This window comes from Podarcis erhardii (assembly GCF_964252035.2).
Source record: "Podarcis erhardii genome assembly, chromosome: 5".
Lineage (NCBI taxonomy): Eukaryota > Metazoa > Chordata > Lepidosauria > Squamata > Lacertidae > Podarcis > Podarcis erhardii.
Window position 1 is genome coordinate 37,898,752 of NC_138509.1, and position 232,657 is coordinate 38,131,408.

General features: G+C 41.2%; 4 protein-coding genes and 3 long non-coding RNA genes across 22 annotated transcripts; 2 read left to right on the top strand and 5 right to left on the bottom strand.

Annotated features, from left to right (window-relative positions):
* Positions 1-11,469: 11,469 nt before the first annotated feature.
* KIF11 (kinesin family member 11) lies at positions 11,470-33,591 on the bottom strand. 3 transcript variants are annotated; one of them, XM_081863166.1, is made up of 22 exons: positions 33,455-33,591; positions 30,387-30,519; positions 28,717-28,814; positions 28,558-28,636; positions 27,676-27,861; positions 27,456-27,580; positions 25,890-25,980; positions 24,785-25,027; positions 23,775-23,870; positions 23,520-23,608; positions 22,388-22,475; positions 21,648-21,836; positions 20,431-20,638; positions 20,098-20,270; positions 19,315-19,437; positions 18,876-19,034; positions 17,785-17,912; positions 16,102-16,381; positions 14,429-14,651; positions 14,180-14,310; positions 13,703-13,819; positions 11,470-11,791 (listed from the first exon to the last, which is right to left on the bottom strand). In XM_081863166.1, the coding sequence occupies exons 2-22, from the start codon at positions 30,423-30,425 to the stop codon at positions 11,666-11,668; spliced, it is 2,991 nt and encodes a 996-aa protein (XP_081719292.1). In that variant the 5' UTR covers positions 30,426-30,519; positions 33,455-33,591; the 3' UTR covers positions 11,470-11,665. The 3 variants fall into 3 exon arrangements, with proteins under 3 accessions (XP_081719292.1, XP_081719291.1, XP_081719290.1); XM_081863165.1 differs by lacking the exon at positions 33,455-33,591 and adding an exon at positions 32,979-33,335 and having other exon boundaries at positions 13,703-13,798; positions 14,168-14,310; XM_081863164.1 differs by lacking the exon at positions 33,455-33,591 and adding an exon at positions 32,979-33,333.
* Positions 33,592-44,222: 10,631 nt separating this feature from the next.
* IDE (insulin degrading enzyme) lies at positions 44,223-94,873 on the top strand. 5 transcript variants are annotated; one of them, XM_081863171.1, is made up of 25 exons: positions 44,223-44,338; positions 57,321-57,505; positions 58,847-59,054; positions 60,226-60,395; positions 64,315-64,437; positions 65,174-65,286; positions 65,658-65,820; positions 66,732-66,824; positions 68,226-68,317; positions 68,896-68,976; positions 70,009-70,112; positions 72,333-72,435; positions 73,548-73,670; positions 74,359-74,441; positions 77,833-77,977; positions 80,543-80,653; positions 81,394-81,514; positions 84,472-84,563; positions 86,929-87,040; positions 87,778-87,945; positions 88,411-88,683; positions 89,319-89,380; positions 92,947-93,019; positions 93,329-93,396; positions 93,993-94,873. In XM_081863171.1, the coding sequence occupies exons 2-25, from the start codon at positions 57,346-57,348 to the stop codon at positions 94,086-94,088; spliced, it is 2,937 nt and encodes a 978-aa protein (XP_081719297.1). In that variant the 5' UTR covers positions 44,223-44,338; positions 57,321-57,345; the 3' UTR covers positions 94,089-94,873. The 5 variants fall into 5 exon arrangements, with proteins under 5 accessions (XP_081719297.1, XP_081719294.1, XP_081719293.1 ...); XM_081863168.1 differs by lacking the exons at positions 44,223-44,338; positions 77,833-77,977 and adding exons at positions 44,345-44,516; positions 78,463-78,607; XM_081863167.1 differs by lacking the exon at positions 44,223-44,338 and adding an exon at positions 44,346-44,516.
* Positions 94,874-95,621: 748 nt separating this feature from the next.
* LOC309342627 lies at positions 95,622-106,523 on the bottom strand. The gene is made up of 2 exons (XR_014156931.1): positions 103,726-106,523; positions 95,622-98,771 (listed from the first exon to the last, which is right to left on the bottom strand). It is a non-coding gene; the product is annotated as an uncharacterized lncRNA (long non-coding RNA).
* A 523-nt stretch (positions 106,524-107,046) lies between these two features.
* Positions 107,047-114,218, bottom strand: LOC309342621. Its single transcript, XR_014156920.1, has 3 exons — positions 113,763-114,218; positions 111,566-111,834; positions 107,047-110,206 (listed from the first exon to the last, which is right to left on the bottom strand). It is a non-coding gene; the product is annotated as an uncharacterized lncRNA (long non-coding RNA).
* Positions 114,219-114,787: 569 nt separating this feature from the next.
* MARCHF5 (membrane associated ring-CH-type finger 5) lies at positions 114,788-136,612 on the bottom strand. Of its 3 annotated transcripts, none has more exons than XM_081863328.1 (6): positions 136,478-136,612; positions 121,123-121,325; positions 120,300-120,430; positions 118,371-118,554; positions 117,776-117,912; positions 114,788-116,975 (listed from the first exon to the last, which is right to left on the bottom strand). In XM_081863328.1, the coding sequence occupies exons 1-6, from the start codon at positions 136,558-136,560 to the stop codon at positions 116,859-116,861; spliced, it is 855 nt and encodes a 284-aa protein (XP_081719454.1). In that variant the 5' UTR covers positions 136,561-136,612; the 3' UTR covers positions 114,788-116,858. The 3 variants fall into 3 exon arrangements, with proteins under 3 accessions (XP_081719454.1, XP_081719453.1, XP_081719455.1); XM_081863327.1 differs by having other exon boundaries at positions 117,776-117,942; XM_081863329.1 differs by lacking the exon at positions 136,478-136,612 and adding an exon at positions 136,156-136,452 and having other exon boundaries at positions 117,776-117,942.
* Positions 136,613-136,674: 62 nt separating this feature from the next.
* Positions 136,675-222,519, top strand: CPEB3 (cytoplasmic polyadenylation element binding protein 3). Of its 8 annotated transcripts, none has more exons than XM_081863240.1 (11): positions 136,675-136,822; positions 144,602-145,497; positions 171,793-171,952; positions 182,398-182,454; positions 195,258-195,281; positions 201,232-201,399; positions 201,504-201,593; positions 211,822-211,940; positions 216,750-216,864; positions 217,538-217,719; positions 219,819-222,519. In XM_081863240.1, exons 2-11 carry the CDS (start codon positions 144,613-144,615, stop codon positions 220,044-220,046), a joined length of 2,028 nt encoding a protein of 675 aa, XP_081719366.1. In that variant the 5' UTR covers positions 136,675-136,822; positions 144,602-144,612; the 3' UTR covers positions 220,047-222,519. The 8 variants fall into 8 exon arrangements, with proteins under 8 accessions (XP_081719366.1, XP_081719367.1, XP_081719362.1 ...); XM_081863241.1 differs by lacking the exon at positions 136,675-136,822 and adding an exon at positions 142,376-142,489; XM_081863236.1 differs by lacking the exon at positions 136,675-136,822 and adding an exon at positions 144,233-144,368.
* Positions 138,901-146,854, bottom strand: LOC309342636. The gene is made up of 3 exons (XR_014156942.1): positions 146,779-146,854; positions 140,216-140,321; positions 138,901-139,921 (listed from the first exon to the last, which is right to left on the bottom strand). It is a non-coding gene; the product is annotated as an uncharacterized lncRNA (long non-coding RNA).
* Positions 222,520-232,657: the final 10,138 nt, after the last annotated feature.

The following is a 232,657-nucleotide window of genomic DNA, read 5'->3' on the forward strand; positions in this document are numbered from 1 at the left end:
ACAAAATTCCAGTTGGATTTTGCCAGCACGGTTTGGGAACCAAACCTTCCCGGGGGAGGGTTCCCTTATTTTGCACCTCTTCTGTAACAACCTCGAGGGGGGAGGGGAAATATGTGTCCGAGACATATTTTCTTGCCTTGGGAGCCGCTTCATCCTCCAAAGCAGTTTACTCCGATTACCGCAGCAACGCGGGAAAGGCGCTCTGCAGTCGCGCAGGTGAACGCTTACCTTCCCGCTCTTTTCACAGCTCATTCCAAATATTGCAGAACAGGTTCCGGGACTGAGCCCAGGTTGGGCGAATAATAGACTCCGTTCTCCAACAGGCCCTTGTTCCTTCTCTCTTTCTTGCAGATGATTTTGCAGATGATTTTCCTACTCTCCCACTAAACAGCGTTTGAGTTGTTGGCTGCTTATGGGGTTTTTCCATCCCATATTTTCTCCGAGGAGTTCAAGGTGGTCTCCTCCCTCCCGAATCTTATCCCCACAAACACGCACCCAGTGAGGTAGATCAAGCCTATAGGTGGTGACCGGAAGACACTTCATGAGTGTGTGAGGATTTGAATTCAGGGCTCCACACTTCATAGGCTAACACACTGACCTTCGTGCAATATGGAGGAACAATTCAGAATCATAGAACGGCCGAGCTGCAATGCAAGAATCTCAGCTAGATCATCCATGACAGGTGTGGCCAGCCGACATCTGCTTAAAAACCTCCAAGGAAGGAGAATCCGCCACGTCTAGTGGGAGTCTGTTCCACTGTCGAACAGCTCTCGCTGTCTCCCTGATCGTTTCCTCTCTCGCTCTCCTGCAACTTCTTCTCTGCCCATTAATTCTTCCGTTCGCTCGTCTGCCTTTAATCCGACAGATCATTGTTTGAAACTGCCGGCTCCTCCTTCCAATTTGGGAAGAAGCTGCGGATGTCTTGAGGCTAAGCTAGGCTCGTTCCTCCCCACTTATCTCCTGGCTGGGTGCTAACTGAGCCGCGAGGACCTTTCACCTCCTGCTCCTCCTTGCACCCGGGCCTTCCGGGGCTGGCAGGGGCGTCAGACACGGATCCATACACCTGGGATCTCCGCTATGCCAAGCGCAGACGTCACCATCAGATCCACGCGGGGGTGTATTGAGTAGCAGCAGGATAGGACCAGGCGCGAGACAAGTTGGATCAAACGCAGTTACCTTCCTCCCTTTGCTCCCCAGGTGTTCGTTCTAAGTTTATTTTTTATTTTAACCCGCGGAATATTCTCCAGGTCCTCCGTCCTCCCTCCTGCATTAAAAAAAAGCCACTATCCCAAACAGATGTTACAGATGTCTGGGGCGTCAACTGCCCGATCACACGCAGGCTTCTTCTGGAGTTAAAAATCCCTTTGTTAGGGGGGACCTCGCTTTCAAGTGAAATAGCCCTGAAATAGCCAAATGTCCTGACTGCGAAAGGATTCTTTCTTTCTCAAGTCCATTCTGGCTTGCTTTTGGTCAGTTGCAGGCAGACGAAACCTCGGCCAGTGAAGTCGCCTGGTTCGTTTCCAGTTTGCGCATCTCGTCGAGGGCGGGGGGTAAGGAAATGCAAAGAAACGTCGCCTTTCAGGCTGGGCCAACTTCATTTAGAGAAAGGAAGGCTCCTTCTCCTGTTCCCCACCCTCTCCAACACGCCACGGTTTTGCTGGTTTGTAAACCAATTTCCTCCTCCAGCCGAGAAGGAAAACACGCCCTTTTCGTTGACTCAGAAGGCTTTTCCCGCCGCTGATCTTTGGGAAACTGACTTTTCTCGGCTATGAACATTGAGGGCTGGATGTGGGGCGAAATGAATCCTGCTTTATTCCCGTTGCAATCAATGGGACTCGCTGGGCCCGTAGATTTCGATGGAGTGTGCTTAACTCGCGAGCCCAACCAGGGCTATTCAGAAGCAAGTCCCGCTGATTTCAATGGGGCTTAAGCCATAGCTGTCAACTTTTCCCTTTTATTGCGAGGAGTCCTATTGGAATAAGGGAATTTCCCTTATAAAAAGGGAAACGTTAACAACTAAGGCTCCTAGGAAAGTGGGGCTAGTATTGCAGCCTCCAAACCCATAGTTTCTCTTCCTGCCCACACCCCCATTCTGCCAAGACTTGGCTAACATGAAGTATCATGGGGGGGGGAGAATTTCCTTCCCTTGGCTTCATTCATGAATATGTGAACATCTTTATTTATTTATTTGTCTGTCTGTCTGTCTGTCTGTCTGTCTGTCTGTCTGTCTGTGTCTCAGTAAGTCCTCATCAGAAGACAAGCAAGGGCAGCTGCTCCGTTTGCAGTTCTTCCGCGTGGCTCCTATCTTAAATCCACGAGGCTCATCACAATAGAGCAAGCGAGGAGCCCCCAAACCGAGATGCAGAATGATCAGAAATCGTTGCGTTTACAGAAGTCCCTTTGAGTTGTATGGAGCCACCGAGGCTTCATCACGCGCGAGAGCCTCCCCCCACTGCGTTTGCCAGGGTCTTATAAAAATCTGGTATAGGTAACCGAATCCCTTTCTTTGATGACTTTTTTTCTGCCTACTTTAGCGCGCACTCAAGGTCTTGCCTTGTTGCCCACCCCAAGCGAACAGGCTAATATTTTCACCTGGAAGCTTTGGATTTGCAAGTTTAGTTTCCTTAAGACGCGCGCCGTAAAAGAAAAAGGAAAAAATAGCACCCAGCCACCCACCCCCAACCTCGCTGCCCTTTGAGGATAAATAAACAAACGACGGGTATGATCGGAACTCATCCAGCCTCAGCCCTCCCTCGATATTTTTACAAGCCACCCAGTTTTTTATTTTAAAAGGCGAGAGACCTCAAGATTGAAAGAGATTCAAGCTCAGGTTTGTTGTACTCCTAGTGGTGGGAAGCAAATAAAGAGGGAAGTGCGGGGGGGGGGGAGATTATTCTTTGCTGACTTTTATACAGGCAATAGGCCTTGTTAAAAGGAAGTTTCAATAGCCGAGTTATTGCATTCCTGGGCTGCTGCATAAGCTCTAGCAAGAGAAGTAGGAGTTTTTTGGGGGGGAATCGGCACTTAATTTTTAGTGCCCCCCCCCAAATAAACCCCCACCACCATCTCCGTTCGCGATCCCAGCGCCCTTTTTCTAGAGGCTGAAAGCGATTAAGCCCAACTCTCCACAAAACGCCGCATTTATGGAGCTACATAATTTTTAATATCACCCTCGCAGGTTTTTATAGTCGATTGTATTATGTTTTTACGGCCATTCGGGGCTCCAAAAACCCTGCTCTCCCCACCCGGCTCCCTTCCTCCCTCTAAAACTGTCCCCGTCCGTTCTTTTCACACACTCAGAACTCATAAAATGGAACAGTTGTGACTTTTTAATGCAAGAGGGCTTGAAGTTTCAATATTTCCACTCTGCTGGATACTCGAAGCAATAAAAAATACAGGAGATTTTAATTATTTTCTGGATAAAATAAAACTTCCTCCCTCCCTCTCTTCCCCTCTCCTTTAAACAAAAAAAAAGAAAAGAATGGGGAAACATATGTTTGGTTCTGTCGTGGTTGGGATGGAAATTTGCAACGCCTCCTCAGGCGGCCGCCGAGCGGTGCAGGAATAGAGGCTGCAGCCCAGCGCGCAGAGCGAACGTCGTGCGAGGCGGGTCTCTAACCCCTGGGAGGTTAAACCCAAGTGAAAGCGCAACACAGACGCTCCCCCGCGTGGTAGCCAACCAGTGCAGAGTCTCCCGGTCCCCTCGTTATCGACATCCATCGCCTCAGTCTGCAATCAGAAGCAATAGCCACTGATTACCTAAAAATTTGGCTCCCGGGCCCCGAGAAGGCTGGCTCTCTTTGAGGAGAAGGGGACTGGACTCCTCAGAGTAAAACTCAATGCTTCAGGATGGGTAGATGAAAAGGACCCTTGGGGAAACAGGAATGTTCGAAACACCGTGGATTTTTCCAGGCATCGTGCTTGGGATGGGGTAGGGCATGGGCGTGGCCAGGATTTTTTTGCGGGGAGGGCAGACATGGGTGGGCATAACCTCAGATTTGTATTGATTTAGGGGCCAGCTGCCCCCCTGCCTAGCCCATGGGATGGGGTGGGGGTGTTATTTTGTTTTTCAAGCAGACCACAACACAATCTGCACAGGAATTTCACACTCTTCTCCACCTCTTCCTTTTAGAATAAAATAGGTTTCAGGTTTCCCCCTTCCCCTTGCTGGTCTGAGCTTGTAGCCATTATACAGACGTCGGGATCTGTAAAATTAGTGGGAGGTGGGCAGGAGAGCAGAGTGAGCCTGTACTGTTGTTGTTAAATTTGTATGCCAATAATACAGATAATAATAATAGATATGGGAAAGACAGATGATGATGATAGATACTGATAATAATAGATATGGGAAAGACTAGTCCAGAATGCAGTAGCAAATAATAAAATTATGTATTATTATTAGTTATTAAGGAGGAGGAGGAGGAGGAGGGAATGGGAAATACCTGCTTCCAGTCAAGTAGGCAGCTAGTGAGCTAGCTGGACTAATGGTGTGATCCAAGTGCTTAAGGCAGCTTCTGATGATGAAACCATCCCTCCTAGCAGCCCTCTCTTCCCCACCATTGCCCCACCTCTTTTCTTCTCCTTTGTTCATCACTTAAGTCCCAAAGGAGAGTATTGGATAAACCAGGGCTGGGAAACGTAAAGATCTGGCACTCCAACCCGTGACACACCTTGGCCACATATAGGGTGGCTTTGGGAGATGAAGATGCCCAGTGGTTCGGTCTCTCCAGCAGGTGGCCTTGCAGTGCCCCCAGCTGTCCTACATGCAAAGTTTTGCAAAGCAGAGGCGGGACCAATGGGGCCTGTTACAAAAGGCCCATCGCTCAGTGCCCCAGGCCCACTCCCTAACAATACCCCCACAATAAACCCATGTCCTGTACCCTGCGACTCAATGGCAAAGGTTTTGCATGCTGCTTGGGTTTTTGATTTACCGGTAAATGTACAGCATCTTGCAAAGTTATCTATTTAAAAATAAGTAAAAGGTAACTACAAATAGAAGAGGCGAGATAAGGTTGCAGCCTGCCCATTTAATAAAACAATAGGCTATAAATCTAAAAGCATTTTAAAAAATTGATTTTTGAATTTATATGCCCCAAGGGACCAGAACGGCATGTCAGTAGAGGGGCAAATGGTCCTCTATGAACTTTTGGAAAGAAGGTGGACTAAATGAAAATCAAATCAATTAGCAATTGTTGAAAGCTGGTGTATTTCCACAGGTTTATTGAGCGGAATGTCCATTTATCTTCTCAGATCATTTTAGCTGCAGCAGGGGCTGTAGTCAAAAGGGAAACCTCTTATCTCCGCTGTTTGGGGCCTGTCTTGTCCAGAGAGACTGTCTCCCCTCCTCTCCAGTGCAAACAGTTCACCTGCCTGGGTGGTGCCATCTCACCTTGTTGACTTTCTCCTGTAATTGCCAGTTTATCAGCTTTGCCCCTTAAGCACCCAATCTGCCTGGAATTAAAAGCAACAAATAAACTAAGGCACAAGTGTGCATGCCAAGATAATAGAAGGTTGACATTGGCCATCTTTTGTTGGAATAAGCAGGTCATTCTTTCAGCAGGGGATTTTTTTTGAAGGTATCACCCAATGGAACAGGTCCCAGGTTCCATTTTCCTTCTGCCATCTTTGTAATCCTGCACACTCCCAAGTTTCTAAAGGAATTTTCTTTGTGTTCCCAGTTGCTTTCTATTCCAAATAACAGGAACTAGAGTTGCTTTCTATTCCAAATAACAGGAACTAGAGTTTGTTCTTCAGCTTCTGCATATTAGTATCAAGCATGCCCTTATCCCATGTGTATTTGTGAAATGTGTTCAGAGGGGAAACATTAGCAACTGTAGGACAGTCTTTCCCAACCTGGTGCCCTCCATATGTTTTGGAGTACAGTTGACAGCTGACTGGGGGCTGATGGGTAGAGCTATGCATAGATACCCAGCCAGATGGGCGGGGTATGTATAAACAATTATTATTATTATTATTATTATTATTATTATTATTCCCCTACATCCACCCTGTGCCCTCCCAAATCAAGTTGATTCACCCTATGCCAACCCCAGAGGGCATCCACCCTATACTGAATGCATCCCTGAAGCAATTCAGGAAGCTGGACTAAAGGTTTTTTTAACCCTATTTTACCATCAAGTTAAAATATGGTCTCAAAAAAATCAGGGGTTGCACCGAGCAATAGATCTAGAACAAGCAGAAACCTATGAAACCTCAGAGGACAGAGGTTGCCCATGATTGTGGTAATGTCAATTGCCCCTTGGCCAGAAGAAAGTTACTTTCACTTTGCAGAGGCTCCCTTATAAAGCTTTGCCTTTGCCTCCCGGGGACGATTGGGTGACCTCTTGTGGTGGGTTGAATTATCACGCCAAAGCCAAGAAGCATTAAATGGGGATAGGGCCCAAACATAGACAGAGCTACAGGCATACATGCATCATTCCGTTTATCATCTGGTGTCCTGGAAACAACTAGAAATAATCTGGGTTTTGTCCGCCTTGAGTGCCATTTTTAGCAAATATCAGGCAATGCCAGGGCACTTTATATTCAGAATAATACCGCAATGGGAGATCAGTTTCATAATCGATTACTCCTTGTGTATTTGGTAGATTCGTTTGAATCTCTTTACTTAAGCAATCCAATCTGGCTTTGTCCAGATTGAGTTATTCCTGTTAATTTCCCCCTTTATCCCTCTTAAAAAGAATAAAGACACAACAGTCTTCTATAAGAGTAATAAGAAGTTTACTCACATTCAGTTCACAGTTGGTTCACTGAAGGCAGGCTTAAGCTTGTAGCTACAGAACAGAGTTTGAGTTCATCCCATATGGGAATGAGCCCATGTGCTGCTGGCTGAAAGCTAGCAGACAGCAAAATACGTCCGTTTCAGCATCAAAAGAAGAAGAAGAAGAAGGGAAGATGGCTGCATGACCGGCCTTTTGATGGGGTCTCTCAGGGTCATGCCCTTCGACCTGGTCACATGCAGGGGGAGGAAGCTCCAGACTAGAAGTCCTCCTGGCTGGAGTAACACCCTCCCTGCATGTCCACTCTGGGCAAAGAGGAAGTGTTGTACTTGACTGCTTATGTTACATCCGACAAATTCCACCAAAGGCACACCTACCATTGTAAGCAAGGGCATTCACCATTCTGGAATAGCAACATTGGTCATTAAATTTATATCCTGCCCTTTATCCGAGAAGCTCATGGTTCGTCCACCTTTTTTTTCCTTCTCACAACAAACTTGTGTGGTAGGCCATGGACGTCCAACTCCCAATAGACTGCAATCTACTCACAGTATTATGGCAGTGATCTACCCATTGTTGTTGGATGAACCAAAGTTGTTGAGCTTTTTTTAGGAAGCCACAGTTGTTGTCCCCCCCCCTTTTTTGGGGGGGGGAAGAGATTACTGAGGTGCCAAAGATCTACCAGGATCTACCAGGAATACCCCACGATCTACCTGTTGGACATGCCTGTGGTAGGCTAGTGACTGGCCAAAGGTCACTCACCAAGCTTTATGGTCAAATGGGCACTTGAAACTAGGACTCCCAGTCCTGGGATAGACAACTTTGCTGTGTATATGATATTTGTCCTTCCCACTAATGGTGAACCTGGAGGCCTTTAAAAACAAACCCTTAAGTTATATCTACAGCTAGCACACACTGGGCTTTGCAATATATATATATATATATATTCCACGCAGGTGTTATTTCACTACATCACATGTATAAGAATATGCCCTAGAACAGCATCAACTTTTTCCTAGGTGACAGAGGTTAAAGAGCCTGAACTAAACTCTGGGCAAGATAATGAGAGAATAACATAGACAATCAGTAGATCATTCAAATTAATTGATTTGGTTTTGTCTGGCGTCTTTTTCTCTGGCTAAAAGCAGCGTTGAAATCTGTAGGAGGGGCTGTTATCTGTCTGTCTCTTCCTGTTATCTGGACCCTGCAACATAAGAGAAGCAGAGGGAGGAGGCAGGGGAACAAGATCCTGGCTGTTCACTTGAAGAGAGTACAAAATGGCATCTGAGCAATTAGAGACCATTACAAGGACAATCCAGTTATGGGGCAGGTTAACCTGGGAGTACAAGGCAGTTAAAAAAAAATACTAGGGCGCAAACAAATTCTGCTTGCAAGTCAGATGTGCATGAATGAGTGGTACATATTCTCTCCATAGCTACATTCTTGCAATATTACAGACTTTCTACCAAACCATTTGTATCCTTGCAGTACATCTTTTTTATGTAGCCTTACCATCTTCATACTTAGGAGAGAGACATATTGCGGTATAGCAGCCACCTACAATATCATTATATATAACCTTCTGATGCCAATCCTTTTGGTGAGCAAAACATGTGTGCTGTACTAAATTTGAGACTACAAAATCCATGATACAGAGAGATTGCAAGCGAAATACATGCTCAAATATTTGATTTCTCCTTAAAATGATATGTAGCTAATAGTGAAATCACTGATGTGCAAGCAGAACTTGGTGTCATTTAAACAGCAGCCTGATTTCCCCTGATAATTATCTGTTCAACTTTACACCTATCCCAAAATATACTGCCTATGTCTCCCATACTTCAATTTACTTCCTATCAGCTTGCTGTTCCTCTTACCAAACAACCTTTCCTTTACAAGCAGCAGAAAAACAATAATCTCTACTGCTGCTTAGTGGACTGCTGAGAAGATTTGCTAGCTCAACAATTCTGGACTGTGCTCCACAACTCTGACTTTTGAAAATGAGCAGTGCTGTCCCCAGTGCCCATCCCAGCTAAACAATGCTTCCTGCCACCCTGGTTCCATCTTCCTTTACCTCACAGCATTCTTCAGGCTTCCTACATTTCAATCTTTTGCCCAGCCTACGAACAGGTGTGTCCTTCAAGTCAGAGGTGGGGAACCTGCTAACTATAACATTCATCATGCCTGACTACTGGTCATGCTGGCTGAGGCTGAGGCTGATGGGAGTTGGAGTTGAATGACTAATGGAGGGCTACAGGTTCCCTGCTTGGCTCAAAGGTTTCCATTATAGGCCCCCATTATATATTGCCACTGTCCAACATTGTGGTCCATCTATCCGGGTCCTGATGCAAATGCACCCTGTCTGCCCTCAAGTAGTTATGCTGTAACACAGCCAAAGGAAGGTCAGCGTTAGAAGCCTTTAAGTTCCAGCTCATCAGCTGTTAAAATCAGCCAGTGTGGTTTTTTTTTAACTTGGTAAAGTTTCCAGAAAAAAGAACCGTTTGCAATCTTTTCTGCTCTGTACAAAATGATCCATAAGAGCAATTTCATGATCTGCAAGTACAATCTGTGTTTAACAAGCAAGGAGATGGAAAGTTGAGCCAATGACATCTTGGAAGAGTTCACCAGCCCAGTAAACCAAGCCTGAACAGTTTTATTAGAGCCACTAGTAGTCCGAAGTGTATACTTAGATCCTACAAAAATATATTGGGTAGAAAAACTAGCCAGAAAGCAACACACATCACTCCAACCTGGACAGCTGAATCGTTTCTTTCCTTTGTACAATTTTGCAGTGGTGTAAAATGGCAAGACTCATTTAAAGAACAATGACAGTCCCTGAAGAAGAACAAGAGGGACAACCATGTCTCAAAAACAAGTTTTAATAGGCACTGTAATAACCTGTGAAATCAGAGTCAGGGCAGAAAAGCTCAGAGGCCATTAAATGTAATGAAAGCAGCTTTCACTTTCCACATTTCCACTCTTACAGCAGTTTTACACGAGCATTTCGCAGGCATAACATTTACAATAGCAACTCTATATAAAGCCAATTTAATTATCTTTATCAAATGGCAGATAATAAATTTCGCTGTTCAACAATGAAAATCAATTGTCAACATAAGCTATGGATAACAGCTAATAAAATGATCTTCTGTAAACCTGGGATGAACAAGACTGGCTTCCGCGTTAACAGATGTAATAAAATTTCCTTGCCTGCTTTCAGGCCACCTATTCAGGTGCTACCTTGCTGGATTGAGTTACATTATAGATAGAACCTAATATAAACGAATATCTGAGCAAATGCTGAATATTTGTTGTTACAGATTACTGAATCAGTGCTACGTTTGGAAACTATTGGTGACCCTGGACCCGAGAAAGAAATAATGAACTGAAAGGGCACATGTAGCACCCTCCAACGCACGGTCAGTGCATAGTTGCAGAAAGATCGGTTGAAACACCAATGAGATTTGATTGTGTGGGATGTGATACATAAGTAGCAGTCAAGTACAACGTTCCTTGTTTTCCTAGTGGACATGCAGGGGAATGTTTGGTCCAGCCAGTCAAAAACTTCCTGTTTCCTTCTGGCTGGGACATACTTCCTTTGCATGTGACTAGAGGTGGGTGTGACCTTACCTGTCCAGGTAACAAAAGGACAAGGAACGCAGCACTCTCTTTTTGACTTCCTCCCTTGTTAGAGCAGTTTTTAGCTAGAGATGCTCTGTCGGCTTCCAGCCAACAGAGGACACTGGAATTCTCCCCATATGGGATAGCTCCACTTGTATATACTTTGTAACTAAGTCTGCCTTCAGGGATCCAACTGTGAACTGAATGTAAGTAAACTACTTTTATATACTTTACACAATATTGTGGTGTGTTTACTCTTTTAAGAGGGATATAAGGGAACTTACCAGGAACCTAATAGTTAGAGGCTTACAGAAGCCTGCAACCAGTTATCCGCTGTGCGTTTAAAAGTGGAATGTGAAACTCTGCTAAGTAAAGGAACTTGCTAGCGCAAGTTAGGAGGAATATTAATAAACAATATATCCTCTCCTGCCTCCCTGAACATTCCAAAAGATTAAATATGGGTGATGAGAGTGAATTTAAAAGTGATCGGAGCTTGATACTAAAGACAGGCAGCATACATACTTTTAGATTTTTTAATTGTTCTTAAATGTTCTAAATAGGTTAATACCATTGGAGAGTGTTTGCCTGACAGCAGGAGCATAGGAACAACTCGGTAAGATCCACACGCGTGCTCTGCTGTAGGAGGCAAATGTCCTGGCTTAGCTTCAGGTCTCAGTTGTGGAGAAGACTTGCCTTCTTGTGCTATGCAGAGTAAGCCTCAGGAGACAGAGCTCCAGGGTTTGATGACTCTATACACTGCTGCCAAGGAATCTAGGATCCTTAAGATACAATAGGGCTAGTCGAACATCTTCTTGGGCTTTCTTCTGAGATGGAGGATCTGTTGAGTTCATCCCCATATATCTTCACTTAACGAGTTAATGCGTTATGTGTATGAGGATTGTATCCCTGAGACTGAGAAAGCCCATCAGAGCAGAGGCCAATCTGGGGAGGAAGGCTTGATACTAAAAGTGCTTTTGGTCATTTGTTAGAGAAACCCAGGTTAATTCAATTTACAAATAAGGCACACATGTTTGATATGTTCAAAAGGCCTGTTTCCCACCCAGCAATGTGTGTTGATTCCTCTTGCAGAAAAATAAGCTTAACGATGCTGGACATTTTATGTATTTATTAGAAAATAAGGTGTTAAAAAAATTCAAAAATAGTGAGTTAAAGCATTTATTAAGAGACTGGTATTTTCAAACTCTCTTCACAGCTAATTTGGGACACCAACATTATAGTACTACATACAGAACTCAAACTAATAAGCCGTGAAACATTGAAGAAACAAAGACAAATGCTGTACATCCTTAGTTCTGTACTCTAAATGGATATCTTGACTTTGAAAAAGTTGGGTCTCCTTTATCTTCCTCCCTGGTCTTTTCCAGGATCAATGCAGATCTGTTCTCTTTATCCTTTTTGATACTCCTTTTATGCTGTAGGGTTAAAGAGCTCAGCTGATCATTTATTCCACTTTATGTTTTAAAATTTACGGTACGCACTACGGTACACAGTTCACTGACTGGCAAAACCACACAGAAGATGACACTGGAAATTTGGCTCTTTTGAAAGGTAGACTTATCATAATTTTAGACTGGCCTAGCAACTTAGTGATGATTTAAAGCTGGGTCAACAAATGCAAAATGAAGTGATAGAAGAGATTGTCCTACAGGTGGACAATACCACTTAAAGGGGGGGGGGAATTCCAGTGGACAAAAAAATAGCACAATGTAAAAATGTTCAAGTCCAGGTCTGGGCCTGTCACGCTGATTTTTTACCAGCAAGGAGCTTTGAAATATAGGGGAACATTTTTTAAAAATAGCATTCCTCATCTGGAGTCTACCTTACCATCTCTTTCGGCTTGTTGGGCAAACCATGCCTTAATATATGGAAAACAGGGTTCCACTAACCATTTTTTTCTAATGCGTTCTGCAAAATTTAATTTTCCATCTGTATGAGAACACTGGAAAAGCCAGATACCTCTACTATAAGCTGCAGTCAAGGTGGAATACTGAATTTAGTTTCTCATCCTTACAGAGAGTCATCTGCATTCTGAGACAACTGTAAAAGGTAAAGGGTAAAGGGACCCCTGACCATTAGGTCCAGTTGTGACCGACTGGGGTTGCAGCGCTTATCTCGCTTTATTGGCCGAGGGAGCCGGCGTACAGCTTCCGGGTCATGTGGCCAGCATGACTAAGCTGCTTCTGGCGAACCAGAGCAGTGCACGGAAATGCTGTTTACTTTCCCGCTGGAGCGGTACCTATTTATCTACTTGCACTTTGACGTGGTTTCGAACTGCTAGGTGGGCAGGAGCAGGGACCGAGCAACGGGAGCTCACCCCGTTGCGGGGATTCGAACTGCCAACCTTCTGATTGGCAAGTCCTAAGCTCTGTGGTTTAACCCACAGCGCCACCCGCGCCCCATTGAGACAACTGTAGGTGCCAGCAATACCAGCAAAAAAGTTCTGTTCTGTGGCATAGCCATTTAAGGTGGATTATCAAGTCTTAGCAGTGATCTATGAGAGAACCACACCAACAACACCCAGAAAAATAAACTCGTAATTATATTCTTTACCAGACAGTAGATTAAAAGCTGTTTGCATTTGAAGTTACAAAAACAAATAGATAGATATTAGAAAAGCTTTAAATTAGTAGCCAAGGACACACCAATGGTTTTTTGTTTCAAGACAACTGTATTTATCGGGTTGGTCACCTAACATACAGCTGGATGTAACCTGCTCCAAATTCATCCAAGACCTGTAAGTTTTGCAACATTACCTGTATTTATTCTCCATCTGCTAGTCATGGGGCGGGACAAGGAGATACACAGCACTGAAGCCCCACTGCCTGATTTTAGCAGCTATCCAAGTTTTATTTGCAGCCAATAAGGGTAAGATTCTTGTTTTTAAAAATGAAAGCTACTTTTCAAGATTAACTCTCTTCCCAGTACCAAATTCCATACTTCATTCAATTCTATCTAAAATCTTCTACAAGCTTATGCCACCTAAGGATTTTTGCTAGAAATTCTGCAGAGATTCTTGCTTTGGTTTGAAAGTGTGATGCTTCAAAGGTACAAGGGTTTCACCACTTTCGTTTTGGACAACTGCAAGTACACATTCCAGTTCACTTTACCTCTTCGTGAGAAGCCAGACTTTCTGCAGCACAGCCCTAGGCTTGTCTACTCAGAAGTCAGTTCCAGTGAGTTCAAGGACTACATCCCTAATCTACATTTCCAGTGTGCCTGTTATACTGAACTATGCCTATCTCCTAGCTCTGATTAGTCCCGACAGTCTTGTAGATTGTTACAACCTTGTAATTTTCTTGTTCTACAGAAAATACAACAGTTACCTGGAAGAAAGGAACTCCTCCACTGATACACACACTTGTCTCCAAGAAGGATTTTTCACTTAGCGGGCTCCCGTTGGTCTCTATTATATCCTCCTCCTCCTCCTCCTCCAAATCATCCTGGGAACACAACAGTAAGCCTGCTATATCAGTGAATACAGATAGAAGCCCCGTCATAAAGTTAAATGCACAGCCGGCAGGAGGTGCTTGTGTAACAGGCTAGTTTCATGAGTACACGACAAATGAAAACCTTTCATTCCTTGCTGTGTGCACTTTTGCCTCCAGCCCTGCCCACCACTGGTTTGCCTCCTTGCTCTACAGCTACTTACCAACCCTAGACCTGCAGGTATAGGGCGGTATGATAGATTAGATAGAGAGATAGATATCTCACTTCTATTTATGTACTTCTGTGTCCCTGCCATTAAGAATTACACATTTGAAGAAGCATCTTTCCTCCCCCCTTCTAACTTCCGCAAATACCTTTTCAGGAGCTTTGGGCGTAGCTGTGACTTCTGTTTGCTTTTGCCTTAATCTTTCCAGCAGGACATCGCGAGGTTCTGTTTTCACAACTGTCACTGGGTACTGGTATCCTCTCCTTTTTGGGGTGGCTCCTTCAGGAGAAAAGTAAGTTTAAGTGACACCTAAAACCGCCATCTTTTGGCACAGAGAAGCTGCTAAATTCCACACACTTTTGGATTTCTCCATGACTCATCGTTTCCCTCCAAATACCTGTCGGGACATCCACTTTAAGTTCCTCCTTCAGGAAGCCATTAATGCGAGTTGACCCATCCTCGGTTTCTTCAAGGAGTATCTCTTTCTGCTTCAGGAGCACATTCTTATCATTCCTCATCCTGTCAAGGAGCCTCTTCAGGGCTTCTGCTTCAGTATCTTTTTGTCCTGTAATATGGTCTGTGACCTTAGCAACTGATGAGCTGCAATTCTCATCTAAATCCTGAAAGCAAAATGCAAGTCTTAAAACACTCCAGAGTTGTGGCAACTGGTAAACATTTTCATTTTTTATCATATGGTTCCTACTAACCACTGTAAGAAATCTAAACACCACGCATACAGAGCTATTTTTTCCCTAATTAATTCACGAAAACTCCTAGATGAGCTTAATACTAGGAACTTTCTTTACAAAATGTGGAATTAATAAATATAATGCTGGACAAAAAGGGCTTAAGCTTGGTTTTATACATACAAAGGTCCATGTTCTCAGAAAACCAAGTCAGCTTCCAGGTAGCAAAAATATTTAAGCTTTCTTCTTTGCCAGTTCTCCTCTACAAAGGCTTCTAAAACTCTGGAAAACCACTAGTAGGACTGCCCAGACGTCTCCTGACTTCTTTGTCAAATTATAAGCAGCAGCAGGTGTGGGGAAGGAATGAAGCACTCCAATTTCAGCAATGTGCCCCAGCATGCTGCATGCTCATCCTGAACCACCTAGTTTGCTTTAACTATGCTTTAATGTATCATGTGAACCAGGTCCTGTTGCTTCGGCAGGAAGGTTGACTAGAAAAAGTTGGTCCAGAATCAGGCCAGAGGGCGAACATTTTCTAAAAGCGCTATATTGCGCTTGAAAGCACATCACACTGCACACAGAAATGATTGTACATCCTGGCACAACTGGAGCTTCACCAATATCAGGTGGCCAAATCTGATAGCGCTGCCACTTGTGATCAAACTCTCAGAAGGCCTCATCTGCGCTATACAGTTAAAGCAGCATTATACCACTTTAACAGCCATGGTTTTCCCCAAAGACTGTAGTTTGCTAAGGGTGCTGAGAGTTGTTAGGAGACCTCTATTTTTCCCACAGAGCTACAATTCCCAGAGAAGAGGGATTAACTGTTAAACCACTCTGAGAATTATAGCTCTGTGAGTGGAGTACAGGGTCCAGTACCCTTAACTAGCTAACATTTCCCAGATTCATTGGGAGAAGGCATGGCTGTTTAAAGTGGTAGGGTGCTGCTTTAAATGTATAGTGCAGAGGGGGCCAAAATGTGTTTGAATTCTTCCAGGTAAAGATGGGCAACTCTCCCCAACCTTGGCCAAATACTGGATGTTGAATAGGTCCAGCCTTTCCAACTGTTCTCGACTGAGAATCAAGTAATTTTCACACCCAAATTTTATCCAATCCAAGATGTTTTATATATGCTAGCCACAGACTGGTCTTGTCTATCTAAAGCAAGAGTGGGCAACCTACAGTATTTGGCCTATTTTGTGGGTGGCAAGGGGTGGAGAAACAGGAAGGTAAACAACAACAACAAGAAGAAAAAACAGGAGGCCCAGCGCACCACTGCCCCTGACCACCCAACACATTACCCCCAAGAGATTCTCCACCCATGGCCTAAAGTGGTACAGTACTTTTAGGAAGTCTGTTATTAGGCTGTAAGATGCTAAGTAACCTTGTATATTCTTTGTAGGTGTTCCTTTCTGGTGCTGAGGAAGGCTGCCTGTTGATCAACAATGCAGTCCATCTTTGTAGCCGCAATTTCACTCCACTTATTTGTTTCCAGGCACATGTCTTTCAGGAGCCTGTCCAGGTCCCTGCAGTGGCTGGCTGATTCCAGCAATATCTGAACATTTTCTTCGTTGGATTGCCTGATCTCTTGTGAAAAATCATTCAGAGGCAGCGTTAATCTGCTGTGCTGCGAAGTTGTAGAGTTGACAAGGCCAGTAGTCTGCCTGTATTAACAGATTTAGTAATAGATTATTAAAACTTTTGATCCAAGTACAGTCGTACATTGGCTTTCAAACAGCTTAGTTCTCAAACGTTTTGGCTCCCAAACACCGCACACCCCTAAGTGAATGTTCTGGATTTCAAACGTTCTTTGGGAAGCCAAACGTCCAACAGGGCTTCTGCAGCTCCTCCTGCAGCCAATCAGAAGTCATGCTTCGATTTTTGAACGTACTTCCGGAACGGATTTGGTTTGACTTCTAAGGTATGACTGTACTTGCTTTTAATGGCACACAGCAGGCATATTGCGTTGGCTATCACTTCCTATGTGTTGAACAGGTCACATTATTACTGTGGATACTTTCCTGCATTTATATAGTGTATGCGTGCTCAACGCGGGTGGTGCTGTGGGTAAAACCTCAGCTCCTAGGGCTTGCCGATCGCATGGTCGGCGGTTTGAATCCCCGCGGCGGGGTGAGCTCCTGTCTTTCGGTCCCAGCTCCTGCCCACCTAGCAGTTCGAAAGCACCCCTAAGTACAAGTAGATAAATAGGTACCGCTTTATAGCGGGAAGGTAAACGGCGTTTCCGTGTGCTGCGCTGGTGCTGGCTCGCCAGAGCAGCTTTGTCACGCTGGCCACGTGACTTGGAAGTGTCTCCGGACAGCGCTGGCCCCCGGCCTCTTAAGTGCCTCTAGGCGCACAACCCTAGAGTCGAACACGACTGGCCCGTACGGGCAAGGGTACCTTTACCTTTATGCGTGCTCAAAAGCACTGAGCTGCAGTCCTTTCTTGATACAGTAACTAGTAATTTTGGGGGACCTCTGTAGGAGAAAGCCTAATCATAAATACAGTGTTTCATTGTGAGAGCATCAATGAGTATCCTTAAGGGTAGGCTGAAGAATGTAGCAAAAGAAACAACCTTCGGCAACTCTGTTACACGAAGTTTTATTTCATTCATCCAGCAGGCACACCACAGCTTACAACTACCAACAGCTCTCTGATTTTATGTTTTATTAAATATATAACCTTTGGACAACCACAAAAATAGGTCAGAAACCCACATTGTTCAGAAACTAATTTAGACCATTTGATAATAGTTTGGAAGCAGTCCTAAACTTAAGTTTTATTCATTCAACTCCCACAATTACTCATTACTAAGTTCATAGCAGTCACAACTAATTAATGCAAGTCCCAAAAAATGTACAATAAGTCAGTCAGTTATTACTAGGTGCTGCATTCAAGCATGCTTAGATTTTGAGATTTTTATAATCAGACTTCTACATTTAGAAGGCTCACACATCTGAACTCTTACATAGCCTCCCTGCAAAATTATTGCAGGGTAAGCCTAAGGAACATGTGCGTAACCTTTAAAAGACATTTAAGCGATAAGCAAGTTGAAGAGCTTCCTTACAAGGTTATGCTTTCTTGGGCAGCACCAATACTCTTCTTCACCATTTCACCTTTCTCCAGCACTTCACTTAGATTCTGCTGGGTTTCTTGCTCTAGCAGGCCCAGAGAAGTAAGAAGCTGGGAAGAGGCCTAGAACAAATGCAGAGAATTAAAACACAATTCTACTGTTTTTTAGAGCCACAGCATAAAAAGAAAGCCAGTGTACTTTTTGATGAACATGGGGAAACATTTAAAATATTCTGCTGCATGGAACTTCAGGCCCTCGACAGGAGCTCGTGAATTAGGAATGGGGACAGTTACCTGCTGCACCACACAAGTTGTACATTAGGCCGACAAGCATATTCAAAAATAACATCTGTTCCTACAGATACTGGAACCTATATTTAACTACAATGTTCTCCAGCACTATTTGCTCTTATGCACACTAACACCTCATTGTCTCAGATGTCTCAGATGCACATTCAGGAGCGCAACACTCAACTCCTTCATCTACCTAAATAGGGTGCAGCCAGCTAGCTCTCACATGGTTTCACTGCACACTGCTGTGCAGGAAGGTATCAATGGCAGCATGTTGAATTCATGACACAGCAGCAGCTAGGCCATATTGCACAACACACTAACCCTGTTACAAATTGGGGGGAGGGGGGCAGGGCAGTGGTGCCGAGCGAACACAGCACACGAAAGTGAAGTGCACAGAAACACACACACCCCAGCTTCAGGGTGCACAAATGAGTGTTTATTTCTTCAATGAACCCTATGAAATAACAGATAAACTTCCAGTTCCCATACAAAAAGATGTGGCTTGTATGGATTGCTCAACACAAAAAAGGGCCAAATGCCCTTCTCCTGCATATTGCGGCATTTAAATGGAACCTGAAGTTGAGAGCTGCAACTTGACTTTCCCCACCTCTACAGGATGGCAAATGTACAACTTGAAACATAAGGTGAAGGGCACCAGAACCAACAACCCTCACCAGTCCAGTTTGCCTATCAACCATGGTCACAGTTCTGCCTGCCTCTGTCTGATTCCATTGAGGACCTGCAGAGACTAACTTGGCCTATTCCTTATTGTGCCGCAAAAAGCAGAGATACCTTTTTAAGGGCCACCTTAGACAACACCACCTCTTCCTGTAAGCTCTCACAATCATGTTGAAGTTGAGCCAACTTCTGGGAAATGTCCTCCTGTAGTTTACTCAAAGCAAGAGAATGGTCTTGGAAGAATATAGTCATTTCTTCTCTATAACCTGTCATCTATAAACAAGAAAATGATAGATCAAGGTTCAGAAATACACCAATGTTAGGACTTGTAGTAGGGTTTTTAAAAATTACTCCAGCCACACAATCTCTGTACACATCCACACAATGCACCATCAATTCACAACACCAAAGCATGGGACGTTTCGCTACCTTGCTTAGATACTTTCTTAAAATATTATTGATGTTGCTGTTATATATATTTTATATCAAAGAAACTTTCGCGCACTCTTGAGTACAATAGTTCAGGATATGGCAGAAGCTGTTCAAAAATTACCTTTTCAGCCAGGGATGAATATTTATGCAAATTATCATGAACTTGAGAGTTCAGATTCAGAACAAATTTCAACACAGGTGACAGACTCCTCAAGGCTTGGTCCAATCCTGATGTGTGCTCTTCCTAGAACCGAAAGTAGATTGTGGGGTATAAGACAGTTCTTCTACTTTAAATCATTTTGAGTTCAGTAAGAAAACTGATTGTTGTGGAAAGTGGAAAAGGAAATGTTACAGCTCAAAACCACCTATGGCTTCTTGTTCAAAAGCCATGTTGGCTCAAAAATTAAGGCGAGGGCAGCTGTAACCTGGCTCCAGAAAATGGCTACTATAACTATACCACAGTCTGGTAGAATGGTCAAGGACGTACAGAAGGGTGGCAGCTGACTGAGCAAGACTTTGCTTGAGAGCTAAGGCAACTCCCAAGATGCCCAATGACCAAGTACCTCACCTATCACAATGAGGTAGATAGGTCATTTGCAGCAGATCAGCTGCTGGATGACTATATTATTTGTTTTCTGTTGTAACTCAGAAGCTTCTTCCCTACAGCAACAGGGAATGGCTGGGGAGACTGTTAATGAGGCTGAACAAGAACCATTCAAAACACCAGTAAGTGGCTTCTACACATCATTTCTTTTGCTGACTGCAGAGCTTCTCCTTCCCTGGTTTAGAGAGCCATTATCAGTTACATTTCCACACAGCTGTCCATTTCAGGCAATCAGGATATTTTACAGAAACAATTCAATAATTATTTAGAAGTGTTACTGCCCACGGCACTTATACTTACTAAGAGTTTCCGGAGATCATTTTTATTTTGAGATGTCAGAGACTCCTGATTCAGTATCTTTTCAGAAGCTAGAGAAACTTCAGTGGAAACCATCTCCTGCAGAGAGCCGAACGCTGAAATTATAGCTGATGCAGTAACTCCAAAAGCTGAAGAATTGGCAGACAGAAGATCACCTACCGAGAGAGAGATGGGCGCCACAGTTTAAGTGAGTCACTTCTCAACAGGACAGTCTTCCCCATGATTTCAGGAACAAGTCTGACTCCAAATTCAGTTTCAGGGGAAGGGAGGTCTTCTGAATGACTACTGCACAGAAAGATGAATTGAGGCACTTACCAACCGAAGAAGTGTAAGAGTCCAGCATTTGTTGGTGTTTCCAACAGTTCTCATTGATGGAGTTCTTCATATCGCAGAAGAAGGCATTCATGTGTTCTGCAAATGTCTTTTGGACTTCCTCATTATGCTGTTCGACTGCTTTTTTACGATCCAATTTTGCATGCAGACCCGAAACATCTGTGGTTGTTTCTTTAACAGCACTAAGCAGCTAAGGCAGAAAGGTTTTGACAGTTTTCAGTTCGCATCACACTGATTACAAAATCAGTACAGATTAGGTGATGTTAAAAAGGTAAAGGTAAAGGACCCCTGACAGTTAAGTCCAGTCGCAAACGTTAAGCCACCTTCAAATCAAACAAGCAATTATTCCATATTGTAGACAATAGTATCTAGTGTGAGCACCCAAAGGAAAACCTGTGTATGGACAGTTGCTCACAAATGGCTTCCATGCAGTCAGGACTCTCGCACAATTGTGTTCTCAGTCATATTAAACCCCTACGTTTAAGCAGTTTAGTGTTTGGGTATCAGGGGCAGACTCTGCAGTGCAGTCCAACACTCAATTTTTAAGCAAGTGCCAACATGCAACACATGAAAAAGCTAGTGCTGTAACTAGAGGTGGCCCAAACTGCATGGAATTGCTGGGGTCCAGAAGTGAAAGTTGAAAAGAGCTATTGAGTTCAGATAGCCTGCTGGGGAACACACTATTTCCTAGCAACTTCAAAGCTTCATTCCAAGGCAACCCTGTGCCTTTTGCTGCAGGGCATGGTGCTAAAACACACTTGGTGCATAAACAGCAGCCAACAAAAAATACCTTCCAAATAAAAGAAGAGATGGAAGGGGTGGGGTGTTGAAGCTTCAGTCACTATGTCTATGACTAGTTTCTATGCCCAAGGTTCAAGCTACTTCAGTGAGGAAAAGGCAAAGCCGAGAGGGTAACTCTTAAGCGGCTAAAAGGCTCTACAAGCCCTGCCTGAACACATGAACAGTGCATGCCACTGCCCCTCTGGATTCCCTTCATGAGAGAAGTAGACCATTCTCTTCCATTTTTATCCCAAATCATTAACAGATCATTCTTATGGTCTGGGAGGCACTTCAAGATTTTGAAAGCAGCCTGAAAACCTATGCAGCGCCGACAGCGTAAGTTATAATCATGACGTTATAAGCGTATTGCCCATTCAAGTGCTAGTGGGGAGGAAACTGGGAGAGTGAATTTTGTTAACCTTAATTGCAGTGCCATGAAGTTTTTCTTCTGTGTTCTCCAAAGCTGATGCTATATACACTTCTTCCTCAAGAAGAACCTTGGTTGTTTCCAAGTGCTTCTGTGTGTCTTCCAGCTCTTTTTCCCTAACCTGCAGGTTTGTCTTGCACTTCTCCATTTCATTTTTATGAACTGTGAATAACTCAGTGACCTGAAATTGAAAGTAATCCAAAACAGTTAAAAAACACTTGAAAGAAATACTATGAGCTGTTAGAGCAGGGATGGGGAACATCTTTGGCCCAACTCTTTATTTCTCTCCCCCTCGGGTGAACTTTGTCAGGTGGGGGGGACCACCTGAAGGAAGGGACACAGGGAAGGAAAAGCTTGCTGCTAATGATTATCAGAACAGCAAGCCATGGTTTGTTGTTGCATCTGAATGGAGATATTGTCAGACTGCTTCGTTACACTAGCTTCAACAAATTTAATTTGCATCTCACAGAAAAGCTTTCACGTGAACAAAAGTTGACAATGCTTTAAATATATTGAATCAAGTGAGTAAAGTACATTATTGTCTCCTTTTTCTTACCAACATTGTTCATTCCTGGACATGCTGAACACTGTTGGTTAGATGGGAACATGTCAATGTGAAGATGCTTTATTTGCATCTAGCTATTCTAAAGCTTTTTCAGAATGTAAACATATTACCCCTCCTTGCTCCTCCCAAAAGGAGCCACGTAGACTAATAACAGTCTACCAACTTACTCTTTTCAATTCTTCCTCCATTGCACCAATTTTATCAATATATTCTGCAATTTGTTCCTCTTGAACTGTCAACTTCCCATTAAGAGCACTAAAATTAAAAAAAAAAAATTACGTATGGTGAACACTGAACAAGTTGACTCTGCCTGCGCAAGACAATTAAATATTTGTAAGAGCAAGGAAAAAGACATATCTGGAAATTCCCTGTTTAAACGCTATTATGATTTTAAATTTCTTCTATCACTAATTATTGATACAGATTTCTTAAGATATAGGAACAGCTCATTTACAATGAAGTCTCTGAGATTAAACAAGTGCAAGTGGCCTGTAACTTATACTGTACTTTAGGCATCCTAATATATAGATAGGAGTGTAGTACTTAAAACAAAATAATTATGTACAGGAATGTTGCCTAGGCAGCATATTAGACAAGCAGAACCTGCAACAAAACGTTGTAAGTGTATCACCTTCACGCTCCTTCAAGATGGTACAAAGTGCAAAGGGGTTCACAGTGGTCGATTCATACTCTCCCCCCCCCCCACCTTTCCCTTTCCAACTGACACTCAGCAATCTGTGGCTGTCAAAGGCCACGGAACATGTTTGGTCATCATTGTGTTACTGTCATTTTGGGGAATTTTTAAAGAAGCGTTTTACTCTTCTGCATACCTTGGGTTTCACCAGAGCGTGCGGATGCCTCAATGGCACTGTTGCAGCTCCAACCCTCTTGGCACTCAATAACCTGAGTTCATTATTAGAGGATATAAGCAAGACCCGAAACAAAACATCTCAGTGTACATTCACCTTAGTGCTCCTTATTCACGGTTCTAGTTAGCTGTGCCCTCCTCAATAATATTCCATTTCATTCCTTCCCACGTGTTCCTATTTCTTCTTTTCTAACCATCCATTAGCTACTGAGCATGGCCTGTTCTCACTGGGCTATTGGGGGGGGGGTACTCTTAATTTTTTTAAAAAAATAGATTGGATTAGTATAAAATCCTCTCATGTTGAAGCCTCCCTCTTGGCTTTTGGCACCAATCCTATTATCACTAACCGCCTGAGTTCATGATTAGAGGAAGAAACGAAGATACCATGCTGACCCACAGCGGCCAAGCTTTGCTGTTTTCAAAGTACTCACTCATAGTTTTCCACAGAAATGTAGACACCGTTTTTCTCTCGTGCAGAAGTAAGATCTCGTTTCAAACGTTCAATCTCTTCTGTATATTCCTGTTGAAACATCAGTACAGTGTTGTTACATATCCTCCAAGCTGACTGGCCTTTGCAAACCCCAATCTCAACAGATCTCGCATTGCAACTAATTGAACTAGATCTGCCCTGCAATGCAGTAGGTAAGATCTGAAGAGAACTTATAAATAATGAAATTATACTGAACCTTAATGAGTGCCCGTTTCGTGAGTTTCTGGTTCACTTCAGGCTTATTCATGATATTTTTAGCCCTGTGGGCATATTCAAGAGTACTCAGAGTTTCCTGTTGTACAAAAGATATAAAAGTGACAGATAAGTGTTTTCTGTTTCAGCAAGAGTCTTCCTATAAACATATAATCAATCTCCACTAGTCAATCCCAATGGGGAAAGTTGAATTTCTGTATATAGAAATGGCTTCTCACTCTGATCTGCTGTGCATCCTACCAACTTTAATCAGCCCTGCCTACATCAGGCTCTAGGGCTGTAACTCCATTTAAACTAAATCATGGTTGACTAATCATTTGAGTTTTCAAGTTGACAAAATCTGCACATTTGTGTATGTCTAAATAACATGCATTTTAAAGAAAATTGGTATACAGATGATACACATGTCACAGCAACCACCAACTGCGAAGAAAAAGGAGAGTTGTGGCACCATTAAAAAAATTACAAATTTTATTATGAAATTTGTTAGCCTTTATGGTGCCATGTGACTCTGTTGTTTTTGCTTTAATAGGCTAACTTTCTCGAAATCCTCCTGGAGGAGGCATTCCTGCTTGTGTCAGAGAGAAGGTGGTAGAAATCATTATCATCATTTTCTAATAGTGATACAATTCTGTGATAGTTAATGTTTTTTGTATTAATTTTTTAAAGCCTCCTGCTCAATAGAGATGGAACCTTACTTAATTGAGAACTTTCAAGTTAATGTAGCTCCTTAATCAACCAAATACTGTAGCTTTACCAGCATCCTATCTCCTATCATCCACAGCAATCTATACGTTCTGAGCCAGTTTTACAATGTTGTAGGAAGGCTTAGATTAGCATGCCCTAACCCGTACCCTGCAGCATACACAGAGTCTCCCTAGAATAGGTTAGGAGTCCAGTGATGAAGTATTGGAAGGCCACCCAATCACTCAAGTTATCTTTGAAACAAGGTACTTTTCAGCCACTAACAGAGTTTGAAGGCAAGAACCTTACCTCCAGATTGCTCGATGCTGGAGAAACGGTAGCAATTATGGAAGTTTTTGTGCGCCCTCCAAGGGAGTCCTGCAGGATTCTAGTGAGCTTGGATTCTCTGTATGGAACGTGAGGGGTTCTTTCAACAAGTGCGGTAATGACTCTTCCCAGAGTCAATAGGGACTGGTTGATAGTTCCGGCTTCACGAGCTCTTTTGTCAACTGCTCCAGAACGACCAATATTCTCACTTCCTGCCAAATCAACCTGGAAGCAATACCATGGCTAGGTTAATAAGCTGTGACAGTCATAGGTGAGACCTTACTTTCAAATTGTCTAATAAGCCAACACAAGTAGGTAAAGTGTGACCTACTTTTTGCAATGAGCCAAACTCTCCTGTGCTACATGCCTATCTGCTAGGAGTGTATGCAGATCCCTGATCTGCCTTCTGTTGCCCTGGGGGTCACCCACCCTGGATCTGCCCCCAAAACAATTCCAGGGGCAGGACTAATGGTTTTAAGACACAATTTTAACACAAATTTAAAATAGGTTTCAAACTAGAGCCAGGGGATGCAATGGCAACACACAAGAGAACACCTTCTGCTTACTAGCTGGCCCATCCAATTCTGTGTGGCATCCACATGCCACAAGACTGATGCTGCTGCTCAACAGCTGTGTGGCATGGATCCTGAGGGGTGTCAGGCAGCATTCAGTCTACCTTCTCCCATGAAGATGCAGCCACTGACCAGAGAAGTCTTGGCTCTTTCCCAATGGTTTTTCCACCTTGCTTGCCTCTCCTCTCTGCCTGATGTCCTGCCCATTCCTTGACACCCACAGATCATTCGGGGCCCATCCAACCAAACTCGCAGCCACCAGTGGTTTTTGTGCCCAACGTATCGGAGGCCCTCTTAATATGCTCCATTTGGCTCTGGATCCAGGCCTTGGGCAGGTCTGGTGTATTGCCCTAGCACCTATGGTCTCTTAAGACATTTATTTTAAGCAGATCAATTTGTTAAAACATTCAGTAAGAGTTTTCAGTTTTCAAAGCAGCACTCTTTCCCCACCCCTCATTTTTTGTTGCTCCTATATATAATCTATTCTTGGGTTAATCCCAAGGATGGGCACCTACCAAGTTTAGCTTCCCAATTTTAACAAGCTCTTCACCATCTGTTGTCGTTTCTTTCATGTGTAGCGTGACAGAGAACACCGAATGGGAGCGACTGCAAATGGAGTGAAGCATTTCAGATAAATATTCCAGTGGACATTTAAAACACACACACACACACACACACACACACAGGCCCAGCATTCACTTACATCAAGTCAACTCAAAGTAGAAGCTAAATTGGCTCATTTTACAGATTTTCTTCAATTTAGAATTTGTGCTGCCACAAACAGCAGGACAGAACTGTTCTACCACTGCATTTTCCAAGCTCTGCAAATCTCCCAGCTACAGTACAGCACCTTCTCTTTCACAAAGCTTCATTAATAAAGCCTTTTGTTTCTTATTGCAAGTAGGAATGCAGGAAGTATTCTGTCTTTGGTGACTCTGGCGCCACCTGCTGGCTTCCTGCCTCCAATGCATTCTTCCATATAAGTGGGCAGAAAGTTCAAGGCCTGATTCAAACTGTTATATGGGACCCTTCCGGGGGCATAGAACCTGGAAAGGGAGAAGGCTTATGGGTCATGGGAAAAACTGCATCGAAAGGCAGCTTGAGCCTTCTTTCCCCACTAGCCAAAACCTGGGTGGCTAGTAGCTGACTCCCACTGATCCACACTGGATTTGTGAGGGTGACATGAGCTTGTGTTGTGGCCTCATTCAAATGCAATTTTCAAAAAAGAGAGTTCAGAAAGCGTTCTTATGCTTCCTTATGAGAAAACACAAAGAAACAGGACAAGCAAACTGCCATGAAAATGAAGGACTGTAAGCTGAATAGTACAGTACATTCTTAATGCAAACGCTCCCAGGTTCAATCCTCGGTACAGCCTATCTAAAAACCCCACAGAACTGCTTCCTTGCACTGAGCTAGATGGACCAGTGGTCTGATTCCACATAACGCAACTTCTTATAATATTTTCTACAAAAACTCAACCAAATAAGACAGATGTAACACTAGGTAGTGGAGTACTTGATTGTTCTGCCTGCTGTAGCAACTGCAATGCACTGTGCTAAATGCCCTATGATTTTTAACTGTATTTTTACTGCTTCTTTTATTTCTTATGTGGAATTTTATTGTGTTATAATTTGCATTCCACAGAATTCAAAATCAAATATCTTTTCCTTGGATGGCAAGGGAGTACATAAACTTACGGGGGGGGGGGAGGAATAAAATAAACAATTGTATGTTATATTGTTGTAACCTGCCCTGGGTGCTTATGGTAAACCTTATAGTCTAATGAAGCCTGCAGCAGACAAAGACCTCATAATCCAAAACATCGGGGGGGGGGGGAGGGCTTGCCTCAGGGAACTATTCTTACATATTAGAATCATAGAATTGTAGAGTTGGAAGGGAGCTGAGGATCACCTAGTCCTGCAATGCAGGAATATGCAGCTGTCCCATTACAAGATCAAACCTGGCATTATCAGAACCATGCTCTAACCAACTGAGCTAGCTAGGTGTTTTTCTTCTTTTCTTTACCAATACCACGAACGAATAAGATGCTTCTCATGGAGAGAGAAAGACATGTTTCTTACCTGGAATACTGATTCATTAAAGTAGCTGCAGTGGTTCTTTTTGCTGCTCCCCTTTCTAAAATCTGATAAACTTCATCCTTGTTATGTACCGTTATCTCTTCCAAGCCCTTGATTATGACACCTCTCTGTCACAACAAAACGCTAGGTTAGCAAGTAATTTAAAATCCCACAGCCTTCAGGAGAAGCCAAACCAGGGTTGTTGGTTTTTTTGTTTTTTTACCTTGTTACGTGGGTCATCAAACATTTGCAGCTTTTCCCCAACATCTGGAGAGGGATTCAATAGATCAAAGAGCTCCTCGTTGTAGATTTCCAACAGAGATACTTTCACAGAAAATTCTGTGCCACTTTCAGCAAGCTTTTCAAATATTTGATGCAGTGTACGGGGAATAATACCAGCTAATGGATCCTATAATTAAAAGTAAGGAAACATAGCATACTAACATTAACCGGCTTTCTTTTTGGAGTTTAGGAATCTAACACAAGAATGCTAGCATGAGCATACACCTTTAAAATGCAAGTGTGTCCAATACAATCCATTATATATGGTTGTATGCTGGAGATAGTGCAAATAATGTTATGAGTTTGAGGTGGTTAGGCTATATTCCTGAGCCCCACATCCAATTCCCGGATCCATTACAATTTAATTGCTGGAATAGCCCGGCCAGCCTGGTAATGGCCTGCTAAGTATGAGCTGTTAAGGGAACAATGGGAGTGGCTGTGTCAGAGGGCAAATGTGTGTGCCTCCTTCCCTGGTTAATCAGAAAGACAAAAGGCCTGAGTTTAGAGGTGAATTGCAGTGATATGACCTAGACCTAAAGCAAGAGAGTCAGAGCAATGTTTGATTTTTGTTAGAATCCAAAACTGTGGCTATGAGAGAAGCAAGACTTTATTTGAGTGGTAATGCTAGGAACCCCCTCAGGTTCCTGTATGTGTAAATAAACCATATATCACCAGTCTCCACCATGCCTCATTCCAAAAGAAAACATAAATGCCTAGAATCTTGCACCACTCGGACAGGGGTATGTGCGTATTTTCCAGGAAGACTTCCTTCCAAATAAACATGCATAGGATTCTGCTGTTTTGTTCATTCCTCATATTTTACCTCTTCCCATGTGTATTCTTCATTAGGTGATCTCTCCCCTTCCATAGTGAAGGTCTTTCCTGTTCCTGTTTGACCATAGCTGTACAAAGGAATTTGGAATGTTAACTTCAGGAACATAGATATAGATGGAGTTAGAAGAAAAATAAATATGATACTCACGCAAACACTGTACAGTTGTAACCCAAAAGAACTTCATTCAAAATCGGGCACACAACACTCCGGTACACATCAATTTGTTTAGCCTGAGCTCCAAAAACCTGCAGAGTTCATACAAGGCATCATTGCTACATGTTTTTCAGTTATGAAACAGGAACTCTCCAACTTGCAACATAATTTCACCAGCGTCAGAATTATATTCTGATTTAGCTACAGATTCTCATCTCCCAGCCTGTCATCTCATGCCATTTGCACCTGCTTCCCCCCAGAGAGAGTAGTATGAGTTCCCATTGTTTTCCAGTCAAGGGAATTTTTTGTGGTGTAGCACAGTCAGTGTGGTGGTGTAGTAGTTAATGTTGAACTAGCACCTGGGAGACCAGGATTAAAATCCCCTCAGCCATAAAACCCACTGGGTGACATTGGGCCAGTCACAACCTTGAGTTACCTGAAGGAAAGATGTGAAAGAAAAGTAATAAAAGGAACTTAATAAAGCTGAGATTCTGTATTTAACCTTTAATTTGTAGGCACTGTCTACCAGTAATTCCATGCAGACATGTGAGCAAGATGGTGAAGGGGGAACAGATCACTCATCTTTCCTCTTGCTTTCTATGGTAGACATGGGGGAAGGGAGTGGGAGGAAATACTTTTGTTCAATAAGCATGCTGGTAGAGGGGAGATAGAGTGAGTCATCCTTCTTCCTGCAGTCCAGGTAGGCTAAGCACTTTTTGGGCTTGCTTACAAGGTTGTGCTAGGAAGCCATCCTCTCCCCCATGTATCTGAAATAAATACCCATTTTCTATGGACATTTCATGTTCCACAGGCAACTTAAATAAGGCTGATCAGGTTGGTTACCTGTTACATGACAAGAGACTTGCCACTCCCACCTACCTCTTAATTCTTCCCAGCGTAAAAGACTTTTTAAAAAAACAAACCACTTCCTATCCATATAGTATTTGCAAATAATTTGTAAAGCTAGTTCAATTTATATTATTCCACAATAGAAAGTGCTGCATACTAGCTCAAGAAGTATGCTCATTCAGATGTGACGCTCACTTAGGGCTCAGTGTTCTGTGAATGAGCATCAGCCTCATATGCTTCTCACATTTTCTTCCTCTGGTGCAACTGTGCTTGAAACTGTTGCCTCCATTTTTCACTAAGTGTGGTTTATGATCATGTCTGAACCCAAATAAGTCATGAGTCTTAACTATAGTTTAGAGAAAGTAGCCAACTTCAAACCATAAAGTTTATGGTTATGGGTTGGTTCCCTATACCACCATCAAGACTAACTTCAGTTTCATAGTTTAAAAATGGAACAAAAGCTTCTGATCTCCTTTTCACAGCCGTACTAGTAGAGTAGAACAGATGGGAGACACACAAGGGCCAAGGTAGGCAACACTAAATCAAATTGTTACATTATGTTCAAATCAGATATGTCCATCTGGTCCTAGTATTATCTTGTCTAGTATCTATTCAGATTGGAAATGAATCCTTAGGTTCTTAAGGCAAAGGACTGTCTAACCAGTTGTACCTTATCCCAATGTCAGGGATCAAACCTGGACTCTTCTGCATACCAAGAATATGCTCTGTTCTGAGCTATGATTCCTGCCCCAAATTCTCAAAACTGATAAGATAGCTAAGACATGCTAGGAAGCCAACCAAATAGTGATACTTACCATATCAAATGTGTACGTTTTCTTTGTTGTTTTATCCATCACCCCTCCAGTGCGAACTGAAATTTCTTTCCTTCCATTTTCACACTCCACCACAGAATAGGAGTTAGATTTGCGCTCAGCTGCATTGAAGGGCCTTTAAAAATGGTAAAAGAGTTGATCTCAAATTGCATATGCACTAGACTAGCTCCAAGCAAACACAAGGCTGACAAGATTGTAAACAGTGGATATGCTACTTTCAGATGTCTTCTAAAAGTTGTGTTGTTCTTTATCTCCTCGATATCTGATGGGAGGGCATCCCACAGGGTGGGTGCCACTACTGAGAAGGCCCTCTGGAGACAGACCTCAGTATCCGGGCTGAATGGGGTTGGAGATGATCCTTCTGGTATACTGGGCAGAGGCCGTTTAGGGCTTTAAAGGTCAGCACCAACACTCTGAATTGTGCTCAGAAATGTACTGGGAGCCAATGTAGGTCTTTCAGGACCAGTGTTATGTAACCCTGACCCTCCCCGCTTAAGAACAGAATACAAACTATATAAAATAGAAACTAATTTAAAAAACAAAACAAAAAAACAATTCAGTTATACTAAAAATTAAACTAATTCCCAGGCCCAGCAAAACATTAATCCTACCCCCAACAGAGCAAAAAGTAGACCATAAAACCAAAATTTTAAACAAGATAAATTAAAAAACTATTTAAAACATTTGAAAGCATTTTTGACATTTGCCCCAACCCCAGAGTTTGTTCCAGTGAGCCTGGGCTCTTCAGCATTTACAACAGGGCAGTGACCCTCCAGTCTCCCAGGAGTCCCTGAAATAGGGCAAGGTGAGCTGGGGCCCTTTCCACCTAGGACAGATAGAAAGGGCCTAGTAGGGAGCAGCCTTCAGCATTAACACTTTGAATACTGAATTATGAATGCAATATATACAGGTTTTATGCTGAAATTTGGTTTTGCTGAACTAGCTTTGACAAGTTTAAGAAATGTCAATTGTACACAATAAAAATGGGAAAATGTTGGACTTAATCACCTACAGTGATGTGGGATTCTTGGAAAATCTGGAATTGTGGAAAGTTTTCCAATGCCCTAAATCCATTGAGATTCAATACAGCATGTTTGCTAGGGTTATTTAGAGAGGATAACTAAAAAGTATGCTATGCATTTAGGTGATGAATCAGTATCTCATCCTGCCCCCCAACAGAAGTATTATGACTGAAATAAATGACTAAGAAAATATCAAGGATACAATTTGATTTAAATGTTATAGGTAAGCATATTTACACTATACTTGAAACTAAACTGTCTCAAGCAATCATAGTGGAAACTGAATTGCTGAAGATTGTCTCCACCTTAAGAAAAGAATCTTATTTTCTATGCCAAGCTAGAAAAAAATGACTCATCTCATCTCTTTCACTTTGTTCTTAATGAACTGATAGCTTTTCTATTGACATGCACTACTTAAACCTCTTGGGAAGAGGAAAGAGGGAATAAAAGATGGCATAACAAAAGAGGCACAATGCTTTTTTTTCTTTTTTAAGCAGATAATGCAAGATAGTCATCACCTCTGTCTACAGCAGGCTGTTTAATTTCAGCTCCCATTATTCTTGTCCACTGACCCTGCTAGCTGGCAGTGGTGCCAACTTTAATAAAATATTGGGGGAGGGAACAGGTAAGCTGCACCCAGCATAAGCAATCACATGTCGCGGTGCATACAGCATTTGAATGGCAATGTCTTGGGGGACGGGGGGGGGGGCTGGCCTATCAAATATTTTATTGGGGGGCTGAAGACCCCTTGGCTGCTATGCTAGCTGGGTCTGATAGGAGCTGGAATCTAATAACATCCGGAGGAGCATGTGTTGGCCACACATCAGCCATCCCTAGGTGTGACATATTAAATTTACAAAGCAAAAAGAGCTGGGGACTTATTCCAACATTATGATTAATATGCATCAAGGAAGAAACAAACAGGATCTACAAATCCCAACGCAACTTAATGCATAAAAACTGTAAATGTGTAGGTTCTGTCTGCAAGATCAAGGATCTTGCTTTCTCCCCACAAAGTATCCAGTAATTTCTAAAGTATAACTGATCCTGAATATACAGATATGTAAGTAAGCCGACTGCTGCATCAGACCGAGGCTGAACATTCTCCGCAAAAATGCCAGCAATCAACAGGAGATGGACCTGGACCAACCACGGGAAAGATGACCAGCTACCAGCCCGAGGACCACCACCAACCTTCTGCCCAAACCTACAAGACACGGGGGGGGGGAGGTTTCTTCGAAAACAGCAGAACCCTGTATGCATATTCAGATGTCCCACTGCGCTGCCAAGCCAGTAAGCCCAGGACAGCAGCCTTTAGCACCCAACCTCTTTGAATTTCACCATCGCCGACAACGCCTAGAAAAAGGATCTCTTCGGTACCCGAAGCATCCACAACAACACCATCGCGGGGGGGGGGGGATCAAGCCTAGTGAGAAGTTAGCGAGGCTTACATGCACAAGATCGAGAAGGGCAGCTAATTTGGCTTCCGCAGCAAATCCCCCATATTTATTTCCGTTTTTATTTTGCAGGACCCTCCGCCCCCCGCGCTCACCTGCATCTGACCACCACTTGGATGTTTTTGCCCTTCTCGTCCTTCTTGCCCCCACCACCCGCTGAACTCATGTTCAGGCCGCCGCAGGCAAGACTCCGACACGGGCGGAGCGGAGGAAGGGAAGGGAAGGGAGGCGGCCGCTCGAGTCCCGTTTCGTCTTTAACGGCTGCGGGAGGGGGGTCCCCGCACTTGCGAGCTCCACCGGCTGGCCGAAACGCCCGCGAGAGACGGAGAGGAGAAAAAGAGCCGCCGGCTCCCGGAGGAAAAAGAAGCGCTTCGGACCGGCGAATGTCAAGAAGAACCGCCTGAAACGGGACGCGCGCCCAAAGCGCCTCCGCCTCCACACTCGCCTACTTTGAACGAGTCGCTTCTTCGCGCCTCGGCCAATCAGCGCGAAGGGAGGAGGCGCGCAGGGCAACACGGGACTTTTTTTGCCCCCCTTTCGTTTATTATTTCCTCCCAGGAAGCGGACTTACGTTTTTGACTGCGTGATCCGGCGACGCAAGGATCAAAATGAAACATAGACCACTAATGTAAGAGCAGTCCGTTCCCGTTTTGTAGAAAGGACTTCTGGGCTACTTCTGACGCAATCCTCATTAGTGTAATACAGATATCTCGTCCTCCCACGCCCGGCAAAAGTCTGTGGGAAGATTTAAAACAAAATAAAATGTCAGGCTGAGATTTGGTGGCAAAGTGTTTAGAGCAAAGGCAGGAGTTTCTGCACAGGTCTTTACACTGAATGAAAACAAAAAAGGAATGTATGTATGTATGGGAAACGCATTCCAGCCTCTGAAACTGAGCCGCGGTAAGAAGACCATTTCTCACATTTCAGAGGAAAAAAGAATCGGGAGACGCATCTCTGCTAGAAATATTCGTGTATGACACCAGGACTAGCACGTGTGGACACTTGATCCCAAGCAAACGCTCGGTTATTCGGTGGTCCTGTGCGGAAGCTGCGCAGCATTACTTCTGCAGACAGACACTCTTCTGTTTCAGCCATCTCGCGGAGTAAAATAGAAATTCCCAAATAGGGAAACTACTGGCTGTTGCTCTAATCGTTTATCTCTATGCTTAGGGATTTGTAAAAGCACCGTCAGTTTAATGACAACAGGGCATGCTGGGAGTTGTAGTTTCCACTGCCCTTTTCGGCTTGCCTATCACATAGCTCTGAAGCGGTGCAACCTGAGCCCAGTGTTACACGGTTGCTATGCAATATTCCTTATGGTGGAAAGTAGAGAGAGAAAGGGAGAGAGGGCGTAGTTATTTACATATGACGTGTCCAGTCAGTCACCTGAACTGTTCCCATTCCCTGCCTCCTTGCTATGAGCAAAGGAAAACTGCAGAGGGAGGAGACTCACCTAGGGCGATTCATTTGCTGGAAGCAACCATTTGTCCTCTGTGGTGTGAAAGGACCACCTTTGGGGCCCATAAAAAGGCATTTCTTAAGTATCCTTGGGAGTGACACAAAGAATTTTTAACAACCTAATGACAGTGAACTAGGACCAATCAAAGCATAACAAAATTATGAGCCAAGTTAGGCAATAGTAGGCAATAATATAATTACTAGGCAAGCACCATAATTATATTGTTTTCCATGCCTGCTGTAAGCTTTTCTGTTTATGAAAGACTACACAGACATGTAATTTTATCATGCATATTTGTTTTTTAAAACTTGTTTTTATTTAAATTTTGAAAATTGTATTATGAAATTTTAAAGGCTGTTTTGTCACTATTTTAACTAATATTTTGTACTATTTTACCTAAACCACCTAGTTGTTCTTAGTGCTATCTAAACCTTACTAAACAAAATTTTAAAAGGCTTTTAGAGTTCAACAGAAATTTGTGATTTAGTCTCAGTTTACACTCCGTGACTGTGCTGTGAAACCGATGGATCCAGAACTTTGCAGCACCACTGTGGATTTATGTGGCATGGATGTGGCCTGTTATTGTACGGTGGAACTGTGATACCTGCATGTAAAATCATGAGGGCTTGTTCCTTGCATCTTATACTTTTTTGTTGTTCCAGAGCAGATGGTGTTAACAGTGGCGTAGCGTGGGGGGTGCAGGGGGGGCCGGCCGCACCGGGCGCAACATCTGGGTGGGGGGCGCGCTCGCACTCGCAGCTCTCTGCCCCCTGCTAAAATCCACGGGTTAGGGGGCGCAAATTACTTGCCTTGCCCCGGGTGCTGACAACCCACGCTACGCCACTGGGTGTTAAAACCATGATTTTACCATGCTGTCTGTGGGCATGAAGAGAAGCCAAGATTGGGGGGGGGTGTCAAGAAGTAAAAGAAGTACCGTATTTTTCGCCCTATAGGACGCACCGTCCCATAAGGCGCACCTAGTTTTTTGGGGGGGAAATAAAGGGAAAAAATTATTTCCCCCCCAGGCGCGGGGCTGGGGCGGGGGAGGCCCGAGCTTCCCCAGTCCCCAAACAGGCAGCTCTCTGCAAGCCGTGGGAGCCCAGGGCTGGCTCCCGCTGCTTGCGGAGAGGTCCGCGAAGCCTGGACGCGCTGATCTCAGCGGGCTCAGGCTTCGGCATGCAGGCAACTCTCCGCAAGCGGCGGGAGCGCTCCCGCCGCTTGCGGAGAGGTCCGTGAAGCCTGGACGCGCTGATCTCAGGGGTCTGTGCGCACCGACACCTCTCGCTCTCCATGCTTCAGCGAAAGCCTGCATTCGCCCCATAGGACGCACACACATTTCCCCTTCATTTTTTGAGGGGAAAAAGTGCGTCCTATAGGGCGAAAAATATGGTAGCTACACCCTGTATGGGAAATGCACCAGAAGATATATTGTACATCGAGGTGGTGTAGTGGCCTGTCACAATTGCTCCTTCATGCCAGTGACCTTCACTCTCCTAGGCGAAAATGTGTTACTTGTCTGCTTCCCAGCTTAAACATTTAGAAGAGATAGCATACAGCCATACCATCTGAGGAGGATCACAGCTTAAATACCTGTAAGAGAACAGCTGTGATTGGGGGAGGATCCCTTGAAGCAGCATTAGGCTTATTTTTGGAAGCTGCAGTGCCAATCATGCAGCCCAATTTAGGAAGGCCCCTGTGATTCAGACACAGGGAGAGCGTCAGTGCAGACCTGCCGTGCTGTGTCATTTGGCGACTACCTGTGGGGTCCTCTCCGTTGCTGTCCCTGTGGAACTCCCAGCAGCTGAACGGAGGTGTTGCTTACTTGGTGTAGTATACTCTTATGTATAATCTGTCTGCTTTTTAATAAATCTTAAGTCTTTCTTCTCCAACTGTGCCTTGTCTTGCTTCTGAATCCCAGAGAAAGAGCCCCCTTGCTTTTGGCAAGGCACCCTCCCTCCCAAGAATCTGAAACAAAAATATTATTTCAGCTGTGAATGGAGCTGCATCACTGTCTTGTGTATACTCATCAGAACTTATTTGGCCTCTTATGTTCCTGCTTGAACATCTTCTGCAAGATGCAGAGCACAGAAGACAGGGCATTCCAAGACTTTATGGCGGGGTCAAATTTAAATTAGCTGTTGCCTGGCTTCTGAATATATTTAACAGCCAGTTAATGCAGATTCATTGTTCTACAGACGTGGGGATACAGGGCATAGCCAGTAACTGGCTGTGTTCTTTTATCTCTGGTCGGGGACAGAGGTTGGCATTAGGGAGGGAAATGTCGTCGTGCCACTCCTTGGTGTGTGGAGCGCCGCAGGGCGCAATCCTCTCCCTGATGCTTTTTAACATCTTTATGTGCCCCCTTGCCCAGATTATCCGGAGCTTTGGGCTGGGCTGTCACCAATATGCTGATGGCACTCAGCTCTATCTGCTGATGGATGGCCACACCGACTCGGCCCTGAACACACTGACCAGATGCTTGGAAGCTGTGGCTGGATGGTTTCGTGGGAGCCGATTGAAACTAAATTCTTCGAAGGCAGAGGTCCTATGGCTGGGTCGGGATGGCATAGGATGAGGGACCAACTCCCTTCTCTTGCGGGGGCCCAATTAGTGCCATTGCCTTCCGTTAAGAGTTTGGGTGTAATCCTTGACGCCTCCCTCTCCATGGAGGCGCAGGTTACAGCAATAGCCAAGGCAACATTTTTCCACCTTCGCCGCATCAAGCAGTTGGTCCCTTACCTTTCCCACCCCGACCTGGCCACAGTGATCCATGTGACGGTCACCTCCAGGCTTGACTACTATAATTCGCTCTACGCGGGGCTGCCCTTGAAGCTGTCCCAGAAACTCCAGCGGGTGCAGAATGCTGCAGCGAGGCTCCTCACGGGGTCTCTGCCATGGGAGCATATTCACCCAGTGCTTTTCAAGCTGCACTGGCTCCCGGTGGAGTACAGGGTCAGATTTAAGGTGCTGCTTTTGACCTTTAAAGCCCTTCACGGCCTAGGACCCTCGTACCTACGGGACCGCCTCTCCTGTTATGCCCCACGAAGAGCCTCAAGGTCCATAAATAGCAACACCCTAGTGGTCCCGGGCCCTAAGGAAGTTAGATTGGCTTCAACCAGAGCTAGGGCCTTTTCAACTCTGGCTCCGGCCTGGTGGAACGCTCTGCCTCATGAGACCAGGGCCCTGCAGGATCTGATTTCTTTCCGCAGGGCCTGTAAGACAGAGTTGTTCCGCCTGGCCTTTGGCTTGGAGCCAATTTGATTTCCTCCCTCTTTCTTTTTTATTTTACTTCTCCTCCTGCGATGAGGCTACATTTTAATATTTTAATGTTGTGTTTTAATTTTGTTTTTAAGTTGTAATCATTCAACTTGTTTTTATTATTGCTTGTAAGCCACCCTGAGCCCGGCCTTGGCTCGGGAGGGCGGGGTATAAATAAAAATTATTATTAGTAGTAGTAGTTGTAGTATTATTACTTTGGTTTGCTGGGTTTATGCAAACACCTCAGATTTGTTTGGACATGGGTGGACGACCAACAGCAGCAGGCAGTAATAACCAGTGAACAAAGATATTGCAGCAAGGATCTGCCAGGTCACAGACAGTTCCACCTACTTGAACTACAACTGGAGACAGGTAAGATAGTGTGGTTTCAAATTATTGCCTATCTCTGCACAGGTGACTTCACTGCGTTTTAGTGAGGCTTTCTCTCAAACGAGTGGGTAGAGGGTTATTAACTATGAAACCCCAAATTTGGGATCCCTTCCAAACCTCTGGCAAGGTTCGCAATCATTTATTTTTGTAGCATACTTAAATCCAGGCCTCTTGGTGCCTTACAATAATTTAAAAGCAGACACAGGGAGTCTTGGGTATTTAGTGAGTGAGCTCCCCAAAATGCTACAGGCTCTCACTCAGAGGGTCTGTATTACTGCTGGCCTTTCAGGATTGGTATTTGATTTTCTACCAGGGTGTGTTTGAGTTGCCAATGTGGTGTAGTGGTTAGCGTGTCAGGCTAGGACCTGGAGCCAGGGTTCCGTTCCCCACTCGGCCATGAAACTCACTGGGTGACCTTGGGCCAATCACTGCCTCTCACCCTAGCCTACCTCACAGGGTTGTTGAGGGTATTAAATGAGAAAGGGGGAGAATCATGTACACCACCATGAGCTCCTCAAAGAAAAGGGTGGGATATGAATTAAATTAATAAGTAGCACTTCAGTTTAAGAGGAATTCATCCATTGGTCAAAGAACAGCATACAGCACAAGAAGCTTGTGCGCCGTGCTGTAATTGACATGATTGCAATTAGGCATTTCCTCATATATGTCATTACGTATAAGGCTTAATGAAAGGAGGGTGTGTATATAATTGGCATGACATAATCACATTCTTACTAATTACTTTTCACCTTGACTATATCTCACAGGGAACTGAGTATATCTAAAAAGATCTGAAAAACAAAAGGCAAAAATATGTGCACTACATGTTTTGAGCACACTTCCAGGATACTTGTACTTTAAAATGGGGGAAGTATGAAGCCTTTTTTCAACTAGGGGTTGAGGCCAAGGCATTCAACCAGGAGCTTAAAGTGAGCTCCTATAGCAGAGCCATAGCTATGGGGAGGGAGTGCCTAGTCAGGTTTTTTGCCCCAGGTGAAGCTTCTAGAGTATTACCATTGGGACTGCCAACCTGTGTGTGTGTACACAAATGTGCATGGGGGGTGTCTCTGACCCAGATTAAATAAAGCCTAGTTTCTCCCCTGCCTACAGCTGATGAGTGGTGGGAACTTACCCTGGTCTTGGAGGGTCAACAAGTGGGGCTTCAAAACACCATATCACCTCACATCAGTGACATCAGGTGACTGACAGGAGGACAGTCCCACCCACCTGTCAAACTTGGTTCAGCAGAGGTGGAAAGATAAGAATCTGGATCACTAGCCAGGAAAGGTTCCCCCACCCCTTCGGCTGAAGGACTAGGGAGGTCAAGGAAAGAGGGAAATGTTTACAGATTCTAAACAAGCAAAGCAGGAACTAGCCTCGGATGAGGATGTTTACAAAAGTTGTATTCTTTCGGGGTGTCCCAGTCCTGTAATATGTTGCGAAACTTGTTGGAATCACTGAGCAGGTCTGGTACAACAACAGGGAACACATTGAACATTAGGCTGTTGGTGTAGAACAGGTATTGGCAGCCTGCAGGCTCGCAAGATCTATTTCATGGGTAGGCAAACTAAGGCCCGGGAGCCGGATCCAGCCCAATCATCTTCTAAATGGAATCCGTGTGTTTTTACATGAGAAGAATGTGTCCTTTTATTTAAAATGCATCTCTGGGTTATTTGTGGGGCATAGGAATTCGTTCATTCCGCCCCCCTTCAAAATATAGTCCATCCGTCCCCCAAGGTCTGAGGGACAGTGAACCAGCCCCCTGCTGAAAAAGTTTGTTTTCATTACAACCTCAAGATAGACTCAGGTGGAGTTATGTGCAAAAGAGGCACATTTAGAATAAAAGAATTTGGAGCCCAGTAATTCATTTTGAATACCATAACTTAAATGAGCTGACTCAAAAAGCTACTTCTGGTTACACTCCCGATCTCTCAACTTCATTTCAGTAGCATGTGATGGGGTGAGTCTTTTTATTGCTGCTAAAACAACTGAGTGCTCCTTGTCAAACTTCTTCAGTTTCCTCAGAGGTTTACCACCAGAACCTACTCCACCTTCTGCCACTCCTGTTAAAAGAAGGAAGAAAGAGATTGAGAGAGAACACATCTGTGTACTGAAGTTCTAAGATTTGTATTCCATAGATTGTTGCTCTTTCTGTGACAAGCCCCAGAGTTCCCTTGTTCCTACTGGCAAGTGGATGTCAAAAGAACAAGCAAGCACCCCAACCTCAAAACCAGCAGGACTTTGCAAGAATGTTGGTTTTTCAGCAACTGGTGGAGGATATTATTGAAAGGGCAGAACATAAGTACTTCCATTAACATACGAAACAGTTTTCGTGCAACTGTCCTCAGTTATGAGGTTCAGCTGTTGTGACGGCACAACGGCACTTTCCCCCCTGGCGCCGTTGGGCCCGCCCTCACTTAAATATATATGTGCACCCACCTCACAGAACACCAAGCACCTTCACTCTTTCTTTAAATGTGAGGTTTCATCTTCTCTCAAAAATCACAAAATTAATATTTCACTCAAAATTCCACATATCTGTGGGCATAAGTACAGCATCCAGTTTTCCTCAGTAATATTTAAATCTTTACAGGTCCGTTCAAAACTAAACAGGAATGCCTGTACATCATCACCTTTGACATACTTTGGAAATCTATATTAGTTGAGGTAAAATCTTCACCCCGCAACAATGGTTGTGGCAGTTCTGCTCTCAGCTTAATTTCCTCCATTTTTAAAAGAAACATGTCTTTTTCATGGACCATCTTAGCCTCCCTTTCTCTGTATTCTTGAGCTAATCTGGCATCTCTTTCTTTCTCTCTTTTCCTCGTGAGCTAATCTGCTCTCTCTGCCAGCTCTCTCTCAGCCTGTATCTGTGCTAACTGAATGTCAGCTGCGATTCTGGCCTTTTCTCTTTCTGCTTCAACTTTGTTTTTCTTTCTCTGCTTCAACTTTAGCCAGTTCTAATCTTAGCCTCATCATTTCTATCTAATTCAGTATTAGGATTCTCCTCAAATGCAGCAGCTCCCTGCACTGGGTCATCCCGAGTTAATTTTGCTTGGCGCTTGCTGGTCATTTTCTGACCGAAAATTTTTCTTCTTTTAATAAAATATCCTCGGTACTTTATTAAACTGGTTGTTCTGTATCTCTGGGTACATTTCTGTGTGGGTTTTAACTTTGTATCACGGCGCTGCCACCAATTACCGGTAATATGCGATGGCGTGATGGCCCTTTTCCCCCTGGCGCCATTGGGCCTGCCCTCACTTAAATATAGTGCACCCACTCACAGAACACCAGTTCCACGAATTCCCACAAACTACCCCAGATTATCTTGTGGGGGACTTGTGTGAGGGAAAACTTAATAATTTGGAGTCTCAGGCAGGATTTGATCAAATAAAGATTTTATTTAAAAAAGGAAGTTTATGACACAAGTGGGTAAAACATAGTATACTTCAGATTGTAATATTTCACTTCAGTGCTCTCTGTTGTTGCGCAGCTGTTGCCGCTAAATATCTTGGTTCTTAAAACAAGGTGGCACTTCCTGTCAGTTACACACCACTTAGACAACCCTACTCCTGAGGTACTCCAAGTAACAGACTCAAGGGATCTCCATACCCCTCTTAACTGGTTTGGGAGTCTTCTCTTTTCGTAGAAGAATCTCTCCCCTCCTGACTGGAATGAGACCTAAGCAGACTGTAGTCTCACAGCTTCTACTTCTCCTGACTCAGCCTCCCAGTTAATTCCTGGCCTAATTACTCTTACAGGACACTACACACTGTCCTTCACAATAAGCTCAGAGACTCCTTTCTCTAGCTTGTGATATATTCCTTAGAGTGGGTGTTTCTACCCAGAACAAACTCTCTTCTCTCACTCCCTGTCTCCCTAGCTATTATCCCAACCTACTCTATCTCAAACTAAAAACTGTCTCTCTAAATCCTCTCCTTTTCATCTCCCCCTCCTGGAACCCCCAGTCAATAATAAGCTGCCGTTCACTAACCATTTGCTGGCAGGGAAAAAGAAAAAGAAATCACTTGTTGACCCAACCTGCCAAGCAAAACAAACTTTTCCATCACACAGCTGTTGCTTCAGGAGGCCCGACTGGCCTAGTTGCCCATCATTAAAAACCCACTGGGAGCCATTATTGTTTATAGGGTTAATAAGACCCAGAATGCATGTCAGGCAATGAGCTGCTTCCCTGTGGTGGCGGAAGGCCTTATCAGGCTTAACTGTGGTGGCAGCAGACCTCCCTGGGCCTTGCGGCCTCCTCCTGATATGTGTGATATCATACATATGTCAAACATGTGACATCATGCGCACACAACAAGCCCCCCCCCTCCATGTCACACAGACCTTGGCACCAATGCTCTGTCCAGTTCTGGGTGCCACAATTTGAGGATATTGGCAAACTGGAATGTGTGCAGAGGTGGAATGTGTGCAGACTCCCTCAGGCAGTTGTGGACTCTCCTTCCTTGGAGGTTTTTAAGCAGAGGCTGGATGGCCATCTGTCATGAATGCTTTAGTTGAGATTCTTGAATTTCAGGGGGTTGGATTAGATGACCCTCGGGATCCTTCCTTATACAATTCTCTGATTCCACATGTGTTTAATATTCCTGGAAGTCTGAATTATGTTACTCTAATTAAAATATGTCAAATGTCGTCTGTACAACAACTTTGGAAGAAGAAAGTAACAGTCTTTTTTAAAATTATACATCATCAGCCAAACAGAACAAACTTGAAAGCAGCAATTAAAGTTAATGGGAACTTTTGTACTGATTTTATAGGCCTGTGTAATTCTTCCAAAGATTCCTGCCTTGCAGAAATACCCTGAGATCTTCACAATCTACCCCCATTATACTTCAGGATGATGGACTAGGAAAGGGGTATTGGCCTGATCCAGCAGGCTCGTCTTATGAAGTTTGCCTAAATACCAGCCTGCATATAATTTGTGCTTTAAAAGGGAAAAACAACAACAACCCACTAACACCAGAATTTTACACCAAGATCAATAAAATTATGTGAAAAAAGGATGAATTTTATGACCAGGTGCTGGAGACAAAGAACAGGAAGAGGCTGTTGTCTTCATGGTACGCTTTTAAGTTTTCAACAAGTAGCTTGCTAGTCATAGCTGGAAATGTAACACTAGACTCCTAGATGGACATTTGGTCTCATCCACACAAAACTAGTTATATGAATATGTAAATTCAAAACAAGGTATTTGTACTTATTTGCATAATTTGTTTTGCTTTTAATCTCAGGGAGAGGCAAACATGAATGTAGGAAGGAACCTATATTTCAGACTAGAGGGCTAGAACTTTCCTTTAATAATAAACAGAAATTCTTAGGATGCTGAAGTTTGTGCCCAAGGCTAGTTTTTGCCTCTGTGCCAAATACAGGTGCGCCTTGATCATTTAGCTTGATTTTACCGTTGCCATTTCACAGATTACCGGGATTTCTGAAGCCCTTTTTGTCCTTACACCGATTCTACGCAGCTTAGCGCATAGCCCATCGAAATCAAAAGGCATAGGCGCGCCTAGCTGCATCGGATCTGGCTGTTTAAAAAAGGATCCCACACAGGAGACAGGTGATGCTGCCTTCCAACTGCTTCATTACTGGGGCAGCCGATTTCGCATACGTACAACCGTCTAGTAGGCTGTTGTCTGCCGACGCTCGTGCCGAGCAAGCCATCCGCCGGCAACAGCCCCTGCCGCATATCGCGTTGTTCTTCCGGAATCGGAAGGATGCCGGGCTCGAGCGATGATGTCTCCTAACCCATTTTAATCGGAAGCAAAATCCAGTGGATGGTGGCAAGACTCGCTCCCCCCCCCCCTAGGTAAGTGTATATAGTTAGGAGGGTCTCCCGGAGAAGCAGAATGAGAGCGCGCGCGCTGGGGCGTTCCACCCATGTGCTAGTTCCTTTCGCACGTGCATGCTTTTAACTCGGAAGTTAAAACGGGGTCGACTATCGAAGCAAAGCGTGCAAAGGGCGAGTGTCTTAGAAACCAGGCTGTCATCATTCTCCATAACGGGAATCCCTCCACCCTGCGATCGAGGAGAGCAGCAGACAGCTCGGCGGCCTTTTGCTCCTTTTATACCGCAGCAGCAGCAACAGGCGCTTTCCCGCCGCGTCGCTTCTGCAACCGCCGTCGCCGCCCTCGGTCTCTCTCTTAGCGGTCCCTCCTCGGCCCCAGGTAGGAGCAGCAGAAGTGCTTCCAGGCCTCGGCGCGGGGCTTGAAGGGAGGAGGAGGTGGGCGAGGGCAGCAGCAGCGACACTCCGCCGGGTAAACGAGGGCAGAGAAAATGGCGCCTCCGCCGGCCAGAAGCGGCTTCAGCTGAGGGAGGAGCGGCGGAGAGGTAGGCCGGGCTTGAGCACCGGCGACATCAGGCAGGGCCGGGATATAATGCGGCAGTGGTTTCCCCGGCTTATTCCTCTCCTCAGCAGGACTGTGCTGCTCTCCTGGGGCTGCTGCTTCGCCCGGCCTCTCGCTCCGCCTCGCCTGCTTTCGCTGCGCCAGCGGCTCTTCGTCTCCGGGTATCGTGTCTCCTTCCCCACCTCCTCCGCCACGCGGCGCGCCGTTGCCCCAAAATGGGGGTGTTGTGTGCCAGTGTAGTAGTAGTAGTAGTAGTAGCAGTAGTAGTATTAACGGGGGGGGGGGAGAGGGGTGTGGGTGTGTGTGTGTGTGTGTGTGTGTGCGCGCGCGCGCCCCCCAGCTCCCTCTTTCCGTTGTGTAAGCCGTTGAGGAGGCGCGAGGAGGAGGGTGGGGTGGGATGTGTCTCTCCACCCCCCCCCCACCTGGGTTTCTGCCCTGGTTGTATAACAGGCGGTTAAATGTGTGTGATTTTTTGGGAGGGGGACCTCTACCTGGGAGCGGGTGAATCAGCGCTAATGCGAGGCCGTGGGGGAAGGGAAGGTGGACTCTGGCACTGAGCTGTTTAAGGAGGGAGGCTTGGCTTTGAGGGGAAGGGGCGGTGTAGCGGCCTCTTTCTCCGACTCTGCGAAGTGACTCTGGTAGGCAAGAAAGGGGGTCGTATGCGGCTGCGAAATAGCCCCCAAGCGATTGAGTCGGGTGTAGTGGTGCAAGTACGAGTAAGCAAGTCGTAAACAGCTGGCGCAAATAACACACAGTGGTTGTTTTCTTTTCCCTACCCCTCCGCCCACCCCTTGTATTTTTTGCTGGGAGTCATGTTTTTAATGGGAGGAATTCAACGTCACATTGGTCGTAACCGGTTTACTAAGGGGAGAACTTAGCAAGCGGCGAACGATCGCTGAAATTCGAGCGAAAGAATGTTTTTTTTTCGCAGAAAAAAATCTGGGAAATCGAGTTTTTTTCTTCGCAAACTGCGATCGTCTTTAAATACTGTGTCGCCGTCGGTACACGAATGCTTTTCTCTTAGTGTGTGTGGATGTCAGAAACGAGAGCACAAAATACATGCATGCAGGCGAGGGTTTTGCAATATCGTGTTGCTGTTCTTTAAGTGCGACTGTTTTGCATGAGTTGGCAATATTAGTTGTTTACCTACAGGGCTGATGGAAAGTACTTCCCTTCAAGTGTGTACGTAACAGGTTTATCAGATCTCCGTTGCCTTTGAAGAGGATTAGCTTTTAATGCTTGCATGGCTTTCATGTGGACTTAAAAACACAGTGCAGACAACTTTGTTTAGAGCAAGAATCGGGAACCATGTTAGCCCAACATTATGTAAGTTAGGAATGCATTAGACACCTTTATAAGTTGTTCCGCAGAAAGGAAGCTTCTCTCCCCACCCATTCAAAACTGTGGTTTTGACACTGTTTAACAACTGTTTTACTTTATAGAACACATGCAGCAATGCTAAACACACTTACTTGGGAGTAAGCCCCCACTGAACTGAATAAGACTTCTTAGTACACAGCTGTACAAGTGCACCATAAATCATTTTGAATTCAAAAGGTATGCCATAATTGAACAGAGTAGGATTTGGCTTGTACTCAGAAAACATACTTAAATACAAATGAGGCAACAGTTAGTTTAAATACAGTAGTTTAAGTACAATATACAGCAGGTATATAGGGCATCTGTTTTCTGACAGATTGGTCTGTATGAGGAAGAACAACCACAGCGCTGAACTAAAGCATGCAAAGCTTTGAAAATGTGTAGGCTTAGGTTATTGTAGTCAAATGGTACGATGAGGTGCAACAAAGTGCTCTTGGAATTAAGCGCCATTGAACTTGGTGGGAGTTGCCTACCACTAAACATACATAAATAAGATCAGGTTGTACAGGTTTCCAGTGAATGTGTCATGTAGTAGCAAGATTTTTGAACTTAAGAACTATTATAAAAAATTATTTGATCTATTTAATATAAATCTGTTGCTAACATATTGTTAAGAAAGGATGACTGAGAAGCTTTCACCAAAGGTAACTTAATACTCTGATGTATGTTGGAAATAAATGCACCCCTTGATTCTGTTGGAATTAGGCCCACATAACTGCATCAGTAACCTTTTTAAAGAAGTAGAACAAAGGTTTCAACAACACAAACCATAAAATGAGCTGGCAATACCGCAGATTATTTCATGCTTTAATTATTATTTCCTGCCTCTGTGTGCACCACATGCATGTACTGTACACAACATCAGAAGTAGGGCTATCTCCCATTTAAAGAAATCTTAATTTTTAGTTAATCTGCATACATTTGCACATTAAAAGTTCTTCAGATGATTTGATATCTCAGCCCTCCTTCTGTGTCTTCCTGGAGGAAATGGTACTTCTAAAATGTTCTTTGAACTTTTTAATACATTATCAATACTGATTTTTTAAAAGGTAAATTGAGGATACCTTTCCAGTTGGGCACAATGTTTAATTCATTGATCAAATAGTAGTTGCTGAATCCCACAACAGAAGATAGCTTCGTTTTACTGGAGCAATAGACAGTAGTTGGATTTTCTATTCACCCTATGAATGTTTGGACATTGCCAATGCTAATACAATGAGATCATCCATCCAGGCTCCCATCCTACACTGTTATGCCTTTTGTTCACTTTGTTTGTTATTTTTTCTTCTTAACAAGAAATTCTGTCATCTCCAGAAAAAGGTTTTTTTAACTCCCCCACCCCATTTTGGGGGGGGGGCTGTGGTTCCTGTTTGCTGACAGCGTATCTCCATTTCAATGTCAGAGTATGAAATTATGCTCTTTTACTTTCTCTTGATCCCATTAGATTTATAGTACCAGTGTATCATTGAATCTGAAATGTGTGTCACAGTTGTGGGCTACATTGATGTCAAGAACTTCTACCTCAAATCCCTGGGCACAGTTCTTGATGTTTCAGATCTTGTCTACTGAGCAGGGTATAAAACCAACCCTGCAATGTAGTATACTACCACTGCTCCTTAAGTCCAACCAGCCTGGGTTGACCCTTACTGGATGCTTCTAGGATATCAGAGAAGGAGAAGTTAAAAGCAGGGCACTTAGGAACTGGATTCAGTACCAAAGCTTTATCCCAAAAGGCAGACACCCATCTTAAATGAGATAGTTATTCAAAAGAAAAGGGGAAAGCATGTGAAATTCCCATAAAAAGTGCAGATCTTAAATACAATTGACAATTATGAATGGAATCATGAAACTAACTTTTTTAAAACAGTGACCCAAAAGCTTCCCTAGCACAGAAAATAGGATCTTACAGGCGCAGGGGCGCCAACTTATAAAAAATATTGGGGGGGCCCAAGACCTCCAAACCGCTGCTGCTGGGGGAACGAAAGTGGCTCGCCCCGGGCTGCCCCGACCTTAAGTGAACCTGTGAGGGCCCGCCCTTTGCGGCAGCCGATTGGCTGCCGCCGTGGGCGGTGAATATTAATGAGCTAGGGGGAATCCCCGCTTCTCGCGGGGCTGACGCCAGCCCCGCGAGATTGTTGATGGGTCGAGATCGGGAGTGGCTTTGTTTTAACTCATTACTGAATGTATTTTAAAAGGTAACTATCGTCAAACAAGGAAAATAAAAAATACCAACATAATTTTGTGATTTTACAAAGCATAATATAACTAATAATTTTCTTAAATTATTGGGGCTGAGCCCCCCCAAACGAATTTTTGAGGGGGCTCGGGCCCCCTCAGGCCCCATGGAGTCGGCGCCTATGTACAGGCGTTACAAAGAAACAGGTACAAGCAACAGGAAAGAAGAGACAAAGGGGTGAAGGCAATGGCTAACTTTATAGTAAAAATGTATAGCAACTGGGGTGAGTCCCCTGAGCCAATCAAAACGCTTAGAAGCTTCCTGAACTTGGGCATATGTGCATTCTCACAGCTAAAGCCAATTCTCAATTAGCAGGCCCAGTCACTGACCTTGAAACACAGGAGGGTGAGATAACGCAGGTGCTTCAAACTGATGAACTCATCCCAATTACTGATATATAACTGTTTCTCACAGAGGCTTAAAGCAAGAGAGCCATTTTTCTTGACAGATCAGGCCCTAGGTTGCTGATTTCATAAAAGGTTAGTATCTTGATAGAAAATTTGTGTAGTATGTTAATTGAGTCTTCTCTCTGTAAGGCAGGGTAGCTTTCTTTGACTTGGGGGATTCACTTAGGGGCCCCATTCCCGTAGTAGGTGTGGCTGCCACACACTCATTAATGTACTTGCATGTTGCATGTCTGCAGAAACTCTTACATAAAATATCCACAGGCAGACAGCCTCCCCACTCCAGCTGATCCACTCTGAGGGTGATTATCATTCCCTCTCTGCTCAGATGATCAATCTCATGACACTGGAGAGTGATTTGAATTCCCTTTGGGGAACTGGGCTCTTCCCACTCCAGCACTGTGTCTGTTTCATTTTCTTTTTTGCTGCTGCAGCAAAAATCAGAGTTCTGGGAGGGCCAGAAAAATTTGCTTAAGGGGTCAGATCAGACCTGAACTGAGGTTAGCCATCCCTGTTACAAGGTAATCATACAGCAGCAAATAACAAAGAGAGGGTATAGGTTGGCTTTCTTTTATATTTCTAAGGTACCTTCTAGATAAGAATTGATTACAGGAAACAACAAAAGTGGTTAGGAAAAAATTGTGTTACTTTTTTTGGTTAAAGCAGCTGGCGAGAGTGCAGTCCAGTTTTTTAACTAGTTTTTTGTAGTATACAGGGTGGCTTAATATTTAAAATATTGGTTGACATATTTCCCAGATATAAATAGGAACCATGTGACAAACTGGTATCTGTTTCTAAGTACCCTATGAAGTAAGTGAGTAGAACCCTCCCAGCAACCAGCTCATCACACACTTAAACTACCATTGGGATCAATTCTAAGTAGGGTTCCCATGATTAGTAGTCTGTCTCCATCCTTTGTCACTGAAACATTAGATTGTGTGGGCCCTTGTGAAAATGGAAGGACAGTGGGAAACAAGCCAATTAGAGAGGAATACTGTTGGAAGGCCAAAAGAAATGTGATCTTAAACTACAAGAGAAATGAAGGAAAAGGGGAAGCTAGTTTCATTATTTTCCTAAGGTGGGGGGATAATCATAATAAAATGAGTAAATAAGTTCTGCAAAGACTAAAAAGAAGAGATAATTATGCAGACCAGAGCAAGGGCAGGGAGTCTTATCTGGTTTTCTGGGATAAAAATTATACTTCAGGTATATCAAAGGTTGAAGGCATTGACAAATAATCAGTAAGATCAGGGGCTCTTGACCCTTTATTTTGTGAGGAAAGAGAGGTATCAGGTGAATATATCTGGTTATTATATATGCTGGATGGAGTTTACAATTCTGTAGAGAAACAGTGACCTTTGAGTGATGCAAGATAGTCAGCTAGGGATGTAGCTGAATCATTTTGGGCTTCCTACTTGTTTTGATATGAGATAGCAATCTTTCTCTTCATTGTGCGAATAAAGTCCTACGTGCTGCAGTAAATTAACCTTTCAGTTCAGCTCTTGCAGACACCTGTGCACCTCATTGATATTTTCCCATTAAGTTATTGCCAGAGAACTTCAGGCTTTGTGAGCATCTGCTTCTGTGTTGCTGCACTGTGCATGGTATGAAAAAACATTTTTTCGAAATGAACTGTTGTGTATTTTTTCCTCTATCTTATTCTCACTTCAGTGAAACTTATCTGTTTCCTCTTCTAAGCATGTTAATGCCTGTTATTGCCACCAAATAGTTTTGTATATGATGATTGAATGGGGGGGGGGGCTTGTAAGCCATTAAGCCCAACCCCTTGCTCAATACATGAATAACAGCATTTATCCTTCCTGTTATTCCATTTGAGTCACTTCCTGTGTGGCTACCCTTTAATGACAGCACCTGAAATGCCAGAACTTTGTACACCACTTGTGAGGGTTCTTCTTTCAATTAATGTCATTATGTTCATAATTTAATTTTAGTTTATTGTGTTGTATAACACTATGGGTCCTCTTTATTTCTAGAAATTATAAACATAGTTTATCATTACTGAAAATAAATGCTTATGACAGAAGCATTCCTCTAAATCATTCTAAAAGCCTTTATAAACAGCTTGGGAGTCGTATGTGTTTTTGTGTGTATCCTTTCTGTAACTCCTTCCCACGCAATTGTTTAGATCTCAGTTGCAAGCCACTTTCATCATAAAAATGTTCTGTTGAAAGCAACTCAAACTTTGCATCCGTGATGTGTGCTGTCGTACAACATTTCCTCTTTAATAGTACAGTATTAACTATTTCAGAACTGGTTATTATTGAGAATCCCCAGGAAGTATAAAGATACGCTTTATATATCTAGATATATAATGCAAAAAGATATACAAGTGGTGAATTGGGGGGGGTGTTCATATTCTTGTTTAGAAGAATGCTTATTGTTAATGAGCTCTGGTTTGCCTTGCACAAGCTTAGGAACTAATTTGATGAAACCCATTTCCCTGTTGAGGTTGTGAAAAGTGTCACTAATATATGGCATGTAAGTAATGCGTTTCTCTATAAAAATATCTAGGAGGCAGAGAGAGAGGGAAGAATAAGCCACTATACATCCAAACTGTATCTCCATAGGAAAAGTCCTGTTTTTAATTGAACTGGAAATTAATTGATCTCATTATCTGGGTTATTCCAGGTCCGTGTTTAAGCTGCTATAAATATAGATTACTCAGACTGTCACATGCTAGTTCAATACTTGTTCCCAGAAGTATTATTAGGTACCACCTTAGCAAGTGCATTTAGCTTCTGTTGAAAGTATATTCATAATTATGATGAGTTTTTTGTGCCTCTAACAGCTGCATAACAGGTAGAATTTCAACAGATGTAGCTTTCTGAAGACTATGTACCATTGCTTGGCAAATTTGTTACATGTTTTATTTGTCTGTCAGAGGCCTAATAAAGACACAGAGCCCTTGCCAGGACAAAAAAAAGTAGGAACTGTGAAAGCCAAGGTGTGTGTTAAATTAGATGCATAGGAAGCGCAAGTAGGGATGAGTCATGCTTTTGCTGTAACATGCAGAAGGAAACAGATTCTTACCTACAGTGAGATCTATCAACTCTAGGATTCATTTTCTTTTCTGCTTCTATGTAGCATTTGAACAAGAACTAAACTCGGGATTCTAAAATAAAGCAGACAGTTATCAATTTAAAAACGTCATGACAAAAGCGGGATTCAGGGAGATGCCATTTATACATTTCTGGAGGTACTTTTGACTTAGATTTATGAATTAGGTAGAGTAGAGATATTTGTAGCTGAGTTTGTCAACACTTCGTATGTAAAAGACTTTAAAACATCATAATTCTTAAAGTGTTTAATCCTGGAAAAAAGTGACAAGTCTGGCCTGTTGTTTAACGTCTGTTTAATGACTTCGATGAAGGAATTGAGGGGATGCTCATCAAATTTGCAGATGACACCTAACTGGGAGGGGTAGGTGATGCTGCAGAAGACAGAATTGGGATTCAAGATGACTTCAGCAGATTGGAGAAATGGGCCAAACTAACAAAATGAATTTCAATAGGGACAAATCTAAGGTTCTGCACATAGGCAGCAATAACCAGCTGCACAATTATAAGATGGGGGACACTTGGCTTGCCAGTAGTACATGTGAAAAGGCTTTAGGGGTCTTAGTAGACCACAAACTTAACATGAGTCGCTAGTGATTTCTGCATAGCAGGGGAGTTGGACTAGATGATCCTTGAGTTCCCTTACAAGCTTACAATTCTATGATCTATCTCACTTCCTTGATTACTAGATATAGCCAGTGACTTCTAAACAGTGAACTTAGTAGTTACAGAGATTTTTAAATTACTTGGGGTAAGTAGCAGGTGGTGTAGTGTCACCACTTACCGGTACCTGCCCTCATGCTGCTGCTGCTTAGCTGGAGGACTCTTGGGAGGGGAAAGGCAATAGCAAGGGCAGCATGGTACAAACACACCAGTAAGAGCACTGTACCAACATGGCTTCACCTCCTGGTTAGAGCAACAACTGACCAGAGGTCAGGTGAGTGATGGTACTTCACCACACCACTTGCTTGGGACATGAGTGATGATGCAGATGTGGTTGAAGTCTGACTCTGGAGATATGGGGGTGACACTGCTAGATCTTTTTTGTGTTGTATCACATTGAACAATATAAAAGTGTGACTTAAAACTACTGAACTGTAATGTATTTAAATAGATCTGTACATTGATAAAAATGCCTCTTTTTCATTACTGAGAGTAATATGTAAAAAAAAAAAAAGCTTGTTATTGGCTGATGTGCCTTTAAATGTCACTATTACTTTAGGAAATATGTCACAATATCAGCCCCCTCATCTTCACTCCCTGTCTTTAAGAGTTTTTTTAAGGTCAACAAGGAATGTGTATAAGGAGGACTAGGCTAAAAACTATGTTAGGGAATGGACTTGGTTATTTTTTATTTGTATATGATAGTAGTGAGTTTTAATGAATTCCTCCAAAGCTCTGAATGCTGTCTTCGTTATAGAAGAGGTGAGAAGTTACATTAACCTGATTGCCATTTGGCAGGAATTGTGCAGCTGGTGAATTTTATTTAATGGAAACATTGGCTTCTGTGGGTGTCATACCTGAATTTGTCAGTTGTGGGAATTTCTGACATTGTAGCCATTTGAATCCTTCTGCTCTACCTTGTGCTATATTTTGCAACATACTGTTCATTACAGGCTTTATTACTCTAATTTAGGACTCATCCTTAACTGTGGATCAAAAGATAAATGTTGTTAACTGTTCCATAATGTCAGCATTCAGAGGCCAATCAGCCAAAGCAGTACTTTATATACAGCTTCTTAGCTCGAGTATAAATTGGGAAAGGCCCACAGCTTAAATGCAAAATGCACTCTTCTGGTTGCTATCTGAGTGAAAAACTTGACTTGGACGCATTCTGTGGACCCTTTCCTCTTACTTCCAGTCCAGTGTCTGTGCCTCAAAACATTTGTATGCTACTTTTACCAAGCTCAGTGCACTTTGCATTAAAATGAAAAGCAGTACTTAAAATCTGATAGAACATAAAAGCACAAAAAACCACAACCTAATAATAAAAGTCATACCACTCCAAAGCATCCTATTTATCTTCTGTCTACTTCATGTAAAATAGTTTGCAAATCTCTCCAGAATGCCATCAAGACAGACTTTTTTTATTTAAAAAAATCCATTTAGGAAGTTATTCCAGAATCTCGGAGTGATAACAAATGAAAGGCTGGCTTTTAGCTGCTCATTTCACTTCCTGAGGAAATACAGAGCAGGACTTGATCTTTTATCGTTACACCATAATACAGAGAGAGGTGGTCCCTATTGATGAATGCTGGGTCCAGGCTGTGCATGATTTAAAGCAGGGATAGGGAGCTTGTGGCTTTCCAGATGATCCCATCTCCCCCTAGTCAACATGACCCATAGTCGGGGATGATGTAAATTGTAGTCCAGAAACAACTATAGGGTCACAGGTTAGCTTTCTCTGGTTTAAAGGTAAGTACCATGATAGTGAATTAGGCTCAGAAGTTCTCAGGAAACTAGTACAGCTCCTGCAAAATTGATTATATGTTAATCACCTCCCCATGTTCATCAGGAAGTAAGCAGTGATATTCTGTACTAGCTGTAGCTCATGAGTCATTTATGAGGGCAGCTGAACGTAGTACACATTGCATTACTTGATTTTCAAGGTGATAAAAACATGGGTCAGTGGGGTGAGATCTCATTGATTTAAATAGTTGCAGATTCTGTCCAAGACTATGCCTAGGCTCCAAACAACATTAGATGATTATGTGCATAACCTCCCTCCAATGCTTTAGGGTTATTTACTCACATCTCTTCTGACTTGTCTGGATACAATTAGTTTGGCTGACCACATCCACACCTTCTATGTCACAGAGCAAGCCAGTCAGCAAATCACACAGCTGAAGTTGACTCTTGGTTAGAGAATCAGTCTTCACAGATTTAGCTGAGTACTCCTTGTCTTAAGTCTCCTCCTCTCCAGGGCTTCTTGCAAGCAATTGGAGACTTTGCCTGTGTGCAGTCTGTCTGCTTTGCCCATTTTATCCCTCTCTTGGTTCTGTGAGTTGGGAGGGGGAACTTGTTAAAGCAGGAGAAGGAGACACCCATGACTCTTCACCAGCCTGACTCATCTCTGCCTTTTGACCTCCCTTCTTCTACTCTCCAGCTTCAGCCTCTGATTCTTGACTTCTTTCTGCCACACTCTCCCAACTCACTGAGCCCTGTTATCCCTTCAGCTTCCAACATCTCAACTTCCCAGTCTTCTCCCTCTGACTACTCATCGTTGTCCCACTACCATTCTTCGGGCTCTGAGCCTTCTTCCCTTGGTGGCTCCTCAATTGGTTCCTCCCAATACTTGGCTGTGACATTCTAGTCACTGGTTCAGAACTAAGCAATCCCTGGACTGGGTGGTATCAATATATGAATGATGTCTCACCTCAAAGTCCTGGATGGTATCTACCAACGGTTTCATATAGACGTTAAACAGCATTAGTGGCAGAGTGAGGCTTGTGGAACACAAGTCAGTTCCTTTTATGCTCCACTGGTCACTCCAATACTAGGTGTCAGCTCATGTCCACAATCTAAGCTAGGAAATCAGCTGGGCAGCTGGTGCACTGTTGAACTCCCAACTTGAACCTGAATCCCAACATAAGCTCCATAGAGTCCGACTTCTGTCTGAACTGAATACCTGTTCAACTCTCAAATATGACATCCATGTATCATATTGGCTCTATTTCCTTCTGTTCTTTAAAACCCCACTAAACCCCTACTTTTTAACTATTATTTCTTATTAATTTATCCTACTCCTCTGTTACTGGAGCAGTTGTTGCTATTACAGGCTTTCACTTCTACAGCTGCCTGACCCCTCAGTTTGATTCTTAATTGTGCCTGTCTGCAACCTCTGCTCTTTGGCATGGTATCTTTTGACTATTTTTTCTTTTGCTTGTCTTGTTGACATCTGCTGTTTCATAGGTTAGCAGAGTTCTCAATGAGGGATGAGGAAGTCTATACAGAGCAAGATGAACACCTTGATTTTAGAAATGCAGTGTGCTGTAGCTGAGATCAAACTGGTTTGCATAAAACATCAATGTAAAATGTTTAGTATATAAGTGAGGGCTATGGACTTTGATAGTGTCAGTAGACAGTGGGATTTTACTATGTGGTTTAACCCATGGTCAGTATGAGATTGATTGGAGAACATAAAAATATTTATGCAAGTAAGTTTATTTTTATTTATGTTTCTCTATTAAAATGTTTAAAAATATCCACTATTCCATATGGATGGATGTCCTCTGCACAGTTGCATGAGAATTGACTGTGTGGAACCCAAAATGCTTTTTGTAGACCTTGCTAACTATTTGGGGTGCGCGATTGTGATGGCTGAACGTAGTCTTTAAATATGTGGTCTGATTTTGGCCTAAATATGTAATATTCCTTAAACACACTATTCGCCTTCCTCTAAGCCTTAATTTTTCACATTCTTCTGTTACCTTTTTTTAAAAAAAGTAAATAGCACTGTTCCCAAAATTCTATGCTGTTATTTTTCCTTTTGAAGTTTCTTTACTTTTGTGGCAGTAACAGTAATGATGGAATAGCTTTGTAGTTTTATCAAATGAATTATTTAGAACAATCGTAATGTGATGCTGTTCTGCTCCAAATAGCTAATACACTTTGTATTTGTCTTCAGTGTTTCAGCCTGGTGGTGTAATTGCCAGGAGACACTGGGAACAAATCATTCAGCACTTTAGTTTGCAGAGTACAAGATACTTGGGTGAAAGAGGCGAGAATGATCTAGGAACTGAAAAGGGACCTTGTTAACAGGCTGATCTTGTGTCTTTCTACTCAGAAATAAGTCTCATAGTTTTCAGTTTGGCTTGCTCTTGGGTAAGTGTGGATAGAATTGCAGCACAAATGCATTTTTATTTGGCAGGTTGCAGAAGGCATGCTGTTCCTTTTAGGCATATATTTTAAATATATATTTATATGCTTTACATGAAAGCCAAGAAACAGGAGACTGTATGCAAAGGCATGACAGAACAAGAAGCTCTTGCAATGATGCCTGGTACCTGGAATATGTGCAGGGATGGTTTTCTTATTTTTCTATGCTTCTTCTTTTCTTTTGTTCCTATCTTCTAGCTAGATCAATGACAGGTCAGGAATAGGGTGTATGTAGCATGAACAAATACAGGAAATGCAATTATATTTATTCAGTTCCGAATAAGGGTGTAGTCAGGTAAATAGCCCAGCATGAATGACTACACCTTTCATGTGGGCTTGAATTAATTCACAGAATCACAGACATTGAAGTAAACTGTTTTTGGCTTGTCGTTGGGAGTATGGTTGTGACATTTTGAACCTGCTTGGTCAGTTCATTTTGGCTCTCTAGCATTCTATATTCATTGTAAAGCAATTCATCATGGATTTAAAGAGCTACTCATTAAATCTACTCTTGGCAGATGAAAATGATGTTATAAACTAGGCTTTACTGCATCATAACTGAAAGAATGCTTTTATTTAGACAAGCATATGTTGATTTTACATTGCACTTTTTTTCAATATATAGCCAATATTATCAGTTAGTGAAGGCTCACAGCAACTATATTGTTACAGATAAAAAGGAAATAAAGTACAGGCTTTGAAATATTATAAAATAGATATTAATAAACTGGATTCACTGTGACCATTATTAGGCCAACTTGTTATTGAAAGCACTCAGAGCTGTTCTACATTTGAAGGAAGTAATATAGCTTTAGTCTATTGATTTCAGTGAACTTAAGTACGCCTTACAGTGTTGGACTGTGGACAATAAGTTTTTGATCTGGACCTTCTAGAGTTGAGTGTTCTTGAGTTGCAGATGCGTCTCCCCCTTTTCTTTCTTAGGCTATTTGAACTGAGATATCGCTTTAACTTCTACTGCTTTTTTTTTAGGCTTCAGCAAGCAACACACAACAAAATGAGTCATCTTGCTATTAAAAGAATAGCAAATGATATTATCAAATCACCTGAAGATAAACGAGAGTATCGTGGGCTAGAACTGGCAAATGGCATCAAGGCAATGCTTATCAGTGACCCTACTACAGACAAGTCTTCAGCTGCACTTGATGTACACATAGGTATATGATCATCTATAATATATTGTAACTTGGTTTTGCACTGTAATCTAATTCAAATGCGATAACTTTAAAAAGAATGGTTTACAACCTTCTACATTCTACACTGAGGCTCCAATCCTAGTTTTGCTTACTTGGAAGTTGACATTATTTGGAAGTGCACAAAACTTCATTGAACTCCCAGGAAGATGTGTATAGGTTAGCAGTCTTACAGTGCTGGCTATCCATTTCTATTCAGAAGTAAGTCCTGTTGAATTCTGTGCAGCTTTCTCCCAGGTAAATGGAAGTAGGATTGTAGTCTTAGCCAGATTAGCCTCAGAAGTTAGGTTTGTCATAAAACTGGCTGTATAAATTACTTGTTCTAAAGCAGGTTTAAGTTTTTCAAGGATGAATGATGGAAGAACTCAATTTATATGCTCCATATCCTTCTGCGCTTAAGCTCCCAGTGTGTCTGCCGGGGAATTAAAATAGTTTAATTTCCTGGTATAAATTAATAGCAGGCTGACAGCAACAGCATGTCATATGAAAATTACTCCTTGTGTAATATGTTTGAGAAGTCAGATAGTAGGCCTAAAAATGATGTACAGTGGTGCCCCGCAAGACGAATGCCTCGCAAGACGGAAAACCCGCTAGACGAAAGGGTTTTCCGTTTTGGAGGTGCTCCGCAAAACGAATTTCCGATGGGCTTGCTTCGCAAGATGAAAATGTCTTGCGAGTTCCTGCGGGATTTTTTCCCTCCCCCCCCCCTTTTCTAAGCCGCTAAGCCGCTTATCTGCTTATCCGATAAGCCGCTAAAAGCCGCTAATAGCGCTGCTAAGCCGTCAATGGGTTTGCTTCTCAAGACGAAAAAACCGCTAGACGAAGAGACTCGCGGAATGGATTAATTTCGTCTTGCGAGGCACCACTGTATTTGCATGTTAAGCAAACATGAAATTAGAACATGGTTGTTACTAGATGTTCTGATTAAAAACCAAAAACCAAAATGGTTACATATGTATGTCCTGCTTTATCAAATATCTTTTCTTTGTAGTTTGAAGTGCTTGGGGTGCTCACATAAACCACTTGCCTCTGATTTCCAGCTAACACCTTTCCTATAGCTTCTCTAAATTTAGTATGAAGCAGCTGTATACTAGCAGATGCATTCCAGCCTAGCTTTTCTGCAAAGGGAAATGGAGCTATATAATTTCCTAAATATTTGCAATCATAATCAGTAAGATGATTTCTCTGACCCAGAGAAAAGTGTTAAAATGTTGATTGTTCTGGATGATTTGATTGCTTTATACTGAATTTGTGTATCAGCTTTTAAAGTAAGACTCTATTTCTGCCCATTTCTCCTATTCATAGGGTCATTATCTGATCCCCCTAACATTGCTGGGTTAAGCCATTTTTGTGAACATATGCTTTTTTTGGGAACTGAGAAATACCCAAAAGAAAATGAGTACAGCCAATTTCTCAGTGAACACGCAGGAAGTTCAAATGCTTTTACCAGTGGAGAACACACCAACTTTTATTTTGATGTATCACATGAACACTTGGAAGGTGCCCTGGACAGGTGAGCATATCTATTAATGATTAAATATATTGGTTTGGTTTTGTCTTTCCAGCAAGCACAATTAACATGGGAGTCCTACCAGATGATAACATTATTTAGTGTATTTATTACTTCTGCTTTTTCATAATAATGACTTTAATACAATTGTAAAGACTAAATTACTGAAATACTTTAAACATCTTGGGAATAACAGCAATAAAAGAAAACATATGGAATGAGCCCTTACGGTAGTATATCAAAATAGGTTTTTAGTGAGGAGAGACTCATCAACAGTATGGCGAGTGTCTTAAAAACTTCATATGGTTTAGCATTTTGCTGTTACTTTACATAGCCATGAAAGTGTTGCATAGGAACCTCACATATGTTTGTTCTATAAATATATTCTGCTTACACTCTCAGCATATGTTGCATATTTATCAGCTGACTCTCAAAGGCTTCTCTCTGTGGAATTTTATATTTGGTGAAAATAGGGATATTCAAGCTACTGCTGCACACTGTATATTTGATTTTACTTCAGAGTTAGCAAAACAACAGTGCAATCTCTGGTATGTCTACTCAGAAGTACGTTGAATTTGGTGGGGCTTACTCCCAGGTAATTTAGCATGATTTTTTTCCCCCAAAGACAAAGTAATTAACAGGTTGCACAGCCCTCACTCATGTCATGGTCTGTGTCCTTTTACTTTTTTTTTTAAAAAAAAGTTATTTGGTTCATGTTGAGGGCCAAGGAGAGGCATAGTAACGTTCGCTTTGGTGATTTTGGAAGGGTCCTCAGTACATCTGCGTAGAGCAGGTCCCAAAGCTCTATTTTCATAGACACACAGCAGGCCTCTGCTAAGGAAACTTTCAGTGGCTAGTTCATAAGACAACAGCAAGAAGAAGCAGATCTGAGGTAGCAAAAAGGCAGCTGATGGTATCTTGCTCATAGATTGTGTCCTGTCTGCTAAAAAGGTCATTATAGTAAATTGCACTAGATTAGAACATCCACTTGGTGATGAGACTACTTAGCAACAGAGTGGCTCCAGGTGAACAAAAGTTTTAATTAAATTGAACTATCCTGAACTGATAATAAATTGTGTGCTTCTCCACACTGAACATGAATTTCATATGTTAAACTATCAACAATGTAATTGTCGAAACATTGATTTGGGAAATCTGACTTTTTTTCTTGCAGGTTTGCTCAGTTTTTCTTGTGCCCTCTGTTTGATGAAAGCTGCAAAGACAGAGAAGTGAATGCTGTTGATTCTGAGCATGAGAAGAATTTAATGAATGATGCTTGGAGACTATTTCAGCTGGAAAAGGCTACTGGAAATCCCAATCACCCCTTCAGTAAATTTGGAACAGGTATTTAATCTTCCATGATCTGCTTTTGATTGGGGAGTCCCTTTAAACTGTGCTGTGCTGTGAGGCTCCAAGGCATTATTTTATATTGGAAAATATATATTATGAAGCAGAATGCCTTGTATGGCTGGAAGAATGGATCACTTTGGAAAAAGCAGATTTATTAGACCTGGAGGGCTTTAACAACAGGTATGGATAGCATTCCTACCTTGCATATGAGAAGATTAAAGTCAGAGCTGCACCCTAATTAAGTACTTCTGGGGAGAAATACATGAGGAGTTGAAAAAAATGCTTAAAATCCCACTAATGAATCCCACTAATGAAAAAACCAGAGGCTTACCTACTGGGCCTATTAGGGAAAGAAATACTGAAATCGAAAAAAAGAATTTTCTTATATGCAACCACCACAGCTAGAATAGTAATAGCACCTAAATGGAAAGCTAAAGAATTACCTACCAAGGAGGAATGGATTCTCAAATTAAATAAATATTTAAAATTGGCTAAACTAACAGCATCCATACAACAGCAGTCAAATCAAAAACTGAAAAATGAATGGCAATGCTTTGATGACTATATGGGAAAATACTGCTCCAAAAAAGACATGCTAATATACTTAGACTAAGAATGTAAATGCATCAAAACAATAAATTATCAGTGACATATGTATGTATATAGAGAAAATAAAAACAACCAGAATGCAATGATAAGGGTAAAATGGATTCTAGAGAAGACGAGTAGTGGTGGAGGGAAGTTAAACAGGGTGGTGGGTTCTTTTTATTTTGTTTATGTTCTTTTTCTTCTTTTTTTTGGATATTGTATAATGATTTAATGTATAATGATTTAATGTTTCTTTTCTGTTATGTATTTTTTTCTCTTTTTCTCTTAAATTGTATGATGGAAAATCTATTTTTTTTTTAAAGAATGTGTTAAAATAAAAACATGTTGTATGGAAATTATTTGATGATGTAGCCTTTACACATGGTGGTTTACAGCATTTGATTCACCTTTAAAAGCAACTGAGAATGTGTCACATTTATTTAACAGAATTTATATACCAGTTGATAATTACAAAGCCTATAAGTGGTTTACAAGAAGTATTAAAATTACCAATAAAAAGCAGTTTAAAAATAAATACTGCAATTTAAAACATTTACAAGATAATTAAAATTAACAGTAGACTGAAGAGAGATTAAAGCATGTCAACATCTACATGGATGGGTTTGCGTAAACAAAAATGTTTTAAGCAGATCATAAAAGAGTACTTAGGTAGAGAGTTTCAAAGTGTGAGCGCTGCCACACTAGAAGAAATAATTCTTTATAAGTGTGGAAAAAGTATTATATAGCTGTACTGGTGGAAGAAACCTCTCTCAGCACTGCTTCTTAAACCAGAAAACAAAGCAATTCCTGAGAAATTTTCCAGAAAGATATTGTGGTTGATGCCACAGTAAAGTTCAGATGAATCAGTGTGTTTCACTTCCCTTGTCTCTTTTTCAGCATAGATCACCCACCCTTCTGATTGAAATGTGCTTTGAATCTGTGATAGCAGAGGGTTTAAGTCTGGCTAAGTGAGAGCAGCATGCAAGCTCTCCTAAGGTTTTATTCCGTCCGTTTATTACAGCGGTATTACCTTTGGTGAACATATTAGGTTTAAAATGGTGGTAGCAAGATCCCTTTCTGATAATGGTCACTTTTTGTCTTAAACATGATTTCAAAAACTCTTATTTTCAAATGTAGTTGCAGTCTTTAAAATAAAAAAAAGAAAACAGAAGCTTAAAGAGGTATAGCAGCACCAGATACTCTGCCATGTGAAGTGCAGATGTTGAGTCAGATTCCACTAACCTAGTGTGCTAGCGGAAGCCAGTGCAAGGACTCCAATTAGTACAACAGGGCTTTCCTCCCCCTCCACAACCCCCAAATCTGCTCTGGAGGGTCAGGATAACAGGGCATGGGGAGGGGAAGAAAGGGGGGATCATTCTGTCTGGCAAGCAATCAGGAAAGTGCAATGTTGAATTATTCTGTAAGGGTGGCAATTCGCAATGAAAGTGTACGGAGACCTGAACTACTGTGCATTCATCATAAATTGAATAAGACAATTTGTTTATGTATCTTGAATGGTTTTTCTTATTCGTGCTTGTCTATATTCATTACTACTATTTGTGAATTGAGCTGATCATTCTTTAAATCCCTGTTCTCATTATTTTTAGAACATTATCTTCACCTCACTTATTTTATGATTTCTTGCATTAAGCTTGTTTTCATAACTACATTTCATCAACCCAGAATGCTGTGTTTTAGCTTTATTTTGCATAGCAGCAATGTTAGAGTCAGCTTACTGGAAATTAGAAACTCTAGTCTTGATTTTCCTTTTTCACTGCCAGAAAAAGTGAAGTAATTTAGAAAATTATTATTGATTAATAAGAACTGGGAGATAGACACTGGCAGGCAGCCCATTTGAAGTTGCCACATGATGTCAAGTGAGTGACATCCACCCTGACTTAAACCACAGTTTCCTAAGTCAGGTATCGTGAGGAAACTATTTTAATTATCCCGAAAGTCTTATCTAAGGCCAAGGGTGGGAGGAGGAAGCGCTTGAGCTAACTGCTCATTTCTACTCCAACAAACCATGCTTTGTTGACTCAATAACACTATATCTGACGCTGGCCTGAACATGTCCATGAACTATGAGGATATACACTGCATTTGTTGTTAGGCACAACACTAATTGTATGATTAACATACCTGTATTTCTGCTGTACACAACCTTTATATTATGAATATCAGAATAGGATTTGCCTGTTATCTTATTAAGCAAAACCCAGGAAATTAGTGAAAATGTATAAAAAAGGGTCTAATTTATTCTGGAGGTGCCACGAGATGGAGGGAACCCTGATCCATATGTGGTGGTCATGTAAATATGCTGGAGAGTATTGGGAAATGATCCACACAGAATTAAATAAGATTCTAAAACTCACGTTTCTCAAAAGGCCAGGGGCCTTTCTATTAGGGATAATAGGTGATGATATTCCAATTCCAAAAAAGGCACTCAGTATTTTTCTGTACACGACCGTTGCAGCTAGAACAGTATATGCGAAAAAACGGAAAGAAGAGGAGATACCCACAATGGAAATTTGGCAAAACAGATTGATAGAATACATAGCATTAGTAACCATGACTGTGAAACTAAGGAATAAGGATGAGATAAAGATAAGAGTGGAGGTGTTTTGGAGATTATTTTAGAGGGTAAAATATACAATTTAATCTACAAGTAGGAGTTGACATATGAGCAGCAGATAACATCAAAACAGGAAGACTTGAAATGATAATGGTGAAATATCAGGATATGCAGTAGATCAAGATTTCCCTACAATGTCACAGAGAGATGGATTGGGAAGTCTTAGGAAAAGAGATAAGTGATGGATACTGTACGATGTGTGTATAAAAGCTGTTAAAATTGCGTAAATAAAAGTTTAGAAAAAGGATTTGTAGAAGCAATCCCTTGAGAACACAATTCCAGATTTCAATTCTCCTAACTCCAAGCTATTCAAGCTGAGCCACAAATGGTCTTGCTGAAATCATGAAAGCAGGAAATCTGATAAACATCTTGCACTCGATAGAAGTACCATCATGTGATAGAAATATAAATAGGATCTGCATGCACAATGCCCATCATTTGTTGTTATGAGAATAAAGTGAGGGGGTGCGGAGAACCATGTACTGTATGCCACCTGAGCTCATTGGAGGAAATGAAGAGTATAAATGTAGTAGTAATATAAAACAATCCAGATGCTGTAATCTGTTTGAGGGATATGTGCAGTATCACCTCTTGTGATTGCAGGGATTAACAGTTTTTACAGAACTGAGCACATTTACCCAGTCATGGCTCTTATTGTAACACATCCTTCTTTTTATTTATGTACTGTAGGAAGCAAATTCACTTTGGAAACTAGACCAAACCAAGAAGGAATAGATGTAAGACAAGAGTTATTGAAGTTTCACTCCACTTATTATTCATCAAATTTAATGGCTGTTTGTGTTCTAGGACGAGGTAAGAATGCCAAACTTTTTGGGAGCTACTTTTAATATATAATCAATTTACAATGGATTAGTACTGGAACTTAACTCGGTGTGGGTGTGGGTGTGTAAAGAATGCAACCACTCTCCAAATCCTAAACCACAGGTCTACCTTAAATCTGTAGCATTTCTAATATCTACACTTATTAATTTGTAGGATGACTTAAAAAAAAATTATAGGAAGGGATGTATGTACTCTGCAGATTTGTAGTAGAAGAAAAAGATTGTGTGTCTGCTGCAGAATTTATCATTCTGAAAATGTCTGTTTTTATATAATGTATATGTTTCTAGCCCTAGTTTTTTTCTTATAGATGAATCTTAAAATATAAACATGCAGTGATGTTCCAGAACTCAGAACATGGAGGGCAGGCTTCAGTGACATGCATTTCCTAGCATGCTCCAATCTCCGTATCTTTCTTAGTCTCACTGCTTTCTGCCTCCCAGTCTAGACTCCATAGTTTTAATTCCTTAGGAAGATACTTACTGTACACAGAATACATTGTGCTGCATCAACAGTACATAGACAGGTTTTATTCTGGGCACAGAATTTTTATATTGAAGAATGTGTAAAATGCATTCAGATTTTAGATACTGACTTTTCTTAAGACTGCGCTTATCAAGGCTTTCTCTAAAAGGAGCAATCAAGGATAACATCTGTGAAACTTTTGACCATGTGTAACTTTCTTTTCCTCCCAAATATATGCATACAGAATCTTTAGATGAGCTAACAAGTTTGGTAGTGAAGCTATTCTCTGAAGTAGAGAACAAAAACGTTCCATTACCAGAATTCCCTGAACATCCTTTCCAGGAAGAACATCTCAGGGTGGGTTTATTGCATTGTGACTTCTTTTAAAATAAGTTTTATGTTGTGTTTTTAAGCAAGACCAGAAAACTACTGTGATAAGTTGAGTAGCGTCATAGCACATCAGAATTACTTGTACAGCAAGACAAATGTATGTTGGCTGGAAAAGGTGTGGGTGTAGGTGTAATCGGTCCCTTCCTGAAACTTCACTAATTGTTCTGCTAGAAAATGCAGTTGAGCAATATTAATTTTATGTTATGGCCTAAGCATGAAATGGGCATATGTGTAATGAACTGTGGGTGGTGGATTTGAGAAGAAAAGTAGCCTTGTAAAGGCAAAATACTGGGTTCAGTTTAAATCTGATTTATTTTGCTTTTTTGTTTGTTTCACAGCAACTTTACCAAGTGGTACCTATCAAAGACATTAGAAATCTTTACGTCACGTTTCCAATACCAGATCTTCAGAAGTACTATAAATCAAACCCTGGCCATTATCTTGGCCATCTTATTGGTCATGAAGGTCCAGGAAGTCTTCTATCAGAACTCAAAGCTAAAGGTAAGGTGTGCAGTGAGTTGACATTGAAACCTTGGGGCAGTTGCTTCCCTACAGCTCAGCCCCTGAAAAGTAGGAGTGAAGTAAACAAAATCCAAGTTGCAGTTTTAATATTTCAAACAATCCCGCATTATATTACTGACGCTCTTTTTGGTTTTTCCTATCAATGGCTCAGTACTTCTTATATGAAAGATTATAAGGGATCTCATTTGTATGCAGTATATCCCCTCTCGCCAGTATTCCATCAACAGGATGACTGTTTGTGATGCTCAGGACATGTTTACCAATGTGTAGCATATGTCCCCCTTGCTCTCAAAATGCCCCATTTGGGGGCCTGCACCAGCTTCAACTCCAGCTCCACCAGGAGTGGCAAGGGGGCACAGGCATATTGCCAACTGAGCTGGGGATGGGGACTTGGACTGACATAGCCTAGCTGCATTGGGAATCTACTGAATTCTAAACTGCTCATTGCAGAAGATCTTTACAAAGGATTGCCCCCAATGCACTTAGATTTTGTCTGCATGCAATGTCTTTCTGTCATTTGGTTCTTTCATAGTATTTATTTAATTTCATAGATGTTAACCAAAGACATATACAGTGGTACCTCGGGTTACATATGCTTCAGGTTACAGACTCCGCTAACCCAGAAATAGTACCTTAGGTTAAGAACTTTGCTTCAGGATGTGAACAGAAATCGCACGGTGGCAGCGCGACGGCAGCGGGAGGTCCCATTAGCTAAAGGTTCTTAACCTTAGGTTAAGAATGATTTCAGGTTAAGAACGGACCTCCGAAACGAGTTAAGTTCTTAACCCGAGGTACCACTGTACCTTCTAATTTTGTTTGTGTACATGAACAACATAACTAAGAAAAAATAAACTATTGTGTGTGAGTTTTAAATATATTCTATTTCACAGGCTGGGTAAATACCCTGGTTGGAGGACAAAAAGAAGGTGCTAGAGGTTTCATGTTTTTCATCATAAATGTTGACCTCACAGAAGAAGGACTTTGTAAGTGGATCCCTTCTTTTATTCTGTGGAGTTTGGATTTGGAGCACATTGATCTAAGTGGGCTACTCTAAGTAGACTTTTTTTACATCTCCCAGAGTGAGAAATAATCTGATGGAAATCCATACTATAATAGCTAGGTCAGGGACAAATGAATTGGCTTCAAACTAACTTCCCCATCACATGCAAAAATGTAGAGATAAGAACAACCTCACTGCCAAACATTTGTAATTTTAAGATTGTAGGTGGTTTTTTTTAGAGGGCTGAACAAATGATCTATGTGCTCATTCTTAATTCTACAGATTTGAAAATTGTTTTCCTGCATCTGAATACTGCTAGTGTTCGCCCAAATATGAGGAAAGTTCTTAGCCCATCTAATTCTGTTGAAATTATCAGGAAGCTAGTTGGAGGATTCCTAATTGTATATAAAACTAAGCCAAATTATGGCTTGCCACAAGGAAGCAAATGTGGGTTCTCAGAGATAAGATAGTGGCTGTTTTATTTTCCTCTAGTGCTACTCCTACTACATGGTTTGCCTTAGCATTACATCTGATCCTGGGCTTATGCTTTATTTTGCTCAAAACAAGCCATGAGCTTGGGGGCAAGGTTTGTTCTATGGTTTTGCCACTCGTAGTTTGTGCAGGGAAAATAAAACATGAACCTGGATTCAGACATAAAGCTCAGCCGTTATGTTTGGACATAATGCTAAGGTCACAGCAGCATAGCAGCAGCAGGATCAGAGGAGGAGCAAAGTGGCCACAATCTTCTATCTTTGGTTGCTCACAATGAGCCATGGTTTGGTTTTGTGTTACGTGCAAATTGGGCCTCTGTTAAGATCATAACTGATCAGCAAGTTTATCTCTCTGGAAATTATTTGTATATCTAAAGGTATCATGTGCATGTTGTTTGCTTGATACTCTATATACTTTTACATTAGTCAAATAGATGTGTGAATACTGCATACATTCGGTTTGTACAACTTTGTATTAGTTTAGCCTCTGTCAGACTGAGCTGCTAGTTTTAAGTATAAGGGCTGAACTTGAAGATTGACGGTCGGCAATGCAGTCCCAACCATATCTGCTCAGCAGTAAGTCCTGCTGAATTCAATGGGGCTTACTCTCAGTTAAGTGGGGATAGAATAGCAGCCCTAAATGGCTCACCCACTGGAGCAAATAGATCGGGGAAGGGCATCGGAGAAAAGGGTTTCAAATATCCCCGTCTTCAAAGTGAATGCATGGGGCTGCTGATTCGTTTTTTAAAAGCCTTGTACATGCACACAGGAGATTCTAATTGCAGATCTCTTGTGTCATGTCTAGTCTTGGCCCTAAGAAAACGAAAAATGTTCACTTTGTGTTTCCCTGAGAAATTGCTTATGCATGCAATATTTTATCTTTTTCTTGAAAGTACACGTGGAGGATATTATCTTGCACATGTTTCAGTATATACAAAAACTACGTACAGAAGGACCTCAAGAGTGGGTTTTCCAAGAATGTAAGGTATGATAATTGCAACATATTTGAGGTTTTCTTTCAAGTAGTTTTAGAGATTCACACCAGATCTTCTCTTATTTTAGATACCTTAATTAGAAATAGATTGCATCTGTTAAATTTTCTTGTTTTTAAAATTAATTTATGAACTTATGAACAAACACATGACCTACCTAAAATGATGCTATATTTAATAATCCATAACTTTATAAACATAAATTCATCTTATAGAAGATTAAAATTATTATAACTTCCATTTTCTTTAAATCTGCTTAGTTAAGTTCCTAATGTTCTTGAATGCAAACAATTAGTTTCTAATGCTTTTGAATGCAGTTTATTACATACATTGTTTACTTTGCCCTAAATGCTTTGTAATAACTTAAAGTGGTTTTTACTTATTCCCTTATGTTTGCCTGCATTCATTAAACCACAGTGCATTTATTCAATTGATTGCTAACTTCAAAAAACAAATAAAATTAATGTCCAAGCTTCATTTCCCATTATCGTTTAAAAATACCATTCTTACCCATCGTTTACAATATGAAGAGTGGCATTGCAGAATAACTTAATTTTATTTCTTGTTTTAGGATTTAAATGCTGTAGCCTTCAGGTTTAAAGATAAGGAAAGACCCCGGGGTTATACATCAAAAGTTGCAGGGATTCTTCACGTAAGTTACGAAATTGGACTGAATTTAATGCTGAAATATTTCTCAACATTTCTGAAATGTGTCAAAAGTTGGGCATCAATGTCATTAGGTTGGGGTAAAGCACAAAAAAATTATGCATGTATAGTGATAAATTACTTTGTCCAAGATGAGTATTGCAGGCCAAAAGATGTTGATATGGCACACAATTACACTATAAAGTGGTAGTGACAGCTAATTGTCTCCTCACTTAATAACTCCATGGAAAGACTAGTTACCAAGTGTGGACTGGGACCCTGACTGGTGCTGGATATAGCTGAATAATTTGCACTGTTTCCTTCCAAGCATAACTGAACTGATTATCTGTATATTGATTAATCAGTATGACTTTTACAATGCACAAGCATGCTTACTGGTTAAATGATCTTTCCTGTACCAGGCGTTCTTAGGGCCTGGTCCTAAACATATGGTATTGTCTTATTTATCTGTAGACCTGTTAGGTTTTAGTGTCTTCACATCTAAAGAGCCTTTGGTGACTTAGATCGAAGGCAGACTCACCAAAGATTCCAGTTTGCAAAACAACCTTGGAGACATATTTGCTTCTACACTCTTTTTTATTTCCAGAATGAATTCATAAGTACTGAATTCTTTGCTTTTTGCTGGGGGGCGGGGGGAGAAGATAGCTTTCTGTTAGAATTTCTGAAAGTAGGGGTTTTTTTAGATACTGCTACATGAACATGTTTATGTTGCTTCCATTCACTTTGAAAACATCCTCCAGGGGTCAGCATTTGCTTCTTTTTATCCCTTATAATATCAACAATTTAGTACATGTAGCTTTTTTTTATTAGCTGTGTACCTAAATGACAGTGATTCTTTCTGTACTATGGGTGACATCTAACATTAGTCATAACTCTGAGAAGATCTATTGATTTCAGTGAGTCTACTCCAAGTGTTACTTAGAGTGATAGCCAACTATCTTAGTAACTATATTTTATCACTTTAGTATTATGCATAATGTCTTCGGTTTAAACTAAAAATATCACATTTTTATTGTAGTACTATCCTATAGAAGAAGTTCTTGCTGCAGAATATTTACTTGAAGAATTTAGGCCTGATTTAATAGAAATGGTATTGGATAAATTAAGACCTGAAAATGTCCGGTAAGCTATATTGACACATCCAATATTTTGTACAGATTGAGATGGAAATATTTTGCAGGTTAAAACTGCTAATGGATTATAGATTGTACTTTTAAATACAAAAGAACTTTACACATGCAAAACTCCTTGAATGAAATATTTAAGTTTTCCTAATCTATACAAAGAAAAATATTTAGCATAGCATGGAAGGAGGGAAGAACACTGCATAATAATTTTAAGAACTGATAGAACCCTTTGTCATATTTACGTAACTAATGTGTAGTTCTTTTGAATTATCATACGATGTTGATAGACTTCATTGAAACTTCACACCCATGTCACTGACTCTTCTGGGTGCTTTCACACTAGGGCTCAGTTGAAACAATCCTCCAACCCATAGGTGAAGAAACGAAAGGAACAGCAGGCATGCTCTTCCCCTCTAGCGTGATGCTTTTCTTTCTGTTTTCTATTTATTGTAACTATAGTTTGCCACATTGGCAAACTGGTCAGTGCTTGCCCTTGAAATCAGAATCTGAGAATGAGATTTGAATTAGGTATCTGATTCTAGTTGTGGCAGGTTGAGGGGCATAGATGACACAAATTGATTATTTGGGGAAATGTAAAGATGATAGTTGCTGCAGAATAGGGACTGAGAGGGAACTTGTGCTTGTAGGATTAACTGGACTGAGCCCAATGCTTCTACTTAAGGAAAACACACTCTTCTTCGTGCAGCTCTTCTTGAGAATCACAGTGGTTCATCATGGTTTTTACCTGTGATTGTATGCTCACCCCAAGTTTGCACTTGGCCAACATACAGGGTCCATGTCAGCAGACACCCCTGACTGCTGCTTAATTCATAGTAATGTATTGACTTGCTCTGTATTTGTCATATGATTTGTAAAACAAGATTGTTGCAGCGGAGTGGAAACACAGTTGTCCACTGGCAACAGAGAGGTTTTTATTAGTGGCAGGTAACCTCTTCCTGCTATTTTCAATACAATAGACTTTCATACTTGGTGTACATAATTGACTTTTATTTTTTTGCTGAAGCCATGGTTCTCTGCCAGTGTATGCTAGAAACACTGAGATAAGCAGTGTTCTCTCATTGCCAGTGACAGAATTGTTACCATAGTAACTAATTTCAAAGGGAAATAAAGCTTCCCTCATACTATTGTATTGTGCCTTGTAGTCATACATAGCGTGAAAGAAGGCTGAGTGGGGTGCTTCATTTACAGCACAGAATCTTCCACCTTGAGATATTATTTGGCAGCCAAGGACAAGGTTAAAATGAAAAATTGCTAGTTATTTCTGTCTCTGATTCAGCCCTATCCTTTGTTTTTAAGGTTATGTTTGTACTAAATGTTCAGACTGATTAAGTGTTCCATATATCCAACTGTCCTATAGTCTTCTAATTAACTACGAGTTGGCTCTGAGGTGCTAGAACAGGATTGATGGTAAATGTTTTCTCTCGCATATAATTGGCCAGAGAGATGATAATTACTCTTGCTATTATGCATTATTTCTCCTTAGTTACCCCGCCCCCCAAAGCATTTCTTTAAAATTCTAGACCATTTGAAGCCTGGAAAACTGTTAAAACTAATTGGAAACAGTTGCTAAATGTTGCAGAGCATGATCACAAAAGTATGTTGTAGTTTTACCCATGGATGACATTTGCATGGTCTTTTCCTTTGCTTCAAATTTCTGTTTAGAAATGGTAGAAAATGAATTTAGGAGCACCTTGGGTGTGTTATATAGGCTCTTAATTGCTGGGATTTTTTTCAAATATTCTGTTAACGTCTTTTTTAAAATACTTGTCATGAGAGCTAGAAATGTTTTATTTTAGTGATTTTTTTAGTGAAATTTTGCATAGCTGCATAAAGCAAACTGAGCTTAATATAGTAAATCCTATAAAATACATCCTCTTATACGCAAGTTCAGTGTATAATATTTCTCTCTCTCTCTCTCTCTCTGTGTGTGTGTGTGTGTGTGTGTGTGTATATATATAATATCTTTTATGACAAGGGGTCATTTAATATAGCCATTTTGATATGGATAAATGTTGCTTTTTGTTTTACTGACAGGAGGATTACATGGAAAAATAGAATAGGACATATAGAATTTACAGTATTAATAACAGAATCTTTGAACTTAGTGACCAAGCAGAATTATTTGAATAGTATTTTGGGGGGCGGGGGAGGTAATATGCTTGCTTGCTTACTATGTTTTGGTTTTATTTTTTAGGGTTGCAATAGTTTCTAAGTCTTTTGAAGGAAAAACTGATAGAACAGAAAAATGGTATGGAACCCAGTACAAGCAAGAGGCTATTTCTGATGAAGTCATTAAGGTGTGGTGAGAAAGTTGGTGGTAAACTGAATATGTAACCAGTATTTTCACACTTCTTACAATCAGGGCAGAGGAAGGGGGGCGGTGGGGGCGGTCCACCCCGGGTGTCGCCATTGAAGGGGGTGACAAAATGCTGGGCGGCACTCACCCAAGGCAGGCGTCTCTCCTGGGAGTGATGCGGTGGCTTGAGTGCCCGCAGGCTCCGCACTGCCCCAAATGGTCCACCTGCCACCTTCCCCTCAGCTGTAGGGTGGCTGAGTGGGAGAAGGCAGGCAGACTCCTCGGAGGCCCCGCGGAGCGTCCTGCCCTGGGTCGCCCCACCCCTGTAGGTGGCTGGCCCGCCCCCACGGGCGGCTGGCCTCGCCCCTGGGCACAGGGCATGTGTGCTGCCCCAGGCGCCCGATCGGCTTGCTCCGCCACTGCTTACAATAAAGTTTATTTTGTGTTGTTTACAAAAGCAACTAATACTGTTGCTTGTATAAGTGTGTCACATTGGTGTCAGTTAATTTCAACTGGTGTTATGGGGGGGAAATAGATTTCACTTCAAAATTTGAACCAAATCCTTGAACATCTCTTTGTGGTGCAGCCAATACTATACATGTTGGACCCTTAAAACACCTTCCCCCCCCCCAAAAAAATCCTGATTAATAAGCTTTAGCGAGAGAGAAACTATGTGCAGAGCACCTATCTGAACATACAGCTATGATCACACACGCAGCTGTGTTTGGAGGATTTGTGTAATATTTTCACATATTTCTAAGAGTGAAAACCAGCTGCTCACATGGTGATACATATTGCAGAAAGCATTTCTTAGTAGTTCTACACAGTGGTTAGAGCATGCACTCTAGCCCTCAGTCAGCGCTATGTTCTAAGTGTTTATGGAACATAGTTAAAAGCAAACATAAATGGTATTATGTGAACTGCAAGGAATCATACAGATTAAATAATTTGAAACATTAGTAATAATTAATAATTTTGTCATGAATTTTGAAGAAGCATGATTCATCAAAGGTCGATAATCCTTCATAGAGCAGCACAATTGCAGCACAATTTTTTTTAACCCACCCACTGGATAATAACAAAACTGTCCTCTTGTTTGCACATTGAATGTAGAAATGGCAAAATGCTGACCTCAATGGGAAATTCAAGCTGCCAATGAAGAATGAATTTATCCCTACTAACTTTGAAATTGTACCTTTAGAGAAGGATGCACCACAGTACCCTACTCTTATCAAGGTAAGCATATGTATTTAATAGTTGTGGGTGGAATTTCGGGAATATGTACCATTCTTTCCTGAATTGCTTTTGAAAGATTAAGGTCATTGAGTAGGCTGCTTAAAATATGAACAGTATTGTAAGAATAGATTGTAAAAATGAATGAAAATTGGATCTTTATTTTAAGAGGTGACTGGCTCCTATCCAGTTGGCTTTTTGCCCCATATTCAAAGTATATAAACCTTCACATAGTGGTGGAAGTGAGTTCAAATTGTGGAGTTAGGAGATGAACTCCTAATGGGTCATCCCAATATCAGGTAAGCCCAGACCCTGCCATAGCTGTCTCTTCTTTCCAGACTTACCTGGCAGTGGTGCAATCAAACGGCGTATGGATTTAGTGTTCATACCGGCAAAAGTCCCACAGGGCTTAGAGGTCCTCCTTCCATCTCAGAAATGTTAGCATATAAGCATGTGTTTAGACAGCACAAGGGAACATCGTAGGGAATAGGTCTGCATCACTGTGTGCTTAATTGGGGTGGGGTTGAGAAATTTGGGCTCTGTTAAACCCTGTGGGACTGCACCCAAACTCAGATGGCATGGCTCTGTATGTTTAAAGAATATAAACAGATTAAAATGATAAAAATACAGTTTGTAATTTAATAATAATAATAATAATAATAATAGAAAATGTATGTTTTCTTAAACTCAGGACACTGCTATGTGCAAGCTATGGTTCAAGCAAGATGACAAATTTTTCCTACCCAAAGCTTGTCTCAACTTTGAATTTTTCAGGTATGCACGCATTCTTGTCTTTAAAATTTATCATTCTAAGCAGAGTCATTCAAGAAAACATTTTATCATTCTAGACATGCTTGGGGCTGCTACAGTGGAATAACTGAGATTGTCGGTTCCCACTTATTACTGCAATCCAGCATTATGGATGTGCAACAGTGTGCACAGGTTTTGTGCTGGCTGAAAAGTATTGTCCACGTTCCAGAGGAGCAACCATGTTAATCTGTTGCAGCACAAGCAACAAAGTCTTTTAGCATCTTAATTTGTTACTGTTAAAGTGCCACAAGAGTGTTTTAAACATAATCCAAGAGCTGTTAATTACTCTCCTCCTTCACCACACTCCTACACCAAACATACCTCTGGTGATAGAGCTTCACAGCACAGAGAATATATGCACAGAAACATGCTTCCACACATGTATGGCTATAGCCAAGCCATGGGTGTGTGTGTGTTTGTTTGATTAATTCATTCCTCAAAGGAAAGTAGCTTTCAGTCTATTCAGTGGAGCAGTCCCTCAGCTTTATGATCCCGATGAGTGCCTTGTTTGACCTGGACAAGTCCACTTTTATACAACTTTGGTACCATTCTACTATCCTTATTTAACCCCTAAAGTTATTTTTGTGTGTGCTAGGAGCATCTGATTTTGGAGGAAGGTTTTTTTAAAAGTAAGATTTGTCCAAGAAGTAGAATGTAGGACTGTTGTATTTGTCAGAAACTGGTATGATAGCAGGAATTAGTATTGTAGAGCCATAATTCCCTTACTGTACACATGCATTTTGTGTCCTACCATACTCTGTGGAAGAATCACTTCTTGAGCCTTTGCAGCACTTCAAGCTGCATCCTAAAAAAGCAAAAGTGGAAATTGTAGTCCCAAAACAGCTGGAGACCCAAGTTTGGGAAACCCTGCTCTAGCCTCCCATCATTGTTTTATCCCCTGCTGTCTCCGCGTGTTGGGGAATATCAATGAGGCCAGTGGATCCAGCTCCATGTACAGTCATATGGAGGGAAATAAATGAACAGGGCTTCATTCTCCTCTCCCTTCAAATGTCCAGAACAATTTTAGAACTGCACTTTAATGCTTTTGATTTTAAAAACATTCTTTAGCACACAAAATAATTCATCTTTGTTTTGGTCTGTCTCAGCTTGGGAACTTTGAGAACAGTTAATATGCAACAAGTAATAAAATAAATATATTTAGCATTCCTGTGAACCCATAATCACCATTGCGGTTCAGGTCTTGCCTCCTTCCCACCAGACCTCTGGGCCAGATAATACTGTTGCATCTCTGCACTGGCTGTGCTTGAATCATTAAATCATTTCCAGTGCAGTACAACTGATCACCCGCAGAGGTCTCCCTTTGTATCTAGTGATGATGAATTACTCAATTTGAAATTGGGATTTGCTAATATTGCTGATAATATTCCCCCCCATCAGATAATAGCTCTCACATACCCCAATTTGGAAACTCTGTTGCACTCTTGATTCAGTGTCACTGGGATCTCAAGAGGGCCCAAGCACACCTTTCTAATCTGTGAGCCTCAACTCACCATCCCTATAGTATAAACTTACTTGTAATGTTAGCAACAACCAGGGTGCCTTTCTACAAAACCTCCGTTTTCTATCATGTCTGGAATGTGGTGTGTAGTTTTCCCAAAGCAGCTGAACGTTCAAACAGAAAATATATGTTCCAGAGCTTCTTATGAGCTAAATATGCTCATAAGCCTGATAATTTCTCAGTGTAATGCTGCTCAATTCATAAGGAAGGCTGAGCATTATGAGCTGGGGATATTTGTATAGACCACTTAAAAACTTACTTTGGTGAAATTGCTTGGTTCTGAAGTCAAATTTCCTGTTAAAGTTGAAGCATACTTAACATTTTACAGCACTGAAAATGAAATTTAAGATAAAACCAAGTAAGTTAGGTTTTTACACTTAATATAATTGCTAGCTAATTTCATGGTCCCATTTTGATTTTTGAGGAAGCATGTGAACTGCAGTACTGCTTAGTTTTGTAAGAGAGTTTATAGACTGAAACTTGGGTGGTTATGTATCTTGAAATGATAATTCCTATATTAAGTAAAATGCAGTCATCCCCCCCAAACTTCTTTATCTTCTGATGAGTTTTGTATTGAAAAGGTTTTAAAAATGACGTCTCAGCCTTTTCTGATTATGTTGTTTCTGCTTGTGATGGGTCTCTACAATAATAGCCTTGAGATAAGATGTATATGAAAATTCAACATTGTCCAGTGAGTTTTAACATATATTGAGGCCGCATACATTTCTGGGAGCAAGTCTGATTGAGCCCAGTGAAACTTAACTTCTGAATAAATAGTGTTGGTTTGCATGTCAGAAATCATCGTGCAAAGGGTCACTTGTTTCACATTATTAAAAGAACATTCTGATTTGTCTTCAAAAAGAGATGCATGGTTTTAATTAAATGTTTTGTTCTTTGAATCATTATTCTGCCCCATAATTATTATTTTGCTTTAACATGCTGAATATTGTTGTACTTTTTATTTTACTTATGATAGAATTCTTCAGTAAGAAATGTTGCTTTGTGAACAATTTATTTGGGCGATGTTGATGATTTCATATTTTTAACTGCTATATGTATATATCCATAATAGATATTAGACCATACTGTACACAAATTACTTCTGCTCTTAATCTGGTTTGTCACTCTTAATATGTTGGTACGAAGCAGTATTGTTGAAACATGACTTGAGTCTTTGAGTTGTCTTTACCTTTGGAAGTCTGTGCAGCGTACTCTTCCTCCTTGGGATATTGCAAAAATATATCAGGGTAGTGTTATGTGCTATAGCTAAATACAAAACTTTGATATTTTTGTGCCTAATATAGAAAATGCCAGTGGTTTGGTAGCAAACCTATAACTGCGCTATTTCCTGATTTTGTGAAACCAGCAGCTATGTTCAGTGAGGTTTAATCCTGATGACAAGCAAGTTAAGTGTGAGACTGTCCTACATGGCAAGCTTTTAGATTTATCCACTGTGGCAATTTTTAACTCATTGTATATTTTAAGTGTTTTACATATGTTTTGTACTTGTTTGTAAGCATTTGTCTTTGTAGCAAATTCAGAATAATGTGAGCTAAAAACGGTTTTGTGTAGTCTTACGCAGTAGATTTAACATAGATGTAATACGTGTGTGTGTGTGTGTGTGTGTGTGTGTGTGTGTGTCTGTCTCAGTATGGAATTGTTTAATCAATCTTTCCCCCTTTAGCTGTGTGTTTGTGTTAACATACTGTCTTAATATTCTCATAACAGGAAGCAGGATTTTCTTTTTTTACTGTGTCCTTGAGATCCAGTATGAAGGATCTAGCAGAACTGGGAAGTAATTGCAGCAGATATTTTACTTTCAACATTTTCTTCCAGCCCATTTGCTTACGTGGATCCCTTGCATTGTAACATGGCCTATTTGTACCTTGAGCTACTCAAAGACTCCCTCAACGAGTATGCATATGCAGCAGAGCTAGCTGGCTTGAACTATGATCTCCAAAATACCATCTATGGGATGTATGTAAGTACCAAATCAAGGAGAATCTTAAAAGCCTTAAATTTACTTCCACTAATCAGAAGGAAAAAAAATTGATTTGCTGGAAGCAATTTTTCAATGGCTTTTCCAATTGAGAACCTGTTTTTTTCAGTTTCTTTTTCAACCTTGATTTCTAGCTATACTTTCTCATAATTTGAAATTTCTGGAGTCTTCAACATTTCCATTCGCATTCAGCAATTTTTGCACTTCATTTTACGTCATTCACCAGAATATTTGCAAGATTATTTTTTTTAACTTAAAACTCAAATTTACAGTCCGAATTGGAGTTGAGATACTGCTCCATTCCAATAGAGTTCCGAATGAGAAATCAAATTCCCAGTGTTTCATTCCCGAGAATATTAGTTATGAGGCTGCATATACATACTCTTCAGTCATGTTTCTTCATCCATTACCGTGTCGCTCCTTGAAGTATCAAAGCATCCTTTTGTTTTGTTTTTCTTTTTTGTTAGTCGCTACCTTTATGCTGATCCTCTCCATTGCAACATGACATACCTGTTAATCAGGTTATTGAAGGATGATTTAAAAGAGTATACATATGCAGCACGCCTCTCAGGTTTGGTCTATGCCATTGCATCAGGAATGAATGCAATACTTGTAAGTAAGATGGGGGGGGGGGGTGAACAAGCAAAAATTAGATGGCGTGAGAGTTGAGTGCTGCTTGAAAAAATGGCTACTGGTTTTGTCCTCCTTTGCATCCCTATCATAAGGGTTAGGGTTAGGGTGAGACTTGTGCAGTTTTATAACCATTTATTGAATGGTTTGGCCATGATTGGGATGGTTTTTTTATGACTGAGAAGTGTGCTGATGCATTATTGATCTGCATTTCTTACTCATTTGTATAGTCTAGTAACCTTGAAAGAGTTGCTATGTTTTTAGTTAAACATGGAGTTCTGCTGGCTTTCAGTCATTTAGATCCTAACATATACCTAAAAAAATAAAAAAAACCAGCCACCACCAAAGTACTGCAGGGCATCTTGAAGACTAATACATTTATTGCAGCATGAGCTTTTGTGTGCCAGAACCACCTTCATCAGACATGCAATTTACTAAATATTACTAACTGCATTATTGGTATGAGAAGACTGCATTTCAGGATGAAGATGACTTGTGAAACAGGGTCCTTATATAACAAACGAGTACATTAAAAAGTTATCTCTAGTACATGACTATTCCTTCCCTAAACTTTCCCAAAACATTGCACTTACTTTTAAGACTCCAGTAATCTCTGTGTAGGTCATATATTTTCTTTATCTGATGAAACATGGGGCTGCTAAAAAGCATGCTTTTTAATGTACTGGTTTCAGTGCTAAAATTGGCTGGGGGAAAACAGCACAGTTTTATAGTATTTTTGCTTATTTACATTTGTAGCTTGCCATGTTTTGCATCATGGAACTCGGTGTGGTTTACAAAGTGTTGTTCAGCAGTCTCTCATCTGATCAGACCTATTTAGCATCAGCAAGGTTGCCAAGGTGTTATGTTTTCAGACTGCAACCAGGGATCTAGTCAATATGAGTCAAATCCATTCTAATTTCTTTCATCATGTAGCACAGGGGTTGGGGAGCCCTTTTGACTTCATAGGCCAGATCCTTATTAGGATCTGCCTCAATGGCTTAGTTTGCAAGGTTGGCAGAGCCTCCCACATACCAGTCACCAGACATCACAAATGACAGGTGAGTAGGTGCATCTTGCAGGCAGCAAGGTGTTGCTAAAACAAAGGTTTTATCCTTTATATGCGCAAGGAGCTTTGCAGATGCTGCTAGTCATCAGTACCTGCAAATCATCTTCTCCTGTCCCTCTAGCTCCCTATACACCTTCAGAGTAAGCTCCAGAAGCGTGGAGAAGCCTGTGCAGCATGTTTGGGGGGAGGGCAGGAAAGGGAGAGGAAACTGAAGTCACATTGCACAAGCAGCACCCAGTTGGCACTGGGTTCGATACAGCCTTGTGGGTATGGTGGTCAACCGAGTTATGCAATGATTTTATGAACCTGTCATCTTGATGTCTTAAACATTTGTAAGTCCCTACTTCTTAAAAATCAGTATATAATGGACTCTTCTGCTTTATTAACTGTGGAACAGAAGTTTTTCTTTCCTATATTCTTTTCTAGATTTGGGTTCCTAGGATACTTTTATTCTTCATTTGGAAGAAGAATGATAAACTACTCTTTTCATTCCAATTAGCATATTGCTTTTCTGATTTTAATCCTGGGAAAGAGCAACAACATTTCATTCCATTTTCTATTACCTGACGTTTGACGCATTGCTTTGCAGCATGGAACAATATTTGTTTTCCACTATAATCTTGCTTTGTAATTGTAATAGAAGATGTTAAGCCCTGGGAAAAAGTAAAGCAGTAATAACATCACACATAGACTTCCATGTAGTAAAGGGCAAACCTTAGTATTTCCGGTAAAATAAGGGAGAATGCTTCCCAGTGTTAAGAAGTTGCTGTTGCTGCTTTGATGGACAATCTAGAATTCTAGAAAACAGAATATTTCAAACACATAACAGCTTATATATCCTTTTCCTATAGCTTTCCGTAAAAGGTTACAATGACAAGCAGCATATCCTGCTCAAGAAGATTGTTGAGAAAATGGCTACCTTTGAGATTGATGAAAAAAGATTTGAAATTATCAAGGAGGCGGTAAGCCATCTTGAACTTAACTTTGATCCTTATAAATCAGAATATCAAGCAGCCCATGCTATCAACCCCATACATGCAATATTTCATTCCTTGAAGGCAGGAGGGGGTGTACAGGAGCCTAAAAGTTCAAACAAGTTATGAACAATGTGTAGGGAATGTACATATGCCTGCAGAAAGGTATAAGACTGCTTGGGGCAATGATTGGACACACTTGGACTGTCGTCATTTGCACACTTGCCTGAGAGTAAGCTCCATTTGAAAATAATGTGGCTTCAGAGTAGTCATCCATAAGATTTAAGTCAATTAAATTTAGTGAGGGCTTTTTCAGCTATGACTCTGTCTTTCTGTAGTTCTCTTCCTCTAGCCAGCACATATATACTATTTCCCATCCCTTTGTGCTGGTTCAGAGATTAGTAACAGACCACAGGATCCCATGCTTCTTCTCTTCCACCTGCCAGCTGCTCATCAATTACAGGCAAATTCCTGATGTGTTTTATTGGCCCCAGTATTGGTTGACGAATGCTACTCAGGGTAACCTTTTAATCATGGATGAATAATGATTTGCCATCCAGCTTCAAACTATGATATGAGATCTCAGTTAAGAGGGAGCCCTGCCCATCTTGAAGGGCATTTATTTCTTTTATCTGACCATATAATTTGAATATAGAACATCAAAAAATCATGCAATGTTCATCGCAAAACTTCATTTCTTAACCATTATTTTATTTTAACCTTGTTAGTACATGCGATCACTTAATAACTTCCGAGCTGAACAACCACACCAGCATGCCATGTATTACCTCCGACTACTGATGACAGAAGTTGCCTGGACCAAAGATGAATTAAAAGAAGCTTTAGACGGTGAGCTGCTGCCAGTTTATATATTTTGCCCATTTTAATTACATCTTTTTTATCCAATGTGTACTTGTTTTGATTTTATAATTGTTTATTAGTCAAGCATTTTTTTATCTCAACTGAACTTTGAGCAAAGTATTTTAATTTCATCCCAGTCTTAAATAGCATATGCATTCATACAACTGTTCTATGGAGGGTATGGAGATTTTTAGTAATTTAGATTGACTTAGTGGTGGTGAGAAAACCTTTTAAAACCTTATTGTCATGTTCTAGGTTTTTAAGATCTAAATTTAGAATTTAAATAATCCTTAATGATAACCAAAACCACATTTGTTATAGAGGGAATATTAAAATAACAAAGCTTTAAGCATTTAAAATAAGTCCATTGTGAAGAAGCTTAGCATAATCATCAAAATATCTCTCTCTAAAATATATCTAGTTTAAAATTATCCACCAGCAATAACTAGTCAATCCAAGAAGATCGTAAGCTTCCAAAAGTATGCTCAGATGTGAAGTTTGAAGTCCCTCACAGAAAAGTCCCACAGTTTTGGTGCAGACAGATTTCAAGAGCTTAATCCCCCTAACCGGGGCTTCATTTAGTTCCAACAATCTGCCCTTAAAGGGTGCCATTTAAATTCTGGGATCTGGACAGCATAAAAACACTTTAAGAAATTAATTCCATATTCCTGTGGAAGAAGTGGTTATGCAGTATGACCCATGGATATATAATTTGCCTCTTATTTTTTACAGTTGCAGTTGTGCAGTTCTAAAATTCTGTTTGATAGTCCTAGGAGAGGGGTTGCCAATATTGTGCGCCCCCCCCCCCCCATGTTTGACTCTTAACTCCCATTAGCCCCAGCCAATATAGTCAGTGTTCAGGAATGATGAGAATTGTAGTGCAAAACACCTAGAGGTCAGTATATTGAATATTCCTGTTTTCAGATGAGATTTCCAAATACTTTTCAGAACCCCAGCATGCTGAATGCCATTCCTTTCTTCCACTCTCAAGTCCTGTTTCCCTGTTACCTTTTAAAAGTCCAGAGATGCAGCTGTTCTAGCTCATCAATTTTCTTTGAGTCTAGGAAAAATCAGAACATTGGAGAAAGGTACAGGCACTGCCACTCAACTGCTCACCAAGCATAGTTGGTGCTTTTCCAGGTTGGCAAGCTGAACCTCCGTCATATTAAGTCTGTGAACTCTGTAAACACTCAGTCCCTTTCAAGACAAAGGCAAGCACAGTAATATTTGTTTTATACTCTCAGCCAGACTTGTACAATTTGCTCCACTTTGTTCAGGAACATTGCATGGGGCAGGGCAGGATATAGGTCTCAGGAAGAAAGCAGCAGATATTTAATTCACTCACTCCAGTTTGCAGCCACATAGCTCACTCAGGGCTCACGCTGCTCCACTTAGAAGCCCATGTCTGTTATCAGACAAAAGAACTGGGCCAACACAAACTCATGAGTGATTCTAATGACAGCAACAGAGAATGAAGCAAAGGGGAAATCACTATCCAATCCAACCTAGTCCCCATACCCATCTTCAGGGCCAGATGTAGACTAAATGGTCTTATGGATGAAATCAAACATCCTTCTAGTTTAGCGTTCTGTTTGCAGCAGTGGCCGTCTAAATGCCATTGGAGATGTTCACAAGCAGGACATGAAGACAAGAGCCCTCCTCTGCTGTCCCCCTTTGTTGTCCTTGCAGCAATGGGACAACTTCTTTAAGCGACACTGAAACATCAGCACCGTCTAGTCAATATAATCTCTGTTGAGAGGGGGTTCCATAAGTGGAAGTCCATCACTGAGAAGGCCCTGCTCCACTTCACCACCCATGGGCCTCGCCCTCCAGCAGCACCCAAGCAGGACTTCCTCCACAGGTCTTGGAGCATAGACTGGGCTGGGAGTTATCAGGGGAGGCGCTCCTTTAAATACTTGGATCCCAGGTTGAAGAGGTTTTGTACACCAGTACTAACACCTTGAACTGGGCTAGGCAGATAACCACCAGTCAGTGCAGAATTTGTTGCAGTATGATCGCTTCTTACCTCCCTGTGTAACAGCCAGCATAATCATTCTGCGGTAGCTGCAGCCTCAAGAACAACCCCAAATACAGCATTCCTATGTTCTCTACCTTACCATCAGTGATATCAGAGATCTTATTTACACAGCATCTATTTACTAGTGATCCATATGCCTGGCTGTAGACAGGCAGGAGGAAGAAATTTCTTTCCAACATTCTCTCCTCACCCCCTGACCCCTATGTAAGTTTCCCATCTTTCCCTTTGTACACTTCTACAAGGGAGTGGAGGTGTGAAATCTAGGTTATGCTGATTGTTTAGTTTCTAAGGTTGATTGCCACAATCCACTCTGGTGGCACTTAAACTTGTATTCACCATTTACATTCATCTACACTCACATGTGTTTCAGTGGGTGTTTGGATGTGCCTGTAGCTAAAGGCATTAATCCTACCATACATATCTATGAAAAGTTTAATTAATTTCAAAATAACCACCAATCTCTGAAACTGCCATTCAGAAATAATTGCTGTCAAGATTATGGGGAATGATAAACTACATGTTCTTTTATGTAGTTAACAGCTTAAGCTTTATCTTCAGCCACCACCTGAATGACTGTTACTATTTTTGAGGCTGGATGTCTGTTTAGCTTAACTGCAGTGCAGCATAGTCTGTCTGTCTGCCTTTCTCTTTTCTTTTCTGTGTTGGAATCTGGGTCAAATAACATGTGAATTCTAAGCAAGGCAAACTATGCAGTGAGCACTGCAATTTTGTCCTGGAAACTTTCCCAAACCTGAATATTTGTGAAGAAAACTCCCACTGACTTTTGTTGATTATTATAATTTTCTTTGCATCTTCTAAGACATGTATTGCATTTTAGGATGATATAGGCCTTGTTTTTTGAAATGGAAAATGTGATTGATTTTAAACGTCTAAATATCTATTGTAGATGTCACCCTTCCCCGTCTCAAGGCCTTTATTTCTCAGCTGTTGTCACGGTTACACATTGAAGCACTTCTCCATGGCAATATAACAAAACAGGTTGGTTTGATACATTTTTCACCAGAAGCAGATTTATACTGATAATTGTACGTAAAATCAAGGGCTTAGTTAAGTTTCTCTATCTTTTGATCCATGCTTGCTTTTTAAATCTTCATAAGCTTTTCTGTCAGTGAGTCTCTCTTACAGGTTTGCTTGTCCAATATTGTTCTGTGGGTGTCTTTAACTAGAGAAAAGAGTATAAAATAACACAGAAAGGCTATTACATCTATTTGAAATGAAATCTGCACAATGCTGTATCCCAGACTTAGGTTTCTGTTTCTTGTTGCATATTTTGGGGACAGTACAGGTGAACAATCATATCTGTGATGTCTCTTTAAGCTTACTTTTCACATTGAAGATTGAACTGTCTGGCTGTGTGATGCTTCCTTTTTGTCCCAGATAAGTAACTGACCCTGTTAAGTGATTTCTTAAAATCAAGCAAAACTACTTGAATGTTCAAGGGACTTTCATTCCAACATGTATTGGAATGAGCTTTCAGGCAGTTTATACTTCATGGTATCTGTGCAGTCTGCTTCAGTGATGAAATAAGGCTGTAAAATTGAATGCTAGATCCACACACTTAAGTTCTCAAACAGGCATATAATTTCAACCAAGAGCATGTATTTAAAATAGCTGAGAATGAAGTCAGTGGCTAATGTTAAATGGCAGTCTGTGAGCTGGAAATAATAGACATTGTGACTTTAATGTTATAGAATAAGATTGCCTGGTACAGCTTTGTGAGATGTTTGAATATTATCTTAGCAAAGGAATTTAATGCAGCGATGTTAATGGTACTTTTGATGAAATTATAGAGCTAGTTTGCTTCCATACCCACCTGTAAAATGAGACTAGGGTCTTACATATTTGCGCTAAGTATGACAGGTCTGTATTGCGTATGTTGGTTGGATAAAATAAGTAAGAGGAAGGTACCAACAGCCATGTTTGTAGAAAAAACTTTAAGGTACTGTATCTGTAGAAACTGTGTATATTTTATGTTAAGAGGCAACAGTGAATGAACATGTCCAGCTCACTTATTTCTGAGCATCTTAAAATAACCCTTAATGCCATAGTAATGGTAAAATAATTTGACTTAAGGCAAACCAAAAGGGCAAGGTTTCAAAGTCCTCCCGCATGACCCATTAAGGACTAGTAAAAACTATTTGAGTCTCCCCAGATAGTGAACTGCACAGTGAACAATGACATCTACGATACCTGGATATTTGGTTTCATGGAAGAGGAAGTGACTTTCCTTGACATTATTTGTTTAATCAAACCACACCCTGGTTTAGCATTTTTAAATGTTGTCTTTTCTATGCAAGGTTACTTTCTGTGATGTTAGAATCCAAAAGGTTTTGGCTTACTGAATTTGAATTTTAAAGCACATTTTAAATGAGATTTTATTGAGTTCAGATCAGTTGACCCAGCCTTGTAGTTTTCATTTTGAAGTTGCATATCTGAATATGACTGTAGCTTTCAAAAAGGCTTTGGAGTTTTGCATCTCTATAAGCACAGTTGGGTTGGCTTTTAACAGCCTTTATTATTTTGGATTTAATTTCAATGCATCTTGATGAGTTTGTTTCCCTAGAGTGACTTCAGGCTTTTTTGTAGATTTGTTACTCATTATCATAAGGTTTTCTTTGGTACTTTAATGCATAGTGATTTTGATATCGACTCCAGAAAGTAAGACTCCTCTCTGCAGATGGTCAAAGGGTTTTATAACATTGGCTTGTCAAAGGCATTTTTGCTGTTTGTGCAGCTGTATTGTTTTAGCCCCACGATGCAGACACGTCTCTCGTAGTTACAGGCTTAAGAGGACCATGGACTTGGACCTTAATCAATGCATAAAGTAGGAAATGAAGGGGGAACTAAGGAATTGTGTGGTTTCACTAAACTTTCAGAAACCAAATGCAGAAGAGTAGGAGACAAGAGTAATATGGGGCCCTTTGACCCATGATATAGCAGATACTGGCTGTCGACATCAAAGTAGCAATGAGTTGACATATTTTCTGTAAATGAAGAGGGGTGGCAGGGAGAAAAAAACAATTCAGTCTTGTGAGCTAAGATGTAGGGCACAGGCATTGCATATAAAATGTGTATTTTTTAAAAAAGTTGGTCTTGTTTTCTAAAAGTATTTAAAACATAATGTAGAAACAGAGATTCAGCCTTTCAGTTTTGTGTGCTTCATAGCTGTCACACGTACTAACTCAGCTTTGCATTCCTAATGCTTGCATCTGCTGCAATTAGTCATCTCCTTTTCCTTTCTAATTTCGCCATTTTCCGTAATACCTGTTATCCTTCTGTGTGCTACCACATGGACAATTGCCAGGAGATGAATAAAATCTCTGATGAATTTCTTCTCTTCCAGGCTGCATTAGGAATTATGCAAATGATTGAAGACACTCTCATTGAGCATGCTCATACAAAACCTCTGCTTCCGAGCCAGCTTGTAAGGTATAGAGAAGTACAGCTGCCTGACAGTAAGTTGTCCATTTGGACATAAGCTATAAAACATATAAAGATGAGGTTCATGGCGCTTACATTTGCAATAAGTCAGAATGAAATACCTTGATTTGTTTTTAGAAAGTGACTTGCTTTCAGTACTGCATGGCAAATATTTCAGAATCAATGCCAAAATGATATATATATTTTTGGCAACAATAATCTAGGTCTGTGTTGTGAATCTCTGTGTTAGTTTTGGAGGAAAAGGTCTTCCTCACTGAATAGAGTGCAGAATTACTATACAAATGAAATCACTCGAGTCTCAGTATTTGACTTTCAAATATATTTCCTGAATTTATTCACAGCATGCAAAGAGTTAAGCACTGCAGAGTAGGAAAATGGATAGCAATGTGTAGAGGTGCATCATGGGCAGATCATGCACCATTTGGGGGCTAGTTGCTAATGTGGAAACGGGAACTACTGTTTACCAAACCACTCACTGGCATTGTTTGGGGTAATTATGCATCTGATTATAATATAAGCTGAAGTTCTTTGCTCATGGAACAAAGAAACCATGACTAGAAAAAGTAATTCGTTTCAGTCCTAGGGCTCCAAATTACATTTATATAGAGTACTTATATTTTCTTCTCTAAACTAGTGTACACCACATAGAGAGTATATTTCCCCTTCCATTCAAATTCTGTTGACGATAGATGGTTCGCTGCTTGACCATCTTTCAAAATGACCCTTTGCATCATTTTCATGTTTTTTTTAGGAGGTTGGTTCGTCTATCAACAGAGGAACGAGGTTCATAACAATTGTGGCATTGAAATATATTATCAAACAGATATGCAAAGCACCTCAGAGAATATGTTTTTGGAGCTCTTCTGTCAAATCATCTCAGAGCCTTGCTTCAATACTCTGCGCACTAAAGAACAGTTAGGTAAATAATAGATTGCTTCTCTCCATAGATCACCTAAATATTGTTATAGTGAGCAGAAATTGGATTGTATACTTCAGCCACTATAGTTCAATGTAATGTGCTGTCCATGTGATGGCTGTGGAATCTTACTGCTGGTTTGGGGCCCTTCATGCTCAGTGACAAATCAATGAAATCACTGCTTCAAAGAGATACAGGGGAATCATGAAAGTGATTTATACAATTTTAGTATATATGCTGTTTTCTTCATGGTCAAAATGCATAATGTGAGATCCCTCCATTAGCTTGCACGAAAGCTAAAACCTGAGATTAGTTACGATAGTTATATCATCTATTCACTTGATGTAAGGCCATTTAAGGCACTAATGGTCATGTTAGAATTTGGCCAGAATTCAAGGGCAGAAATTCTGTCTTTTTTAATTATTTATTTAGTGAGTCTAATAGAATGAATTATTTGGTTTTTTCAAGGTTACATTGTGTTCAGTGGTCCACGGCGGGCAAATGGTATCCAAGGACTACGATTTATCATCCAGTCAGAAAAACCTCCACACTACTTGGAGAGCAGGGTTGAAGCTTTTTTAAAAACCATGGAGAAGAGTATAGAGGACATGTCTGATGAAGCCTTCCAGAAGCACATCCAGGCTTTAGCAATTCGTCGCCTTGACAAACCAAAGAAACTGTCTGCTGAGTGTGCAAAATACTGGGGCGAAATTATTTCCCAGCAATATAACTTTGACAGAGGTAAGAAGCACTCCCAAGTTGGAAATGTAATTTTTTTGGATGAAAGCTTAACAAAAGTAACAATTCAGACCATCTAAAGTGTACCCACCATGCATGATAAAATAATAATATTTAGTTCTGGAATACACTTAGAAGATTAATTAGTGTCAAAGTCACAATGCTGGGATGCTGCACCCGGTCAGATGGGTGGGGTGCAAATAATTTAAAAATTAAATTATTATTAGCTATTTCTGTGGTATTACCTATTTCTTTGCCCCATCTAGACCACATTCCATTTTTGAAACCTGCCTGGCATGTATTCTTATAACCGATTATGTGATGAGGGATTTGAATTCTAGAAATTCCAGTGCTGCCTTATCCCTTCCTTTGCATCAGTCTAAGAACATATGATGCTTGATGCAGATACTCCTGATCCATTAATCATATTTAAGGACATGGAATGTCACATATGCACAGGCTTCAGAAAATGTCCTGATCCTTCAGGATAGCAATATTTTCAGTGACAGGAATATCCCAGGTATAGGGCGGTATATAAATTCAATAAATAATAATTATAATTACAATATGCTGAGGTGTTGTGATTTGAAGGAAGTGTATATTTCATAATTGTATTAATTATAATCTTTGTCGTCCAGATAACATTGAAGTGGCATATCTCAAAACTCTTACTAAGGATGATATTATGCACTTTTATAAGGTAAGCTGATCATAATATTTCTGATTAGTTTAGCTTCTGATTGTAAAATTGTGTAAAATTTAAGGGAATATATTAATAACAGTTTGAGAACTTGATAAGCATCACAACTTTTATCTAAATGGAGTCTACATATACCAGATGTTAAAATGTTGCTGTGTGCTATGAACATGACAATAGAGCCTGTGAGTACATTCTTCTGTTTTTTATTTTATTCCAGATTCTTTTTACCAAGGTAAAAATGTTGCTCCCCAATTATTCCCTAGTCACTCATCAGAATGCTTGCTAACTTAATTCTGTGCATACTGTCAGCATAATTCAGACATGTATATGATAGGTTTTTTTCTCTCTTTTGCCTGGACAAGCCAAAGCTCTTTACAGGAACAATTATATATATCTGGTGTGGGTTAAAATTGTGACACTATATTCTAAAAGCTTTTTAAAGTAGAGGGGGGTGGGGAAGAACAACTATTTTTGTTGTTGTTCTTTAGCCAGATTCTACAAAGCACACGTTGTCCTTGGGGACATCTCTGCAGCTACTATTGTCATTGTTACGTATAGCACCTGAACTGTTTGTATGCTGTATTTAAGGAAGTTATAGGGTTGTTTGAACCTTGCAATCAGCTCTGTATGTATAACAGTAATTGGTGATTTTGCAAAATGGATAATATTGCCTTATTGAGCAGCTGCTTATTGCAATACAAGTACGTAGTAGAGGAGTCCTATAGTCCAACTCGATGGTTTTCAACCAGTGGGCCGTGGCACCCTGGGATGGCTTGAATGATGGTCACAGGTGCCATGGACAACACTGGCCTCTGTCTCTCCTTCTTTCCTTCCCTCCCTCCTCCGATACCCTCTTGCATCTCTGCCTCCCAAAGGCTTGCACAACTGTTTGTTGCAGCAGCCCTGGCTACAAGCTCCCCAAGCGAATGGTGTCTCTGGGGCTGGCCAGGGGATGCTTCCCAGGCCCCTGTGGGGCAGTGGGAGGAGGCACCTCTCTTGGGGGGGCAGCTCAGAGACCAGGGGCGGCAGACCAGAGGATTCCCAAGGAGAGGGGAGAAGAGAGGAGGCTGAGGGAACACTCCACAAGGGAGGGTGTTTGAAAAGGGCTGAGGGGCTGCTAGCTCTGCAGGCAGGGGGTGACATAGCTGGGCTCCAGAGGCCCACGGGGTGCCACAGAAAAAAATATTGTTGGTCAAGAGAGCCATGGACCCAAAAAGGTTGAAAACCTCTGGTCTAACTCAAGCCCAGCTTGGAAGAGACGAGGAGAAAAACAGCAACAGGAACAATACAAAAGATAATAGTGTTATTGTTTTCCTGTCCTCCTTGTGGGCTTCCCTTATCCATTGGCTTGGCCATTGTGAGAGCAGAATGCTGCACAAGCTAAGCCTTTGGTCTGATCCAATAGGGCCGCTCTTACGATATTAACAGCAGTCATGCTTCCAATGTCCCTGGAATAACCTCCCCAAATCAGGGGCAAGACTGCAACAACACTCACATGCCACATGGACACAGAGAGAGGCAATCTGTGCATGCTAAGAGAGATGTGCAAGCATCTGGTCACAATGCCCACAACTTGCAAGAAACACAGAAAGCTAAACAATGCCAAAAGGCACAGCGCTGTCTGCTAAAGCAGTAGCGCACACGCAAAACATTTTGCTTATCCCCTCCAAACTGCCAGTGGAAGAAAGCAATACGGCCAGGTGGCAGTAACAAGCAAGGGTGCAATGTGTGCAGCTTGCAAGGCAGGTAAAAATGAATACATTAAACATATTCCAGGGCTGTTGGTTCAATTTCAGATGAACTAATTTCCCCCCTTTAATAGCTGATGGTTATTAAAAAGGTTGTGGTCATTACAGTTTTGAAGTGACTCAGACAAATTCATGCATGCTTTTTGGATCTTTGGTTTGAATATCCTAAGCAGAATACATGTTACATATATGCCAGTATTGGTTTTGGGAGTAGTACAACAGAACAAGGTGGAGGTGGACAAGGAAGCACATGACTCTTCAGCAGTAGAAGCCCACTAGTGAACCCTCCTCCCCACACCAGGCTAGAAACCATACAAAAGGGTATTTCCTTCCATGCCCCAATGGTTGCAGAGCATGAAGCACCGGGAGAAGCCAAATGCACACGCAGCTGAAAGAGGCAGCATATAAGGGCAGTGCACATCCCTTTGGGTCCCTGTTTTCAAACAGCAGAGTGTATTAGGAAAGAGCTCTGAATCCCTGTCCTGCATGCCTTGTCTGTCAAACACAACTGCTTGGTGTGCAGTTAAAATGCATGGTTGCAGACTATGTAATCAAGAGGTAGAAGATGTGCTTTCAGTGTCTCCACACCAGGAGCAGTCATGAGGATATCCAAGATGATAGCCATGCTCCTTCTATCAACCCACCCCTTATGCACACACACCCACACCATATTCCTCCATCCACACCCCCAGTCCATTCATTCCCCCATCACTGCATCTGTCCAGCTTTTGCATGAGTACACACACACACTGCAAGAAGGGATGCAAGAAAGGGAATGAAACACTGTGCAGCATTTCTGGTGAACAGATTATAAGGCAGCTTCTTTGAAGTGAGGCAAACTTCTTTCTGCCATCTAAAAAGCAAATTAAAAAATATTTTGGAATTGAAGCCTCTCTTAAAAAAATATTTGTGTGAGGAGCTTGCCATTAACTGTCCCTCCCCTCCCTCCCCCCCCCCCGACTTTGGAATGGAGATGCTTTTTTGAGAACCACTTTAGTTACTTTTAATTATGAATGCTCATTGTGTTCAAGTCAATGCTAATAGAACTTGACTGTGCATTGCATCATGGTTTTCAGTAGACTTGTCATTACGGCCGATTAAGAAAATGTTAATTATTGATATAAGTGCATTGTAGTTAAATTATTTGATTACACTTGTGGAAGGCAATTGATTTACTCCCCAGCTAACTCTGTTAATGAAGCTTTTAAAAGATTTGAGCAACTGACAGCTAGATCGACTTTGAATTGCTTACTCTTGCCATACATTTTAATATTGCTCTTAAGCATTGCTGGTGTTTCTAGATTATTCAAAAATGGCTCTCATCTCTAGAAAGTGCACCTATTTCATCATTAATTTTATTTACCTCCCACAGTATGTGGAAGAGATTTTGGCAGAATTTGAGGTTTCCTTGGGCAGGCCACAAGCACTATGTAACAGCCAGGGTGAGTTAATGGGGTGGACTCACTGGCATAACTGAAATATTGATAAGCCAGCCCTGCTCAGGATCAGGGAGGGGCCCAGTAGGTCAGTTTTGTTTAACACCGAACAGGTGTTTTCATGTTTGCAAAAGAGTGACTTGAGATTGTATATGACAGCATAAGAAGCAGCAGTTGGCTGCATATCACAGTGTGCATAGGCTACATATTTCTCTTCCTTTTTGGACATTCCACTCTACTTGGATAAAGTGTCCTGCTTGGGTCAGGCACGTCTGCTCCGGGCTGGCAGACATTCTTGCACACTTTGGTCTGCAGTGCAGATGTTCCTGTGCTTTTGTTGGAATAACCGATTGTCATCTCTCTTTCTTCTGTCTTTCTGTAGGAGATGTTGTCAGTTGATGCTCAAAGAAGGCACAAAGTATCCGTGCATGTACTAGCACGGGAAATGGATTCCTGTAAGTACTGAGTGCCTTTCTTTGTTTCCAAATAATCTTCGCTCAAGTTTGCACAGAAAAACACTTGGTAGAACAAACAGAATCTTTTGCAAAGGATGGTTATGACCTCTAGTGGATTGGTGGGAGTATATTCACTCTTAGGAGTCCTGGAGAATAACAAATGTGAGAAAAGTTTGCAAGTGTGCAGATTTTCAAGCAGTACGAAAAGCAGTACAACCCTTTGCTTTTAATGGTCTGCTTAATATCTGTCTATAAAAGTAGGTGTTTTCCTAGAGGTTTATGAACTGTTGTTGTTGTTGCTTTAAACAGGCCCTGTTGTGGGAGAATTTCCATCTCAAAATGATGTAAACCTGGCACCAGCTCCACCACTGCCACAGGTAAGATGTTTTTTAATCATTTATGAAAAAATGAGAGTTCCCAATATACGCTCCAACACTGTTATTACTCGCTCAGCCTTATCATATTTAGAAGTAACCACCACCAGGAAATGCATTACTCATGGAACCTATCTGGCTGCTATGCTTGGGACAGCTTAACCACTGTGTGAACAAGCCTTTAGAAAAATTGTGAGTGTCGTGAATAGTATAGATTTGGGGTGTGGCACTTCTGGTACATGGAGCTAATTAGGCCCAATTAGGCTTCTGTATTTGGCCATTTGAAGCAAACCACACCTACCTGTCAAGCACAAAGAGATGTTCCTGTCTTAAGATTGTCATCATAACATATTGGATATATAGTTTTGTAAGAATCCACTTTTTAGGCAATCTTATCTTGTAAATTTTGCGTCTGAAGGAAGTTCTTATGTAAACAAGGTTTGGATCTTAGTTATATTTTTTTTGCTATTGGCTTTTTAACAGAGACTTAAGGACTTGGTCACCCTTTGGCTGATGATTTAAAAAATGAATTTTGCTTTGCACATATAGGCTATGTGCTTGATTCTCAAAGTTTCTTTTTCTAAAATGTTTCTTTGCAGCCAGACGTGATTCAGAATATGACAGAGTTCAAACGCAGCCTGCCACTCTTTCCTCTGGTGAAGCCACATATCAATTTCATGGCTGCAAAACTGTGAAGAACCTTTGTTGGGTGAAGAACTGGAAGTGGAAGAGTCTTGTATGACTTCAGTGGATTTTCATAATGAACCAACATCTTAAGCTGTTGTTAGGACAAACAATCCTGTCCATTATGAGGGTTCCTGATTCCTTCTAGGTTCGTTCGGCATTTCTGGTGTGATAGGGTTACAGCAAATTAGGCAAATAGGCTGTAGTCATGCGTCATGTTTATTGTAGAGCCACTCTTGGAAACCAAAATCAAGTGGTATATTCAAAGGTCTGTGTAGGTAATGGTATATTTTACAATAGTGAGGCCCTTTTAAAGGTTTTGTTTGCATAATGGAATATGAAGAAGCTTACTGAACAAACTGGTGTTATTTTAAAGGCCCTTCCTTTTCTTATTAAAAGTCATTAAGATTAAGCAATTTATTGGATGTGGAGGAACGAAACATTATTAAAATGCACATACTAATATTTTTAAAGAAAAGACTATGGAATTACACCTTAAGCATATTGATCCTCAGAGCAGCCAACCATTTAGGTACTATATAAATCAGTGGAAATGAGGGGAAAACGTCAACAGATATATTTCGGATGAGTTACCAGGCATATTGACATAGTTTTAATCTTTATACACATTTGAAGACATTTTTTTAATATTCAGACTAGTAAAATGCTGGAAACACCTGGGTAGCCACCCTTTTCTTGCCCAGAGTGTTACCTTCTGCTTGTAACCCTTGTGTTTTCTCAGGGTTACTTGGAAAATGTTTCATTTGCATAAATAAAATTGTTTTGGCGCTTTTTCTTCCAGTTGTTCATGTATTGTTTTTAGATATCTCATCAAACTTGCCCTCTCTTGTTGGGTATGTGACTTGTCGAAAAGGCTATCAGTGACCCTTAATAGGTGTTTAAGCTGTGGACATGGGGCAGACTTCTGTGAAAAGGCATAGAATGGAAATCTTAGTCTTTGTCACAAAGACACAGCACAGCGTGTGCCTGATTCCACAAATTCACCATTTGAATGTCCGGAACAGGGTGGCCCTTCAAGGCACGTGATACAACAATACCTTAATCTGACCTACCACTGTTTTTGCAGCTCTTGGTGCAGGCTTTATCAGGCTTAGATATTTTAAAGTGACAGGGAAGAAGAAATCCCAGAACAAATGAAAGGTTAGCATTTGCTTAGGCATGCCAGCAATTAAACGTCAGCTCAATAGGGCAACATCACATTGAGCCTGACCAAGGCAAACTTCCCTGTGCTTAAAAGCTTGCAGCCAGTATTTTAAACACAGTTTAAATGCTTATCCTGGATCATTTTTATTTGACACTTCAGGCATCTTCAATGCAATAATAGCACAATTTAATAATCAGGATACAGGGAGTTGGTGACAACTGCTTTCTAGGAAAACAGCACAAAGCAGAGATTTGTATGCAAAATAAATAGGAATGATAAAATAGAATAATTTTTTCATCTCTAGCCTATTGGTTTTAGTGGAGGTTGTGCTACTAAAAGCTCATAGGAAGCCAGGGAAGCCAGGTGCTGAGGTTTTCTCTAATCTGATTTTTGGAGAGAAAAGGCATACATTTACCAAAGTAATATATCTTTTAAATGCTGGCTTTTTTTCCAAGTTTGTTATACGGATTCTAAGTCTGAAGTATTTCAATGATCCCAAAGGATTTCTAGTCTCAGCTTGCTTTTCTAAGAGAAAATGTGCCTCCTACTTCAGAAATCTGACCTGCATAGCACTAATCGTATAAGAGCACTGGTTACATGCTTTGCAGTTTGAGGCTGGAATCTGAATGTCTTGGCTACCCCGTCCACTGTTTTGTTTTATTAGTTCCAATGTTGATTGCCTTGTGAATTGTCAGAATAAAATGGTATGTTGCATCTTCCTGGAGATACAATATATAACATCCGAGTAGGAAATAAACAGCTAACCTTGGGACATAGAATAAACCTGCCTGTATCTTTAAAGGGTGCAATGTTTTATCATTGCTGTATTTTACCTTGTTAAGGTTAAAGGCCCCTCCTGCATCTTACAGCAGTGCAGTGAGTTAAAAGAAATAGGACATAATCTCTCAGGGAGTGTTAATGCTATTGAACATTAACCCTTCACGTCCAACAAGTTCATTACTCATTATGGCTGGCATCATGGTAAAGAGGTCATTCGATTGTTTTGTTACACAGAAAGCTGTAGCTTTTTATGTGATACAGATGATAGGTTTTTCACTCCCTTCCTAACCTGCTCAAAAACCGAAAACATGACAAGGAATCAGATGAACTCTTCATGTGATAAGTGGCATTAGACATGACACACACGCCATGGATATTGTCATATCAGTATACCTTGATACTTAATTATACAGCAAACTTTGTTTACAGGATGCAAGCTATGACAGAGGCATCATTGGAGTTTAATTATGCTAGTATTGTTGCATATGCATGCAATCTGTTCAGGGATTTCCTCATCCAATCCAAGCAAGGTTGCACAGGAACAAGACATACAGAATTTTATCCAGGAAGCTTTTAATTCGTTATCTAGGGGGAAAGACCCTGTTTGTGGCAAATAGTGTGTGTGAAAAAGAACCATCAAATAATTTCTGTCCTTGGGGAAACACTGGCTAAGAGATGCACAGGATTTCAGTAGTGGTTTAACGCACCCAAAACGTTGGCATACCCATGGTGATTCCCATTTTGTGTTAAACGTCTGTGCTGGTAACTTTATCTCAGCAAGAACACACTTTGGGAATTGTATGCTTAGTTCCCTGTAATAGAACATTGGGCATGAGTAAATGTTTGGTCAGTCCCAAGAATGACTTCAGAATGCTGCAGTGGTCTTAATCTCATTTCTCCCACTCTTCCCACAGTAGTAAAAAAACATTTTGCTGGAAATCTTGGAGGAGTGGAGTAAACATGTTGGAAAATGTGCCATTTTACTGTTGTGTTGCCAGCTGTGAACAAAAAAATGCTACTTTTTTTTCATTCGTGCATACCATATTTCTCTCCACTGTGCTTTTCAAAAATATTTAAAAGGTTTTAGATTTTTCCTCACAAATACCTCATTTTTATAAGTTTAGCTTTCCCCCCTTTTTCATTAAAATCATTTGCACAACTATTTTAAAGAGATTGGAACGCACACTGCAAAAATTATATATTTTGAGACTTGTTAAAACATGCACAACTCTCAAGAAGAACCCAATGACTTTGTGTAGAAAATCAGTTCATGAAATAGATAATTCCTAATGCAATATTTTAGAATTTATATGACAACTTAGACATTGATGGAAATTGCTCCCCTTATTTTTGTAGAGCAAGCATGAAACCACTTTCCAGGGAACTGGTTGAATACAAGTCTGTTCATTGCACACTCCAAAGTGATTTCATGATTGCCAAACTGAATGTTTTTTTTAAAAAAAATGCTGGGGTTACAACATAAGCAGAACATTCTTTTTTGTGGCGTGATACTGGTCCAGTTTGCACATAGCACCACTAAACCATGGGCAAGACTCAGTGAGCGCCCATGCCCCCCCCTTCGCTCCTCCACAGCCAAGAGGAGGACTTCTGCCGAGTTTGGTTTCACTTCTAAAACATATTGTCTTAGTCTTACCTACCAACCAGGATTGCTGGTTTAAAACATTGTGTCTAATTTAATTAGCCAACTGCATAACTCATAGTTTGAAGTTGGCTTGTTATGAAACTGACTACAGTTTCATGAGTGCATGCAGTTCACCATTTGTGGCCCCTCAGCATCCCGAACTATATTTATTTATTCACTACTTATAGGAATGGCCAAGGCGGCTAGCAAAATATATCAACAGTATCGTAAAAATAAATAAAAATCCATTGTACAATGAACCTTTATTCTGAAATATCATGAAGTCAGTGTGTCCACATGCTGTGAATGCCAATGTGTCCAGTAGAGAGACTAAATTTATTTTTAAGTGTTCTCCAGCATTTTATGATTTCCAAGTTTGGTAGAACAAAATGCAGTTTGATAACTCAGGCATATCAGTGGATTCTCTCTAGTAGATCCAAAGCTGCAGTGTCAACAAGCAATAACAAACTACCTAGACTACACTGTAATTCAGTTTTAGTGCTTGTTAACAAAATTTATGTAACAAATCATAAATTATGACTAGACTACTGTAATTTTTGCAAGTGCTATTTTGAGCAGTTAATGTGGAATTGGGTGCATGTTGAACACAATATGACAGAGTGCTTGTCATACTCTTGACAATAAACAATCTGAATATAACCTCGAGTCCTGAAATGGTTTTATTTTTAACTTGTCACATTCTGGTAGCAATGCATTTGTCAGCAGCTGACTTGCTGGGCACAAGACGTTGTTTTAGAAATCTAGATTACATCTTTCAGCGAAGTCTCCTAACGCATTTCACTTTTACCTTTTAGGGTCTGCCCTGCTTTTTTAAAACACCCAGAGTATGGCAGAAACATTAGGAATGAGTTAACAGCTGCACTAATCAATTTTGTTTTAAGCCTTCCAAAGTATTTGTCTCCGAAACGTGGTTTGAAGTACAGTGCTTTTGCTTTACTAGAAAGGGATTTGCTGCTCCAGTCTTAATTTGCACCAAGGAGATTTCTGTTTCCTTTAATTCCAGCCTACTTTCTCTAAATCCCAGAGCCTCTGTCTATAATCTTGGAGATTTCTTGGAGAACAGGCAAGGTCCCTGCAGACTTGGAGCTAGGGGAAAAAAAGGAAGACTCAGGTAACTAGTGACTGGCGAACTTGATACTGATACCAGAAATGGTCATAGAACAGATAACACTGGTCAACAACAAATTTGTTGACTGCGTTTTTTCAGTTGATTTAGGACGAAGTATTCAGTATTCAGGTCTGATAGCTCTGGGTGATTATGTTGAAAAGGGATCAGTTTGAAGTCATAAAACCTCAAAATCTTCCATAAATTGGTGTGGTAAAGCATAAAGTTGGGGGATCAAAACTAAGTTAATGGGGCAGCTGCCCCAAGAAGTGTATAGGAAACTCCACCTGCGTATGTGCCAACTTATGACTTATGACTTATGGGTGGACCAATGGCAAGAGGAGTCTGAACTTTGGAATTCCCATGGTTTGGAGGGAGCCGACAAACCATGTCACTGACTGCTACTTCTGCGCTGTTGATGTGACTGGGATCAACAGAAAGAACCGGAGCAGCCCCAAGTATCCTGATCTTTAATCAGCACGCTGTCCTGTAGCTCATTGTGATGAAATTCCAGTGCCTATCTTCGGAGAACTTCCTGACATTAGTGACGAAGATGCCTCCAGTGTTGAAGGACATGAAGAAGTGGTTCTTGAAGATGATGCTCCACATCCATTTTCCCAAAAGGAGTTGAATGATCTAGTTCACAACCTCAGCTTGTCAAAGGACTCTGCCGAACTGCTGGCATCCAGATTGAAGGAAAAAACCCTCCTCTCTGACAGTGCTCGCATCAGCTTCTTCCGCAACAGGCATCAAGAGTACCTCCTTTTTTTCTCGGAAGAGAAGGACTTGGTGTACTGTGCAGATATTGCGCAGCTTCTGCTCAAGCTTGGAGTGCCACAGTACGAATCCAAAGATTGGAGACTGTTCATTGACAGCAGCAAGCGATCACTGAAATGTGTTCTGCTACACAACGGCAACCAGTTTGCCTCGATACCCCTGGCTCACTCGAGTACACTGAAGGAGAACTATGAAGCGGTGAAGTATGTGCTGGAGAAAATTGGTTATGATCAGCATAAGTGGTTTATTTGTGTTGACATGAAGATGGTAAACTTTTTGTTGGGACAACAGTCTGGCTTCACCAAGTACCCATGTTTTCTGTTCATGTGGGATAGTAGGGACTCTGCTCAGCATTACACAAAGAAGGACTGGCCTGTGCGGGAGGAATTGGTGCCTTGCAAAGAAAGGAACATCATCAACGACCCTCTGGTGGACAGAGACAGAATACTGTTCCCACCGCTGCACATCAAGCTCGGCTTAATCAAGCAGTTCACCAAGGCTCTGGACAAGGATGGTGACTGCTTCACTTACTTGTGCCAGGCTTTTCCAGGATTGACCATGGAGAAGTTGAAAGTTGGCATCTTTGACGGTCCTCAGATCCGTCAGCTCATCAGAGATCCAGAGTTTGGAAACTCAATGAACGAAGTGGAACTGGAAGTGTGGAAGGCATTTGTTCTGGTAGTGAAGAACTTTCTTGGCAACAATAAGGCCAGAAACTAAGCAGAACTTGTCAACAACATGCTGACTGCTTTCAGAAACCTGGGCTGCAACATGAGCGTCAAGATGCACTACCTATTTTCACATATGGACCGGTTTCCTGAGAACCTGGGTTCAATGAGTGATGAGCAGGGGGAGATATTCCATCAGGACATGAAAGAGATGGAGACCAGGTATCAGGGTCGCTGGGACGCAGTCATGATGGCTAACTACTGTTGGACTCTGAAGAGAGACCTCCCTGCCACTGAGCATTCCAGGAGTTCCAAGAAACGGAAGTTCAAGCCCTGAAGTTTGAAAAATGGTGAAGGAACATTCAATTTACGTGTACTTACCTTTATCAATGCCTACCATTCAGTTTACAGTAATCGATGTTTCTATCAGGTAATCAATATATGTTGTTGGAAAAACATTTTTTTCTCTTAAAAACATTTTTAGGATGATATATGTGTTGACAAAAATCAGCTGATAATGCGACAAAAATGTAATCAATTTTGTCACAAGATCTGATTTTTTTCGAATCAACATAGCACAAAAACCTGACCTGATGGAGAGAAACAGATGCCATTTCCTGATTCAGCAGTGCAAAAATACCCTAAACCAATTGTAGAAATCTAGACAACATTCAAAAAGTAAAAAATTGTTGCCCAGTGTAATTAAACAGCCAGTCTGTGAGCATTGAGAAAAGGATGCTATAATTACTAAAACCCAGTATGGCTTTATCAAAAACAAGTCATGCCAGATGAATCTCATTTCCTTTCCTTTTTTTTCTTTTTTCTATCCCCACAGGGGAACGCTGTGGGCATAGTTTACAAACCGTTTATAAGCCCCATATATTTCAGTGCAACTTATTTCTAGGCAGGTATATTCTGTATGGATTGCATCTGGGCACTATAACACTCAGAAGTCCTGTTCTGAGCCAAACCTGATCAATCGACACAAAACTGCAAGTTAAAGAAGCAAAAGTAGACTGAAATCAACAGACTTTTCTTTCCTGGTAAGTACACTGAAGATTAACAGCCTTGCTTGGGAACAAGTGCCCCCTGAGATCAATGAAGCCTTATTCTCATTCAAGTATGGCTCAATCTCAAATATGCTGAAATAGTGTTGAATACTGAGGGATTGGACTACAGTCCTAACCATACCTCCTTAGAAATATATTCCTCTGAAATCAGAACTTCAGATTGTGTGGTACATAGTTGTTTCTAATCAAAGGTGGACCATTCCCAAACCTGGAGAATGTTTAGAAATGGAAAATGCTTGCTGCACATGTAAGGATAAAGCTCTGCTTTTATTTACACAGATTCTAGCAAATCGCCCTTTCAAGGCTGTAACAAGAGAGGCACTTAAGCAAGAAACAATTGCCCTGGAGTTCCAGGCCGTGCTGTTTGTTCTCTAGCCGAGTGGGTTGTCAAGATAACCCTTCACAATTAACCCCTGGTCGCCAAAGGAAAGATTACAAGTGCAACGCAACTAGAATTTTCTCAGTTCTCCTTTGCTGAAAGAGAATTGCGCCAGAAAATAATCCTGCTGGGATACGCCCTGAAATGTTAACCTAACTTTTCCCAGGACTTTGTTCTGGGTCAGTATTTCAAAATTCAAGTTACGACTAGTCTTGAGGAGGGCTTGTATTCAGATGTACTTAGCAGAGAGAAAAAGTGCAGGTCATGATGCAGTTAATTTTAGACATTGTACATGCCATAGGTCTGAAGCACCTGATTCCCTCCAACTAACACTTGAAATTTTGATGTATTTTTAAATACTTTGTTGGAACCCGCCCAGAGTGGCTGGGGAAACCCAGCCAGTTGGGTGGGGTATAATAATAATAATAATAATAATAATAATAATAATAATAATAATAATTATAATTATAATTATTATTATTATTATTATTTATTGAAACTAGTTTGAAGATGCTGAGAATTGTCGCTCTGTGAGGGGTGAGCTACAGTTCCCAGGGCAAAGACTATCAGTCATAGAATTGTAGAGTTGGAAAGGGACCCCAAGGGTCATCTAGTCAAACCCAACAGACCTAACTGACCTGACCTGACAGATCTGTGATTGGATTCCTCAGTGTTTTACCTTTCCCTTTTATATCCGGGGTAAGTTTTGACTTTTCTTGGAGAGGTGGTGAAGGAGGTTCTCCAACCCCAAACCCCCATATTTCTATTTTGTTTGTATCTAGAAACTATGAACAGTATACAGTGGTACCTCGGGTTACATACGCTTCAGGTTACAGACTCCACTAACCCAGAAATAGTACCTTGGGTTAAGAACTTTGCTTCAGGATGAGAACAGAAATCGTGCGGGGACAGCAGGAGGCTCTATTAGCTAAATTAGTACCTCAGGTTAAGAACAGTTTCAAGTTAAGAACGGGCCTCCAGAACGAATTAAGTTCTTAACCCAAGGTACCACTGTACAGTGGAGCAGTTCAGCTAAGGCAATGAGCTTTGGCTGTACTACTGAACTCCCCCCCCCCTCACCAATCCCTGCTCACTCCATAAATCTGAACAGATTTGGGGAGATTTCTGGGACAGAGGGCAAGGGAAGTTCTGCTGCACTAACAGAACTACTGTTTTGGACTTTACCCTGTGTTTGCATTGAATGAGGAATACAAAAATCAAAATAATAAAGTGTTGCTAGCATGGCAGCCTATTTTGTATTACAGTGATACCTCGGGTTAAGTACTTAATTTGTTCCGGAGGTCTGTTCTTAACCTGAAACCATTCTTAACCTGAAGCACCACTTTAGCTAATGGGGCCTTCTGCTGCTGTGCCGCCAGAGCACAATTTCTGTTCTCATCCTGAAGCAAAGTTCTTAACCTGAGGTACTATTTCTGGGTTAGCGGAGTCTGTAGCCTGAAGCGTATGTAACCTGAAGCGCATGTAACCTGAGGTACCACTGTACTGCTTATGCTGCGTTACTGAACAATTTCTAGGAGCATTAAGTAGCAACCCCCTCTTTTTCTTTTAAAGCTTTCTGTTGTCTTTTAAAGCAAAAAGGTTGAAGAATGACGTGACACACTCGTTTGTCATGTGCGCTGCCAACGCTAAAAATAATGTTGACATTTATAGAAGATGCACATTTGAGCCAAGTTTTCCCCACACATGACTCTTCTTAAGCTCAAAGAGGCTCTGCGTGTGTCAGGATAGGCCTTTGAAACACCTTCTCTTCTCCGCCACCACCCTGTCAATTTTTTGGTATCCCATCCCCGCATTTTGTGTCTCTTACGGCTGCTGCAGAGCAGTGAGAATTACTAGTCACCCAGAAGAGGGTTGGCATGTTGTGTACTGCCCTGGAGGGAGAGGCTGTCAGCAATACATTATGTACATAAAAGGCACTTTGGAGGATCAGGGACAAGCTACGTGGCATGAGCTCAAGCCAAGCTGGAGAGTTTGTTTTGTAAAATTATTGTCAGTTGTCGATTTGCCACCCTGCACTCACCTGGAAGCAGATGTTCTCTACTTGGCTGCCTTCCAACAGTCTTGCTTAGGGCTAATTCTGTTCTCGTGGTGCTTGAGCAATGGTTTGTTTATTAATTACCTGCCCTTCACCCTAAGTTCCAGGGCAGGTTACAGCATTAAAATACAATATTAAAAGTCATTTTAAACAACTTAACAGCCCTAAAGATAAGCTGGGTCCTAAAAACATACTCCTTACATATCAGAAGCCGCTTTAGCACTAGCTGCATAAGGAAGGTGCCAGATATGTGGGAAGGGAATTCCACAACCTAGGGGGCCACCACAATAAAGCCCTCTCTCAGACTGCCCTTGTCCCGAACCTTTGGGGACAGAGGAACTACCAAGAGAGGCCCCTCTTCCAATCTCAACACCCAAGAGGGTCTGTAGGGAAGGAGGCAGTCTTTCAAAAATTTGGGGTCTGGGTCATTTAGGGCTTTAAATACCAACATTAGTGCCTTGAATTGGGCCTGGAAACAAGCTGATAACCAGTGCAGCTGTTTTAAAACAGGGTGGCGCTGTGGTCTAAACCACTGAGCCTCTTGGGCTTGCCGATTGGAAGGTCGGTGGTTCAAATCCTCACGATGAAGTGAGCTCCCGTTTCTCTGTCCCAGCTCCTGCCAACCTAGCAGTTTGAAAGCACACCAGTGCAAGTAGATAAATAGGTACCACTGCAGCAGGAAGGTAAACAGTGTTTCCGTGCATTCTGGTTTCTGTCACGGTGTTCCATTGCGCCAGAAACAGTTTATTCACGCTGGCCACATGACCAGGAAAGCTGTCTGTGGACAAACACCGGCTCCCTCGGCCTGAAAGCGAAATGAGTGCTGCAACCTTTGACTGGACTCAACCATCCAGGGGTCCTTTTACATTTTATATATATATGATGCCATACAAGCTGTCTTACTCTCCCATGATTCCTATGTGATCTAAATAAACAAACCTGATAATGCACAGGTCCACCATGACTCTGACCTATGGTGTCATCTCAAATGAATTGAAATGAATTTGAAAAGAGTGTCAAGCTTTGTCCAAATTCCAGGAAAGAGGTCGCCAGCAAGATGCTACTTTGATATGGAAAGTGATTGAGCTCCATGGTGTATGTGTGTAGATGCTTAAGAGACAAAAATAAATGAATACATTTAACATGCTTGTTACAATCGCAATACATTTTACAGGATTGTGATATTTCATTGTGATTTGACTACTGAATTTCTAGTTCAGTCAATCCTTGTTGTTATTTCCCCCCAAAATGTCCTGAAACACCCTAAAATGGATTGTTTTGGCCCGGCCACACAGTGATGGTAGATTTCGCAAATGCTGCCCATTTGATAGTGCGGACCTCTCACCCACATGAATAATCACATCTCATCTGCTGAGTAAGTGTTATGAGGATGTGCCTTAAATAATTTTCCAAGAATCTAAGATGATACAAGAATGGAAAGAGAACTGATTGTAGAAAATCAAAACCCTGACTGTTGCAGATTTCACATCCTAAAAAGGCATAGGAACACTACAGATTCTGAGACAATGCAGAAGGCACATAAATTTTAAAGCTCCATAACAGATTACATACCCAGTAATTGTAGATACTTATTTTCCACGTGTTTTCATACAGCTATGTCAGCAAAGAAATTGGTCTATAAGGATGAATATGAAATATTTTAGCAGCTTCCCTCGCACTTCTGGTCACCAAAATGTAAGAAATTAAAATCACTGATGTTTTGCCAGCTTTTATGTCACCCATATATATGCTGCCTGTGATGGTCACACTTCACTCTGCCCCATGGTAGGATTGATCCTGCAGTGCAGTCAGCATGACTGACTAACAGTTTCTTCCACAGGGGTTCCTTGATAGCAAAATCATTTTATTGCGAATTGTGACAGCTGACAGCACTTTCAAAATTCAGTGTGCCCACTATTCTAAAATAGTTGGCAACCACTATCATAGGTAATGAGTGCTTTTATACTAAAGTGCAAACTAATATGTGATGTCGGTTCTATAACCTGTGATCCTGTGTATTTTGTCATTGGATTTTACCTCTCAAATTGTAGATCAGTCACTAACACCAGATCCAGTCTTGGCCTTGCTTTTGATAGAAAGCAATACAAATCCCAGATTGGGAATATGGTGGCAAGAATGTCAATAGCTAATCACTGGAAATCTCGCTCACCTTCCTCAGCTGATTACTGGGTTGGTAGAGCCTGGGATATAGGTATCTCTGAGCATCTCACATATCAAAGAAAACTAACTACAGAAGAATCTAAATCGCATCACTTTTATGCTACTTGGTCTAAATTTTTGATTTATGTCAATACAACAGACAGAACATGGTCCAATTAAGTTTGTGGAGAGGATATGTTTCAGAACATTAGGATATAAAGTGATCTATCAGTGTCTTGGATTGTGATGATAAAATATGCACCACATAATTTAATGTGCTTTCCCTTTTCTTCCCCTCCTTCTTATCCATTCTAATTTTCCTCCCCACCTTTTTTATCAGTATGTTTGATGTTGTTTGTATATTGTCTTTATTTTAATATTTTTATTTTTTATTTTAAAGCAAAGGTATATGTTTGTGTCTCTCTGTAGATTCAAACTGGAGCCACAGGGCTGAGGAAGAGCTATTTGACAGTGAAATGGGCTCCCTTGCAAGGCGGACTGTCCTTCATTGGAGATTTTTAAACAGAGGTGGGGCTGGCCATCTTTCAGGGATTATTTAGCTGTGATTTTTGCATTGCAGTGGGTTGGACTAGATGACCCTTGGGAATCCTATGATATTATATATATATATATATATATATATATATATATATATATATAAGCCCGCCTCAACACCATTTTTATTATTCACATGGCTCCTGTTTGTTCTGCATGTGGGAGGAAAGAGAGAGAGATTCTTGCAAATACTGGTAGAAAAGCAGCCTTGCTTTGCACAACGTTTCCTCTGCTCTTTTCTTTTACTTTTCTCGTTTGCATTTGTTCCCAGCTTTGATCCCTCCCCTCTTTTCCCTGCTACAGCTTAAGCCGATCCATGCAGAAATCCAGATATGCTTACAAGGCAAAATGTGTGTGCAGAAACTGTGAGGCACACAGATCAAAGGGTAGGAGAGGCGGTGTCTTTTCCACCCCCTTTTTCTGCTGTGTATGCCAGGTATGCTGTACATTTTCTTTCTCTGCTTAGCTCAATGAAAACATTGGGGATATATTACATTGCTCCGAGCCCTCCAGGGCAGTGTGGCCTGTTTCTCTTATTTAGATAGATACAGATATCTGAGAGGTCATTGTTTTGCATGTATACTAAATATATATACAGTGGTACCTTGGGTTACATACGCTTCAGGTTACATACGCTTCAGGTTACAGACTCTGCTAACCCAGAAATAGTAGCTCGGGTTAAGAACTTTGCTTCAGGATGAGAACAGAAATCGTGCGGCCGCAGCAGGAGGCCCCATTAACTAAAGTGGTGCTTCAGGTTAAGAACAGTTTCAGGTTAAGAACAGACCTCCGGAACGAATTAAGTACTTAACCCGAGGTACCACTGTATATATATTATCCTTACATTGCGAGAACAGAGGCCTGAGTTGTGCCTGCTTTGGTTTGCGAAAGGGCAAGTCCATGTATAAGTCGTCAAGAATAGATTACTGTGATGCGCTCTCACAGTCCAAATACAAACCACAGAAAGAGAAAGTTTATTTCACTGATTTTATTTCTTCCTTTCCAAGGTCTTGTCATAAAGTGGGACGCCAGCTTCCTTTAAAAAAGGTATAAAAAGGTGGTACCACTAACCAGAACCTTCCTAAGTGCTTCGCAGCTGTTCCCTTGTATGTATTATGTATTTCATTTACATCCCACCTTTCCTTGGAGGAGCGCAAGTGATGCCTGAAAGAGAAAAACAGGCACTTTTTGTTGGGGGGTGGGTGGGGATGGTGCATTTCCACCTGCATCATCCAGCCCGGACATTGAAGTCCAGCGCAGAGGGCCTTCTGGCAGTTCCCTCCCTGCAAGAAGTGAGGTTACAGGGAACCAGGCAGAGGGCCTTCTTGGTAGTGGCGCCCGGCCTGTGGAACGGCCTCCCATCAGATGTCAAGGAAATAAACAACTACCTGACTTTTAGAAGACATCTGAAGGCAGCCCTGTTTTTAGTGTTTGACCTTTTATTATGTTTTTATGTGTGCTGGAAGCTGCCCAGATTGTCTGGGGAAACCTAGTCAGATGGACGGGATATAAATAACAACTTTATTCCTATTCTTTATTTTCATGCCAGGGAAAGGTCCATTATGGTTGTAGTGAGAAATCAGTGGGCCCATCAGGAGTTTCGGTTTCCTTCAAAAGCAGCTCTCCGTATTTTGTGCGCAAGGGAGCTAGAGCTGTAGCCTCGGCGTTGCTTTTTCTGCAGCTTAGCTGGCCAAATAGCTGGCATTAAATTATGAGCTCGTAGGGAAAGGTTTTGACAGGTGCTGCAGGGCTTGTTTGGCTAGCTAGAGCATTTTGAATCAACATCTGACTTCTGAACTTTGGGGGCTGATTTTTTCCACCCTGCGACTTTGTGCCACTTAGCACAACCTCAGCAGAAATGGTTCCCTGCTGCCTGTGGCCATGTGCATCTTAGGCATGGGTAGGCAGACGAAGGCCCGGGGGCCGGATCTGACTCAATCGCCTTCTCAATCTGGCTCGCAGACGGTCCAGGAATCAGCGTGTTTTTACATGAGTAGAATGTGTGCTTTTATTTAAAATGCATCTCTGGGTAATTTGTGGGGCATAGGAATTCGTTCATTTTTGTCTTTCAAAATATAGTCCAGCCCCCCACAAGGTCTGAGGGACAGTGGACCAGCTTCCTGCTGAAAAAGTTTGCTGACCCCTGGTCTTAGGAGTGTGTGTCACAAGCAGGGGCCACAAGGTGGGTTTGGGGATGTGGATTAAGTGGGAGGCACTGGAGCGATGGGGTGGGTGTTGTTTATGGGTGCTTGTGAGCTGTGAGAGTAGAATGGGATGTGTAGTGGGTGCTGTATTATTTGTGTAGAGATATTTGGGTATACTGTGTCTATGGTACTGGGGTGACTGTTGTATACTGGGAGTCAGGATGTGCTTCGGCAAAAGTATTGCATTGTATAGTTTATTACATATGTTATTTCTGTAAACTGCTCAGAGACATTAAGTGATACTAAGTGACATATAAATATATGAAATTCTAGAGGCTGCCCCCCCCCCCGCTCGCTCCACTCACCAACCCCAACTACTTGCCAACCCCCTTCCTCCATAACTGTTCCTTCTCTCTTTATACCTCAGTGAGTGTTTATCATGCTTTTAAGCATTTTATTGGTTGGTATTGATTTTATAGAAGTCACTTTGGGAGCCCTGTTAGCTGAAGACCAGGATACAAATGTCCAAAATAAAAAGAAGAGGATCTGTGTGTTATTTTTAAAACTGCAAATGACATACAAATCATAAAAGTAGAGTGACAAAATAACAGGACAACAGTGTGCACAGCAATGCGCTCATGCCGTTTTCACTAATATTCATTTTTACAGACATTTCCCCCAAATATATGCATTTGTACATATTTTCTGGTTGGAGAAATGCATTGCAAAATCAGGAGAAGGGTGAATTTTGGAAACTAGGTAGGTTTGCATCAAAAGGCGAACTGAACCAAATTTCTTCGCGTTGCTGGAACAGGCCACATGATTTCTGTGTTCTGTACGGTAATAAACGCAATATCACAATATCAATACTGGATTCAGGAACTTATTTCTGAACTGCAATATTTCATCAGACATCCCTTTATGGAGGCCCTTGAATCTAAACTATTGATTGTGCAATTAAAGCTCCAAATCCTCACCTTTGTGCTTCTGCTGCAGGGGTATCACGTTTCCTAAGTGCTCAGAGTGCAATGTTTATGCCTGATAAAACATAATACCTCCTCTCTTAAGGACTCAATAGCATCAAGCGATTGTTAGACCGGAATGTGGCTGGACAGGAGAAATGAGTACATCAGCTTTTTGCTTTTTTTTTGGTGGGCAACAGAATTCATGTTCCCAGACCTAAACATTCTGTGAATGTCTCCTGTTTTCCCCATGTCAGTTCATTTGGTGCAGTGCACAGCTGGAGTGTTAAGAGGCAGCTCTGAACATTACAATTACTTGGTGCGTTTAACACCAGTATTTTCCCCACAGAAAATAAAAATACTTAACCTAAGACATTCACCTTGAAATCCATCTTAACCCAGCAAAAAAGATGTGGTGTAGGTTTTGTTTTTTTAAGTTGCTCTAGGTTTTTAAGCTAACGTGGATGGCCACCAGTCATGTATGGTTTAGTTGAGGTTCCTTCACAGCAGTGGGTTGGCCTCGATCACCCTTGGGATCCCTCCCAACTCTACATATTTATGATTCTATGACTAGGGGTTAGTCTGGTTGTGCTCTTAGGATTCCCCTCCATTCCTGTGATCTTGTAGTTGCTGCAAGAGTGGATTCTGCAGAAAAAGAGACCGTGGAAAGTGGTCGAACCAGTCTGTCTGTGACGTTAATGGCTATAGCCAAGTCTGTGAAGTATCAGATGTTGTTATGTTATGCTTGGGCTAAACTGTTCCACAGAAAATAGCTGAAAATCTTTCCAGGAGGTGAGCTTAGGCAGGAAGGTATTCTTCCCTCTCTCACCTGGCTGGAGGTGATGCCATCAAGGTGTGGGACTGAGTGCGCAGAAGAACAAAAGAACCAGTCAGGCTAGTAACTGGGAGTTGGAAAGACAGAGACACCTGATTTCTCTCTCTGTGAGAATCTAGTACTAAGAGTCTGTGAAAGCTCCCCTAGAAACCTAATGGGAGAATAGTAAGATCTGTTGGCTGTGTTATTGTTGAGAGCCCTTCTATATTATGCTCAGTCTACGGTGTGTGTGTGTGTGTGTGTGAGAGAGAGAGTGAGTGTGCACGCTAAACAAAACCATATCACAGAAACACTACAATCACTACCAACCTTCATACTATAGAAACTAAACCTAAGGCACTTGCAAGCTCCCATGAAAAAATTCACTGCTCAGAGACTGGAGGTGTGCTTGAAAATGTATTGACTCTGTTTAAAATTGATCAGAAATGTAACACCAATTGGCATCTGCTAGAAGATAGATATTTTTAATTGGCTGGATATGTAATTTTTCCTAAATATGAATTTAATTATTATAGGTGTGTTTCTCTCTCTGCTGTTTTAAGCTGCTTTCAACAGATGTTGGGAAGACAGCATTTAATTTTTGTTTAAAAAATGTAAATAAGTCAACTGAAGTAAAAGTATACTATGTGAGGGTACAAATATATAGGCTCAGCTCCATAAAGGATTTCACAGCCCAATGGCTTCTGCAAATGACTGGGAGATGTCTGGTTTTCCATCGGGTTGCAGCCCTTGAGGTTTATGGCAAGCCATGCTGCGGAGAGATCCCTCCTGCAACCTTAGTAGTGTGAATGACCACCACATAGCTGGCCAGAAGTCACACCTCAGTGCAATCTAAATTAATGACTGGAGCAAACAGAGATGCCTTAAGTCTGGTGCCTGCAAGCTGATGATAGTGATTAACATTCATACACTGCCTGTCATGACTCCGAAGATCACAGGGCGGTTTTCAGCATTAAAATACAAAATGGAAAAACACAAAATGCGTATCATAATAAGAACAGCCCCCAAAAAACCTCCTCCCACAAACACATTTAAAAGGCCATAGATTATTTAACAGCCAAGGGTCTGGTTATAGAATAATGATGGCATCACACATGCTTCCCAGGGGGAGAGCATTCCACAAATGGGGAGCCATTCCTGAAAGAGCAGGTTCTCAGGTTGCCACTCACCTCACTTCCCTCGCAGGAGGCTCACGGAGAAGAGACTCTGATGATGGTCATGTGGGGACAGGCAATCCTTGAGGTACTGGGGTCCTGAGGTGCAGAAGGCTTTAAAGCTCAAAAACAGTACTTTGACATGAGTTTGGAAATGGAGTGCCAATGCAGTCAAGCCAATGCAGACATAGCACAATGGACTCTGGAAATCCCCTTGAGATTCAGCTGGTCATCCATTATTGGGGTTTGGGCTCATGGTACTCGTGCTTTGATCCTTTGGGATACTGGCAAACCAGTAAATAAAGGTAAAACAGCCGGTTAGCAGTTTAATCTTGGTAATAGAGACAGAAGATCATACAAAGCTCTTAACAACTTGGGTCCAGGATGCTGTAAGGACCACTTTAGCCCTTATGTCCTGGCTTGACCACTGAGTCATGTTATAGAGGCCTGGCTGGCCTCCATTGAGAGTTGCACGTTTTGTGTCAGAAGCACCGAGCTCTTCCAGCAAAGATTCAGTATGTTAAATTTCAGCCATCTCCTTAGACCTTTTTATGTAGACAGGCCTATGCAACCTTTTTGATCAGTCATTTTAATCATTTTATGTTTTTATGATGGTTTTACACCACCATGTTCTATTGTCTAAATTGGCAATATATACTCTATAAATAAAAATTCAAAGTGTTTATTGAATAGGAGCGAGGACAACACATGAAATCTATTTAGGAACCACTACCCTCCAGTAAGCCTTTAATTGAATTGCTGTTGGTCTAACTGCATTCAGTTCAGGTTTCGATGCAGCAGGGAGGAGACTACTCATAAAATTCTGTTTTTTAACTACTGGCTTCCATGCTGTTTTGCTGTCTAAATGATTATTGCTTTGCAATAAAGCTGCCTCCACAGTCTGCAGGCAGTATTTTCATAATATAGCCAGGATAAATGCTCATAACCACGCTCAATTATTTACAGAAGAGCTTAATTAAAACAAGTGTAGATTTAAATAAAGCAGCAAGCAAAGTTCAATTATGTGTAAGAGAGATGTTGCAGTGTTAATGTAAATGTAAATTGGTTGTCCGGGTGTAATGTAAATTGGTTGTCCGGGTGTAATGTGAACAAGATGCCCTGGTCATTCCAGACACAGAACTTGAATTTAACCCATAAGGTCTCACTCCCAATGTCTATTTTATACAACCCACTTTTAAAGCTGGTCTGTCCGCTTAACCCTCTTACATCATTTGTTTTGACATCAATCTGCCTTAAAATTGGAGTTAAATTGGAGCACCTTTTTAACTCCCAGATAGCAATAAAGATACAATTTATTTCAGTGTGACTCTGTGTTTAACATAATAAATTTATTGGAAATCACAGTCGAAAAACACTGCTAAACACACGTTACTAGGGTACACTGGCCTCCACAGTGTTGTTGACATGATTATTTTTTAACAAAACTGCTACTGAGATTCATTAGAGCAGTTTTGTGTTGAGCAACTGTGAGTCTCAAGCACTTTAGGGTTGAGTATTTATTTATTTAGAGACAAACCAACCAGCTGGGAAAAGATACAACCTTCCAATGAGGCATCCTTCATTAGAAATCTCTGGAGGAGAAAACCAAAGAGAAAACCAAAAATGCCTAGGTAAAATATGGAAGGTGTTTAATAAACCCCAGTGGATTAATAATAAGAAACAATACAAATAAAACATGAGTGCTAACAAGTTTGATCTTTGAGAGTACTAACTCCTATGTCAAGATAAAGACAACTTGGAGAAGAATGAGCCTCCTAAGGTTAAGCTTAGCCTGCGATCCAATGGATGCCTGCAATGTTTTATAATGTTGGGGTTTTTTTCATTAAAGAAATGAAATACAGTTCTTTACAAAAAGAACCCAATTTTGATCAGTTGCTGGAGATAGGTAGTGCCTTTCCTATTCAATTTTAATAGGGGTACATAGGATCCTTTCTTTTTGCAAGTTAAACAGAAACTTTTCTTTTTTTTTAAGGGTGGGGATATGAAACACCACAGTGCAACTGGCCTCAATTGTTGAGGATTTCATGGCGCATGAAATGGTTCAGGGTTTTTTGTTTTTAAATTGAAAACAGTGACTTAAAAAGCCACCCCAACTTGGGCAGATAAATCAGTCATGTTTCTGTTATTTGCCACTTTTTTTTAATGTGTATGTGGGGGGGGGGGAGGGAGAGATCACATGAGCCATCCTTACTATATAAACAAGGGTTGCTTGAATACTGAACAAACTCCTAGAACCCCATGGATTTTACACATCTTTTGACGAGACACCTAATGCATCTGCTGGAATTTGTAAAGCTTGGGTATGAGCACTCTTAATGGTGATCTAAATGGAAGAAGACCGGGATTAGCAAAGGCTCTGCAATTGTAATATAGAAGTTGGCACAACACAGCAATTCCTTGTGGACAAAGAGATTTTGCTGTGTACACAGAGCTGCCTTGCACGCAATAGTTTCCTGGTTTACTGCACAAATGGGCACAAGGCCAGTGCACTGGTGGATCTTCTGTCTGTGCATGGGAACTTGTGCTTCTTCCTTGTGAAATCTAAGCTCCCCCTTCCCACTGCAACCCCTGAAAAGCCACTCCAGAAACTGGAGAAACCCTCTAGAATAGCCACCAACCCAATTTTGAAGCTGCTGTAGGTATAAGACATCAGTGCTTCCCTATATCATGGGGCTCTTTGAATCCTTGATTCTACTTTCCAGTGCCTAACAAATTCAAACCCCTCTTTCCAACACCAATGTCTCAGCCACACATTGAGGCTTTCAATCTCCTACACAGCAATAGAAATATCACTTCCAGAACCACACAACTTGCATTTCCCAATGATCATTTAGCATAAAGCAATAGGTTAACTAATTTGGGGTTGGAGAAGGTGGGCTCAGACATTTTATGAAATTAAGCAAAACAAATGGCGGCATGGTCCAAGGATCTGCAGTGGAAAAGAGAAAGGAATTATAGATAGTACAACATAATCCTGCATAACTAAATCTGGGCAGAGTGAAGATGCTCTCGTAGAACTGGGATAATGAACAGCAAGCTCCTTTATGGGAGCTGAAATTTGATGTCACTACTTGATGTATGCTAGTAGAAATAATCAAACTAATATATTGGTTGTTAAATTAAGCAATGGATATAGTTCAGTGTTTAATAGTTTATTCCCCCAAACATTTAAAGGAATTAAAGCAATCTATGTTACTATATTTGACACCATACACCTAAAGAATATAAAAAAACTTTATTCAATCTAATCCAGTATGTGATCGTAAATTGCACTACTAAAAACATGTCAAAAGCACAGTAACCAAGGAAATGCTTTTTGCTACTGAATTTAAAATATAATCCCACATTCTTCACAGTACATTTGTAGTGATAAAACAATAATTTCAGCAATTTTACCATAGAACAAAATTTTAGACCAACCAATCTGTACTTTTAGGTTTTGTAAGAGATAGTTTAAAAACCAGCAGGTATCAAAGAGCTGGTGTATATAAAGTAAAGATCACCTAGAAGGCTTCTTACAACAGGAATTTCTGCAAGAAATGTTTTATAGTGCTGAAAACTCATAGAAAGCCAACATTCTGCAGGATACTGCTGAATATATATATATATAGATATCAAAAGTCAAATTGACTTACAGTGGGGGTTTTTAGTATTTACAACAAGAAACTAAAGTATTCTGTTATGCTTTAGGCTTTTCCACATATACCAATGCTGGAATACTAGCTGGTCATTATTACCTTTTAAAATATTAAATTTTTATATTTAAAGTAAAGCTTGCTATGGAAATAATAATATTTCTTTAGCATACGTTATTACAATCAAACAAAGACTTTTTTCCCATTTGCATCACTTCTGGTCAACAACTATTTACCAGTACTTTAAAAAGATGTGTTTATTACCTTTTCCATGCATTAGATATTTGAATTGGAACATAATTTGAGAATTTAAGAGACACTCAATGGTTCTTTAATCCTGCCAAAGCAAATACCACTTGTAAACCCAGAATGACTGTCATTTGTTACTTCGCGATGATGTGACTTGTACAGAACCCAATATTTAAACACTGATACACTAATTTCTACTGTTAAGAAAAAGTGCATTTTAAATATCTCCCTTATCAACCTCAATCCTGCCATGTACTAGGAAATCCATCTCATTGACTGGAATGGGACTTGTGCACACATGTCTAGATTGGAACCTATGCTCCAATCCAAAGAATTTACTTATAGGTGCCACCAAAATCAAGGACACTTTGAAAATAGATTTCAAAAGAGATGCAGTTAAGGTGAGTGCCAGATAAGTCTTAAAAAAATAAAAATAGAAAATAGAAAACTGACTTCAGTAAAGCAGGATTGACTTGTGTAAGCAATAGTCTTTTAACATTCACAACTGAACATTTATACTTCCTTCTAAACACAGCTATGTGTTACCAGTGCTTATTTTTGAACCCTTGCTTCTTGATAATGACTCCACAATTTGGTTGTGCTTCCACAGCATACTGGCACTAAGCAACAGTCTAATATTGAAACTAGTCACATATAGATTGTAATTCAGTTTTTCAGTTTTACTGGTGGCAGACAGGAGCTACTTGCATTACAATGAAAGAGCCAAAAGACAGCGATCTGTTGAATTTTTTTAAAAAATAAAAAAGCAATTTGCTGGTGTTCCAAGTTATCAGACCCAGACAGGTTTTTCTATATTTAATGAAACTTCTAACAATCTGGGCTGTTATGATGGACTATGTGAACTAGCAAGAAAATGTGTTGAGTTCTGCTATCACTAATTTGAGGCTTATTCTTTAGCTTCCTCTATGAATACGGGAACCCTTATTAACTGACATTCCAGAGTTCCACTTGGCAATAATAAACTATGCATATTTTTAGAAGTTTCTTATATTGGCCCATTTAGCAAAGTAATGTGCATTTACTGCAATAAGCATACAAAATATAATTCAATACAGTCTGCACATAATTTATTAACTTCACAACTGTTTGGCTTCTGTTTTGAAAGAAGGCAACATTTGCCCATAGGAAAATGATTCAGATGTCTTCCGCCACAAAGTAAACACATCCGTGAAAACAAATCACATTCTTAGGATCAACAACTAAGGAGGATTTGCCCTGCCATAATAAGGTTTTTTTTATTCTAGGGGGGTGGGGTGGGGTGGGGACCACAAAAATCAGCAACATATCCTCCAATTTCAGCTCCTTTAGCCAAATAATAGGTATTGGTACATTGCTGCTGAATATAGCAGATGAGATTGTAAAAGTCTGACATCCACAGTCATTTATGCACCTTCTTGCTCAGGATAGTTTAAAATTTTCCGATGAGCTTGTCGCAAATATTGCTGCTGTTTGAAATAGACCTTGAAAGCTCCTTTTATAGCAACAAAAGCAATTCCGCCCTAAAATAAAAGGGAACAATTATTCAAAACTGACAGAACACGTTTAACACCTAATATATATTTTTTAATGGTTACATACACACACAGGATTGTCAAGCCCCGTTTCCTTTGAAGTTCGGCTAATTAGAGCAATTCTGTACTAAAACCCGAAGCATACATTTCCCTGTCACAATGGGGGTAATGTAATGTTTCTATGCTGAGTTTGCACATTCTTTTGAAAGTTTTCATTCACTTAAATGGGGAGGGGAGGGTTATGGTTTGTTCTGGGGCTGAATCTCAACCTTCTCACACACACCCCGGGGCCATTTTGACAGGTGGGTGGGGCCACTGACACAAAAGAGAAGAAGAGGTCATTTAATCCTTCACAGCTCATGCCCAGTCCTCCAGTCCATGGTTCACAGGATTGTGTGGATGCAATCCTAGAGCAAGGGGGGGGCACCTCCAGCATGTCCCAATCTGGCTCCCAAGGCTGTTTCCTAAAAAAAACAACCCACCCACCTGCTCCATCTGTATGTGACATCATGTGCAGTTAAGGATGCCTTCCAAAGGAACAACCAGAAAGTATCCTTGGACCCCCAGCACCACCACTAACCCCCAGACCCTATGCAATAGGACCTACTGAAACTCCAAAGTGCCATATAAATGCTATCTGAATATTTTAACTGAATGTAAATGTAACAAAACACACCAAGCGTGTTACTTGACAGAAGTACGACAAAGGTGAAAATATGCAGAGAGAAGCCAAATCTCCTACACGTCTGCCAATCTAGTTCTATAAAGGAAACTTTACACAGTCTTACCAAAATTGTTCGCTGAAGATTAGAGTTAACACTGCTGAACATCAACTTGCCAACTATCGTAGCAATAGTGGGAAAGACAAGAGCTCCACAGAGAATACGAGTAGCAGAGACGTGATCTGCCAGAGGGTTGGCCTCAGCTGGAATACGAGGAACAGGACATCCAATCCCTAAAGAAAAATGCCATTGCTAACCAAGAATTAGAGTGCACTAAACCAGATTTGTATTACAAATTTAACCTCTCCATTCCAATTAGCTCTTCGATTTAATGGTTTTGAGTACTCCTAGCCAGAAAACTTATGTACTGCAACACATTCTAATAAAATTATTTATGGAATTTACTTCTAGTTTCACAGATTAGAAAGTGGTGCTCACAATTACACTCTTTTTAGTCTTTATACTGCAATACCTTCTTGCAAGCTGCATTTGGGAGATGGAACTCATCTAACCAAATATTGTGCTGGACAATGTCTTTTTACTTAGCACCAAGGAGAGAAAAAGAGAAGTGCTATATTTTGGATACTAAAATCTATCTTACCACCCCTCCTCACAGAAACAGCCAAGCCTAGATATTCTACTCAAATTTTGGTAGCATTACCTGGAAATATGCTGTTCAGAATCTGTAGTTTGTTAGAATATTTTCGCCACAATCTAAGCACATAGTCTTCCCAGCGAATCATCTTTCCCAGTATAAGCATAACTGGGATGGTGGGAAGTCCAATTAAAAGGAATAAAGGATCAGCTCTTTCCATAACATCGAGGCCTTCTTTATGACCCACAACCTGATGAATAAAAAAACACATTATTACATTAAGCACAGCACCATTCTAAATAGAGGTAATGTGGCTACTTTACAATGGCTTGACTTCAGGAGCTACAACTAAAGAACAACCTAATTTGAACCACCATCCAGAGAACCTACATGCCACTGCCCTGTACACTTATAGTAGTGCTATTAGCTTCTCTTGCACACTGAGATCAGAGTGCCAGACCTTCTGGGCTGGTGAGCAACTCATACGATTAGGCAACTGTTTGTCTCTCTTAGGCTAGATATCCATTTAGAACCCACTGCACCATCAAGTCAAATAATCCTGTTTCTGAGTATACGTAATTATTGCATATGAGTTTGGCAGAACAGGAAACAATCTTGTGACTGAAACATGACAAACCATTTTAAAAAGATATAGATACATATCTGAAATGGACTAGATCTGAAACAAGGAAGTATTTTTAAGCAGCTGTTTTTGGTATTAATTCCGCTATATATGTCCAAAAGCATCTTGATATGAGTCATGAGGAGTGTTGCAGTCAAGAAAGAGCGCTACTCCACAAAAACTTCAAAATAAATGTTTGATATATATATGCTACTCAAAAATGATGTTCCTAGAACTATGTATCAAGAACAGAACCCATGAGTAAAGCTAACTTTTTAAAATGTCCGATATTTTTCAATCCACAGTTGTGCTGATAAATAACCACAATCTATAAATAATTGAAAACTTATGACAGCAGTAGTACATTGAGCACATCTGTGCAGTTGTCAAAAGCCTGCTTCAAGTACTATATATAAAGTGAACAGATGCATGGTGAAGGTACTGCAAGTGACTCCATATCTATACTCAAAGGCAGGAGCGCATCAAAAATGAGTCCTGGCTTGTGTCTTTCCTCCAACTATTCCTCTAGACAGAAAAGATGAAAAATTGGGAAGAGGCTGAGAACAAACTTGTTCACTGAAACTATATAGGAAGTCTATATCCAGGCTGAGGGCTTGTTCTGAGCATTCTCCCTTTGCTCTCAACTAGGTATTTATTTCATTTGTTTCCCAGATTTCCTCGAAGAACAGAATACAGAAGCATTTTATCATCACAACAGGGGGAAGGCTAGCCCAAGCAAGAATAACTGGCCCAAGGTCACCCAATAAGCTTTATTGTGAAACAGTGACTGCTTCCTTCCCCTGACCCCCCCCCCCCATGGGAAAGGTGAGCAGTAAGCAGTGAGAGAATCATGGTGAGCATGAGAAAAGCAAGAGAAAAATCTCAGATCGTAGGTAGAAGCAACAGCAATTATCAAGGAATCTGTTTCTCATCCAGATGGCCGCAGTGACTCCCATATAGTTTAGCAGAGCTTGTTAATGAATAGAAAAGCACGAATACATGTGGGCATATGCAGAGAAATACAGACACAGGCAGAAATGGACAGATGTGAGGCTTTGCAGGATATTTATGATGGAATATATTCAAACAAATGCTTGTGTGTGTAGAGGGAGGAGCTGAATACAGCTGTGCCTGTTAGATGGGATTTGTCAATCTGTAAGCACAGAGTTACATGAAATAGGAAGGTGGGTAAGGAAAAACCACCACATGGGTAAGGAAAGAAGAATATGGAGTCACGCTCTTATAAACTGCGTTTTCCAATCCTCTCACGGAATTTTCTTCCTTACAAAAAAACCAAACAAACTTCTTCAGCAACTGTCTAGAAGTTTGCAGCTTGATTAAGATAATGTAACATTTAGAAAGTGCATCTGAACCTGCATCACTGTTACTGCTCCGTAAGTGACAGCTGTCCAGTAGATAGAGCCCACCATTATTCCAGCTGCAGCAAATGGACAGGCTTTTGAGATAAGGCGATCTGCCAGGTCCAAGACATAAACAACTGGACCTATAACATAAAGGAGAAATAAAGTTTTGTAGCAGAGATGATGAATCAAAAGAGTATATAGCATGGCACTACCTCTATTAACTCTATCACTGTCTTTTATGATTGGATGCTATGAGCTGCTCTGAGAATCTCAGTGCAGGATAATAATAGAACAAAATTCAACCCTGAATGTTACACTGTCCCTTGCATCACTGTACATCACCTTGAGACAATTGTGCATAAGGCAAATGATGATATCTTCCTTATTACATAAGAATGTAATGTCACCACCCTCTACAGTTTGCGTTGCTTATAGGCAAATGGGAGTTCGCACCCAGCCCCGCACATCTCCTTCAAGCCCCCACTGAGGCTTGAAAGGCCTCATGAGGATGTTTACAAAGTGTGGTTTTAAATCCCTGTGGTCCACTTTTAAATCCCGACAATTGGGGTTTCAAAGTGAAGCACCCCTTGACAGCAATATGGCATACGGTGACTGACAGGTGGGCAGCATGTGGGTGGAAGGAGCTGTGAGGGTTAGGGGTGAGGTGTGAAAGATGCAGAGTTGCCAAGGGAGGGTGAGGGGGTTGGCAAGCTGAGCAAGCAGGGATGGAGCCCCTGGTTAATATTAGTAATAATGATGGTAATATAATAATATTCCAGTTGTGTGCTCCTCGCAACCCACTCTTCATGGAAGTTTCACATGCGCATCTTACCTAGTTTTGGAAATACTATTAAGTATTCTGCATTGCACTGAGGACAGGCAACACGAGCTGTACTGTTCCCTCTCTGTTTTTCATCCACCCAGCGCTGTAGACAAGTTTGGTGAACCCATTTCGTAGAGCCTCTACACCTGCATGGTCTCACCCACTCTGCTGTTCTGTCATCCTCATCAGTTGCAAAACACACCCAACAACTCCTGAAAGTTAAGCACAAGTGACACATCAGAAAGCTTTAGCTGTCAAGATCGTAAGAATAAAATCTCCCCAACCATTTTATTGCTAACTTGTTTACCTAGAAAGGGCATTTCCTAAATGCAGTGCTACTAACTCAAATTCATCAATACCATATTCTAATAGCTAGATTTTAAAAAAATAAACGTGTGTGCTTAATCCTAATGCCATTTCTTAAAATCATATTTTGCATCATTCGTGTCTGAAGTAATTGAGGTCCATTTGCAGTTTTCTGATTTATTCATAATGTATTCCAACAAATGAACAAATTATTCTACATATAATATTGATATTTTGGTCTTTCCTGAATAGGGAATGTTTACATCCTGGCAACATGTACAAATAAAGAAAAATGTGATTGTAAAATTAAGGAAGGAAATACACTTAATTCTCTTGTAGATTGATTATTTTATTTTTAGTTATAAATGTGTTTGACAGTAATCTAGCGAAGGGAAAATTGCCCTCTTGCAATTGATCTTTCCCCTCCTGTTCAGATAACGGAGTGATTGCATTATAAATATATCTAAGTCTGTAGAGCCCTTTGCTTTCCACAATCAATCGTAATCACAGCACTATACAGAAAATGCACAGCAAAAGAGACATACATTTCCTTTTCCAATATGGAGAGAGAAAAAAATCCATTATTCTTATCATGTCAAATCTACATAACCATGGCACTGCAACTAAGCAGAATTCTACCTTCATTCACTTCATTTCTTTCTTACTTCCGTCAAGAATATTGTTACTGGGCAGTATATAATATACTGGGCAGTATATAATAATAAATACAGCAAATAAATAAATACAAAAATTTCTAAGAACTACAACTTTTAAATGTTATTCGGGAAGAGTAGAATGATCTTGCAAGAGTAGAATGAGCTTGCAGGGCAGCAGCTGAAGAAGGAGCAAAAAGGGTTTCCTCCTGTGTGTGTTTCTTTGTGGCTGATCCATCTTTTAGATTTAGGGGAGCTAGTCTCAAAAGTTTGTCGGGGGAGACCTAGGGCTTTTTTTTGGGGGGGGGAGTTATTTGCCCTGTCTGCATGCTTCTTATGATGGAGGACCGCTGTAGCCACCCCCAACGACACATTCTCAAGATGGAGAGTGAGGGAACAGCTGCAGTCGCCTGCGGTTCCTGCACAATGTTTGCCATCTTGCCAAAGGTTGCAGGCAGCTTTACCTGCAGCAATTGCATGTTGATTGCCCTCTTAAAAGACAAAGTCCAGCAACTGGAGGAACGTGTAGCTACCCTCCAAAGAATTAGAGAGCTGGAGCTCTTCTTGGAAGCAACAGAGCACACCATCTCCACCAAGGAGGAGACAGGGGACTCCCCTGAGAAGGAGGCTAGTTCACCAACACAGGAGCCAGATATATGGAGAAACGTGACTCAAAGAAGTAGGAAGCCCAGGGTTCGCTCTGATTGTTTAGAAATACACAATCGCTTTGAGGTCCTCTCCCCTAGCATGGAAGACGAAGAGCAGACTCCGTTTGAGGATCTCTCCCTCATTACAGTCGATCAGGTATATGAAGACGAGAAGCAAAGTCAGTCCTCAGGGAACGTGCAGGCGACCTTGGAACGGACAGCTCACGGAAGAACCCCGACCAAACCTAAGAGGAGGCGTGTAGTGGTGATAGGGGATTCCCTACTGAGGGGAACAGAAGCAGTGATCTGTGGGCCTGACAAGATGTCTCGGGAAGTGTGCTGTCTTCCCGGGGCTAAGATTCAAGATGTAACTGAACGACTGCAAGGAATCATAAAACCCACTGACAAATACCCCTTCCTCTTGGTTCATGTGGGAACCAATGACACTGCAAGCAATAGCCTCCAGAAGATCAAAAGAGACTATGAGGCTCTGGGCAGGAAATTGAAGCAATTAAATGCACAAATTGTCATCTCATCTGTCCTCCCAGTTGAACAACGTGGCCCAGGGAGAGAGAGAAAAATAGTGGAAGTGAACAGCTGGCTTCGCAAATGGTGTAAACAGGAACGGTTTGGATTCTTAGATCACGGACAGCAGTTTCTTGAAGATGGACTTCTGGCAAGCGATGGGCTGCACCTCACAACGGTTGGGCGGAATGTTTTTGCCAAAAATCTCAGAAACCTCATCAGGAGGGCTTTAAACTGACTAATGTGGGGGAGGGAGACAGTGCTCCTGAAGGTAGGAGTCCAAATGTCATAGACCGAATGGAGCAAACAGCACGCAGACCTAGTGATGGGAGGAAAAAATCCTTAAATAAGAGACACGGGGGAATGATTAATGGACTTCAATGTCTGTACACTAATGCGCAAAGCATGGGTAATAAACAAGATGAGCTTGAGCTCTTGGTACAGCAAACTAAATATGACATAATAGGCATCACTGAAACCTGGTGGGATAAGTCCCACGACTGGAATGTAATAATGGAGGGATACAATCTATTTCAGAGAAACAGACCAGACAAGAAAGGAGGAGGAGTGGCGTTATATGTCAGGGATGTGTATACCTGTGAAGAGATCCAAGATTTAGAACCTCAAAGCCAAAGTGAGAGCATTTGGGCCAAAATTAAGGGAGAGAAGAATAACAGGGACCTCATTGTGGGAGTTTACTATAGATCCCCAAGCCAAACGGAGGACATAGATGATGCCTTCCTGGAACAGATGGCCAAGCATGCAAAAGGAAGGGAGATAGTAGTAATGGGGGACTTCAATTACCCGGATATTTGCTGGATGTCAAACTCAGCCAAGAGCATAAGGTCAAACAGATTCCTCACTGGCCTTGCAGACAACTTCATTGTCCAGAAAGTGGGAGAAGCAACAAGAGGAACAGCCATTTTAGATCTGGTCCTAACCAATGTTGATGACCTGGTTAGTGGGGTAGAAGTGGAAGGATCATTAGGCGCGAGTGATCATGCTCTTCTGAAGTTTACTATACAGCGGAAAGGAGCAGCCAAGCATACTAGGACTCAATTTCTTGACTTTAAGAAAGCCGACTTCATAAAACTTAGGGAAGTGCTGGGTGAGATCCCATGGACAGTAATACTAAAAGGAAAGGGAGTTCATGATGGCTGGGAGTTTGTTAAGAGGGAGATAGTAAAAGCACAACTTCAGGCAATACCAATGAGACGGAAACATGGAAGGTGCCTAAAGAAGCCAGGGTGGCTATCTAAAGAACTTTTAACTGAGTTAAGATTAAAAAAGGATGTGTACAAAAAATGGAAAAGGGGGGAAACCACCAAAGAGGAATTCAAACAAATAGCCAGCACGTGTAGACACAAAGTCAGAAAAGCTAAAGCACAGAATGAACTCAGGCTTGCTAGAGAGGTTAAAAGCAACAAAAAAGGCTTTTATGGGTATTGTGATGGGATAATGAGCTGCTTGTGCATAAAAGCTTGATCCCTCTGGGGTTTGGCTGGTCAACCAAACCGAGTCACTAACGGAGCCCCCAAAGCATGACTCCGTCAGTCGCTGGTAGAATCTGACAGTGGGCGTCTACGGAACTTACTCCAGCATAAAAGCTGTTTGACGGACATGCGCCTCCTGGACTCTCTGCGTGACAGTTTCCGGCGAAGGGTGGGAGTTCCTAAGGGGGGTCTTGTTACCTCTTCACTATTCTCACTGGAAGTATCCCAGAGCCTCCCCTCCGACTCCCCTTCCGCCGGAGCTCCTGCTCTCCCCCTACTGGTTCCTTCTTCTGCTGCAGAATCTCTCCTATTCTCCTGGAGCCTTTCCACCACCTGTTCCTCTGATGGCAGTTCCCTGACAGGTATGTTCGTAGCAAAAGGAAGAACAAAGAAACAGTGGGGTCGCTCAGAGGAGAAGATGGTGAAATGCAAACAGGGGATACAGAAAGGGCTGAACTCCTCAATGCCTTCTTTGCCTCTGTCTTCTCCGATAAAGAAAACAATGCCCGACCTGAAGAATTTGGAGCAAATGATTCAGCAGAGGAAACACAGCCCAGAATAACTAAGGAGATAGTACAAGAATACTTGGCTAGTTTAGATGTATTCAAGTCTCCAGGGCCAGATGAACTGCATCCAAGAGTATTAAAAGAACTGGCAGATGTGATCTCAGAACCACTGGCACTCATCTTTGAGAATTCCTGGAGAACAGGCGAAGTCCTGGCAGACTGGAGGAGGGCAAATGTTGTCCCTATTTTCAAAAAGGGGAAAAGAGAGGACCCAAATAATTACCGCCCAGTCAGTCTGACATCAATACCAGGGAAGATTCTGGAGCAGATCATTAAGCAAACAGTCTGTGAGCACCTAGAAAGGAATGCTGTGATCACCAATAGTCAGCATGGATTTCTGAAAAATAAGTCATGTCAGACTAACCTGATCTCGTTTTTTGACAGAATTACAAGCCTGGTAGATGAAGGGAACGCAGTGGATGTAGTCTACCTTGATTTCAGCAAGGCATTTGACAAGGTGCCCCATGATATTCTTGTAAAGAAGCTTGTAAAATGCGGACTTGACTATGCTATCACTCAGTGGATTTGTAACTGGCTGACTGACCGAACCCAAAGGGTGCTCATCAATGGTTCCTCTTCATCTTGGAGAAGAGTGACTAGTGGGGTGCCACAGGGTTCTGTCTTGGGCCCGGTCTTATTCAACATCTTTATCAACGACTTGGATGATGGACTCAAGGGCATCCTGATCAAATTTGCAGATGACACCAAACTGGGAGGGGTGGCTAACACCCCAGAGGACAGGATCACACTTCAAAACGACCTTGACAGATTAGAGAACTGGGCCAAAACAAACAAGATGAATTTTAACAGGGAGAAATGTAAAGTATTGCACTTGGGCAAAAAAAATGAGAGGCACAAATACAAGATGGGTGACACCTGGCTTGAGAGCAGTACATGTGAAAAGGATCTAGGAGTCTTGGTTGACCACAAACTTGACATGAGCCAACAGTGTGACGCGGCAGCTAAAAAAGCCAATGCAATTCTGGGCTGCATCAATAGGAGTATAGCATCTAGATCAAGGGAAGTAATAGTGCCACTGTATTCTGCTCTGGTCAGACCTCACCTGGAGTACTGTGTCCAGTTCTGGGCACCACAGTTCAAGAAGGACACTGACAAACTGGAACGTGTCCAGAGGAGGGCAACCAAAATGGTCAAAGGCCTGGAAACGATGCCTTATGAGGAACGGCTAAAGGAGCTGGGCATGTTTAGCCTGGAGAAGAGGAGGTTAAGGGGTGATATGATAGCCATGTTCAAATATATAAAAGGATGTCACATAGAGGGAGAAAGGTTGTTTTCTGCTGCTCCAGAGAAGCGGACACGGAGCAATGGTTCCAAACTACAAGAAAAAAGATTCCACCTAAACATTAGGAGGAACTTCCTGACAGTGAGAGCTGTTCGACAGTGGAATTTGCTGCCAAGGAGTGTGGTGGAGTCTCCTTCTTTGGAGGTCTTTAAGCAGAGGCTTGACGACCATATGTCAGGAGTACTCTGATGGCGTTTCCTGCTTGGCAGGGGGTTGGACTCGATGGCCCTTGTGGTCTCTTCCAACTCTATGATTCTATGATTCTATGATTCTATCTAGAGTTCAGAATAGGGCAGTAAGTAAATTCACAAAGAAACTGTACAGTTAATTACAACTTTCCCACATTTGCACAGGAAACATTTCTGGCTGATTGTGTTCAAAAAATCCTGCACAGAAATGAATAAATGCTTATTTATGTAAACTATTTTAATCCATTCCATATTTATATTCACATGATAGGACAGAAAATAATCGTATTTCTTATTTCCAAAATGCTTATCCTGCCTTTCAATGGCTAATTTGCATTCTCAGGGCATCTGAGAAACGCAAACACAAAAAACCCATCCTCATCCAGGAAAGATACACAAATAGTTGTATCAGGAGCAAAAACAACAGTAGACAATTTACTGGGAAGATAATCAAAATTAAATCTTAAATTGAAGGCAGGGTGGACTGATCAAATCTTTCATCTTGAAATTCATCTATTTTCTGAAGCAGCATGCATACCAGTTGGGTGCTATAACAATTAAACACATTTTTCTGCAAACAAATACATTTCCAATGAACTTCAGACTTCTGCTTGTGGTATAAGGCCTTTACTTCTTCAGCTCAAACTACACCATAGAAAATAGGTCTGTATTCCTACTTACTGTTCTAAACCACTTTGGTGCCTGCCACCAGGCTCAGAATAATGGAGGCAAACCAACAAGATCTGATGGGGCACCCCTGCACAAGCATTATTTACCATTGTTATAAACCGTTTGGCACAGGATTTCCAGAGTTTATTCAAATAAAGATTTAAATATTTTAAAGTAAGCAGCAGCAGCTGATGCGGCTTTTAGGAATTTTATAAATTCATGAATAAGGACACAAGGAACTTAATTACTACCACCCTGCCCTCAATAGCATGGGCCAGCAGACTTTTTCAGCCGTGGGCCAGTCCACCGTCCCTCAGACCATGTGGTGGACCGGACTATATTTTGAAAAAAAATAATGAATGAATTCCTATGCCCCACAAATAACCCAGAGATGCATTTTAAATAAAAGGACACATTCTACTCATGTAAAAACACGATGATTCCTGGACCGTCTGCGGGCCTGATTTAGAAGGCGATTGGGCTGGATCCAGCCCCCGGGGCCTTAGTTTGCCTATCCATGCTCAATAGCTTCAGACTTGGCAATCAACAAATTATCTTGGGAAAGTCACCTAACAAAAATTAGAATACACCATAGAAAGAGTATATGTTATCTTATACACCCAATCTTAGCTATATCATTACTACCTTTATTTCACTACAGCTCTGTCCACTATTTTGTGTGTGTGTGTGTCTTTTGTATTCACGTCTAACAAACGGTATTCCCTGTTTACTTTCAACTTTCCATCATTTAAGCAACACTCTCCCCCCAAAAAGAAATGATGAGACAGTGCTAAGATGTTGGAACTACACGGCAATAGAAAAGCATTTATCCAAGCTTTAAAAAAAATGCATACAGGAAATAAATTGAACAATTCAATCTTTCTTTTCACTATTACAGAAGAAGTGGAATTTCTACACATAGACACACACACACACATCAAAAAGCAAAACAGAAATAAAGTCGCAAATGCTGAAACTACTAAACATCCTCACTGAAATTTGAGGAGTCTTTCGAACCAAAAATAATATCAGACTGGTATATTAACTGGTATATTAACCTAGAAGACACATACACGGCATATTTCATAGCTTGCTCAAGTTACAATGTATGATGGCTACCTCTGAACTGTTAATGAGTGCAAACTGGGCCACACAGATAAAGTTGTGACATGCCTTGGGGCAACCTGACACCCCAAGAGGTCTAAAGTTCATTTGGATGACAGGAAAAAATGACTTTACAATCTTGCAAAATAACACCCTTGAATTAGTTATTAAAGGCTATACTTTGAAGTATTAAAACATGTTTAATACTAGGTTATATGCTTGAAATATATATCATTAAGACTATCAAACTCATTTTGATACAGCAATGGATCAATGTCACATACATTTTTTAAACAAGAAGTTTCATCCAATTTATTGCTCAACAGCTATATTTTAAACAATGGATGGCCTACAAAAAGAATCACATGATATCCTTTATATTCTTAAGCCTTTAGCAAGTTATGAATAATGAATAGTAAATCCCTTGTTTTCTGTCATCAGCTTTATCTTGCTATTGACAGTAGCTACAGCAGAAAGAGCTAAATAAAACCATTGACACAAGGATCTCAGTTCTTGCCAGATTTTCCATTTTCTTGTATTGAATAAAACATTACCCTGGTCTTAGTACAGAATCAGGTCGCTACTCAGACTGCAACCTAAAATAGAAACAGCTAGCTAGGTCAAACAAAACATAGTTTCTGAAAACTCAACATTACTATATAAAACCAAATGAATTAGCAATAGTATACTTTCCCCAACTCTTTTCTACTTTAAGCATTTCAGAACAGACTTATTATTTCAGTCTTGAAAATAAATATCTCTTTATTCTAGCTACTATTAGCATTCAGCTTCACTGGAGATCCACAAGTTCTAACATCATGAAAGAGGATCTTTGCATCCTGGATTTCAAGTTTCCCAAAAATGACACTGCTGTTAATTTTGAGCAGCACGTCTAGCTTAGCATCCTATTCTCACAGTGGCCATCCTGCTGGCTACAGGATGTCCCCTCTTTTAAAGTCAAATGTGATCGTGTTGGACTTCCTTGGCAATTGTCCACTTACGGTACATATATGTCAAAGTTACTCATTATTACAGCACTTTCTTCTTTTGGATGCTTCCTTGATTTCATTCTCCATCTCACTATCATCTTCACATTTTGATCAGTGGCAAGATAGTAAGCCCACTTTTGGGGCCAAGTATAATCAACCACAGCAGCTGCCTGGAGGATTCTGCCCCTTTGGGAATTTCTAGCTTGGGGACTCTATGCCCAGTGTACAGTGATGCCACCTCCATGATGTCCTTCCTGTAGAGTTTATATCCAGAAATAACCATGTCCCACTGGTTTCTCTCCGTTCCACCAGGTTTCCATAATGCCCACTATATCAATACTGTCCTCTAAGACCAAACACTCCAGTTTGCCCATCTTGGCTCAGAGGTGTCTAGTAGCACTAGCACATAAACACACAAATATAGCCGCTCTCTCTCCAAGTATCTTTTGGCATGTGTGTTTTATGCTACAACATTTAGTAAGTCAGAAATGTCAGCCATGTGCCCCCTGCCCTCTTAATGCTTAGTTCTACACCTCCCCTATTTAAATCAATTTTCTTTCTTCATCTGGTGGGGAAGGGAACACTTCTTCTGAACCAGACCCTGTTTTGTTCCTGTCAGCTTTCCCCCCACAATCAGTTTAAAAGCCGCTCTGCCACCTTTTGATTTTAAATGCCAACCGTCAGGTTCCGTGCCAATTCAAGTAGAATGTATTCAAGTATGTGAGGGAAGAGCCTGTTTTTCAATATAGGTGTGTCTCCATTTGCTCTGTGCCAGACAGCTGGCTATTACTTTGTGTCTTAAGTTCAATTGATAGGGATTTTGAAAAGTAAAATTTCAAGCACCCCTAGATTACACCACTTTCCAGCTGTTGTGCACATAACAACTAATTTCAATATTTATGACCCTGTAAGTGAGGCTCTGTGGACAAAACATCAAGAAGATAGATACTCATACCTCCCTTTTCTTAATTTCTGTATTAATCTACTGCAAAGTTTATCTTAAAAGCAATCTGGGGATTTAAAGCAGTGTGAGCAACTAAATTTTACATGGATGGTGCAGGAAGAAGAGATTCATTTAACTAGTCCTGCCAGGGGAAGCCCACACAAGGACATCTGCTAGCACAATACGGCTTCCCCCCATCTCCTCCCCCTGGTATGGAGGAACTCCTGGAACAGCACATTAGGCGGGAAGGAAAGGGCAAATTATACCATCAAGCAAACAGAATTGCTTGCTCTGATGGAGTGTTCTGCTTAGCACAACGTTGAATTCTTCCCTGAGCCTTTTCAGAAGACACATAACCATAATTGTACAATATTAACCATTCTGTTGCACACAGAATGTACAGCAAAAGAATGCTCAATCTTTTTTATACAGAATGAGTGGCATCCTACATTTCTTCTAGCATAAGGAATTTTAGCTGAGCAGTGGAACTTTCCTGCCCTCGTCTCTGCCCCATGGACCCCAGAAATGTGCTCCAAATGGTTGAGGAAATCTCCAGAACAGATTTAGAGGGTGCACAGGGAAAGAGGGGAGAAGTTCTGTTGTATAGTTAAAAGCCCTTCTACTAGAAGAACTATTTTGCTGGATACATCATTTGCTTTTGAAAATTAATGTTCTAAACTCTCAATGTTTTCTATTTTCTGTGAGATTACAGTACTGACCTATTTGCCTGACTTCTGCAGTTTTACACACCAAACGTCGTTTTAATTAGATACAGAACTGGTCAGTAAAGGGGAAGAACTAGAAGCATCTTAGGAAACCAAGGTAGGGTTATTACTGGACAAATTTCACAAGATCTGTATGAAGATATTCTTGATTAGATTGAACTATAGTAATGAATGTTTGCCTTTAGTGGAATTACAAAAGGTCTTACGTAAACAAAAGGTAGGTGTGTATAGGATTGCACTGTTAAGTACTTAATCTTGACACTATTTAAAGACTCTACAATGTTTCCTTATCATATTGCACCACTAGACTAGAATTTTATGCCTTGTCACTGCTACTTACACAACTTCACTAATCAGCCACTCTTCATCTGTGTGCACCAACCATCATGTTCACTCATCTTGTGAGTGGAAAGAGGAAGTAGAAAGTGCCTTTTTTGCTCTTAAATAATTCTGCCACTGGGAAGCAGACCTTCCTCTTTGTGAACGTGTAGACAAATAATTCAAATACTACTGGTTGAAATACCTTATTTGTTTTGCTGATTGTGTAAATGGCTTAGGGCATTTGTTTTCTCCTTTCGTGGGTGGCAATTAATTCTAGCAACTGCAGAACTGCTACTCCCAATAATTAAATTTTATGTTTCCACATATAGAAACTACTTCTAGTAACTGCAGTTGTGCCTAAAACTCCCTTTCTTTATTGAGCACACAGATTGTTGTTTAAATTAGCATACAGAGAACAAAAAAAGCCTCCAAATTAATTTTTAAAACGAGAACTACTTTTTCTGGAAAAAGAACATTAAAATCAACATAAGAGCATATAAGATAAAGTTAAAGTATTTATGCCTTGTACTTTAAAATATTTATTAAGATATATATTTATAACAAAAAACATTTATCTCCAATTTCATTTACTATCCTACAATAATATGAGAAGAATTAACATGTCCTTATGACATCAATTGCCCCTGCAGCAAATAGCACACCACCACTGAATTTTAATGTGAGTGATCATTGCCCCCTTTTCCCCCACTGTATAATAATTTTCAAATATACAACTTCTGCCAACACTTACAGATGAATGTCTATTTAGAAGCAATTCTCCTAAAAGTCCACCAAGCTTACTCTCAGGGAAGTGCTTTAAAATTTAAGCTAATCAATACTTATTCTCTATTGAATGGCAAATCTTGTTTTCTTTTAATGAAAAAACACTGTCACTCCCATTTTGGAGAGAAAAATGCTATTGTGCCTCTATACGTGCAGGTATCCATGGTACATTACAAACATGATGGAAGGGCTGCTGACCTAAGGCAGGTTTCCCCAAGCTGGTGTCCTCCAGAGGTTTAGAGGTCTACAATTTGAGCATGGCCAACAGTGAGGAGTGATACGGGTTGCAGTATAACACTTTGTATGGGGCAGGGGGAAGAACCAGCCTTGGGATGTCCTCCTCAGTTTTTCTCTATGTCACAGGAGACTATTTTCACATTAGAGAAGTCAATAAAAGATGAAGAAGGGCTGCAGAAGAGACAGATGTTAGAATTTTCTGGCAAAGCATAACTCCTGAACTTTGGTTCAGTCATCATCCACTGCATTCAATGGGGCATTCTACATCTGTGTATAGAACTGTGACCTAAGTAGCCTTGGACAAGCCACTCTCTCTCAGCAGCAGTGATCCATCTGAACTATGGAGATACAACTTTTGTCCACAGGCAGCTTTCCAGGTCATGTGGCCAGCATGATTAAACCGCTGCTGGTGCACAGAGAAACATGACGAATGCCAGAGCGCATGGAAACGCCTTTTACCTTCCCGCCACAGCAGTATCTATTTATCTACTTGCATTGGTATGCTTTCGAACTGCTAGGTTGGCAGAAGCTGACCCAGAACAATGGGAGCTAACCCCATTGCAGATTCAAATCGCTGACCTTCTGATCGGCAAGCCCAAGCGGCTCAAAGGTTTAGACCACAGTGCCACCCACATCCCTTATCAGGTTACATATATCAGGTAAATTAAGGTAGTTTGCTGCATGTAATGTAAGTTGCCTTACTAACTCCCAACATTCATTTAAAAAAGGCATTCCTACCACAAAGATAGGCAAGGCAACAACTTTCCAAAAGAGAGTGATTCCCCTGTATTCACTAAGAAAGACTCATTTCTAAATATGATAAATGAAGATCAACTACATTGCAGTGCTTTTCCCCCCAGGGGGTTCTCAAGGGTACACAGTACCAGCACCTCTTTTGTTGTTGTTAAGAAGTGTGGCACTTACTGTAACAACTTCATGGTGAGTACCAGCACCTATTTTTCTAGAAAAAAGCACTGGTACATTGGCATTTGCCTCTCCAAAATTTCATTTAGTATTCTCTTTGTTTAGTTAAGTCAATGCTAATTAAAACTTCAGGAGTTTTGCACGATGGCTAACATGAACTAAAAGCAAGCAAATTCTATTTTGCTATACTATATACTATTTAGCCTAAATAGTATGAACTTAAAAGTCTTCTTTAAAAACCAGTGAAACCATTTCCATCAAGGTGATACAATAAAGAATTATCCTTATCATTATCTCTCATTTTGTGGATACAAACCAACAGCAATATCCCAAGCAACTAGTATTGTACACTATACAACTTCTGCCAATAGCTCATGACAGTGTTTCCTCTTGATTTGTTAATACACTTCAAACAATGTGACCAAAAAATCCACTTATCTATTAAGTTGGCATCTGTCTTGTCTCCAGAGCCAATAGAATGTGTATCCAGGGGTGCAGTCAAACCACTGGAGAATCACAGTGCCTGTTATGGCTGCAGAAACCAGTAACTCATAACTGCCGACTTCTGCACTGCTTTTGCTGTGTTAGCAGCACCTAAGTGACCTCTCTGGGGCGAAAGCCTGGGCAGTGTGTATGGAGGTCCTGGGCTGCCCAGATAATAAGACCCCCCTCTTGGCCTCATTGATGTGGTCCAAAGGAAAACAGAGCAATACATTTGGCATCAGCTTGGATGCAGGAGTTGCTGGAAGGATGCATACAAGACGCCATCTAACTGTCTTAGGGACTCCACTCTGGATTTGTGTAGGGTTGGCTCCTTGGCCTTTTCATCTTTCAAAGACGTCCCACAAGGCAGTGGGTACAGATTTTTCCTCAGGGTTTACTCCCAAAGCCTTTCTTATGGATGAGTATAGCTGCAAGGCAATGGAGGTTTTGATCAGGTTTTCCTTTTCCTTAATGGCCTACCTTACCAGGTTGATGAGCCATCTGCCCCTCACCTCCCACTACAGCATGTGCAGAAACCACCTTCTTGACTGTTGGATCCACTATTTGTCTTATCCACTCAAACCACTAACACCTGTCTTGACGTGCAGGGGAAGTCCTTAACACACTGAGGGTTTGAGACCCATTGGCTACCCTCAGCTGTTTTAGCCAGCCAGCTGAAGCCATTTCCTGAGGTGTGGCCACTGCTGCATGCTGACAGCTTCTAAGAGCCACAGGTGAGAGCTGACTGAGTGCAGGATGGGAACCAAAGGTGGACAAACCACCCCAGACAGCATGTGTCCCCCACCAGAGGTACTACCCCTCCTCCAACAGCCCATATCAACACCCAGTATCAATCCCTTATATCCAGTAACTACAATACAGGCAACACATGATTTGTATGGGAGTTGCATTCTGGGTCATGCGACGGCAGAGCATGCATATGGCTGCTTCGCTCCTGTCCTCTTTCCAGCCACTTCCAGGTTGCTGCAATGCCCTATCATGGTTGTGCATCAGTTGGACACACATAAATTCATTGTTGCCTATATTATTGGAATGCAATTAAATGAGACTGTGGTTCCTCAATTGACTAATGTAACCATTTTGCCTTACTCAAGTCAATAGGGCTGTTCTCAAAGATATGGGAATTTACCTTCTGTTACTAAGTGAAAAAAAACACAAGCTAAGTCTGGGTTATTTCCATTATCATGCCACCTACCACAACAGAAAAGCAATATACTTTATATAGAATTACTAACAGGACCCGTCTCTTACATGTTATTACTGTAGATAAAAGGTAAGCCAACAAAAACTGTGGAACTACAGTGATCACTGTAGCAGTACACAATATGGAATGAAAAGATAGTACAGCAACCCATAGTCATATAGCTGGATCTCAACTCTACAAGAATCCTTTGAAAAGTTGTCCCAACCCTCCACATACTAGGTTTCTAACTTAATCTTTATTCTCTGCTTCTCCCCTGCAACCACGAAGCCAGAACAGTAGCACTCCTGTCCTTCTGGGCCACAGAATTCAAACTCTTTTGGAATGAAGGCCTGGGGACTCTGAAGTAGTCAGTGCTGAAGGATAGTGACAGAGACATAGAAAAGGTTATTCGGACATGCAGTGGTAGTATGAGCACAAGGTTGCTCCATGTGGTGGAAACATCCATGATCACAACTCATTGTTTTATATGCAAGATCTGTAAGCTACTAAAATAGGGGTTGTGGGTGTTGACATAGATGTTTTTAACAGCACTGTAGGGGCTACTAATTTTACGATTACTGCAAGGTGAACTTAGCGACAGTTTGTACTGGAAGACATTTGACAGCAAACGGTGCGTGTGTGTGTTATGTGGGCCCAAGGCCTCATGAACCCTCAGAATGCTCATGGTGGGGGCAAAGCAGCAACTCTCCAATCCCCCCCCCCCACAAAAAAGACACAAACAGCCCTGCGTTTCTTTTTGAGCCCTCGTTGCCACATCCGCTCAGGCCTTGGGCAAGCAGCTCCCCTCAAATTCCCCCCGTGACTTTCTGCACGCATATAGGCCGTGGCGGCGCAGGATGGTGCGGTGCCTCCCCGCGTGCTTTCCCTTCGACCCGGTTCCTGCTCCAAAATCACCCCCTCAAGGCGCACCTGGAAACGGGCCCGCCTGACCTCCCGCAGCTCCGCTTCTTTCCCGTACCTGTCCATGGTCTGCGGTATCAGCAAGCCCGTCTGCTCCGACATCCTCTCCGGGTGCGGGGAGCCCGGGGGCTCGGCTACGACAGGCGCCAGGAGCCGGTCGGGGGAAGCAAGGCCCAGAGCCTGCCGCCAAGGAGGAGGAGCAGGAAGCGGCAGGAGGCTCACCTTCCGAGCGGCGACAGGCCCCTTTGACTAGACGGCGACCTAGGCCGGTAAAGGGGGGGGGGGCAAGGAGAGCGAGAGGCACAACAGATCCGCAGCCTCGGAGCGGGCGAGGGGCGGGGAGGAGCGAGGGCAACTGCGCACGCGCGGGGCCCTCTTACCTCACAGAGGAACCGCCGCGGCGCCTGGTTCCCTTCTCGCCCACTCCGAGCTGAGATACCGCAGAGCGCGCCCAAGGCACCATGGGAGATGTAGTTCCCGCTCTTCGCCGGCCCTGAGGGGGGGATTTAAATTCCCCTTTCCCTCCCCCTCCCAACCCCCTCGCCCCTGCCGCCTTCTTCTCCTTCTTCTAACGGCGCGCTCGCTCGCGACAGTTGCTCGTTGCCCTGCTCCTCCTCGCCCGCCGCCGCCGCCGCCGCCGCTGCGTGAGAGCGCGGGCCGGCCGGGGTTGGGGTTTTGCCTTCGGCTGGGGGAGCGGCGAGATGGCTACGCTCGCTGAGGGAAAGGTCAGCACACACCTCGACGCTGTCAATTCTTGCTCCTTGCTCCCCACCCTCCCTTCCTTCCTTGGGGAGGAGGAAACAGAGAGAGATGGGCGAGTGTTTCCGCAACTCTCATTTCCCCCGCTCCCTGTGGGGAGACGGTCGTGGGGTGAGGTGGGGTGGGGAGAGGTATTTTTCGGTTACATCATCACATTGAAGCTCCTTCGGCCCCCTTTGCCTTGCCTTCCCCACTGGTACAGGTGCGCCTCCTTTGTCCCAGGGCATTCAGCGGGGGGGGGCAACTCTCTCCCATCCCCCCCCCCCTCGTCACAGACGTCCTTTTGGGGCAAAGGGGTGGCTGGGCTGTAACTCCTTGACTGACGGTGCTCGCTTAAAGAACTTCATGTACAGTATACTTGTTTGTTACCTTGATCTAAGCCTTTCCTCCAGGAGGCTTTTCCTTCCTGCTCCCTGCCCCACACTTTTATTCTCCCAACTCCCCTATGAGGTAGGTTAGGCTGAGAGGGGGGTGACTGACCCATGGTCACCAAGTGAGTTTCCCAGCTGAGGGGTTTCAGCCCAACTCCTCACTGTACTAGCCAGAACCACTATAGAGAATGGCTACTTTTCTTGCCAAAAGATGACACAATTGCCGCCGCCACCACCCTGCCACAAAAAAGGTCACCTGCCTCAACAAAAGGAAATATGCAAATACACTTTGATTATGTGTTGCGAGTTGGTGAATAATATGCTTTCCATGAGTTTTGTGGCTTCTCCCAATCTTTTTTTATTGGGGAGGCTGTGACTGTAATGGAAACCAACATTTTATTATGGCTGTGTTGCTCAACCTCAATTTCTGAGTCAACAGAAAGTCAGGAGACTTTTCTCCTGGGAAGAGGGTGCTGGAGCTTGGAGGCATTTTTGTAAAAGATGATTGTTTGTGTACCAGTATTCATGTTGAGTAAAGGGGACAAACACCCAGGCTGTAAATTTATGTGAAAATGTTACAAATTTGAAGTACTGTACGGTGTAACTAAGTAACCTAACCAATGGGGGCCTACTTTCTATAATGTTCTGTAAAGTAGCCAAAGGAATGCTACCACTTTTTGACCTATTATCTTTTTCAATATTTTGATTAAATGTGCAGACTAGCATATAGACAGTGATAACCAGGTACATAGATATGATATAGAAATAAGTAGCAACATGCTTCTCTTAGGGGGATTTAGTGAAAAGGGAGTACATGCATCACTGTGGCCAGTCAGGTTAGTTAAGGCTGCAACCGCTGAACCAGCTGAAGCTGGTGAAAACATTCCTGGCACCTAATGTCACTTGGAGACTTTGTAACTAGCTCTTCAAGAAGAGTGTGACCCCATCCAGATTAAAATCTAAACATTCTAATTACTAGATTTTCCAAATCATGATATTTAAGAAAAACCTGGATTATTTTTTTACTTTGTTAGCCCTCATCCATTCCAGTCCTGTAATCAGACTGGAACCTGCTGAGGTGTTTCCACACTGGAATCAGAAGGTGAAAAAGTGGTAGAGCTATCCACATATTGATAACATTGCTGCTCACACAACTGGATCACAACACCATGATTTCAGACTCAGCAAAACACTTCTGTGCAAAAATTGTCTTTTTGCTTCAAAATTGGTGCACTCTACAAATGTGAAAACTTAAAATTAGTCAGTTCCTAATAGCTCCTGTTGCTTGGTCCCTGCTCCTGCCACCCTAGCAGTTCAAAAGCACGTAAAAGTGCAAGTAGATAAATAGGTACCGCTCCGGCGGGAAGGTAAACGGCATTTCCATGCGCTGCTCTGGTTCGCCAGAAGCGGCTTAGTCATGCTGGCCACATGACCCGGAAGCTGTATGCCGGCTCCCTCAGCCAATAAAGCAAGATGAGCGCCGCAACCCCAGAGTCGTCCGTGACTGGACCTAACGGTTAGGGGTCCCTTTACCTTTAATGTTTCTGTTTGGTTAATTTTATGAAATAATTAAACTCCCTTACTTCTCCCTGAAAATTTATCTCCTATCAATTTTAATTTGTATATAGTAATTGATACTGGTTTTGCAATTGTTAAACATGGCAGAACTACAAAGTGGGATGCAATAATTTGTATAACAATTTAGCTATTGGGGTTTGTAACAATTCTTAGTTATTTCTGTCTGTGGATTGGAGTTGCTTTGGGACTCATGCTAGTGGTATAGTACTACAGAATGCTAGAAGTATAACCTTCTGATACATTGTTTTGCTCCATTTAAAGCTGCTTGTTAGTGTTCATTTGTTTTCCTATTAACTGATAGTTTTGTATACTTTGAATATTAGCATTTAGCTTGCAGCATTGAGAATGAGTTGGTGGTGGTGGCGGCGGCGGCACCTGTCTGTCTTGAGAGACAATAAAGTGTGCTTCACGGGGTGAAATCAAACTGCTGCATAAGCAGCACCAAAGTGACCTCCTCGTGGCACAAGCCTGGGCTGCTGAGATGACAAGACCCCTCTCTCAGCCTTGTTGATGTGGTCCAAAGGAAAGTAGAGTAATACATTTGGCACAAGCTTAGCTGCAGGAGTTGTTGTAAGGAGGCGTAGAAAGCACCATCTAACCATCTTAGGGACTGCACTCCAGGTTTGTGTAGGGTTAACTCCTTGGCTTTTTCATCTTCCAAAGATGTCCCACAAGGCAGTGGGTACAGATTTTTCCTCAGAGTTTACTCCCAAACTACCCCCAACGGAGCATGATGTGTCCCCCAGTAGAGGTACCACCCCTCCCCTAATCCCCTCAAACCCCAGAAGTTGTCCTCTTATACCAGGTTCAGACCATTTATATTTTCCCTTCCCCATCCTTTTTTATGCAGCTACCAGGGATTGATCCTGGAACCTTCTGAATACAGATTCAATCCCAGTGGTATCTCCAGAGAGTGCTGGGTATGTTCTGAGCCTGGAACCCTGGACAGCTGCTGCCAGTCAGTGTTGAAAATAAATGGTATACCTTTTGCCATAGTGATCAAGCAACAAAAAAGTTAGCCAGGGCGGATCCTGTCTGTTATTCCCTTGTCCTTTTTGTCCACTGTTCCAGGACTTGGAAGATAATTATGAAAAGACATAGTGGACCTCCTTTAATCTGAAAAATAGAAGGCATGCAAACAAGAGTTATTTCATTGCTGCTGACTTTCTTGGGTGTTCTGTTCAGTGCAAAAATGGTGCTGTGGTTGGGGCAATTAATGCTTTCTTGTCTTAGGGTCTTGGCTTAAGCTTGCCTTAGAGACAACCCCATCTTGGGGCGGGGATGGAGACAAAGGCTGATTTCTGTTCACTTCTGCATAGTGGAGGCTGACCCACTGGGGCAATTGGGGCACTACCCTACCAACCCAAGTCTGCCCTTACTCAACCCCTATATAGCCATCTTCTTACTTACAACCAGTCAAGGGTGGCTCAGTCTGCCATTCACTTTGGTTCCTCCTACTGTTGGTCTTCTTGCATTCCACCCTACCAGTCACGTTGGGCACCAGCCACCACTGCTCCTGCAGGCAGGGGAGAGGGGTGGATTAAAGGACCTAGGGGAGGAGTGGGCAGAAGCAGCTGCTACTATGTCTCTTGTTTGATCCCTACACATAAAAATAAACACCTGTTTTTCAGGTTACAGTCTGGCTCCCTATTATTATTTTAGTTCCAAAATAATATAATACAGAATGGTTTACAAATGAAGCAAGACTGGCATGGTTAGGCATGCCCTCTCCAGGAAAGGGGACATGTGGTATAGTAACCAAACTTGGTAAAAGGCATTTCTAGTCAACTGGCATGATCTGATAATTCAGAAGCAGCATGAAGGAATACCCTCTCGCTGTGATTCTGAATTTTCTGAAAGAGTGCAGCTGCATCCATGACAGGTTGTATTTGTAATCCTAGATCCTACAAACAGTTATTTCATCTTATCTGAATTAAGTTTGTTCATTGGCATCCAGCTTCTCACAGTTTCCAGGCACTAATTCAGGCTTTCCACTGCCTTCCTCAGATCAGAGGCAGATGGAAGATGATAGTTTGTATGGGAGAAAGGCCCGATTGTACTTTCTGGAATTGACATCTGAATAAACAATTGGTGGCTGAAATCTAACATAGCCAAATCCAAACTTGTTTAAAAGCCCTGTATCTTATTAACAGTACAATATACATAATGCTACTTAAGCATAGTAATCTTTGGTATATGTCTTTCCAAGGTACTACTGTGAAGTAAAATGCTCATTGGTTGGTAATTGGGAAAACATGCAATTCTGTACATTTAACTTGGCTTATTAAAGTCACGCCATTCTATTATTATTCATAACACAGGAAGAGAGATAATTAAAGTGATTTATGATGATGCTGTACTTTGGTTAGTCAGACTAATCTGACAACCTTTGGGACTGTGGGGTTGGGAAGTAGGTATCTAAAGCACAGTAAAGGAATTCTGATACATGTGATGTGTTGAAAAACAAGGATTTCCATTTCTGCCACTTTTGTTGCAGGAATATATGTTACCCAAATTTATCCCTGCCCAAAAGCTATATGTGAATCCAAGGTATTTGACTAGGATATTCTTTAAGAATGAAGGGCATTATAATAACTTAAACAGCAAGAATATTTTGAAGAAACCGATATGAAACCTGCTTCCCATTAATAAGATGAAAATAAAACTTTGTGTCAATTACCTTCCCCTTTTCAGCAGTGCAGTATACAGTGGTCCCTCAGGTTAAGTACTTAATTCGTTCCGGAGGTCCGTTCTTAACTTGAAACTGTTCTTAACCTGAAGCACCACTTTAGCTAATGGGGCCTCCTGCTGCTGCCGCGCCGCCGGAGCACGATTTCTGTTCTCATCCTGAAGCAAAGTTCTTAACCCAAGGTACTATTTCTGGGTTAGTGGAGTCTGTAACCTGAAGCGTATGTAACCCGAGGTACCACTGTACACACCTGAAGATGCTTAGGTGGGAGATGAGCATAACAGTTGTTTGCTGTGATTGTGTGTATGTATGTACATAATACACACACACACACACACACACACAAACAAACAAACAAACAAACACACACCCCTGAACATGGGGGGTTTGTCTTTGCTTGTAATCTTCTTAGTGTTGTATGATGTGCACTGTTGGAGAAAGAACAGGATAGATTTTTTATTTGATCTATTATGGCAACCAGGTGTTTTTGTGTTGTACCTTTTAAAATTGAAAAAGACCCAATAATTAGCTAGTATTACAGTTGCTTACTTTGGATCACTATTACTCTGTTGGATCTTAATTTAGATGCGGCTCAAATCTCTCTCTAAAAAAATTATAAATAACATCTTGACCCATATCTAAATTAAGATCAGAGTGACCCGTGCCTAATAAAATGCTTGGCTCCAAAGGTACCTGTTAAACCAGTTTTGCCTCCTGAAGAGTGATCGAGAGGCTTTCAGCCATGAGAGAGCTGCAAGCTCTTTCAGTTTTACGAACGTGCCTCGGTGCTTTGAGCACTCTTCTCCCAGCTTGCCTCTGTTCAAGGAAAGACTTCAATCCCCACAATTCCGCGGTTGCACATGCGTCTTCTGCTTACAGTTGTCAAAGTGCTCTTGCCAGAGCAATTTCTATTTGTCATATACCAAACCCGAAAGAAGGAAATAGACACACTGTCCCTTCCTTTTATTGATCTTTAAATACAGAATACTCAAAAGGTAACTGTTATCGGCGGCTAAGCGGGTTACTGCATGCAAACGAAGTATTATGGGAGTATTTGATTTTCATGTACAGTAGTTTAGACGGGCACAAATACACGGGGGGAAAGGGGGTGGAGGAAACAGGAGGCGCCGCATACCAGCCCAATGCTAGGTATTTAGCTGCCGATTTTTTCCGAGTAATACCCAATTTGCCTCTCTTCAGTTTGCCTGCGTTCACGTAATGGTTAAGGTATTGACCTTGACAGAGGGGTAGATCTGTAGTGAAAGCTTACGTATAAGAAGCGATGGGGGAAATAATGCTAGCTAGTGTCTCAATATGAAGTTGATAAAAAATACCTTAAAATTGTTGTAGCACAGCTTATCTGCTATATTGGAAGCAATAGTTTTACTGTTACTATTGGCTATTGTTTAAATGATTTCCTAAACTGGCCGTTAAAACACAGGAGGAGAGCAATATATCTGATTGTCCCTCTTTGTATGAAATGTATTGTATTATTTTTTCTTCCTTTACTGTTGTGGTGACTTTGATCGGAGCGCAGCTAATGGAAAACTACTCAAAGCCTTTTATATTATGGCTTGCTGCAGTGCTGCTTTAAAGGTTTCCCTGCACCCCCTACAGCAGCAGCAAAGCTGCGTGCTACAGATGCGCTCCTTTTTGCTCCTTTTCGGATTAGGAATTTAGCTTAATACTCTCTTTATGCACTCCCTGCAAGGCATTATTTTTAGATTGTGTGCACAGATCAGCAATAAAATAAAATAAAAAAATACTGCTTGAATATATTTCTTCTATGCCCATTAAAAATGTTGCTGTTTTCACTTGATTACCTGTTATGAAGAGGGATTTCAAATTCAGGAATGTTTTGAATTTAGTGGTTATGAGAGAGGAAGTTACTACCTTCATATTTCTTCACACCCTTCTCAAAGCAACCCTTATTTAAGTATTGGTTATTTTGCTGATGCAGTTAAATAGCGTGGAGAGATACATTCGATTTTGAAGGTTGCAACATTATTTGAGAAAAGTATATTGTTAAAACAAGCCTGTTTAATTTTTGAATTTGTTCAGCGTCTTTTCCAGACGGCCGTCTTTTGTTTGGCCTATTTAACTATTTGCTGTTCCTCTGATAGCGTTCTCATAGGTGCAGAGGTAGGGAATGCTCTTTAGTAACAATAGATAGAAGACAAAATGGTCATTATTACTATCTGGTGATTTATATTGGCAATATGAATTAATTAGTGTTTTATGCCTGTGCGTGGAAAAATCTGCAGCAGCAGGATGCCTACAAGGAAGTGTTAACGCGTCTGAATACTTTCCCCAGTTTATGCGGGATTGAAGGCTTCAGTATTTTTTGCTCAAAGCAATTTAGTTATTGGATTATTAAATGCCATATTTAACATGGGAGACAAAAGGACTATTAAAACAGACAAAACTGTATCCCCTAGTTACGTGTAAGATGCCTCCCACCCCTTCAGTAGCTTAAAAAAAAAATACCGTTTGGCTTAGTTCTTGTTTATTCAGGGCTTTAAAATCGTGGATCCTGAACTGTTTTTAATTATTTGGTTGAACCAGTTTGTTGATTAAGCGAAATGGGTATGCGGCTCCTTTAAAAAGTCTATTCATAGGAAAGGGGGTGGGGGAGAGTAAAGGCTGCTGTCTTTTTAACCTTGCTGAAGGACGCAGCAGTATTTATTGACGTATGCAAATAACAAGGAAGGAGGAGGGTGCATGGAAAAACAGGAACCAGAATCAGTTTCTCATTGCAGGGCGAGAGCTCTGAGTTCCGGTGTATGAGAAAGAGACGTGGCGAAATTGCTGTATATCTCTGCCCTATAAGCATACCTTTCCTTTACACTGAAGGGAACCAAGACATCAAAAAGGGTGAAACATCTTCAAATGTATTTTTAGAAGCGACGTGGAGCGATTACACTGATTCAAACTGTTACTCCTAAAGGGGTGGGGGTAGGGATTACGTATTAGTCGTGCCTTGCAACTTGCGGCAGCGTTACGCTCGCAGTGGCATTCTTGCAAGCAGCAGAGGCGAAGGCTAAAGCAGCCATATGAATGTTAACAGTCTGTCTTCTGGATTTTTTTCCTCCTTCCTCTCGTTTCAGCTGCGCAAACCATGCAGGATGATTTACTGATGGACAAAAGCAAAGCCCAGCCCCAGCAGCAGCGGCAGCAGCAGCAGCAAGATCCAAACGCAGCAGAAGCCCCTTCTACGCCCATCACGTCAGAGACACCCAAACAGGAGGACAGCAGCCCAGTGACTAGCATCGGCTCAGCAGCTCCTGCCCAAAATAGCAAGGAAAAGATGCAGATGGAGTCCCCCATCTTGCCAGGCTTAAGTTTCCACCAGCCTCAGCAGGAACCTACAGCCGGCACCTCCTTGTCTCCCTCCTTCGGAAGCACCTGGTCTACTGGGACCACAAATGCAGTGGATGATAGCTTTTTCCAAGGGATTACCCCTGTCAATGGGACAATGCTTTTCCAGAATTTCCCTCACCATGTAAATCCAGTTTTTGGTGGCACTTTCTCCCCCCAGATTGGCCTAGCTCAGACTCAGCACCACCAACAGCAGCAGCAGCAAGCCCAGCAGCAGCAAAGGAGATCGCCAGTCAGCCCTAATCAGGCATCTTTTGCCCAGAGAAATGCTGCTTATAGCCATCAGCCCATCATGACCAGCAAACCTTCCTCCTCCTCAGCTTCCACCTCTTCTCCTTCCAGCTGGAATAACCACCAAAATGCTGCCTGGAGTACACCTTCCAATCCTTGGGGCGGGCTGCAAGCTGGCAGGGACCCTCGAAGGGCAGTAGGTGTGGGTGTTGGTGTAGGAGTGGGAGTTGGAGTGCCATCCCCACTTAATCCCATTTCACCTCTTAAGAAGCCCTTCTCTAGCAATGTCATTGCCCCACCAAAGTTTCCACGGGCTGCTCCCCTAACCCCAAAATCCTGGATGGAAGACAACGCCTTCAGGACTGACAATGGTAACAATCTGTTGCCTTTTCAGGTAATGTCTTTTATTTGAGTAAAGAAGGGGAAGTGATATTTCAGTATTTGTCTCATAATATAATTCTATGTTACATCAAACACCGCTTTTGTCATTCTAGCACATGCCTGACTTCATTAGCTATTTTCACTGAAATAATTCAAGCTATATAGTAGCTGAGGGCACTCACATATGTTAAAAATCTCAAGTGAAAATTATAGTCAGGTTGTGATTCAATATTCTTTGTTTCCCTTTAATTTTGACTTTAAGGATCAGAAATATTTGCTTCTTGGTGCTCCTTTTCTTCCCACCCTTCTTCCTAGGATGTATCATGTTCCAGTATTTTAATTGGTACAGTATTATTTATTTTTTTAAAATCTGAAATATAGGAACATTAATGGATCCATTAATGTAGTTGGCTTCAAATTTGAAATTAAATGGCTGACTAAAACCGAGAACAGTTTAGGAATCTTGTTAATTACCTTCTGCATATTAAAGGGCCAAACCCTTTCTGCTTTAAAGGGCTTTACTTTATTAGTCCTGAGAAATGAGGTTCAGCAGGATTGGGTTTGCAAAATCAGGCAGATGAATGCAAATAAAATGCTGAAATTGCTGAAGTGTAATCATGATAATGTGTTTAGGGTGTGGGTTTGAAGGAGTTTTGGATGTGTGTTGACTTGAGTATCATTTGCTTTCAATAAGGAAATTTCTAATGGCAACATGCAAGATTAAGAAATACAGGGAACGTATTCGTGTGAATGAATTTCTTAAACTTCAGTTTTATGCCTTATCAGAGTAAAGATACAATAGGACATGACCTTCACAACCATATTGCAATGGAGCCTATTTACTAGCTACATAAGCCCTGAAATATTTAAAGCAGCAGTGTCCTTCATTGGTTTTGTTATCTAAGATGTCAGGGCGGATCAATTGCAACAACTGAAACTGGGGAAAATAGAAGCTCTGAAATTTTAATGTAGAATGGAACTTGTCTTGGTGTTAAATGCCGCCTCAACTGAATAATTGGCACATGCACTTTACCTTGTATCCTGTATCAGATTATGAAGATAGAAGCTTTTTGTTTTATGTTGGTTGCCCCAAGTTGTTGCCTCTAAATGCATAAATTGGACTCTTAAAGGGCAGTGAAATCACTTTGTTTTCTGGTTTCAAAGGAACACTCTTTTAAAGTTACATTCTCCAATTCAGGCAATAAATTACAATAAACAGTTACTGTTGGGATTGATTTTAAAATCCAGTATATTCAGTAGTGCAGAATAAAATCTTTTAAGAATACCTGCTTACCTAGAGCTTTGAGGAAGCAGTGCTTTGCTGCATGGCAGTGGCAAGGTTCTGGGCCATCTTTCCTGCATGGCCATTGGGGGATGCCAGAGCCTCCGTTTCTTGCTGCATGGTTTGGCATGAAGAGTCCTTTCCAATGGGCCAGTCAGAGAGTGCTAGGTTGTGTCAGCAGCCTATCTTTAACCTGCTGATATCCTATAAATTGTGGCTGTTCCCACCTTCTCACCCTGTGTATGTGTGGACATGCTCAAATGTGATCAGGCAAGCCAGTGTGAAGACCTTGCTATGGAACACTTAGTTACTGTTCTCAGAGCCATGAATTAATTTTTCTTGTAGACAAATTGGCCGGTCCACCTCATAGCAAGTGTCACAACTTTTTGCAGATGGCACTGGGTTGAATCTTTAGCCTATTGCGTACCCCCTAAAAGGGTATGGGATGGGGTGTTTCTTCCCAGGAGCCTACACGCGGGGCCAATAGGCCATAGCACCTTTCTGAGTGGTGGCCCTGGTGGGTCGTCCAACTTGATATATGTCAAGGGGTGACTCTCATCCCAGGGATGACCCATCCCATTGATCAACCAGTAGGCAGGTTGATTAATTCTGGATTCATACCCAGTGCCTTTGCCTATGTCTATTTACATCTGTAATCAATAAAAAGTTGGGGTCTATTTCAACCCAATACCATCCTGTATATTTTTTTTACCGTTTGTTTGGCCCCATACCGTGCTGCACACCTGCTCTTGAGCATGTAATGCTGCTTGCCTCCTTCCATTCAAATAAGAGGACTGGTTTCAGATTTCATTGTGTGGCTTAATTCTGTTAAAGGGAGAGTTGCTTAGTTCCTACTGGTTCTTCTGTGTGAAAGGAGCTGCAGGCTTCTTGCCAGTTGATATCTTAAAAGTCAAAGAGGTGGACAGACAGACTTCTCTTGAGACATTTATGTCTGCTAATTGTAGTCTATTATTGCATTCCATGAAGTAAGTGTAAAGTATAATTAGATGCTTCTGTGGTGCCTAATGACAAATATGGTAACCTATATATTGCTATATAGGTTACTACATTGACTTTCTGAAATATAGGTGTTAGACTGACATGCATGACAAGTCACTTTTCCATTAAAACAATGAAGACAAGCTAACATACTGTATAGCATTTTCCTTCTAAATAATGAGTGACATCCAGTTGTGGCTGCCATGGAATGGACTTCCACTGGTGCAACAGTATTTCCCCTTCCTTTCTTCTTACTTGTTACTCCCCCCGCCCCCCATTCTCCAGGAGTCCTCCAGAGAAGATTTGGGGAGAAAGTAAATAAGAAGGAAGTTCATTCATTAGATGTTGCCCAATGTTTGCAGTACTCACATTCTAAACATTGACATATCTTGTGTTTATGTCAAGAGTAAAAGAAAATAAAAGTAATTTATAAAGCACATTTGATTTTGACTCAAAATAGATACATTGTACAGGCAATATTAATTTAACGTATTGGTTCTAAAATATGATCAAAACCTTCCTTTTCTTTAAATATCCTATTAAAGTAAAAGCCAACATAAGAATTTATTATTTTTTTTGTAAAAAGAAATGTGATTTTTCAACCAAGAAATGGCTTACGTTGATGAGGGATGGATTTATGACATGAGAATATTCTCTGAGGGGGGAGCCTAGTACTCATTCCATGGTTCATTTAGTAGGTATGTTAATAGTACAGACTTAACTTGTTTCATAGTTTGTGCTTCTGGAAGTTGGAGGTGGTGTGGCTTAATTTCCAACAGAATTCTTAGCATTGTCATCAAATGACAGTTCCAGATTTATTGGGGAGTATGCATTGATAGTTCCACTGCGTTCAGACTGGGCTATTATAAGTCAGACTTGTTCGGGGTTGCTTTTGAAAATGGTTCAGAAATTTCAACTTTACGAAACACAGCTGCCCAGTTGCTTGACAGGATCAGGCATTTGGAACACATAACACCTGTACTGTACTATATAATACTGCCTGCCAATTCATTTCAAGGCCTGTGCTGGGTTTTATTTTGAAATACTGCTGCTTTGTTTTTGCAATTCTAATTAAATAGCTTTCATCATTATGGTTGTTTTGAGCCATATTTGTATTGTTATTGTAAGCCATGTTGTGAAGGCTTTTTTTAAAGAGCAGCATATAAACTAACTCAGAATAAAGCTAATTTAAGTTTATAGTATGACTATGCCATCCATACACCTGGGAGCTTTACTAAATACTAAGAACACCAAATGGCACGATTATTATTTTAAACATATGTTGCCAAGTATTTTCCCATAAAAAACAATTGGGCAAATTTGTCACACCTTTTGCTATTTGGTGTTGTTTGAAATGTTTTCATTTTGTAGCTTTAACTTGGCATGTTTACTTTAAATGATGTTGCAACTAGATAAGGTGGCAGTTCTAAAATTGCATATACATTGCAAAAACTCTTTAGCTGCCTAAATTTAAATATTACATTTAACTTACCCTGTATGAACTATGAAAACATAAAGATGCTTGTTAATACCTAGGTGAGGGTGATGATCTTAAAGGAAGACTTTGTTTTTCATCACCATCAATACATGCTTTGCAAATGGTCTCAAGAAGAATTTAAAGAATGTGGGGTGACGTACTGAAAAATTGTGGTTATTCAGTCATATTCAGAATTTGTTATCTTTTTATGAGAATCCCACAATCTGCATGTGGCAGATTTCAGTCTTCAAGGCACACAGATGAAAGGCAAATAAGGGGTCCTTGCTGGAAAAAGGTTTTGAATCTTGCCTTTTTTGTATGATGTCCTATTTAGAATTGGTGCTTCAGAATATACAAAATATTATTTGATAGTGTCAGCTGCAAGCACTGAGAAGGAACCTCATGTTTGTAGTAGCTGACTGCTTCCCTAAATGAAAGTCAAGCTGCTGCTCCCAATTATTACCTTATTTAGATGTTGCAGTATTGACATAATTAAGTATCCCATTTGGCTCAAATATTATGTATTAGAGGGCAACATTTCTTGTAATGCTTCTGCTCTTGAGTTATTGCCAGGATATCCAGAGCCTTAGATTTTTTAGATTAATCTTATAGTTGGAGATCATTTAAAATATGTGTGGCTACTTTAGTGTCATTTTCATTACTTCTGCATATATCTTTGAAAAATATGCAGTAAGTTTCTAAACTTTTGAATGCCCATCATGCCTCTTGGATTAGGTCCATAGGGGAATAGTTCTGAAATCCTGAGTATACACAACAGAGTATGGCACAACAGATGTGAGCTGGAACTAAATTTCAGTAATGTTGACTACAGACTCTTAATACTAAGAGTGTATATTAAGAATTTAAAAATATTTTGTATTATGATTTATGTACTTTGAGGAATTAATGCTGTGCAGCTCTATCCTAGACGATGTTAGTATTATGCCATATGTTGCTCTAAAAATACCTTGCTTATCAAACAAAAAAGAGAGCAAGCAAACACAATATCTTGGCTACCATTTGCTACTGAGCAGCTTGGTTCAGCAGGAACTCTACACATGTCCTGGCACTAAAACTATTTTGCTTTCACACTGTGCGTGTAATATATTCTAACCTTTTTTTAAAAAACCTGGCTAGTGTTTGAAAGTAATAAGAGAGCTATCAGTTGTTTTAAGGTGAATAAATTCAGTATAGTGTGGAACAGTGGACTTAGATCCAGATTCAAATTGCTGCGCAGCTGCTCAGCTTACTAGCTGAGCTTGGGCAGTCATTGTCTCTTAACCTAACCTACCCCACAGGTAATAAAGTGAGAACATCACGTGTGTTGCCCTGAGCTCCTAGATGAGAGGAATCAAAATGTACAGCCAGGTCTATCATTTTGGCTTTAAAACAGTCCTTGAAAACCTATTTATCCAAATTTGCTTTTATTTTGGGGAAAAACAATCTGAGATCTTGGGCTGCTTTTCTGATTTATTGCTGTTGGTTTAAAATTCTGTTTTTACTAATGGTTTAATTAGTTGTATCAGCTATAGGGCTGGACTCTGAGTTGGTTTTAACTGCTGAAATCATTGTATTTTATGAGAGCTGTATATTTTAATGTAAACTGCCTTGGGGGGCTTTTTTCCTGAAAGGTGACCTAGGAATAGTTAACAAAAATATTAATAAAAATAAATGTGATAATTATATTATTGTTACTTGTTACAGATACAAAGCAATATTCTGGGTTCCTTCAAGCTACAGTTGATTATTACTTATTAGGAAAAGGTAGTTAAATGTTTAGGATGATGGCTTTAACACTCCTTATACAATAGTTTTGTTGCTTCTTGATAATATAGTAGCAGATGCTGTTGAAGTAGTCATCGTATGGAAAAATGATGGATGGGTGGGTTAGAGTGCTGGTTGAATAATTTTTCATGTTGCTTAAACTCAAACATAAAATTAATTCCATGCTAATTTCCACAGTTCATTTGTTGTTGAGACTAGAATATTAATTGATGCAGCAGCTTTTAAAATGACTAAAACTGATGATTTAATAAGTACATTTAAATATAAAAATAAAGAATTGGATGCATCTTTTAGAGAACACTACTTGTTTTGAGAGAGGTTTTAAATACAGGCAGTGACCATTTTGCACGTGTTTTATTGGCACACAACCTCTGATGCACACCCTGTTTTTGACCCTAGAACAGGGCGGGCTTATTTGCACTCCGCCAATTCATGTGATAACCCAGCATGCAATCCCTGCACAAATGAGGAGTTGCCTGTAATATTAATATGACCCTTGGTACAGATGTGTATCTTAAAATGCTATGTCATAATAATAAGCCCTGTTCTAATGTCAAAGGCTAGTAATGTGGCTTGTGCATTAGTTCTAAAGCCAGAAATAAATTGGTTATCATACGATACAATACTGTATTGTATCCAATCCCAGTTTGAACAATATGTGCCAGCTGACTTCCAGTTAAGATGGTGATCTGAGGAGCAGTGATTCCACAAACTCCAGACCTAATTTTTGCCAAAGATATCCTGCAGTGGAATTGTTTTTTCTCTTTTCCCGTAGCTTATAATTTTTATTTTGTCCTTTTGCTGTACATAATCAACTTCAATTGGAGTAATTTATTGTACATGGGGTTGTTTCCTTTGTGCTTGTGGCTATGCTGTGAAAGGAGCCTAAGAAACTGGTGGACTCACAGCACATGCTGAGGAACACACCTGAAGTTGAGCCTTTAGTTGCTTCAAGTTCCACTGAAGAGATTATGGATCTTTAAAAAATTATCTGAATGAATGTGACATCTATCAAATCTTCAATTCTGATGCTGCACACTTCAGCACATCAGATTCAATAACATATGGTCACCACTGGGTATTGCCTTTCAGATGTGCAAGGCCGGGAAGATGAGACTGTATTCCCCCTTTATATCCTTAGAGTGGATAATTTAGCTTTACATGCTAAATAGTTGGTCTTGGTGGGTAGGTCTCATAGTAACAGATTAAGAATTATGGGGGTGAGGGAGAGATCGGTACAGGGGAACCCTATGTTTTTGTGGCAACCCTGCTAACAGTTACTGGATTTCTTGAATGGTTCTATCTTACGGTAGATAGAATGTGCAAAGCACATCCCAGCCCCCCCCCCCGGAAGAGAATATGTCAATATTTTAAGATATCTAATCAAATAGGATTTGTTGTGGAGTGCATGTGAGAAGTGGGTGATGAAGTGGGGGCCAAATGTGGATGAGATAGTTTGTTTCTGGATTATGTGAAGGAGGTTTTTGAGGCCTGGCAGACTTTTTCCAGTGTGAAGTACATGGCCCAGGAGTGTGGCATTACCTTTATTATATTTCCTGCTATTTTCTGTATGTGCGTCAATGGGCAACTCAAAATTTCTATGAACCAGCAGTGCTGAAGGACTTTCTGCTTACGCTTGATATTCCACTGGAAAATCCTGTACTGTACAGGAATAAGTTTCTGTGCAGGCCTGGCCTTTAGTTGCTGTCCAGCTGCCTTATTCTACCCAGGTTGATTACATCAGCTGTCTTCTGCTGAGAAACACTGTAGACCTGGTTCCTGCAAACTTAACTATAGCCTAGGTTTAAACAGTTCCTGAAGTTGTCTGTGACTATGGACTTCCTCATTTTGAACACAGGCATTGCATGGACGATAGTTCTGTTTGTTAGATTTAGGTTTGTTTTGGATCACCATGTTGTCTCCCTCTTTTTCTTTAGTGTGAAATAACACATTCTGGTAATCCCCATTGATCTTCTGGTTTCCCCTTCCTTCTCCTTCATATACACAGCAACACGTTTGCTTTATTTTAGTTATACTGTTTTGTTTTACCCTGTGTTACTTTATAACATAGGAGAGAGGATTTGTTGGGCTTTTACTTAGCACACCGTGTAGCTCTTTGACAATCCTGCTATCCTGTTAATAAACAGGCTCTTGGAAAAGAATCATTTATTGGTTGTGAAGGGCCATACCTCAATGGTATAGCATTTGCCTTGCATGTGGAAGGTCCCAAGTTTAGTCTCCATCATTAAGGAGGTCTGCTATGCATGATGCTAGAATTGGTTCTTTAGCATTGCAGCACCTACCTTTTGGAACTCCCTCCTATTATATATCAGACGAGTGCATTGTCCAGTGTCCTTCTAAGCCTTTGTGTGGTGAGTAGAGCCAGTGTGGTGTAATGGTTAAAAGCAGTAGACTCGTAATCTGGTGAACCGGGTTCGCTTCCCCACTCCTCCACATGCAGCTGCTGGGTGACCTTGGGCTAGTCACACTTCTTTGAAGTCTCTCAGCCTCACTCACCTCACAGAGTGTTTGTTGTGGGGGAGGAAAGGAAAGGAGAATGTTAGCCGCTTTGAGACTCCTTCGGGTAGTGATAAAGCGGGATATCAAATCCAAACTCCTTTTAAGTGGACACTTGTATTCCTGTTAGTATCTGTTGGATTTGAACTGATTTGGATATGTGTTGTAGCTTTACATTGCTTTTATATTTATATAATTATTCCAAAGTTGTTTTATACTGGTGCTCAGCAGTGACTTGTGAGGATGTCACATGCCCTCCCTTTTTTGTTTCTTTTCATGGGAAACTGTACTTATGTTACTTAGGTTCTTCCATGAGAAGCATGCTCTTGGGTATGTTTGCATAAAAATTGGGGACAGAATGGTTCTTTGGAAAAAAATGGGCTGAAGAGGGACTGTCTAGCTTAGACTGGCTGGTGAGCCAAGATCACAAATCCCCGGGCATGATTGCCCCAGTGTAACACTCAAGACCTACAACTTATTCCTTCAGGGCATTGCTAGGCAAAACCAAATTAGATGCAACTGAGCTGAGGGGACAGAGGGACAGAGACCTGGAATATCCTATGCTTGAAAGGAAATGGAAAGTTGTATAAGGTTGTGCTCCATGGGCCAACCAAAACTTGTTTTATAGGCATGTTGGATTTACCACTGCCTTTTCCATAAGCATATACGTCACCTGTAAATGTGTGTTGGCACTGTGGAATATAATAGGCAACACTGAAAAACTCAGTCTGGTCCTGTCCTGTGATGGTGCTATTTTGGTCACAGGTTATCATTCTTTTTAATCTGCTCTTGGGAAAACCTCTAAAATTTTCAGGTGCTGGTCTCATACTCAATTATATCTCAGCACTGTAGAATCTGACCAGGGGCAATGAAATTAGGTTCTATGTCCCCTTTTGGTGGCCAAAAGTATTCTAAGGAATTCACCATAGCCACAATCATTCAGTGATCACAAGACTTGTCAACTCTTGCCTAGCTTGAAAAAGTGACCTTTGGCAGTAGTAACAGATACACAAGCATACATACATTTGGTCTTCATATATAGTACTATTTGAATCAGGTAGGTTCATCAGTCTTTCTGGACCAGTGGACACATTTTTAATTTTGAGAGGGTGCTGTGGATGCCAGTCACAAAATAGCTGCCATGGAAGTGTAGCATAACAATAAATTAGACAGCACAGTCCTGGCAAAGCTTTTCCCATAACTATATTCCATACTCAAGCCATGACTGTACTGTCTAATTCATATATGAAGACCAAATGTCTGAGTGCCTGTGCACCTGCTCCTACCTGCCCAAGGCCACTTTGGTTAAAGAAGAAGAAGAAGAAGAAGAAGAAGAAGAAGAAGAAGAAGAAGAGGAGTTTGGATTTGATATCCCCCCTTTCACTCCCTTTAAGGAGTCTCAAAGCAGCTAACATTCTCCTTTCCCTTCCTCCCCCACAACAGACACTCTGTGAGGTGAGTGGGGCTGAGAGACTTCAAAGAAGTGTGACTGGCCCAAGGTCACCCAGCAGCTGCATGTGGAGGAGCGGAGATGCGAACCTGGTTCCCCAGATTAGGAGTCTACCGCTCTTAACCACTACACCACACTGGCTCTCTAGAACCAAAGGCACTAGAACTTGTTTTTCTCCAATACCAACCCCTAAACCAAAGCCTAGACTGCCCCATTAATCACGGAGACGTACTTCTGTGTAGACAGTTCACTGCACACTGAATTGTTACTAAGTGCCTGGTCTTTAGCTCCTGTGCAGCATGAGACATCCTAATATTCTTTGCAAAGTTTTCATATTTGCCTTGGGGGGGGGGAGTTATTTAACATCCATCTACACTTAATTGTGTAGTATTATTTGCAGAAAATAACTTCTAGGGACCTCCTGATCTGAAATGCATCAACGGCAGGAAAGTTTCATCCTGGTTGCTAGTGAAAAAGGAAGGAGGGCAAGCTACAGAGATTCCAAGGAATAGAAAGTAAGATAGAAGCAGGAAAAATGCACTAAAGAGGAGGATAAAACAGCAGCTCTTCAGGACCCCGGGGATTCCTGTTGCCTGATGTCCAAACAATTATCAATCCCAGCTGTGACTTATTTGATTGGCAAAAACAATGACAGATGGGAGCAGGCAGCCTGGGTCATTTCACAGAAGTCACTTAGAAAGGTAGTTGCATATTTTTCTTCATAACTTCCTTTCTAGGAGGGCTAGATATTTACTTCTCTTTAAAAAAAGAAAGAAAAGGGGGGGGGAGTAAAACTCCGCTGTGCCCTCCACTGGGGCACTAATGATGGCCTTCACAAATAAGAGTGTAACCCTATGACATGGAGGGTATAAGTAGCATTTCAGCTGGAGACCATTCTGCACCCCTTGCCTCTTTTCTCCCCCGTTTTATAATTGTATGACAGTATATTTATGATTTTGCTTGGTTTGATTGTTGCTACTGTTTCATCTTGTGTTCATTTGTATTTTTACAAAATGAATGCTAAAAAAAAACTATGCATTTAAAGGAGTGTGCAAGCTGTCATTGCTGGGAGAACAGCAGCAGAAATACTGAAGGGTGCTATTATAAGTTTGGTTTGTGATCCTCTGTTCTGTTTGGACAGAATTTCTGAAGTATATTTGGTGGGTAAAAAGTGCTTTACACTTCTCATCTTCTATTAGCTGATGAGATAGGTCAAGCTTCAGAAATGGTGACATGCCCAAGGCAACTGAGATTTGCAGTTGAGCGAAGACTTGAGCATGGGTCCTCCATAGTCACTTGGCACTTGTCCACTTCACTGCAGGGTTAATTAAACTGGAAAATGAGTTTTTATATTGTTTGTGCCATTTGTGCCTATTGCACCAAAATTCAGTGTCACATTCTAGTGTGGGTAGGCCAGGGTTCTCTTATAATTTTGTTACAATAAAATATTTATTGTTCACATTTTCCTTTGCTCAAAGATTGTAGGTTGCTGTGTAATTCATTTACTTCTATTTAGCTGAAAATTGTCATAAAATTAAAAATATTATATACAGTTTTATAGTTCAGGTGATTTTAAATTGCTCCTTTGCAAACTCTTTTTTTCTGGTTCCATGTTAAAATAAGGAATATCTGAAGCAGCTTTCAAATGTTTTTCAGAAGCCAAAATGCATTTTAAAATTATATTGTGATGTGTGGAATTTCATCTAGACTCTTGCAAGTGCAAAAACAGCCAAAGGTAATATCTGAATACCAAAATCTGCATTGGATCTCTTCCATGCCCAGAGGAACAGTCACCTTCTTCTGTTTACCACTGAAATAAAATAAAGATCTATTGCAGCACAAAAGCTTCAGAAGCCATGCAGAAGATGAGCAACTGCTTATTCCTGGATCTATTGATCAAAAACCTCATCTTTATGAAAGGCATGTGTGATAAGGAAATATATATATATAGAGAGAGAGAGAGAGTGAGTGAGTTTTTCTCTTGTCACCTAAAAGTGTTTCAGTCACTGATTGGTTACTGACTTACAAGTAACAGAATGCAGTAGAAGCTAGTTTGAGACCCTTCCTTTAAACACACTTCCTCATATTCCTAGAGGTGCATACCTTTCCTATAGGAGTCTCTAACTTGATCAAGTAGGATAAGCTACATCTGGGCATGTTGTTGACTTAAATGGGGAAATGGACATTGAAGATGAGGTTAAATCCATGTTTATGGAGCATAGTGTTCCTTTATGTACTGCATCCTCCAGATAGTGCAAAGTAGATGGACTAGGTCACATTACTTTGTAAAGAGTAGTTTGTATCATAAATGAAAACATTATAGGTTGGGGTAACCAATGCAGTGTCCTCCAAATGTTGGTTGTTTACAGTTCCAATCATCCTTGATCATTGACCATGCTGGCTGGTGCTGATGGAAGAGGGGAATCCAACAACATCTAGAAGGCACCATGTTGACTGTACCTAGGCTAGTTATTTAAACTGATCATACAGTGATAAAACTGAAGCTTTCAAAATGTGCTCTTTGATCCTAGTGCAATTTCTTGGGTGTGTGTGGGAAAGCATCATGGTTAACTGACATTGCAGATGTTCTGGTTGTACTTATTTAAACGCTTAAATCATACTGTTTCAGGATACAGACTTGTGTGTACTTGTAAAACGTTAGCAGATATACTGAGAGTAGATATATGTTTGAATTCAACACTTTTTAAAATTGTAGGTTATAACAATAATAGGAATAACCAGAAAAATATGTATTATTTTTCACTGCTTATGTTGATAAACTCTTATGTCCCTGTAGCTTTTGGGATTTATCTTCTGGAATATTTCCTGTAGTTTATTGGCTTGTAGGAGTTTTGGATGTTGCTACTAAAATAAGAATAGAATAAATTAACATTATGTTGAATCAGAAGGGCTAGAGGTCTTAAGATGTTCTGCTGCTTTGCCATCATAATAAAATATAAGTAAAATGTACAGCAAAGGTTTGCCCTGGTGTATGCTTTTGAATGGGGAAACTTCTCATAAGTAAAAACTTCTGATTACTTCAGGATGATCCAAAATTTACTTCACTGGGACTGCATTTGAAGACTGATTCACCTGAATAAAACTTCAAATTCTTAACCCTGTTAGTTTTAGGACTATAATATCCTCATTATATTGTTGGTTGTCTGTGGCATTGGAGGTGATTTCAGCTATGTTCTACATCTAGTTGTCACGAAAGACCTCATGCAACTGAGCTGCTGCAGAAGAAAGTGGCTTCTTTGCTCACAACTTCATCATTACATGATGACACTTCCTTTTGTAGCTCTGGCTTGAACTGTGATTTTTCTTTAAATTGCTTAAACACAATGAGAAGATGGATGCTCACATAATGAGTATTTTCCCACCATGAAAGAAACGAAAAGCAGGCACAAAGCCCTAAATTTTCCAGGAGTTCTTACCTCCTCAGGCTATCCTTAGAGCTCTTCACCTGCTACAATATGGGATGATATTGGAATACTAAGTGGGTGGGCTTCAAAGAGGTTCCTGAGTGTGCATGAAATAACAATAATGTTCACATTATTAGGCCCCAGGTCAAAGTTATTAAGATGTGATGGGAGCAGATCCATAACTGTATAGGGAAAGGTTAGTGTGTTTGATTGTAAGAGCAAAATGGGCGTGTGAATGTTAAATAGAACACCCCATATTCCACCCCGCCCATGCGTAACTTTTCTGTTGGCTGTACTCTGAAACCAAAAGTGAGACCAGCTGAGAGAAAGAGCTTGGGGAGGACAACAGAGAGTTCAATGGCTGGCAGTGGTAGGTATTTGCAGTTTTCACCTGTATGCCACCTTTGCTCTTTAAATTGCTCCCAACTCCTGCTTTCTACATATATTGTTAAAACTTTGCCCATGAAGCCTACTTAACATTGAGTCTTCTGAGAATTGAGAATCAACAGAACAATTATGAATGAGTTGGAAAATAAATGTTTGTTGGGAGACAGCCATGAATATTCATAATTTGAGGACAACATATTGTTGAGCTTGCATAATTAAAGTCTGTAAAATATCGATATGAGGTCACCCAGACAGGCTGTCAATGATTACTTGAAGCCTCATCAGGGTCAGTCTACAATATTTTAAGCTCATACCAGTGGCTTTGTGGTGGCCAAAACCTATTTGGCTTGTAATTCATGTTCTTGTTAATCACCACCACCACCACCCTGCTTATTTTTATTCATTTTAAGACATTGTGGCATCATATTTTGGCAAAGGGCCACTCACGTGACTCATGTGCTGCTGCATCCCAGAAACTTGCTACATTGGCTTGGATTGTGACCTAGTTGTATGATTTGTGACGTGTGCCTAAACTGTTGTAGTAGCATTTCTTTGCTAACAGAATGGGTCACAGCTTTGCCAGCATTAAAGATCCGTTATTTTTAAGCCAAGCTATTTTATAGTCCAGGAATCTACAGATTCAAATAACATTTCTCCTTCCTTGTCTTTTGAGCTTTTTAAACTGATGGTCAACTTTGCTATGACTTGTTCTTAAAGTTTTGAATATAGATGTAAATTTTACCAGTTTTAGTCAATAGAAGTAGTCATTGGCTTTTAAAAATAGATTCATAAAGCAGAATGTGTGAGCAGATTTTTATCTGAAGCTTGGTGCTAAACAAAATTTAACTGTAACCTAAATGCCACAAGTTCTCAGTCGATCATAAAAATGTCTGCAGATAATTTGCTGGAGTGCAGTCATAAAAGTAAGAATAATGACTTCCACTTTCTCCTTTGACAAAAAAAGGAAAGTACTCTGTAATATCTTTTTAATCTCCTGCAGAAATAAGTGGTGTTCATTTTTGAACTGCTGGGTTAGGTGAGCTAGGTTAACTGTAGGTTTCTGTGTGGTGGTATACCTCTTAATCATGGAATGGAAAAGCATAGGTTTTTCAAAATTGTTCAGCAAGCATATTATGAAACTGTATTTGAAATATTGTAAACATTAAGTAGAATGAAGTGCTTGAAAGATCAGTTACAAAAACCTGCAAGCCACGGCTCCTACAGAAAGTAAGAGGACCAAGGAATGTGTGTATAATCAAAGTCACTTTGCTCCTAGGCTCTAACCAGTCCTCCTGATTCCTAGGGCTCTGACAACACTGTCCTCTTCCTGTTTCTGAGCTCTGTGGAAGGGGAAGCCCACTGTTGAGATAAGCATTATTAAAGGTTGCTAATGGTGGAAATTTCACCACCTCTCTTCTTTCTAAGTTGCCAGGTGAATTAAACATTGAAATTGACTGCTAGGCTAGGTCATACACAGCACAGATACACTAATAGAGCTTGAAGAATAAATGGCTTGGGGATCAAAGAAACAGACTGACAAAAGAAAACATTTATTTACAATGTATAACTTACTTCCCCAAATTGGGTTATACTGAGCTGTACAGATTGAAATATCAAGTTGCTAGATCATGATGAGGATTTATCTTTTACTTCCAGTCCCTTAAAATATCACTGTCACCAACAGGAGGTTGGAGAAATAGTCAAATGTTCCTGTGCATTCTCATATGAATGTGTGAAGTCTTCCTTGCCCTTGGGTTGCTGCTGAGAGCTAATTTTTCTCATTTGATTATGGGGCAAAAGTTTCCAATTCCTGGAAACTTCCTCTGGGCTAAAACAATTATAACACAGAAGGGTTTTTGTTGCTCTTTTTCTTACTGTGTACAGCAACATAATAATGAAGTGTAGTCACATAGCAGAAAATCCTCCTGCATTTGCTGGATTACTTTTTAAAAGCAATTTAAAAAAATGATTCTACTGAAAATTACAAATAATCAAGTAAAATTCTGTATTTCACTCACTCATCGGTGAAGAAAGAAAGAGAAGGTATAAATGTTAATTTTCTCCTTATCTGACTCCAAGATTTTATAAAGGGTAGGCTAATATACAATGGCTATACTGAAGACATTATTCTTTTAGACCTTGTTGAAGAAACTTTGGGGCTTGTGTGTCCTTCGTCCATGGGTGGACAGAAAGTAGATCAGATGTAGTAGTAGGTATCTAGGCCATTTCCAATACATCTCCAAGTGTTTCAGAGCCCAAGTGTAGCAGCAACAAAATAACCTTTTGTTAAAATAACATTTAACACCTAACTTAGGCTTCTGAAATGAATATATCTTGGGGTAGCCAAGAGTGAACTTTTGTGTTGGAGGAGTGTGTGCTCAGTTCACTTCTGCTACTGGTAGATCTTGGGTTATAGCAAAAGACAAAGTAAGTCTGACAAGCCTGAAATCTGCTCACCCCTGCCCTAGTCACCTTAGCATCATGGGCTTTTTGTGGCTCAGTGTAGATGCATTTTCTCTTTTTTTTAGTACACTGCATTTTCAGGAGTTTCAGGAATATATGTGACCTCAGGAAGCACATCCTGGTGTGTGTGTGTGTGTGTGTGTGTGTGTGTGAGCAAAGGATCTATCCCTACTGTCTTGCTTCCACCTACTTATGTTTCTAATAATGTCTCCAGTCAAGTAGTCATTGGAATGCTAGTAGCATAGGTAGTTAGAAATTGGGAATCTTCCCATTGCTATCCTAAGTGAGGTCTCTTTTTTGTATATAATTTTTATTAATTTTCCAATAAAAACAAATTTATAACACAATTAAACATTAGGAATTCATCACATGTCTTTTTTCTTTTAGACTTCCATCAGCATGTCTGATAATTTTCCGTAATTACAGTATTACATATCTTCACATTTCTTCATTTATATTGGACTATGTATATCTTATCTTACCATGTTATTTAAACAATATTTCTACCAAACCTTCTTGCAGAGCTTCTTGGAAACTTACAAACGTTATATCATTATCACAAATCCTAAGTGAGGTCTCTTGAAACTAACTTGCCATTCAGTTGCGTTAAACTAACTCCAGAGCATAGACAATACAAACCACAAATTAGTTAAAATAACAGTAAGAATGTTTCCTCAGATACCTTCAGGGTGAATTTTATTTTATTACAAAGCAATTAGGCAAATTCATGGAGGACACTGTTAACCACAATACTGTAGTTCAGTGCAGATGCACTATGCCTCAAAGTACTGGATGCTGATGGAAACAGAGGAGGAACATAACTTTCTTGCCTTGTTTCCAAGTACCTAGACATCTGGTAGACTATATACAGAATATTAGATTTAGATTACTGTACTTTAGTCTGATTGTGCAAGACAATTTGTACATTCTTAGAATGATGTTTGATTGTTGAATATACTATTCCCTCCCCCCGCTACTTAATCTTCAAAAAGCCCTTAATTGCTTACTGGTTGAGCAGTGTTGCTTGGGCCCCATAGAACATTTGTATTTAAGTGGCAGATAAAATGGCTCAGATTCGGGAAGAAGTAGACTCCACCGTGGGAGCAGGGCCGGGGTGGGAGAGTGCTAGAGACCTGTCTAGTTAAGTTGCGTGGGATCAATTCCAATCTGTTACCTCCAAGGATGTGGACAGGCTGCTTGGACGAGTGAAGCCAACCACCTGTCTCCTGGATCCTTGCCCATCCTGGCTTATAAAAGCTAGCCGGGAAGGACTGGGCGATGGGCTTCGTGGGGTGGTGAATGCTTCCCTCCGTGAGGGAGCCTTCCCAGACCCGCTGAAAGAGGCGGTTATTAAACCGCTTCTTAAAAAACCATCTTTAGATGCGGCCACGATGGCCAATTATCGCCCAGTCTCAAATCTTCCATTCTTGGGCAAGGTGATTGAGCGAGTGGTTGCTGAACAACTCCAGGCACACCTGGAAGAAGCGGACCATTTGGATCCCTTCCAATCGGGATTCAGGCCTCATCATGGGACTGAAACTGCCTTGGTCGCACTGGTTGATGATCTCCGGCGGGCTAGGGACAAAGGTGAGAGCTGTTTCCTAGTTCTGCTGGATCTCTCAGCGGCGTTTGATACCATCGACCATAACATCCTTCTGGACCGTCTTGAGGGGCTGGGAGCTGGGGGCACTGTCATACAGTGGTTCTGCTCCTTCCTCCTGGGCCGTGTTCAGAAAGTGGTGGTGGGGGATGAGTGTTCAGACCCCTGGGCTCTCACTTGTGGGGTGCTTCAGGGTTCTGTCCTCTCTCCCATGCTTTTCAACATTTACATGCAGCCGCTGGGAGAGATTATCAGGAGGTTTGGGCTGGGTGTTCATCAGTATGCAGATGATACCCAGCTCTACCTCTATTTTAAATCAGAACCAGTGAAGGCGGTGAAGGTCCTGTGTGAGTGTCTGGAGGCGGTTGGATGATGGATGGCGGCTAACAGATTGAGGTTGAATCCTGACAAGACAGAAGTACTGTTTTGGGGGGACAGGAGGCGGGCAGGTGTGGAGGATTCCCTGGTCCTGAATGGGGTAACTGTGCCTCTGAAGGACTAGGTGCGCAGCCTGGGAGTCATTTTGGACTCACAGCTGTCCATGGAGGCACAGGTCAAATCTGTGTCCAGGGCAGCTGTTTACCAGCTCCATCTGGTACGTAGTCTGAGACCCTATCTGCCTGCGGACTGTCTCGCCAGAGTGGTGCATGCTCTGGTTATCTCCCGCTTGGACTACTGCAATGCGCTCTACGTGGGGCTACCTTTGAAGGTGACTCGGAAACTACAACTAATCCAGAATGCGGCAGCTAGACTGGTGACTGGGAGCGGCCGCCGAGACCATATAACACCGGTCTTGAAAGACCTACATTGGCTCCCAGTATGTTTTCGAGCACAATTCAAAGTGTTGGTGCTGACCTTTAAAGCCCTAAACGGCCTCGGTCCAGTATACCTGAAGGACCGTCTCCACCCCCATCGTTCTGTCCGGATGCTGAGGTCCAGCGCCGAGGGCCTTCTGGCGGTCCCCTCATTGCGAGAAGCAAAGCTACAGAGAACCAGGCAGAGGGCCTTCTCGGTAGTGGCGCCCACCCTGTGGAACGCCCTCCCACGAGATGTCAAAGCGATAAACAACTACCTGACATTCAGAAGATATCTTAAGGCAGCCCTGTTCAGGGAAGTTTTTAACGTGTGATATTTTAGTGTATTTTTGGTTTCTATGGAAGCCGCCCAGAGTGGCTGGGGAGGCCCAGCCAGATGGACGGGGTATAAATATTAAATTATTATTATTATTATTGTTGTTGTTGTTGTTGTTGTTGTTATTATAATAAGTCAGGTTGACAGGAGGTTTTCTGCGCATTTGACTTAATGCATGAAGTTGCATCAGCTCCTATACCACCCTACTCCATTTTATATATATATATATATATAAATAATATGACTAGGGGATGATCAGAAGGAACAGAGTAGCTGTTGGCAGATGGCTCCAACACAGAGTTGACAGTTCCAGTGGGCTGCCCATCTGGCAGCAAGTGACACATAGAGTACTTCTCCTGCCAGGAAATCATGGGAAATCATGCCTCTCCATTTTGTGCCAGATAATGACTTTCTGAGCATACTTTCTTGCATGAGGAAACGCCCACCAAAACCTTCCAGTCTTCATTGGAGCCCTCTGCCCGTTGCCACATCTTCTCCCTTCCCCCAAGTGAATGTTTTGTTCTGGGGGTGTGTGTAGTGGAGATAATCGCTGATGGTGTGTTGATGTGGAAGCATAATAGAGACAGGAATCTGTTTGAAATGAGCTATGCCTGCCTTTTATCTGCTTGTAACAGGCCAAACATGGGTGTTAGTAAAGTTGAGCACTCTGGCACTGCATGTTTGTCCTGTTCTGGTGTTTATTATTATCCAGGGGTTTAAGGAAATCAAGATGGTTGGGTCACTTATCTTCCATTTTTAAAGAGACTCCTGATGATTAATGTTATTATGGGATGTTATTAATGTTATTAATGTTATTATGGCTGCTGCTGCATCGTGAGTGCTTGGAGGGTAAGGCCTCTCCCTCTCCCTCCTTAGGCTAACTCCATCTGGCCTAGGGGGCGGGGCCCAGGCTCACCTTCGCCACGGCTTTAAGAGGCCTCACTGAGGCCAGGGACATTGCTGCTGCTGCATCGTGAGTGCTTGGAGTGTAAGGCCTCTCCCTCTCCCTCCTTAGGCTAACTCCATCTGGCCTAGGGGGCGGGGCCCAGGCTCACCTTCGCCACGGCTTTAAGAGGCCTCACTGAGGCCAGGGACATTGCTGCTGCTGCATCGTGAGTGCTTGGAGTGTAAGGCCTCTCCCTCTCCCTCCTTAGGCTAACTCCATCTGGCCTAGGGGGCGGGGCCCAGGCTCACCTTCGCCACGGCTTTAAGAGGCCTCATTGAGGCCAGGGACATTGCTGCTGCTGCATCGTGAGTGCTTGGAGTGTAAGGCCTCTCCCTCTCCCTCCTTAGGCTAACTCCACCTGGCCTAGGGGGTGGGGCCCAGGCTCACCTTCGCCACGGCTTTAAGAGGCCTCACTGAGGCCAGGGACATTGCTGCTGCTGCATCGTGAGTGCTTGGAGGGTAAGGCCTCTCCCTCTCCCTCCTTAGGCTAACTCCATCTGGCCTAGGGGGCGGGGCCCAGGCTCACCTTCGCCACGGCTTTAAGAGGCCTCACTGAGGCCAGGGACATTGCTGCTGCTGCATCGTGAGTGCTTGGAGGGTAAGGCCTCTCCCTCCTCAGGCTAACTCCACCTGGCCTAGGGGGCGGGGCCCAGGCTCACCTTCGCCACGGCTTTAAGAGGCCTCATTGAGGCCAGGGACATTGCTGCTGCTGCATCGTGAGTGCTTGGAGTGTAAGGCCTCTCCCTCTCCCTCCTTAGGCTAACTCCATCTGGCCTAGGGGGTGGGGCCCAGGCTCACCTCCCTGATAAGGACGGTGCTGCTGCAGCAAATGCTAAAGATGTTTTATATATTTTAATGTGTTTTAAACGTGTTTTTATTGCTTATTTTGTTGTACCACCATGAATGGTGGGTTTTATCTATGTATTCTTGTTTCGTTCTATCTTGTTCTGTTTTGGGGTGGGATATTGAGTGGGGTGGGGATCGGTTTTTGTTTGGGCACAATTGTTTTTTGGTTGTTTTGTTTTTCTATTTTGTAAATGGAGGTTACTATGAGGCTTGGGATTGCTACCGTGGAGGGGCGAGGGAGGTATGGCGGTGGGGGCAGATGTTATAAGCGAAGGGGATCGAGATACAGATATGCTCGTACCCCTTCCAATCTGCGCCCCATCCCAAGAGACGAGGGTAGGGTGAGCAAGGATTACTCACCTCCTTCACTGGTGTTGTGCAATGCCAGGTCTATAGGCAACAAAACCGCCACCCTGCGAGATTTCTTTACCTCGCAGGGGGTCGACCTGGCTTGTGTGACGGAGACCTGGGTGCGCGAAGGGGTAACAGTTACCTTACGAGAGATGGCGCCCCCGGGTTTCTCTGTCCTCCACCAGTCACGGACTGTGGGCCGGGGGGGAGGGGTGGCATTATTAATCCGGGAAGATTGTTCTTTCAGGGCTCTACCATCGCCATCGATCCCCGGCATTGAATGTGTTGGCCTAGTGTGGGGCTCCGAGGAGAGCTTGGCTGTCTGGCTGGTGTACCGGCCACCTAGCGCACCAGCAGCCACCCTGTCAGGCCTGCTGGAGGCGGTGGCCGGCTGGGCCTTGGAGTTCCCTAACCTATTGGTATTGGGAGACTTCAACTTCCATGCTGATGCCGCTCCCTCCTCACAGGCTCTGGACCTGGTGTCTTCCATGGCGACACTAGGGCTCTCCCAGTTTGTTTCGGGCCCCACACATCAAGCAGGCCACACGCTGGATTTGATCTTTGGTGCCGGTATAGATGTGATCATGTCTCCTTCGATGAAGGTGCCATGGTCTGATCACTATGCTCTGAAAGCCAGGATTGACTTTCCACCCCCACCCTGCTTAGGTGGCGAGCCGATTTGGGCTCGCCCGCAGAGGCTGATGGACCCTGATAGATTCCGTCAAGCCTTGCGGGACCTTGCTCTCCCTGGCGACTCATTGACTGAGCTTGTTGAGGGCTGGAATACCCAGCTCCTGGCAGCCATCGATGAGATCGCACCTAAGCGCCCTCTGCGACCCCGCAGAAACCGGGCTCCCTGGTTTACCGAGGAGCTTCGGAAAATGAAGCGGGACCTCAGACGGCTAGAGCGAGTATGGCGGGGTGCCCGTGACGGAGCCTCAAGAACATCTTATAGGGTTTTTATGAAAACCTATGAGATGGCTGTGAAGGCCGCTAAGAAGTCTTACTTCTCGGCCTCCATTGCATCCGCTAGCTCTCGCCCGGCGCAATTATTTAGTATAATTCGGTCTTTAACGTCCCTTGAAGGACAGCCAAATTTAAATAACAATCTGACACACAGCTGTGAGGCATTTGCGAGCTTTTTTGCGGAGAAGGTCCTGTTGCTCCGCCATGACCTCCCTGCCAATTTGGATACAATAAAGGAACTGGAGGCCCCTCGACTGTCCTCGGGTTCAGTATTGGACCATTTTGACCGGATATCTCCAGCCGATGTGGACAGACTCCTCCAAGCTGGAAAGCCCACCACCTGTCCTCTTGACCCGTGCCCGTCATGGCTGATTAGAGCGTGTCCAGACGAGGTGCGGGCCCCCCTGGGGGATATCATCAATTTGTCCCTTGGCACCGGGATATTCCCAGGGGAACTGAAGGAGGCAGTGGTGCGTCCGCTCTTAAAGAAAACATCATTAGATCCCTTAGATCTATCCAATTACCGCCCGGTTTCGAATCTTCCATTCCTGGGTAAGGTGATTGAGAGAGCGGTTGCTGAACAGCTTGGTAGGTTTCTGGATGAAACATCTGCTCTGGATCCATTCCAGTCCGGCTTCCGTGCTGGCCATGGGACCGAGACGGCTCTGGTCGCCCTAACAGATGATCTCCGTAGGCAGCTGGATCGAGGCGGGTCGGGGCTGCTGATTCTTCTAGATCTGTCAGCAGCCTTCGACATGGTCGATCATGAACTCCTGGACCACCGCCTTGCCGACGTGGGGATCCAGGGCACAGTCCTTCAATGGCTGCGCTCGTTTCTCTCTGGTCGGGGACAGAGGGTGGCGCTCGGGGGGGAATTGTCATCGCGCCACTCCTTGGTGTGTGGAGTGCCTCAGGGTGCGATTCTCTCCCCGATGCTTTTTAACATCTTTATGCGCCCCCTCGCCCAGCTTGTCCGGAGTTTTGGGCTGGGTTGCCATCAGTATGCCGATGACACCCAACTCTATCTGTTGATGGATGGCCATCCTGACTCGGCCCCCGATACACTGGCGAGATGTCTGGAAGCTGTGGCTGGATGGTTACGTGGGAGCCGGTTGAAGTTAAATCCTTCGAAGACAGAGGTCCTCTGGCTGGGGCGGGATGATATGGGATTGAGGGGGCAACTCCCATCTCTTGCGGGGGTGCAACTAGTGCCAGCACCGTCCGTTAAGAGTTTGGGTGTAATCTTCGATACCTCCCTCTCTATGGAGGCGCAGATTACAGCTATAACAAAGGCGGCATTTTTTCATCTCCGCCAAGCTAAGCACTTGGCCCCTTATCTCTCTCGCCCTGACCTAGCCACTGTGATCCATGCGACGGTCACCTCCAGACTGGATTATTGTAACTCGCTCTACGTGGGGCTGCCCTTAAGACTGACCCAGAAACTCCAGCGGGTGCAGAATGCCGCGGCGAGACTCCTTATGGGGTCTTCGCTGCGAGATCACATTCAACCGGTACTATACCAGCTGCACTGGCTCCCGGTGGAGTACAGGATCAGGTTTAAGGTGCTGGTTTTAACCTTTAAAGCCCTATACGGCCTAGGACCCTCGTACCTACGGGACCGCCTCTCCTGGTATGCCCCACAGAGAAACCTACGGTCTGCAAATAATAACATCCTCAAGGTCCCAGGCCTCAGAGAGGTTAGGCTGGCCTCAACTAGAGCCAGGGCCTTCTCGGCTGCGGCTCCAATCTGGTGGAACGCTCTGTCACAAGAGACTAGGGCCCTGCGGGACCTGACATCCTTCCGCAGGGCCTGCAAGACAGAGTTGTTCCACCAGGCCTTTGGTCAGGGCGCAGCCTGACTCCCTCCTCTGGCAACCTGCTTAGAATCTTGCTTAATTAGTTGCCATTAATTTGATTTTAATTGATTTTTATAATGTAATATTTTTAGAATGTATGAATATTTGATTGTTTGATTGTTGATTGTTGTTAGCCGCCCTGAGCCCGGCTTCGGCTGGGGAGGGCGGGATATAAATAAAATTTATTATTATTATTATTATTCTTTGTGAAGTTCCGGAAGTGTTAGTAGGCAGGAAAGCAGTACAATATGAATAAAGCCATTACCTTGAATGAGAAATTTCTGAAGATATAAGTATTGTTTAAAATTATTTAAACTTTATCCCTTGTATATTCATGTATTTTATCCCTTGAAAAGCAACTAAAAGGATAATATCCTTGAGGAAAGGTATTGTATGACTCTGAAATAGTGTCCATTCCTCTGCCTACCCTTCAATTGCTCTATCCAACATCCCATTCTGGGATAATAATGAACTTGGGTGGTGAGTACTGAAAGAAATTGAGCAAGAATGGGGCTTTCAGAAACAAGGGGAACATATCAGCAAGTTCAGGGAAATCTCAAAGCCCAGTAAAATGGGAGGAATAAATCTGAAACAACCTGGATTGAGCCTGTACAGTAGCTAAACAATGAGAAGGAAAAGAATGGAATGGTCTGTTGGAGGCAGGTATGGCTAGCTGATGGAACTCTGAACTGGAGCACTCCAGTTAGAAGGTAAAGATACAGCGCAACTTATAGTTGAAGGTCCTACTTGTAGGGTCCTACTTGTGGACATAAAAGTGACCTACTTCATAGGTGTCAGCAAATCGCTGAGAATTTATGTAAAGCAGTTTGAGTACAATGGTTAATATTGTTCTTCAGTGAGAAGATTGTGTACAAATTCCCATTAAACTGTGAATCTTTTTTAGTGATACTGGAACAGACACACATAATAAGCTTATCTTACTTGAATGTTAGGAAGTAATGGAATCACCCCACATTACCCTTCTGATCATTATGATAACTGTTAATTAATGCACTTGCAGAAGAGAGAAAACGTGCCATATTCTTACTGAAAAAACTTAGAATATTTTGCAAGCAAATTTTCTGAGGCACTGAAATTACTGGACCTTCCTCTCCCTCTGCGTAAAGTCCTTGTGTGCACAGGTGTACTGTCTCTGGATCATGCATGTGAACAAGGCCCGCTTTTAGTTCTGCTGCCCACTCATGGGTTTTCTCTCTCCAGACTTGTAATGCAATCAATTGTCACATTTTGGCTGTGCCAGGGACACTTTATCTGAGACTACATATTTTGCTGCTCCACTCAGTCAAGAGAGCTAGGTTACTACCAGCTTGAACACACTTGGAAGTCAATAAAAGTAGCTCTGTGTTCAGGGTTATTGTGAGAATTAGGTTGTCATCTAATATTTTTTTTCTTACAGGTTGGTCTGGGTATATATGGGCTACACCTCCCAAATTTCTTTCTGGTAAAAACAAAATTTAAAATATCAGTATAGAAGCTTCCATAGGAAAGAGACAGTATTTGTTGTCATCAGCTTAATTTTAAACGGTCTTCAAAAAAAGAGTATGAAAAGGCTCTTGGATATGGATTAATAATTGATTCTTTGTGCAATGCTTCCTAACACTAAAATAAAAAATAAAAAATCAGCTGAAGCTGGCAAGGATTTTAGAGAGGCCACTGTGTGCTGCTTAGTCTTCTGCTGTGCTTCACTGCTTTTATCTGTTCTCAAGTTGTTTGCACAATCTTGCTGTGCCCAAGGGTTTTGTGTCAGAATAATTGCCTTATTTTTGCAAGCAGGCAATGCGAAGCTTCTTATTGGGTGCAAATGGTAAAATTTTCAGGGAACACTTTTTCTGAGTGAGGCTGATTTCCTCCTCACCCTGGCTACCCTATCTCTTAGTTTTGCATATTAAGATACCAGGAAATGTAAAAATCCACCTTGTACTGATACATTATTTACCTTCTAGCAAGCTTAATGTGAACAGCAATGGGATTAAAACAAAATTAAGGGAATTTTAGCTTTGAATCTCAAGAACTACAATGTTCCGGTCACAGAACAGACCCTTTCTATCTACTCCTGCCTTCTGCAGCCTACTTTGCCCCACCCCCAAGCTGTGCTTGAGTGTCAGAGAGGCATCTGGAATAGGATTTTTATTTATTTGCACATTTGATGAGGCTTGGGGGGAGGAACAACAGGCAAGGCACGTCAGCAGAAATCCAAGAGCTTGCATAAACTCATATGATAATAGAATATGCTTTATTCTAGATCTAGGGTGTATAAAATAGATGTATTTATTTATTTAGTGCAAATTATGCTTCACATAATTTGGATGCCAATTTCTTAATCTCTCTAAATAAACTGAAATAATTACAGTACATCTTGTTAGTTCTTGGTCTTTGTGGCTTAATGTCTTTATTTCTCAATCTGTGGGGGAAATGGAAGGGATATGTGGAAATCATTGTCTTAGATGTGGATTTGGTTCCTTCCAGATAATGTTGCAATAGAAGAGGAACATTCATTATAGTTTTATTCCAGCATTGATTCTGACATTCTGAGACCTTTCTGGTTACTCACTTCAATAAGCTGTCAAGTTAAAACTGTCCTTTTTTGCAACATTCACACTTGCCATGATCAGTTGCATTTATATAAAAGAGGATCTTTCTCTTTACATGTTATGCACTCAAAATGTTCTGAAGGGCTTACCATATTGAGCTTTGCATATTTTGCTAATTTTACAATAAATTTGTGGTGAGTGGGGAAAGTGTTAAGTGTTTGCATTATTTAGTGATGACATTGTAACGGTCCTCTTATTTTTTGTTTTTTTCCTAGGACCGGAATCGGCCCTATGATACTTTTAACTTGCACTCTTTGGAAAATTCATTAATGGATATGATAAGGACTGATCATGAGCCTCTTAAAGGTAAACACTACCCTCCCAGTGGCCCACCAATGAGTTTCGCTGATATAATGTGGAGGAATCATTTTACAGGTTAGGAATATTCATATGTTCATACTCACTTTAAAAGAAAACAGCTTTTTTGCTGCAATAACATTTATGTTATACTTTTTGCTAGTAACAAATTGTTAATATGTTTTATGCTACTCTTTGGCTTAAAAATCTCAGTTAGCTAATTAAGCATATAGTGTGGTTAATGATGCAACTGGATGCTAAATAATCATGATTTCTTTAGAGGACTTTTTTTCTTTTACAAAAAGATCTTAGGCTTTCAACTTCTAATTTTTAAATCAATGAAACCTACAAAATTGATAATCCAGTTATTCTGTTATGAAATGGGTTGCTAATATTTTCAAGTGGTTGTTTAAATATCTACCCATAATTATCATGTTTCCAATGTGGATACAAATCTCAAATGGTTTGGAATTAGGGGAAAGAACGATTACATTTTCAAAAAATCACTTCTTTGGTTGAGATAATGAAATATTGATATCTCTTCAGCTGAGAAGACCAGGCTGTTCTTTCAGCTCCAGTGATAAAGATTAAACTACTCCTAGCACTCATCATAAACTATGTGAGTGAGTGGTTTGGGCAGCTTTTAGTTTAATAATTCATACTAATGTCTACTTCAACATCAGTCTCGCCAGTGTTCAGCTAAATGTGCCATATAGCTTTTAGGAATTACTTAACAGGGAGAAATGGATTTTGTTGAAAAAAATATTTTCACAGATATTTAGTGCACAAATTTTGAGCAATATCTAATTGCTTATCAAACTTTGGAGATCAAGCAGTTAGTCTTGAGCATGGGACAGGATGTCTGGGATCTAGACTGATCTTGTATTCAACTATCCAGATGGAGCAGAAAATGAATTTGCATTCATTCCAAGCTCCATGGGACACCTAGGATATATTGGAGGTCAAAATCATCAATTTAGGTTGGTTGTAGGAAGGCTGAAGACTGGGCAAGTGAATATGAGAACTGGTACTCAGAACAGTGAAGCGTTTTCATCTTTCAGCCTTTTAATTCCAGTGAAGTTCAGAATGCAAGCCTCAAGTAAAGATCCTGTTAAAAGGATTCACTGCTTTGGAATTACTTGTTCAGCTGAAGTGAACTATTCCTGCAATGCCATTTTGACCAAATGTTTTATTTACACTTGTTTCCCACAATATTTGCTGTTTCACTTCACAATGATATGCCATGAATTTCTCCCTAAACCTAGTAATTTTACTTGCAAAATATCATAGAACTGAATTAATAGAATTGAATGCATAAACTTGTTTGAAAACATTTACTGTATTTCTGTGATTTCACATAACTCAAGTATAGTTTTAGGACATGCCAACATAATAGCATTAAACAATATTGTGCCAATGCAGTGTGTATCTATGGCTAGGATGTGGTGGTATTTGCTAATCAGTGGGCTCTAAAGTCACAAGGAGCACACTCTATGTTATTTGTTGAGCTACAATGTGGTAGCTCAACTACCTGCTTTTTCAGGTGGTATATAATACCATCCAAAGAAGGCAACTGACCAATTATCTGGCCTCAGGAAGTGCTCATCTACAGTGCCTTCACCTTGCCAGGATTCAGACTGGTTCTTTTTCTTCCTCCAGCCCACCACTGAGTCCAGGCTTGTATGTCCTTTTCTGATTCAGATAGCTTTAGTGCCCCTTGATATTTACTAACTAACCTAATTAAAAACATGGCTGTGGGGAAATGGCAGCCTGAGTCAGCAGACTAGTTAGACTGTGTGCAAGCTTCCATGACATTATTTGGGAATCCAAGTGTAAGTTCTTGTGTTTGAATACCACCCCCCCCATCTTTGACTGATAGGTTTGGAAGGCCAAGTTTGAGGAACTTTCAGCTGCATTTGTTGGCCTCAGATTGGATAATTATGATGCTGGAAAGATGTAGCTTTAACCTTCTCTTTGTTTTCTTACAAACCAGCCACCCAAATGGCACCACATGGGCCTATTTTCTTTCTATTCAACATTATGTGCTTTCTGTATGTTTCTAAAAACAATTGGCTAGCTTTCTTCTTTTTTTGAGGGAATAACTGGGGGGTGGGGGTGGTTTCTTACAGAAGAAAACTACATATACCTGAGCTTAATGGGAACTTAGACCTTTACAGCACACCTGTGCCTCTGAAATGCTCCCCCACAAAAAAAAATTCCTGCACATAGACAGCAAGTGTGCCAAGAAAAAGACCCCTGGAAATGGTTTCCCGTGGACACAGACATACATATGAAAGATTTGAGTATTGTACTCAACCTCCTATCAGCCCCAACCAGCATGACCAGTGATGATGGGTGTTGCAGTCCAGCAACATATAGAAGACCACAGGTTTCCCATTCCTGCTTTTGTCTCTGGTGCAGTATGGCCTAGGTGCTGCTGTGTTATAACAAACTTCATAACAAACAGCTCTCCTACGTATCTTGTAAAGGCAGTACTAGAAAAAGTAACATCAGAATTAACCTAAATACTCAGTCTGAAGTTGCAGTACACTTATTTGTCCTTGAATAAAACCATGTGACATGTCTCTGCAGGGGTAACATGAGATGTATTCTATGTCTCAAGGACTGATTTACTTCGCATATATGTGTGCCAGATGCTTGAGGCAGCTTTTAATGGGCTGTTATGATGTCAAACTCAGTAGATATTTGTACATACAGTGTTCCAGTACTCCCTATTTGGCATAAAAATGCAAATGCTTTTGAAGAAACATGGAAAGTTGATAAAAACCTGTGCATATACATTCTAGTCTCCATCCTTTTCTAAAGGGGTGTCTTTTAGCTTGGGAGTCTTTCACAGAAAGGCAAGAAAAAGTGCAGTGTAGGCTTGTGAATTGGAGGACTAGTTTTGGTAGAAAGGTGGGATAAATATAATTTGAATAATAAAGCTGGCTTTAGTATTGGCCTACCAACTGGACCTTAAACAAGTATCTGAGGTGTTTTGGAATTTTCGTAGCAAATGTATCAAACTATGATGAAATAAGAGGCATTTGGGGAAAGTCTGTAGCAGTCCGTGCAGTAAAAATATGCTGGTCTCTTTCTGCTAAAATAAACTATTGTGTTTGAAAATAGACGATATGAATGTGTGCTAGCCAGTTCAGTTGTCCTTCTGCCAGATAAATGAATCTTGGAAGGTCTGCTTCATAGCCATTAAGTCTTTTCAGATAAAATGTCAGCTTGCCACTGGGCACTGTGAAAAGCTCTCAACACCTATTCTTTTATGAAGTGTCCTCCTGACTTGACTTCTGGTTCTATTCTTTATACAATTGTGCCTGAGTATAGCACTGATCTTGCTGAGCCTGTTGCCTTCTCTGGAACACAATTCCCACTAGTCAAGTTTACATACTGAGACAGAATCTTTGCTGCAACTTATGTTAAATGAATTGCCCATGTCTCTTAACTGTTGTGTTAAAGACCTAGAAGTCATAAGAAGCAGCTTTGTATGATAACATATATCACCATATAGAAGCTTTTATTCTTCTTGAACTAAAGGTCTTCTCCAGCTGCTTGGCAAACCTAATTCAAGCACCATATGTGTCTTAATAATCCCAAAGGCCAGAGAAGAGCAATTAAGGTCTTATCATAAGCTGACCAGTTATGACATAGGTAGTTTAGACAGTAACAATTCAGTATTTACTATTGTTTTTAACATAATAATTATAATTATTTATTAGAAAAGACTTGATCATTATCGTTGGCTACCTGCTGATGGAAGCATGTGGACCACTGGTTCCATATCTGAATCTGCACTTGTGAAGTGGGGTGGGGGAACTGAGTATCATGTCCTTGATGTGTATGCTTTGTTACTTAGTCCAGTGGGCACATTATAAATTGCCCTTCGCTCTGAACAGATGCAAATGTCTACCAGCCATCACTATTGTTAAACTGTAGCAGATAGGTTTTCTAATGAACTATAGAGTCGTAAAATGTATGTTTTTTAAAAAGTCTGGTGATGTTTATTTTCATTTTCGCTGAGTCATGTACTGTATTTTTCGCTCCATAAGGCGCACCCCCCCCCAAAAAAGTAAGGGGAAATGTGTGTGTGTCTTATGGAGCGAATGCAGGTGGGAGGCTCTTGCTGGAGCCGTGCGCTCTTTAAAGAGCTGCGCCTAGCATGTGTGCGGATCTTGTGGGCTTGCTCTGCTGGCTTCTCAGCGAAGCGGGAGGAGGGACGGAAGGGGCTCCATGTAAGGGCTCCTTTTCATCCCTCATCCCGCTTTACTGGGAAGCCAGCAGAAGAAGAGGCACTGCGCAGCTATCACTCTTGCTCTGCTGGCTTCAGCGAGAGCTGCGCAGCAGGAGAAGGGACAGAAGGGTTTAAAGCTTGAAAAGCAAGAGCTGCTTACATGCTCTGCGCAGAATATATTTTTTCTTGCTTCTCCCCTCTAAAAACTAGGTGCATCTTATAGTCAGGTGCATCTTATGGAGCGAAAAATACGGTAGTTGTTTTGCTCAGCAATATTGACACTGCTGGTGATTTGTGTTTATTGTAGTTCTCTGCATTATTGAGAACCAGGCAGCTGAAGGGCATCGTGATAAAGATAATGTTAAGGGAATGAAATTCAGTATTCCTGTAGGAATGCACGAGTTCTCTAACCCAAATCCAGTCAGCTGAGGTCACGTGGCTGGAATTACACAGTTGGCTGCTAACTCTTTTTGGCTCAGTACCGCTGGGACTGCCTGCTAAAAAGCAAAAACTAAAGAGGGCATTGTGTGCTGCAACATAATGTTTACATAAAGTGTGTTTGAAGTCTCTCTCTTTAGAATATTTCATTTATGAAGAAGAATGACCTCTTAGAACTTTAAAATACTTTGGTTTTTTTTTCAGGTACTGTGAGCCAAATACAAGTTCTGAGGCAGTCAAAGTTGTTTTACCTTCCCTATCTATGGGGAATCTGAAGTCCAATATAATATTGTACACCTTTTAAAACCAGTTTGCATACCTTATTTAAGCCATTAAAAAGTTTTCTATTTAAATATACTGTAAATATACTTAAATTCCACATAGATTCCTTTAAAATATAAGTAGTAATATTTAAATTATAATATATATAGAAATATTACTGGTCAACATAGCAATTTATTTTCCAAAATCTTGAGTTTTTCAAGGCTGCACCCTTCATGCTGACGGCAGAAGTTTAGAACTATCTTGTTGATAAAATTTCAGATGCAGTACTTCTGCCATAGATTTAATCAGAATATATATTTTTAATCTGGTAGGCAATGTATGTGTAACTCATTCGTGCTAATATCTAAACAACATTTTTTAGGAGTAGGTGGACGGATAGATGTTGTTATTTTCTTTTATTTTTGAAGAATTTGCAGTCTTTCAATCTGCTTTCTCTCATGTTGTTAAGCACAACAGCTATTTTCCTACCATTGTACACCGGCATGAATTATTTCTTCCTCCTGTGCTTTGAGCTGCTTGAAGCCTTCAAGTAAAGTAGAAGTGGGATTTGACCCATCTTACCATTATTGCTTATGGTCTCTTAAAGTTAAACATAATGAGAAACTTGATGCACATGAAATTGTTCACTCTTACCTTAGTGCCTCTGGAGTGGAGATCTATGGTCCGACTTACAGTGCTAATACTGCAGTTTCTCTTGAGCCATGCTTATACTGAATCATAGTTTTCGCCATAGGAAGTTTTGCTATCTGAACAACACCTTTGTCAAAGAAAAAATAGAATATGTGCTCTATAGTAGAGGACATCAGCTAATACAGATACTATAATCATTTTCAAAAATCCAATTTTGTTCCCTAGTAGTTCTTGAAATAAACCTAATGATTTAAGTAGGGCTACTGAGAATAATAAAATGTTCAAATCTTAAACTGGCAAAAAAAAGTTCTGGTCTCTACTGAATACAAATGGCTGCTTATAACTCGGCACTTCGTTTTGGCATTTTCTAATGGATCTTCCTCCTCTACCTTTTCTCATCACTTCCCTTTTTTTATCTTTTTTAAGCTTGTAAGCATGACGGCAGGGCTTGTGTCTCATTTTGCCAACAGATGTGAGCCTCTTTGGCAGACCTTTGTCCGAAATGTGGGAAATAAATGATTCAGACTTGTTGCAATTGAGCACGTGCCTTTTGGTGAATTAAAGTTGCCCCAAGTAACTGCATGCAGGCCCACCACTGAGGGAGAATACAGGTGCTGTTGGCACAGCTCTCTGCTCTGCTTTCTTGGTCAGGAAAATCCTGTCCCCACACCTCCTCCCAGTGGTGAAGCTGCATGCTCCAGCACTGGGGGCGGAAAGCAGGCAGGGGTGCATGTCCTGGGGGCGTAGCATGCCACCCATGGGGGTGTGGTGCGTGTCCTGGGGCGTGGTGTGCGTCCCGGGGGCACGCTGTGCGTGCCTGCGGGGGGGATGCCGCCTGGCACGGTAGGGGTGTGTGCAGCGGGTGTCCGGGGCACAGCCACGATGGTACCCCCTCCTTGATGATGTCAGGGGCAGTGCGCTCCCCCCTTTCCTCCACCAGTGCCGCCTCCCTGGCTGGAAAAATAGGGAGACCAAAGCCAGAGAAGTTGAATGAGGGGAAGAGTAAGTGTTATGCACCCAGTCAGGGTTGGCAATAACTGCCCTGTCATGATTTGCAAGCTGAATACCATACATGATGCAAACATTTCAACTGGTATATTTAAAGTTACTTTGTCCTTAACCACTTTGAACTTGAAACTGAAAATATCAACCAAAAAACACAGCTGTATTTGTATTAGTTTCAGTCAGACGTTATTACTACTGTAGTCTTCTCCCTAAAAGCTGAGATTCTTGGGTACAGCTAAACTAAAACACAGAATGCTGTCTAATATTATTGAGATATTTTTGAAACAGCAGTAATTACTAATTCTATTGCTGATCAACTTCTCAAACAAAAATTAATGCCAAGTATTTCAGTTTTAAGTTATTCACTCAAGGAGCTTCTGAAGACTGAAACTATCATGTGTACTTTCCTATTTAGAGCTCTTAGTATTGTAAGAACAAGTATGCGTGACTACTCATACAATTTGACATTTTTGCTTTTCTGGGAAGGTAGTTGTCAAGAGAAACTTAAAAATAGAAGGCAAAGGGCAGGTGACAAAATGTCACACAGGCAGCACCTGGCAGAGTGACTGAATGAACACATACACACACCCCAGATGTCACACTCTTGATTCTATTTTTATATCTGGTTGAATAGCACAATTCCAGCCTCAGCAAAGGAAAGGAGGAGAGAGATTAAATATGCATTGAGAACCATAATTCATAGCATGCTCATTTATTCACTCATATCTAACCATAAAACAATTTAAATGGTTGGGTAACCTTTTATTGCAGTCATTATGCTGATAACTATTTTGGCAGACATTTGTGTGCCATATGGGATTCTTCTGCAGACATAGCTAGAGATTAGATTGGATTCACATGCTGTTACTTGCTTGGGTAGTGTGCACGCCTCCCTTCGGGGAATGGGTGATTGCATATTGGGTATAGGGCTACCCTACTATACCACAGTGAGAAGTCAGTATATAACTTGCTTGTTATTCTTGGAAATGGATATCCCATGAATGAATATGAAACAATGTGGGTAGCAAATTCCAGTGAAGGTGCCTTTTTTCTCCTTCCAGTGTCAAGTGAGGCTTTTATTAAGATTTTTTAAACTGCAGCAGCAATAACAGGCCCATCTGCTTCATCCAACCAAGTCTCTGTTACACATGTGAGGTCAAGTCCTTTGATGGATGGCAGTGGTCTTATGAATCATTGACCTTGCATTGCACAGCAGCACCTTCAGGTCATGTGGGTATCCCTTGCTGATTCAAGTATCCGTCTGGACAAGACCAGACATGGAGGCAGGGATAGTCCTCAAATAACGACTAAACCTGCCTCCTCGGTAATGACATGGTCTGGCCTTAGTGTAACTCCTCCTCCTACCCATGATCACTGAGATCGGTTGTCCCAGTGCACCCCCCCCCCATGGAACCTGCCCTAGACATTTTGTTGGCTGGGACCCACTCCCAGGCAGCCCTGACCCCTCCCCTTAAAACAAAATAAAACCTATATAAAAACAAAACAACACAATAAAACAATAAAAACCAAAAACAGTAAAAATTACAAACATACCAAAATTAAACACCAGCTGAGTTCATAGTAGGCAAGATTCAAACTAGAAAATTTCTGGTTTAACTGTCTCTTAATTTGCAAAAATACAGCATACTGCTATTGCAGTCTTCTTTCAATCACTACACAAGTTTTAGTGAATCAAAGAGGGTCACAAAAGTTGCCAGAAGCAAGGCAGAGAGAGGATTCTTTATATTAACATCTTGATGGTCTCCTAGCATTTTCTGCATTGCAGCGGGTTGGACTAAATGACTCTTGGGGTCTCTTCCAACTCTACAATTCTGTGATTCTAAGCTATGTGCCTTAAGGATGCTTCTGCTTCTTTTCAGAAAAATGGAAGAAGGGATTTATTTCTGTCTTAACTATCAGCATCCCATTAAGCAGGCACTGAACATCTGTGGGTTGTCTTCTTCTTTCCAGTGATTTAGTAGAGTTGGTGTTGACAGCAATAAGCAACAATCCAATAGGCTGAAATCATGAGAATTCTTCAGGTGTTCCTTTCTCCACACAATTAGCATTGCATTGAGGAGGAAATGGGGGCCAGCCATACTTCTCCTTTCCCTTCAGTCACCTCCCTTCATGACTGTTTACAGCAGGGATCCTATACAAGTAGAGTAGGCTTCCTTGCAGAATTTAGAACTAATGGGAAGTCCACGTGAATGAGTGCTGCAGACAGTTGCCCTCCAACTCACGGAGGGGGATGGTGATGGAGGAGACTGCTTTTCCCCACTTCCTCCTGAGTGCAATGTAATTGTGTCAAGAAAGGAACACTTGAAGAGGGCTTTTGTGAGAGTTTTCATCAGCAGTTTTTCTTGATGAGCTAGTGAAGAGGGACAAATACTTTCATTTCTAGGGTTCAAGATTTTGCTTAAGGTGTTAGTTACTTGCTATAACTAAATACAGTGGTACCTCGGGTTACATATGCTTCAGGTTACAGACCCCGCTAACCCAGAAATCTTGCTTCAGGTTAAGAACTTTGCTTCAGGATGAGAACAGAAATTGTGCTCCGGTGGCGCGGCAGCTGCAGGAGGCCCCATTAGCTAAAGTGGTGCTTCAGGTTATGAACAGTTTCAGCTTAAGTACGTACCTCCGGAACAAATTAAGTACTAAACCCGAGGTACCACTGTAATTTAAATTATTGAATTGAATAGTTGAAGAATAACAACAATATAATAATTAATATTATAGTATTACGTAAATATTTTAGCAGCGGAACAGCCCTGGTTGGTTTGATGGCTGTCACCTTTATCAGGAGAGAGATGGCAACAATGCAACCATGCTGGCACTCCCTGATGTGTTAGCAAGCTTGACACTGCTGACCATGGTGTCCTTCTGCAACAACTCAGGAGTTGGGAGACACTCTGTTAAAGAGGTTCTGCTCCTGTCTGTGGGGTCACTATCAGAAAGTAGCATCAAGGGTCTGTTGCCCTGCCCCATAGTTTTGGGGCTATTTAGCTATGCTGATATTTATGAAATGATTGGGGGTTGTCATCTGGGTATTTGGATCATGGTGTTATTGGTACGCTGATGACCCACAGCTCCCTTCCCATTCCATCTGAATCTGGAGAGGCTGTGAAGGTGTTGGAGTAGTGCCTGGAAGCATGATGCACTGGATGGAGGCCAATAAACCAAAGCTCAGTTTTAGTAAGGCAGATGAGCTGTGGGTGGCTGGTTCCTATGTCTTGTAATTAAGTGAATGACCTGCTTTGGGAGGGGTTGCACTTCCTCTGCAGGCACAGGTTCATAGTTTGGGAGTACTCATGGATTCCAATCTATCACTGAAGTCTCAAATACATTCGGTGACTTGGAATGCTTATGCCCAGCTAAAGCTACTTTGTCAGCTGTTGCCATTCCTAAATGGTGATAGCTTGGTCTCAGTACTTCATGCTGTAGTTAACTCCAGTCTGGACTACTGCAGTGCACTCTACATGTAACTGCCCTTAAAGATAGTCCAAAAGTGGCATGTGCTACAATAAGAACCCCCCCATATATGCTTTATATTGTTTTTATAATTATTTATTGTTTTGTTTGCTGCTCTGGACTTCTTTGGGGTTGGTTGGGATAAAATAATACTAAATGATTAACATAGGTCTGTCATGTTAATAATTTAAAAAGTGTAAGTCTGAACTGAAATATTACATTTAATTAAGTGAAATTGGCAGTGTTTAAAGTTCCTCTGATCTTCCCCTTCCATTTTTTTGTTTTTTAGCAAATAGAATGCATAATTACTATTAAACATTCTTATAGAGAAGTATATAAAAAGCAAATCTTTTCTAGTTTCATTACCATTTTTTATGTATTTGTGAAATCTAGCATTGAAAAGTAGCCTATTGAACATAAAATATGATGCCAAAATGTTCTATTTTTTTAGGTCGTATGGGTATAAATTTTCATCATCCAGGAACAGATAACATTATGGCTCTCAATAGTAAGTCTGCATTTATCTTCTTATAATGCATTTTATATAATTTGGCTATACGCAATATGCTTTTAAATATTTGTCTTTTGGATACAGTGAAGAGAAAGGAAAAATAGATGAAAAGTCTATGTACATTTAATCAGTCTCTACTGCTACTATAATGTGAAACAAATAACAGAACACATCTATGGACACAGAGGTAATATTTGATCAGATGCTGATTTTGTGGAGATCCCTTATAAAATCATGAGGATCCATAATAATCTGTGCCTTATATACATGTTCCCATGGCAGTGCTGGAAATAACAGATCTGTGATTTTTGACAATGCAATCAGTGGAGATGGATGAGATTTGATGGTAATTATTGGTGGTGTGTAAAATAAAAATGCAGCTTTGAGAGGATGCTTTGCTGAATCTCTTATGCATGTCTCACCTCTCTTTCTCTGACTCCTGCGGAGCACCATTTTCCTGCTCCCAGTTTTCCAGATTGTCCCCCTTTATACTTTATCCTTTCTCAGTCATTCCACTTTCTATTCTGTTGCTCATCTGATTCTTGAAAAGCAAATAGAGCTAACAGACGAAGTAGAAGTGCCCATTGTTCTGGCATCATCATCACTTTGAGCATAACTTGCTGAAAGGCTGCATGCAAAACATTATAATTAAGAACAATGCTCCTTCATTGTCTTGTACTTTTCAAACATGGGGAGGGGGATAGTCACCTTTGCCATCTCTTGACAAATGGGGCTCTGAGTGGGAGAGGGCTCAGAGGCTTTGCAGGTGCCAGAGGAAGTCCTCATGGGTGTTGTTGTGCCCATGGACGCCATGCTGGTAAACGCAACTTAAAAACCTCTCCCAAAACTAGTAGTACGGGACTGTGGAATGAACTCCCTGTCATAGCTGTCAACTTTTCTTGCGAGGAATCCTATTCATAATAAGGGAATTTCCCTTTTAAAAAAGGGAAACATTGACAGCTATGCTCCCTGTCCTTCCCTGGAGGTTTTTAAGCAGAAGTTAGATGACTGTTTGTCATGGATGCTTTAGTTGAGATTTCTGCTTTGTAGGGGAGGATGACTGGATAACCCTCAGGGTCCCTTCCAACTCTACAGTTTTATGATTCTATGTGAGGCATAGGAGTGTCTTTCTACTATGTCACCTCATTCACTTAGTCCAGTATATGCAGGTCCCACTATCTGCACGCTTGCTATCTGAAAGATCAGTTATCCACACTTAAAGGATTATGCCCAAATCTCACTCAGCAGGTTCACTTATCCGAACAGCTGAATTCCTTCCTTCCTTGTTTGTTTGTTCATGCTTTGTTGGTTGGCAGCAGCCACTTTCCAGAAGAAACCATGGAGAGAGGAAGAGGGGAGCGAGATCAGACAAATCAGAGAGCAGGAGAGATTGGACAAATCAGGTTTTTTTATATACTGTATATAAAAAACTTTATCTCTCTTTTGCTGATTGGCTGCAGCCATTTCAGGAACAAACCCCTGGGGGTGGGGGGACAAGAGCGGACAAATCCCGCTTTAGAAATATTTCCATAGGAAATAATAGAAATTGTGGATATGTTATGTGAAGGCTTGCCGAATGAAAAATTTCCAGGTAATGCATTGTGTTCAGTAAGCAGGACTCTAACACCATATGCTGGGAAGTCAAGAACAGTAGCTTTACAATACTTGTTTATTGGTTAGTGAAGTTATTGTGAAGTAAATAGTGAAGTAATTGGTTAGTAAGTAATTTCGTTGTCCCCGAGAGGGGGCAATGACAATAAAGACATTATTATTATTATTATTATTATTATTATTATTAGTGAAGGGCATTCTGCATATGCTCTAAGGTACACATTTATTCACACCAGAATATTGCAGCATGATGGTTTTCAGTGACTAAAGGAAAAACATGGCTGATGATTAAATTCCTTCTGGCCTTCCTCTTCCCTTGGTTAGCGAGTAGCTTTTGTGGTATAGCTTTTGTGGTATGTCTAGATGTTGTGGCACTACCATAGCCAGAATGCCAAGTTGTCAGGGTTGCTGGGAGCTGTAGTTCAACATCACATTGACTATCTCTGTCTTAACATAAAAAGGCAAAGGGACGCGGTGTACAGCTTCTGGGTCATGTGGCCAGCATGACTAAGCCACTTCTGGCGAACCAGAGCAGTGCACGGAAATGCCATTTACCTTCCCGCCGGAGCGGTACCTATTTATCTACTTGCACTTGGACGTGCTTTCAAACTACTAGGTTGGCAGGAGCAAGGACTCCATCGCGGGGATTCGAACTGCTGATCTTCTGATCGGCAAGCCCTAGGCTCTCTGGTTTAACCCACAGCGCCACCTGTGTCTTAACATAGTTCTGAGGTAATTCCCCACTGTAAACAGGGACAGTAGCAAAATAGTATCCAAGAGATGTCTCTCTAATGTTCTGCCTAAATGTTACCTAATAGAACCAGTATCACCCTGTTGTAGTCACAGGCCACATATTAAATGTTCTATCATTTTAACTAAGTTCCATTGTGAGAGTAAATATTAGGTTTTCAAAAGGAACTGATCCGTTTGTGCTTAAACCTACTTCAGAATCCAATGCTAGACATGTTTCAGGGAATGAGGCCCTTGGAGGCTGACCTCATCATTTGAGAACAGAGTCACACTAATATACAAAATCTCTATTGCAGGATATATTTTAGTAACATGAATGTGTTCTGTAACTACACACAAATCTGGTTAACATGTATTGCTAAGCCAAACCAAGGCTTAGCACAAATGAGCAAACATGCTGGATCTCAGAGAGATTGCAGCTGCTTTGCTCCTCTGGTCCTGCTGCTGCCCTGCTGTGAGTTAATGCATGGTTTGGCTTAGCATTATGTCTGAATCCAGGCTTGTGGTTTATCTCCCCTAGACAAACCACAAGTGGTAACCCATAGAACAAACCTTGGCTACTGTTTGGGCTTCATTAGGAGCAAGATAAATGTTGAAAAAGTTGGCTTTTAGTGTAGTTGACTTTTCCAGTATAACTGGAAGTTAGACTCTGGAAAAATCAGCTATTAACAAACGTAAGACATGTTATCCACAGCAGTCAGTTGATTTTTTCATAGGAAGTTACTTCAAACTAAAGTATTAGATTTAGCTGTGGTTTGTGCACTTTTGCCATGCAGTGACTTGCCAACTTGCTTCTTGCTTCTATTCTGCTCCTATTCTAGTAGACAAAAGGAGGAATGGGTTGAAATATATTTTTGATTGATAGTATTTAGTTGACTGAGATTAATTAGCATTTTCATTATCCAAGCATTTTGGCCTTCCTTCCTTAGTTCCATGGAAACGTTTTACTAACATATCATATTATTTTCTTTATGTTTAGTCATTGGTATCATTTAAATTTTTTTGAGTGGGGGGGGGGAGTTATGGTTGTAAGTTGTTTTTAATTGTTTTTAATCTTGTGTTTTAATGTTGTGACCCACCCTCGGACCTTAGATTAAAGACTGGGTAGTTAATAAATAATTATTCATCATTATCATCATTATTCATTTCATTTCTATACTGCTTTATATTGTTAAGAAAAAAAATCTGTAGTTTACAACCTACATTTAAACACCAAACAAAGCAATCCAGAATAAAACATTATTGAAGAAAGTCAAAATATAAAGTATACATTCAAAGCAACATAATTACCAGGAAACTAAAATATTATCTTAAAGATTTAAAACATTACAGAGGAGAGCAACTGCGGAATGTACATTTGACACAGCAGAGTTAACAAAAAGAACCCTTAAACATTACAAAAGAAAACTTTACTAGAAGGCAAATAAAAATGCACTCTTAAAACAGCATAATTAGCAAGAGAATAAAATATTATCATAAGCATAGAACATACTTGCCTCTTGTCAGGGAACTGCCATCGGAGAGACAGGTGGTGGACAGGCTACAGGAGAATAGGAGAGAATCTGCAGTAGAAGAGGGAACCAGCAGGGGGAGTGCAGGAGTCACAGCGGAGGGGAGGCTCTGGGATGCTTCCAGTGAGAGTAGTGGAGAGGTAACGGGACCCCCGTTGGGAACGCCCACCCTTCGCCGGAAACTGTCACGCAGAGAGTCTCGAAAGCGCATGTCTGTCAAAGAGCTTTTATGTTGGCGTAAATTCCGTAGACGCCCACTGTCAGATTCTTCCAGCGACTGACGGAGTCATGCTTTGGGGGCTCCGTTAGTGCATCGGTTTGGATGACCAGCCAAACCCCAGAGGGATCAAGCTTTTACGCACAAGCAGCTCACTATCCCCTCACAGCAATCTGACAGTCTTTGAAAGCAGCTTGTGCAAGCAGAAGGCATCATGAGCGAACCATCCGGAACCGGAGGAGCAGGAGCGGGAGCTGGCGCAGATCCAAGCCTGGAACAAAGGTACAGGGCGTTGGAGGTCCAGCTGGCACTGCAAACGGCGAGGCTCGAGGAGAGGAGGGCTCAAGATGCAGATAAGGGGAAGACCACCCCACTTGCCAGACGGGTGCCTGGACTGGTGCAGAAATTTGGGGGGGATCCCCGGAACTATCAAGCCTTTAGGACAGAGATGCAATATGCTCTCAATCTACTGTTTGATGACTTCCCCGACGAGAACTCTAGAGTGGCGTACGTGATTGGCCATCTAGAGGGAGGGGCGAGGGACTGGGTTCGGCCCCTGATGGCAGCCAATAATGAAATCTTAAAGGACACAATGAAGTTTTTCCGCGCCATGGACTTGATGTTTTCCAGCGAGATCGAGCAGGGAGTGGTGCGCAGGCAGTTAATGGCGTGTAAACAGGGGAGCCGATCTGTACGTGAGTACTGGACTGAGTTCACCATGCTGATTCATAGACTTGGGTGGGACCTTGCTAGTGAACCTATTCAAATGCTGTTTGAAGAAGGTCTCTCTCCGGCAGTGAAAGATGAACTTTCCCGGGCGCCTAGGGCGGAGTCTATGGATCAGCTGACTAAATCAGCGCTGTCCATTGGGGCACGCCAGGAAGCTAGAGCTATGGAAAAGCGGGAAGGAAAGGGGGAACGTTGGAAGGACTTCCGCATTCCAGAGATTCCGGAGCAGCCTTTCCCGCCAGCAGAGCCGATGGAACTTGGAACAGCGCGCGCGCGCGCAGTTTCAAACACCAGTGAAGGGCGGAAGAAGGAGGGAAAGAGCGGCAAGAGATGCTATCTCTGCCAACAGCCAGGTCACTTTGCCAGAGTCTGTCCGCAAAGGAAGGAATGGCAAGGGATGGCGGGAACTGTTGGGGGGAAGGAGGAAGAAGAAATCACGGAGCCAGTAAAAGCCAACGCCTGGTTGCCAACATCAGGGCACAGCAGCCAGGCCAGGGAGTAATGAATGTGCCCACGCCGGAACCTCCAAGACCAGCGCTTGTGATAGAGGTGTTGCTGGAACTGGCAAACGGACACCCACTGAAGATAAAGGCGCTATTGGATTCAGGTAGCTCATGTAATTTCATGAGCAAAGAGTTTGCAGCTGCACACCAAATACAGACTATCCCATTGAGTAAGCCTTTGCAGGTTACCACGATTGATGGGAGGGAGCTGTTGGGAGGAGAAGTGAGCCAACAGACTGTACCAATGATAATGAGGGTGGCACGACACACCGAACTGATAGCGTTTAACGTAGCCACCTTGGGAGGAGCTCCTATTATCTTGGGTATGAGCTGGCTGGCGCTACACGATCCGCTAGTAGGCTGGCATCAGAGAGTGGTTTCCTTTGGATCAGCACATTGCCTAGAACACTGCAAGGAGGGAGAGGCTCAGGCAGGCGCCAGGGGCACTCTAGCAGTGATGGAAGTGATGGACAAAGGGAGGGTGCCACCACAATACGCTGACTTGCTTGACGTATTCAGCGAAAAAGAAGCAGATAAACTGCCCCCGCACAGACCCTTTGATTGTCAAATTACCTTACTCCCAGGAGCACAATTGCCAGTGGGCAAGCTGTATGCAATGTCAGACAGTGAGATGCAGGAGTTAAGGGAGTTCATTGACAAGAATCTCAAGCGAGGTTTCATCAGAGAGTCACGAGCGGTGGGGGGCAGCCCAGTGTTCTTTGTGGACAAAAAAAACACAGGCAAGCCCAGGCTTGTATGTGATTTCAGGGCCCTAAATGCAGTGTCAGAACCAGTGACTTTCCCTATGCCCAGAATTGATGACATTCTAACACGGGTGAGAAAAGGGAAAATTTTTACCAAGCTGGACCTTAGGGGGGCATATAACTTGATACGTGTGAGAAAGGGGGATGAGTGGAAGACCACTATGTTCACCCCCTTGGGGGCCTTTGAGTACACCGTTATGCCTTTCGGATTACAAGGGGGCTCCGCCTGTTTTCAATCATTCATGAATCACGTCCTGGGGCCACTGCTCTACAAGAACTGCGTAGCGTTCTTAGATGACGTTCTGGTGTACTCAGACAATGAGGAGCAGCATGTGCGAGATGTAAGAGAGGTACTGAGCAAGCTGCGAGAAAACCGGCTGTGGGTGAAACTGGAGAAGTGTCAGTTTCATACCAAGGAGGTGGAATTCCTGGGGTACCGGTTGTCTGACAAGGGATTGGCCATGGATCCCAGCAAGGTTCAAGCGGTACTGGAATGGAAAACACCAAAGACCAAGAAGGACGTGCAAAGGTTCCTGGGCTTCGGAAACTTCTATAGGAAGTTCATCAAAAACTTTGCCCATTTAACAGCGCCCATCACGGATTGTCTTAGTAGCAAAAAGAAATTTGTTTGGACGGGAGAAGCGCAACAAGCGTTCGAACGCTTAAAGCAGGCGTTTGCGTCGGAAGAGCAACTCTTGCACGTGGATCTACAACAACCAATGAGAGTGGAGACTGACGCGTCAGACCGAGCGGTGGGGGCCGTTCTTCTCCAGCCGGGAAAAGATACGTCTGAATGGAGACCGTGTGCATTCTTCTCGCGGAAGTTGAACAAATCAGAGAGGAACTACACAGTGTACGACCGAGAACTGCTCGCCATTCATGAAGCATTCCGGAAATGGCGGCACTTGCTGATTGGGGCGCAGCACAAGGTTCAAGTCCGAACTGACCACAAAAATCTGGAATACTGGAGAACAGCCCGAGTGCTGAACCAGAGACAAGTGAGATGGGCCCAGGAGTTCTCCAAATTCCACTTTGAGATTCGTTACGTGCCCGGCTCCGAGAACGTGAGGGCGGACGCTCTTTCCAGGAAACCTGAGTACTTAGAGGGGAAGGGAGCGCCTGAGGCAAGGCATGTAATCTCTGAAGACCGCTGGGTGTGTGGGGCGGCATTGGTGGGGCAGAGGGAACTGATAGAGGGTACGGAGAAAGATGAATACGCCCAAGAGAAACTCAGAGAGCTCCGGAGGACAGAGGAGAACACAGGGGGGTTCGAAGAAAAGAACGGGGCGTTGTATTACAAAGGGGCACTGTACATACCCGACGGGGAACTGAGGGGCAGAGTACTCAAGCAGTTGCATGACAGCCCCACAGCGGGACATTTTGGACAGCACAAAACCATGTGGTTGGTTACCAGGGAGTTTTGGTGGCCCAAGGTGAGGGAGGACGTACGGGAATATGTCAGGGGTTGCGACAGGTGCCAGCGAGCGAAAGGAGAGAGGGTGGCGCCAGCGGGGCTATTACAACCCTTACCCACGCCCGAAAGGCCATGGGAGGCAGTATCCATAGATTTTATGACGGACCTGCCAAAATCCAAAGGCAAAACAGCTGTCATGGTGGTGGTAGATCAATTAACCAAGATGTGTCATTTTATAGCTTGTTCACATGCAGTCACAGCGGAGGAAACCGCCAAGTTGTTTGTAGAACATATTTTCAAGTTGCATGGCGCCCCCTTGAGGGTGGTCAGCGACAGAGGGAAACAATTTACTTCCAGGTTCTGGAGGAAACTTATGAGCTTACTGCACGTAGAACTCAATTTCTCAACTGCCCGGCACCCAGAAACCAATGGGCAAGCGGAAAGGGCAAATGGGGTTTTACAACAATACCTGAGGTGTTATGTAAAAGACAGAGAAAATGATTGGGTGGATAAGTTACCTCTAGCAGAATTTGCCTACAACAACGCGGAGAACGTGTCCACAGGGATGAGTCCCTTCCTGGCAAATTATGGGTGTCACCCCCGGGCATTCCCAGGAGAGGGAGGGGAGAGGTGGAGCGTGCCGGCGGCGGAATATTTTTTTGAAGAGATGGAGGCGATCCACCGTCAGCTTCAACTTAACTTAGAGAAAGCCAAGGAAGAATATAAGAAGCAAGCAGACAGAAATAGGAGGGAAGGTGAAACTATAAGGGTGGGGGACCGGGTGTGGTTGTCCACCCAAGGGCTACCGTTCAAGGGCGGGAGTAAGAAATTGAGGCCCAAAAGATTGGGACCCTTTGAGGTCATACAGCAGGTCAACCCAGTGGCATTCAAACTCAGGCTGCCCAGTCACATGAAATTACACCCAGTATTTCACAGGTCATTACTGTCGCCGTACCGAGAGGGACGCGAGTGGGGGGAGCGTGAGAGAGAGGCCACCCAAACGCCCGTGATAGAAGAGAGAGAGCGCGACATGAACGTGGCAGGAATCATTGATTCCAGGTGGAAGGGGAATCAGGTGGAATATCTGGTAGAATGGGAGGGGGAAGCAGAGTCGGAAAACACTTGGGTACCAGCAGAGGTAGTCAATGACGAGGTTTTAATAGAAACATTTCATCAGCGTTTCCCAAGAAAACCGCAACCCGTGGCTCGATTTAGAAGGGAACACTTTGGGACCACCGATGAGGAAGGAGAGTTTGAAGGGTTCCCAGAGTCAGGGGTGGGTGAAGAAGCCGACTCCGACGAAGAAGAGGAAGACGGGGAGAGAGACGGTACGCCGTGGCTGGAAGTGTTAGAATCCTCGGACGACGAGGAGAGTTCCTTCAGGGGCTTTCCGCCCTCACCGCCAGTGGGAGAGGAGGCGGGAGGGGGTGAAGGGGGCCCTGGGGGGGAGGTGGATGTCAGGGAACTGCCATCGGAGAGACAGGTGGTGGACAGGCTACAGGAGAATAGGAGAGAATCTGCAGTAGAAGAGGGAACCAGCAGGGGGAGTGCAGGAGTCACAGCGGAGGGGAGGCTCTGGGATGCTTCCAGTGAGAGTAGTGGAGAGGTAACGGGACCCCCGTTGGGAACGCCCACCCTTCGCCGGAAACTGTCACGCAGAGAGTCTCGAAAGCGCATGTCTGTCAAAGAGCTTTTATGTTGGCGTAAATTCCGTAGACGCCCACTGTCAGATTCTTCCAGCGACTGACGGAGTCATGCTTTGGGGGCTCCGTTAGTGCATCGGTTTGGATGACCAGCCAAACCCCAGAGGGATCAAGCTTTTACGCACAAGCAGCTCACTATCCCATCACACCTCTGTTGCTACCAACCACTGTTCATGGCAAGTGGCAGCTGTGGAAGTTCAGGTTTGATGACCTGGGTTTGCCCTAAGAGGCAGCCAAAACCATCTCTCATCTCTTCAGCAGTCTCAACTTTTGTAGCTAGAGTAAATCAGGCCCCAGTCTCCCAGGCCAGGTGGAAAAAGTGGAGGAAAGGAATTATGAGCTCTGGAGGTGGAACAGTATTCAGGGTCTCAAATATTGGCTGTTGAAGGGTAAACAGGATTTTGTGGTGAATGGTTGGTGGATAGGAAGCAGAAGCCGTAGAGGAAACATTTGTTTAAAGGATGAGATCCAAGATGTACACAATGGAAGAGGGAATAGAGATATGGTGCCATTCGGTGTTCGATTTAAGACCCATGTGACGCTCATCTTGCAGGACCCAGTAGGCATGGGGAATCTTAGCTTTGGAAAGGCGAAGGCACTTGTGCAAAAACCAACTGGTGGAGCTCTTCAACTTAACATGAAAGAGGTGGAACATAGATGGTCTGTGTGCCACTAAGGTGATATAAATCACCTCCCTTGACAAACAAGATTTTTATTTTTTTGATTAAATGGTTTATAAAATTTCTTAAATATTATTGTGGCTTTCGTGGGGTTTTTAAAATTGCATTTAATTTTTAAAAGCTGGTGTTTCTGAATGATGACTGATAATGTAGCATTAGGTTGGTTCTGGAGGCAAGTGCCAGAAGGTTATGGTGGGAATCTGTTGCTCTGCCTCTTGGCCCTTTCATTAATAGGATGCCACAGGATTCCAACTTCTTTCAGTCCTTTTTTTTTTTAAGTTGGCACCTAAAGCACAAAGAAATGTGATAAATAAAAGCATTTCAAAACTAGCTATAATTTCCTCCCTCCCTCATCCCATCCTTTGCCAAGGGGAACAATGATCAGTGAAACAAAAGAAATAACACATTAAAAGAAAAGTTACATAACCTGCCCCACCCCATATTTATGCAAACATTAAATCGCATGAAGTTTTCTTAAGAAATCTAAGACTCTGGAAAAACTCAAGGAATCTTTGCCAAATACTTTGAAATTTTTCCAGGCAATTACACTTAAGATAAATAATTTTCTCTTTCACATCCATGTTGGTAAAATCTTGTGTCCAGATTTCTGGATCTGAACTAGCTTAGCACAGCAGGACCAATTGTTTAGCTTCAGTTTCTGCACATTGAATCTAAGCTTTCAGATGTTTGTTTGGCCCTGATAGATGCGTTTAAGTATCCTAAAATTTCATATATAGAACATAGATTAAATGGCATATTTAAGACATGTGAATGAATGCCAGTTCTGCATTCCAAAAGTTGAGGCTGTGAAGTATGTCCGTCCCTCCCAAACTGCAACCCTGCCCTGTTTCTCAATAGCTACATGAAATCTCTGAGTGAAGTCATGTGGCGTTCCAGGCTGAAATATTATCAGAGCTGAGTATCCTCAGCATACTATCTCATTAGTTTCTAGGAAGACTGTGGGCTTATGAGACCAGAGTATAATACTCCAATCTTGTGCTGTCTTTGGGCGCAACTCTGCGGGCTTTTCTTTTAAACCCCTGCTCAGAACTGGAGTACCTTAAGGACCCCTCTCTTTTTATATGTTCCCTTCCATGCACTCCAGTCACCCCACTGAAAGTGATCACTGACCTGATTAATGTTCGTAATCACTGCCTGATTATTAATGTTCATTTACTGCTGCTATGTTTTGTTGCTATTGCTTTTTTATTGCTGTTTCCAAAATATTTATTATATTTAAATTGCATTATCTCTATTTTGTTTGCTGTAAGCTTCTTGACCTTATTAAAGGACAAGAGGGATAAAATTTTCTTGCCAGTTTAGTTCTTACACAGCCCACTGCCTACACACCCTTTCCACCAAGGGTTATGCAGTCCATAGCTGAAACAGCAGAACATACCTATTTTAAAAATAAACAGAGTAAGTCATACTCCAAGAAATCTTATTGCCATGATTAAATTAAGCCATTTGATTCATTTGGCCTCCTCTCTGAATGTGGGTCACTTGGCTTACAACAATTTGAATTCTGTTAAGTTTGTGTTGTGTGAATGTGAAAATGAGCTACATATTGGCTAGAAGAGTCAAATCTTCTTCACCTACAATGCCAAAAATCCAGTTACAGATAGGTAGCCGTGTTGGTCTGCCATAGTCAAAACAAAACGAAATTCCTTCCAGTAGCACCTTAAAGACCAACTAAATCAGTTCTTGGTATGAGCTTTCGTGTGCATGCACACTTCTTCAGATACCAAAAATGCCAAAAATGTTCGTCTTGCAGTCATGAGCTATTCACTATTTTTATTTGGGAAGTGCTTTCTGGTTGCCACATAGATTGGGATGTCCATTAAGCTAGCTTCATAGAAAGGACTGTCTGGCTGAATTCCATAAAGTTCTGTGTTTAAATCATGCCCCCCTCCGTAAATATAAAAACACCTTTGGACAGTATCCCCCCACCTACCCAGCCTGCCTGCATTTTTCTCTGTGATAGAAGAGAAATACAAGGAGAATATAAAATTCAGAGATTGCTGCAGCAGGGAGGCAGCAATCAGAAAATGAAAACCATATCCATTTGCTGTTCTCAGTGTGATAATAGACCCTGCATTTCTAGGAATAGCATGTGTGACTAAAATGCAGAGATGCTATGTCAGGTAGTATTGTGGGAGCTTCATAAAGATTCAGCTGCATAAAGCAATGTATAGAAATTCACACTAACCCATTTAATTAACTCAGAGCTTCATTTACCAAATGGCTTGTTTCAGTTGTCTGCCTCAATCAGATAAGCACCCTTCTGCTGTTTCTTCTACTACATTTAGTAACCCATGTACTATTATTATGGCTCAGTTTTGTCAAGGTTTGTAAAAAACAATCAAACCCCACTTTGGGGGCTGTAATTTAAAAAATAAAATAAAAAATACGTTGAACATTTTTGTAAGAATTAGAGTTTTCTAGTGAGCTTCTTCACTGACATTATTTCGCCAAGATCTGAGATGAATACTGAAGATTAGTGTTGCTGGGAAATACAAATAAGCGCGCGCACACAACTTTTCGTTCTGTGTCTAACCATTTAAACAGATACTGATGGGTGGTTATGTTTTGACAATGCACATTGCTGAGTTTTCAGTGCTGTATATATTTATTTCTACTGAGTTCTGTGAGGAACTCTTTTAAAAATGCTTTCTACATAAAAATCATTCAAGATAGGCATCTGGATAAATGTCTACATCCTCTAGACACCTACTACAGATTATTTGCCATTGGGGAAACGTGTTGCCCAGACAGTGCTTCTCTCAGTCACTAACCCTAGGACTGTTTGAATTACTTAAACTACTTTCTACTTCAGAAGCCGAATTTTGCAGAAAACAATATATATAGTAATTACTGTTATGCCAATACCCACTATATTTTTCTGTATTTACATGCAGCCAGGAGCTATGGGCGGAGACGAGGTAAAAAAAATATATTTTAAATTTTGCTGAATATGGTGATGGGAACAGCAAATTGAGGCTATGTACAGCTGGTTATTTCTGTGGGGCAACAGGAGTGTCAAGGAGTTTCTCCTTGCTGCCATAGTGGCACTAGTCCCAGTACTGGATATATAGCTTTATAGTTATATGAACATAGTGGAGAAGTGTTTTTGAAAGGAGAGAGATTTTGTTTGTTTCTCTTAAAAAACACAGTGCTGTAGTGGTAGACAGTAGCTGCCGAACTGTCCAAAGTAAAATATTCATGAAATGTTGATATATTACTAATGGCAAAAAAAGTTTAACTATTTTCAAAGATCTATGTGAACAGGTGTGGATCAACATCTATGATCTCACATGCTTTAACAAAAAAATGGAAAATTGAAGTGTTCAATTTTCTATTTTTTTTTTAATGTTGCTTTTAAGCATGTAAGATTATAGATGCTGATAAAAAATATCAAACATTTGCCTAGAAGAGGCACACCAGAGTATACATGTATTGAACCGCTGTTTCTGTGCCTTTGGGGACTTCTGGAGGTTTTTACTTTTCCCCAGGCACAGCTCTTAAAGCTATGACCCATTTCAATTTTCATCAGAGACTATGATAGACCATAATAATATGTGTATATACTGTGGATAATTATTATTTTATCATGCCACCCCCAAGTCTGTAATGCTCTGTACAGCTTTCCTGTATCAGATTCTGTTTCTGCAATCACTCAATACAGATTTCTAATTGCTTGTGGTTAATTTATCACAAATCATTGTTTTGCTGCCAATTTTTAAAGTTATTATTTAATACTTGAAACTGAACTTGAGTAATTTAACACATGCACATATTCTGCCTTGATGGTTTTTCAGTGATGCTGTATGTTTTATTACATTGTTGAAGGAGCAACTTCAGTTTAAGTTATGCTGAGTTTTTCTTTTAAAGACCAGGCTTCTCGTTTTAAAATTGAGAGAAAGGTTTCTGCTGAAATTAGCATGTTAGTCTTGAAGTTTCCTAGGAGAGAGAGAGAGATGGGGGGAGGGCGGGCTACTGTGGCCCTTTAAAGGAAAACCTTATTCTTACTGGTTTCTGTGCAATCCTACATACGGCTTCTGTGTTTGCATACAGCAAACTTCAGCACCTAGAGCAGGGGTCAGCAAACTTTTTCAGCAGTCCACTGTCCCTCAGACCTTGTGGGGGGCCGGACTATATTTTTTTTGGGGGGGGGAAATGAATGAATTCCTATGCCCCACAAATAACCCAGAGATGCATTTTAAATAAAAGCACACATTCTACTTGTGTAAAAACACTCTGATTCCCAGACCATCCGCGGGCCGGATTTAGAAGGCGATTGGGCCGGATCTGGCCCCCGGGCCTTAGTTTGCCTACCCATGACCCAGAGCATAGATAACAAACTTTGTGACCCTCCAGATGTTGTTGGAGTCCAACTCCCACCATCCCCAGCCAGCATGACCAATGCTCCCCAAAACTGCTCTAGAGCCAAGGGCCGTCCTTGGGATACATGCTTAAGGGGACCATAGGCTGTACTTTTGTGCTTGGATACTTCATGATGAAAAGAAAGTCACAAATGTTGATTTGCATAGGCCCTGTTTGACAGCACAGATGACCATTTCAAGAAATGATGTTACAGGTATCAACCTCCCCGCTCCTTCCCAAAATATTGCCATGCTCTCTGTCTCTAACCAGTCTACTCAGTCACCATTTCCAGACTTGAATAATATGGCCAAACGCTATATCTGCCAATCATTCCAACGATGTGCCAGTGGCTGGCTGACCAGTGAGGGCCTACAGGATTTCATGCTTCTCAAATTTCCATATCAGCCATGACATGGCTGCAATCCTAAACACTTAGTTGTAAGTACTGTATTTTAGTCCCTATAGGATGCACTTTTCCCCCTCCAAAAATGAAGGGGAAATGACTGGCCACCACTAAGTTAGATTTGAAATTTGATGATAAGTGAGACTAAAGAAAATATAAAATTTTTTGGAAGAAGTGCTAGATTATATTTGAATGAGTGGACATGAGATTGTAAACAAGTTGATAATTTGTTTGGAAAAAACTTTTAACGATGTAAATGGGAGCGGGAGACGTGAGGGAGCCCAAAGAAGTGATGAAATTATGTCTGTGATAGAAGTAAGACTGTTTATTATTTGTGCATTTATATTTAAAAACTTTAATAAATATTTATAAAAAAAAAAAAAACAAAAATGAAGGGGAAATGTGTGTGCATAGTATGGGGTGAATGCAGGCTTCAGGAAGCTATCCGCAAGCCTGGTGGGAGGTCCCGCGTGCTCGCAAGGCCTGCAGCCCACAAGCTCAGGGGACAGCGGGGAGGCGCAGCGCCGCCACCCCGCTATTCCGACTGGTCTGGAGGCTAGGGGGGGGGGAGCAAGCTTGCTTCTCTCCCCGCCAGCCCCACAAGCTCGGGGGATATTCCCGGACCTGATCTGGAGGCTGGCGGGGGGGAGAAGCAAGCTTGCTTCTCCCCATCGCCAGCCCCACAAGCTCGGGGGATAGCGGGGCAAGCTGCTGCCCCACGGAGGCTGTCCCTGAAGGCAGAAGAGGGAGACGGAGCACTCCGTCTCCCTCTTCTAGCTTGGGGATGGCTGCGCAAACCTGAGGGGGGGGGGAATAATTCCCCCCCCTTGATTTCCCCCCCAAAAAACTAGGTGTGTCCTATGGGCGAAAAATACGGTAGGTTCCATTAAAATCATAAGTAAGTCCCGTTAAAATATTTCTTAGTAGACATGTATAGCAATGCACTGTTAATATACTAAGGGCTAGAGTAAAAATATCTTAGTCTTGGTTGCAACCTATTTTAAAATACTATCTGTCTTTGAAATATAAGCACTGAAGAAAACTATGTGGAGCAGGAAACACATTAGCAACTGCATCCCCCGCCCCCGCCCCCAGCTAAGCAGAGTTTGTTAGTTAATCAAAACTACTAGAAGAAATATTCTCATAGTTCATATTCTAACTTGAATAGGGAAGTTTTCTTATTTTTCTATCTGCCTCCTTTTTTTGACTCTTACGTCAGTGGATACCTGGCTTTTTCCATCATTTCTAGGCAGGGTTACATCATGGTGCTTGAGGCTAGAGGGGAATATTAGATCTGAGAGACCTCCCCTTTTCTACTTACATTTCGTTACTGTTGTTCTGCATGCATGTTACACTTTTCTGTCCTTTTCATTTCTGTCCTTAACTAAATATTGAATTGTTTCACTTTTAAAATTAGAGTTGTGAATGCAGGATAACTGTTCCCAACACCATTATCTAATTAAGAGGGAATGCAAAAACACACGCATTTCAGTTCACCAAATGAGAAAGCAAAACAATCAACGCATTATAGAGTCATTATCCTATTCTCTATTTTCTTTTACTGAATTTTAGAGAAAATAATAGAGAAATTTTGAGTCATCTTGCACGTCAAACTTCTGTTGTTGTTTTACTCACATGTAAAATTCCATTTTGAAAAACTGTTTCCAGATAATGAAACTTTGGAAAATTATATTTAAAATGATAATAAAGCAGGCTTATTAAGAATGAAAAAAGATTGTAGGTTGACATTTTCATGGAACAGATATAGCAGTTGCCTTGCTTTGGGGACTGCTGATGCATCAGTGCCATGGATGCTTATTGGATAACAATGGACACGCATGAAGGAAGATGCTTTCTATTTTGGCACCAAGTCTATGGAATAGCAAAATGTATTTAGAGTGTTTTTGGGTGCTGCTGCTTAGTATTGTGCTAGAAACACTTACAACTTTTGACCTACTGGATTTTAAAGCAACTTAAATGATTTTTGTTGCTTATAAAATTGTTTAGCTGGTATTTATTATTTTAACTGTCTTGATTAATTTTTGTTAGAAATGGATACAAATACCTTAAATAAACAAAAATCTAGAAAGACCCACAGGGTTAAGACTATCTCTACAATTCTGAACTAGCGTAACATTTTAAAGTGAAAGCTGAGATGACCAGCATTCTTTCTAACAAGCTTCCTTGTCAAGATAAAATTTCACTGAGCAGCACTGACACATGAACAGGGATAGACTGAAGAAACTAATTATTGATGAAAATGTTTTCCAACATGGACTTGGATCCAAAGATAAGTTAATTTAACCTAAGGAAGTTTCCAGAAGGAAAATTTTATGTTCCTTACAGCCACCTGAACCTCCCAAAAATCTTTTTCAGAGGTTTTGGCATATGGCATTGGGGGCACTGCAGGAGGTGAGGAATTGAATAGACCTCTGCCTGATCTGGGGCAGTCCTCTACTCCCTTAGCACACCCCATCCACACCCCTTCCTAAATTGTTTAGGAAGGCCCTCTGATCCTCTGCAGTGAGGCACAGGTGGGTATTTGAGGAGAGGAGTGCGGGCATGCAAAACTTTCCTTCCACGCACTTGTTTTTATCTTGCGATCCAACCCATAGTTTTTGAGTGTATCCAAAATAGGAATTACAGTATGATTGGATCTTGCAGGGGTGTTATGTTCTGCAGTGGTGTGTATACACAAAAACATGTATACCTGAACTGCTCCCACGTGACCATCCTTACCTTCCAAGCAAGGCAGAGAGCATCCCAGAGCCCAATAAGCAAGTCTGAAAACCAAGTTACAAAATGACCTTTTAAGCTCTCCACCTTGCATGCAATTAATTTGTGGGCTTTCAAACAGACGGCTTTCAACTGTGCAAAGTAAAAATCATGCAAGTTAATTGTGCGTAAGATGCGATCGTACTATATTGGCTACTTACATTAATTAGGACTTGCTTGTGCTTCCACTTTAGTCTTTACATTTTAAGATGAAATTTTCTTATGCATCCAGCAATTTCTTCAAAGCAAGCACCTTAGCACAGAGTTTTCCCCATGTGTTTAAAATTGTTCAGGTGTTTAATACAACTGGCCCTTTCAAAACTTTTTAGTTTCCTAAATTTAGAATATATTGCCCATTATAATTATTATGAACATTCCAGGTGACAGAATAAGAGATTAATCTTCTGTGTTTGATTTTTATTACAATAATAAAAATAATTTCCTAGGCAACTAAAACATAGATGCTGGACAAAATACATTAAGCTTTACAAAATCCTACCTGCAGACCTACATTCTAATCAATGCTATAAAACATGAAAATAGCTACAGATAAATTTTGTGATCTACAAACAGAATGGGCTACTTTATCATCTTTTATCTCCTCTTTCCAAGCTATCCAAAATTAATTTCTGAACTCACTTGACCACTGTGTGTATTGTGTGCATCTGGATGAATGAGTAAGGGGATCCCAACATTACCCTCGTCATCTGCACATGTTCAAACCGGTCATTGCTGGTAACATGCTTGACATGTATTGATATCAGAAATGACACTTATTCACATGTATGGTTGGAGGATCAAGTACATATTTAAAAAATTGTGTGGTGGTTGGTTGGCATTTGTCTATGCCATCAACTCCAAGGCATGTGGTAAAGCCCCAGGAAAGGACAGAATCCCAACAGAAGTGCTGAAAGCAAACCTCAACTCGTCCCTCATGATGCATGGTGATCATATAATTATTATTCACAGCATCTGAACCCACCTATATTTGACACAGGTGTCTTACACCATCAATTTGACACTTGTAGATGCTCATCTAGAGTAACAGTGTATTATTGGTTAGTGATCTGAGTACCACTGTTCAAGTCATGCTGTAATATGTGGTAGAGGTAGGCAAGAGAAAATATTTGTACTCATCTGCAATATAGAATTCACTTACCTCTGGCTACAACAGTGATAGCATAGCATGATAGAAGGGATTTAAAAACCCATTGGGGGGGGGGAAAGCATGAACTGCAACATTTTAAAACACTCTTAGTTTGTTCATTGAATATGTCTTTCCAAAAAAGTGTAATGTTCTGACTTCTAATACACTACAGCATTTTTTGCAGGTCGTTCTTCACTCTTTCCTTTCGAAGATGGCTTCTTAGATGACAGTCACGGTGACCAGTCTTTATCATCAGGTCTTAGCTCTCCAACCCGCTGTCAAAATGGTGAAAGAGTGGAACGTTATTCTAGGAAGGTGTTTGTTGGAGGACTGCCTCCTGACATTGATGAAGGTACTATGAAATAGTAATGTTCAGTGTGGGGAGAGGAAGGGAATTATTGTCATTTTCCTTGAAGTTCCCTTTCTAAATGTCTTTACAACTTTTTTTTTATATAGATGAAATCACTGCCAGCTTTCGTAGGTTTGGACCTCTTGTAGTAGACTGGCCTCATAAAGCTGAAAGCAAGTCATATTTTCCACCTAAAGGTAATCGGGTTAATATAAGCCTTCTGGTGCATGTAAATGTTCCTTCTGTGTGTGAATGTTATTTTTAAGTATACGTTTTTAAGTGCTTGAAGTATTTTTAAATTAAGCTGCTTCTGATGGTAGAATATGGAATAAAAACAAAAAGGATGTCCTTTTAACAGTATATTTTTAGAAATGAATTTAGAATCTCAGCACATGAGGCTTTGTATGTGAATAGTTTCTTTCTTCTCTTTCTCTAAAGACATATGTGGTTCTTGGCTTTTCCTTTTGGCTTTTCAAAGTTCTTTAATCTCTCTCTTGAGCATGTGCACAGGGTCATTCTAACAATATGCTAGATGCAATATCATTGTCTTTGCTAGTATTTTAGGACATAAATTCATAACCATTTGCATGAGTGTCCAGCATCTGGATTGTTTAGAAGAGCTTAAAGTTGTTGCAAAGCTAGTCCATACAATACTTCATAGTCACAGGCATACTGTATAGGACAGGAGTAGCCACTGTGGTGCCTTCCAGATGTTGCTGGACTACATTTTCCATCACCCCTGATGATTAGCCTAGAAAAATGTATGCCACTTCAATAGGCCGTATTTTGGGCTGTGGACGTACATTTCCTCTTCTCTAGCTGGGTTGAGCTGAGTTGATTAATAGTAAGTGAAGCATCTCTAGCAGTAATATTTTTGAGAGCATGCTGACTAATAAGATTCATGATTCCTATTCAAACTATTGGGCAGATCACTGAAGGATCATCCATTTGATAATTGTTTATGTTAAAAACAACTGTATTTTTCCAAAATGATTTTTAACTATAGCAAAAAATGACGCAGTGAATATACAATATAAACATGTTGATGAGAAAACCAAAATGAATCAGTTAACCTGCCAGTTTGATTGCAAAGTTTAAAGATGCCTTTTCTCCAAAGAGCATCTGCAGAAGGATATGATTTTATTTTTATTTTATCATACATGCCTAGGGTAAAACCAGTTTCTGCTTGACCAGGTGATTCCTAATAGTGTGTGGGTTTCAGAGTTGCCTTTGAGCTCACATAAAGAATTGCAGTCCAGGAGAAACTCCTCCCTGGGGGAACGGTGGGGTTTATTATTGCCTGTTTCCTTCCCTCTGTGGCATCTCTTTCACTATTCCACAGATTTCTGCATCCCTATAGAGAAGATTTTCAGAAGAGATGGGGGTCTGAAGGAGCAGGGGGAGGAGGAATTGGCAAAAATCACTTCCCTTGTTCCTCCAGCAGAAGCATCCCATGAGTACATGGGAACTATGGAGCCAAGCCAGCATGTTTCCCCTTGCTTTAGTTTTAGAAAATACCTATTGCTGAACTGCAAAAGGCCTTAATTGTTACTGTTGGAAACAGTTTAAACTACCTTTGAGGAAGCTAAATCAGTGCTCTGTCATGCTTGTAAAAATCTTGTTGAGTAAGATCTATTTTAGCAGAAGACAAGGAAACAGTCTTTTCCTATTTTTATCATGGTTCTAATGTGGGAAACAGCTTTCAAAGCCCTTGCCAGTTGCCCTGAATGTCTGTCTGAAAGTGCTAAAGAACACTCGGTCACAACTGTTCCAGATTATTTATAACTGACTTCTGAGCTGTCAAAGCTTTCAGCACAAACCCTGTAGCACGAATATATTAAACTCTGTTGGTCAGGTAAACTTGGGAACAGATACTTTAATTGACAACTGCAGTACCATTCCTTCTGTGTTCAAAAGGCTGGTGCCTTTGCAGGTATGTTCACATTCTTATGTCAACAGTCTTTGTTATCATGTTTCTAGCTCCTCCTGAGCATTCTTCTCACCCGTCACTGGTTGTCAGGATGCTTAAAAAATAACCTTGCCATTGTTTACTGAGATCAACATCTATGCCAGCTAGCTAAGAGTACTTTTTACTGTATCCTTTGCAGCATTTTGTTTTCTTGTGACTTGTAAATATTTTAAAAGTTTATCTCAGGCTTATAACTGTAGTTGTGCTACACCATGGGTGTCACACCCCTTTTCTATAAATGTGTTTTGAATCTTCTAGGTAACCCACCAAATCTTTGACCATCCAACCAGCATTGTCACATTCCAACTCCCTTAAGTGAAGGGGAGCTTTTGTGTTTTGATGGCACAGAGACACTTGGCAAGTACTGCTCCTTTTATTGGCTGTAGTGCCATAGTGTGGAAAGCTTCTTCATGTCACCCAGCAGCTTTTTGGGTTAAAGACTTGGAATCCTACTGAAGGTCTGCTTGCCATCTAAAGTTGTATGTTCCCATTTCTGTCTTAGTTTTGCAGTGGTCAACATTAGGGAAGTCTTTGGTTGTATTTCTGGAATTTCCACCCACAAAACCTATTATTCCCATTGCTTTGTCAGCCCCACACTTTTTATGTGATGAGTATGTACATCTTCAGTCAATTATGTCCCTGTAATTGTTGGGAAACTCCTCCGTCACTTCTTGGTAATGATGGTTCCAAGGTAGTTGTTGACAGAAGCCCTCCTGGCAGCCCCACTGGGGCAAGTCAGAATGGAATAGTTGACGTAGTGGCAAGGAATACCTGAGCTGCACTGGGAAGAGGATGTTTGTTGCTCCCAGGACAGCAACATTTCAACAGCAGACATGTGATAAACTTAGCCAGGAAGTCTGCTGTGTACATCAGCAGAATCACCACTCCTCTTGGTTCTAAGTACCCAGCCAGATGGGCGGAGTATAAATAATAAATTATTATTAAATTATTATTATTATAGGAATTCACATCCAAGGTTGTTGAAGCTTTGCATGAGATGTCAGGTAAAGGAGAGAGAATCTATACAAAAGATTTGACAACTTTTCCCTTGGGTTAGTGGTCCTGTACTGAAAAGCACAACTCTACTCCTTTGGTGTCTTCAGATTTAGGTAATGCATTTTGAATCAGCTGCTTTCTCTACTACCAAGTTGTGAAAAACTGCCAACAAGGCATTCAACAGCTACAAACAGCTCAAAGATTTCACTAAAAGAAATATCATCTTGGCTAGTGTTAAAGAGGCACAGGGATTGAAAGGTGCCAAAGCTAAGGAGCCCCTTCCCCCATTCTTTGTCTTTTCTCCACCCTACTTTTTGACTAAGTTAATTTAAGTCACATTCCTGAATAAATACTGGCCAGCTCTCCCTGTGACAGTGTTAGTCAAGAATCCCGCTTCACTTTGTTTGTTTTGAATACCTTGCCTTCCTCTCACTGAAGTAGCATGATGATGATCCACCCTGCTTCCAAGTTGAATTTATTTTACCAGAGTTTTGTGTGTCGTATGAGTTCTGCTTTTCTTTTCCACATAACATCTGACCCAGCTAGAAAATCAAAACCCCCAGATCATCCCCCAATGCTCTCCTGTCATTCAAATTCTAAGCCTTACTTACCAGTCAAGTCGCATGCTGCCGAAATACAAAGTTTATTGATACTTCTCACAACCCCGTTCTTCTTTGTGATCTTTCAGGTACATTATTATTATTCTACACAAACACTCAGAAAAATCATCAGGCACTACTACCTACAGATTGCCTTCTTTTTTACTCTATACAATGCTTAGGAAGCAGTTGCATAGATGCTATATCTTCCTATTCTACTAATTTAACCAAAAGACCTCTAACTTGTTGTTGAGCACTGTTACTCTGAGATGTTTTACTCCTGAGCCAATTATGGTACTAGGAAATGATACCTTAAAGTCATCACTCAAATGTATATGTAATTACTGTTATTTAAACAATCACCACAAATCATTTAAGTATTCTTATGGTTTGTATCCTAAGCTAAGTGTGCTGCTTATTAAACAGTAATGCTGTGGATTAAATATTAAATCTAAAAGCTGTAATTGCAAAGGCCAACCATCTTCATACTATGTTAATAAATAGAGTCTTAGAGTGCTAAGAACATAAGTGTTTTCACATAGCTGACTTCTCGGAATTAAAGCTGAGTCCCTATATTTGAACAAGAGATTGCTATTTCTGGTCTCTGAGACATTCAAAAAATGGCTTTCACATAGCATTTTACATTCTCCATATTCTGAGGCACTGCACCGTGTGATGTGGGTGTTAGTTCCATCCATGATTTTGCTTCTATGAGAAACTTAAGTAGCATTTGTTGTTTTGAAGATTCTTGGAGCATATTGTATATTGCTAAGGATTACAGTACAGTATGTCCAGGGCAAATGGCAAAGTACCGTATTTTTCTGTGTATAAGGCGCCCCCATATATAAGATGACCCCCTTTTTTTTAATCCCAAAATTAAGAAATTGGGCCAGAGACCAAACTCAAACTTGGGCCGCCCACACCAAAACTCAAACTCGAACCCCTGTGCATTCACCACCCATGTATAAGACACACACCCCCCCAATTCTTGACTATTTTTAAAGCAAAAAAACATCATCATACACAGAAAAATGTGGTTATAGAGTTAATAAAAGGTATAACTTAGTTGATGCAATTGTTCAAATTAAAGTATTTAGTTGCAAACAATTGAGTAAAGTGAATTTTGTGGTTATGGAGATAATTCTGAATATTTTGTGCATAAGCTTCCTATTAAGTTATGAAATGCCTGTTCTATTACTTAAAATTTGTTTCTCACAATTATTCCTAGAAGAGACTCTATAGAAGATACTGTAAAAATCCTAATAGTATTATTTAACATCTTATAGTGTGTTCAAAATGCTTTATATGCATTATTCTGTTGTAATCGTATATACAACAGTTATATAAGGTAAATCAGTGTCCTTATCCCCCATATTGCAGATGGGGAGAAGTTTGATGAGAGAGGGTTGCTTACCTCAGGCCAGTTAGGAAGTTTACAGCAGAAGCAAGATTTGAAGCAGGGGTGCCCTGATACAGAATTCAATCTCTTAGCCACTATGCTTCACCACATAAAAATACATTTGAAAATATAATTGAGTACATTAAATAGCAAGCACAGAAAACATCAAAAATGGTACCAGCCAATAAAAGTAACTTGCATAAGTGCATGATAAAATAAGAGCTTGGTCAGGTATGTTTTAGTAAAGATTTGGATTGATCAGTTAGAAGAAAGCAGAGTCATGGAATAGGATAACCAAAGCTCTTTCCTAATGTTATCTTAAGAGGCATGGGCACAATAAATGTGATTGCTGCAGGGTTTCCCCACTGGCTAACCTGCAGCTGAACCCTTCAAATGCACATGCTGTGAAACATAATCCTCTTTACTGCTGTCGCCTTTCTCCCTGCTTCATGTGCCAGGTATGCAAGTGGCACTGTCTAAATAAAAATCATAAATAGATTGGATGACAAAAAGCTTCACAGTTTTAATTTTTTGTTTAAAAAAATGCAGAATTGGTAAAATGAGTTTTGAAGAAGCCTGTATCCTTCAATTTGCATATTATATGATCTTTAAAACCACACAACTCAACTTCAGTTACGTATGAAGTAGATGATTGTATTTGTCCCCTCAGCTTCATCCTGAATGTTCATGTATATCAATGTGTGTGTATGTGTGCATGCATAATATATAGGATGATAGCTCTATCTGTCATCTCTTTACACTTTTAGAATACAAAACTAAAACTTCATTTTACTATGTTAATGCTAAACTGGTTTCTGAAGTGGTTGTTTGTATTTCATTCACAGAAATAGAAATGTAATTTTCTTACCTGGAAGTTATTCCACCTATTGCTACCAAGTGCCAAATCTAAATCGTACTTTAGGTTTGTTTCTTGTCTTGTCTATGAAAGACTACATACTATCTTAAATGTAACGCAGTTCATCCTTGCCTCATTGAAATCTTTCTTGTTGTTTGCTCATTCATTTGACTTTGACAAATACCATTTTAAAATTGAATATAGCACCTGAACTTTTTAGTATGTCCCTAGTCTACATTTTGTTGCAAATTGTTATGGACTGTACTAGCAGTTTAGTCTGATGCTTTAAAGTTGATGTGATTTTTTGAAAGAAGAGCTGCCTTATAAAGCTAAGGAGAAAAATGTAATCAAAACAGTAATATGAATATGTGTGCATTGATATTTCTATGTAAAAAGATGTAGTGGCCTGCCAAGAATAACCAAACCATAACAGTTGTTTGTAATGCTGGGTGCACTGATTTAAGCAGGTTTTTTTCCCTTAAAAAATGTTTAGGGGTACTCTCATTTTCCTACTCATATTGAAATACTGCCCCTCAATGAGGCTGAACTTAGATTCACAAAATGTTTAGGGGTATACGTACCCCTGCATCCCCCCAGAAAAAGCACTGGATTTAAATCAAGGCAACTCAAATTAATGATTTAAATCAACAAGAAAAATGGCTAAGTTAAAGCACTGACTTAAAATAAGTTTTCTATTGAAATGTCATATTTTTTCCCAAATAATGATGCTAACCATGACCACTAAACAATTAATTTAGAGTTGCAAAACTTTACTATAAATTGTGTCCTCCCTAAAAGAGTGCACATGTTGCGGTGAGACCGGGAGACTGACCACCTGTGTTGTGGGTGGGTAAGATTGGTCAGCCACAACACCCGATTGGTAGGTCCCTCAATGTTGGGTTCAATCTGGCCAATGAGGCGCAGTCTAAATGGATCAAGGGACCATATATACCCATGTACGTGACCCAGAGCTTCCTCTTTCGGCTCGTGCATTCGGAACACCCGCCCATCTCTCCCTACTTTTAGGGCATTTTGTGATTGACCTTGCTATGCCATCGTGTGTCATGTGTTGTTGGGACAGGGGCATGGCAGGAATTTCCCTGATTGGCTGTTGCCATTTGGGTTTCGCCTGCTGTGTAGCAAATCGTCACAACTTGTAAGGTTGTGGATAGGCACTGGTTCAGGTGATAGGGATGCGAGAACGGTCTCGCCATCCCTATGTGAAGGGTATTCTAGATAGAAAATCCCTCTCAGTGATAAATTATAACTGTCTCAGAGATAATTAGAGAAAGGAAGGCTTTTGCAGACCATACGCCCATTAGGGCTCTTATTTGGGTTTTGGGCACTTAAATCACTGACTCCCATCCGAGTTCCCAGGAGCTGACAACTTCTCAGTCTCCTGGTGTAGTAAATGGCTTTTTCTGAGCATCAGAGGTTAATCCCCTGTTCTACAGCTTCTACAGCTCTGGATACCTACACACTCTATGGAGCAGCTGTCAAAACAGCAGACCACTCCCTCTCTACCAGTTTATCTACCTTCCCTGATGGGCTGCATGACAGAGGCTACAGCTGCGTGGAAGCTTCCTCTCCTAATCCCTTTTCAATCCCCTCCTGAGAGATAGTGGTGCAGGAGAGGGTGGGGAAGCACCTAGTCCGTCACTTATCTGACCTGCCTTTTCCTCCTCTTGTTCCAACACACCCTGTGCTCCACCCTCCAGCTCTGAAAAGTCCCCTGCTTCCAGCTCTTGCCTCCTGGCCTGTGCAGTACTGCACATGTCATTGACCACCTCTCCTGAGTCAGACTCCAGCCCTCCTTCCCCCAGTGCACACTTGTCAGCAATCCTGCCAGTCCTGGACAGGAAACTCTTTTACCCTGACCCCGGTTGTGTTGGGGGCAGCTCTTCAAAGCTCATTGAAAATGGATCAGTTGACACAAATTTCTTGCATGTTTTCAATGGAGTGTTAAGGCAAAATAGATTTTCTTTATCCCTAGCAATAATTATGCTCTCTCCGTGTTGATTCGTCCTTTTATAGATCAACTTTCATTCTTTACAGTGTGCTTCTGTATTTGTGATGCAGAGATGCTGCTGCTGCATAAATTAGTTTAAAGCTTTAATACGAAGAAGTCCAATAGCAATAAGGAATAATGTCTTTTATGTGGCAATTTTCCTGTGGCTTTGTGACAGGAGGGCACTACATAGGAATCAAGCTGTAAAACTATTTTTTTTTACCTCATCTGAAATGTTTATGCACCATTTCCTTGGTTGAATGAGTCAGCTGGCACTGCAGTACATTGCCACTGCCTAAAGAAACTAGCTTCATAGCCTAATATGCAATATCACTCTTCTGCAGTAGCTAAAGTAAGATTAGTCTCTTCTATTTTGCAATTTCTTTAGCGCTAATGCCTTTGATGTTTTTGGAAAGCAAGTCACAGCACAGCAACGCTTTAAATGAAACTCTGCAGATTTTTTTTTTTAAGTACCTCTGGGTTCGTATTCTTAAATCAGCTTCTTTGACTTTTCATTTCATCCTTGGATTTTGAAGTACAATTTTATTAGTGTTCAAAGCATACAATTATAAAGTTAAAAAATATGCCTGACTCTAGAGCAATGACCATTTATGCTAATTGTAACTAATTTTTTAAAAAAGTTGCCTACATTTCTTAAGGGCTGTATTCAAGTAAGTTATATTTGGAGTAGACCAATTGAAAAATGTGGACTAACTTAGATGCACTGATTTCCGTGGGTTTACTCTGGGTATGGCTTGGATAAAATACTAAATGTTTTTCTCATGTTTTTCATAAAGAGGAGCCTATCTGTCATCTCAATAAATATCATTTTACAGCAGTGGAATTGGGAGTAACCCACTGCAGTGACATTATAAAGCTTGAAAAACAGTTTTAACACACTTTGCAAAGTGTCAAATGTCTGCAATTTAAATGTATTTTTGCTGAATAGCTATGGTCATAGAGTTTAAATGTGTTCTCCCCATTCTGATCAAATGCAGTAGCTGTCTTGAATAGGAAATTCTATGTAAAACATTTCTGAACAGTGCCTGTGCACAGACCAAATTTTATATCTATAAGTGATATGTTCTATTGCTGATAAGCTATTAACAGTTTAGAAAGATTTCCTGAATTTGCAAATTCAATCTACCATTTCCCAGTAGAAAAACACCTTATTTTTTATTTATCTTTATCTTAATATTTAATTCAAATATTAATATTTAGCTATGGATCCAAGATATCTCATAGGTACACTTAAAAGAAGGGCTTTTCAGATGTTCGCTTAGCATAGAATTATTGTTTATATATGGAGAGTGGTCTGTCTTTTAGCCTGATCCTCTACCTATGAAGTGGTATGAACTGTTCTGTTTCATCGTTTGCATAGGATCATATCTAATGGTGAGATACAAATGGAGGAAAACCAGCAAGTGTCTTGCTGTCTTCTGTCACTCTTAATACTTACTGCAGGGGGTATGGGTGCTAAAATGCTGAATCAGCTGCATATACAAGTGCTTTGGCGCACACAACTTAAGAGTTACTTTAACACCAAGCCAGCCCTTCTTGCTACTGACTTTTCTGCTGTTGCAGAGGAGGTAAAGTGGTGAGGCGCAACAGTTCAACACCCTGCACGCACACACTCTACATCTATACAGTGGTACCTTGGGTTACATACACTTCAGGTTACATACACTTCAGGTTACAGACTCCACTACCCCAGAAATAGTGCTTCAGGTTAAGAACTTTGCTTCAGGATGAGAACAGAAATTGTGCTCCGGCGGCGCGGCAGCAGCAGGAGGCCCCATTAGCTAAAGTGGTGCTTCAGGTTAAGAACAGTTTCAGGTTAAGTACAGACCTCCGGAACGAATTAAGTACTTAACCCGAGGTACCACTGTACTGTATTTATGCTAGTCCATTGTGATGCTGGTGACAACCTGTGCATGCTCCAGGGTGAGGGAAGCCTTGGAGACTCGCAGAGGATGGGGAGAGTAAACGCGTGGAGGGCAGAGTGGGCAAGTAAGCTGGTTGTGCTGCAGCGAGTGGGTTGAGCGGGAGGAGAGGTGCAGTAGCATGGGTGAGTGCGTGGGGCCTGTGGCAGTTGAGTAAGAGGGGTGGTGGAAGGGTGATGGCCAGTAAAATGAGCAGGGGCATCTGCTCTCTCTCTCTCTCTCTCTCTCTCTCTCTCTCTGTGTGTGTGTGCGCGCGCGCGCACACACACACACACACACACACACATGCACACACACACCCCATTTCTTTCTACAGTTATCAGGCCCACTTTACTTAAGCCCCAACATAACATTTCTGCTTGTGAATTTATGCAAGTACAGCAATCATTAAACCCCATCCTAAGCCTTCATGCAAATAATGCCTTAGGAGGTCGGGTGTAAACAAAACAATTAACCCTGTTCGGTCTGGAATGTTTGTATATGCCTTGTTTCCACAACAACATTGTGCCTTGAATCAACTGTGTCCACGATACATCTGTCATACAGAATCCATGCCATGTTTTAATTTTAATATTTGTGTATCTAAATGTATTGCTTCCCCACAATTTATATTTTCTGACTCTATTCCTGTTTTGTAATTTTGTTCTCTTCCAAGGTTATGCCTTTCTGCTATTCCAGGAAGAAAGCTCTGTGCAAGCTCTAATAGATGCCTGTCTGGAAGAGGATGGGAAACTTTATCTATGTGTATCAAGTCCCACTATCAAGGACAAACCAGTAAGTAAATCAACATGCTACCTTTTTAAAATATATATATATAGCTGAAAGTCAACTACTGTTGTGCAAAAATGGCTGTCTCTGTCCTGTTATTTTTGACTGCTATACTGGCATATTGCTTTAGCATATATTGACCATGTTAAACTTCAGTAAATGTCAGAACAATTTAGCATTCAAAAGTCTTTCCTTTGAGATTGTATAATAGATTAATGCCCTGGTCCAACAAACTGATCCATGTACGAGAGCTCTAGTGAGCACACAAAGCAGCTTTATCACGTGTGTTAATGTACTCTTTATGTGCATCCCTTTCCATGTGCTGGTTAGCTCCTTTCATTTGAAATGTAGATACTCCAATGTAAACAAAATTATGTGCAAGAGTATATGGCTCTTTCGACTGGGTTGTGAGTCAGTTTGTGTATGGGATGTTTCAGCTTGCAAATAATGATTAACCTTATTTTGCTTATGTTCCATTGCTGCAGACATAACAGTACTAAATTCTGTATAGTTGAAGGCAGTCTAGCTGTACTGCATTGAAGTAAAATATCACAAGTGAATGATATGTTGTGGCGTAAGGCAGTGTATAGGTAAAACACACGAGCTGATTTTTCTTCTTAATAGCCTCATTCAGTCTTAATATATAGTCTAACATTAGTGAACAGGCTTTTGGTTTGTGTCTGCTCCTGCTGCCACCCCCATAAGTATGACCACAGTGAGACTTTTGCTTCCATTTTTAAAAAGCCATGGTTATTTGTATCTGAACCTGGACAAACTGACTTGTCTTGTTTGCCTAAACCATAGTTCAATTAAAACTACTTATGATCTTGATTTGTTTCGCAAAATTATAGTTCAGTTTCAGGTTTGGACCTAATGATGAACCACGGTTAATTGAAAAAAGAAGTGAAAGGTGTACATAAGCCTGAGTTTCATTTGTATAATGCAAAACTGTGTCTGAACCAGATTGATGTTAATTACCTAGTATGCAAATTGGGAATTATTCCAAAATTCTCTCAGGTGTATTTGCCGCTATTCACGAACTGATGTGGAGCAGCCCCATCACTGTAGCTAAATGGGAGAAGTAAAATACGAACTAGGGATCAATGTTTGATTCTGAGGAGAAACTAACTTGCCCTATTTCCCTCCTTTTATTTTTTTTTATTTAATATTTATTAAGATTTTGCATAATAAAACAAGTATCACAATAAAAAAAAACAACAAAAAAGAAAGACAATCAAAAACAACAAAGTCCAAAAACGAAAAAAAGTAAAGATAATCAGGAAAAAAACAAAAAACAGAGTAAAAATAATTTCTTGCTTACTGTCTTTATAACCCTCTTTCCTGACTTCCTCACATCTCCCTTTTCTGTGTTCCCCTTTACACAATCAAGTTCAGCAATTCCTTACCCTCTTTCCAATCAATATTATACATTTCAACCTATTATGCCTTTGGTTTCCTTTCCTTTTAAAACCATTTATCGCATGTTCTTTATAACTTAATCCCTTATATCATTTGTTTAGTTTCGACATAATAATACTCTGGTCTTACCCCTTTTTTCTTAAAACATTTTTACATATTTCTTTTTACCATGTCACTGATGCCATATTATCTTTATATCCAACATCATTTTAACATTCAAACATTTTACAATGTTTTTGGAGATATTCTTTGAACTTCTTCCAGTCCTCTTCCACCGACTCTTCTCCCAGGTCTCGGATTCTGCCAGTCATTTCTGCCAATTCCATATAGTCAATCACTTGCATCTGCCATTCTTCCACAGTGGGCAAATCTTGTGTCTTCCAATACTTTGCGATGAGTATTCTTGCTGCAGTTGTTGCATACATAAAGAGTGTTCTATCTTTCTTTGGCACCAATTGGCCGACAATGCCCAGAAGGAAAGCCTCTGGTTTCTTAGGAAAGGTATATTTAAATACCTTTTTTAGTTCATTATAGATCATTTACCAGAAAGCCTTAACCTTTGGGCATGTCCACCAAAGGTGAAAGAATGTTCCCTCAGTTTCTTTACATTTCCAGCATTTGTTATCAGGCAGGTGATAAATTTTTGCAAGCTTGACTGGGGTCATGTACCACCTATAGATCATTTTCATAATATTTTCTCTTAAGGCATTACATGCCGTAAACTTCATATCAGTGGTCCACAACTTTTCCCAGTCAGCAAACATAATGTTATGACCAATGTCCTGTGCCCATTTAATCATAGCTGATTTAACTGTTTCATCCTGAGTATTCCATTTTAACAGCAAGTTGTACATTCTCGAAAGTATCTTAGTTTTAGGTTCTAACAATTCTGTTTCTAATTTCGATTTTTCCACCTGGAAGCCTATTTTTTTATCCAAGTTAAAGGCCTCTCTAATTTGATAATAATGTAACCAATCTCGCACTTTATCTTTTAGTTTCTCAAAACTCTGCAATCTCAATGTGTCTTGATCTTGTTCTAGTATCTCCCAATATTTCGGCCACTTGGCCTCCATATTGAGTTTTTTCAGAGCCTTAGCCTCCATAGGTGATAGCCACCTTGGGGTCTTGTTTTCCAATAAGTCTTTATATCTTGTCCAGACATTAAACACAGCTTTCCTGACAATATGGTTTTTGAATGCTCTATTAGCTTTTACCTTGTCGTACCACAAATATGCATGCCACCCAAAAGCATTGTTGAACCCTTCCAAATCCAAAATGTCAGTGTTCTCAAGAAGTAGCCAATCTTTCAACCAGCAGAATGCTGCTGCTTCATAGTACAACTTCATTTCTGGCAGGGCAAACCCCCCTCTTTCTTTAGCGTCAGTCAATATTTTAAATTTTATTCTGGGCTTTTTGCCCTGCCAGACAAATTTAGAAATATCTCTTTGCCACCTCTTGAAACAGTCCATCTTGTCCACAATCTGTAAAGTTTGAAACAAAAACAGCATTTTTGGCAATACATTCATCTTTATAGCAGCAATCCGACCCAACAAGGAAATCTTCAATTTTGACCAAATTTCTAGATCTTTCTTAACTTCTATCCAGCATTTCTCATAGTTATCTTTAAATAAATTGAAATTTTTAGCCGTCATGTTAATCCCTAGGTATTTCACTTTCTTAACCACAGTTAAGTCTGTCTCCTTCTGAAACCTTTCTTTTTCCATTGTTGTCAAATTTTTCTCTAAAACCTTAGTTTTTTGCTTGTTCAGTTTAAGTCCTGCCACATGACCAAATTCTTGAATCAATTCTAACACCTTTTTCGTACTAGATTCTGGCTCCTGTAATGTCAAGACCAAGTCATCTGCAAAAGCCTTAAGTTTATATTGTTTAGCTCCGACCCTAATTCCTTGGATCAGCCGGTCCCTTCTAATCATGTTCAAGAGCACCTCCAGGACCAAAATAAATAACAGTGGAGAGATAGGGCAGCCCTGTCGTGTTCCTTTTTCTATTTCCCTCCTTTTAAAATGGGGTAAGGATTGTATGAGTAGAAGGTCTTCAGGGGAACTTGGCTTTGGCATGAATGAAGATGTGGTGATGAGGGTGCTCTCAGCAGAGAATTTTAAAACAAAACAAACCGGTATTAGAATATTTTAAAATTCTGACTCGATAAAAAATGCATAGATGTGACAAATTCAGATATTATAAACACCTTCCTCAAGTTCACATGGCTTTGTAAGGCTTATGAAAATGATTTTTTTGTTGATTGCTTGGTTCAAAACAATTCAAAGACTTTGTCCCAAATTCAGCCATCTGGCTTCTTAAATGGACAGCGTAAATGCTTTCGGTTTGGGCAATCCTCTTAGCCTAAGCAAAGGAATTAAGTTCTCTACCAACCACCTTTTCTTCAGTTTTCAGAATGTATGAAATGCTTATTAAATGAAGCTTGGCCTGTATTCTACTGTGTAATTCTGTATTAAAAGAAGCAAATAGGAGGAAATGCTGTAGATTTATGTGAAAAAATATTGCTCAACCTTATTTCTAGAGACAGTAAATAAAATAGCAAATTACCATAATTAATATTAAATTCAGACACTGTATATGTGGCATTTAACTGAATTTATACTCATTATGGAAGAAATACAACTGAGACTTTTTGCATGAAATGGTTTCCTTTTATTAAGTTTATAAGAGATATGAGTGAGCAGACTAGATTTTTGTATACGAAGCAAATATCTTCTTAGGCAACATTGTTAAAATAACATGTACATATCTTGTTCTTATATTTTATTTCTGCAAGAAGCTCTGTATGTGCTGCTCACCAGTTTACTAATCCCTAACCATGTTCCATTCAGTGATGAACACCCTGATTTTAAGTTTACACAACACTTTTTGCTGGCAAATCAAATTAGCATGATTTGCTACTCCTGGGTGGAACCCAAGAGTTGACTGGATACCATGTGTTTTGTTTTATTTTTGGTCAGTTTAGCTGTAACATGTAAGACAACCAGCGTTTGGGAATATCTGAACATATTTGAAATCTGGATGATGTATTTGGGAATCCTAATGAATGTTTACTTACCTGCAAAATTAACAGGCCAGTTTGGTAGACAAAGGTGGTAGTGAGCACCAAGGAGATACAGCATTGGTTAGGGGCAAGCCTGCTACCTGCATTCTTTTGCATAGTTGCATAAGTTGATGCTTTTATGATGGTGCTTCAGTGCAGCATATCTGTTTTGATAAATTCTAGTACATCCCATCTTCATTGGTTTGTATTTATATGGAATTAACTTTGGTTATACTGCTATTAGAAATGGGAAAGGATTAAAAGTTGTCCCTTGACTTCTGTTGCTTTCAAAATAGAAATTTAAAATGAAGCTAATCTTTTGGCTTTTTCAGGTGCAAATTCGACCTTGGAACTTAAGTGACAGTGACTTTGTAATGGATGGCTCTCAACCTTTAGACCCCAGAAAAACTATTTTTGTTGGAGGAGTCCCACGACCCCTCAGAGCTGGTGAGTGAATATGTTTAATGGTTACCAAAACCATGACCAACGAAACAGAATGATGCAGTAATAGTCTCTAGAGCTTTTCATTATATTTCAAATTGGCAAGGACTTCAATGTGGTTTTTTCCCCCTTAAGCAGCAAGATTAAGGAACAAACTACATATTATACAGTATTATGTCAGTCTAAAGAACTATCTTCATTAAATGTTTCTTGAAAAACCACTTGCGTTGAGATACAGACTGCTCTGCATTTTAAACAGTGAAATATAAAACAATTCATTTTAAAAGCGTAATCAGTTGACTGTCATAGATAGGTCACTGATAAGAACTTGTTTACATTTCTGGTATTCTGTTTGTCTTGGTTTATAAAGTTTGTTTTCTGTTGCATTTGGCTTTGTTTGCTTTTTTATGATTTTTGTCTTTTATACGGTCAATCATTTCCATTTCCTGTTTTAGATTACTTGGGGCTATAACTATCAAGAATTTTGGTTTTTTTATATATGTAGACTAGTAACAAATTTGTGGGAGGCATTGGAAAACAGGAGTGCCTGGCATGCTCTGGTCCATGGGGTCACCAAGAGTCGGACACGACTAAACAACTAAACAACAAGAAGTCACAAATTAGCTACTGGAAGTTGAATGAATGTATAGGTCTTTTATAGTGTAATATTCTTTTACAGTTGAACTAGCAATGATTATGGATCGTTTGTATGGAGGAGTCTGCTATGCTGGCATTGATACGGACCCAGAGCTGAAATACCCAAAAGGTGCTGGTAGAGTGGCTTTCTCCAATCAGCAGAGCTATATTGCTGCTATAAGTGCTCGCTTTGTCCAGCTCCAACACAATGACATTGATAAACGGGTAAGCAAAATGCCATATGACTGATTGACATGGCTGACATATTGTGCAGGCATCTTAAGTGGCCTCAAATCATTTGCCCATCTTATCTACCACTGTCTCCTCCGACTAAAATTTGCTCTCAAGAATCTTGGGCTGTGGCCTTTTCAAGTCCTACTTGAGGAGATCTTTTAACTGGAGGTACCAAGGAACCTCCTTCATGTAATGCATGACCTCCGCAGCAGTGCTACGAGCCCTCCCATGAGTTTGTGATTGATCACTTGAAGTCTGTTTTAATGGCCAAAATTCAGTGTTTGCTAGATTTTAAAATATAAATTCTTTCCAATCTCAAATGGGTTTCAATAACAGTGTGCAAAATCAATATTGTCTTCATAAGTGAAGACATAGTACAATTTCCTTGTTACTTTTTTCTGTAATATACTTTTGGATATAACACTTGGGCTGGAAAATACACTAGACAGTAGTTGGGCAAAAGTACTGTGGTTAAATATGGGAAGGTGGAAGAATAGCAGAAATTCAAAAATATGTGAGGTCAAAGCAACAATACCCTTTCCTTTGAAATTGATTTCCTTCATAGTCTTAATTTATCCCACAGCAAACCAACTGCTGTTGGTATGATTTTAACAAAAATTGTTGTGAAAATGGCACACGTATTTTTGTACGGGCTTGACTTTATTTACATAGAAATGTATTTTTTATGAAATAAAATAGGGAATGTGAAAAAAATCCAAAGATTATATATTTGTAAAGCTCTAAATGAATATCCAAATGGCACTGTCACCCCACCCAGGAGAGAGCAAACTCTCTAGACTTTACTTAGGAAAAAACCCCCACATAGATTTTAATGAGAAGTATGTAAGCATGTTCCATTGAAACCAGAGAGATATAAGTATGCTTAACTTTGGCTGACTCATATCCTTACAGATTTATAATTTTTAAGTGTGATAAATCTGATAGGGCTTAATCTATAAAGCCATTAATTCTTGCATGACTGGAACCATCAGTGTTAATCCTGAGTCATGCTGTCGCTTTGGCTCAAATGCTGAGCTCAGAATATAATTACCTGACAGTGAATCATTAAAGACTTATTTTGGCAAAGCATCTAATGTTATGAAAAGAAAAATGGGACAGGACAAGAAAGACAAGGCTTTTTCTACTCTGATCACTTTTTCCAGTGATCATGACAAGTTAATGTTTTAATGTGGTTGTTTTATTGGGCTTGAAGCTCTATGTTTAGGTCAGTAGCACTGTCTAGTACTTTAAACTTGATCTTAATATAAAGGAGATCCTAAACATTTGCTATTGTAATAGGAGTGGGGTGCTATTAATACGTCAAAAGGATTTAAAAGAGCAGATTTTGAAAACATTAGACTTTTATGCTGATATATGAAGGCTCATTCATGGGTTACGTAATGATGCAAATGGAAGTTCCAGCAAATGCTTTGAAGCATAGCAGATTCCCTAGGTTGTTGATGACTGACATTGTCAGTGACTTCTATTTCCTTCCTCCTCCCGCAGTTTTCCTCCCCAAACTTCTCTCATGTTCGGTGCAGTTCTCTAAACGCTGTGGGAGAGCTTTGGCCAGGAAATAACGAGGGTTAGTTTTCGTAAGGTTTCTGGGTAGACTTGCTCTATCTAAAATTGGAACTGAGAATTTTGATACTATTAACCTGGAAGGTTAAGTTAATAGTAATGAAAAGAGGACACATTCTTGCTGCTCTTGCCTGAGGCTTGTCTTGCAATATGGGTGTCCATGTGGAGGTGGCAATTGTCCCCCCTCTAGTCCTGATTCCCATCTTTAAGTTTACTTTGCCCCCACCCCAGAAAAACTCCTGTGGACACCCATGATGGCAATGTACAATGGTGGGAGCTCTGACAGATCACTTTCTAAACCCATGCACTTCTGTGATGTGACAAATTGTAGCAGCCAGAAGCACCACATTGTCTCTGATACTGAAAAGCTAACTAGAGTGTGTTGTTACTGGCTATTCTGGCAAGTTTATACACTATACAGGTTTGTCCTGCATTCAGATGAATGAGATGAATTCACAGAGCCTTCTTTATATTTTGAGTTATTTTGTGTTTCTCCTCCCCTTCTGTAGGTGGAAGTGAAGCCATATGTGCTTGATGATCAGATGTGTGATGAATGCCAGGGCACTCGCTGTGGTGGAAAATTTGCTCCATTTTTCTGTGCCAATGTTACCTGCTTGCAGTATTACTGCGAATACTGTTGGGCCAGCATTCACTCTCGTGCTGGGCGAGAGTTCCACAAACCACTCGTGAAGGAAGGGGGGGATCGGCCACGCCACGTTCCGTTCCGTTGGAGCTGAAGTCTGGGCCTAAATCCAGCAGCAAAGAAGTACCGGAACTGAAGAAATTGAAGGGAGAAGAGAGTGCTGCCTCAGGGCTTTAGTGTTCTGGAAATCTGTGCATTCATCCTTTACTTTAATGAAGAGATTGGTCTTTTTATTACAATTACTATTATTATGATAATGATTATGATTATTTACAGTCACATTACTGAACTCTGTGTCCAGTATAATACAAGCCTAGCAGAGTGTAACTATACTGATTTTGCACTTTGATTCACACAAACATCTGCTTGGTACCTTAATTTCTTACACAAGACTTGTCATGTCTGACAATAAGTAGACTGCCATTCTCATCAGCCTTTACTGAGTTGGTGTGTATGTGAGAAAGACTTTTAAAATTATAATTTTATTTTAAAACTGGAGCATGCACTTATTTTCAGAAACGTATAGACTTGCCCCTAGCAGATGACTTACCAAAGGTAACACTCACAAGTAGGTAGGTGGCAGATGTAGCAAAAACTTAAAATGGATATTCAGCAATCATTAGTTTGGGTCATTTAGAATAGGAATAACCCTGAAAAGCCTTTAGTTGCTCTCCATTTTTACTGATAAGGTTTATACCTCATAAGCTGGATCACATTTTCTCCACCCCCCCACCCCTTTTTGTTTTGCTGAGGGTTTCCTATTTGGTTAGGTCTTTTAGTGTTATGTAAATGTATGCTGCAATAGCTTTTGCTGCTATTAAGATGGTATTACCAATACCACAATACTCTATTCAAGCTAGGGTATCTATCAGTTTAAAAGATGATTATATGATTTAAAACCGTGATAGCTGCTGAAAGGAGATCTGTATAGCTTCCAAGGAAGGTCAATAGTTTTGACTGCATGTTTACTTAAATCAGGTTGCTGCATGCAATAAATTTTTTTTATATGTCTCATATGAAAATCTGCCCACAATGCACCAATTAAGGATTTATATAGACTACAAAGTACTTGTTATTAAAAACAAAACAAAACCCACACACAGACTTAGCACACCAGGCACAAATTACTGACTGGAGGAAGGCATGCCTCAGTAAATGTAAATGCTTCTGAAATTAGGATCAGCCCTTTGCAGTATGACCTATATTACAACAAATATTTTTTAAAAAAACTAGATGTAGAATATCCTTAAAACAAATTTCTGAATGATAGACGAAGTACTTTGCGGTGCTCTGTTATATATTGTGCAATTTATTTTATATAGTAAAAGTGATTATGTCTAGTACTGTGATCAAACTTAACTGTTTAAGCCTCTATATCTAACGTTCAATCACTTCTGAAAGATACGGATACATATGCACACTCACAAAATGAATTATGAGCTCTTTAATTCCAATCTCATAAATGCTTGCACCATTTATGTAGCTGCAGCCCTTGTCCAGAAAACCAAAGAGCTCATGGCAGCGTATGTACACTACTAACTTCACTAATAGGCTGATAAACTAGGCACATTTTATGGAAGGTGGGGGGAAGTGGTGCTAAAGAAATGTCTGCATACAAAAGTTAACTTGCAAGATGTCTACTCTCTGGGTGTGACATTTAATTTCTTGAACCCTGGATGTATCCTGTGAAGCTTGAATATATTTGAGATCTACTTTATAACAGTGGACATTTTTTTAGCATGTATTCTGGGCGTGCAAGACAAACACATAAGCACACATTAGTGTGCGAACTATAAGAAAGTGAGGACGTGTACACTATTCTTCTGCATTTTTTGTGAGTTCCCTTCACCCCACCCCCTGGGAGTTCTGGGGACAGTCTGACTGGATCTGGCACCGCATAGTAGATTTAAATGTTACGGATTTTGTGTGTTGTGATGGCCTTGTTAATGTCTAACTTTGTACGTTTTTCTTTCAATGTTTAGTTGCAATTACTGGCTCTGAAAGAAACTTTGTGTTTAGAAAAATAGTTTTTTACTGGTTTAAAAACAAAACAAAACCATTCGTAGTATCCCTTCATGTTTTCTTCTGGGCATTTTTGTGATATTGCTTTATCCAGCCCAGCTGTCTTTTTTCTTCTGTTTGGGGTTTTCTTTTCTTTTCATCTATACAAGATTTGTTATGCACTACTTTTTGTATCTAGACAGTTTTCAATAGTTGGCAGATTATTCTTTTTTAAAAGAAAAAGGCATGCTTTCTGACTGACATGATCTTTTGCAATACCTCAATTTTGAAATATAGGAAAGAAAATATTTTCTAAGTAAGTTTATTCAGAAAAAAATATATATTAATTTAATTCTGCGAGGAAATGATTTAACAGATGGGTAACTTTATTTTTTTCATGCTTATTTGCGTTTTTGAAAATGAAGAAGTTAGAGCTTTATAACTGTAATATTGAAGATCATAGCTAATCTACAGAAGTCTACCTAATTATGTGAAACAATAATACACAGTTTTGAAGAAATATCCCTCTCTCATTGTACAAACACCCCGGAAAGAAAGGAGGGAAAGAGCGAGAAAAAGAGATGCTGGAAGTTATATAAGTAATAACAAGAAAACAAAAACACAGCAACGAAAGGTGTAAAAAAACCTGCATTTGGTGCTGGAAGTTGTGAATAGAAGGTGAAAAAATATTTTTCCCTTAATTTGTATATTTATAATCAAGCAATTATGCACGACTGACCAGAATTGTGAGAGTTCTTCTGTTTGTATTTTTTTAAAGATACTTTTTTAGTTTATTAAATTATAACATGGTCCCTTTTTGTTTTGTAAATGAATGTGCCCCCTAAGTTGTTAATATGTTATATTATTATGAGAGGGTCCTTCAAGAAAAGAAGTTATTTTTTAAAATAAGGTGTTCTGAACTGCAACTTGACTAAGAAGTCCCTGGGTACAACAGGTCCTCTTGTGGCCTTCTCTTGATGTGAGACTTGAACTAGTCGATTTTTTTTGAAGGCAACTTAACCTCGACTATTTGTTGTTATGTGCAATACTGTTTGTACTGTTTGTATAAAAAAAAGAAAAAAGAAAAGAAAAAAGGCATAAATCTTTATTGCAGATTTATTTTCATTGCAAACTTTAGACATTGTGATTCACTAAGATCATTTTTCTACTGTCAAATATGTACCTTTTCTTCATGCTGGTATTTTTTCAATAGTAATGTAGCCTTTGTACTGAGACAAATTTTCATTGTTATTTTTAGAAAGATTTTTTGCTAAGAGAAATTTAAACATTGACATATTTTTCATTTTTATTTCAGATTTTCTTTAAGGAGTGCTTTCTCAACCATTAATATAGTTGTTTCTGGGAGAGACTTTCATATCTGGTCAATGTCATTAATATTATTTTGTATTTTTACTTGGAATAAATTAATTTTATGATGCTAATTCTTTAAAAGTTTATTTTTTTCATTTTCAGTTATTTTTGAAGCTAAGAAAAAACCTTTGTAATATTGTTACTAAAAGTGTCTAGTTTTTTGGAAATGCAAAGCTTTATGTATTAACTCGCTGTTGTGGTTTACAATGGTGTGAAAATGGTTGGATATGTAAAATGATTGAAAAACTGTAATGAATAATTGGGCAATAAAATTACAGAATGAAGCAGGAAAATGATGTGATATTTTTGAGAAGCCTTTTTTTTCCTTTGTCAGAATGATTTAGGAAGATATTAGGGATGTCACAGTACCAGTTCGCTGTCTAGATTTATACAACACCAATGCTGATAAAACACTATTGCTGTTGTAATTAACTCCAATCTACAAAAATAACAGGCTTACAGCCATGGCTGTTTAGTGCAATGCAAATTTGCTCCCCCCCCCCATTAGCATAGGCCCAGTCAGCATTCCTGCAAGTGCCGAAAAAACAAATGGAGACTACACAGCATTAATGCTCGGTCAATTCCCTGCCCGTCCCCCCCATCCCCCGCCAATACTCTTTATGGTCTCTTTTGGACTGTTATTTTAAATCTCTCCCAACATGCTTCAGTGTGATCTGCTATTATCTTATTTATTCCACTTGCCCCTCATGCTGCATTATTCATGCACTTCTTTAAGTGGCAACCCAGAACAAATGGAGGAAGTTGTATAGTATCTGCATAATGTTACAGTGCAATTACCATACAGTGTAATTTATGACATAGTTAGTGCTAAGTAATGCATGTGTAGCAACCGTTATTACTATATATCTGAGCACTTTTTTGAGCTTCTTGTATATTTATCCCTTTGTGTTGGCCCTTTAAAAAAATAAAAATATCACAAGTGCAACGTCTGTTGCTGCTATCAAAACACTGCTTCACTTTATGTAGTTCATCACCACCACCCTTTGCCTATCTAATCCTTACCTTTTTGCTGTTATCCTGGCAGATTTTTTTGTGCCGATGCTAGAGGTACTATTACCCACCCCTTCCGATCCTGCAAACCAAACTGGTGTTATATAAACAGAACATCCAATGGCCATCCCTAGATAGATCAGTTGCCAGATTTGATCTATTCTCACGCTGGCTTCTACCTAAGGGGGGTAATTTATTGATCTCTTGTAGAAATGTCTAGAGTTGGCCCATTGTGTCCTTTTTGTAAGAAATGTATAGGAAAAAAATAAAATAGTGAGTAAAATTTAGACTCTATAATTAGGTACTACTACTGGTTGGGATGTACACAAATTGTGCAAGTAAAATAGAAGTGGAGGAGAAATTTCTAAATTTCCTGCAAAGTGGTACAAAGTGTGTTCTTAGATTCTGCCTACACACTTGCCTTTTAGGAAGGCAGGGGCTAAAAGACAATTGTATTACAAATATGCAGTCAGCAAATAAACTTTGCTGATTTCATGATCTTTGTTAGAGTAGTACAAAAAGTATAGTGCTTTACTGGGGAAAATCCCCCATGTTAATATTTCAGTATTGTGACATCTCTATTTGCAAGATATGAGTGAAAGATTAGTCACAGATTTGTAAAACAAATAATAAAAAAGTCTTTTGTTAAACCTGGCTTGTATGTAGTTGCTTTTTACACCAGTTTGTATAATGTCAGCTTAACCTTTTTTTTAACCAGAAAACTTTTCTTCTCAATCTCTGCTGTTGTAGTGTTTCTGTCTTACCACAGAGTATTTTATATTCATGCTGATGGTTTGCTCTATACCCCAAAAGGGTAGCAGATCAGGAGCTTGTTATGTCATTCTGCACATTTTAAATTTACCTAATAATAACGTTTAGCAACAAATAGAAATCCAGGGTGCTAATACGGGATAATCAGTTCTGCTATTTATTTTTTTCTGGATGTAGCTCTGTTTGGGTATAAAGTATTAGGTATTTGTAATTTTGCTGTCAAAATAATGGACATAACTTTTAGAGTGTTCACAGCTAAAATCTCTGTACTTGTTTTTTCAACTAACTAATTTTAAATGTACCATATCTTTTACTACATGTTCTCTTAGACTGGTTTTGCTAGTAACCCTAAAAGGCTTTTACCTTTTTTTGGCTTGGACTAATGCTTTGTATGGAACTGCAGTACTGTGACTAAACATGGAGCTCAATGCTGCTATTGCTTACAACTGCTTCAACTTTGTAGTTTGGACAAATTTTTTTTCTGTAATAACTTATTAAATCTAGTTGTATGAAGTACTGACACTTGTCATCCTTTGCACATTTAACAGAAAGCCATGGGGAAAGCCCTTCCTACACATTGTGCGCTTTAACAACACGCATGCACATTCTCTTGCCCCCTTGTTCTGTTAGTCGATTGTCTGCTTAATACGAAATGTCAATGTTTCAGGTTAATCAGTTAAACACATACACCTAATAAAGTCCTTTTGTTTGTTCAATTAGTTTAATAGAAGTCTTATGAAAAAGGTGGAGGCAAGCAATCATTTACAAAATGGGAACTTGCCCTTCGTACGTGTAGCACATGGTAGCCACTTCTTTAATCCTGCTAAAGCCATAATGGCAGTTTTACTATATAGTAAGCCCAAAACCCATGCAGGGGTTATGTTCCAGGGTTTATGCCAAAAGCCAAAATTGTGTCCAGTGGTACCTCGGCTTAAGTAATTTGTTCCGGAGGTGCGTTCTTAACCTGAAACTGTTCTTAACCTGAAGCACCACTTTAGCTAATGGGGCCTCGCTGCTGCTGCACCGCCGGAGCATGATTGCTGTTCACATCCTGAAGCAAAGTTCTTAACCTGAAGCACTATTTCTGGGTTAGTGGAGTCTGTAACCTGAAGCGTATGTAACCCGAGGTAGGTACCACTGTATAGCCAAAACACATTGGATAGCAATAGTGTGCATTGAGGACTTTCATGATGCTTTGGATTCATGTGGGAAGTTTGCCCACATGTTGTGAACTTTCACATGGAATCCCTCCTGAACCAGAAGTATTCATCTGCTGCTCTCACATGAGGGATGGGGGTAGGCATTAGGTGAGACTTATTTGTTAAGCTAACACAGCTGTGAAGTGGCATGGAAGACGCCTATAATTTTAAGTAGTGGCTGGGAGGGGGCTGCTCTCCTTGCCTGTTGCTGGTCCTTGGCGCCTTCTCACCCTTCTCAGCTGCCTTTTTGACACATAGCAAACACATCTAGAATCCCGGATGGTGGTTAAGTGATTGTTGGGAAAAGTTGGCTCATAATTGGCAGTCTGCTGCTTCTTTTTTTAAAGCATGGAGCTGTGCTTTATCTCTCATGACTAAAAAGTATTGAGACATCCAGTTAAACAAGCAACACAGGTCAACCTCAATTACATTCTAAAGGAGAATATGTGAATGCTAATTAATGACCCAGCAAATGTCTTCATAGAAGCAATAAAAGTCCTCTTACCAAACGGTGCTTCCTAAGAGCCGAACAATAGATGATGCGGACAATCCACAGTAAGTTCTGCTTCAAAGCACCACCACTGATTTGATTGGGATTGTGGCACTAGAGTCAGGCCTACCCCTCCCACCCACAACACATCACACAGCACCATTTCACGAGTAAAATGGCAGAGTCATGTATCTACTTTTGCAAGTAAAGAAGAAGAAGTTGGGAGCACTGGTTAGTTCATACATCTCAAACCTGCTTCAGGTTCACTTCTCTTTTAATTGGAGCTACTCGCCCGTTTTCCCAAAGCTAGCTAATTTTGTGGCCACATCTTGAGTTAGAGAATCTCATTGTTTCAGTTGCTTTGTGTAACGTATGATTATTATCTTCCTGAACCTGCTATCAGCTGCCTTCAGTGGATAAACCCAAGTTCTGGCAAGAGGATGCAATCTCTCACTGCAGCTTATGATTTTATAAATTCACAAAGCCCAGCTCTTTAGCCTTTCGTTGTACAAAAGATCCACCAACCTTTGATAATTGCAGACGGCAATTGCTTTTTTCTGTGTATTTCCCAGCTGTAACATGCTCCTTTTGAGCCAAGATGGCCAGAGCTGTGTGCTATATTTCATATCTAGCTGAAATTTGTCCCCCGACTCCCCACACCAACTTCAACAGCACACTCTCTGTGCTCAAGCTCACTGATCCGAAAGTGGCTCTGCTCACAGCCACTTTGAAAGCTGGGATTCCTTGCACTTGTTTACATCACTTTACGTTCACATTAATGTTAAGTTGCTTTGTCATCCCATCACTCCTTTTGGAGCCATTCCACATGTTGTTTAGATTACAGGTAGGGAACATGTGGCCCTACAAATGCTGCTGGACTAGTGTTCCCATCATCCATGACTGTTGGCCAGGTGGATGGAAGCTGATGGGATGGTGTCCAACAACCTAGAGGATCTCAGGGTCCCCTACTCCATGCCTGACACCAGATTGCTTCTTGTAAATTAATCAGTAGCAATCCTGATCCAGGGGAGTCTAGAGTTTGCATTTGTCACTGTGAAGGAAAGTAAATGTATTCTACCCCCATCCACAAAAAGGTATATCTTACCCCATCACTACTAAATTTATATTGCAAAGTTGATCATCAGAGAGATTAGGATGTTGCAGTGCCAAATGCAGCAAGTTTTGGCGTCTCTCCTTGCTTTAGCCTGCTTCCCAATCCTGCTTTAGCTGTAGCAGTAATACACACACACTCTATGTCTCCATTACCACATCTAAAGCAGCCTCTTAGGCTGCCTATAAATTTGGATTGTGACATGAATGCCAAGATTCAGCCAAGCTCTTTCTAGAACAGTCCAAGATCTCTTAACAGCTTGCGTGGCAACTTGCCAGGGGGAAGTGGAAAAGCAGGCAGGCACTGTAAACCCTGCTTTGTCAGCAACAGGACAGCAAGTGTGCATAAAAGCTGACTAATGCTAATTCTCCAGCAGTGGGGGAAAAAGAGCCCCACTAGAACACTCTAGTGCAATAAACCAACCAGCTTCTGGGAATCTTTAGGGAGGGGTGGGGTGGCAAAAGTCTGAGGGGCTAACTACACATGATAATCAAATGTGTCTGTTTGAATTTAATGTGCAAAAATCCATGTGACAGAAGGGCTGTTAATGAACAGGATTGCATCTGTTGCAAAGGGAAAACTCAAGCCATTCCTTCCCTGCTGGGGTCAAGAGGGAAATTCCCTCTTCTGAAGTTGTTTTTTTGCTTTGGGGAAAGATCTGCACCACCACCACCCTGCTCCTGCTTTGCACCAGTGAGGGATTTCCTCCTGCTGTAAATACTAAACATAACAGCTTGCTCTTCTTACAGCTATATGTTGAGGATTGTAGACTTCTATATGAATGATGGTTATTGGAATGCAACAGACAGTGAATTCTCAAGTAATGCTCTAAAGAACAGCCTGAAAATAAGTTCATGCAGGAAATATGTACAAGCATTTCACTGTCATAAAAATATACACCAGTTACTCAATGCTGATAGCTGTCTTACAATGGGGCATTTATAATTTGCTAGCTGTGAAACTGACATTGATGTGCTCCTGTAAATATTCAGTTTGGTGTTATTATGAAATAATAATGATAGAATCTTTCTGTCAATTTTATTTGCTTCTATAGTGATATTAAAATATAACTTTTAAGCTTGGAATACATAAGCTTTATTTGTTTGTTTGGTATGTTCTAACTCTGCACATGCTGCGTGCTTCTACAATGTTGGTTGACAACATTTCCCATGAACACTCATGCCATTGTCTTCTTTTAAAAACAGGGTTGTTGTAATTCACACACTTCTACTGATTCTTTAGTTTCCATGAAGTTATAATGGAGAACTGGCAATGTTTCATTTATTTTACTCTGCTTTCTGGTGCCCTCAGTATGGTTTTATAATAAACCGTACCATATGTGGCGGCAGATATGAATACTATAAAATTAAAATTTGAGAGAAAACCGGGATCAATAAAAACAGCATTAAAGCCCCAAACAATGTAAACCATAAGGTTGTGAAATTCCACTTTGTACCTCTATTTTTCTGAACAAAAAATGGTAGAAATTCATAGAAAATATTAAGTCCATGACAAGTGATGCTATACACAGAGAAACCACCACTATGACAACAACAGAGCTCACCTGCATATCCTGATAAGCAGAGGTGGCTGGTGCCCAGTGGGGCTGGTGGGGTAGAAGACAGGGAGCCATAGGCAGAGCCAACTTACACAAATTTTGTCCCCATCCTCCTGCTGAGTTCTACAATGGCAAAACTGAAGCTAAGAAGGAAGAAGTTGATAGGGTCCCCTCCTGGGTGGGATGATAGCAAAAAGGCAGGCAGTTGGGAGGTGGTTGAGATCAGATTGATGTTGGCAGGGCCTTAATGGGTCCTGCTCCATGGCTAGTCAGGGTGAAACTGCTCTCCCAACATGCAAAAGCTACCCTTCACTCTCCATCAGTTTGGGAAAGAAAGAAACAGCATCTTAAACCGCTTTGAGGTTTTATTACAATCAATCTGTATATAAATGTTGTGAAAGAAATATCCAGGGAACTAAAGCTAATGAACGGTCTTGCTGTGTTAGATGACACTGATAAAGCAGTGGATTGACACTCCTGAGGTCGGTATCTGTCATCATGCATGTTTATGTTTTCCTCAACATCAGCCTCAGCAGGTCTGTGGTGTGCAACAGAAGAAACTGCATGCCTGGCAGAATTACTAAGGCCAGATGTTTTATAATCCAGTTAACACTGTCCTGGTTGTAGAAGATAGTTAACTTAGTTGCTTCAAAGAACATTCAATTTTACTAGGCTAATTTGTAGTTAGAATAAGCACAAACCATTGGCTTCTATGCTATATCCAGATCATTATCACTGTATATTTAGCTTATGTATGAAACCTGCTTGTGAGTTATTAATTTATTCACTTTTTTATCCCAATATTCAGCAACTTGAACCCTCGGGGTGATTTGAAGCACAAAAAATATAAACAAAGCACAAATAGAACACCTGCTAACAAATACACCATTAAAACAGCAGGACCCAAAAATCCCCTGTAAAACACAGGAATTGTATAAAAACCCAAGTTCAGCTGTTATCTCCAGAAGCCTGCTGGAAAAAGAAAAGATCACAACAGAGCAGGCCTGAAGAAATTCCCTAGGCAGAGCACTGCAAAGAACTGGAGCCACCACTGAAAAGGCCTTTCCCCCATATGCCAGTCCATGAAGCTCAAATCAGGCTAGCATCTTACGTACTATATCCAGTGCTATTACTCTAGAAAAATAGGTGCCAGAACTCACCATGAACACCTCCTGTGTTCTCTTATAATGGCAATGTCTCCCACCTGAGAACTGAGTTCCGGCTGAGAAAAAAAAGCCCTCATTATATCTCTACAAAAGAAGCCCAAGGGCCTAATCCCGCCCCAAATAGCGCAATGAGGACTGAGCCTGCTCAGTGACCATAGAATGCTAAATGTCCATTGGGAATGAGAGTTGGCCTCCCTCACAAGGCAGTTGTGGTAAAGGACATTACAGAAGGGAAGTCGAATGGCATACCTTGAGAGACAGCATGGCTGCCTGAAATACTGAACATTTTGTATGGCAGACTACATACCTTAGAAGATTCTGAAGTCCTGGGCCGGCTCAATACATTTTGCTGCTCAAGACACAACAGAAAATGGCACCCCCTGCCCCTGCCCCTGCCGCTGCCACCCTCCCCTCCACCCACCAATTCCCCCTCCTCTCCCCTGCTGCTACTGCTACCTGAGGTAACTGGAAATGACCCTAGAGAAGCCCTTGCACACTGAAGGCGTGTGGGGAAGGAGGCTGGTGAGGAGCAGCTGGCGGCAGCAGTGGCTCTGCTCTTCTGAGGCAGCGGCTGAGGGCAGCAAGCACTGCCCAGCTTCCAGCAGTTCCTGCTCTGCCACCTGAGGCGACAGCCTCGTTGAGGCTAATGGCCCACCTGATGCCAATATGCAGGCGGTGTAGTTGACTCCCAGAATCTGTGACAGAACCTGCACTTTGAGGAGCTCTGTCTTCCCGAGGAACAGAATAGCCACCACTTATCAAATGAGCAAGATAAGCTTATCCCGGGCCTTGATTTTGGTGTACAAGTGGCTCTATATAAATGGTATGGTACCCCTCTTCCACAACAGGAACCTCCACCCTCCAAAAGTAGCAGGAAATCACATCCCTGTGCTGCTTTACGCAGATGACACAGCTATCCTCTCGAGAACTCCTATAGGCCTTGAAAGAGCCATGGAAACACTGGCAGCATACTGCAAGGAGAGCAAGCAAGAACTAAATTATCAGAAAACCAAAATAATGGTTTCTGCCAAAAGGCCCAAACCTTGCTCTTGGTAGGTACATCGATGGCCATAGATTGAGCAGGTCACCTGCTTCATGTATTTGGGTATAACCCATCACTCTTTTGGAGGTAGAAAAGCCCAAGGGGATTATGTTGCAGGGAATGCCAAGAGAAGCTGTAAATGCAATACTCACGTACCTAAGGACTGAAGGTGGACAATATATACCTGCAACCTTCAAACTGTTTGAGGCCAAATCAATTGTGCAGCTTGCATATGGTGCCCAATTAGGCCCCATTGCCAATTGTGAACTGGTAGAACTGGTAGAATCTAAATTCTTAAGATCAGCCCTGCAAGTGCCTAAACACGTCTATTATTATTATTGTTGTTATTGTTATTGTTATTATTATTATTATTATTATTATTATTATTATTATTTATACCCCACCCATCTGGCTGGGTTTCCCCAGCCACTCTGGGAGGCTTCCAACAAAATATTAAAATACAGTGGTCTGTTAAACATTAAAAGCTTCCCTAAACACATATGCTACCATACATATTGAAACTGGATTTGTAAGAATTGAGGCTAAAATATGGCTCGCCACACTAAATTACTGGCTGAGACTATCCTTCCTTCCTCCCGCCTTGCTCCCTTAACTTTCAAGGATGGCTTCCAAATGACATGGAAACATGCCGTGCTAAACATAATAACAACTCTAGGCTTCACCCCGCAGATCCTACTCAACGTGGGGTATGAACAAGCCAAAAAACAAAAATGTCAAACAGTGTGTGGAAGATACTGAACGCCAAGCAGATCTAGCCAGGTCCCTGAAATTTTTAATCGGTGAAACCAGAAGACACCTCACCTCCCAGATGCCATATATGACGAACCTTGAAATTCCAAAACAGTGAAGGGCTTCTGCTCTGGCCCGCTGCCAGGCCCTCCCTTCAGCCGTCCAGGAAAGCTGCTTTAGGAAGACACTGTATGAGGAGAGGAAATGCCCGTGTGGCCTGTCTTTTTTCACTGCC

Excerpts from the sequence above, each read along its gene's own strand:
- KIF11 (XM_081863164.1), bottom strand. The coding sequence starts at position 33,049 with ATGAGTTCAGCGGGTGGTGGGGGCAAGAAGGACGAGAAGGGCAAAAAC. Across the intron at positions 22,476-23,519 it reads ATTTCTGTGGAAAACTATGA|TGCTCTTAATGGGAAGTTGA; the intron begins GTGAGTACTTTG and ends TTTTAATTTTAG. Across the intron at positions 19,035-19,314 it reads ATTCATCCCTGGCTGAAAAG|ATGACAGGTTATAGAGAAGA; the intron begins GTAATTTTTGAA and ends TCTTGTTTATAG.
- IDE (XM_081863168.1), top strand. The coding sequence starts at position 44,386 with ATGCGGCAGTGGTTTCCCCGGCTTATTCCTCTCCTCAGCAGGACTGTG. Across the intron at positions 65,821-66,731 it reads ATCAGAACTCAAAGCTAAAG|GCTGGGTAAATACCCTGGTT; the intron begins GTAAGGTGTGCA and ends TCTATTTCACAG. Across the intron at positions 70,113-72,332 it reads TTAAGACCTGAAAATGTCCG|GGTTGCAATAGTTTCTAAGT; the intron begins GTAAGCTATATT and ends TTTATTTTTTAG.
- MARCHF5 (XM_081863327.1), bottom strand. The coding sequence starts at position 136,560 with ATGGTGCCTTGGGCGCGCTCTGCGGTATCTCAGCTCGGAGTGGGCGAG. Across the intron at positions 120,431-121,122 it reads AATAGTATTTCCAAAACTAG|GTCCAGTTGTTTATGTCTTG; the intron begins GTAAGATGCGCA and ends TTTATGTTATAG. Across the intron at positions 117,943-118,370 it reads TCTGAACAGCATATTTCCAG|GGATTGGATGTCCTGTTCCT; the intron begins GTAATGCTACCA and ends ATTTTTCTTTAG.
- CPEB3 (XM_081863236.1), top strand. The coding sequence starts at position 144,278 with ATGAGAAAGAGACGTGGCGAAATTGCTGTATATCTCTGCCCTATAAGC. Across the intron at positions 201,400-201,503 it reads GCCTCCTGACATTGATGAAG|ATGAAATCACTGCCAGCTTT; the intron begins GTACTATGAAAT and ends TTTTTTATATAG. Across the intron at positions 211,941-216,749 it reads CCACTATCAAGGACAAACCA|GTGCAAATTCGACCTTGGAA; the intron begins GTAAGTAAATCA and ends TGGCTTTTTCAG.